Source organism: Electrona antarctica, assembly GCF_951216825.1.
Source record: "Electrona antarctica genome assembly, chromosome: 12".
In the NCBI taxonomy this organism is placed as follows: Eukaryota; Metazoa; Chordata; class Actinopteri; order Myctophiformes; family Myctophidae; genus Electrona; species Electrona antarctica.
In genome coordinates, this window is record NC_136793.1 from 41078135 (window position 1) to 41355494 (window position 277360).

Here is a 277360-nt window from a genome sequence, read left to right on the forward strand (position 1 = left end):
GGAAATGTCTGTTGATCCCATAATCAGCAAGTGTGCCATACCCTCTCACACTGGTCCCAGTATGGCTTTCCCCTGTTTTCTTTTACACCAGAGACCCATAGGGTAGCCCTGCAATGAGGAGCCACAGAGGAAACCCAAACAGTGGTCCATGCAAAAACCAGGTGCTTTTCAGACTTTCAGCAAACATCTGACCGGAACTCCAGTCTGTCATGTGATACTCTGCTTGGATGGGAATGAGGTCCTTGGCACTGAGAAAAACCAGGATGGAATTCTTGGTGAGCAAACACCAAATAGTCAAAAGCACAAACTAGTTTCAATCTGAGACAACCCATATATTTTAAGTTTTCAACTTTCAAAAGCAATTGTTTTGCAGAGAAAAGTCACATGCATGTTGTCAAAACATATTGAAGAAAGCATATATGTCTATAGGAGAATTAAAGCATGTGCAATTTTATGGCATTTGAACAAACTGCTGACCAGAACTGGAACGTTGCCAGTGAAAACCTAAAGGACCCCTCTATAAAACTTGCCAAAATGAGAGGTGTGTTGTTGTGTCCCACGCTATGGCATGCCAGAAATATCTTAGACCATTTATTTATATCTCACGAGACGGCTTGTCAAAATGACAACTACTACTGCTGTTTCTGGAGGGCTTGTGTAACATTTTAGCTCTTGTTTTAGTTCGGTGCGTGACACTGTTTTCTCAAGGGTTGAAAAAAGCCCTTTCACGTATACGAGCAGCCATGTTTATTCACCATATGGGTACACTTAAGAATACAGTGCCAACTGCTGCTAAATGTAGTTGAGCCTACGGCAGGTCTATTGGCCTGTCCGCTCCCCCCACGGTGAGCTCTGACTGGGACAAGATATTCTAGCTGTTTGAATGACAGGTGGCCCGCTGGACGACGCAGGTACCAAAACCATGCTTGTTTATATTCTACTATTAGAGTTTTATGGTTGCTATTAACCTTCCCTCCAAACTTATGGAAATGCCTGCAGCATTCCAGCCCCGTCCGACCTCCGACCCCTGAAATGGTATCCTACAGCCCGCTTTTCTTTGTTCTCTGCCTGCCGCATGCGAGAAAATAAAATGATCTACTGTTCGTCTTATAGCTCCTGTTTCCTCAATTTATTGTCCAAACAGTTCTCTCTTATTAGTCTATCTACAGTATGTGTGACTTCTCTCTGTCGATTTGTAATGCTACACAGTTCTGGGAATTTAAGCTTATTCTGTTGCCAAGCTGAGAAAATATTATTTCACATGTATGTTTCATAATATGCTCAAATAGAATACTAATACTTTGGCACATTGTGGGGAATATACAGTACACACACACACACACACACACACACACACACACACACACACACACACACACACACACACACACACACACACACACACACACACACACACACACACACACACACACACACACACACACACACACACACACACACACACACACACACACACACACACACACACACACACACACACACACACACACACACACACACACACACACACACACACACACACACACACACACACACAACAGTACAGTAGCTATATGAGAAGATTTAATATTTTGTATTTACCTTTTCTAAAAACAGTGAAATAGTATAAATAAATATGCCATATACTGTATATATCTGTATATATACATACATACTGTTTATAGCTGTATGTTCAGCACCAGCAGAATTTTGTGAAGATGTCAATGTAAATAGTGAGACATTCAACAACAGTGTCTTGGTCTCAGCCCTGCATGGCTGCAGTGTGGGTCCCATCTGTCAGCTGCTTGACAGACAGCAACAAACTGTAAATCAGTCAGTTCTGAGGCCAGGCCAGCCCTCTCAGAGCAAACAAACCGTGGGGAGTGTGTGTATTCGCCGTGACTGTCCATTGTTCACTTCCTTTACCCATGTCATCCGCTCCTAACAGTAGGCTACCCATTAGGTAGATCAAGTCACTTCAAGTCGAAAGTTTGTATATGCCCATCACAAAGTTTACTGAGGACCAAAGACATTTACTCAAGTGTGTGTGTGTGTGTGTGTGTGTGTGTGTGTGTGTGTGTACATATGGACACTATTACAGACAATGAACCCTGGCACAAACCAATAAACAATCAAAATACTTCTAACCTAACGTTTAAGTACACACTCACTTACCCAACATAAAATAAGGACAATTGAGATCAAGTATAATCTTACTACTCTAATCTAGCCTCTATCAAAAGTGACTGTTACAGAAAGCTGGTGCCAGTAGTTCTACAAATAAAGTTGAACTGCTTAACAGTAATCGGACAGGAATCAGTCAACCAACGGCTGCCCTGAAACTCTTCATTTTAACAGTCTTCTAGAAAGTTCAACATTTACCAAACGTAACATCACAGAACATTAGAGTGCCGAAGGGTGTGTAGGCCACGCACCTGGTGACACCAAACTTTTGGGCACCAGCCTATAGACCACACACCCACCATCTCCATGGACAGTGTCTAACACACTGCCAACACACACAGCTGATAGCAGTTCTTAAATAGGGCCCAGGTGGACAGTCTTCTTCTGATGATTGGCCGAGCTTGATGAGGCCACACGAAGCAGGTAGGTCTCCTCCCACACACAGGACCTGAGACTGAGAGCTGCAGTCAGTAACAACCTACATACTTGCACACACACACACACACACACACACACACACACACACACACACACACACACACACACACACACACACACACACATGTGTGTGTGTGTGTGTGTAACAGACACATGCATGCACATATGGCATGCATGCACATATGGGTGCCTTGACCATCCATCCGTTTACAGGCTGTTCAGATTCTAACCAATAAACACTGGTCTAAACACTATCTGGTGCTATTCTGAGGCTGTCTGGACTATCACCTCAGTCTGCAGCCAGAGGCCAGAGGTCTCCTTTAAAAACTGACAACTGCTTTAAGCAGCCAAACAATAAAATCAATTACAGGCGCCTTTACACTTGGTTGACAACTTTGATGTGCAATCACAAGGCGAGGGGTGGGTAGGAGAGGAAGGGAAAAACACGTCCTCTAATTGTTTCTGCATCTGTTTTGGTGTTGCTATTGGCCAGAGAGTCTGAAAACAAAATTGAGTGGTTCTTGACATCCATGGTTGTCAACCAGTACAGGGGAGGGCATGAATAATTTAAAAAACAAGCACACACGTCTTGCATATACAGTTTCCACTCAGCCTATTTCCCTTTAATCAAGAACGCCCACACAGTGCCTGAGAGCCGGTGCAGAACTCAGCCTTCTCCTTGTCTGTCCGTCTCTGCCTCTCGGTGCATATTATAGTCTACACCACACCTCAGATACATAGAAGGGTTTCCTCTCAGCGACGCAGCTAACAATTGCATTAAACTCATTAGTCATTACCCTTTCGATTATTATCATGCAATCTGGCTGGACTACTTTCATCACCCTCACTCTGGAGGACATAGCAGAACAGGCACAGGGGGATAGGGTTGGGTCTGCAGGGATAGGGCAGTGTGTTGTGAGTAGTAGCAGCGCCTGGCTTGAGCGTGTCAGTGAGACGAGGCCAACTGGTAGTGGAACGTGGCCTTCCCATTATACTCGTACTTCAGGGTTCTAAAAGAGGAAGCGGGACACTGTTAAAACACAAAAGGCCCAGATGTGAGGCCCCATGAAAACACATCTCCCTGTCTCCCCAGCGTTGAATGCTGACAAATTGGCCTTTAACGATGCCAAAACAGACACAAAGTCGATGTCAAAGCCATGTGTCAGTCTTCTGAGCCCCGTGTGCGAAGGTTAACAACCTCCAATAAGAGCACGGACTCTGAAAAAATATTTGGACAAAGCCATGTACTATTTCAGCTTCCCAAATTAGGTCCTTCCTTCGCATGCCCTGCACTCAGCACATGGTGTAGCACTTCATTGAATTCAAAAGATTGAAAGATAGAAAATTAGGTCGTTAGTGAGGCAACTTTCATGAACATTTTCAATGAAGTGGAAAGCTCTGCATGGACCCCGTGAGAGCAATTCATTCTCAGATATTATGAGCATAGTATTACGAGATATTTGTTACCTTTGTCAAATTATAGTTAACACTGGAGATTACGAGGAGACATACAAAAGGATCAGGCTGTAACTTATGTCATATTCACATTCAAATTAGTACATTACTGACTTATGACTTGTGAGGATGCCCTAACATTTTAGAGATTTTTTCACAGCATCAGAGCTCTTCTTACAGTATCAGAGATCTTCTTACAGGCTTGGCTTTCAGGGTGGTCATGATCTTGCCATATGTCTTGGCTGGCTGAGGCCAATGCAGGTTTCCGTGGAGAGCTCAGTGTTTCCATGCCACCGCCATTCAGCTATGATCTAGCTGTCCTAACAGCTGCGCAACACACCCTGCACCCACTCACTGCCCATCCATTAGTTTGATCCACTGCTAACCTCTATTAAAAAAATCACACCCGTGTGAAGTGAGGAGCGCTCTAATAAATTATTGACCTTATACCAACCTTGAAACATACCGTAGTTACGTCACCAAGAATGGTGGTCCCTTATTGGCCAAGGGTTACCACCGACATACCGACAGCCGATTTGGTCAGACAAATATGACGTATTCTCCATTCATTGTCAATGGCATTTAATGTTTGTGTTAAGACAGAATCTACACTATACTGTAGCTGTTTATAGGAGGGGCTAGCGCCCCTCAAAAATAACCTCCTCATCATTTTAGACAGTTATCAATCAATAATCAATCAATCAATCAATCTATCAATCAATCAATCAATCAATGTATCCCCTCCTCTCAGCTGTCCTTTCAAATTTGGTTGTTCAATAGTCATCAGCCGTCAGTAGATTAATCTACCGGTAGTTGCGAATCTTGCGATGTCAACCATAAATACCGAAACTGTGAACCTATGGACGGTTATGCTAACCAGTACAGCTGGTTTGCACTATTAGGCTGTAAAATTTAACTGAGAGTGTACCATTGTAACCAATTTCTCTCAGAGTTACAAAACTAACGAATATGGCTTGGATGGATGTGGGAGGAATGGTGGGTAGATGAGAGCAGGTTGAGGTTATCTATACAGAATTTAATGTACAGTAGTGTACTGAATCTGTAGGCCTATTACAGATCTATGGGATGTCTATGGGAAAAATGAGTGGCCGATTTTTCAGTGTAACCAGAAAACCACGCCCACTGCTGCTATGCCCTTACGGTAGCCACGCCCCCTCCTCACTGAGTCCACACACAGCTGCTGCAAACAGACAGAGAAATAAACAACTTATAACTTGTAACTTTGCACCTCATGGAAGTTGAGTGGAGTAGTCTGGGTTGTTAAGAAGTGAAAACTGCTCAGTCACAAGTGTGTGACAGTTTGAAAGAGAAGTTAATTAATCTTCGTAGCAAAGTAAGCAAACTGATAGCTTGGTCGTTTTGTTTTTGTTCTGCAGGTGAGTTAGCTATAATAGCTAAGCATTAACGTGCGCGTGCGTCTGTGCGTGCGCGCGTACGTGCGCGCGTGTGTATGTATGTGTGTGAGTGAGAGTGAGAGCCGAGGGAGCATGAAATGAACAAAGGTGTTTGAAGTGCTCTGTGCATGGGTCCATTTATAGAATAAATATACAGACACAATGTTTTGTTTGGGGTGTCACAGCACCAAACCCGTGTATGAAACTTCATTCTTAACTGTTTACCAATGCTGGTTTTCAGTGGTTTAATTGGAAGTGATATTAATTGAACCACTGACCAGGTGTTACAACCTGAATTGCACATCTAGATTTCTATCTCTCAATTTATTTCAAGGCTAACTCTGGTCCATAGATCAGTCTAAGGCATCCTAGTCCAGGCATGTGACATGTCCAAAGTCCCCACAGCTTCCTTCCTAAAAATGTATTATTTATCCGATACAAAACTAACATTATAGGGCTGCACGATGTGGACTACATTTCATATCTCTGTATTTATGCTAAATATTGCGATATCGATACGATATACGATATTACTGTTAAAATGTCATATTCTATATTTTAAGTGTTGCAACATTGAAAACTAAACATTAAAAAAACTGCATAACAAGTCAATATCAATCACGATATATCAACGATATATCGATATATTGACGATATATCATATTGCGATATACCATTGCCTTTTTGCGATACTGATATTACGCATGTTCAAATTGTGCATATACCTCGATAACGATACGATAACGATATATTATACAGCCTTAATACATACACCTATCTACATATACTAGGCTGTGTATGTTGTGACAGGATATAATATATAGGCTATATCTAGACTACTGTATTAGGCTGTATATGTTGTAACCAGAAGGATGCAGTATACAGTAGGCTACGTATACAGGCTGTGTATGTTTGTCTGCTGTTGCTAGTGAGTTTGACAGGGTACAGTGTACAGTATGTGTCTCTTGGTCAGCTCACTTTTTCTTTCTACCTTACTTACTTACCGTATACTCAAAGCTTATGGTGTCTCTCTCAGGTACACGAGCCAGGGCGATGACCCCAGACTCCCTCCCAAGCTCAGCTTCTTCTCAGCCCTGAGTCCATTCTCCTGTGGAGTCCATTCTGTGAATGCTGAAGCATAGAGCCTGCCTGACCACTGCACTACACCAGAGTGCTATACATGTGCAGTGCCAGTACACAACATCCAAAGGCCTGAATGAGAGAAGATGTCAGCCAGGAGAATGAGGCTGGTCAGTGCCATTGATACTGGGAGGAAAGTACTGGCCAGCTAGCCAGATGTATGGAGGATGGAGATGATTTGAGATGCCGCTGGAGGGCTCATCATGAACTAGAGACATCTCTCTATCCATTGGTTCCAAAGTTAGACCCTGGCGTCACTTACACAACTTATGAAGTCAAGTAGAAGATGGCTCAAGGTAGGAACCTTTTTGAGGGCCTCCTATGCCCAACTTTGTGTGTTTGTGTGTACCCCATAGCGATGATTTGATTGGCTGAGCAATGTGTGTACCCCATAGCGATGATTTGATTGGCTGAGCACGGAATTGAGGATAAAAAGTGAGGACAGAACTAAGTGAGGATGCCAATTGTGATTGGCCAAAATGTGATGATGTATGATGACTTATTTTAAGAGCGCCCCTCACTTCACACGAGTGTGATTCCCCCCCCCCCCCCCCCCCCCCCTCCTTGCTGCTGCTGCTTGTGTTGTATGCTGTGCACGTATACTAGTGTGATTCAAGCTGATGTCATTTTTGGACCCAATGATTGGGTGGCAATGAAACATGTTCAGTGACTGTTTCTGGCTCTGAAATTGAATGCTGATGTGAATCTGCACTCTGTATGTTGTGTTGTATCTGCTGTTGAAGGTTATGTGAGTTGTAACAGGACAGTAACATGTGGCTCTTCAATCCTATGAGTGAATTTGCTATTTCCTTTTGGTTCGAGCTAGATGTTGTGTTGTGTTGTGTTGTGTTGTGTTGTGTTGTGTTGTGTTGTGTTGTGTTGTGTTGCTCAGGTTCATGACAGGGTAGCTGAATTGGTTCATGACTGGCATGCTGGCAAAGAATGTCTCTATGTAGGGCTTTTCTTTCTTTCTCTTTCTTTCTTTCTTTCTTTCTTTCTTTCTTTCTTTCGAGCCAGCCAAATCTATGGACTTTAATGTTTGTTTAGGGCGCTAACTCTAAGTGATGAAGTAAGATGTCATGTGACCGATATAAACACAGTGGGCTCCCCTATTTCACTTTTACTTTTATTTGCTACTCTTGTTTCTTGTGAATAATAATATTTTGGTCCATGGAAAAATACTTACTTAATACTTCGATTTTAAAAACGCCTTCTAAATCCTAACCTAAGTTTTCTGAAAAACATTTATTTTTCATTAAAATAATGAGAAAAGAATCCTGTTGCAATATACTGTACGGTGTACGCTATGTACACAGATGCTTTCTCGGTTTTAAAGGTATAACAATGTACTGTATAGGCTTTCCCGGTCTTAATGGGTTAAGTGGTAAATCAACCATTACACAGCCATTACAATCAATCAATCAATCAATCAATCAATCAATCAACTTTATTTATTCAGACTCAGGTCCAGTTAAAAACAGACAACATAAAATACTACACTTACATACATACTTACAATACCACATTACACATATTACAATATAATAGACAAGTGAACTCGAACAAAACAGAACCCAGATCTCAGAAAAAACATCACAGTTCTTGTTCTTCTTCTATCTAACAATGTCAGGGTTGTTGCCAAAAACCTTGGTGTCTTGCTTAATCCCAGCCTAAACTTTGAGAGCCACATTAACACCTAGTTCATGCATGTTTGTTTTTTATCATGTGAGAAATATCTATGAACATGTAATTTTTGGATTTTAAAGATTTCAAAATCACCATACATGATTTTGTTTCTTGACTAATGATGAATTGATGTTTTTACATGCCTTAAGCAAAAACACTCAATAGGCTCCAAATTATACAGAACGCTGTTGTCAGACTTTTATATAAAACCAGGAGAAGAGAACATACAGTAGCCTACTATTCCTATTTGAACGTCCCCACTCCCCCTACACTCTGGTTGCCTGTGTGCTTTGGGATTGGTTTTGAAATTTAACTGATTACTTTTAAGGCACTTAGATTAGCCTGGCCCATAATTACAGTTTTGAGTTAAACCCCTTATAAGCCTGAGGTCCTTGGGTGGGAAACTGCTAGTTGTTCCATCCTGAGTTAAAGACAAAGGGTGACAGGGCCTTGGCTGTCAGGGCTCGGGAACAAACTGGCAGAGGAGCTCAGGCTTGCTAAATCGGTGTCTTCTTTTAAGTCACTTCTTAAAATGTGGTTGTATAGAAAAAGGCCTTTCCAAAATTGAAATTGACTATAATTTTATCATTTGATTCTCTTTATGTCTTACTGTACTTTATTGTGTCTCTGCAGAAATCTAGCCATCTATTCACTATCAAGGACCCCACCACAACTCAGAATGCTTTTAGTCACACTTCTGAAGGCATTGTTGCCGCAACGCGTACAAGACTTTTTTTAAAAATTCTAGCCATGCATTACAATTAAATGCTTTAAAAAATGTCCACAAGCCAATCAATTTTGTCACCCATTTGTACCAAAGAACACCTTGTTGGGGATTTTTACTCTGCAAAAACAGATCCATTCCTTTCTCTCTTTTACAACTCAGAATGTGTTTGAAACAAAACAAATGGAAGGCGAGAGACTTTGTCTGAGTCCTCGATGAACTGACTTGGGGAAGTTTAAGAGGGAGGAAAGAGTAGATAGTAATGGGAGAGTAGCAGCATGGGATGCAGAATTCAGGGATTTTAGAGGGCTAGGACGGTGTGACCCTGTTCCTGAACTCCTGCTAGGACTCCAATAAGAAAAGTGTGTGTGTGTGTGTGTGTGTGTGTGTGTGTGTGTGTGTGTGTGTCTGTGTGTGTGTGTGTGCGTGTGCGTGTGTGCGTGGCTTCGTGCGTGGCTGCGTGCGTGGCTGCGTGCGTGCGTGCGTGCGTGCGTGCGTGCGCACTACATTTCCTGTGCATGCACGCGGTATGGGCCACAAAGGTACCTCTTCTAATCTTGTTCACATTATGTTTAATACTGTTTATTCATTTTTCGTTTTTTACAAGTGTAGAAGTAAATTGAGGAATACAAACAGAGTAACAAATACAAATACAAAAAACTAAAACAACACACAAGAACAAAACAACAACAAATCAAGACAACCAAAGAACAGTTCACATTATGTTTTATACTGTTCCCAAATTTGGAGTCACACATCATGTTCATCAGGGACGATGTCCCTGTTGAACAGGGCTGAAACCTTGCTTAATATGGACTCATACATCATATATGTCATACAAGACTGACGTCATAATAGACTTGATGTTTTATTGAAAGCACTGTTTAACGTTGTTTGCGATAAGTGCTCTATAAATAATCTTTATTATCATCACATTCCACCACCGATTCCTTGAGTTTCAAAGAATGCATATATTCATATAATAAATAGGTGTCCCGCTGTAGCTCTGAAGTGAGAGTGTTTACATTATGCCGTAGGCCCCCAGTCAGCCTTCCTGTGCTCTCAAAGAGGACTCCTCCAACAGACAATGCCCAAACAGGAAAAACACTCCATATTGCCCATCACCGGGCTCCGCCAGTATTCAGTGCATAGGATGGACGTGTGTACTGGGGCCAAGGTGGTGGTCTGAATGGCTCAGCCCTTCCTGCCTTTGTTGGTTTTTGTTTAGGGTGGTACCCCGTCATCAATGAGGGGTGCCCTTGAGCATGATTGCGATCCTTGCTCTACAGGTTCCTCCCGATAGATCTGACTATACATTAGAGGAGCCTCTTACAGTTCAAGGATTTCATTTGTAAATCGGCCACAAATAAATATCACAAGTATCGTGGAAAGTGGAAACCTTTTCTTTTGATCGAAAACAAAGTAGTGATAATAAACACGTCCTGAGATGCACATTCTTCTCATTTCTGCAGTTTTCACGCTGACAAATCCAACATAGTCCCAACGTAGTCCCCTGACAGGGAAACGAATATAATAATTTAATAATAATAATAATAATAATAATAATAATAATAATAATAATAATAATAATAATAATAATAATAATACAAAAATAAAAAATGTGAGTTTCTTGACTGAAAAATGAAACTTCTGGAAAACATCCTGGGGGTGCGGGGTGTAGGGGATTAGGACTCAAGGGCGAGTCCACACCTGCTCTCTGTCATTCTATGCTTTCCTGTCCTGATATATTTGCAAACTATGGAAACAGGATTAATTTCAAAGAACTGGATATACTTACGGTAATAATCTTACCTTATTGTGTGCTATATAGTGGACATATAATTGAAAACCATCTTGAACCTTTTGCCATAGTCATCCTGAAGTAGTACAAGCCCCCCTCCCTCACACCTGTGCGCAAGTATCACTGCATGGGAAGAGGGCAGAAGGTCAGGACAGCAAGATCAAGGTCAGAGACTTTGAGAAGAGGAGAAAGAAACAGGTTCCTTTTAGAGATGACTGCTTGAACCAGGAATGGCAAGGGACAGGCTTTTACGGGCCCAAAGCCAAACAACTCTCTGCATTCCAAAATGTTGAAAAAAAGCAGAGTGGAGCAGCGTGATTGTTCAATTTCAAAAGCAGCGCAAATAGTGGCTCATCACCTTGCCCATGCCAACATGCATGAGGGAATTAGGGGGATTTGTCTCTCAGGAGAATGTCTCACCTGTCAAAGGTAAAAAAGCCCTTCGGCCAGGATACAAGGCCCGTAACACAATGTGACGAGACAGATGCTTCCTATACAAACACAGAGGTAGAAAAAAAAACGAGGAAAAAAAAAACACACGCTTAGGATGCTTTCAGGGGATCATTCACCCATCGCCCATTCCAAACGAATTATTGTCATCCACCACCAATCTTTTGCCGGTCATGAAATATGCATGATGTCTGCTTGTACTTATTTTGTCTTTCATGGTCTGAGGATTGCAAAATCTGGGTACCATTTAATACATTATCTGTACCCCTAAAGGTTTGCATCTGAATGTATTATGTACAGTAGCAAATATAGCTATAGTCTAAAGAACCTTGAAAGTTATACCGGCTTCATTCACTATCTTCCCTGCATCCATATCCGTATTCAACTCTCTAGTCCAGTGTTTCTCAGATGGGGGCACTAGTACCCCTAGGGGTTCTTTGGGGTACTCCTAGGTATTGTCTGTCCTGATGAAGGTCAGAAGGTCTAATGACCGAAACGTCAAATAAAGAGCAACATCTAATGGCGAGTTTCTGACAGTGTGCGGGTCATTCAGACTCCAGAGATCCCCTTTTGAGTACTCTTTTTATATTGCTATTGTTGGTTATGAACAGATTTAGTCCTTGTTCATAAAATCAGTTCAATCATGGAAACTATCACATTGAAATTTCCTTTATAATGCCATAATCTTCAATTCAAGCAATCGCAGATGTGTTGCCAGAGCTGTAGCTTGTTGCATGAAGTTTTGACCTGACCACAAATACTCAAAAATAAAAATAAAAGCCAAAACCAACGAACATCTGGAAAATAGAACATTCAACTGAAAGAAAAAAAAAGGCTAAGACAGAAACATCCCAAATGGGTCAATATCAGGAGGAATATTTTGTGGTGGTGAAGGGGTACTCTGTCTAGTCTATCTGTTTGTTGGTTGGTAGGACATTACACAAGGACCTATTTAAAAATGAACAACGTAATTCATTTTACAAAGAAAGCAGTGGGAAAAGCAACAGACCACATTTCCCAACATGATTTTCTTTAAAAATAAGTAATGGAGTTTTGCTTCCATTCCAGTTGACAGGCCATGGGGCTACTGTATTGTTCCATAAAGTAATTTGGCAGCAGGCCCTGTTGTGTGTAAATCATGTCCTACAGTCCTAGTTGGCAAACTTCAGACATTCTGCTGATTTTCTTTGTTGAAATGAGGGAGAATCCAATTGTTTTTGCCTCTCCCTGCCCCCCGGCCTGTCCGCTCTCTCCACTGTGGCTATCAGTGGGTCTCTGGAGAAGGGCTGGCTTCCGCAGACGTGATGGGGAGATGTTTCCTGTGGCAGGTCTGTCTGCTGCTGATTAGAGTCCCTCCATCAGCTAGCTAGACCTCCACTGAGTACAGAGAGGAGGAGGGTGAGGTCGGAGCGGTCAGGGTTCCCTCTTACAGTGGTGGAAAAAGTACTCAATTGTTTTACTTGAGTAAAAGTATCGATACTGCAATGTAGAACTACTCCGTTGCAAGTCAAAGTCTGGAATTCAAATTGTTCTTGAGTAAAAGTACAAAAGTATTGGTATCAAAAGGTACTTAAAGTACTAAAAGTAGAAAGTACTTATTATGCCGAATGTCTCATTTAAAAATTTCAAATGTATAATCTTTTTTTGAAAATTGCAGATCTACCAGCTCACAATGCGTCGCATCGTGAGCTTGCAGATCGGCTATTTACAAAAGGCCGAAATGTATATAGGGCTGAAGTGATTACTGTATGTTTTGTCATAATAAGCGAAATCTACAAAGTAACTAGTAACTAAAGTTTTCAAATAATTGGAAAAGTACAATATTTGGATCTGAGATGTAGTGAAGTAGAAGTAAAAGTACTGGCAATTGGAAATACTCATGTAAAGTACAAATATCTCAAAATTGTACTTAAGTAAATGTTACTTTCCACACTGCAGAGGAGGAGGGTGAGGTCGGGGCGGTCAGTGCTCCAGTCCAGGCCAACCCTCTCCTAGAGGCCAGGTCATAGGAGGTTCGCAATACATCCTCCCTGTCTCTTCTGGTTAAAGAGCTCATTTATTTGAGGCAAAATGATTCAGCTATGATTCAAAATTAGAAGTCAGTATAAGTGGCGTGTGGACAACAGGCTGCACATTTTCAACAATGATATTGTCAAAATGGTCAAAACTGAAAGGGTACACATGCCATATCAATGTGCATTTGTTTATATGTATTTACGTACCGGTAAGTATATGCATACATACATACATACATACCTGGCTGTAAGCATGCATGCTCACAGACACATGTACACAACTACACATGATGAGGCAGCATTTAGTATATGTTTCCGTGGCCTTGATCTGATACGATCATAAGCAAAACTATCATAAAGCTCAGTAGCTATAATAAGATAACCAACATACCGGTATTACTTATTTTAAGTAGCCTATGTTTGCATATAGTTTTATACATGGACACTATTACTACTATATCAGCTATTTAAATTTACAGTGTAGATTACTACATGAAGGGTATAGCTTTCAATGCATCACAATAAATCAGTCAAATTACGATGCTATAGGACTTTTTCCAGTTGATTTGTTGTGATTTATGTTACATTGTTATATGTAATGTTACAGTAGAGATGTTTCCTCCAGGGTCACACAAATCTCAAGGGTCCCTTTTTCCCATAACCGCTCATCAACACTGCCATATAGAAACTGATGATTGCAGTACAGCAAGCTTTCTCTCTCTATGGGTCTATATGCCACCCTTGGGTATTGCACCCACAATGACAGGATGATGACCGCATGCTCTAAAAAAGGCCCCTATATGTGTCTGCACCCCTTTGCTAAAGGGTTAGTTAGGTCTTTTCTCCATAGTTGCCATCTCTGGGAGCCATGTAAACAGGAGGTAGAGATGTAACCTCCCTACCCAGGCAGAGGAAACCACACAGGGGCCTAGAGGCTGAATGGTCAGCCGGTCAATTGGTCTGGTCACACAGCAAAGCTATTGAGTCTGAGAAAATGTGTTGCTGCTACTGTCCATTGTGTGAAACTGTGTTTGTGGAAAGCTGTCTAAGATGCATGAGCATGACCGGCTCATGACTCGGCCGGCTAGGGGAATTGTCGATGTTAAAAGAAAAGAAGGGACCATATGTTGACCAGCCACAAAAGAGAAGAGCAAAACCTTGAGTTGGGGGCAATGACTTTAATTTGACTTGTTTAAAGTGTTTTAAAAGGAAGGCTCGGAGCTCACTTTTTCCACTCTGTACAAAGCTTTATTAACAACGTTTCATTCCTCTCAGATCTTCCTGAAACGTATTTAATAAAGGTTTGTATGGAGCTGAAAAAGTGAGTTGTTAAAATTGTCAACACTGTGTTTTACAGTTTGGCTCAGTGCCAACATATAGGGGATGTGCGTGGAAAGTGCTCACAGCACAAAAAATGAAGACGTCTCACAATATGGACCATCAACCATCAGGCTGTTATATCATCAGTTCCTTCAGCCACATGAAGTGGGAATTCAAGGCCTCCCTCCATAAACCCAATGGTGATAAATAACCAAATATTTCTGTACAAGTCGAGCAGGCTCCTTATGCTTAAAGGAATGTCTCACATATTGCATTATTCCCATTGCTCTCCTTTTCCGCTTATACTCTCAACACAAACCTCAATCCATTAAATCAAACTTAATCATTCTACATCCATGTTTATTTTTGAGGGGCGCTAGCCCCTCCTATATTCATCTATTAGTGTAGATTTTTGTTTTAAACAAACATTAAATTCCCATTGACAATGAATGGAGACTTTACGTCATATGTGGACGAGCAAATCGTCTATTTTCATCCTACACAAAGAATAGTGTCTGAGCAAATAAATATGTTACGTAACGTCATGATGATGTACGATGATAAGAGCGCCCCTCACTTCACACGGGTGTGATATTTATTCATTTATTTTTTGAGTGGTGTAAACCACTCCAACAACTGGCTTTGTTAGTTTACGTGTCCACGTGTCCACGTGTTTGTTCGTACCAAAAAAATTAGCATGGTTGCTATGGTCACTCAGTTCACGCGGGTGTGATTTCATTACGTCAGACATTACGTCAGACCACAGCTGATCAGGCTATATAATACCTTACACCACTCAGTTCACACGGGTGTGATTTTTTCATGAAGCCAGGGACCTCAATATTGACTGTACATAACTTTCCACCTTTTCCCAATTATTTTATATAGAGCAATTATGTTTCACTGTTAGAGCTTTTTATTAATGACATGTCAAGAGAAGGAACTGAGAGAGAGAGAGAGAGTTATGGTCAAAAGCCAACCTGTGACTTCTGTGTCAATTATGTCTCAGGGCCCCTTCTGGGTATGTGGTTGTATGGAAGTTACATTCCTGAGAGAGCAGAAAGTGTCCGAACACTTACACTACTGACCATACCCACCTCTACTAGTCAGGATATCTAACCTTAGGTTCACTGGGACAATGCCTGGGTCAATAGGTCTACACTGCAATCACTACAGGCAATGAGTTGACCCTTGACCCTTGCCCTTTGAGAGGGTTTCTAAATAAGATCAATGAAGGGAGTAGTGCTGCACAATTAATCGAAAAAAGATCGAGATCTAGATTCAGACACCTATGAGATCTCGGGCTATATATCTTGCAAATGGCAAATTAGTTTAGGGATAAGGGATAAGGGTGGCGCAAGATGGAGCCCCTCATTTCTAAAATTGAGCAAGAATCGTGCAGCACTATTTGGCTGTCCAGTTCATTTTAGTTACTCTAATGTTTTGGTTACAAGAGAATGACTTTAGGAAAAAGCACTGTTTAAAGCACTGTTTAGCACTTAGTAAAGCACTGTCTGTTTAAAGCCACAGTAGTTGGCTCTAGGTGCCACATTTTGAATGTAGTTGTACAGCAACTACAGACTAAAGACAATACATATTTTCATGGAAAAAAAGAGAATCGTGATCTCAATTTTTGTGGAGGAAAATCGAGATTCACATTTGAGAAGAATCGTGCAGCACTAGAAGGGAGGCAGAGACGATCCAATAGAAAACTGCCAAAACATCTGTTAGCTGCGAAGAGGGAGGATGAGATTATTTATATTACGTTTTAATATATATTTTTAAATGATTTGATTTGATCATTATTCATCTTGAACAAATAAAACATTGTACAGAACACTCCATACATCATCAGCTCAAGAAAGCAGGGTTTCAACCATATTGAACAAACCCATGAACCATATTTTGATGTTCAACTTCCTTCAATGTCATTCATGTTCATTCTGTGGTCTGCATCTCTAAATATACGTATTGTCATCTCTGCAGCAAGTCTGTCTCACCATGGCTGGAAACGTTATTGTACCGATCCATTCATTTCGATAGATGTTGGATACTCAAAATGAGTGACACCATACCATTCATTCTACGAATACTTATGTGTATATCATCTCTGCAGACCATGGAGTCTTGGTCAGTAAGGCTCTGTGAGCAGAACTTCCTTTTCTGTATCAATACAGTAGCCTGCACGGTCAGGACTTTACTGCTGCAACTGATTACGCCGACACATTGGTACATCCACAAAAAGTGCCAAAAGTTAATGTCTAGCAGCTTATCTACATCCAGTTTCTTTGGATTAATTGCTAACTCTGCATACCGTACAGACAAAGCCAGCCAGTCCTTCCTCAGCCTTGGGCCAGTTGATTACGGTTTCCCCTCTGGCAGGGATTCAACCAGATATGGGTCAGTTTCAGTGCATACGCTGCTGGGCAGGGCAGTGAGTGACCCCACACACCGAGGCAGCTCTGCAACTTTAGACTAGCTGTAAGTAAGCTGTGAGTAATTGAGAACAGCAATGACAGAAAGTGGGCATCAGAAAAGAGAGTTTTCAGGTCTGGCAGAGAGCAGAACGAAGAGCATGGGGTCTTCCCCGTCGCATTGTAAAGCCAACGGGCAAGGAAGTGAGGCGCAGGCCGCTCAGAAAGATTCATGGGTAATACATTTCAGAGGAAGGATTACACCATAACAATGTAAGTGGGGGATATTGTGGATGAACAGGCAGCACTTGGCCCCAGACAGGGACAGTGCTGTTAATAGCCTGGCTACTGCTGCTGCTGCTGTTATTGTTTGAGAGAGAGGCAGCGCCGGGCAGGCTCCTCTGTAGATCTGATACATTAAAGTCTCAGAGGCAGAGGCAAGAGATTTCCTTCTGCAGCACAGCTGCTGCCTATCTACTGTCATTAGTAAGGGCCTCTGAAGTCACAGCCAGCTGCCCCTACAGATCAAATCTGTATAGCTTTCCATGCTGCCCATACTAGCACACATTGGACTGCACAACAATGGAATAAATGCACCATTACATTGCAATCTCTTTTTGATATAACTTTTAATGTTTGTTTAGATCACTTTAAACAAACATTACCAGGTGCCACTCACTTCACAGAGGTGTGATTTTTATTTTACTTTACTGGTCTGGAGTAGTCCCAATTTTCAGTACTTTTACTTTTACTCCACTACAGCTATTTGAAAACTTTAGTTACTTTGTAGATTTTGATTATTATGACAACACATACATCACCCACTTGTCTTGAGCCCTAGGCTATATACATTTCCGCCATTTGAAAATTGCCTATATCTACAGGCTCACTATGACGCATTACGAGCTTGTAGATCTGCTCATTTGAAAAGATTCTTTTTAACATTTTATACATTTCATCGTTGACAATGTGTGACACTGTTGAATGTCCAATCCATATATGGGCATGTCTGCATGCGTAATGACAACTTAATATGAAAAACTTTAAAATTAGCAACAGGCTAGCATCAGGCATGCTTATTTTTTGTCCTTTGTAGTGTTGAATACTACCCTTATTTATTATACTTTTACGTGCATCATTGTCAAGAGGACAGCACCTTCAAGACGAGGACGTGTGAATGAACTCACCATCTGTCCCTGCTGCATGTTGTCCCTTTTACTATCACTACTGACAACAGCCTGCTCAGTTGTTCTACTGACAGATACACAGATATCTACATGATCAGATCTGATCAGATCAGACAAATACATTAAAAACATTGTTAAATTGCTTACAATCTCATCCGAGCTTAAACGAGATGGCTCCTGACAAAACGGCAAAGAAGGACATGTTGTTCCACCCAGCGGGGGACCTGAAGAAGAACGCCCACGTCCCGGACTTCGACACGTACAAGGAACTCTACGCCAAGTCCATCGACAGCCCCGACGACTTCTGGGGAGACATCGCCAAGGACTTCTTCTGGAAGACGAGGCACACGGGCCGCGTGCTGGACCACAACTTTGACGTGACCAAGGGAGAGGTCTTTGTCAAGTGCATGGAGGGAGCCCGCACCAACATCTGCTACAACGTCCTGGACCGCAACGTCCACCACAGGAACCTGGGGGACAAAGTGGCCTTCTACTGGGAAGGCAACGAGCCGGGAGACGAACTGACGGTCACCTACGGAGAGCTGCTCCACGGGGTCTGCCGCTTCGCCAACGTCCTGAAGTCGCAGGGCGTGAAGAAGGGAGACTGCGTGTCCATCTACATGCCCATGGTGGTGGAACTGGCGGTGGCCATGCTGGCGTGCGCCCGCATCGGCGCCGTGCACTCCATAGTGTTTGCCGGCTTCTCTGCCGAGTCTCTGTGCGAGAGGATCACGGACTCCCGGTGTTCACTGCTGATCACCGCCGACGGTTTCTATCGAGGAGAGAAGCTGATCACCTTGAAGCTGATAGCTGACGAAGCGCTGCGGAAGTGCAAAGACAAGGGATTCCCGGTGCAGAGGTGCATCATGTTAAAGCACCTCTCCAAAGATCCAGAGGAGATTCCACAGGGCTCCCAATCCCCCCCGCTCGCCAAGAGATCTCGCCCAGATCTGCAGGTTCCGTGGAACCCAGAAGTGGACCTGTGCTGGCACTCCCTGGTTGCCGAGGCATCAGATGAGTGTGAGCCAGAGTGGTGTGACTCTGAAGACCCTCTATTCATCCTCTACACCAGCGGATCCACCGGAAAACCCAAGGGCGTGCTCCACACGGTCAGCGGCTACATGCTCTACACGGCCACCACCTTCAAGCTGGTCTTTGACCACCAGCCCGACGACGTCTACTGGTGCACGGCCGACATCGGCTGGATCACCGGTCACTCCTACGTAGCCTACGGCCCGCTGGCCAACGGGGCCACCAGCGTCATGTTCGAGGGCCTGCCCACCTACCCCGACGTGAGTCGCATGTGGGCGATCGTGGACAAATACAGCGTGAGCAAGCTCTACACGACTCCCACCGCCATCAGAATGCTGATGAAGTACGGCGGCGATCCCGTGCGCAAGTACAAACGCGAGTCTCTGAAGGTGCTGGGCACGGTGGGAGAGCCCATCAACCCTGAGGCGTGGCAGTGGTACCGCACCGTGGTGGGAGACGGCCGGTGCCCCATAGTGGACACCTACTGGCAGACGGAAACCGGCGGGCACGTGCTGACCCCTCTGCCCGCCGCCACGCCCACCAAGCCGGGCTCGGCCACCTTCCCGTTCTTCGGTGTGGTGCCCGCCGTCCTGAGCGAGTCGGGGGAGGAGCTGGAGGGCGCCAGCGAGGGGCACCTGGCGTTCAAGCGGCCGTGGCCCGGCATAGCGAGGACCGTGTACGGGGACCACGACAGGTTTGAGGCCACCTACTTCAGGAGGTTCCCCGGCTACTATCTCACCGGGGACGGCTGCCGCCGGGACGAGGACGGCTACTACTGGATCACGGGGCGGACGGACGACATGCTGAACGTGTCGGGTCACCTGCTCAGCACGGCCGAGGTGGAGTCTGCGCTGGCGGAGCACGAGGGCGTGGTGGAGGCGGCGGTGGTGGGCAAGCCCCACCCGGTCAAAGGAGAGAGCCTGTACTGCTTTGTGACGCTCGCCGAGGGTGCGGCCTACGACGCCGTGCTGGAGGCTGAGCTGAAGAGGCGGGTGAGGGAGAGGATCGGCGCCATCGCCACGCCGGACCACATCCAGAGCGCAACGGGCCTGCCCAAGACGAGGTCGGGGAAGATCATGCGCCGGGTGCTGCGGAAGATCGTGTGCGGCGAGCGGGACCTGGGCGACATCTCCACGCTGGCCGACTCCTCCGTGGTGGAGCAGCTCTTCCAGAGCCGCTGTTGACCTGCACTTGACGACACGGTCACTGCGGGGCCACAGTGGCCACCAGGGGGGGCGCAGGAGCCGGGCTGAGCCGGAGGGCAAATGCCGCACCGCGTTCACGGAAGCTGTTGACATGTTCGATATCCGCTCTTGTTGATCCAGCTCCACTCCCCCCGCCCCCGTTGCTCGGTCTATTTGTACAACCTTCACTCCACTCAACAGCAAAAGAAAAATCACACTCGTGTGAAGTGAGGGGGCCTGGTAATGTTTGTTTGAAGTGCTCTAAACAGACATTAGATCTAGTCCATAGACTTGGCTGCCACGCTCCAGGCAAAAGGTGCTCTGAACTCGCCCAACATTAGAAGTCCATAGACTTGCCTGCCACATGACGTAATTCCGAAAGCCAGACGTTGGAAGGGCTAGCGCCCCTCAAAAAAAGATACATTGTATCTTGTTGCGAGTCCGAAACACTTCCTCTTTTGGCACCCCATCATGGACATCAACTATGTTTCAAAACAGGTACGTTTAGATTTTTACTTAAGCATTGGATTTTTAATTAACAATAATAATAATAATAATAATAATAATAATAATAATAATAATAATAATAATAATAATAATAATAATAATAATAATAATAATAATAATAAAACTCATTCCGAGTTCTGCATCAACCTTTTTTGAGGGGCGCTAGCCCCTCCAACGCCTGGCTTTGTGTGTGCCCCCTGTGACATCATGTTGCAGCCAAGTCTATGGACCTTTTACTAGTGGGTGCCACCCAAAGGCGCCCCTTACTTCACACGAGTATGATTTTTGAGGGGCGATAGCTTTTAGCGTGTTTACAAACACAAACTTTGTCCTAACACAAACATTAAATGCCATTGACAATGAATGGACAATTTATTGTGTAGCGCAAACATCGAAGATGAAGGTGAGGACGCAAATTCTGATTGGCTGGAATGAGATGATGTATGATGACGTACGATGATAAGAGCGCCCCTTACTTTGAGGGGTTATATACAGCTTTTGTCCCCACACGTTTCAATATTTGCCATTGACAATGAAAGGAGAAATTGGGTCAAATGTCCACCAAATATGACGTAAATCTTGTCTCCACATGTCTCATATTTGTCATTGACAATGAAAGGAGAAATTAGGTCAAATGTCTGGCAATTATGACGTAAATGGCTCGTCTGAATTTGTACGATGGCAAGAGCACCCCTCGTGATATTTCTAATGTATACCGTACATGACTTGCTTTGAAACAAAAGCAAAGGAAATTTGAATATTGTAAGCCAATGCAAAACATCTGAAGGTCTCGCAGCTGTTCCATCCCACCACAATGTCAGTGCTTGTATGACGCTCATTATTCATAAATATGACTTTCATGCACTCGTTCAGTTGTTTACTCGTCGTGCACACTGGCTGTGGTGCAACACTTCTCTACTTCTCACACCCTATTTCACCCTGAGGAAAATTTCACGTCTCATTCCATTTTGGATTTGTGTCTGGCGTGGAATGTCCATAGATCCGCCAAATTCCACAGCTAATGAGGATCATAGGGCTGAAAATAGGGAGGGAGATGCAGGGACTTGCTAAATAGTGAAAGTCTTATCAGATAAATAACACCAGAGGGCCAATCGTTAAACAACACAATGTGCCACCACTGAAATATGCGGCTGGAGAGAAGTTAATTTGTTATGATGAAAGACTCCATATGTTGTGTAGAACTTCCCAGAAGTACAATGTAAGGGTCTCTACGGTTCACTTCACTGGTTCAGTTAACGAGCAGCATGAATATATTAAAGCTCATGCCGATTTGTGCCGCTGCATTTCATCAACGACTGTTAATTTAGCATTGTATGCCCAAGGCTTGCTGTCTGCCACTTGTGGGGGAAACATCCCATCTTTCTAAAAAATCACACCCGTGTGAACTGAGTGGTGTAAGGTCTTATATAGCCTGTCTGACGTAATGAAATCATGTCTGACGTAATGAAATCACACCCGGGTGAACAGGGTGAACATAGCAACCATGCTCATTTTTTCTGCACAGACTAACAAAGCCAGTTGTAGGAGTGGTTTACACCACTCAAAAATAAGTAGAATACCTTCCGATTTTAATTTACCCTGAGGATTTACTGTGTGTCTACAAATTCTATTTAGACATCCCAAGTTTGAAAAGGCCTAGCAGATGTTTCAGGGAGAATGGTCAATTGATACTGAACATCAGCCTCTCAATTCCTCTATTCTTTTGTGGCGTGGGTTGTCAGATTGTATGTATGCTTCCATACAGTACACTGAGAGACAGTCAAGTCCAGTAAAGGCTCAGCTAAAGCTGGGGAAAGCCAGTGGTGTGACCCGACGCTGGCCTTCCTCACCCAAACCCAATGGGAATAAGCTTCAGCGGCAGGACACACAGGCTGACATGACAGCTCCTGCTGGGAGAGTGCGGCAGGGGAGTTGGGGGGTGCAGTCACTTCTAATCCCCCTCCTGACCCAGGCTGGCACACCCAGGACCCAGCCTGCTGGACTCAACATTCCTGCACATTACGGCACTGCAGGAGCCCCTGCTAGGCCAGAGGAAGGACACCCACTGATACCACAGAGAGGAGAGAGAGGAGTGGGAGACGGAGAAGGGGGGGGGGAGAGAGAGGGGTGGATAAAAATGGCCAGGACCCATTTGTGGGTTGCAGACACCTTTTATGGGTCCCTTTTTTGTTTCTGACATTTTGTTTTTAATTATTATTATATTTTCAAATAACATTCCCAAAAAAGCAAACATTATCATGAATTGAAACAAATTCAATGATTTTTTTCCCAGTAATTTCATGAATAGATAAAAGACAAACCAAATAAATTAGAAAACAAATGTTTAAGAAGTAGTGAAAATAGCAGATCTACAAGCTCACACTGCGGAGTGAAGCCCCAGGCAAATGTCTAATTTCTCTTTTGGGTCTTAAACTAAAAGGTTTGGGAACCACTGATAGAGAATGCGGAAAGGGTATGGTGAATAATACCATGACAAATTATCTATTTATGCACACATTGGCCCTATTTTATTCAATAATCGCAGATCTACAAACTTGTGAGCTTGTACAGTGTATCTGCAAGTTTGCCTTTTTTTAATGTCTGGAATCTTTTGAAAATGTACAAACACTTTCAACTATAATTTCATGTCCACAACAGGGACATCAGGGTTAAAGTGGTTAACGTACTAACTCCTCTAATCCAACTCTAGCCTATACTCACTTTTTATTTGTGAGCCGGCAGAAGTTGGACATGCAGTGGCGTGTTTGGCTTGACGTGTCAGTGTGTGGCCCCACGCATGTGCACGTACGTACATGCAGAGCTGAGGATGTTGCCTTTGGGGCACAATACCCACGGCGCATTCTGGAGGGCTCAGAGGAGATGGAGAGACCAGGGTAAAGAGCTCAGAGGCTCCCTGAAAGTAATTATCCTGGCATGCGGATAAAGACACACACACACACACACACACACACACACACACACACACACACACACACACACACACACACACACACACACACACACACACACATACACACACACACACACACACACACACACACACACACACACACACACACACACACACACACACACACACACACATCGTGGTCAGTTAGCGGTTGCAGGACCTGGCTGACTCCCCGAGCTCTGGCTCTCCAAACACACCCTCTTCCTGTTTTCATAAGGAGAACACAGGAGCAGCAACAGACAAGGGGCAGGCTGCACAGTGAAGCCTAGGACTCATCTTCACCCTTCACCTTAGGGGCGAGGATGAGGAGTGGATCACACAGAGCCCCAGGATGGACCCCCTGAGAGATGGTTGACTGTCGGTGTCCCGGCCCGGCGCTGCCTGTCGTGTTTCTTGATGCCTTTTCCTCGTCTGCTTGACGCCTGCCCAGCCCCTATAGGTGTCCCCTGTCCGGGGCACTTCTTGACGCCAGCCCCTATAGGTGTCCCCTGTCCGGGGCACTTCTTGACGCCAGCCCCTATAGGTGTCCCCTGTCCGGGGCACTTCTTGACGCCAGCCCCTATAGGTGTCCCCTGTCCGGGGCACTTCTTGACGCCAGCGCCTATAGGTGTCCCCTGTCCGGGGCACTTCTTGACGCCAGCCCCTATAGGTGTCCCCTGTCCGGGGCACTTCTTGACGCCAGCCCCTATAGGTGTCCCCTGTCCGGGGCACTTCTTGGTCTTGTCTGTCGACGGCCCTGTAACTGTTGTGGCCCGGTGCGCCCTGCATGTGCTCCACCATTGACTTGTCTGCAGCATCTGCTGTTCTGTCATGCAAGCCTTTTGTTTTCTTTCTGCATCTATTTTCCCCGTGCATGATTCAATTTGCAGCGTGACATCGTGATGTAGTAATCAGTGTGCTAGTGCCTAACATCATAATGATTTAATACATGTGACAATGACACGCAACATTATAGACGCCAGTCATCTCCATGTGTGGTTATGGTTGTCCCGTTGACTTCCATTAAAATTAAATATTTCAAAATATAGATCATATGTGAATCATGTGGATCATATGGTACAAAATTACTTTACTGGCTGAGTGGCCAAGAAGTTTGCAGTATTAGCTCTTGGCAAACACACAAGTATGCACACACACTCACACACACACACACACACACACACACACACACACACACACACACACACACACACACACACACACACACACACACACACACACACACACACACACACACACACGTATGCACGCAATCAAGACGACTAGCCTCTTTCAGAACCATGCCGTAAGAATACGGTACGTGGTTTGCATGTGAATCTATGAGCAGGACAATATTTTGTAGCATGTTATTCCATTTTAATTGTTTCCCCCTGCTTATTTCAATCATTATGGAGACAAGTGATGGGCATGCACAGAGTGTACAGCCTGAATTATGAGTCTCACACATTAATATAGGCAAAGGCTAAGCTGAGTCAATATATTCTTTAACCACATTAAAGTAACCAGAAGAAAACATGCCCAGGAGAGAAACCACAGGCTTCTATCCGCAGGCATGAGGCGTGCAGAAAGACAGCAGCAACGACAAACATCAAAGTTTTTCCAAAGCGAGGGAGTTAGGGGAAAGTACTGGGACATAATTAGCAGCAACATCAATAGCAGAAGGCTCCAAGAGTCTATGCACATGCACATATAAGGAGTGTCCTTGCAAAATGAGATTATGACACCCACTCTTTCAAAATGATTTCTAACTCGCACACTGTGGGCAACCGCTGCTACTGAAGGTATAAAAGTCCTGAATGTTTTTCCTTGTGAAAACATGTGAAAAATGTGAAAAATAAAAAGTACAACATAAAACAGAAAAATAAGATATTTACAGTGCAGCAAACAGAAAGGCTTTTAGCTTTGATTTAAAATAACTGATAGTTGTAGCAGACCTGCAGTTTTCCGGGAGTTTATTACAGATCACATGTATCTCTCCTATAAAATATGAGAAGTGAAGAGAGAGAGAGTGGCCATACTTCAAAAGTCCTTCCTGTGGGATGCAGCAGTGTTTCATCTCTGTGTGCCATCATCTCACAGAGATCACTCTTTGCTGAACGTTATTAGCTAACACTTCTGTACACATTGCATTAGTCATGGTGTGTAATGATGAGTATATAGTAATTTATGGTAATAGACCTTGAGAAAAGCGAGCACTATTGTCTTGGGTGTGCGTGTGTGTGTGCATGTGCATGCACGTGTGTGTGTGTGTGTGTGCGTGCGTGCGTGCGTGCGTGCGTGCGTGCGTGCGTGCGTGCGTGCGTGTGCATGTTGGAGTACAAGTATAAGCATGCGCACGTGTGTGTTCATTTTAGGGCCTTGTTTTACGGTAAACCAATACAATGAGAAGCTGTAAATTAAGGCTACAAACAGATGACGTATGACTGCAGTTCACTAGTGGACTGTGTGAGACAGGGCGCTCCTGTCGTCACACCATGTCGATTCCTGGTTCCTATGACTTCCTGCGGGCCCCTGGACCTTCAGAGCAGCTTCCACAAGCACTCATAATTGCACCCTCATCCCTCAGCTCGCGGCTCAGTATCTCAAAGCACGCAGACCGGACGCACTTTATGGACGCTTAGTGTGACGCAATTCACATGGAGGGAATATTTCATTGCAAATCACTAGAGAGATCCTGACGTGCTGTGAATAGACTGAAAAAAATATGTTAGCATCGTCAGATATAACTAGATCTATAACGTATAAGATCTTAACTGCATGAATAATTCTTATTCTCATAAAGATGTGCGTGTGGTTATGGGTGTGTGTGTGTGTGGGTGTCACTGAACGGGCATGTTCAAACCCTCTTTTACTTACAAAGCCAGGCTGTGACTTTTTCATCTAGAACAGAGGTGAGGATCGAGGGCCTCCTGGTTCAACCATGGCAACCTCTCCCATGACATCAGAGCGATAGCTGAGACAAGGTCCGGGGGAGGAGAGGGGCGGAGGCCTAGCTGGACCATTTCCACAACACCATCTGTATGCAGGCCTCCGTCACACACGGCACTGACACACGTGTGCAACAGTCGCCCCTTGGATCCATGCAGCAACCAACACTGGATTATTACTTGAATAAGCTACTGTATTTTACACGTCCCGGTCAATGTATGACCACGGAACGAGCGCTAATGCTAGCCGATGAGATGTTGCCAAAACGGTCAGAGTTCATGTTGATATAACTATAAGCGAGATTTATAACTGTTAAAGATAGTTAACTGTGGCCAATTTAGTAAATCCCCCCTAGGATCAGATATCACCACAGCTCAATATAATTATAGATGCTTTTTCCCTCCCTGAACTGAATCGTTTATGGAACTCACCCAGACTCAAACAAGTGGCTATAACAAACTGAAAAAAGTTCTTTAATTACAACCAATGCTTGTTCAGAAATAGGACAAATAATTGAGACGTCTCCTTATAAAGGCACTCTATTCAGCTTTAGCTTTATTTTCAATATTGTCTCTGTCCAGACTCTAGCCAAAGTCTGTTACAATAATGACTGAGTTGTACCTGATGCCAAAAAGACCACAGCCCTTGTCACGTTCCTCTCCTACATTACTGGCATTGGCAGCATAGCTACTCCTGGGTGGCAAATTCTCAGCACGATATAATCATTTACAGTAGTCCAGAATTAGACCCTTGGCCTGTAAGATGTCTGTCACCTGTTCTTCACACAGCCCAACATCTCTACTACAGTAGTTCTCATTCTCCACCCACTCTTCCTGTGTGTGCCTGCCTGTGTCTTTCCTCTTTGATCAATAATTCTGAGGCCACCACCAGTGGGGCCAATATGTGTGCCTGAGGGCCTCATTGTTGTATAATTACAGGCCTACTCTTCTTTAAGTGAACCAATGCCTGTGTGATTGTGATTAAGTGTCAGCTGGGCTCTGCTTTGGCTTCCCATAGACCCTTTCAACTGGAACCAACAGCTTGCAAACACAGTCCAGGCCAAACAAAGCTCTTTTTTCAGTGCGTTTTTGGTTGGAACACTTTGCAAATTTAGACTGGTTGTGATGTCTTTGTTGGATGGGGTTTCAAACAAACTGAAGGCAACCTGACTGAGCACCTAATTTGTGATAAAATTGAGTGCACCTGTGACATCTGGAGAGGCTGAAGCTGAATCCCATATGTGGCTCCATCCTGCAGGGCCAGAGCAGCGGAACATCAGTACAATAGGCCCAATACAATCATGAGAATCCGAGTCAGTGAGGACACGCAATGTGACCTAAGGCCATTGTTTCGTTTGAGCAAGGTGAAGGATGGTGTGGCATAACAGCATCTTCATAGCGTGTGTGTGTGTGTGTGTGTGTGTGTGTGTGTGTGTGTGTGTGTGTGTGTGTGTGTGTGTGTGTGTGTGTGTGTGTGTGTGTGTGTGTGTGTGTGCGCGTGCGTGCGTGCGTGCGTGCGTGCGTGTGTACTGGATACTGTGTTTAAGTACACATTGTGCAACATTTAGTGGATATGATATAGGCTCAAAGTACAGATCCCGACATCCCTCTCCCTTCCTGTGATAACCAAGGTTGCACATTTTGTGTTTGATTTACAGGGCCTAGGAGTAAATCAGTTCAAGATGGTAGCCCAGCCTTGAGCCATATAGCCTAGAAATACAGGCTATGATAATGTGGATGGAGCAGCCATTTTTCCTAAGGGAGCACTCACAGGAAACACCTTCTCCTTTATTATCTTTCCTGCTGTTATCGCTGGCAGCCCCTGCTCGCTCTCTCCTGTCCTTGCTAATCTCCTCGGCAGGCGCGGCAGGCGTGGCCCGCACGCCATCCCAGTGTAGCTCTGCTTTCTCAGGGCCCCTAACTAACCCCTCAGACTCCCACCTATGCCTTAAGTCAGCATGTTCCCTCATGTAACCTCACCAAACACCTTTCAACCAAATGTACAGGGTTAACGAAATGAAAAAGATAACGATTTGAAAACACACAAGTAGTTGTTGCGAACTCAGCTGATAAAATCAACGCATGTCCTCTGGTTGACACTCCTTTTAATCAGAAACGAATGAACAGCCTGTGTCCAATAACACATCACCACTGAGGGCCACAATAAAAGATCCTGGCAGCTTCATTCATTCATGGCCATGTTTCTCCACCATTGACAATTAGCACATTCCGCTCATGTACAGCAATCATGATCATATGTCTATCTGTGGTAAGGCTTGATGAGGCCTGGCTCAGACATTATAATTGTGGTTGAGTTTGGGTGACAACAGGGCACACATGCAATCATGGTTATACATGGACCGTAAGGAGATTAATGATACGGTGCAACGGACGGATATAAATGCATGCACGAACCCCAACATTAACTAATGCTCAAGATCCAGATGTGCCGTTGCAATGCTGTAATTTCAGCGACTCAAATTACAGTCCAGTACCTCTGTCTTTAGCAGAGCTGTTCGTTTTCATTACAGAACCGCTCCAACTCAAAGGGTAATTGTTTGCATCGTTATTCAACCCTAACCTTCTCTGAACCATCATCTCCACTGGCCATCTTTCAACATGTGACACAAAGGGATGCCTATGTTGTTCTTAGAATTAATTTATAAACGTTCTCATGTCAGGCTAGTGCATGTATCTAGGATTAGGAGTTTAAAGACTTTATGAATGACCTGCAGCTGAACTCTTCCGTTGAGGCCTTTATACCCACAATGCAACCTGAGTGAGAAGGGGCATAACAGAATTAATCAAGAATCACAGCCCGCTGCGAGTGGTGGTAATCCAACATAGACCAACAATATTTTGGGGGGCGAGATCCAGCCTTGTGGGCTAAAACTAAAAAGCTCCAAGCTGTTTCTCTCCCGGTTGGCAGTGCATGCTCTGCATCACGGCGGTGTGTTAACAAGTCTTCCTGCAAGGCCCCGATCCGCCTTCCATCACACGCCACGAGGCTCTGAAGACACAACACCGTTAGTGTTGATACACGAGCTGCTCTCACATCCCTTATGGCGCACTCTAAATAACACACTCAAGTCTCTTCTCTTTCCATGGGAAACAAATCCGCTTTGTGTTGTTCCTTCTCTGCATCCATACCCTGCTCCAGTGCTCGACCCGCTTCCCCACGTTACTGTACTCCAGGGCCATCTCTTTAAGAGGGGGCCCCATCAGCACTGCTGAACATCAAAACGGCTGCTTAGTTTTTTATGGGTCCTGCTCTGAGGAAAGAGCACCCTGCAATGCTCAGGTTTCTCCTCATCTGGTCTCCATAACGACAGGTTATGGAGGAGGAGGTGAGGGAGGTGTATCCAGTGCTCAAGAAGAAACAATATTGTCTGTTTTAAGGGGAAACTAGAGAGTGTCATTCCCCTTAAAAAAGAAAAAGACAAAAAAAGATTAGAACCATTATCTAGTTATGGGGTTTCTGCTGATGCTAGTAGATCAGTGGGACTGGGGACTGATCTGCATGCATCAGAGCGAACATCCAACGGTGCCTGTTGGTCAGAGAAATCACCAAAAGATCACAGACTCAATACACACAACAGCCAACATGCTCATCAATAGACAACAACAGCAACAACCACAGCCTGCTCACTTATTGCAGGTAAGTTTGGATTTGGACACTAAATTCTAAAAGAGTACAGTATCTCATCTGAATACTTGTTTGATGATACTTCTGCTGCATAGGTTACACACACACACACACACACACACACACACACACACACACACACACACACACACACACACACACACACACACACACACACACACACACACACATGGCCCCCATTCAAAGAATTATAACATTAGGCCTGTCAGCACTAGTGACATGGCACAGTTAACAGATTATCTGTCTGTCTAGAAAGCCAGGCAGGGGGGGATCTACAGGCACACCTAAGCCCATCCGTCATCAGTAGATTGATTCAGGGGCCCACCAAGATTGAGAACTTGCTCCACTGTATGAGATCCAACCATGAAAGCGTTACCAGGCACAGTCAGCCACATCTGATTGAGGACAATGTAATGTCTCCCCGGGACTCAAACTAGTGAATAGCAGATCTACGACGTGTCACAAAAATGTGACGCGGTGTAAGCTTGTAGATCGTCTATTTTCACTACTTCTGAATTAATTTTATATTTTGTTTTTACATTTATGGAATTTCTTTTGAAAATGTCTTTTCCATTTCTGAAAATGTTAGATTTTTTGCGTTGAAATTTTGGAAAAGTGTAAACAAAAACTAAAAGGGAAATTGACTGGTCGCGACCCATAACAATGGCTCCGCGACCCAACATTGGCCCACTGTTTTAGCCTGGAAACCAGACAAATCTACCACTGTTTGGGAACCAGTGCTCTAGAGACAACGCTTGTGATTCCACCAGACACGTTTCAGATGCATCCCAGAAGCAGCGAGTGCATGCATGTATGTGCTTCACTAAAAATATGGTCTATTTTTTCTGCATAACGTCCATGGAAAGCAATCAAATATAGGCTGCCACTGCTACAGTGACAAAAATTGTCATTTTGACATCATCCACCATGCATTATAATATCTAACCTTAAAGAAAAAACTCAGGCCCATCCATATATTTGTCCAGGCCAGTCATTAGACACGTTCTGTATCCAGGATGAGTTTCATTACACAGCGCTCAGGCTCAGCTAGTTGGTACAATAAATCATTGAAATTCCATGTTCGTCTTGGTGTTGTGAAATCTATTCAGATTTAAGATCATGTTAATGAATCACAATAAATTCATGTCGTTCATGCTTGATTCAGATAAGGAATCAAAGTAATCAAAGTGGTCAAAAAGACTTTTGAGAAGAGTTTTTGCATGAATCCCGAAGCCAAGAGAGAGAACCGTCTGTCTATGGAGAGTTGTTGACAGCTTGAGTCATCAAAGACTCTTTACTGCTACCGAATCTCACAAAAACCCCAAACAATGGCAGGAAGGGGCCATGAGTCTTCAGGAGATGAGCCTCACACAAACATCTCCAAGCAGGATTCATTAGACTGGCGCTGAGGTCGCGGGGGTCATCCACTTCCTGTTTTCACCTCCCAGCGTAGCAGCAAGGGCCTGCGTGTGCCAACACCACTAATGACTCAAAATAAGCACAACTGGGTTTCTTGCAATCATTCAGTGCTCTATTATGCTACAATGGAAGTGATGTAGTACAGTCATCAATGGGTCTAAATGCGTCCGTTGGCAAGAACATCAGCTTACCATTACTGGCAATCAGAAATAATGCCAGTGACTGTGTGGCCTCATCCATGAGCACAATGGTTTAAGTGCCTCCCAACACAGAGGACATCCTCCCCATATGGTTGGGGGAGCCTGGCTCCACTACTAATCTGCTCCCACTGTTTATAAAATAAACAGGCCCCCAAACGCTCACCCACTGGCTGCCCAGTTCCCCCTCCTCCTGCACCCATCTATAATGCATCTGGATGACCTTTGACCCGGGCTGTTTGAACTACACTTCCTGTCCAGTGCACCGTGGATATGATCGATGCCAATTTCTGCACTGTAAGCATTATTTTGTTGTGCAGAGGAAGAGGGGATTATACATTCGTAGCCCCATTGAGGTGGTATACGTGTGGCATTCAAGAGACAAATAGTAAATGGTTATTATTATTTGATTACGTTTAAGAACCACAGCATCAACTATTAAATACAGGCATTCTTTATAGGGCCTAAATGGAAACAAGACCGCAAGGACTTTTTTTGGTGCTCTCCCTTTTCGACTAAGTGTTTGACTGTACTCTGTTGCTGTTTTTACATTTACATTTATGTCTAATAAACTATTCAATCAATCAATTCTTGTGAAAAAGCACACAAAAACCAAAATGTATGTAGGTACAATTGCATTTTGATAGATGAAAAAAATGAAAATCCTATGCCAACAAGGTACAGTGATACTACCTCTTCAAAAGAAGCTTGGCTGTTTCAAACAGACAATCCCCCCCATACACACACACATGCACTACCCACCCCCATCCAATACCCACCCACCCACCCCCTCTCTCTGGGAGCCCCCCAAGCCCGCTAGTCCCAGCGATGGCCAAATGAGACGAGATAAGCCCATGGTCAGCCTCCATCAACACATGAGCTTTGGCAAAGCGAGTAGAGTTACAGACAGGCTCTCCTCTGGGGATGGGTGGGAGTGGGAGTAAGGCTGGGGTCTGGGGTGGGAGTGGGAGCAAGGCTGGGGTCTGGGGGTTGCTCAGACTCGGGAGGTTGCTAATCTGCCTCCAGTCGGCCCACTGATGCCCACCATCTGTGTGTGTAACTCATCACCCACTGACCAGGAACCTCCACAGGCACATACACAAGTAAACAAACACCCAGAGAGAGCCATTTAACAGCTAATTCTTTACCTGGCTTATTTAATTACTGACTGTCACCACCATCTAAAAAACTGAGGAGCGCGTGGGGTGTGGTAAGCTTTTTAGAAATAGGGGTAGTAGTGAGAAACCGGCCATGAATAACGTGGAAATTGGGGAACAATTACTTAATCTCTTCTCATCAGGGAAATATGTCAGCCAATCGGAATGGAAAATCAAAATCCAAGTTAAGTGGATAAACTGAGGAGCTGGAGGAGTCACCGAGTCGACTCTTTGACAGAGTTCACAGGTGACAGGAGAATGCAGGCTTTTATGCGTGCGGTTCATTTACTTGACAAGCCTTCACAGTCATAATGGCACACGCCTCTGGCACTTACTGAGCTCAGGGATGCGGTGGGTTAAGAGGTCAGAAGGATGGGTGTAGGGGACAACTGTTTGAGATTAAACGAAATGCCTCAGCACTCCTCCAGGAGTATGACAACCTATAGAAGGGGCACGCAGGTGTGTAGTGCTAACCCCCATTTTACCCCACCACACACCCATCTCTTTCAGCTGAATATCCTCTAGGCTTAACAGCAACCTTGACGATTAGTAGACCATTAGCTATGCTTCACTTGCATTTTTGCTTCTCACCCACATCCTTAAACTCTCACTTCACACAGCGAGGCCTCGTTTCTTAAAATGATATACACTGAGTGGCAAGCTGAGTTGAGCACACAACTAAATTGTATTACTCCTCTTAAATCTGCCGCTGCAGGGGCGATTGTCCACTGGGAGCAACCGGATTTACACCAGTGTATACATTTTGTACTTTGGTAATGCACCCATGGGATTTCTGCTTGTTATTCAGAGTTAAATTTACCAGCTGCTAAGTACACCTACTAACCTCAACCGTGGGCCATATATGGAAGCACAATTATGATACCATGGAAACATGCAACAGGTGCCAAAACTGTAGTTACAGTGTCCTGACAAACCTCTCTCTGTGTGTAGTTGACCCTTCAGGCACAGCTCAGCATTAGACTGAAAACATTAGCAGACATAATAATAACATTATTAAACAGTAGTCTCTGTGTGGCATGGGTAAAAATAGCTTACACGAACCAGAGCATAGAGAATATTTACACACACCATGTCTGGGGAGACAGAGCTGACCTGCTTCCACTCAAGTTGATGTGGTGATGGAGAATGCAGACTGCAATAAATGACACTGACAATTCACATTTTACATGAAATAACACTGTATACTCAATGGAGATTAAAAGAGACACAATTATCTTTTTCTGTCAAAGATCTGGCTCTGTGAGGTAAGAATAATGTCATGCATATGGTCACGAGAGGAAAACACAAACGTGTGGAGCTCCCCTTTCACAGTGAAAGATGAAAACTTCGCTCTGAGAGAAAACAGAGGGATGATTCAATTATCATCCCCAGATTGGACACAGGGATCCCCCCCACGCCTGACCTGTCTTCCACAAAGACTAATGTTTTCCCTAGGTGCAATAAATAACATTTTTTTTGCTTGCCGCCTGCCATGAAAAGCTCACCTGCACAGCCGATTACAAGGTCTGACCTCAGATTCATTACCACAAACCTTTTAATTTGACCTGAGCCAACCTGTCATGCTCCATCAAACGTGGGAATTGGATACCTCTGAAACATAGGCGCCCTTTGCTTTTTGCACTATGCCACCCCCCCCCCATCGCACACACATTGAGCCTGGGAGCAGAGGGAAAGTCACCCGCATCCCATGAATCAACCACTGTGACAGGGTTGGTCCGTTGGGTCGGGGATCACACGGGCGATCACAAGTCTCTCTCTTTTTCCAGCACCCCCGTCTCTATTAGTGGAGGAGATGAGAAAAGGAGGGGTGGTGCTCTTTTGGGCATATATTTCCGTTGATGGAGAGATAAATCAGATCATCTCTGGAGTAAGGAAGAGAGCACAGAGGGAGCCTTCTTGGTGGCTCCCCTTTGAGATGTAAATGACACGGTGGCACTGAAAGAGGGCCAGGTGTCCAGTGCAGAGAGAAGGAGAGCGTGACGGTGCATGCATTCCTAGCAGACCTAGACCATTAACTGTTGCTGTGCCTCGTGTAGGCAAACATCACACCCCATAATGGCCCTGGTGGAATGTGAGTGTGTTTATGATTAAAGGTGGCCTACTAAATATGACAAGGGATTATTTACTGTAGTTAATTTGTATGATATTCATCACACCTACATATGGTCTACCTGGTTGTAGGATGTAACATGATACATCAAATATTAAAATATACATTCTTCTTCTTCTTCTTTTTACATTTCATTGTTTTTATTCTATTCTATGTCAGTTATGTAGAATACTTTTATCCTTATTCATATTAGTTCTATCCCTCTATTGTTATACCTGCACCTATTTTTCTTGCTTTAATACTGACTGATTGATTGATTGATTGATTGATTGAAGAATATATTAACAGATTGGAGAATTACAGTACATTTCAAGCACAACTCAATACAAAACTGTTAACTGTGGACGACACCATAAGCATTACACTTGTTTACAATAGGGTCCACCATGTTCAATTCATCATAACATTTAGAGACGTACAAATAAACACTTCTATATAGTCAAAAACAGGAAATCATCATAGAGGAGGTAAAAAGGGGAGAAAAAGGGGATTCAGATTTTACGGGGGCCAGTTTCGAATTGCAGCCGACTGTGATGACCCATATGGGACCAAATACGTGTGTCGATTACAAAACTATCTCCATATAATATGCTACCTGGTCATAACAGCTAAACATTGGCTGCAAGTGCAAAGACTAAATGAATTACCTAGCATTTACCTATAGCTAGAAAGTAACCTGTGACCTGAGCCCAATTGCACCACTCAAAATACGTTACTTACGAGACCAGGTCACAAAGGTACCAATTTGAACTCTTTAAGCCCAAAGCAGGATCAGGATGTGGTGTCCACTCCAATTAAGTCACACCTCTAGGTGGGAAAAATAGGCATTTGTCAATTCAAGCACTAAATGAAGAAAAGAAAAGAAAGCAACCTGTAATTAGTTTAGACGGAAATTGGACCATTTATGACTAGGCTACAATGTTCACACACACCGTGGGTGTATTAAGAGAATTGATCACACCAAAGATTGGGGCTAAAAAGGAGTAAGGACAGAGGTCGAAATGTTTCCATCAAGAGTGGATTTGTTTTTTTACACCAAATTAAGTAAGGAACGACTCCATCTTGCCATCTACTGATGGAAATGGGTACTAACCATGGATAATACATGACAAAGCTAGAACGTGAAGGCAGCTGCATGTCATGTAACGTTCATCTAAATTTGATATAAATTATTCAGAAAGAAATTGTAATAAATGTATGGATTAAATGTACATTAGTTAAAATAAACAAAGAAGGAAGTACAAGTTTTGATCAAATCTTTTATTTATACAATGCAAACCAACATCTGTGGATTATTTCCTTTGACAGTTCTTCGTGGTCTCTCCAGCTACTGTGTTATGTTATCTGAAAAAAGTAATGACCAATCTTAATCTAAAATTTAAAAAAAAAATAGAACTGCAAAAAGTTATTACCAAAAGTCCCTGTATTCCCAAGGAATAAAGTTGCACTTTCCCCCCTAGTGTTACAATTATCTGAAATATATTGTCCAACAAGGATAATGCTTTAGAAATGCCCCCCCCCCCCCCCCCCCCCTGCAGTTCATGTAAGTGATCAATAAAATGAGTTTTTTGTTTGGAAAATAAATTTCATTACAAAAAAAGAAACAAACATTATTTTACATGACATATCTACTGTACACTGAGCATTAAATTAAAGCAGAATATTGGCCAGACTGGAGGTGTGTGAAACAAGCAACTAAAAAGGTATGCTAGTAAAAAAAGACTGTCAATTTGTCAATCACACATTATTGCATTATTTATGTTAAGTGCCCTGTACATGCACTATGCAGCAGTAGATTTTAGTGGAATGATATACACAAACACACACTAACATAGAGCTTGTGCGCATAGGTCAATATCCCTCCCGATCGTTTGCCATAATGAGATAAAATATGCAACCGACTTGTAAATGTTCAGTTCCCTGAAGTCCATAAAACACCCTTGAATGGACTGGGGTCAAAAGATTGTCCATCGTATTCTGAAAGCAAGGAAGCCTCAGAGTGCCATCGAGCCTTGATATAGATACAAAACCAATGAACTGAATAGGAAAAGCCCAAACATAATCCCCAAAAGCTTCAACAATGAAGTCCCCTCAGTTTGTACAAATGTAGCAGAAACATATGCATGGTTCATACAGTGGTAATGAATCATATTAAAATGACATTGACCCATGTTGGCTTTGGGAATCCTACCAAAAATATAAACACCACAAAAGACTTGGCTCCAACTTAATGTTTGAGCAATAACAGGACTAAGGCCAGCGCCATCAGCTTGTCTGCTAGCATTCACCTACTTCCAGAGATGTCAAAGTAATTCCATGCACAAATACATACATAGAACAGAGTTGCATTTGTCAACGAATCAGCTTCTCAGACAGATTCGCTTTTAAGAAGGCAGGAATGTGTCATATAGTGACAAGTGAGGAATGCCTAGTCTTTCTCCTTTACATTTGCCACACGGCAAGCAAGTTATTTCTGCTCTTAAAGTGGATGGAAGCACCTGGCACACAGAGGACTGGAGTTTTAAGGACTTTTGGCTGTCCCATTTATCCCATGGGGTGTTTATGACTGAATATGAATATATGCAAGGCATGGCAAAATCACAAGTCATCATGTTTTATACTGTCTGGTAAATAAATACTGGTGGGGGTACATAACTGAGGAACAAATGTAGTGCAAGACATCATGGTACTACACATCATTTAGGATCAATTACATTTTCAGGCCAATTAATTCAGGAAGCATAATGTTCCAACATATTGAATGACTGACTTGTATAAAAGGTTTATCGGCTTGGGAAAGTTTAGAATGAAGTTCACATTCAATTTATTGTACGATAATGAAATAAAATGTAATCCTAAAATAAACTGACATCAAACTAAATGAAATAATAGCCAACTGTTATTTCTTTCTGAGAAGGTTCCCTAGGTCGGGAAGCAGAGGGTAGGCAAGGCTGCCCTCTAGTGGATAAAACAGCTTTAATACAATAACATGTTAAGACATAGTGACTAGTAGAGTAGTCTTAAAATGGAAATTTGACAAAGCATTTGTAGCAGCGTTCAAAGCAGAAATTCAATGGTAGACATTACATAGCTGAAAGCATTGTGTTAGAATCAAGCAGACCTTTAGAAAAATAAGATTATCATGTGGCATTAGTGCTCCTTAAGCAAGATGTCCAAAAGAAGACTGACATCAACTCCCAATGACTCAGTAACATGTCTCCATTGCATATTGAATACTAAGACTTAAGGTGTGAATAAAGCATCAAGAACTAACATCACACACACACACACACACATGGTGTCAGCATCCAAAGTAGGTTAAACGCATAGCATTGATGCTTTAGTGTTTACCCAAAGTGTTTTAGGCAAAAATGGTGTCTGAAAACAACACACATAGTAATATCCAAATGTCACATACTGGGTTGTGAAAGCTGGCCATCAGAGACCTTGGCATGATTGGCTGGTTGCTGGTGCTTTGTTTCAAACATACAGTTCCACACTTTGCCCCCTAGAGGGACTTACAGGTACGTGTCCTGCTCTGTGCTGCTGAGGCTCTGTGTGGATTTCCGGAGGGGAGACTCTTTGACAACAGACAGGTCTTTAGGTGGTGGTTGCTCCTCAGGAGGCGAGTCTGTGACTGTCCCAGGCAAAGGCTGTGGCTGGAACTGGGGTTGAGGCTGGGACTCAGGGGGATGGGGTTGAGGCTGGGACTCGGGGGGCTGAGGTTGAGACTGGGGGGACTCAGGCTGTAGCTGGGTCTGAAGTTGAGGCTGGGTGGATTCAGGCTGTAGCTGGGTCTGGGGGGTCTGAAGTTGAGGCTGGGTGGACTCAGGCTGTAGCTGGGTCTGGGGGGTCTGAAGTTGAGGCTGGGTGGACTCAGGCTGTAGCTGGGTCTGGGGGGTCTGAAGTTGAGGCTGGGTATGCTCAGGCTGTAGCTGGGTCTGGGGGGTCTGAAGTTGAGGCTGGGTGGACTCAGGCTGTAGTTGGGTCTGGGGGGGCTGAAGTTGAGGCTGGGTGGACTCAGGCTGTAGCTGGGTCTGGGGGGTCTGAAGTTGAGGCTGGGTGGACTCGGGCTGTAGTTGGGTCTGGGGGGGCTGAGGTTGAGGCTGGGTGGACTCAGGCTGTAGCTGGGTCTGGGGGGTCTGAAGTTGAGGATGGGTTGACTCAGGCTGTAGCTGGGTCTGGGTGGCTTGAGGCTGAGATTGTGGGGGTTGAGGCTGAGCCTGAGGCTCAGACGGAGCAGGTTGAGGCTGTAGCTGGGTCTCGGGGGGTTCAGGCTGTGCCTGGGAGAGGGGGGGCTGAGGCTGTGGTTGGGACTGTGGTTGAGGCTGTGGCTGTGGTTGAGGCTGGGACATGAGGGGTTGAGGCTGTGACTGGGGGGGCTGAGGCTGGGGAATAGGCTGAGACTGGGGAGGTGGAAGGGACTGGAGCTGGGGAGAAGGATCGAGTTGGGGAAGAGAATGCATTTGGAGAAGAGGCTGAGGAACCTCATGGGTAACTGTGGGCTGTACTGACGGATCTCTACGTAGTTGCCGAGGGTCAGTAGAAAGTGGGTAAGGATTGGGGATCTCCTCAATGGGTTTAGCAGATTTCTTCATGCTCTTTTTCTTCTTGCTCTTCTCCTCCTTGGTCTTGTCCCCCTTCTTGAGCCGAGGGGAGGGAAGTGGAGGTAGTGAGGGGGCCTCCACCACCACGATGGTTGGGTTCTGCCTCAGGTCCTGGCGGCGAGGCGGTTCAGCCAACATGATAGCCCTGGCACCGTGCATTCGGGGAGGTGCTTTGAAATTCAGCTCGCCCCGGTTCTTCTTCCAGCGCTTCAGTTGGCTGTAATGCTCTCTCTCGACGTCTCGGGCCGACACTGGTACCTCCAGAACCTACACCAGGAGCAGAGCGCATAGATATAAACATATCTGGACATGACATAAACCCTGTATCCACTAAGCACTAACCAATTCTATTGTGGGTGGTCATCGCTGTTGTTGCCAAGTAACTACTTAAACATGTAGGACAAATGGTACGTTTTCTCCTAAAAGTGTAACTAAATTCAACTGGAGGATGAATTATAATATCTTCACAGCACTAACAACATGTCACAGAGACAGAGCACCATTCCCATTTAAATGAATGACAAATGGAAACAAACGCTTCCTGGTGGACTCAGTACCCTTTATAAAATTATCCTAATCTGAACATGGTCAGTAAATGCCAAAGGGCCTGGGCCTTGTGTAGATACTGTACATGTACATGGTCCCTCCCAGTAAGAATTGCCTTTCCAATAAGGGAGTCTATTGTCCGCCTGGACAGACACTCCATACAAAGCCTTGCTCAGGAACCGGCCACTGCCCAGCAACTATTCTGTTCAATTTGACTGTATCATTTTTTAACTTGTGCTCCAAGACCCTCCTCTATTCCCCCGCTCTCTGAATGTCTGTACGGCTATTGTTCTAGAGGGAAACACCATGTCATATCATTAGGTGGCAGGAGGCTCATTGATTACATCATAAGATAAGGCACCAATGGAGGCAGTCGGTCAGCTTCAAGAGGCCACGATTGGTTAACCCATTTAGACCTGAGGCCAAAGTTTTCAGAAAATTGTATAAAAATAAATTATACACTGGCTATTCAAAAATAGCAGATAGCAGCTCACAGCACATCACGTTGTGCCACACTGCGAGCTTGTACATCTGCTATTTTTGAACAAATTTGGATTACATTTTTTACACAATTCTTCTTTTCTGGGGGTTCAAGGATCAGATGGGGGTCCATGGACAAATATACTGTATATCAACTTGGGGGGCCTTGACCAATAGTTTTCAGACAAAATGGGTGACTTCCCCTTGTATTGATTATCACACAGCTGTTCTTACCTCCCGAACAAGGAAGCCCTCTTGCATGTATCGTGGCTCTATGGCCCTGAGTAGCTCCATAGTTTCATACTGGCCCGGACATGCCTTAAGCTTCTCACGAGTCCCCAGCATTGTCTTGAGCAGCACCAGACCCACACGCAAGATTATCTTCACTCCTAGGTGGTGGAGAGTACACAGCAAAAATCAGCGTTAGTCTGAGAGTACAATTTGCTATTACTAGACTCGAACACTGAGAATGTAGCCGAGCTAGCTGTGCAGAACTCGGGCCACTGAATTTGAATTTCAAAGTGAGATGTTTAAGTGAAGAAGCAGAAGGTAAACAAGGCATGTCTAATAACTACTTTAGTTCAAGCTTGCATGAGAATGAATAAATATTATTATAAATATATTATAATTGTAAATTAAGACGTAGTAAGTCTGTGTTACCGCAATAGAGAACTGTACAGAAACCGCTGTCACATTCAGGTTTCACTTGTTTAGCATTTCTTCTTACTTCAGTGGAGGCCCAGAAAGCAAAAATGTGTTGATTTTATAATTTAAAGTTACAATCATTAAGTCTGTTATGTCTCCTCCTCCCACTGGAAAAGTAATTGCAAAAATGTCTGAAGTACAATAAAGATGTTTCAAATTACTTGAATTATTTTGTCAACCAGTAGGCGTCCTATCTGACACCTGACACACTATCCGGTCAGCTACCAGTGCACCACATAATTCAAGTTCAAAGTTTCTTTCAAAGTTTCTTTCTCAGTGTTCACCAAGTCACCTTAACTTCGTAAAACTGCAAAGTTGTAGCAGATATTGTTTCCTCCTTCTTACCATCGCAGAGGATCATGTCCCAGACCCGCAGCACAGAGGCCCAAGGCAGGGTTCTAGAGAAGGCACACATGAACCACTCGGTCATGTAGAGAATGGGGTCAATCTTGTGCTTCTCCAGATGACGGTAGGCTAGTGGGGAGATGCGCCGTAGTAGGGCATACAGGATCTCTCCATCCAATTGTATAGCTTCCTAAAAAGGGGGACAAGTGGACAAATCTTAATACTAAAGACAGAAAGACATTTAATGCACTGTGTAATTCATACACTCAAAACTACACTAATTAATTAATTAATTCAAATCTAATTAATTAAGTTCTAGCTTGTACATGGCAAGTTTCACCTCCTGGCAGTTAAATACACCCAGTAGTTCTGCTGCTAGATGCTCAAGTGTTCTGGTGCAACCAGCCTTCTCAGTAAAGGACTTTTCCTCCCTAACCTCGAACACACTTAAGGTGGCCTTACACTAGCCGATAATCGGGCATTTTTGACGCTCGGGGGGTGCGGGATCGGCCCGATCAACATCAAGAATGTTTGATATTTTCTCTGCCCCGCTCCGATTATCCTGTAGTGTGTGGTGCTATCAGATTTCAGATTGAAAAAAAATCGGCTAGTGTAAGGCCACCTTTACTTACTTACAATACATGCTGTCTGCTGCCTCCAATAAGCTCTGCCCATCAAAAGGTTATGTTTGGTTTAGGGACATGTTTGAGGTTAAGGTTATGTTTACGTTAGGTTTAGGGACATGGTTGAGGTTAAGGTTTTGTTTACGTTAGGTTTAGGGTAAGGCTGTCAAAGTTAACGCGTTAATCGTGCGTTAACTCAAAGTCATTTTAACGGCGTTAATTTAATTAACGAGCGATTAACGCACGGTGAAGTTTGACAGAATAGTTGAGAGACGCATTCATGTGAATGCAGGCAGTCAGTGAGCCCCGCCTCTCTCCCCACTCTCTCTCCCAGTGACTCGTCCGTCAGCCTGTGCAGGACCGGTGCGCAGATCGAGTGTAGCCTACCAGTGTGGGCTGGGCAGTTGAGCTGTGAGCACTCGAGTCGTCGCGTTCGTTGGGCTCGTTATTAATTCATTTGCTCCACAACGTGTTAGATCAGAAGCTCTTTGAATTGGGCATTGGGCAAAAGCAAAACTCTGGCAGTTTTGGTTGACAAACATAGTCAGTTGTGATAGCGTGATGCTACACAGACCATGCTAATGCTAAAGCTAATGTTGACAGCCTGACTGTGCGTGCGTGCTTACAGGAGAGAGAGCTCTCGCCTGGGTGTGTGTGTGTGTGTGTGTGTGTGTGTGAGACTGTGTTGAGTTGAGTTTATGATTTTGTTTCCCTCTTCCATGGCATTTGCAATAAAGCAAGCATTCTCCCATGTTGATAAGAGTATTTAAAACTTGAAAAGCAGTGGTTCTGATTGAACCAGTGGTCCCTGAGGGGGTTCCAGGTGGTCCCCAGCTAAATGATGGAGAGTTGGTAACCAAATGGAAGGCTAAATGTCATCAAATGGTGGTCTGTGGCTCAAATGCAGAATACATAATGGACCTTGATATGAAAAATCTTGAAAACCACTGATTTAAGGTATATTTAGAATGGATAAAAAATATGCGATTAATTTGCGATTAATCGGCGATTAACTATGGGCAATCATGCGATTAATCGCGATTAAATATTTTAATCGACTGACAGGCCTAGTTTAGGGACATGGTTGAGGTTAGTTAGGGACAGGGTAATAGCTTTATGCCTCGCACATACAGCATCGTCATATAGTCTGTCATCAAATCAGATCACTGTGCAGTTCACACAAGTAAGACGCGCAAACGCGGGAAGCGAACGCAGCTCGTAAATTGCAATAACAACAATTAGAATAAATTACGTACTTTTTAAGGTTTTTTTTAAGTTAAGTTTTTTTAAATTAAATGTTTTTTCAAGTTATTTTTTTAGTGTGTGTATGTGTGCGTGCGTGCGTGTTTCTTTTTTAGGTTTTTAAAAAAAAAGTTTTCTCTTTAAGTTTTTTTTTAAGTTAAGTTTTTTGTGTGTGTGCGTTTTTCCTTTTTAAGTTTTTTTTTTAAGTTAAGTTTTTTTTTAAGTTAAGTTTTTTGTGTGTGCGTTTTTCCTTTTTAAGTTTTTTTTTTAAGTTAAGTTTTTTTTTAAGTTAAGTTTTTTGTATGTGCGTTTTTCCTTTTAAGTTTTTTTTTTAAGTTAAGTTTTTTTTTAAGTTAAGTTTTTTTTTAAGTTAAGTTTTTTGTGTGTGCGTTTTTCCTTTTTAAGTTTTTTTTTTAAGTTAAGTTTTTTTTTAAGTTAAGTTTTTTTTTAAGTTAAGTTTTTTGTGTGTGTGCGTGCGTGCGTGCGTGCGTGTGTGTGTGTGCGTGCATGTGTGTGTTTTAGTGTGTGATACAGCTGCGCCCTCTGGTGGTGGGCGGGTGGTGTTACAGCGTGACACACACACACACAGACACACAGACACACACACACACACACAGACGTGATCTGCTGGGTCTCATAGTAAATGCTCACTGCGTTCGCAATCACTGCGTTCGCAATCACTGCGTTCGCAATCACTGCGTTCGCAACTACACATGACAATACTCTGTCTTGAAATCTGGTGTCTTAAGTCATTGTGGTTTCCTGAATGCATGACTGATTGTCGGACGGTATCACACTACCAAGAGATTTCACCAGGATGCGATATTCCGGTAGTACATGAACAATATGCAGACCTGAAATATTAGTACATTTTAATGTCTTTTCAACATATATTTATTGCTTATTGTCTTTCAAGTTTACATATCAAATGCAAGAATCAAAATCACCAAAAAGGTAGCACATCGCAAATTTCAATTAAATGGAGAACAAAGTACCGGTAGCTTATTGGCACACACCAATAAAGTTAACGCTTACGTGCCAAGACCCTTCATCAGAGGCTCTGATCTGTCTGCTCAACCACTGGACTTGCAGTCCAATTTTTGGACAATTAGGAGCTTAAAAAAATTATTATATTATATGCATCTCACCTGACTAGCAAAGTCAGGTGAGATAATTGGCGCAAACCCAGATAAAGACTATCTTGTCGAAATGTTGGTTTCCTAAATCTTTTTAAACGTGTTTTTGCATCGTGGCTAAAGAGTTGTGAGCCTTCCTCATTCAACATTAGAATCTGCTGTGGTCAGCACCTCATCAACGCTGGTGTAAGCTCCCACCCCTGTTTGCGAGATAATTGGCGCTAAAATCTTGTACTGTGAACTCGGCATCGGGGAAGTGCTGCCTGGGTTTCTCAGGGCAAGAAACTCCCTTCTGCAGCCTTCTCACCAATTGCATGGGAGCTTATTGCGAACGCAGTGAGCATTTACTATGAGACCCAGCAGATCACGTCTGTGTGTGTGTCTGTCTGTGTGTGTGTGTGTCACGCTGTAACACCACCCGCCCACCACCAGAGGGCGCAGCTGTATCACACACAAAAACACACACACACATGCACGCACGCACACACACACACACACACGCACGCACGCACGCACACACAAAAAACTTAACTTAAAAAAAAACTTAACTTAAAAAAAAACTTAACTTAAAAAAAAACTTAAAAAGGAAAAACGCACACACAAAAAACTTAACTTAAAAAAAAACTTAACTTAAAAAAAAACTTAACTTAAAAAAAAAACTTAAAAAGGAAAAACGCACACAAAAAAAACTTAACTTAAAAAAAAACTTAACTTAAAAAAAAACTTAAAGGAAAAACGCACACACAAAAAACTTAACTTAAAAAAAACTTAACTTAAAAAAAAACTTAAAGAAAAAACTTTAAAAAAAAAAACCTACAAAAGAAACACGCACGCACGCACACATACACACACTAAAAAAATAACTTGAAAAAACATTTAATTAAAAAAAACCTTAAAAAGTACGTAATTTATTCTAATTGTTGTTATTGCAATTTACGAGCTGCGTTCGCTTCCCGCGTTTGCGCGTCTTACTTGTAGTTTACAGTAAAGATTTTGTGTTCCCTCAATGCAGTTGTATGTTATGCAGTAACACTGCATAATAGTCCCTTTAATTAATATATTGTGCAGCAGGCGTCCTGCAGTAGGTGTCCTACTCATCCCTGGCAACGATCCAGAAACAGAAAGCTAATCTTTCTTTGCAAGCTTTAGGTGCAATCGAGACTATTTTTATTCCTCACCTGTCCTAGACCAACAACGCACGTGTTTCAGCTCAAACAGCCTTTATCGGCGTTGTTCCAAGATAATTATAAGATTAATTGAGAGCACATCATCACTACAGGTTGTAAAGCAGTAAAGCACTCAAGCTCGTCATACTGGGTTCAATGCAGCTTTCTACTAAACTTTGGAACCCCCCACCCCCAGTGATGATCTTGTGGTATTGACAATAACACCTGCCAAAGCTGTCCCATATGTGTGTAATAAAAGTGATTCAATCTTACCAGGCCAGGACTATAGTATCCAGGAAGATATTTCTCACAAATCTGGACCAGACCCCAGAAGGCATCCTGTGGAAGAAGAAAAAACCCCACAGATGTCAGTAAAACATACTGTAGCAGAATAATTCCGTCTATGGGATATTTCTTTAGTGTGTTCACATACTGTAGAAGTCAATGACATGCAACAATGGGAATTTAAACTTGGTTTAAACAGCAGATGGCCTAATGCCCTTGACCATGGAAAAAGCTTGAGAATCACTGTGGTAATCCAAGTCCTACCTCAGCAGGCATGTGCATGAGCAGCACAGCAGCAATGGGAGCCTGAGCCTGGCAGTAGCCCTCCTCTGGTCTGTACAGAGTGTAGGCCTTAAGAACACGGAACAGGTCCTGCTGCCTGTGTGGGGGGGGAAACACACACAAACAAAACGAATGATGTCATGCAGGACCTTGCGATAAACTCTGTGTGGGATAAAGACAGATCACAACTGACCCGTGGCCTCCTCGTGACACAAACATCTCATGGAAAGGAAACTGTCGATGCAGGTCCTTCTCTATCACATCCACCCACTTGGGGTCTCCCGCCTGGTTATCTAGCTCCTGAGAAAAACACATGGAGACGACTGTGTGTAAGTTACTTGTTGAAGTAAAGTGACTTTGATATACAAACCAAGGGGTTAAGTGAGTTTCTTTAGAAATTATTTTCATTCTAAATTACTGCATAAGAAACAGTGTAACACTGACGTGATATGGCATGTGAATTTCCACCACTGTACAATGGTTTCAACACAGCCATCTTTTTAGAGTACATTGAGCAAATCAGAGTAGTGAGAGTACACAAACAGTGCTGTAAGGGGGAAGTGAGAATGGCAGTTGTTTGCTTTACTGACCAGAAACTTCCCTTGGTTCTGCTCCCTCTTAACCTTGCCCCCTGACAGGTAGAGCCAGGCACGGCCTCGCAGCGCAGGAGGGATCCCTTTCTGGCAACGCAGTCTCACCTGAGACACCAAATGACACATAACACAACACACAAGCTCAATGAGTTCAAAACTGTAGTAAAACATATTTTCTGCATCCTCTCCAGGGAGATTTTGTTCTTTACGCAAAATATAATGTTTTGTTTTGTATCAAGTTTATTATTATTATTATTTAGTCAGTGGAAAAATGTGTTTGGACTGTATTAGCCTGGATTTCAAGTAAATCAGTCATCTTAACTCTACTAAACTTAAACACTATTTAACCACAAGCAAATGTAATATTATTTTATTTATTGTAATTTATGTTTACATGTGCAGCAAGAGAAACTCCTTGTACATCTTCTGCCTGGCGAATAAAGCCTCTGGTTCTGATCACGTACATCTGTGAAGTGTGTGAACGCATCAACACCAGCCTTATCATATTGCCCTGGTGTAGAGACCTCAGTGCAACTATACATCACAACCATCTCCATGGAATTATTTCTGTAGAATAAACTTTTCCCTGCAGCACTTTGTTACGGTCTGGAATAAAAGAGGAACTCTGACCTCATCAATGTCCACGCCCTGAACTAATGGGAAGAGCACCACCCTGCTACCATGGTGACCCAGGTTTCACAAGTTTACTTCACGAGCAGCCTGGAGGAACCGCTGGAGGATTCCGCCTTTTGGACTCTTTTAGTTTGTTTCCTCTGACATAATACTGGCACTATTCCATAAGGAGATCACGTCATCCCGGCTGTACAGTGTCATGCGAGAACAGAGCCCTACTAGCACAGCAGGCACAGGGGTGAAAAAAGCCATTTCACATTACAAACGGAATGTTTATTGAAGCGGCTAGATCAGTATACCACAGTGTTACCACTTTACCAGCATATGCATCTGAAAACCTCAATTAATGCTTAATAGTGGCTTGAAAATGGAAAAAGGAGCACATGTTTAAGTTCAACTGAAAAGTTTGTATTTTCTTTCCTGTACTCCTATGCCTTTAAGGAGAGTGTGTGCTCCTTGGAAACTAGAGACCATCTTGTGATGGGATCACACCAACCAATTCGGTGCAATGGAACACATGACACAAGAGAAGTGAATTTGGTCAAAAGGTGAGCGGTACCAAATGTATTCAACATGCCTAACAATCCTCGCTTGGTGGTCAATCTATGATAGTATAATTGACATAATGTGTTTTGCTGCTCGACCACACCGATCTTTGAACTCAGCCCTCATCAGAAGTAGACAATAGCAAAGTTTCATGACTGCATCTTCAACGGTTGTGAATGTGATGCTATCGCCTTGCCAACATCTGTCCACCACACAGACATGTATAGGGCAGAGTACAGCTACTTGCAATGTAGGGGGGGGGGCTCCACTGATCTCATTCCCCCCAGATTTGGCACAAACATGGGGATGAATTAATTCTACTATTATACCACCAAAATGTGGAATGCCCTAGCAACAGCCATCACAAAGTGTGACTTCCTACCCTCCTTCAAACCCGCCATAAAATAGCCCCTTTCTGCAATTTGCAACTTGACCTGACAAGTCTTCTAGCTTGCCAGAAGAAATTACTGACCACTGTTTTTCTCTCAATTGTATTGTTCCTGGTATTGATGATTAGTATTGTATGTCTTTATATGTCTATGAATTGAATACATAGGACCACTATGGAAACAAGCCCTCAGGGCTTTTTGTGTTATTTTAGCATTATTGTATAATGTACTTTTTGCAAACTATTAATAAAGTATTCAATCAATCAAACAATGAAACCGACAAACTAACAAGGTGCTCATAAAATGCAATGGAAAATTGGTCACTGCACTCACATGTAAAAATGCACCAAAAAATGCATCAAAAATGCATCAAACTTTCAAATGCTGTTTTCTCCCATTGTATAGGAAGAATGCTTAGGATTTGTATCGTGTCCTCTCGCCCTTGAAATATATAATCCTTGGTTTCTGTTGTGTGTAAACAATAATAGCAATTCAAAACAGTTCAACAGTTCCTCAAAACCACACCTACAGTCGCTAATAATACTGTCATAATACTGGAGGGAGCGCTCCATCAGTGAGTCAGTGACGCGATGTGAGCTTGTGTATGAGCTGTTCTCAGCGCACAATACTGTTGCGCGATGAAGTATATGTCTCACTAGGCGGGTGTGCGGCTCCTCACTAGCCAACACTGAAGAGTAGGTTTAATGGACTGTCTGAACCCAGCGGTCGCCAAAACAACAGGTTTGGGGTTCCGTTGGGAATTGATTACATGAAACAGTCACCATGCATCCATTCTCAATGTTTGTAAACAAATAATTGGTCTATAAAACAGGCATTGAAATATGACTGCTGTGAGGACAGACTACACGCTAACAACATCCCGTATTAAGCCCCAGAGCTCTAATGTAGTGTCGGTGCAGCCACACCCAGACACTCAGACTGTCAATTTGTATGTGTGGGGTGACTTCAGATAAAGGAATGGGTCATGTCATGCCCTGGCTGGTGCTGACTCATAGAAATGAGTTGAAGTCAGCATTCAATGCTTAGCTGAGATCCATTTGCACAAGAACCAGCTAGACAAGCATGGATTCAAACACTCCACATGCGCATGCATGCATGCACACACATCAAGCCTTGTGCAAACAAACACTGTGGGCTTGCTATTTGCATTGTCTATTATTAGTTAGGATTGGTGCCTGGTACTATGATACATACACAATTGTATCAAGACACCAGTAAACAGATATGTAACGTGGGGTTGATTACTGTAATCAGAAGGCTTTTCCAAATGCTCCACTATTATCCACATGGCAGGTACCACCCAAGGTACAAAAATAAATCCCTGGGCCTTTGTGCGACTGATATTTTGCTCTGACCTTGCTGTGTCTTTTGATCATCCACTTGTCCCAGTGGCTGAGCATGTCCAGCCATTTCACCTCCCTCTGCCTCAGTACTGCTGGAGGAACGTCCTGGGCCCTGGAGAGATAATACAGACGCCATTTCAATTTGAAAATGCTGTGTACACCAAACAAAAGAACACTTATGTTGTTTATTCAGTGGGAGGGGGGGGGGGGGGGGGGGGTCACTGCACAAACTATTCATACATTTATTTGACCATCACTCTGCTGAACTGTCATCTCTGCTCAGAAATTAAGCCACACTAAGGCTGTCGCGCCCCACCTACTTGGATGTGTGTGCAAGACAGGACAAGAAGAGTTATTGAGAAATGCCAGCATTTTCATGCGTATGGCTGACACAATACTCTGGTTTAAAATTAACTTGTGCAAAAAACAGCAGGGCTCATTCATAGGTTTGCTTTGATGATATTGAAAAATCACAAACTAGGCTTCGGCCAATGCAAACGTTGATGCCTATTGCCTATTTAAATTCAAAAAACTATAGTAAGGATGGGCCCATGACATGAAGTAATTTAAGTTTGTTACGATTAATGTTAAGCAGATTCACAAAGTCCCTGAATACTAAACAGGAAAAGAAAATGTATGGGTAGCCTAACCTATATTACAACTGAAGCCCATTTCTCAACTAAGATATATAATTATATGATCAGCAAAAGCCTGTAATTGTAGTGTATGAGAAGTCTTCAAAGTGAGTTTTTTTTCTTTTACTTGGGAGTCGGGACAACCCTCTTTCTTTTAATGAGGCAGTAACATTATGGATCTGTCTTGTGCACTAAGAATCTAGCTCCAGCTTTGCATAAGCTTAAAGAATGATGGCTTTTGGTAATTGCCATACAAGCTGAAACGAAACCCTGAGTGTGTGACTACCTATAATGCCATAAGAGGCTCTCTAGTTGTGGGGCACCAAAGCAGTGAGTGGCCTGAGGCCTGCCAAAACTCCAGAAAACAGGAAGCTCCTAGCGAGGCCAGTGCTTAAAGTTGGCACAACTTTCAGTCATTTCTTCCACTCTTTCAGCATTGCACTGCAGGCCCTGAGCAAAGAAGAAAGGGAAGCTTTCTTCTTCAGTCTTACTGTAAGTGGCCTTTGAAGCAATGAATGAATACATTCGTATGAATGAATGAATGAATGCATAATGATTGTGACAATGCAACTTGTATTTGGTTTTCTTTGCATTGACACATCTTGCCCAGATTAAAGAGGAATTAATCATGTTTACATAACCTAACAACCATTTCAAAAGAGACCATGGCCATTTAAAAAAAAGGATGAATATCTAAGTGTCTCAGAATTACATTTGACAGTAGACCTGATACAGGACCATTGGTCGCACAGGTTGTCATCAATAGACTGAGTAGGGCTAATTTGACAGCAATCCACTGGATTCAGAAACCTGTGTCACAGAAGGAATCCGGCTTTTAATGGAAGGTGTTTACGTTCCCAGCCTTGTATATGCTTATCATGAATGAAAGGTCAAACACGGGCATATATATAAACAATAAGCAATGTGCCACGCAGCGTTTAGGAGACATTGGAAATGAAGGACAAAACGTCAGTGCCTCAGTATGGAGATACAGTGAGGTGACACAAGTGAGAGTTGGCTTTAAAAACGCTGAGGTAGTAATGTATGCACTACCATGCATAATACAGTTGAGTAACATAGTACACACAGGCAATCACTGCTTTGCAGAGTTGTAGCGAACTTACGATTCTTCCGAGTACTTCTGAGCCCCACCGATGAATCCATATTTATCAGTGTGTCTGTCACTAGTGAATCCGTTGATCTCCGAGTCGGATCCCAGGGAACTTTCATCATCCATATGACTGCTGCTTATAGTCCTAATGCTCCTGGTATCGACCGAATCACGACGGCCGTTCTCGATTTTGGCCATGGTAAAGTTAGGCGAGTATCTATCTGGTTAGCCTGGCTAATGTCAGCTAGCTTTTGCTGGTTGCTGACAGCTGAAAGTCAACAACTATTTTTCCGTCTGTAAAGTCCACTCGAATGCCATGTTTTTTTTATTATGTTTTTTCTTCGACGCTAATCAATCTGCAACTTGACCTGCCAACTACATTTAGCTTATAACGAACAACCCATTAAACATAACGCTCAAGATGACAGGTAACAGTTTACCCAAATATGAGGTACGTACGACACGCAGGGCTCGTCTGCTAGCTAGCTGGCTAACTTTGCTGCTAAAGTCATGAGTTTACATTAGCTAGCTAGCTAGCTAACGTGTCGTTAGCTAATCTTGTCAAACCGATCCAGTATTATGTCGTCTTGTACTGTCAGCAAGCTAACGACACATGATCAACTAGTTAACACACCAACCAGTCCAGACATTCCCTGCCAACTACTTTACCAAGCTAACGCTAGCTTGATTCGCTGTCATGTCATTCCGAGACGGGCTGGACCTTTTTAATACATCCATAGGGCTGTACAGATTTACGTGTTATACAGAACTTGGCAACCCATCGAATACCGTGACTCCAGATGTCGCTTATTCACCCGGGGAAAGACAGTTTGGTTGTCACTTGTCAGGCTCAACTCCCATGAAAATGTGATGCGATGCCATTATGCCAATGCACATAAACACCTTTTATATATAGTGATTTTCTATTTAAATATAACTACAGTCGCAGGAGGCTTGTATAGAATTTAACCTATCTTTTTTTAAATACCTGATGCAATTACACTTGTGACAGTTGAGATGTTTATCTCGACAGGATTTTAGCATGTCTTTCTACTCTCATCTTCAACTCACTGTATGTCATAAAACACTGGCGAACATTAAGGTCACAGAGATAAACAGGTCACCAATTCCGTCGTAACTTCACTGTCGACGCGTTAAACCATAGAGTTGGTACAGTACACCCATCCTCCTTGGGATTGGTTACATTCTAACAGACCACAAGGAGGCAACGTATCTACACCATAGCCCAATGATCTACTGTACACACGTTCATCTTTCTAACAGTTAGCATTTGCCTTGAATATCACTGTAGATAAGTTGCCGCCTTGTGGTCGAGTCGAGGGAATGCAGCCCTGCATTCATTAGTCGACAGAAACAGTTTCCAAGTGAAGTCAATATGCCCCTACACGTGATTAAGAAACAAAACTTGTTAATGCAAAGTCTAGCATTCCTTTATTAGATTTTACAATCATTCTAGATTTCTACATACTCTTGCAGCAGCTAATCAGTACTGGACATCAAGAATACGGTAGTACAACCAAGGCTCTCGGCTTTACTTACAATTGACAGTTTCTCAATTTTAACATTACAATAGTAATGTTTAGAATATTGTGTGTTGTATCCAAAATTGCGGTCTCAAAATGGTGTATACTGTACATACAATTTAAACAATACATTTTTTAACATTACTGACAAATATACTTAAAACAAAGGTGAGGGTAATAAATGAAACACCCACATGTAAAAATGTATTGCAGATAGAGGAACATTTCAGGAGAGAAACGTTTTTCTTGACGAATGGCTCACTTCTTTCTTCCACCTCTCTCTTTCAGTGCCAGGTGAATGACCGAACCGTTGCTCATATTATAATAAGCCAGGGAGTTGGAATCTTTGATAAACATGCCCTAAAATGAGGAAAAGTATTCATATTATTAATGCCTACATCCATCCACAATCATAACATGTGAAACATACCACATATTCCCAAAAAATGAATACCTCATACTGCAACTTCTGTTTTCCTGCTGCCATACCAGTGGCCTCGTGGATTTTGACTTTGATAACAGACACCTATTGAGAAGTGGAGAAGAATTTGCACACAATAAGTAACTGCAGGTGCACTCAGTTAGATTTGACAGATGCAGGAGAATTAGAACAACAAACAGGTGCATACCTGATCTGTAAGCGGGACAGTGAAATTGAGTACTTGTCCACTCAGCTTCCATTCCGTCTTATCCTGCATGTTGGGGACCTGCACTTTAACCGCCACAGGACCCTGGAGATAAAATAACAGTAAACAAAAAAACATTGGCATTTTGAGCATCCACAGAATATGGAGATAAAATAACAGTAAACAAAAAAACATTGGCATTTTGAGCATCCACAGAATACCCTAAAACAGTAGTTCATCATGAAGCGCCAGAGGTCGTTGATTGGGTTAAACACACAGTTAAAATTGAACCAACAAGTCTGCGTAACTCAGAGTCGGAGTGCACAAATGTAACCATTGGTTCCTTTTGTACAGTAACACTGTCAGAGTTAAATTAACAGATGATTTTACAGTGTAGCTTGGGTTCCAGAGATACATAATCATATCAAATACTAATGCATTTCAAACTGGAAGTCCTCAAAAATAAAAAAAAATAAAAAAAGGTTCAGAATCACCGCCCTAAAAAGCAAGGATTGGCGGAACCCTGGCATCAGCCATTTGACACAGACTTTTGGAAATGCTATGACAAACCTTGTTTCTGCGTAGGAACTCTTCTTCTGGCATTAGATTATCCTCCGTCTTCATCTTCTTGTTGGCTGGCTCATCATCACGAGGTGGGGGTGGATGGGACGGAGGTGCAGGAGCAGCTGGTGGTTGTGGGACCGGAGGAGCTGGGACAAATGCTGGGGGAGGGCAATTTAAATGAAAATTACAGTAACTAATTACCATAAGCTTTGAGTAGAATATACAATTACTGTATAATAATGAATTGTTTTCTCACCAGTTGGGACCACCATAGGTGGTGGTCTGGGGGCCATGAGGTGAGAAGCATTTGGCATGGGTACCACATTGATGCGGGGAGCATGCATCATGGGAGGCATGGCTGCTAGAACCTGCCCAGGGGACAATCGCACTACAGGTGCCATTTGTGGCCTTTGAAGCACGGGCACAGCAGACAGGAGAGTGGTCCGCACTGGAGGTGGCATCTGTTGACAGAGCACATTAAGGAGTTAGAGATGACATGCAGTTGCTGTTGGCTAAATATAAGTTATGGACATTTGGTCCTTTAAGATTAGAAACTTACAGAGTGAGGTGGGCGCGGCATTGTATTCATAGGAGGATTAGGTTTAGGCATATTGGGTGCCGACATTGGGCCACCCAATATGGGCTTGCTTGGGCCAATCTTCTCCCTTGTGTCGTCCTCACCCACCAGGCCCTTGGCTTTGTGGATGGCTTCAATCTGCTCCTGCAATGTGATGTTTGCCTGTGCTGCCTGCTGGGTACGGGCCATGCTACCAGAGTGGCCGTCCCAGGTCACCTGAAGAGACAAGTTCATACAAACTTTATATTAACAACTTTATTATAACAGTATTTTGTATCATTATAAACTAGTGCTGAATTAACGAACGATTGAAAATAGCAGCTCTACAAGCTCACACCGTTCCCCTTTTTTGTATAGTGCAAGTATATTACAGCTTATTCGGTTAATTAAATTTCAGTTTTGATATATTTCTGGCTAATTGCCCAGCCCTAATATAAATTCCAAAAATCATTACCTCACCTAATGGCATTTCCTAACAAAAATAATGAACTCTCCATTGCCACACTCACCTTCTCCTCAGGCTTCTGTATCTCCTCTTCTCCAATCTTCTTACCAATGGCCGTCTCCTCTACACCAAAGATATCAGTACGCCTCTCAGCCAGCTGTTTCAGGCTGCTTTCGATATCCAGGCCAGGGGCATAAACTTCATCCTCGATCTGCCTCTCTCTGATGCTGCGGTCCCTTTGTTCCAGCCAGCGGGGATCCAGCAGACCAATACGCATGTGCTCCTGCATCTTACTGGCAGGGATCTTCTCACCAGTAATGGGTGAGACCAGGTACTCTTCTGGAGTACCAACTGTAGGCTGAGGCTTGGAGGCTGTGGAAAAAGCAATAGACTACACATTTCAGGAAAGTGTGGCAATATAACTCTGGAGAAGCTATTAGTGTTTCTTCCTGGTGGTTACCTTTGGGGTCATAGTCTTTACGAATGATAACCTGGTCTGGAGTTGGGGGCAACGGGGGTGGCATGGGGTTGTCTGGTGGCAATGGCGCCTTTATGCCCTCATCCTCGTCATCAGATCCCTGGGAAAAGCAATCATGATTGAGTCTCGTTATATTGCAAAAGCAACCAAACCAATAACTCTGTTGCTAGATCTGGATGTTAGGTGCATTTGAATATTGTTCCGTCTACTCACCTCATCCATGTCTTGCACCTGCGTGTCCTGGTCTGAGGGCTGGGGGGGTTGGACTTCAGTCCTAGGCTCTTCCCGCTCATCATCCTCATCCTCACTTTCAACCTCCATTTCCACCTCCTCGCTCTCTCCAAACTTCTCATAGCGCTCTTGGATTAGGATGCGGGCACCAAGCTCCTCTGGTGTGGTAGGCGGTGGGAAGTGGCCTGTGGAAACACCAACAACGATTAACATTTATGCATTTTGTTACATACTGCTCGGCTGTGGAAAGAGATAGTAAACATAGGTATCTTTGTCCATTTCACATAATGCACCTACCTTGCTCATTGGGTTGGAAGTCCACCGTCTCCACCACGACAAAGTCATGCCAATCAATTTGGGCGTATGCCACACGTTCTTTCTCTCGCTCCTCTTCCTCCTTCTTCCTTTCACGCTCCTGAAACTTGGCCCACTCGACACGGTACCTCACCTGGTAGCACCGTTAACATGTACAATTAACATGGGCAATTAACATTAACCTACATAAACTCACAGTGAACAAATTCTTTATGAAAAGACGGCAATTACCTGGTCCATCACCTCTCTTGGATTTTCAGATTCTCTCTTCAGCTTCATCAGCAGGCCTTTGGGAGGGATCAAGATCTACAATATAGAAGGTAAAATCCAAATGAGTGAGACTATTAATTACATTATTACAACACATCTACTTAGATAATTAAATAGATATTGGGATGGCTACCTTGGTGTACTGCTCCACCAGCTTGGTGAAGTAGTTGAAGAGGCTGTGCTGTGGCCGCAGGAAGTCAAACTGGTAGTTCCTCTGTTCCTTCTGCATGAGCTGAGTTAGAAACTGCCGGCCATTACGAGAAACAAATTGGGCAGTGAGCTTGACAACGTCAAGGTCAAATGCTGAGATTGACGGAGGATCAGCGATGAACTCAAACTCCGGTGGTGGCTCTTTGGGAATCACAGTCTCGTGAATCACCTGAGACTGCACCTATAGACAGTGAGAGAAACAGCTTGTGTGAACTGATGACATCATGCAACAACCAACTACCAGAATGAAAGAATGAACAGTATTTTCTAGAGTTGTTCCATTCAAAGCAAACAAAAAGGTAGGAGCGCACACCAAAAGTAGGGAGGTGCTGAACACGGGAGACAAACTTTAAAATAGAAAGCACAGCTCGTAGTCACAATGCCAAAAATACTTTTTATTGGGTTACCAACGTTTCAACAAACAAGTCGCCTTCTTCAGGGTAGAGTTGTTCCGTTATTACCACTATCGGAAAAGCTGCCGATAATGCCTAAAATGCTGGCATCGGTCTATTACTCTATGCCATTCCGATACCACATAATTAATCACATGATATTTAATTTAAAGTCATCAATTATTTTGTAGTTGCTTTGAATGCCTCAGTTGATGTTGCGCTACTTTTATACTCTTATGGTACCATTTACATTATTATTTTACTAACTTTAATGTAGCTGCACTACATTTTTTATTCATTCATCAGTGGTTCTCAAACTGTTTAATTTCAAGAACACCCATAACTCGAGTGTACAAATGGAAACAAATGAGTCCCTGGACCCCACTTTGAAATCCATTGTCATCATAGTATAAAATACTACTCAATTTGGACTAGTTGTCTGAGTTAGGACAACCAGTGGTGTCCGGTGAGAACTTAACCGGGATGTCTAAATCTCTGACAACACGATATCTGGATTGTAAAACCAGATATTCTGTCTCGTATGGAAGGCGTTGGGAGTCTCTCACGAGGAGTGTAGTAAATAAATAGTGATCCATATGTTGATCTGACCTCATCAAACCCTGTACACTCAAGAGAGGCCCTTGGCGTCCACCATGTCCAGCAGAACTCAGAGACACCGATGAGGCTGCATTCGAAAACATCTTCCAAAAAGTAACCTTGACCAGTCATGTCTATATAAACAGTCAAACTGGAGACATACAACGGTGACAATCAAGTGGACACCACAGTAATGGAAATGCTATGGATCTCCATATATGAAGATCACTGACCTCAAACCCTGGATAGCCATACACGGAGAAGACTGGATCATCACCTAGATCTGCATATTATATGGAGCTGGCCAGCAACTCCACATCTGACCTCACGGACACCAGATTAATAGTTTAACTCCTGCTTCTTAACCGTGCCGTAAAGGGCGAGATCGCTTCTCACCCTCAGGGCGTCTTTCTGGTTTTTAAATTATACACACTCGACCGGTACGCAAGTTATGGGTATCGGGATCATCTCTACACACTCTACCTTTTGATTGAGCTGCTGGGACTGCTGCAGGGCCTGTTGCTGCATAACCTTGGGCACAGCTGCAGACGGTTCCTGTCCCTTTCCCTCTTTAAACTCATTGACCTTATGGCGGTAGTAGGCATGGTACGGGTCGTTGGGGTTGAGGAAGTTGAATTTCGGATTGTTGATTTCATTCTGACGAATCCTTGCCTCAAACTCAGGGCCGTTCCTAGAAAAAGGAAAAGGCGTTAACATCCTTTATACTTTGGCAGATATTGTTCTTTATTGAAGTGTCGCTACCTTGAAAGTATTTTTTTTATTATTATTATTATTATTAACAAGTTTGACAACTTTATGTGACTAGGTATAAGTTTGGCAAGAAATTAATTAGGCTCCAGTTGCAACATTTTACACATACATACATATTCAGAAACCAACCTGGCAACAAAGCTGGCAGTCTTGTCAACAATATTTCTGACCTCAGGGGGTGGATAGATTATACCAACAATGGGTTTGGTGGCTGGTGTTTCCTCTGCTGGTGGTTCATCGCCCTGTTGACATGAATAATACATTCACTAAAAGATGCATCTAAGGAGGAGGATTCATCCTAGACTATTGAGCGGCACCACAAATTGAAGCAAAAACAAATCTTTAGCTTAAAAGAGACATCTTGTATTTGACCCCTAAGCCAAATGGACATAGCCTTGTCACAAAGTTTTAACTTCTTAACTACCCATTAATTGCACAATAGCTGGCATGGTATTTTGAAAAACATTTCCACTCACATTAGTGGAAGGAATGAGCTAATCGCTAATGGCGGCTAGTAACTTTTAACGTTGTTTTCCCCCTTTCTTTCTGCAGGTTATGTACATACACGGCCCCTGTCAATGTCACATTACGGATCCTAATGCTGGGATCTGATCATTAGTGTACTACTATCTCCTTACAGTAGGATAGGTTGGTAATGGTTAGTAAACGTTACCTTGATGTTCGGCTCCGGCTGAACAATTTGAACAGGCCCCGGCGGCATGGCTGAGTGTTTCGGATATCTTGGGACTGTCTATGAAAATGTAGTAAGTAGTAAATGAATACGAACTATACGTTGATTCGTATTGTTGATATATCAACGATATCGTGATTAGCCAAAGGTCTAAAGTTGCTCATTTATAGTACTTACTTAATCGTCGGGGTTTCGTCAACCTCACAGTCACAATGGAGGTATATTACTTCCGGGTCCCACTCAAGGTCTTCTAACCGCTAAGCATTATGGTACTTGCTGTTCTTAGTGGCGGTTGCTTTGGAGATGCAGTATCAACAAGTCATACAGAAAGCTTCCCTGTCGTGTATGTGTTCATCATCATCATAACACTTTACTTTATATTACTATCAGATTACTAGGACACGGTGCCGTTTAGTGCCTATGAAGGCCAGACTGTCAGACAACAAGCAGATAACTAAACTATCTTAAAATGAGTCCGTTTTTAGGCCGCCAGGATTGTGTTGAAAGTCTGAGAAGAGATCTCATTGACCTCCAAGGCGCTATTCTCGACGTGTTCTCCAGGACCGGACCTGTCCGCTGTCCCTCCTGGAAGTTCCCCGACAAGCTCTCCTGTAATCTCGATTTGGTATCACTGCTAGAACAGTATGACTTTGCTGACGGGGAGGATGAATTCAATCAGCATTCCCATAGTGTCTTGTTGGAGCTGGTTATTGACAGGTAATGTGTGGAACCACATTCTGATATTTTTAGGGTATATATTTAATGAATTAATTTTATGACTAAAACTTTCCTTTTCATTTGCTTTGAACAAGGCTATTGCTTCTTCTGCAAAGTTTCAATGTTTATGCTGAGCAGCTGAGGGGACAGAGGAGAGAACTCACGCAGCAAAAAGGATGTGTATCAATCGGTCTTGTGGTCAGACAATATTGGAGCAATTTAGTTCAGCTTGTTAACCTAAAGGTAGTTTTACTAATTCCTTCAAGTACAGATTATAAATAGTAGTATTTGAAATGTCAGCCCATAGTCTTATATGGACATTCTCAATTGTGTCATTTTCTTGTATCTATCAGGGGACTTGCACAGATATTCGAAAGAACATCAAAACAAGGAGAATTGTTTGTGAAGAAAAAACAACAGCACCTTCTGCTATGAGCTCAAGGATTGATCTTGACACACCTTGCCCATCCTTATCGTCCTCAACAAGTTCCCTTTCATTTGTGCCACAACCTCGTGTTGCTTTTCCATCTCCCTGTCCCAGTTCCACTGTCCCACGCAGCCCCTCTTTTATCTCCAGTGATACCCGTAGTGTGAGCTGCCAAACAGTGGAGTCTTCCCTTGTCCCCTGTGACGCCTGTGATCGGGTGCAATCTGTTCTGAGGCAGACTGGGGATGCTTTGGTAGATCTGTGTCGGAGTGAAGGTCTGCCCTCGTCCCTGCAGCCTCTCTTAATGGCTGTAGAGGATACACTGGAACTGGGCCACCTGACGGCAGGCGACGTGGCACAGTGGGCCAAAGAGCAGCGCAGAGACATGGGTCGGCTGGGAAAGCATCTACACGAAGTGAGGGGGACAGTGAAGCCTTTAAGAGACGGACTAGCAGCAGCCGAGAGACAGCGAGAAGGGTTCAAGTCTCAGCTGGAGAGAGTGCAGAAGGAATTGAAGCAGGAAACAGAAAAGCACTGCGCAAGCATGCACCAGCTGGAGAACACACTGCAGGAGGCACACAGGGCCTTGAAAGAAACAGAGAGGAGGTTTCAAGAGGAACGGGAGCAGTTGAAAAAAGGTGATGTTCCATCACATGAACAGTACAATCTTTAGTGTTAATAATCAAGGATTATCAAGGATCCCAGCCCCCTCCATCAAGGACAGCCTCAAGGCGAGGACCAGCAGGCAACTAGATTTAGAACAATAGACACCAAAGAAGGAATGTTGCCTGTGCCTCCTACACAGTACACACACGCATGCATGCACGCACGCATGCATGCATGCATACACGCACGCATGCACGCGCGCGCATCACACACACACACACACACACACACACACACACACACACACACACACACACACAATTTACAATTTACAATTTAGGCATTTAGCAGACGCTCTTAATCCAGAGCGATTTACATTAAGCAATAACAAAAGCATGGCATACATCACATATATAAAAAGTAGTTATCATGAATCATAAACTAAGAACGTAACAGTGGAGTATCTATGTTAACTATACATACTATACTATATAATATATTATACATGTGTACTATAAAGTGCTATGACTACATAAAGTGCAATTCTAGAGCTGTCTACGTAACAAGCTATAGGTCTGTTTAAAATACTATCTAAGTCTACATAATGTGCTATCTAAGGGGATAGGCTAGGGCAAGTGCTACGGGCCATGGTGGAGCCTGAAGAGGTGGGTTTTCAGACTACGGCGGAAGATTACACACACACACACACACACACACACACACACGTGCACACACGCACACACGCACGCACACACACACACACACACACACACACACACACACACACACACACACACACACACACACACACACACACAAATAGAGGAAGCATGAATGTTCATACAACCTCACATAAACATTCCATTTGATTAAGGCAGAACTTATATCACACACACCAACTACTATATTACCACCTGACATTATATTTTGTACACATGAACATACATACAAACAGAAAGTCTTACATACACAACACAATGATGAGGAGCTGAAACCAATGAACACAGAAATCTGGAATCTCTTCGATCTTAACACTGAAGGTGTACAAATTGACCCGTGAATGCTTATTTGTACACTTTCTGGGATTTTACTGTGGTGGAATGCCTATGTTTTACTAATTATACTAGTATATATTTTGGATGTCACAGGAACATTGTCTTTGGAGGAAAGCACCTCCAGACTGAAAAAGGAGCTAGCTTTACAACATGAAACATTACATGCACTTGGTAAGGACTGAACAATTCTATGCCCATGTTGAGGAGTTGTAATACTTATATCCCAGTAATAAGTATTTATAATATTTAATACTCTATTTAAATTGTGTCTTTTAACCTGATCCTTCATAAACATATAGACACTGCATTAACTTGGTACCGTTTATTTCATTGTAGAGAATGAGAATATAGATCTGCAGAAGAAAGTGGAGACCTTACGTGTAGAAGAAGAGGCCCGTCGCAAACTAGAGGAAAGGACAGAGATGTTGAAGACTCAAATCTCTCAAATTCAACTCCTTCTTGACAAAGAAAGTGCCAAGTACAAAAGTGTTTGTCGTCAACTAGAGGTCAGTTAACCCATTCAGACCTGACGTCGAAATTTAAAAAAAATGTTTTCTAAATCATGACAATTTTCGGAAAGATTTGAGGCACATTTTAACGATTTTTCAAAAATAGCAGACTTACAAGTTCATAGCGCGCCACTCGGTGGCGCGCTATGAGCTTGTAGATCTGCTATTTTTCAATAGCTAAATTATAACAATGTTTAAAACACCAAAACGGGTTCCCGCCCCAAAATGGGTTAATGGTTAATGTGGTTAAACGCTAACGTGACATGGATGCGTTCCAGGTCTCAATGGATTAAGTGTGATGATGTATTAGGCAAAATAACCTGTCTACAAGCTCACATTGTCACATTGTGGAACTTAGGACCCTATACCTAGGTTAAAAGTGGTTAAAGTGAAAAAAAAAAAAAAACAGCAATTACATTCAGTCTGTGTGCAGTCCATGCAGGTCAAACAGAAGGCTATGCTAGAGAGAGTGGATGCTCTTGACCAAGAGTGTGAAGATTTGCAGAGGCAGTTGTCAAAGAGCGAGGAGATGCAGGCGAACCTACAGGTTGATCTGAAGAATGTCTCAGAGCAGAAGGAGCATCTTCAGGCACAGTTCAACCGACATCAGGTACAGTATGACTACCGTACTACTTCAATTAAAACAAATGTTATTATGTAACACATACATTAATACACATTAATACAATACAATCTGCTTAAGTTAAAGTGCACAGAAGAAAACATAATTAAACAATCAAATAGAATATTTAAAGAGAAAATTGGAAACCAATGCATAGAGGGGATACAATTGGCAGTATAAAATCATTGTATAATCGTACCACTGTACTATTTGCAAATTGTTAATAAAGTATTCAATCAATCAATCAATCAATCAAAATGGTGCCATGGGCTGATATCTTAATCCTGCCATTGGAACCCAGTTGCATCTCATCATTACATCACAACATCAGCCTCATGCCCACAATCTAAATATAAAATGTTTCTTGGGTACTATTAGTCCCCATGGCCCCCACGTGCCATTTTTGCACATACAGTATGTGAAATCTGTCCTCTGTATTTGCCTAACTATTAGGAGAAGTGGGTGCTATTGATACAGCACCTGGTGAAGTGTTTTATTCAGGGAAACCTCAACCAGTAGGTAAACCAGGGTACTTCCGATTCCCAGACAGCCTCTCTCCCCATTCAGCTATGGCTGCCGCCATACAGCTATGGCTTGTAATGTTTCTATAAAATAAAAAAACATATTATTTCTCAATGACAGCCATTTACTACTTTTGCCCCTAGGACTTGTGCTCTGAGTTCCAGAAGGAGAAGCTAAAACTGGAGAGTCGTGGAAGTGAACTACAGAACACTGTGTCCCAGCTGAAGCTAGAAATGCAGGATTTAACCCAGAGGCAGAGACTACTGGTGGCCTTCCCAGAGCTCCAGCCACTGCCTCAGGCACAACCACAGAGTATGGATCTGTTAGCTTTATTGAATTATGTTAAATCCGCTGGTATTTCCTGTATCTGTGTGTACATAATGTAAATCGCTCTGGATTAAGAGCGTCTGCTAAATGCCTAAATTGTAAATTGTAAATTGTAAATTGTACATAGTACATAAAGATTTGCTTTGTATTGACAGTTTTGCCACCTTTGGTAAATATGAAGAAAGAGGATGTGTTTATGAGCAGGATGTTCACCTTTCTCAGCATTTGATATGTGTGTTGTTTAACTCACTGGTACTAAGGTCGTAAGGAAACACTTGAGCCCTATTTTACTCTTTGTCTATTGATCGAAAATAGCCGATCTACAAACACAATGCTTTGTTAGCTTGTAGAGCTGCTATTTTCGGAGAATATTGACAAATGTTGACAAATCGTCTCATATGGCTATCTGTGGGCAAATGCATATTAATTTGGTGGTCCTTGACGTGAACATGTTTGACAACCACTGGTTTAACTGTTATAAGCCCAAAAGATTTGAGGGTGTAGCGTGTTTTGGAAATGTGTGTGCATTAAGGGCTTCTATAACATTTTCTATTAAATCATAGGCTTCCTTTTTTCCTTTCCTAATGTTATAACATTTCCTTTACTTTTGGTTTTAATCCCCACTGTATTTTCTAATGCAAATTCTTTTCAGTAAATTCTTTTCATAAATGGTGTAGAACTCCGACCTATACTCTATGGTCCAAATACACCTTTAATATTTTATAATAACAGCATAGCTCCCATGTGGATCTAAGACTTCATGTGGCCTTTCTGTGACTGTCAGACATCTTTCTATATATGACTCTGGGCAAGGATTCAGCCTGGTCTGACAAGCATTGATTTCCATAACAAAATCATATAGAGATGCTAACTCTGCCCACTGGCAGTGTGCACAAGTCATTTGGTGCTGATCAGCCCAGCAGTTTGTGAGTCCTGGACAGACAAACTAAAACACTACAGTCTCACAGACCCATTCGAAGACTTCTTGCCTATTCAGATCCATATTGTAAAATATCCATGTCACATGGAGAAGACCCAGATTCAAAGTGTCATATTGAGAAAATATACAGTATATGAAAGGTGTATTCAGAGCACAGTGCATGGGTTCTATCACTTCTATGCCTCCTTTTTATACACATTTTTCTCTAAACAGTACAGCACTTCAATTGAATGTGCATACTGTGACTACAGTTCAAGTAATCTCTAATTTTATGTTACCATAAATTAAATTGCTATATACTGTAAAATAAGCTTTACTAGTATTATAACATCATGATATGCATCTTCACCAGGTACAGGTAATTTGCTCTTAGATATGGAGCAGCAACTGCAGGCGAATAACATTCGAATCAGGGTTCTGCAGCGAGAAAACTCCACCCTGCACAACAGCCTTGTGAAACTAAGAGAACAAGGCCAACAAGACAACAATGATATCACCAAGGTATGATAGATGATAATTAACTTAAAATGTCTGCTGTTGTGGGAAGGGTCTACTGGAACCACATACAAAACAGCGTTGTGTTTTGAACATGGTAGACATAGTCACAATGTGCAGGCGAAACATAAGCGAGAACAATAACATGCTTTATTTAATATACACATTTCATACACAGGACATTTCACCTGAGCGGAAATGGAACCATTCCCTGACAGAGGAACAGCAGGATCACACCTCGCAAACACAATGCAGTCCATTGTATGTCAACAGCCATTCATTTGGTGCAATAAACGTAACTTATCAACCTGATTATATATATACACTGTATTCCTTCTATATTATACCTTGTTTTCTCTGTTGTACCACAGGCAGAGCAGTACTACGGTACAGCTGAAGCATGGTGTAACGAGAATGGGAGCACGCAGAGGAGAAAGTGACCCTGAATGTATTGGGCCATGGGATCGAGTGTCAACCGCTAACTCCTCCCTATGCAGTACGGTCTCTCCCCCGTCCGTGATGGTCCACCATCAAACCCTCCACCTCAATCTGGGGACTAGTGCTGTCAAAGCCTACGCCAAAGCACGACAGGCCTCCCTGGCCCGCTCCAGAGGCATCAGCCAGAGGAGGAAATGAACCTAAAAATCTTAAATTATTATTCTCTATTGCACAACAGACGTACCATTCATTGTCGAGTATAAATTAGAATAGAATCCAGAGTGGTTTGAACTCTGAGTGCAAAGAATTACACTGCTTTTGTAATATGGTTTATATAGCAATAAATTAACATTTGTTTTTTGAGTATATTGTTTATTCATCCAATTTATTTAATGTATCCAGCCAAATACATATCATTTGGGGGGTCCTTGGCATGAAAATGTATGAGAACCACTGGCAAGTCTTTCCAAAAACTGTTTTTTAGAAGACATTTTTAGAATCGGCCTCAGGTCTTAATGGGTTAAGATGCTGTGAACATGATATGCATGTTGACTGTTATTATGAAGAGTCATCCTGCGTGGCAGGTGAGTCACATGACTCTTTGTGAGTGGGTGGTTTGTACAACCTTGAATATCTCAGACAATGCCACGGCGGCAGATGTGTATCCTAGGCCTCCAGGAACACTCACTGTGACGAGCACGGGGAGTTCCCATGGCAACAAGTGATCAGGGCATTCAAGCTGTGTCTTTTCTAGTCCCAGCAGACAGGGAAATCTGTCCCAATTACTTTTTAAAGATCCACCTACAGTAGATCAAGATCACACTGTGGCTCACCGGGAATCGTGCTTGAAGATGCCTTCTATTTTTCTCAAAGTCCTTTGCCCGCCCCCAATCGTTATTAATAATGTTCTTCAACAGTAATTTGAGATGCCATGAGCTTGGTTCTGTAATTTGAACCAAGTCAAGAGCCAGGGGCTCACCATCTGTAGAAGCAGACCAATACAAATACACATCCTTTTAATGCACTTCTAATTTTGAGGTGATTGAATTTGATCCATGTCCTTGGTGCAAATTGTATATATAATAATTGACAAAACATATTTAGCTAAGACATTACTAATCCAATAATTAATATACTTATCAATTACAATACACTAATCCCCAGTGTTAATAAATATTTGAATAGCCTACCTGATCTGTCATTTCATTGACTTTATGACCTCTAGGTCAAATTAGTCTTAAATCTTCTCATTCAGTCCTATAAATGCAAGTTACTGTGTCCATGTTTGTATATGCATGTAAATAGGTGTATGTGCCTGTTGAGTCAAAACTCAGAAATGGACCACAAATATGGTCGGCATGACATCCCAGACCTAAAAAAACAACATCTCCCAGAATGCAGCAAGATGGCTGCTTTACCTGATTAGGAGCACCTTAAAAGGAATGGAGCTTCAGCTTAGAGTATATAGCTTCAATCATTCAAGCAAACACCAGATGCAAACAGCAAAGACAACTCTTGGGTTCTACCTCCAAAGACGCCAATGGTCGGTGATATTGTATTGTTTTATTTACACTTATATATGCACTGCAGTACTGTTCGATGTGGTTAAAATCTGGCTAATTGTGTTTAGTAGCTTCAGTCTGAAGTGGGGAAGGAACACATTAACTTACTTGAGAGTTGGATTTAATTTATGTTTAAAAGTATCTCTTTACAAAAGAAGACCAAGTTAGAAATGTTAATGATTTAAGAATTTAAAAGATTACTAAAAATGTGGACAATTCATGTTCAAGGTTTAAAATGCTAGATGTTTACTTAACTTTAATCTTTTATCCAAGCTTAAAGGGTAAAGTCATTTGAAATATTTAATTTGTTTAAAATGTTGACTTTAATAAGTTAATTTAAAAGACCTTAATTTAGGCATTCATTGTTTAAGAACACTAATTGTTTAAAAGACATTTGATTATTTAAGAATGTTTAAAATCAAGTGGTTAAAAAGAGAACCTGTTTTGAAAGGATTATCATTTGTTGTTAATCTTTGTTTCTTTGTGTTCGAAGGTTTTCAACCTAACTGAAATGACCAGCCAATCACCAATGAAGCCAACACTGAGCGTAAAAGTTGGAAAATAAAAAATCATTGGATTGAGTTGGAAATTGGAGTTGCGTCCTTGTATGTCCTTTGGAGTGGAACAGAGTTGAACTTTACAGTGCCATTGTGCCACCTTTTCAGCTTTGGCAACCAGTTGGTTCCTTGGCCTTCGGTGGGGTAGTCACTGAGTCATCACACCGTGTACCGAGACACTGATACAAGGCCAAGCTGAGGGCAATTCCTTTTTTCACTTGGACCTCTCAGGCATGGTCTGGTAAAGACCTGTGTCTGGACAGACCCTATAGTTAGCAAGGATGACTGACTCTGCTTTAATTAGGGAAATTCTGAGCAAGATGGATGATTTGTATGTGTTTTTCCTGCCTTCCTCTCTAGGTGAAAGTTCCTAATGTATGATGATGTCCACCCATATGCAGTTATGCACACCCTGCCATCTATTCCAAATTCAGCATTATCTGATTCGGTTTCTTTGAGGTAATACTCTTCACACGTGTGGATGCTGCTTCAAAACATTTATTATCAACACAGTTTTTGCATTTATACAACATAAAAGACAAATATTTTTGAATGTGCAAGTACAGAGTTTGATATTATTCAGAAGTAAGAAAAGAATCAGAACATAATATAACTGTGCTTACTAGAATACAAACAACAGACAGTAATTCCAAGAGGTGAGAGAATGTTCAGCTTGCTAAATGCACCACAGTGTGAACACCCATCACATGCCCTTCACATCGAAAATAGAACTGACGCAAAAATTACATACACAAAAAGTAGAATTCTCAGAGTGCAAAGTTGTACAAAACTCCAGTGTCACGTACATTCTATTCCATAGTTTCTATACAGTTTTATTTGTGTAGTACAGTCCTATGAGTTTGTTATTAAATACTGAAGTGAACAAATGCACATCTCTGAACACCACAAAAAGTAACAACTTAAAACCTTGAGTATATTCACATGGCAGCCATTTTCATGACATAAGAGCAAAATAGCCACTGTGTGAATATGGTCCGTTCTGGAAAGCTTTGGAAATCATTATGCATTGGTTAAAATATCTTTAAGGCCATTGGTTTCTGATGCATCATATACAAACATACATTGATAGTGAAATACTTATAAAAAAAAACGTTTAAGTCTTTTTTTTTTTTTCCTTTCATGTAAAACGTGAAGGTGAGCAGTGCTAAAATAGTGGTATAAGGTTGATAAATACAGCTAATGACAGAGTAGAGCTCATTTTACCTGCTGATGTTCACCATTTTGGACCAGGAGTACAATCTCTACGACTGATATAATAATCTTGCACAGTGACACATGTGCATCTCTGTAATCTAGGTCATGCTTTACTGACCAATGACATGGTCCTCCTGCAAATCTGACAGATTACAGCATTAACAACAACCCATTCCTATCTGCCCAACATTTTACCCTGTTCAGATGCAATAGGTTTGTGCTTGCCTTATATTTCCAGGAATGTAAATATTTATTGGGTTATTATAACATAGAATCTAGAAAATATTTCCTCAATAATCCATGTGCTTTTATATTTAAATTCATGCCAAAAAGGAGAGACGGAGAGTGGTTGGTATCCTACGTGTGAGAGACGCAGAGTGGTTGGTATCCTAAGTGTGGGAAACCTCTTGCAGAAGTGCAAGATCTGTGACCCACAAATGAAGGGGGTCATGGGATGAGAATTAGGGGGATTATGTGAAGGGTTGAAAGACCTGCTCACTCATCTAATAGCTGAACGCAAATTAGTGTTGTATGTAGATTATAGAGCTAACAAACGTGCAGGACCGGCCAGTACTCGAGGCAACATGACAAAGGCATGCAATGAGACAACTAAGAACCGATAATACAATTATCTGTGAGGTAAAAACTATAAACAAATAATAGAAAAATAAATACACAACTTTCCATATTTTATCAAATTTGTCAGCAGCTACTATCGGCAAGACCGTGTGGACACCGAGAGAGAGAGAGAGAGAGAGAGAGAGTTGGACTGAGAGTCTAAGAGGATCCACATGACCAGAGCCTGTAGTTTCTCCTGAGGATTTGGGACCGTGAGAGTTTGAGATGAAGTGCACGATGCATGATGTCATGTGCACATCTTGCACATGAGTGAGCAAGTCTGAGGTCTCATTGGTGGTTGACATAGGAAGGAATCATGCAACAAATTGAATGATACAGCAGTGTACTGAGCAAGTGATTTGAGGGGAGATGAAGTAGGATGCCACACCCTTTATTAAAAAATAAAGTTTGGTGGAAAAGCTATAGAACAGTAGGACTTTGTCCCACCCACCATTTCCTGGTTACATTTTAATAATTGTGATATACTTGAGTGAAAGTACAGTTTAAAGCACCATGTGCCTTGCAAACACACTTGGTTTTATAGAAACCTGTAGGAGATGAACTAAAATTGGTTACATCACTGGCAGGAGTGTAAGAATAGTGCTGGCTTGACCGGATATACCACATATTTGCCTCCAGGAGATAAAGGGATGGTAATAAAGCTCTCTATGTTCCAATATCACAAGATACACACAAGTATGCTTCACTAGACAGTCAGGGAGCATCCTGGCCTGTGGTGTGCTTACATTTGCAGAGCAAGAGATAGAGCCTTGTTGTGGCAGTACACGTGTCAGGCCAAAGGAATGAGATGAAGACAGCAGTAGCAGACAAGGCAGGAGCAGACAATATAACATTGGCCCACTGTAACAATGACATCATCTCTTTCCCATCTGCTCCTCAGTGGAGGGGCTGATGTGGTGGGCAGAGTTGTCCACCTGTCCATCTGGCTGGACGGATTGCACTGTTTCTACCAGACTGCCACTTGGTAGCACCACATACCTGGCAGCCAGGTCCTTGGGCGCAAGCTCCCGTAAGCCTTCCTTACTGTGCCAGATCCCATAACCAAAATACACGCACAAGCCTAGAAAAAAGACATAAACAGTCAGGACAACAAGTCTTATGTCTGTTGCAATAGACAATCTAAACTTCCACATTTCCGAATTGTAATCTTGTTGACAGCTGTGGGACGTAAGTTCAAATAACCCAAGGTATGTGGTTATACATTTCTCAAGGGAAAAGGTTTCAAAGCCCTGTCAGGTTTAATAAGAGAGTGCAGCTTGTTAACTGGCAGCAGGCAGACAGGTGTGTTTAAATGGTTTACTGGTACAGACAATGCTAAGCTCATACAACAAATCACATTTTCCCATGGACCCTCTTTACTGACCGCAGTCAGGACATTAACATAATCATTTATCCATTGTCCACATCATCAAATGGGTATATTTTCTACAATTAGTCCACAGCTTGTTTAACATGATGATGTAAACACATAATTTATAGAATATTACCAGAATTAGAACAGCGATATCATCATCTTATCTTTCCAGACTCAATTTTGTGACAAATTAAAATCTTTTGAGAAGCTAAGCTAAGTATTTCACATACCTCTGTAGGGAATACTTGTGTCACTTGTGTAATTTTCCCTTAATCCATTGTAAGCAATTAGATGTGTATATTTTGAGCTTCAATTGTTTTGTTAACTTAACATGATTTGTACCCATCCCAGGTGACTTTGAAGTATGTTGTCTTTTGTGCTACATAATCTGTATCAGAGTAAGCTGGTGCTCTTACCTATGACGATCCATACAGAGAAACGAATCCAGGTGAGGACGCTCAGTTTTAGCATGAGGAACACATTAATGAGAATACTCAAAGCAGGAATCAATGGGACCAACGGCACCTAGAAGATGCAGAAACAGAAAACATTCATCATATTTTCATCATCTTATTTTGTGTTAACAATTGCCCTCAACTGAATGCATATGGCATATGGCTAAGCAGAAGGAACTTCCTTTTCACTGGATGTTGTCTTTATAGAAGATAATATTGGTCCAGTCTGAGCAAACACAGATGTCTGGCTCTCTGATGTGACTCAGACACAGATTTTATTTGTGTGTGAGTGAATGAGAGAAAGAAACAGAGAGGGAAGGAAGAGAATCAAAGTTTAGTGACCAATGTGTCTTGTAAGAGCACATATAACTCCTTCCCACAGCTGGCACAAGTTCGAATCCGACCTAAGGCTCTTTGCTGCATGTCACCCCCTCTATCTCCCACCTGTACTATATCTCTCATAGTCTCTATAAAGTAGATATGCCAAAAGAATAATAAAAAAGGTGTCTTGTGTCTCAGCCTTATTGCTGAGTAATAACATAGTTCTATTTTTTGTGGCCACTCAGAGCCACACTTTATCATATGCTACATGAGTGTATATAGCATTGATGGTCCCAATGACTGCTAACTGATGGTGGCAGCATGCTAACAGGCCATACTACAAAACATGCTTCTCACATCTAGAAGAGAGGCAACCTTCAGTATAGATACTGAAAAAGCTAGAAAACATGCAGTCTTATATTGAACACTTGGGTTGCCAAGCATAACCGCATTCTTTTTTTTAGCAATGTCATGGAGTTTACTGTTGGTCCCTAAGCAGCTCTACTGGATAATTTGGGGGTTATGTGGCTTTTTCAAGTGCAATAATATGAGAGCATTGCTCATTCATTTTCCAATCAGTCAAACCAGTTTAATCTTTAGGTACTCTCCATATGCAGTCCATATTCTTCCTCATGGTAAATATGAACTACAAACATTTTTCAATTTGGAACTCTTAAAGTTACAAATTGATACATTAGGATGTAGGAGGATTTTACTGTGTAGGTATGGAAGCAATCGACCTCTCCACGTGTAATTATCACTCTGCACAGCTGTATTTGTAAAATGTGTGATGAACTCACCTGGAACGTTTTATTATTGGTTTGAGGTTCGTGGACCCATATGAGCATGAGGCTGAGGATGTAAGCTGAGCTAAACACCACCAGTAAGAGCACGAAGCTCCATACTGGCAGGTGTAGCTGGTTGGTTCCAAATATCAGAACAGAACAGAGGGATACAGAGCTCACCATCAGAGCTAGAACACAGAAGGCCACCACCTCCCCTGGCTCAAAGTCCCCAAAAACCCTGCCCAGGTACGGTTCCCAGCGGGCCCCCAACTGCCCCACCCCACGCCGCTCTATCGTTTTCTTCTGCCTTTCCACCAACTGGAGTTTATCAGAGAAAGACTCATATTCCTTCAGCTCCCCACTGTCCTCAGTTATGTTCTGAGATTCCGATGCAGCGAAAGATGGCTCCAAGTTGGGGTTGGGAGACGTGGAGGAGGTCCCCATAGAGGTGACTTTCTCCGGCTGGAAGCGAAGCACGATAACACTGGCCGCCACAAAGGTGTAGGCCAGGAGAGTGCCAATGGACAGGAACTGGACAAGTGCTTCCAGATCAAAGACAAGAGCCATGGTCGCCATGAGCACTCCAAACACAAGAATAGCATTGACGGGTACTTTGGAGACAGGGTTGACTCTAGCAAACACAGAGAAGAACAGTCCATCCTCTGCCATAGCATAAACGATCCGAGGGAGGGAGAAGAGATTACAGAGCAGTACTGTGTTCATGGCTGGAGATGGGAAACAAAGAGTTATCATTAGAACATGCAAATGATGAACATACATTTTATAGTCAAACGTGTTCACTATAATATAGTGTCATAGCATGACACAAGCTATTGTCGTAGCATGATTACACCATAATATACAAAAAAAAAAGGCCCTCAGGAAAAATATGAAGCAATACAAAGTCAAATGATGTTTGATTATTACTATTATTATTATTATTATTATTATTATTATTATAGTATAACCTTGCTGTGTATGATCTATGTGTAATGTACTGCTCTACACTGCTGCATTGTGTTGCATACTGTTTACTGTGTGTCAATATGCACACATTTCCATACACTGTATTTGGCAAATTGAATTTTGAATTGATATGTTCTGTCGTTTACAGATAGGGACACGTCACACTCACCACAAATGGAACCAATTGCCACAATAATTCCAGCCCAACTGTATCCCCGGCGAAAGAAAGCATCTGAGAGAGCCGAGTTGGGGTCCAGTGTGTGCCAGGGCACAATGAGGGTGAGCACTGTGGAAACCAGGATGTAGGCTGTCGTTGCTAGGCCAAGGGAGATTGCAGTGGCTATGGGGATGGATTTCTGGGGGTTCTTGGCCTCCTCGCTTGAGGACGCGATCACATCAAAGCCCACAAATGCATAGAAACAGGTCGCTGAGCCTGCCATTATACCGGAAAACCCGAAAGGGGCAAAGCCTCCTTCTTTTGCACTCCAGTTGGCAGGTTCAGCCAGTATAAAGCCAAATATTAAGATGAAGCATATGACCACCATACTAATGGCGGAGAAGATGTGGTTAAGGTAAGATGAAACTTGAACTCCAAACGATATGAAAAAGCTGGCTAATATTAGAATCCCTGCTGCCAGCAGGTCTGGATAATGGGCCAGGAAGGGCACATTCCATCGCATAACATGTGTCTCAGTGTAGTTCTGGATGGCATGATTAAAAATGGAATCCAAATAACCACTCCACGCACGTGCCACAGCGGCCCCACCAATCATGTTCTCTAGAATCACATTCCAGCCAATGAGGAAGGCCCAGATCTCCCCTACAGACACATAGGTAAACATGTAGGCAGAACCTGTTTTGGGAATGCGTGCTCCAAACTCTGCGTAACAGAAGGCAGCCAATAGGGAAGCAATGCCTGCAAACATGAAGGATATGACGATAGCAGGCCCCGTTATGTCTTTTGCCACAGTGCCTGTCAGGACATAAAGCCCAGAGCCCACCATGCCGCCAACACCCAGCATCGTCAGGTCTAAAGTTCCGAGGCAACGCTTCAGAGACGTGGCCATCATGTCCTCGTCTAGAGTCTTGAGTCTGTTCAACCTCTGGCAGAAGCGCACCGCTGGGACACAGCCAGTTGCACAGGTTGCCATGGCTACAGAGTGACACACAACAGCTGGGCAGGATGGTGTCACAATGTTCAAATTGGGTCCATCGTTCCTTTTCTGTTAAAGCCGACCTGCAAAACAGAGCACACATAAATTAGCCAAATAACTGCCATATATCACCAGTGGAAAACAACTGCAGGTGTATGTAGGCTACTTTGGTAATTAGTTCAAAAAAATCAAAAGCTAATTCAAATCCAATCTACACAGTTAAATATTAGCAGGTAGGGGTCCTGCGCAGCCTATCATTAAACGAAACACTTGAACATGGCTGTGGACAGTGACAGTGACACGTGGGCTTTTGGTTTACCGGTAGGCCTACATGTTGGTCTCTTCTATCAAACCTATGCTGTGGCCAATCTGGCACTGGGCATCAGCCTGACATTATCCCTACCTAAAAAAACAACAACAAAAAACGTCTCCTTCCATTAACTCAGCAGCTATGAGCCTTAACTATTTTCCTAATTCAATAATGCCACTTATCAGAGAATAAATACACTATTTCCATAATTTACCTAAACCCCCCTAAGCTTGGTTGTATTTTTTATGACAGCACTTTCTACAATAGTCTACTGTCTGCATCCATTCTGTTCATAATAGACTCTATTAGGCCGAATTTGTGGGACTTCAGAACGTTCTCTTTTTGTATTGATTGATTGAAGAATTTATTAACAGTTTGCAGAATTACAGTACATTTCAAGCACAAACTCAATACAAAGGCTGTTAACTGTGAGTGGACGACCCAATTAAGCATTACACTTGTTTCCAATAGGGTCCACCATGTTCAAATCATCAAAACATTTAGAGACGTACAAATAGACACTTCTATAGACAGAACAGGATTTCATCATAAAGGAGGTAAAAAGGGAAAAGAAATATATACAGTGAGGGGAAAAAAGGGGGGGGGCGGGGGGGATTCAGATTTTACGGGGGCCAGTTTCGAATTGCAGCCATCCGTAGGTGCCCTTTGAGAGTGGTTTTGAAGGAGTCAAGGGATTCGCATGTCTTAATGACAGTTGGTAGGGCGTTCCACATTTTGGTGGCATAGGAGCGAAAAGAATTTAGTCCCTTGTTTGTGCCGAATCTGGGTTGTACATGGTTCGTTGCACTCCCTCTGGTGTTGTGGGTGTGGACTTCGTTAACATTAAGGAAGTATCTAGACAGGTACATGGGTATCTTGGTGGTGTATCGAATCTTGTGGACCAGACCCATTGCAAGATGCTGTACTCTGTCGTCGACCCTAAGCCATTCCAGCCTGTCGAAGTGGGCAGGGGTGAGGTGGGTTCGGGGGGCTAGATCAAGTAGGAGCCTGACCAGTTTGTTTTGGGAAGTCTGGAGCCTGGTTTTAAGGGCCTTTGAGGTGCTGTGGTACCAGGAGGTGCATGCATAGTCAAAGAAACCCTGTACAAGGGCTCCTGTTAAGGTCTTCAAGGTGTTTTTGTTGACCAGTGAGGAGATCCTGTAGAGGAATCTTGTTCTATGGTTGACTTTTTTGATTACGTTGGTGGCCATTTTATCACCGGAAAGATTAGCCTCCAGGATGGAACCTAGGTAGGTAATTTCATCTTTACGTGTGATAACATTGTCACCCACTCTAACCAAGAAGCCATTTGCCTTGCTGAGATTACTAATAGAGCCAAAGAGAATGGATTCAGTTTTTCCCAGGTGTAAAGATAGTTTGTTATCAGCGAGCCAGGTGCAGATTCTACCGAGTTCAGAGCTGAGGGCATTTTCAACCTGCAGTTTGTCCCTGTCCGAGACCAGCAGTGCTGAGTCATCTGCGAACAGGAACAAGTTGCAGTCACAAGCTGAAGTCATGTCGTTTACATATATTAGGAACAGTAGAGGCCCTAGTATGCTTCCTTGTGGAACGCCACAGCTCACTGGGAGGGGGGGGGGGACAGTGTTCCGTTCACTTCCACCATCTGTTCTCTCCCCTCCAGGTAGGATTGCATCCAGCTCACTGATGTGCTATCGAAACCAATTGCTTTTAGCTTGTTAACCAGTATGGAGTGGTTCACGGTATCAAAAGCCTTTTGGAGGTCCAGCATGACCATGCCGCAGTATTTGCCAGCGTCCACCTCTTGTTTGATGTGGTCGCTCAAATAGAGAAGGCATGTGTCAGTGGAGTGGGATGTTCTGAAGCCAGATTGGAACTCGTACAATAATTTATTAGTGGCAAGATACTTTTCAACCTGTTCATAGACTATTTTTTCCATCACTTTCGAGATGGAACTAAGAATAGAAATAGGGCGGTAGTTGCCGGGGTCTAATTTACTCCCTTTCTTGTGCAAGGGGGTTACTTTGGCCAGTTTGAAATCTTGGAGGAGACAGAATGACCAGTATCGGGGTAGCCATGCTGAAGCTCGTCTACCAACCATAGGCCCTACTGTAGGCTCTAATCGCACAAACTCAGGACATAAACGCCATCGTAATTGACGGAAAAGATGAGCAAATATACAAAAAGAGAGCCTACAGTGAAAGGTAGCATTTGCGTTATTTAAGAACTCAGTAGTCAGTAAGTATGGAGTAGCCTCCTCCCAGGCCTGTTTATCAGGTAGCAGGACAATACTGCTGAACGGCAGATCATCCTGGTCTTTGGGACGCAACATCCGATAACAGCGCTTGCATGGTGGGCATATGGCGTAGACCTACATGATGCCTTGTGAAAATTACGTAATGCTTTATTCCCATTTGGAAATAAAATCATCGCCGCAAAATAAACTGACAGATAGGCTACATTTATAGGCTATATATAAATGTTCTCTTTGAAGTAGGTCCTATAATAAAACAGAGGACGGCCATATGATGCGCCGGTTGTTATTATTAATTTAAAACAATAGAAACGGGCGTACATATAGGATACTTTTCCTTCGTCGCGTTTACGTCCCAGACTCTTCAAATTAAGCTTTACAACTATGTAATTTAATTTTAATTGTGAATGGATTTTACTTTAGTGTTGGGATTCTTTGATGTAAAAAAACAAGAGCCAACAAGCAGCCTAACAAATAATAACGTCAATGCAATTACAATAAATGAAATAAAGTACCGTTATTGTTGAAAGTCATTCATTCGTATTGCAGGTCCAGTATCATTAGATTGACCGGGGGGACATCCACATCGTCTGATACAGCAGAAGGTGCAACTACACCACGTCCACGACCCAACGAACATGGGAGTCAGTCGAGCAGGTTCTTAAAGGTACAGTAGGCTACTTCTTTTTTTTTTTTTAAATCATTCAAAAGAAATAAAGAATCATGCAGGGCAGGCGCTTATAGGCAACGCCCCTTCTTTGGGAATTGGAAATAACGGCCTACTTTTAATTCGGTACCCTTCACAGAACTGGCAACGATCAGAATTTGAAAGTGTATGCATTGCATTTTTATCCATTTCAGCTATAGTTTATTGGCAGAACACAAGCAAAAGATGGATTTTTTTGTTGTTGCTATTTTCTACTCTGACCTGCATTTGACAATTTCAGCCATTAAAAAGTATAAAAATTGATTTGATGACTGAAGCCATCCTTTAATAGCTATTCATTAGTACTACTTAAATTATTGCATGGAATAACAATGTATAACATGAGTGTATGTGTACACTATATCTGTCATTAGATATACATAAAGGAAATGTACGTGTTAACATTCCCACTCTCACTAATGAGAGATTTATAGTTGGAGATCCTGGAGATGTATGGGAGACAGAGACAGATAGAGGTTGGGGTGGCATGAAACAATACAGCCAATGATTTGCATGTTAATTGTCAAACCCAATGAATGGTGCAAATTAACTGGCTGGGGCAGCCCACATGGGGCCCTTAGGCCAGCTCTAAAGATCAGTGTAGATCAAATTAACATTAACGGCTGGGGCAGCCCACATGGGGCCCTTAGGCCAGCCCTAAAGATCAGTGTAGGCAGCTTGCTTGCAGGCCAGGGATGTTTACCTCTGACCCGAGAAGCCATGCAAAATGGCAGAAATCCCCCAATCAAGGATAAATTACATCAAGGAGTCCTCAAGATGTTGACAACCTCAAGGAAACTCCTGCAGAATCGAGGAGGGCTGGCAGCCCTTCGTATTTATTATGAAAATCATGTTTCCTCTTATTGCAATATAATACCAATACCTGCTGATCAGAAATGGAGCAATTTGCTTAACAATTCCTAAACAACTCTGCTGAAGAATTCCCTTGTTGGGAAGTTACAGAATCTTTCTACAGAACAGCTCACCCACTGTGTTGACTTATATAGCAAAGAACGTCTGTAGGGAACTAACAAAAATCAACCCTCTGCTGAAGGACTTGAATTAATACAAGGAATCAATTAAACATTAAAAAATAAATACAAAAATAAATAAAATAAAAACAAAAATCAGCAAGTTTCGTGCTCCAAGTGGTTGTTTTCTTAGGCTTCGTACGCACATAAAGAACAACTGTGCTGTGCCTGTGTTTCATGGCCGCCCCAATGCTTTTCCAATGGAAGTCACATGGTTTGACCAAACACTTGTGTTTGATTGACTTCCATTGGAAAAGCATTGAGTCGGCCATGAAACACGGACAGCACAGAGCATGTTCGTCTGATATGTCTGTACGAAGCCTTAGGAGTGCAGCACAACTCCACCAGTCAGGTCAGGAGATGGGCAGGAGAAGCCCAAGCCACGTTAGCCAGTTAGTGGAATGCTTTTATGTCGGTGTCCATTCTGTTTCCTTTTACTTCCGTGCCGCTTGACATGTCCCTCAAGATACTGACTGTGTCTCCTTCTGTTGAAGTTTGAGGATCAGCTCAAGTAGATTCATTTGCATTGTCAACTCCTAAAATCAAACAGAAACATGACACATCAGAACCATTACAGTTTAAGACATCTATCGCCATCTACTGGACATTTGTCTGTATCACAAAGCGAAAGCACATTTTTATGACACCTACAGTAGGAGTAATTAAGTTTAACAAACAAAAAAACAAAATTGTAGATGTGCTTGTGGTGTGGTTTGTTTTCTTAAACTTTTGTTTTAAACGACTGACCTGAGGATTGGTGGTAATGAAGAAACCAGGAACCCCAGCTTTCTCCAAGGTGTTCTGCTGGTCTAACACCTTTTGGTCCATTTCTGCCACGATCTTCTTATCCATCATTTTTTGCTCTTCTCTCACACGGTTTTCTAGAGGCTGGTAGGAGGACAACACACAACCTTTTCAACCATTTACACTTTACTATCATACATAAATGAACAGGTGGCTAAAAGAACATGAAAAAGGGTTACAAAATGTGTTAGAAAAGACCTGTAAGAATAACTTTGTTTGCTAATACAGATGTCTTCAGCAGGTTTTGTTTGACTGCTGAAGGACATCTTTGCCCAAACACATCCCCTAAAAGTCTGAAGGTTCATCGTTCCAAAATGACTAACCCTATCTCTAAACCTAACCTAAACATAACCGCAAGCACGGGAGCAGCGCATGTTCGCCAACCTTAATGCATGTTCGGACTAACAGGACTTCGGATCTATGGGCAGTCCCCACTGCAGCAAGGGATATGAGCACACCTTGTGGTTTGGACTCTAAAAAATGCGATGTTGGTCCTGTGACTGTGAGTAGCATAGAGTCAAAGCATAATGGTCACGGTGCAATCCTCCAAATCTTTGAATGACAGGACAGATCTATCTTGGGACATTTTGGCAGCTGGGAAAAGTGATTATGAGAGAAAGCACTGCAAAGTGCTTGACAACGCTGAGGAAGACACATTTGGTGATACGTTGCTCTGTCTGGGTGAGGTAAATGTGAAAAGGACATTTATTGAGTGCTGGCTGTTTTATCTTTTTCATAAAAGTGATTATGCCAGTGTTTTGCATTCAGGTTGGATGCTAGTGAATCTGTACACAGCTAAGCACAGAGCTCACTTCATGTAGTAATTATTTATTACCTTAGCTCTGTTTGGAACCTCATATCTACGCAGGATATCCCTGCATCGGTAGAACGGGGATGGAGCCATCCAAAAACAGTGGCAAAAACCCTTCTCGCAGTATAGTTTCCAAAAAGTGAAGGTATTGCTGGCTAGCTACAGATGATACATTTAGGATTATTTTAGATAGGGGTGAAACAACCGCTTAAAAAGCATGAAGTCAGCCTGTACCATGTTTTCCCAATGCAATCTCACGGAAGCAGTACGGCTAGTCAACCTAATATGCAATTTAAGGCTAATTGTTGTTTCTGGCAGTTGTTTCACCCCTATGTTTCACCCCTATCTAAAAATGTTACATGCCTATCCTAAGTGTATCATCTGTAGCTAGCCAGAAATACTTTAACTTTTTGGAAACACTGCGAAAAGGGTTTTCGGCTCAACCCCCATTCTACCGATACAGGGATATCCTGACACCTCTTCTAGGAGCTAAAGCGTAGATATGAGGTTCCAAACGGCACCAGTCTTACCTCAACCTCTGCTTGTTGATTTGATTTGAGAATTGCAAGGTTGTGAGACTTGCAAACGAGCAGGGCCTCTTTGTGCTTCCGTGACAAATCTTGCTTGAGTGCTGAACATAAAACAAAACACAGGATACGATTATGATGAATTGAACATGTAATGCTTTTAGTGTCATCCACAGTTAACAGTCTTTGTATTGAACTTGTACTTGAAATGTACTGTAATTCTCCAAACTGTTAATAAACTCTTCAATCACCACCTCACAATAACAGCCACAGCCCAAGTTTCTAAACGTTGTATGTAAAAGTGCACAAACCTTGATGTTCACCATGTAGTTTTTGTCTCTGATTGTACAAATTTCTTTCTGTAAGATGTTGAATGTCCAGAAGTCCCTGGACTATTTCATACACAGTGCCATCTATGAGTGCCAAGGCCAGGTCACTGAGCGTGTTGTAGGAGAGGCGTTGCTGGAAGGAGCTACCACCACACACAAATGCATTAAAATAAAATATTATGTTGAGTTCACACTTTCCAAGCCATATTTTTAATAAATTATTGCTATATAGAAACTGGGCAGTAATGCATTATCAAAAAAAGGCTTGTGACCTGGGAAGATCTTTGACAAGGGTTTGCAGTTCGGACAATAAGTAGTAGTGTCTCTCCTGCTGTTTGGTAGAATCTCCGTGGCCGTCGTTTACTCCTGGATGATACACCTCCATCATCTTTACGAAGGCCAAACCAAAGGTAACCGAGTAATGACTATATGTTTACATCTACGGTATCATTTGAATGTATGTAAACAACAGCCTAAAAGAGAATTCCAGACGCCCTTCTCGGCCCACCTTTGATCAGTAAATGACTAACATTGTGGTGATGATCAAAACCAAACCAATAAGCCTTTTAAACAAGTTAGTTAGAAATGAAACAATCGATATTATTCATGGTCTAATAATCTGCATACAACTTTACTTCGCTGCAAGCAAAGCAAGTCCATTGTATTTGTATTTTGTAAACCATAACGCGCGTCAAGTCGAAAAAGACTGCGCATTTGACTTCCGGTTAGTGGAATTCAAAATAAAAGCTCTAACGCACTTTCTCGCTACATTTCTATTATTACGATACCGTGACCGGAAGTCAAACCGTCTATTATTTGAGTTTAGTTTTATTTACTTGCCACAGTCTTAATGGACCCCACATTGGTGTCCCTTTAGATGCCTGCCTGGCCCTGCATATTTATTACTAAAGGGTTTTTAATTTGGCAAACAGACGTGTAGGAGCCAAAAGGTGCTTAGTCACAGTTATTTTCACATGATTGGTGATGGGTGTGGGCACCGCATTGACGCTCCATTATTGGTGGGAGCGCCTCTGTGGGTGGCCACCAGACAGGTCACAAATACAGGTGTCTACCAGCTCACTCTAGGGACTGTTGAACTTGGAGGCAGGGTGAGCTGGGAGCGATACTTTTTGTTGACCGCACTCACACTTTATTGGTATTTTGGTTCATTCACAATTGGTTTTGCTCACTGTTTGATTATTGATTCTTTGCACATATTTATTACATATATTTATTTATTGAAATTGTATTGTAATATTTGGTGCACAGAACTATATAAACATTTTAAACTTGTGAGCTCGTTTGGACATGAATCATTTTATCATTGTTTGTGGCGCGTCATTACAGATTGTTTTTAGCTCCCAGGGTTAGCCTGCCGGCATGAGTAATTCATTGGGAATTATTATCAGCCACAACAAGACGTCTTATTGCATGATCGACATGGAGAAATACGTGATGTTTTCTTTCATTTTATACGTTTTATACACTGACATTTCCTTCCGCGCAAACTAAAGACGCAGTACCATAATATATTCGCCAGATGGCGTAAACCTTCAATCAGTCAAGAGACGTCCGTCAGTCAATGTGGCAGATGCAAATATTAGTGATAAATATAACACAGACACAAGTAGGCTTACCCTTACCGTACGTTACAATTGGATGCAAATTAAGAGGCTCGCGTTGAGCAGACGAGAAGAGTTCACATGAGAGTTGAAGAAAATATATAAATGTAACTATTATTATTATTATTTTTTAATAATGTCAATGCATAATCATTTATTTCATCAGTTATGCATTTTGGCCACTTTGGAAGAGAGAACTACATTGATAAAGCCCTAGAGAATTAACCCTCGCTCGGCTGTAACCCACCACTGGACTGGCGACTCTTGCGCACGACTGGTGGGCTGCCTGTGCGCCGTCACGCGTTGGAGGTGCCATGAGATGAAGAAAACTCAATTGCGGAGGAGGAGAGGAGCACTATTTTAAGGACCGCGGATGGACAGACAAGAGGAATTATTGGATTAATAGCGTCCTCGATTAAAATGGCCAAAAATACATCTCTTTATTTTCGTATTGTCGAGGGCAGGAGCCTCCCAGCCAAAGACGTGTAAGTCAATTGAACTGCCACTCCACTGAATTCTTACACCGCCGCCTATAATAATATACAGTGTATCAGTATATATAGCTATCAAGTAATTAGATGTAAATGTTTAGACTACATTTGAACTAAGGTTGGTTTTCTAATTGTCGCTTGCTCTATTATTAAGTCCAAGTCAAGCTTAATAATAAGTTCTGTCTCAAATTAAAATACATTATTTGAATAAATATGCCACATTTTAGAAACCTAATGTGCAGGCTAATGCTGTCATTTTTTTATCTTCCCCTCAAGCTCTGGAACCAGCGATCCGTACTGCATCGTAAAAGTTGATAATGAAGTTGTGGCCAGGTGAATTGCGCTGCATCTTTTAAGTGATTGTGGTGTATTTCCATACTTATAGACTAGTTATAATAGACATTTATACATGTGATATGCTGCTTGTGTGATATATGGGTCATGGTTGCTTATTCTAGCTGGGAACACAGCGCAGTATGCTATATAGAAGAGGAGCATATTGCAGCGGAGGAGTTGGTCATTTATGCTAGAAGGGGGTTCTCTTTAGCTCTCCTTCTGTCTCCTTCTGTCACTTTCTGGCAGGTCATTTTGACCTTTTGACCTCCTAAAAGATTGGATCCAAAAAGATTGGATATTGACTGCAGCTGTGTTCTGACTGCATGTGCTCACTCTGTTCTTTTGTTTGTTTTATTGATTTTATACTTTACACCAGTAAAAAAAAACAGTACAGAAGTCCAGTTCCATACAAAAGGATGCTAAAAGGATTAAACCCAAGAAAGCACAATGACATGTTTCACTGAGGTCCATTAGATTATAAATGCAGCCACAGGCCTTGCATACAGGCTACTGAAAACACTGTATGTAAATATCCCCCTGCTGTAGAATGTCAAGTCTCATCCTTTTCTCAAATATGCTCACAGTATTCCGGCAGTCGAGGTGGACGGGTGGGAAATTTGGTATAGCCTATAGTCTTTTTTTATTGGCCTAAAATGTTGTCTATATATTCATGAATCCACTTGCTGACGGCTGTCGGTATTGGGCAATTTGTTTTATAGGGGTTTCTTGTGACCCTCCCATTAACATCCTATGGCAGGCAAAAATGTCAAACTTTCCTTTTAAGTAGCATGTGACATGTCAAACTAGGGGTTTTTCATGATTCTGAATCCATTCCAAGCATTAGTTTAGCACAAAATACACTCCTTGGGCTAATAACAGCCATAGCCACTTGCCCAAAATGTGCTGACCTCATCACATTTGTGCTGACCTCATCACATTTGTCATGTTTGGAGTGTTTTTGTATGCAAAACTAATGCTTGGAATGGATTCAGAATCATGAAAACCCCCTAGTTTGACATGTCACATGCTATAGCATAAGGAAAGTTTGATTCATGAATGTATGTATATAGACAATATGTTAGGCCAATAAAAAAGACTATATACCAAATTGTACAGGCGGGGGTAGCTGTGTTATCAGGGGTAATCCAGGTTTCGGTTAGAGCAAGGAAATGCAGAGACAGAGATGCAGGCATTTCCTCTTTGGTAGCTGCGTGGCAGTTCCAAAGGCCTCCCTCCACCACAATGTGGTGACTGGGTGAACGAGCTGGGTATATGAGATTTGAGGGATATCTGTGGCGGGGGAAGTAGTGTCTAGGGCGACATGAAAAGGGCAGGATAGGGATGGTGGGAAAACACATAGTACACAGATAAATAAAAATAAGAAATAAGAGCGTAATAATAGTACAAAATTATAATAATAATAGTAAGAAGAAGAAGAAGAAGAAGATTGATACAAAACCCTGGGAGGCTGCCTCCTTCGTTAGATGTGTCTGGATGTACAGTACAGTGTTGAGTCAGTGAGCTGTGCCCCATTGAACTGAAAGGGTATAGGTTGGGGTTTGGGTAGGCTAGTATATGGTATTTCATGGAAGAGTGGGCACCTGAGAACTCAGCCATTTAAAAAAATATATTTTATTTTATATTTACTTTTTTGGTATAAATGGGGGGCCAAATACAAATATAGAATCATTTGTAATGACATTTAAGGCCTAACTTAACCTAATATTTATGCATATTTATTTGCGCAATGACTTTGGGCAAGTTCACGGGTAAATCTGATATTGAAGTATCATACATCTTAAAATCATATACTTTACATTATTTCTGACCGTTTTCCAAACCATATATAATATATATTTTTACATTTAGGAAAAATAGCCAATATAATGTTGACGTGTCCAAAATGTTTAGGTGCCCACTCGTCCTGTTTCCGAGTAGAGTAGGCTACGTGTGATCAGGCTTGTGTTCACAGAGTGAGCCCCTCGAACCAAGAGAACCTGATATGGGACTGGCCTTTAAGATACCTACAGGTAACCATGGAGAGGGTGCATAAATTATTGCGGGGAGCTCCCATTGTACAAGCAGAGAATATTGGAGGGCAGGGCCTCTATGGGAGGAGTAGGTGTAATTTCAGAGTTGTTCGGTTTGAATACAGTTTTGTCACCTGAAGAAGTGAACACTCTGCCTGCTTAAATCATTCCGCCGTAATTGGGTTCCATGAATGCCACCTTAAAGCAATATAGCCTATAGAGCGTTGCAGTTCATGACGACGCCAGGCCCAGGAAATGATTCCCAATGCATTTTTCCCATAGACATTTCTATTAGTATTTATTTAAAGACTGTTACGGTTACAAAGCCAACTCGAGTCGTGACAACTCATGACAACAAACTATTTTGGACCAAACAAATAATTACAAAGAAGAAATTCTAATTATTTGTTCGGCCCAAAAAATGGTGTTTGTTGTCATGAGTTGTCACGACTCGAGTTGGCTTTGTCCACAGGGTAAACGACTTTAAATAAATACTTTTTGAAATGTCTATGAGGAAAATGAGCGGAGAATCATTTCCTGGGCCCTGGTAGGGGGCGGGACTGCGACGCTCTATTGGCTTCTGATTTAGCCATATATCAAAGCAAAGCTTGATATATTTTTTAACCAAAGAGCTTAGTTTTTTTTTTTTGCTTTTCTGCCTTTATTGACAGTATCAAGTGAAGATGGACACGAAAGAAGGGGAGAGACATGCAGTAAAGGTTGTCATGAACGGGGCTCGAACACGCAATGAGCTGTCAGGCCAATGCCTATATGTGGCATGCGCCTAGACCACTTGGCCAGAGCTTAGTCATTTAGATATTTAGCTTCTTAGTTAGTTCGTTAGTTCATTGGTTGGTTAGTATGGTTTATTTGAATGTGGATGGATGCAAATGCGCATTGATGAATTGGAATAGACATTCACCAGATGTGTTTTACACAAATTGTTAATTCCCATCCCTATGAATGGCTTGGGGCGGCAGTGGTTCAGAGGTAGAGTGGCTGGTAGATCGGACCGTGAGGTTCCCAGTTCGATCCCGGGCTCCCCCAGAGTTAGTGTCGAATAAGCCTATCTCACAGAATTTCCCCGCCCCCCCTAAATACGCCCCCTTTCGGGGTTAGTGGTGATAGCGTGACGTCACTCCATAGACACTACATGTTAACCGAGGTAATTTAAGAAGTCTACAACTTTTGTTTTCTCAAGGTAAGGTTTGTTCTATCTGTTCGACCTGATTTACCATCTTGTTTGCTTCATAATAATATTGGTCTGTCACATTTTTACATTAGAAAATGTACTTAGATTCTCCAGAGAAAAAAACGTGTAAATGCTCATGTTAAAGACACCACTATTTACCGGAAGTGGGCGTGGAAAGCGGGCTGTGAGATAGGCCTATTGTCCTTGAGCAAGACTCTGAACTCCTAATTGCTCCCGATGTGCAGGTTGGTGCCTTGCATGGTTTCCTCCATCATTGGTGATTGCGTATGAATGTGTGCGAATGGGTTAATCATGTAATGCACAATATATTTAAAGCGCTTTGGATAAAAGGTGACATTTCTTTCAAATATTGGGCATTCAATTATTACATTATAGTATAATGTAATAATTGAATGCCCAATATTTGAAAGAAATGTCACCTTTTATAAAATAGAGATGACATCCTTGATTGGTAAAAATTGACATCTACTGTATAATGATTATACAGTAGATGTCTTTTTTTTTACCAATCAAGGATGTCATCTCTATTTTTTAAATTAATCTCCAACGGTCAACCGTATCCGTATCAATAGATTATTATTTTGGAGTTTAACAAGGTCAGTTCAATGACTTCTGTTACAGGCCTGGTTGAGGGAAAAGGGAGCACTGATGACCCATGTTGTTTAGATGTAGTGCTAGTCCTAAATCCTTAACAGCGTTGTGTGTTTATGTGGTCATTTAACCACATTAACACTGTTTTCAAACCATTTTCCAAATTTTGTCCTACTGTATGCGGTACATGTTTGTTGTTTCTAGCATTAGCATTTGTGATATTGTGCCAGATTAAGACTATCACCATATCAACCATGATTGTTAGGAATTGTCTTGGAATGTTGAGAGACCACATGCGCGCGCACGCACACACACATCTACAATGTACAACCCACTTGTACCTGAACCCACACTCACATATACTGTAGTAGAGTACACTATTTCACAATCAATCAGTCAAACACAAAACAACATGATAAATAAAGTTGGACCATTCTTTTACAGGACTGCTACAGTGTGGAAGAACCTGGATCCATTCTGGGGAGAAGAGTACACACTACACCTCCCAATGGGATTCCATTCCCTCTCTTTTTATGTCATGGATGAGGACACCATTGGGTAACATTTCTCCCTACGCTGTCTCAAAACCATGTCATATTAAACCATTTATGTTTTCTTATGAAGGATTGATGGCAGCGTCATTAGTCATCAGTGTTTCGCGGCCATGAATTGTGAACTGAAATATTGTGCTAAAATCTGTACAGTCTGAATGTTTTGGAAATCCTCCCATGCTTTGGATAAACAAACCTCATCACGTAGATGGTTGTCCAATCTTGGTAATTAATGGCTATTTCTTTGGCCTCTTCTCCTGAGCAACAGCAGTCATACCAGTCTCTATAAATTCACCCTGCTAAACTGCAGTATGAATGATTAATAATAGGTTGACACTCTTATTATGTATGTATGTATGTATGAAGTATAGAGTAAGCTTCTATTAGTCCTATACAATAATTGCAATTACCAATGCACACAATATTTCCGTGATTTAAAAACATCTGATGAAATCATAATCTTCTCTTTATCTTTGCTGCAGACATGATGATGTTATGGGGAAGATATGTCTGAGCAAAGAAGCCATTGGGTCTCAAGCTAAAGGTAAGAAAACACCAAACTGCCTACATGGGTACCAGTGTAAAGGGGGTATGATGAGGGGTAAGAGGTTAAATAAAGATAGATTGGTTATGGCCATGTGAAAGGTCTTACTGGTCACGGACATGCCTTTTTAGGCTTCCATCTTGCTGGGAATGTTAGTGTGTTCTCAGATGTTTAAGGCCATGGCTTGATTGATCTGATTGTGATTGATTTCATCAACCAACTAGAGACACTGATGGAATGATGAGTCTTTCAAATTCCAATAACAGACTCTTCTCTTCTCTTCTCTTCTCTTCTCTTGCAAATTCAAACAGCAATGGAATGAAAATGGCACACACATTGTTTCATTTGCTACCTTTTGGTAGTCCGTATCGTTCGGCCGTAATCGTGGTCCGAAGTTAGTGGGAGGGGCCTATTTTGCAAAAAATACCACAAATCACAAACAGAATGTCCAATCCATCCCAAATTTGAATCACATGTCACGGGTGGTTTACTCAACCCAGAGCCAAAAGCAATTCCATTTTCATCCATAGGGGGCGCCACAAATGCAAAAAAAATAACAACGTGACATTGTAATTGGCTAGCAGAATTAGTGGGAGGGGCCTATATAAGCGATTGCGTCAACCACTTTGCAATTTCATTTGCTACCCTGATCGTTTCTCTGTTTCTTATCTGAATAAACTGGGGTTATTCACAGCACACAGTACAGATGTCCTTTTGTGCAGAAGTCCCTGTAGAATAAGCAGGGAACAGCTTTTAAATGGCCTCAAACTGCTTCACATTTGGTTATTTTTCTTGAGATTTTAAATTGAATAAGTTAGTCACAATAGGCCACTACAGCAGCATATTTCCAGGGAAATTGTCAAACTACAGCAATTATTTAACACTTTTGTCATACACGTGTAATTGAAAAACAGTATGTTTTCACGTGCCACTGCAATGCCATTTCATGGAAACCTTATTCCAAAGTACCATACACGATCATTAGTGGCTATATTTTTAGCACTGGCTGCACAAGTGGGAATCAAATTCATAATGCTGTGTTGTGTGTGTGTTAGTGTGACCAAGGCCGAATCAGCCACACGGAATTTGGGCAGTGGAATATTCTTATCACTATTACTTTATAAGACATACAATAAGGTGCTAGAGATATCAAAGCTGTATAACCCTATTAAGTCAATAGTCCTGGGACTACGCCAGCACGTTATTTGATTAAAGAGAACGGCAACTCTTTTGTCATCATTACTCTTAGCTTCAGTTTGTTGGATACACACAGATTCAGGTCACATTAGTGCCATACCTAACTGTTGAACTATGCAGAACCATTTCCATGTTATAATAGTGTGTTCGCCTACATATTTGACTACCGAGTATTACAGTTGCAGACATGGCCGCAGGAAGATGTTTACAGTAGGAGGTGCTGAACGTTTAGTAGGGGGTGCGCATGCGTGAGCGCAAAATCTTTGCATTTTCACACAGAAAAGTGGCTTTTACTTTCCCTCTCCACACGCATGAGCAAACTGACACAAGCAATTAACCAGGATAAGGCGCCAATACTGTGATACAGCATATTGTTTAGGCCTAGTAACAGGAATCTGTTTTGATTAAAATTATTATTATTATTTTTCCCCTCCTGTCCGAGGGGGGGCTGTGCCTGGGTGGAGGGGGTGCTCCAGCACCCCTACTTCCCTCAGCCGTGGTTGCAGATTGTGTTTGTTGCATACTGATTTGTCTCGCTTGGCACCAACTCACATGGCCCTGATTTCTGTGATTTACTGCAACATGTTGCTACGGAGTCACTCCCTCTCAGGCATCTTTTTAGTTTGGCTTTCAAATAGTACCCTTGCTTCTCTAAAAATAAATAAATAAATAAATAAATAAATATATAACAAAAAAACAAACATTGCATGGATGCACCTGGGACGTATCCTCAGTGATGAATCCCAAGGTCATCGGGGTTTCGGGTCTCTCAAACATCATACCCCTCACTCAGGTGACCCAGCCGGGGTGATCAAGTCCCGACTTATGTCCCAGTAGCTACCCTGAATCAGTCCCATTAGGAAAAAACCAGGGCCACACAATCCGTTGCTCCGGAACTACTCTGCCAGGACTGGTAGAACCAGATTCTGGCGCGTGGAAGGACTAGGCTCTGTGGGTTGACTCCTGTCCGGGCCCCTCCTACATCTCACCAGGTCCACTCCTGCTCTCACCAGGCCCAGGACCTGTGCGTTGCACCAGACTCCCAGCACTAGGCACTTCATTCAGAAGTGGTGGATTATAATGGCCCTCCTAAAGGCCTCACCAAGGGTTTTTGGGCTTCCTCCTCACGGAGGACACAGGCTGGGGCGCTAACCCATACTGCTCACCCGGGTGCCGTCTATGTGTATATATACAATAGACACAAAAGTCATCATATGTCATACACCATCTTTTAAACTACCAAATCAAATGCAATATGTTCTGTAGATAATAATGTTATGTGTGCCACTTGGCTTGGAATACTGTTGTAATAACTGTCTAGGAGTGGATAGAAGCGCAGATAAATTATTAGTTTTATTCACCTTCACTTACAGCAGTGATACAGGTCAGGCATGGTATTCAGGAGTACACCTGAAATACGTCTGAAGACATTGTATTAATGAGTGATACAGCTGAAGGCATTGTACAGCCTGGTGGAGGCATTCAGGAGTGATACAGGTATACAGGAAGCAATTCCCCATCTGAGGAAAAAGCAAAGAACCTTAGAGGCCTACTCCAGAATTGTTTTTGAACTAGAAACGGGTGCTCCTTGGAGCACAGGTCTCTGCAAGACCGGGTTGCTTTACCCAAGGCCCACAGAATTTGGTCATTCATAGCCACTTAGAATTGTATTTGAAAATCTTGATCACATGACCCCAGAGATAATGTGCACCAATTTGTGTGAGTTTGGGACAAAATCTGAGAAAATCTGTGAAGAAAACACACTATGGCAGAAAATATGATCTGGAATCCTGGATCAAACATGGCCTATACGTGTCATGATCCAAGGAATCCGGGGAAACAATATGTTGATTGTACTGTATGGCATACGTTTCAAGAGTATTACATACGGCATTGTCCATTACTGTTCATTGGAGTGATGTGTCAAACAGTCACCTTCTAATGCATGTATGCCCCGAATGATACGCACTATCAAAATTCCGCCTGTGGTGTTTTCAACGGAAAGGTCCAGAGATCATGTGTACCGATTTTTGTGAGATTTGGACAAAGTTTGTAGGAGGAGGAGCAAAAAGTGTGTTTTGGAGAAAATTCTAAATGGCGGAAAATCTTTCATGATGCAAATGGGCGTGGCCTATATGGGGAGATGCGTCATGACCCAAGGAATCCAGGGACAAAATAATTTTGAGGCCGACCGATGTAATTATATGATAATTAATTTTCGTAATTATTATGAACCTCCCTGCCAAGTCTTGTAACTATAGCTATTATGGTGTCAGAGAAAAAAATACTTGAGTTGGACTTTTAGATCTTCCCATGTTAAGTGAATGGGGAAAATGAATTCACTAATTAATTAATATCAATTCAACTATACAACATTTATCTATAGCAAGCACACCATTCCCGATGAAGTCGGTCGATTTGAAAAGTCCCCCCATTTTGTGTTTCCTAGAACTGTAATTATGAAAAAAAATTAATGATTTTTTTCAGACCTCCAATTCTAGGAAACACAGAATGGGGGGACTTTTTATTATTTCCACACAACAGCTCTAAGGTATATTAATGACATAGTAAAATGTTGAAAATGGGTGGTTTTCCCCTTTAAGTCAGAGGCATTCACCCTGGAAATCTTAATTATAGCGGCTCTCATATAATGTTATGTATTGTTACATATACAAATAATAAAGTGGTGAAAGAACATAACCAGCTGATCAGTCAGTCTATCATATGATTCTAAAGTAAAGGGCCCCAGCACGAAAAGCTACTATAGTGTACCCGCATACGGCCTGTTTTGAAACCGAATATAGCTAAAGTATAACATAATTCTTAAAACACCAAAAGGGTTTCCCGCCCGTCACTACACCATTGGTTCTCAAAGTTGGGGTCTCAGCTGGTCCTTAGAAGGGTAGAAACTAAAATCAGCCAGATAATGTATCATTCATATACTGTACAGTACTATGCTGCGTGAATAAACATACAATTTGATAGCATACAGTAGATCACCCAGGTTTTATGGTTTTTCAATCCCCACACGTGTATGTATAAGTGTTGCAACACTTAAAATGTAGAATATGAAATTTTAACGGTAATATCGTATCGATATCGCAATATTTGGCATAAATACAGAGATATGAAATTTTGTCCATATCGTGCAGCCCTACTTGTAATCCAGAGCCCATAGAGTATAGACAGAGTTAGGACAACTCCGTTCACTTCATGGGGCCAGTCCTCTTCTACATAGACTTCTATTGGCGAATAGGGACACCGGAAGTTTACAGAATCTATTGTAGTCGATAGGGCTCGCTGCGAGTACATGAACCACGTGACCGGGCTGTTTTCTGCCCCCTCAATGTCGCAACTGTCTATACTCTATGGCTCTGTTGTAATCCAAACGTACACGCGTGTGGGTATAGGGATAGGGTGGCCTGGCTGGGTGTATGACTTGACTACCGCGGCCTGAATGATTCAGCCCTGCAGCCCTGGTGTGAGATATGATCTGGACAACAGATGTCAATATGAAGTTGAGGATAACATCGAGTTGTGTTGCACCACTTAATTTTAAGCATTGCTTAACAGATCTCTGATTAAATCCTTAACCTGTGATTAAAATCCATTAAACTGTGATTAATTAATGGATTAAACTTTGTTGTGTGTCTGCCATCTTGGTTTTGTGCTGTAAATAAACAGCAGCAGTCGTGAGCATCATTAGCGTTACTATTTCATTCATATTTGAGAATGTTTAAATTATAGTGCCTGCAGCAAACAAATATATAATAATAAAAACCATCTCGCTCGCTAAAAACAACAGACGTATAAGCTCAGAGCTCAATTATTGTCATTACAGAGTCTTTGCTGAATCTGTACCGCCTTTTAAATTCATCATAATCATAATATTCGACTGGGTTTAGACGGTCCCTTATTTTTCTTTGAGGTGCTCTTTCGTTTTCTCTTTCGTTTTCATGAAGCCATCTGATATATGCTGCCATGTTGTTTTCATTTAAACCTCCTCTCCTGCTGGTTTAGAATGAATCCCTTATTGATACTTAAATCAAAGTTTAAAGTAGTGGTGCAACAGGATTGACATTAATCCAGGTTTACTGTGAAAATTAAAACCAAGATTAAAAAAACAAAACCAAGATTAAAAGGATGGTTTAAAACTAAACCGGATTAGTGAAAACTAGGTTTAAAGTTTGGTGCAACTGGATCTCCTTTCTTTCGTAATCTTTTTTGTCATCAGACGGACAGCTTGGTCATATACTTCTCTCCTTGTTGACGTTTTGTTAACTCATCCTCCTGCCGTTAACCCATTGGTGGAAAGTAACTAAGTACATTTACTCAAATAATGTACTTAAGTACAATTTTGAGGTATTTGTACTTACTTAACTGTTGAACTATGCAGAACGATTTCCATGTTATAATAGTGTGTTAGCCTACATATTTGACTACCGAGTATTACAGTTGCAGATTGTGTTTGTTGCATACTGATTTGTCTCGCTTGGCACCAACTCACATGGCCCTGATTTCTGTGATTTACTGCAACATGTTGCTACGGAGTCACTCCCTCTCAGGCATCTTTTTAGTTTGGCTTTCAAATAGTACCCTTGCTTCTCTAAAAATAAATAAATAAATAAATATATAACAAAAAAACAAACATTGCATGGATGCACCTGGGACGTATCCTCAGTGATGAATCCCAAGGTCATCAGGGTTTCGGGTCTCTCAAACATCATACCCCTCACTCAGGTGACCCAGCCGGGGTGATCAAGTCCCGATTTATGTCCCAGTAGCTACCCTGAATCAGTCCCATTAGGAAAAAACCAGGGCCACACAATCCGTTGCTCCGGAACTACTCTGCCAGGACTGGTAGAACCAGATTCTGGCGCGTGGAAGGACTAGGCTCTGTGGGTTGACTCCTGTCCGGGCCCCTCCTACATCTCACCAGGTCCACTCCTGCTCTCACCAGGCCCAGGACCTGTGCGTTGCACCAGACTCCCAGCACTATAGGCACTTCATTCAGAAGTGGTGGATTATAATGGCCCTCCTAAAGGCCTCACCAAGGGTTTTTGGGCTTCCTCCTCACGGAGGACACAGGCTGGGGCGCTAACCCATACTGCTCACCCGGGTGCCGTCTATGTGTGTATATATACAATACACACAAAAATCATCATATCATCATGTCATACACCATCTTTTAAACTACCAAATCAAATGTAATATGTTCTGTAGATAACAATGTTAATAATGTTATGTGTGCCATTTGGCTTGGAATACTGTTGTAATAACTGTCTAGGAGTGGATAGAAGCGCAGATCAATTATTAGTTTTATTCACCTTCACTTACAGCAGTGATACAGGTTAGGCATGGTATTCAGGAGTACACCTGAAATACGTCTGAAGACATTGTATTAATGAGTGATACAGCTGAAGGCATTGTACAGCCTGGTGGAGGCATTCAGGAGTGATACAGGTATACAGGAAGTAATTCCCCTGAGGAAAAAGCAAAGAACCTTAGAGGCCTACTCCAGAATTGTTTTTGAACAAGAAACGGGTGCTCCTTGGAGCACAGGTCTCTGCAAGACCGGGTTGCTTTACCCAAGGCCCACAGAATTTGGTCATTCATAGCCACTTAGAATTGTATTTGAAAATCTTGATCACATGACCCCAGAGATAATGTGCACCAATTTGTGTGAGTTTGGGACAGAATCTGAGAAAATCTGTGAAGAAAACGCACTATGGCAGAAAATGTGATCTGGAATCCTGGATCAAACATGGCCTATACGTGTCATGATCCAAGGAATCCGGGGAAACAATATGTTGATTGTACTGTATGGCATACGTTTCAAGAGTATTACATACGGCATTGTCCATTACTGTTCATTGGAGTGATGTGTCAACAGTCACCTTCTAATGCATGTATGCCCCGAATGATACGCACTATCAAAATTCCGCCTGTGGTGTTTTCAACGGAAAGGTCCAGAGATCATGTGTACCGATTTTTGTGAGATTTGGACAAAGTTTGTAGGAGGAGGAGCAAAAAGTGTGTTTTGGAGAAAATTCAAAATGGCGGAAAATCTTTCATGACGCAAATGGGCGTGGCCTATATGGGGAGATGCGTCATGACCCAAGGAATCCAGGGACAAAATAATTTTGAGGCCGACCGATGTAATTATATGATAATTAATTTTCGTAATTATTATGAACCTCCCTGCCAAGTCTTGTAACTATAGCTATTATGGTGTCAGAGAAAAAAATACTTGAGTTGGACTTTTAGATCTTCCCATGTTAAGTGAATGGGGAAAATGAATTCACTAATTAATTAATATCAATTCAACTATACAACATTTATCTATAGCAAGCACACCATTCCCGATGAAGTCGGTCGATTTGAAAAGTCCCCCCATTTTGTGTTTCCTAGAACTGTAATTATAAAAAACATTTAATGATTTTTTTCAGACCTCCAATTCTAGGAAACACAGAATGGGGGGACTTTTTATTATTTCCACACAACAGCTCTAAGGTATATTAATGACATAGTAAAATGTTGAAAATGGGTGGTTTTCCCCTTTAAGTCAGAGGCATTCACCCTGGAAATCTTAATTATAGCGGCTCTCATATAATGTTATGTATTGTTACATATACAAATAATAAAGTGGTGAAAGAACATAACCAGCTGATCAGTCAGTCTATCATATGATTCTAAAGTAAAGGGCCCCAGCACGAAAAGCTACTATAGTGTACCCGCATACGGCCTGTTTTGAAACCGAATATAGCTAAAGTATAACATAATTCTTAAAACACCAAAAGGGTTTCCCGCCCGTCACTACACCATTGGTTCTCAAAGTTGGGGTCTCAGCTGGTCCTTAGAAGGGTAGAAACTAAAATCAGCCAGATAATGTATCATTCATATACTGTACAGTACTATGCTGCGTGAATAAACATACAATTTGATAGCATACAGTAGATCACCCAGGTTTTATGGTTTTTCAATCCCCACACGTGTATGTATAAGTGTTGCAACACTTAAAATGTAGAATATGAAATTTTAACGGTAATATCGTATATCGTATCGATATCGCAATATTTGGCATAAATACAGAGATATGAAATTTTGTCCATATCGTGCAGCCCTACTTGTAATCCAGAGCCCATAGAGTATAGACAGAGTTACGACAACTCCGTTCACTTCATGGGGCCAGTCCTCTTCTACATAGACTTCTATTGGCGAATAGGGACACCGGAAGTTTACAGAATCTATTGTAGTCGATAGGGCTCGCTGCGAGTACATGAACCACGTGACCGGGCTGTTTTCTGCCCCCTCAATGTCGCAACTCTGTCTATACTCTATGGCTCTGTTGTAATCCAAACGTACACGCGTGTGGGTATAGGGATAGGGTGGCCTGGCTGGGTGTATGACTTGACTACCGCGGCCTGAATGATTCAGCCCTGCAGCCCTGGTGTGAGATATGATCTGGACAACAGATGTCAATATGAAGTTGAGGATAACATTGACCACTTCTGTGTCTTAGGGTCGTTTGCACCAAGAAAGATTAAATAAAGCTTAGTTTAGTGTTAATCAAGGATTTGTTGATCAAGGATTAATTTTAATTTGAGTTGTGTTGCACCACTTAATTTGAAGCATTGCTTAACAGATCTGATTAAATCCTTAACCTGTGATTAAAATCCATTAAACTGTGATTAAAACTTTAAACTGTGATTAATTAATGGATTAAACTTTGTTGTGTGTCCGCCATCTTGGTTTTGTGCTGTAAATAAACAGCAGCAGTCGTGAGCATCATTAGCGTTACTATTTCATTCATATTTGAGAATGTTTAAATTATAGTGCCTGCAGCAAACAAATATATAATAATAAAAACCATCTCGCTCGCTAAAAACAACAGACGTATAAGCTCAGAGCTCAATTATTGTCATTACAGAGTCTTTGCTGAATCTGTACCGCCTTTTAAATTCATCATAATCATAATATTCGACTGTGTTTAGACGGTCCCTTATTTTTCTTTGAGGTGCTCTTTCGTTTTCTCTTTCGTTTTCATGAAGCCATCTGATATATGCTGCCATGTTGTTTTCATTTAAACCTCCTCTCCTGCTGGTTTAGAATTAATCCCTTATTGATACTTAAATCAAAGTTTAAAGTAGTGGTACTGTGAAAATTAAAACCAAGATTAAAAAAACAAAACCAAGATTAAAAGGATGGTTTAAAACTAAACCGGATTAGTGAAAACTAGGTTTAAAGTTTGGTGCAACTGGATCTCCTTTCTTTCGTAATCTTTTTTGTCATCAGACGGACAGCTTGGTCATATACTTCTCTCCTTGTTGACGTTTTGTTAACTCATCATCCTGCCGTTAACCCATTGGTGGAAAGTAACTAAGTACATTTACTCAAATAATGTACTTAAGTACAATTTTGAGGTATTTGTACTTTACTAAGTACGGTATTTATATACAACCCAGGCATATTTCTTGCAGTGAGTTATTCTAGGTTTGTGCTGGCTAGCATGACGCCATGACCAGACAGCTGTGACAAAATAAGAGCAACATGCAAAAGAGATGGGTTTATTTTTAGAGACAGGAAATTCTATTATCTCAACATTATAAAAAACAAACAAATAAAAGCACCAGATTGAGTTGTTCCTTAGAGTGACTAAGAACAGTAACAGACTGAAACAAGATTAAAAGTTTCATAGTTTGATAAAAATCTGTTGCTAAAACAGATGGAGGGACAGCAAACATGGGCACATTATAGAGCGTCGCAGTCCCGCCTCCTACCCTGGACCAAGGACTGTCTAAAGAGGACGAGACGCGAAGACCGTACGGGCGACGCCATGTTGCTTATAGTGCTCCATGGAAGGAAAGAAACATGCGCAGTTGAGACCAAGGAAGCTGAACGCGGAAGTGTTGGCTACATATAGCCCATTGCACATGTTTCTTTCCTTCCATGGAGCACCATAAGCAACATGGCGTCGCCCGTACGGTCTTCGCGCCTCGTCCTCTTTAGACAGTCCTTGCCCTGGACCAGGAAATGAAACCCAATGCATTTTTCCCATAGACATTTCTTAAAGTATTTATTTAAAGACGGTTACACCGCGGACAAAGCCAACTCGAGTCGTGACAACTCATGACAACACAAACAATATTTTGGACCAAACAAAGAAGAAAAACAACAAGTGTTGTAACCTGCCGTTGTTTTCTTCTTTCTAATTATTTGTTTGGTCCAAAATATTGTTTGTGTTGTCATGAGTTGTCACGACTCGAGTTGGCTTTGTCCGCGGCATAACCGTCTTTAAATAAATACTTTAAGAAATGTCTATGAGGAAAATGCATTGGGTTTCATTTCCTGGTCCAGGGTAGGAGGCAGGACTGCGACGCTCTATACTGTTGAGTTTTCAAATGACGTTGCTCAATACACTTGAATATATCACCTATGTTCTATGATCTTTGTATTCACATACTCGACAGGTTTCTTTGTTTGCTCTCCTGAAAGTCCCACTTTAAAGACAAATATCATTAATGCTAATTCTGTCATATTTATTTTTCCAGGAATAGACAACTGGTTAAACCTGACCAGGGTGGACCCTGATGACGAGGTTCAAGGAGAGATCCACCTGTGCTTGGAGGTGGTGAAAGATGCCCAGCGGATCTGTCTGCGTTGTCAAGTCATTGAGGCCAGGTACTACGTGTTCTATTATGTCCAGTGCTATATGTATTCATCCATGTAGCCCAGGCATTACATTACATCACAATTTGCACTCTACTGGCCCTGGTGTTATGACAGCAAAGACTGAGTGTAAAGTTTCTCATATGGTCAATAAAGCTTTAAGCTAAGTGAAAAAAAGAGAAAAAAATATATCTACTAGATTGTTTTCTTCAGAGACCACCTGTTGAATTGACTGGCCAATAAACAACACTGAGTCATGTCATGTTACACAATAGAATCTGTGAATCAGGGGTGGCTTGTTTAAAGAGAAACAGGCATGAAAGTGACCATAAGAACACTGCTGAATTGCTGCAATGACTGTAAAAGTCTTGGTGAGAGAATTGGGTCCGCACTTGTACCAAGTGTTGAGAATGCCTTCATTCTAAATTACCCATGTGTTTTATTTACCAAAAGGGGGGATGTTACTGTACATGCACGCACGCACAAATAAATAACAAATTATTCACCTTCACAATGTTTTTCGGCTCAGGGCTCACTGCCAAGAAACAATAAAAATACAGACTATGAATTGCATTACTCTGTTACACAGACAGACCTAGGTTACTTCCCTGTTCCCTGTTCTCTGCCTCAAACACCAGAAGACATTCATTCACTTGAAAGACGATATGGTGCATGCATAACGTGTTTTGACTATTCTCGCATTATGGGCTGTCCAAACTAAGCACTATAATTATAACTATGAGCATATCATTCACCACTGCCGTCGTTATAGTTGTGGTGTGGACCCACGCCATCCTCTTGAGCTATAATGGTTTTCAAATACATTTCTTTATAGTGACAGTATAGTGCTTAGAGTGGGCGGCCATTTAGTCCTATTTATTTTTTATTATATACGGTATACTATTTTTCATTCAAATGGAATACTGCGCTAAATTATGGTTTCGTTTCATTTTGTTCACCAACGTTTGACCTTAAAAGTGAATAGCCGCTTCCAATAGAGACAGCAATGTCATCACTATCTCTGTCCTCACATTATGTGTCACAGGCTCCTCCTGCTGTCTCTGCTTTTTAGTGCTCTCAGTGCCCCATCTGTCTGTCCCAGGCCAGTCTCTGTAGCTCTCTGACGAGGTGCTAATTAGTGTGTCAAACAGGGCTTACCGTATGTCTGTTATTCAAACGTTAATTCATTGTGCGATGAGTGTGACTTAAGGTTGAAATAATGAGGTCAAAACACATGGGAGGATTTGTCACCTTGCAGAACCTAATTAAATGTCGTGAACCGGTAATTTGAGACGTTTTTTTTAAGCGTCACAGCGATAGCAAGTGATATAGTAAGTGCTGTTGACGTTTTCTTTTTATCACATCACAGAGATTTAGCGCCAAGAGACATCTCTGGAACCTCAGACCCATTTGCCAAAGTCATCTTCAACAACCACAGCGCTGAGACTTCGGTGAGCTCTATACCATGTGCCTGCTTGTATGAGGTTCTTTAAAAATATATATATATATATATATATTATGCCTTTATTGATAGTACAGTAGTCAGACAGGAAATGGGGAGAGAGAGTTGGGGAGTGACACGCAGCAATGGCCGTCGGGATTGGGACTCGAACTCGCGGCTCGCTGTTGTATGCTGAATAGAACCAGAAGTGCAAGGTTTCACTCTATAATAGCTGACCATTTTGTCAATATGATACCTTGAAAAAACCCAGAAGTGATACAATTATTATTTAACTATATTATTATTATTATTATTATTATTATTATTATTATTATTATTATTATTATTATTATTATTATTATATAAATAACCTTGGTCTTCCAAATACAGTATATTATATTTGTGAGACCAAAGTAAGCTGAAGTTTTTGACTTGCAATCCCTTTTTCATCAAGATCATTAAGAAAACCCGGTTCCCTCACTGGGGAGAGACTCTGGAACTAGACCTGGAGCCAAGGGAGCTCAGTGAAGATGGGACAGTTACTTTAGAAGTCTGGGACTGGGACTTGGTGGGCAAGAATGATTTCCTGGGAAAGGTAAAGATTTATGAATCTCTGCAATCCACCTCTGCAGCGGATAAAATCATCTGCATTGTCCTTAAGGTCATTTGTGAATATTAGTGAACATTTTCAACAGAGACATTCAGCGCTCCCATTGTGGTTATTGGTTTGGGGTGCTTTTTGTTTCCTCCCATAGGTGGAAATTCCTTTTGCTTGCTTGCACAAGACACCTCTGTTGCAAGGCTGGTTTCGTTTGCTACCCTTGGGAAACAATGATGATGATGCTGGGTAAGGATTATGGTGTGTGTGCGTGCGTGCGTGCGTGCGTGCGTGCGTGCGTGCGTGCGTGCGTGCGTGCGTGCGTGTTTGAAATAGATGGATAGATAATCAATAGATGCTGTAGATGTGAGAGAAAGAGAGAGAGAGACATAGAGAGAAATGTGTTTTTTATGTAATGAAGGTATAGTAAGTTGTTTTTAGGGTCATAACAAGGTCTCTGTTGACATGTGTTCTTGGAGATAATTTTAGAAGTATGGGGGCTGAGATTACAGCAGCGACCCACAGCGTCAATGTGAAGCTAACCTCACATGTTTGTTACAGAATGACTCACAGCTTTATGGGGGAGTTTATTTAAGGGATGACAATGCTGGGGTAAGGCCTGTAATAGAATAGGACCACCATCCTACACTCTACACATTTACTAAGCCACCCACTGACTTGACATTTATGGTACTTTCATTGCTGCTAATTATCAGACGATTATGAGTGTCTCACCTTACAATGATATGATAATATCATGATAATGATTTGAGGTATAGTTTCGAATCAGAAATCTCCCTCATCTTAAATCTTGGACGTATTTTAATAAAAAAACTAATCTGTATGGTAGAATATGATAATCAAAGGTAGGGTAAGTGATATTTATTTTGTTAAAATAAGTGTTAAAGGTCTGGTGACAAAAAACATGAACTTAACTAAGCGAAAGTAACTAGCGGCAGCACTGGAAATGAAAGATAACTAAACTAAAAAAACATTGCATGGATGTTTGACATCGCATGGATGTCAAATCAGCTAGTGGCTCCTCAAAATAAGACCTTGTGGCGTGACAGACCTAACCTCAAACTTAACCTCGGCAGGGAAGATTAAATGTTGTTAAAATGTAGTAAACAGTAAAATGTAATAAACACTAAACAGAAACGGCCCTCATTTTCAGGTCGGGATAACAATGTTATCCAATCAGGAGAGAGAACTCTCACAGGATACAGATAAACAAGTGAAACCCACCTCGAAAATGATTTTTTTGTTTATTTAAAGAGCCGGAGAGACTGGGAGTCGTGGAGACCCCAGTTACTGAACAAACACTCTATATAGCAATGATTACTCTACCTGCATTCCAGAGACACAGAAGACTGTTCAGTGTTATGGCTCTAATATCTAGAGAATGTTGAAAATCATTAAGAATGCACAAAGGTTTTCCTGGAGCTCATTTGATTGGACAAACATCTATTGTCTTTCAACTTCAACTTCAAAGTACTTTATTTTTCATTTCGGAAACGTCTTTTGTGAGGTGGTTAAAAGACAACAAGAAATCACAATACAAGTGCACATGCTATAAAACTTTTAAAAAAACTACATTTTTTTTTTGCTGTACATACTGCATGTGTAGCCTAGAAGTTGTTGGACATACTGTGTAGATAGTTCTACAGTTCAAGTGAGCAGATAAGTTTAATGTTTTCTTCTTCGGTCATAGTCATCGCAGAAATGTGATAATAATTATAGAGTGAAAAATCTTGTGAGCTTCCATACCATAAAAAGGAGCTGGACATCAGTGTGTGAAAAAACAGATGAAGGGGCCGGCCTCATTACGTCCCTGTCTCTTCACAGGGGGAAACTGGGCGCGTTGCGTCTGAAGGTGCGCCTGGTGGAGGACTGTATCCTGCCCTCCATGTACTACCAGCCTCTCATTGACCTGCTGGTTGAGTCAGTCATCTCCCCTGCGGAGGTCAGTATCCCTACTCTCCTGACATTAATTACCGTTAACATACCGGCGACCCCCGGGGACCCCCACACGGTAACTCTGTCATTTCTCGACCGTTTCGGACGCAGGGCGGCTCGCCGGAACCGGGCCGGCACCCTGGGCGCATTCCTGTGGGTCTGGAAGTTTCGGGGACCCTCCGGGGACGCCCACACAGAGTTGCACCACTTACTTCACACGGGTGTGATTTTTATTTTCTAGACAGTCAGTCTGCCATGTCAACATTCATTTTAATGGACATACCAGTACCTCATAAAAAAATCCAACATATTTTGATTGTCCATTTGTAATATTTTCTTACATTGTTATAATGATCATTAGACTATAACCCAGCAATACGCAATAACCACCAGACTCACACCCCAGTCAGAGTTCAGAGTTTTAATTGAATGTAGAATTTTGTGCAGGATGTCATACATACAAATGTTGAGGGGCTTCATTTATTTGACTACATTATTTTTAAATAGTTTATTTTAAATCAAAAATCCTGTCTCTCACACTTATGCAAGTGTGCCAGTGATCACCCTCCAAAGGTTGCCTACCTACATATCAGAATGCAGTCAGTGCACAGACTGCATTCTATTTCTAGCAGAGATTCTTCACTTTCCATAATCACAGTGAGATTTGAGCTCACATCTATCTCCTCTCAGCATGCTGCTGATGCATTTACCATAAAGCACTCATATAAAAATAGCTAGTTTGTCAGGGTTGTAATGTACCCCCACACACATACAGTACGCACATGACAATATTAGTATAAGGACAGTATCACATTTAGAAACCCGAAAAGCTAAACAGTCTAGACTCAGTCAAACAAACATTTGTATAATTAAATATGGAATTATGGATGATAATGATTAATAACTAAGATCTAAGTAGTGCCTTTGATCCTGATTGTTGTTACAAGTACAGTTGCTCTGAGGTACTTGTATTTCTCGATTCTCACTGGAGGTCCCCCTTGTCAGCGTGCTATTGTGTTAAGTGAATGTTGCTACGTTATAGTTTTCCCACCCTCTCTGCAGGTAGACGACAGTAGCCCACTGACTATGTTGGAAGAGGTGACGACTGTTGAGAGCCGCCAGGATGTGGCCATGACCCTGGTGAAGATCTACCTGGGCCAGGGCCTAGCAGTGCCATTTCTGGATTACCTCAACACCCGGGAGGTCAACCACACTAGTAAGACTCACTCACTAATGGCTCGTTTAAACGGTAGCCTAATAGCTTTTTGATAAAACTGGAAGCTTTTCAAGTGGGATATTAGGACATTTGCATTGGAAAGTTCAGAATTGAAAATTGTGGAGAAATTAATTAAAAATAAATTTTCAAGCATTTCTTGGAAAAATGCTTTGTGAAACCATAAAACCTTCCAGTAAAATACTAGTTTTTCTTTGTTTTATGAATTATGACTCAGTGACAAACTGTTTTAAAACGGCTATGATTACACAATATACATTATACATTATGCGTAACATCTATGTTCATATGAGTCAGTGTTAATGAGTGGGAGGACCCCATACAAATCTTCTATTGTTCCTACACTCCACAATCATGAGACCATCTCTACCCACTGCTGGTATTTCAGAGTTCAGCATCACAGCCACGTAGACAGTCCACGCCTATTGGTACTATATTTACCAGACCAATGGCAATTATTCAGTGTGGTATTAAGTTTCCTCCACACCACTGTTCCGTGGTTTTAGTAGTTTTTGGTGTACTTTGAGATAAGAAGTATCGTGCCTAAGTTTCCATAGCAACTCCACATGATCCAAACAGGTGCTGGATCATGAGATCAGAATAGATGCTGGTAACAAGCCATGAATTAACAAGACTTTAATCTGGGGCATGGTGTAACAAAAAACGACTAAAAGAATATATCTAAACTTGCAGCCCTGTATCCATAAAACGGATACTGCTCTGACATGGAACTAAAGCACAACTTTTCCCACATGCTCTGACCTTTAAAGCCATATCCAGACCATATCACCATGGTTACATCAGTCATGTTCTTACAATATACAACATAGAATATACAAAATTCAACACCATACGCCGTCACGAGTGCTTGCATAGTGCCAGGTAAAGGGAAATACAAGAGAACCCACAGAAGCATGTCTAAACTAGAAAAAGTGCCCTTCTGGGCACAGGTCTCCACCAGGAGGATAGGGGGTGTGTGTGTGTGTGTGTGTGTGTGTGTGTGTGTGTGTGTGTGTGTGTGTGTGTGTGTGTGTGTGTGTGTGTGTGTGTGTGTGTGTGTGTGTGTGTGTGTGTGTGTGTGTGTGTGTGTGTGTGTGTGTGTGTGTGTGTGTGTGTGTGTGTGTGTGTGTGTGTGTGTGTGTGTGTGTGTGTGTCGCGGCTTGGCCTGTTGTAGCGCCACCATGAGGCTGATTTGAAAACGGTCAAGTGGCATTTCTTCCAAAGCCTAGTGGGAATATGCATGTACAGTTTCACCACAATCGGACGCTGCGTTGAGTAGTTGTGGCGATGTGTACAAAACGGGTACAAAGCGGGCTACTCCTGAAAAGTTTAGGAGCCAATCGTAGCCAATGAGGGTGGATTATGAGAAATCAAACAAACCCGTCTTGATCACATGACTATGGAGAGCATGTGTACCGTTTTGCGTGAAATTTGGATACAATCTGAAGGAGTAATATTAGAAAATGTGTGTGTGTGTGTGTGTGTGTGTGTGTGTGTGTGTGTGTCGCGGCTTGGCCTGTTGTAGCGCCACCATGAGGCTGATTTGAAAACGGTCAAGTGGCATTTCTTCCAAAGCCTAGTGGGAATATGCATGTACAGTTTCACCACAATCGGACGCTGCGTTGAGTAGTTGTGGCGATGTGTACAAAACGGGTACAAAGCGGGCTACTCCTGAAAAGTTTAGGAGCCAATCGTAGCCAATGAGGGTGGATTATGAGAAATCAAACAAACCCGTCTTGATCACATGACTATGGAGAGCATGTGTACCGTTTTGCGTGAAATTTGGATACAATCTGAAGGAGTAATATTAGAAAATGTGTTTTACATATGTCGGCCTCCTGGTGGCGCTATAAAGAGAAGATGTGAAACATTCCAGGCAAAGGTTTTTCCTTGGCCTCTAGGGAGTTGGCATACAAAGTTATTCACAGATCCGTGCAGTTAGAGGTAAAAACACTTTTCGGCCAGTTATAGCGCCACCATGAGGCTGAGTTGAAAATGTTCATGGGGCATTTCTTCCTCTGCCTAGTGGGAATGTGCGTGCACAATTTCACGGAAATCACATGATGTGTTCATGATTTGCAGCATTTTGTTTGAAACCGAGCACTCCTGCAAACTTTGGAAGCCAATCTTAGCCAATCAGGATGGAGTCTGAGAAATCTGAAAGACCCGTTTCGTTGAATGGCTCTAGAGAGACTGTGTACCAATTTGCGTGATGTTTGGACAAAATATGTAGGTGTACTGTCCAAAAACTTGTTTTGCACAAAGCGGCCTCCTGGTGGCGCTATAACAGGCCATTCTGGAAATTTTGGGGCAGAGGTTCATCGTTGGCATCCAGGGAGTGTGTGTGTGCAAAATTTGGCATCGACCGGGTTAACGGTGCCGGAGATTAGCTGTTCACAGACGGACGGACACACGGACGGACGGACACACGGACGGACGGACGGACGGACGGAGTGCAAAACATACTCTCTCCCCATGCCTTCGGCCTGGTGGAGACAATTATTGTTCCTGTACTGTACTGAACTGTTGTGTTTTCCGACAAATCAGTGTATTGAACAAGCCAAGGGACCATTGTGTGCCTTAATATAGATCTTCATGCTTAGCGGCACAAAGGACAGTCTGTAAGTCTATTGGTTCAGTTGTCCCCACAGGGAAGATTAATTTACCATTACCCCTGCTGCTAAACCTTCCCACAATCTCCAAGTGAATGGGGTTTGAGTGGTTTGTCCTTGATAGCGTCCAGCTTCCTTGCATCTCCTCCTCCACCCCGTCCAGGGAAACCCCAGCGAGGTAGCCACTAGCCATCTTTCCTGACCAGCCTGTTCAAGTTACTCGTGTCCCCAACATTAATGTAACGCCCCAACCAGCATTCAATCGCAATTATGGATTGGTAGAACGAACATCTGCAGCATCGTGTTACACACATCGAAAGGACCTCAGCCGGTGTCTGTCCAGTCCAGTTGTTCGTTCAGGTACACTCCCACGTTCTCCACAACCTCCCTAGAGACCAGAGGGACAACCATGGTTCTATCATCTTATCCTGATTATCCCCTTCCCATTTACTTCCTTCCCAACCTGTACATGCCATATATCTCATGTTTAGAGAAATTTCATATGTTGTTATTGTTTTGTGATTGTTATTATTTTATATCAATTGTTGTTGCTGTTCTGGATTGTTGTTCATGTCATGATTGTGTGTGAGTGTATGGGACCCTCTTCGGTGAGGTCCTTTTGGACAAGATTCTTGGCTGTACATTGTGCTGTTTGCATTTGCGTGTTGTCTAATAAAATATTCAATCAATCAATCAATCAATCAGTTTCATCTATCAGTATGTAAGCGTTTAGTTAAGTTAGCAGCAGCTTAGGTCAGTGACTGTTTTGCTTGTTTCAGACTCTCTAAAGCAGCTACATAAATACATTGCCAACCAAACAAAATAAATGTATACATGAGACAATTGGCTAACAAAATGAACGCATTGATACATACAAGTTTTAAACAGACCTTATTTGTCTATATAATATAATGCTCTTTAACTCTCCTCTTAACAGCTGATCCAAACACCTTGTTTCGCTCCAACTCCCTTGCCTCCAAAGCCATGGAACAGTTCATGAAGGTGGGTGGCCGTGTCAACTTTGTCAAGCATTTAATTTCATCATGTTACTGCACATGGTTGGTTGATTTGTGACTTGTGTCTTATCATTTAATATCTTCTATGGTTCAACATTCCTTTTATAGACTGCAAATCATAATATTCAACAAATTATGGAAGAGTTTTTACATGACCTCTGCCAGGTGGAGATTTGCATTCACCCCTGTCTGTGTGTCTGTCTTTCCACAGTTAATCTTGCAAATTACTAGATATTTATTGTGCAGTTCAAATCAGTGAATTTATAATCGCAGAGCAACCGTCCCTTCAGGCTATGGATCTAATGGGAATTAGCCAATCGGGCGCCTGTCCGTCCAGCTTATGGGATCTAATACTAACTAGTGCTCCCATCCCACTGGCTTATGGGATATGCCAGTACCAGCCACTGCATTTCACTACTGTTTTGTATTTTAACGTGAAGCACATTGAGTTTGCACCTGCATAAAAGAAAAATATATGACATGTAATCCTAGGGCCTGTACTCACAGTCACTTTGCATGTTGAATTTCAGTGTGACAGTGAATAGATGGAACGGTCGATCTAGTCATAAACATGTTGTGTCACTGTTTCCCTGCCAGGCTGTCGGCATGCTGTACCTGCATGAGGTTCTGAAGCCCATCATCAACCGCGTCTTTGAGGAGAGGAAGTACATTGAGCTGGATCCATGTAAGATTGAAATGAACCGCTCCAGGTAAAAAGAAAACACCTAAAGACTGCTCCGTTGGACCAGAGGCAGTCCCAGTTATTTTCTGAGCTGCAACCCTTTTCACCAATGACTTATCTTGTACCAACGGAAAGGAAAGCCTCTGCCTTTAGAGGAAGACTTAGACATCAGTGTAAAGAAATGAAAATGAAAAAAAGAAGAAGAGAATGTAAAAATGGGGGGATGGCGGTTGCCAGGCAACTAGAGTGAGCCCCCTGAGATGCCTATCTCTGACACACAGGGATATCCAGGATCTAACATGTACTATTTCTCCAGTATCTGACTGGCAATATGTGATCTGTTGTCTCCTCCTCACATAACTCTTTTCCCCAACAACTTCACTTGCCGCTCACCTTTGTTTTCCCCTCCTCTTACTTTTAAATGAATCTTTTTGCAGCTATTGTTTGAAATACCATTTTGTTGTGTGTATAGGCATTATCAGTCACATGCTGACAATGACACGCCATGAACATAATAATCATGGCAGGTCTTGCACTTTTCAGCTGTTGTTTCATAACTGAGACATTTTCTATCATGATTAAGGCATGCAATTATATAATTAATATTTAATTAATATTTAATTTAGCATAATATACTACACAGTACAATTAATATGAAAAGTAATTACTCTTTGCATGTAGTTACTATGCTTTACTACTATTTAGAGTTTGGATACAGGCGCAGATTTTATGTGGACTCCATTGACGTCAGAATTCTCAGAATTCACAGTAGATTCACAGTGAAACTGCAGTGCATTGCTGTCTCTGTGTCTGTTTCTGTGAAGGCGGATATCATTTAAGGGCGCCGTGTCTGAGTCCGTGGTGCGGGAGAGCAGCATGGAAATGCTGCAGGGCTATCTGTCCAGCATCATCGAGTCCATCGTGGCCTCAGTGGTCCAGTGTCCTCCTGTCATGAGGGTGGCCTTCAAACAGCTGCACAAGCGGGTGGAGGAGCAATTCACCGACCCTGACAATGAGGTCAGTACTGGGTCCGGATTTCTGGATTTCTGTTCCAATCATGGTTTTGGGCAGAAAGTAACATTACATTTACTTAAGTACTGTACTTAAGTACAATTTTGAGGTATTTGTACTTTATTTGAGTATTTCCAATTTCCAATACTTTTACTTCTACTCCACTACATCTCAGATCCAAATATTACTTACTTAAATAAATACGTACTATTACTACATTACTACATTTACTTGACAGCTTTAGTTACTAGTTATTTTGTACATTTTGATTATTATTATAAAACATACATTAACAACTTCAGTCCTAAATACATTTCGGACAATTCAAAATAGCCAATCTGCAAGCTCACAATGCGTTGCAATGCAAAGCATTGTGAGGTGATTTTTGAGGGAATACAGCTTTTGTCCACACACGTCTCATATTTGCCATTGACAATGAAAGGAGAAATTAGGTCATATATGTAGACGAGCAAATCGGCAAACCAATCACATAAATTCAGTTGTTAGTTCATGAGATGTATAATGATAAGAGCGCCCCTCACTTCACACAGGTGTGATTTTTACCTATAATAGAGAAGTACTAGATATATTCGTTTTTCCTATTCATTCACTTCCTTCCTTGTGTATCACATTCTGTTTTAACAGGACGTGAAGTATCTGGCAATCAGTGGGTTCCTTTTCCTGCGTTTCTTTGCTCCTGCCATTCTCACACCAAAACTGTTCCACCTGAGGGACCAGCATGCAGACCCACGCACCAGCAGGACATTACTGCTACTGGCCAAGGTACGATGCATACTATTAACACACATGTATTCATGCATGCATGCACGCACACTCGCATGTATGCATGCACACAGGAAACAGTCCACTTCTTCAGTACAGTACTGATTCAATATATTTATCTCAAAATCACTCCTAGGAATCTCTCTGATAGTTTGACTGGGACTAAACATACCCTTGCCTCAGAGTAGGCCATAAGAGGCATTCAAATACCATAAGAGGTATTCAAATACAAAACATATATTTGAAAGTGCAGTTTTAATACTATATGTAAATACTATTATATTAAAATAACAGTTCAATTAAAATCATTTCAACATTTACCTCTAAAATATAACATCTACTTCTTAGCCTAATCGGTAAATATAGAATTAGCGATGTCTTAAACATGTAATTTCACACAAGGAAGGGAAGACCCTTTCCTTCCATAATTATGTACGTATACAGTATTGTTCCCTGCTGCTGTGTTGTGGTAACTGTCCATGGTACCGAAGTCCTGTTGCCATGGGTCCCCTACACACAGACAGGGAACAGTCTATTTTTATCTGTGCTGTGACCACACTGTGGTTCAAAGGAGAGCATCAGAGGAGCGTATATGGAAGGACTTCCTTCTTGCCCATGGTGTGGGCTGGACAAAGGGGCTCACAGCATGCCTGGCCCCGGGGGGGAGGCCTTTTGATCTGAAACTTTGAGAGAGAGAGACAAAATTGAAGCAAACAGTCCACTGGCACTCAAATATCGAGTTCACACCCAATGCAAAGTTATCATTATCATTGTCAGTTTGTAACAGCAGATCTATATGGTCTACTTGTTAGCCAATGAACTTAAAGAAGATACTTGGATCACTTTGATTCACTTGAATGCAAGTGACCAGTGACAGACGGATATTGGGATGGAGGAGGGTCTATGCAGTAACCTTTCGCATGCACGCCATAACGGTTTGACTCTGAAGATGAAGCGGTGTTAGTCCTTTCCTTTGTTTGTTTGCACCTTATTAAAGCATTGAACTCCCCGTCTTCCGTAATCTGAACCTTTTCAGACTCCACCTTAACCCGTAGCACTTGCCGTAGCACTTGCCCTAGCCTTGACGACCTTGCAGGCTTTAATATGCAAATGTGTTATGTAGACAGATGCCAGGTCATTATTGAGCTGGTATCCTATAGAGTTTATAGTTTCAATGTACTACAGATTATTGGATATTCTACTGATAAAAGGTTCTTGGTTTACTTATGGTCCTAGGTCACTATTTCTATGCATTTGATGTTTTACCTCGTGTTGTCCTTGCTTACTGTAGTCGCTCTGAATTAAGAGCGTCTGCTAAATGCCTAAATTGTAAATTGTATTCCCACTGCAAATGCAGAGTTTGTGTGTCAAAGACTTTGTGAAAGCAGTTGTTGGTTCCTTTGTGGTTGGCAGGCGTTACAGAGTGTGGGGAACCTGGGTCTGCAGCTGGGTCATGGAAAGGAACAGTGGATGGCACCCCTCCATCCCATCATCCTTTGCAGCGTAGCCAAAGTCAAAGACTTTCTGGACAAGCTCATCGACGTAGATCACAACAGTGGTAAGCTACATGGATGGAAAGGAGAGGGAGTATTTAGGGGTTAAGCGTCTTGCTCAGGGACACTTCAACATGAATACTGGTCAAACTGGGGGTCGAACCGGCTACCTTCCGATTCCTAGACAGCCTCTCTCTGCCCACTCATACTGTGCATCACCAAACTGAACACTAACCGGAAAGTTCAGAGGTTGCTGCCATAGAGCTTAGCTGTGGCCTCACTCACCACCTGTCAGTGTATAATAGCTGCCAGGTGTTAGCATGATTACACTGTCACTCCTGTCATTAGTGGAATAACATGGAACAATAGCCCAGTGGTGAAATATTAATAACCCAAGTGGAGGCATGGTAAAAGGGTATAGGTATCAGGGCTGGCAGGGCGTCGGAGTGAGTAGTCGTTTCTGCATGTACACGCCAGAGCGGTTGTCCTGTGCCTTTCTTACTGCCATGTGTCAGTGAGTCTATTGTCATGAATCATCTCAGCTCTCTGAAATATCGTGTTCCAGTCTCCTTGTGCCATCACACACACCCACGGTTCTCTCTGTTCCAGTCTCCTTGTGCCATCACACACACCCACAGTTCTGTCCCCTTGTGCCATCACACACACCCACAGTTCAGTCTCCTTGTGCCATCACACACACCCACGGTTCTCTCTGTTCCAGTCTCCTTGTGCCATCACACACACCCACAGTTCTCTCTGTTCCAGTCTCCTTGTGCCATCACACACACCCACAGTTCTCTCTGTTCCAGTCTCTTTGTGCCATCACACACACCCACAGTTCTCTCTGTTCCAGTCTCCTTGTGCCATCACACACACCCACAGTTCAGTCTCCTTGTGCCATCACACACACCCACAGTTCTCTCTGTTCCAGTCTCTTTGTGCCATCACACACACCCACAGTTCTCTCTGTTCCAGTCTCCTTGTGCCATCACACACACCCACAGTTCTGTCCCCTTGTGCCATCACACACACCCACAGTTCTGTCTCCTTGTGCCATCACACACACCCACGGTTCTCTCTGAAAGGCCAGTTTGACATTTAATGCTCTTCTGCTGGATTTGTTATGCAGGACTGGTTGTTTGTTATTCTGGGTCTTTCAAAGGTATCCTTGATCTGATGAGGCAAGGTCCAGGCAGCATCAATTGTGAATGATAAAAGTAACGGTGTAAGAAAAAGTCCATGCGTTGCAATTTAACAGTTTAACAGTTTTGTTTATTCTCACGTTAGCACTGTTACAGCTCCATCTTGTGTTTACATCGATAAACGTCATTGTATAAGACGATTGTGGCGCTAAGATGACATAAGTATTGTACACCATTTAAAAAAGGTCACACTTACTATTAGATAATGATTGATAACGCAGCATTAAATCAAATTATAACAGCTTATAATTTACAGTTTATAATAAGAAATTGTCTCAATGCGTTGCGATGTGATGCATCGTGATTTTCACTATTTTTGAAAGAGCTATCTATTATGGCTGAAAATAGGGAGTCAATAGAGTCTATGTGATTAAAACCCTCTGTATGAATGTCTGCTGCAGTGACTGAGGTCCCTCAGAGAGCTGTGTTCCTGCCTTCGGTCACGTTGAAGGAAGGCTACCTCCATAAACACAAGGCAGAGGGCTCCCAGCTCCTATCCCGCTTTGCCTTTAAGAAGCGTTACTTCTGGCTAACCAGTGAGACTCTGTCCTACGCAAAGACCCCTGACTGGCAGGTAAGGCCACTGATAAGACAAGCTGTTGAGAAGTGTCTCGTGTTGTGACAGGGAATGCTAAATTAATCCTAGCCTCTGTGACAGTGAGTCATTTCACTCACACGGCTGGGATGTTTCTCTATCCAACCAGATATTCAGAACCTAATTACTTTTGGCCTAGTTGTAGTTATTTCCATTTGTACAAAAACAATAACAACAAAGTTATAACAAAGTTATTTCTTCGACTTAATAATAAAATGCTAATTACTTGACTGCCTGTTATGTAAACCCACGGTGGACGAGGAAACTAAAAATGACTCATCTATTATTACTGAGTAATAATATCTATGTCCTTCGATTTTGTGTGTGTGTGTGTGTGTGTGTGTGTGTGTGTGTGTGTGTGTGTGTGTGTGTGTGTGTGTGTGTGTGTGTGTGTGTGTGTGTGTGTGTGTGTGTGTGTGTGTGTGTGTGTGTGTGTGTGTGTGTGTGTGTGTGTGTGTGTGTGTGTGTGTGTGTGTGTGTGTGTGTGTGTGGGGTGAGGGACTCTTCAAATAGCTTTTGATCATCATCTTGCCATTAACACAGTTCATTTGTTTAAATGTATTTGTTCTCGTCCTTGTAAGAACATCATTAGGGGAGTAGATATTACCATGTGGTGTTTAGTATTGTGATAATGAGAGTGAGAGAGATGCAGTGTAAATGAGACAGAGACAGACAGACAGACAGATACAGGGGTTAGGCTAGCCAAAGCTAGTCTGTCCAGTAAAAGCTTTCTCTCTTTGAGCCCATCCTTCCTTTGTGTGACTGGCATAAAGGCTAGCTTCATTGAAGGCTGTGGATATTCCTACTAACATTGCAAATCAGACTGCAGACAATATCCTGGTCTGATCCTCCAGTCTCAGTGAGGCGGGGCTCCCTGTGCAAGTGGCTGATTTACACTTTAAAGTAGCCTTATTCTGCCATGCGGGCTCTGCGGGCTCCCAGCACTAGAATCCTCAGTGTTCATTTAATTCAGAGTGTACAAAATGTTGGATTTTGTACACTCTTGAAGTTACAAACTAATTAACAAATGAACAGTTTGTGTTCCTCAAACCTATGCTTTTGCAAAATCGTTGCACATTGTTATAGCTGTTCAATTACTTTGCTCTGGACACATACTGTAGTAGTAATAATGATACAGCATTATTTGTTTTATACATATGAGCATGGTTGAGCATGGTTTTGGCTCAAACCTTCGTCTTAAAACCACCTAATGCACTTGAAATTTGCAGTGTTATTTTGTCAGTGTTGTTTATACTACTCTTCTTGACCCTTGATCTTCTTGACTTGTGTGCGTGTGCTTGTGCGTGTGCGTGCGTGCGTGCGTGCGTGCGTGCGTGCAACGTGTGTGCGTGTCTTCATTTGAATGGTTGCAGGTGCGCTCCTCCATCCCTATTCAGTGCGTGTGTGCAGTGGAGAGGGTGGATGAGAACGCTTTTCAGCAACAGAATGTGATGCAGGTCGTCACCCAGGACAACGACGGACAGCTGCACACAATGTACATCCAATGCAAGGTATCCTTCTATATACTGACACTGTGCCTGGCCCTTTGCGGTCTGCAAGGTATCCTTCTGTATACTGACACTGTGCCTGGCCCTCTGCGGTCTGCAAGGTATCCTTCTATATACTGACACTGCCTGGCCCTCTGCGGTCTGCAAGGTATCCTTCTGTATACTGACACTGTGCCTGGCCCTCACTGTGCCTGGCCCTCTGCGGTCTGCAAGGTATCCTTCTGTATACTGACACTGTGCCTGGCCCTCTGCGGTCTGCAAGGTATCCTTCTATATACTGACACTGTGTCTGGCCCTCTGCGGTCTGCAAGGTATCCTTCTGTATACTGACACTGTGCCTGGCCCTCACTGTGCCTGGCCCTCTGCGGTCTGCAAGGTATCCTTCTGTATACTGACACTGTGCCTGGCCCTCTGCGGTCTGCAAGGTATCCTTCTATATACTGACACTGTGTCTGGCCCTCTGCGGTCTGCAAGGTATCCTTCTATATACTGACACTGTGCCTGGCCCTCTGCGGTCTGCAAGGTATCCTTCTGTATACTGACACTGTGCCTGGCCCTCTGCGGTCTGCAAGGTATCCTTCTGTATACTGACACTGTGCCTGGCCCTCTGCGGTCTGCAAGGTATCCTTCTGTATACTGACACTGTGCCTGGCCCTCTGCGGTCTGCAAGGTGTCCTTCTGTATACTGACACTGTGCCTGGCCCTCTGCGGTCTGCAAGGTATCCTTCTATATACTGACACTGTGCCTGGCCCTCTGCGGTCTGCAAGGTATCCTTCTGTATACTGACACTGTGCCTGGCCCTCTGCGGTCTGGAAGGTATCCTTCTGTATACTGACACTGTGCCTGGCCCTCTGCGGTCTGCAAGGTATCCTTCTGTATACTGACACTGTGCCTGGACCTCTGCGGTCTGCAAGGTATCCTTCTGTATACTGACACTGTGCCTGGCCCTCTGCGGTCTGCAAGGTATCCTTCTGTATACTGACACTGTGCCTGGCCCTCTGCGGTCTGCACAGATATTTATTTGGGGCGGCCGTATCCAAATGGGTAAGGAGGCTGTCCGGGAATTGGAAGGTCGCCGGTTTGACCCTTGGCTCACCCAGCTTGCGTGTTGAAGTGTTCCTAAGCAAGGCACTTAGCCCCTAACAGCTCCCCTCCGTGCACTCATCTGAGCGGCCATCTGCTGGGTGAATGCAGAAAAGCTAGTTCCCCTCCCCACCACCAGTAACCATTAAAATCGTCCTTTGGCATCATGTATTAGTTTATTTCAATATATACGGTATACTATTTTACTAATAGTATATGCTGTACTAGCTGGGTCCCAAATCAACAAGATCGTGCAATTGGTGACAAGTTTTAGATTTTTGGTATGGTGTTAAGGTTTTCAAAAACCATCGCAAAAATATGGTTAAAAACCAAAATAATTGATAAAAATAGATTTTCCAATGGATTCTATTAGTATTGGGTATGCTAAATAACATAAAGAATTAGGGTGATAATAACTTCTGGAAAGGCATCATTTTCAAGATGGCGTCCACGGTGGCCTCAGTAAGCTTAAAATGCCTATAAACTGGGATTTAATACATACAAAATCATAACAATTATGCACTTGGTGACAAGTTTTTGATTTTTGGCATGGTGTTAAGTATGGGCATGAGGTTTTCAAAAACCATCGCAAACCAGTTGGGCTCGCCCCCTAGTGGTCCGTTTGCAATGAATCCAATGTTAAATAGGCCAGCATTGGATTCATTGCAAACAGACCACTAGGGGGCTTTACATATTAAATCCCAGCTTTATATGCATTTTGCAGCTATTGTGGACGCAATCTTGAAAATGATGCCTTTCAAGAAGTTATTTTTTCCTACATTTTTAGTATGTTATTTAGCATACCCAATACTAATAGAATCCATTGCATTTTTTCTTTTATCCATTATTATGGTTTTTAACCATATACTGGCCCATTTAATATTAGATTCATTGCAAACGGACCACTAGGGGGCGAGCCTAACTCGTTTGCGATGGTTTTTGAAAAACTTATGCCCATCCCTAACACCATGCCAAAAATCAAGAACTTGTCACCAAGTGCATAATTGTTATGGTTTTTATGTATTAAATCCCAGTTTATAGCCATCGTGGAAGCCATCTTGAAAATGATGCCTTTCCAGAAGTTATTTTTTCCTAATGTGATTTTTTCATAATGTGACCCCATAGTGTGACCCCATAATGTGACCCCATAGTGTGACCCCATAATGTGACCCCATAGTGTGACCCCATAATGTGACCCCATAGTGTGACCCCATAGTGTGACCCCATAGTGTGACCCCATAATGTGACCCCATAGTGTGACCCCATAGTGTGACCCCATAGTGTGACCCCATAGTGTGACCCCATAGTGTGACCCCATAGTGTGACCCCATAATGTGACCCCATAGTGAATTGTTAGTATGTTATTTAGCATACACAATACTAATAGAATCCATTGAAATTTTTCTTTTATCCATTATTATGGTTTTTAACCATATACTGGCCCATTTAATATTAGATTCATTGCAAACGGACCACTAGGGGGCGAGCCTAACTCGTTTGCGATGGTTTTTGAAAACCTTATGCCCATCCCTAACACCATGCCAAAAATCAAGAACTTGTCACCAAGTGCATAATTGTTATGATTTTGTATGTATTAAATCCCAGTTTATAGCCATCGTGGACGCCATCTTGAAAATTATGCCTTTCCAGAAGTTACTTTTTCCTACATTTTTAGTATGTTATTTAGCATACCCAATACTAATAGAATCCATTGACAATTTTCTTTTATCCCTTATTATGGTTTTTAACCATATACTGGCCCATTTAATATTAGATTAATTGCAAACGGACCACTAGGGGGCGAGCCCAACTCGTTTGCGATGCTTTTTGAAAACCTTATAACCATACCTAACACCATGCCAAAAATCAGAAACTTGTCACCAAGTGCACGATTATAACGAATTGGGACCCAGCTATACATACTGTTTTGTCACGGAAGTCTAACTTTTTCTTCATCGAGTGGCTTGTTTTCAGTCATATCAAAACTTGACTGTTGACTACCGGCATGCGCACTTAAGCCTCTGCAATTGATCCAGAATGGCGCAGCTTGCTTGGTCTTCAACCAGCCGGATGGGAACCGCAAGGTTCCCAGTTCGAACCCGGGCTCCCCCAGAGTTAGTGTCGAAGTGTCTTTGAGCAAGACTCTGAACCCCTAATTGCTCCTGATGTGCAGGTTGGTGCCTTGCATGGTTTCCTCCGGCAGCGGTGTGTGAATGTGTGTGTGTGAATGGGTGAATGTAATGCACCATCTCTGTAAAGTGCTTTGGAGAAAGACGCTATATAAATGCACCATTATACCAATCTAACTTCAATAACGGCTATAGATCTGGTCTTCTAGAGAGTGTATCATTTTGTGACATGCTTGTATTTGTAGAACGTGAATGAGCTGAACCAGTGGCTGTCAGCAGTCAGGAAGGCCAGCATCGATAATGAACGGATGCTGCCCTCCTTCCACCCTGGGGCTCATCGCAGTGGCAAATGGACCTGCTGCCTGCAGGCAGAGCGCACTGGTGAGGCTGGGGAATTATTATTACACACCAGTAACTCAACTGGACATTTGACTTGACACTGACAGTGGTCGAACAAGTACTCACATTCTTTACTTAAGTAAAAGTATCAATACTTCAATGTACTCTGTTACAAATACTCTGTTACAAGTAAAAGTCCAGAATTCAAAATGTACTTGAGTAAAAGTAAGTGTTGGCATCAAAATGTACATAAAGTACCAAAAGTATAAGTACTCATTGTGCATAATGTCCCATTTTAAGTTTTCACATGTATAAAAATTATTTGAAAATAGCAGATCTACAAGCTCACAGCGCATTGTGAGCTTGTAGATCGGCTATCATCAAATGGACGAAATCTATGTAGGGCTGAAGTGCGGTTAATGTAGTGGAGTTAAAGAACAATAGTACACACAGTGTACTAGTATTGGAAATTGTAAATACTCAAGTAAAGTACAAATACTCAAAACTGTACTTAAGGTACAGTACTTAAGTAAATGTACTTAGTTACTTTCCACCACTGGGAATTATTACACACCAGTAACTCAACTGGACATTTGGGTTGACACCGATAGGTCAAACGAACATTTGACAGTAGCAATGATATTGTCCAGCTCTCAACAGTAAAAGCACACATACTGTACTGTGGGCTTGGTAGCAGATGTTGTCAGATGCTCGCTGGAGGCAAAAACCTTTTTATGGGATCCTGATATTTGTGCACTGTAACCTAGCCATGAATGACATCATCATTCGACCATTTATCCTTCATGTGGCTTGTGTTCAGCTGTGATTGGATAATATTCCTCCTTAGTACTCCTCCTTTATTTCTTTTTTTTCCTCCCTATTTTTACCCTGTATCGTAGCACGTTGAGATTTATTTTAAATGTAAAGTGCAATATAAATAAAATGTATTATTTAATCATTATTTACGGTAAAACTTTACAAATTGTCTACAGTAGATGCATAACATTTACCATTACTGGGCCATTACTTGGTAATCTTGACTCTAATCTTCTTCTTGCTTCATGACAAAGTAAAAAAATCATCTGCACATAATCACAACTTGGCGATGAAAGTGATTGTGATTGTGATTCTTTACTCAGTTTCAGGGTGCAGTGGAACCCACTCCGCCGTGACCTTGGGAGACTGGAGTGACCCACTGGATCCAGATGTAGAGACTCAGACCATCTACAAGCAGCTCATCCAGGGCAGAGACAAACTCAGGTTGTAGTGAGAGATAAGAGATAGACTCCCCTACAAAGAATGACCCTAGTTGTTTGTTAAGAGTTGACAATGGTTACAGACACTGTACACACAGGTTAGAACGAAGTGAACTAACCTAACGATATGTCCTCTCACGCCAAATTATAGTCAATAACAGAAGTAGACCTATATAGTTTATAGCTGAGTAATATATAAACATATACTGTAAGTATTGCTAGGAATCATCTTCATTACCGTTGACATTTTCTTTAATCGGTTAGAAGTTACAACTCTTGTTTTGCCTTTTTATAGCAGTGTAGCAAGCTATGATTCAGGATGTAGTTGGCTTACTTGACACTAGAGGTCTCTGTTGCAACACAGAGATGTGCAATTCTGCTGCATGATGTTTCCTGACACTACAGACAGAGCTTCAAGTCGATATCAATCTAATCTTTTAACAGCAAGAAATATGCATAACAATCCTGCCCTTACACATTTGAACCATTATTCAGCCTCCAGATAGTGTTCTGACTGTAATCTTAAGATTGATGTTCTTTCTTTACCGATAACTGTAGGAATAAATATCTGGAGCTGCCAGATCCTGACATGGCTATAGAGGAAGAGAAGAGAATCAATTCTGCCATACATCTAGGTGAGCCACCAGCTGCTGTAAGAGGATTAAAGGCAGACATAGAAGAGAAAACCTTTTGGGAACTATAATAGGCAATAGCCTCTGTCTGTCTGTCTGTCTGTCTGTCTGTCTGTCTGTCTGTCTTGTCTGTCTTGTCTGTCTTGTCTGTCTGTCTGTCTGTCTGTCTGTCGTTCTGTCTGTCTCTGTCGTTCTGTCTCTGTCTGTGTCTGTGTCTGTGTCTGTCTGTCTGTTTGTCGTTCTATCTGTCTGACTGGCATCCATACAGTATTATAAATCATACATTAGCATCATGAACTGAAATGTATACTATCTTACAGTAGGCTATACATTGTGTGTGTGTGTGTGTGTGTGTGTGTGTGTGTGTGTGTGTGTGTGTGTGTGTGTGTGTGTGTGTGTGTGTGTGTGTGTGTGTGTGTGTGTGTGTGTGTGTGTGTGTGTGTGTGTGTGTGTGTGTGTGTGTGTGTGTGTGTGTGTGTGTGTGTGTGTGTGTGTGTGTGTGTGTGTGTGTGTGTGTGAACCTGCATTTTAAGTGACCATCGATTGTTGTTATTCATAGTTCTAAACCTTTCATGTGGACACATCTGTATCTGACTCTGACCACTGGATGCTTCTCCCTGTCCCAGACGGAGCCGAGTCCAGCGTCCAGCTGCTCAAACCCAGTCAGACTGTTGCCGCGCGCCTGCTAGGTGTGATCAAAGATCTGGAGAAGGCCCATGCCAGCTTCCAGTGCAGGGAGAGAGAGGAAGCTACCAGTCTTATTCTGACACCGTAGAATCTAGTGGTTCCCAAACTTTTCAGGTCGAGAGCCAAATTTAGACGTTTGCCCGCGTTGCGAACTTCGGCTATTTTCACTACTTCGTAATTATTTGATTTTTTTTTGTAATTGAATTGTTTTAAAATGTATACAATTATTTACATTTCTTTAAAAATATAGATTTTTTTTTAAAAGGTACTCGAGTCGTGACCCATAACAATTGGTCCGTGACCCACAAATGGTTCCCGACCCAGTACTAGATTTTAGGGCCTAGAAGATCATACCGGTCCTGGGAACAAGCATTTATGATCCACACTTGGACCATAAAGCCAAATTTATACCTAAGAATTAACAACTGATTTTCGGTGAGCAACACCGTGCTGCAACAATGTATATATCATCCTTAAGGAAGGCACAGTGTTCTCTTTTAATGTAATTAAATAGAAGGGATTCACATCATGAGAGTGGAGACGGTAACCCCATCCAGTCCTTAGTGAAGGATGTGTCTGAAAAATTGTGTATTCTTTGAGTGCACCGCCATCTATCAGTGGAGACACTGTATGGTACTTCGGAGGTGAAAAGTATTGCTGAATGTTTTTTTTTCTGGTCGGATTTGATTTATTTTTGATGTACCTGTAGATAACAAGCAAACATCCTGCAAGTCCTGCATCCGCTTGTTGTGAAACAAAGAAAGAATGAAGCTTTTTATATATTTTTGAGATATTATACAGGAATTTGGTCAAAAAGATTTTATGCAACCAGTTTGTTGTAGTGCAATCTACAGTACCTGAATGTATGCCATTTTGATATTGCTTTTATTGACGTTTATTGGTGTTTTGTATTGAAATAGTGGTCTATTAATTTATGTTGCCACTACAGCCACAATGTAGCAATGACGATACGTGCATAGGTCATGTTACTGTGTATATATACTGGGTGATACCTTCGTAAATGTTTTTTTCTTTTTTGAATAATTGACCACATGCCATGATATTATTTAGCCTGTAATGGAGGCTATATTTAATAGTTAAACATTGTTTTAGTTGTTGCCATGGGCTTTTTATATAAAGAGTTAATGCTTTTGTTTGGTGCTATTGCCCGTGGGTTTCAACATGTAATTTTGGTTCTAAAGAAATATTTTACAGTAGGCCAACTGACAATTGTGTTGCAACTGAGGAAATACTGTTTACTGTAGGCATTCTGACATTGCTATGGGTAATATTTACCTGATAGGAATAACACCCCTATGTGTACAAGATTGACCAAGTTTATAATAATACAGAGCATGTACCAATTACCAAACAGATGCTTTTTTAATACTTTACATTCATGTTTATACTGAGATACTAGTGCCATTAAAATTGGCTTAGACAGTGTATTGTAAGTTGGAGATGCCAAACTGTTATTCTCAAAGATAGATCGCCTCTACATAGTAAAATCCTCAGCATTAATGTATCTGTGTACAATGGACCCAATGGACCCTTTTGGTTACATGTGTACACTCTGAGAGTTTAATTCAGAGGATTTCCCTGCGTAGCTGACTGGGATATAGGGGTTGTTATCTCCCATGAACACCATCATAATCTACAGTATTGATCTAACCAACACCATTTTACTTTATGTAGGGGCATACTGTTGTTTTTACTGTAGAGGATGTCCAATGAGGTATTAGTAACACACATCCTTACTGCCTTATGTGTACGATTATATTGGAGAAGCCAGACATAATGACAATCAATATATCATAGCCATTAGCAGATGGAATATTGTATTAAGTGTGTTCCAAATATCACTTAATTGCTTGGCCATCCACTTATTTTAGAACACATACCGTAGGGTTGTATTTCTCCACTTAAAACTGAAGCAAACATTGATCGGTTTGTGAACTTTTGATTGTCTGAATGAAGGCTGATATTGTGAAAGAAAGAAATGCCTGTGCTTTACTTTGCCAATACAAACGGATGGCTTGTTCAAAGTGGATTGTTACTGTGAACACTGTTATTCAGTAAATTCTTGTATCCACTCAAATCTGTCTTGTGTTGACGTCTTCCTATATATACCGGTATATATATGGCTAGTAGGAACCTTTATAACAGCTAGTGCGTCACTGTGCGTGACACAGAAACCTGTTTAATGATTGCACCTCTGTTCACTTTTGAACTGGAGAGCGTGTTTGCAAAACTGTTGCCAGGTTGGATAAACTCATGGGGAAAGGGAAGGCACTTTCTCCCAAATATGGTTAAAGGACAACTTTAGTTTTTTTCAACCAATGTTCATGTTTTAGGTTGTTATTAGAGAAAGTAAAAGATGAGTGTTAATTTTTCTTCATTTGCTGCTTTCTTTCGTTTTAGGTATTTTAGCGGTTTTTGACATGGGGGCGGGGCATTCGAACATGGGGCTAAATATGTATTGTTTTACAAAATATCATGGTGATTTATTATTGTATTATTTATTATAGTCCTAATATACCCCAGGAAATTACATCTGGCCACAGAAGATCACAGGATCTACTGAATGTGAAGGTTGACTACTGGGGGGAAGCCATAGGCTATTGTGTCATAGGCTCAATATGTCAGTTTGACAAATTCAGTAGATCTCGTGATCTTTTGTGGCCAGATGTAATTTCTTGGGGTCTAGTAGGACTATAGTAAATAATACAAAAATAAATTGCTATAAAATTTATAAAAAAAAGACTTACATTATTTTTGTATTGCTGCTTCTGCCGCTGTGCAGAAATGGGATGTTAACATGTGTGCGTGTTAAAATGTGTGCGTGTCATGTGTCATATTGACCGTCAATCCTCTAGGATTTGCATAATACACAGGCTCTTTAATTTCCAATACAGGTAACTGTAAAATCCATCACACTGCATGTTGGTGATGGGGTGGTCTTTGTAGTATGATCTGTACATGCTGCGTTAACTTGCATGCTAAATAACTCATTTTGCACACCCTGGCGCCCCCCCTCCCCCAGCTCAGCCCCTTGCTATAAATGCCTTCCCTGCTTCTTCCCATAACAACACAAATTACATTAGTAATGATGTGTCATTGTTAAACCTGCAATCCATTACTTTTATGTCTTTGTCTTACCTGGGATTCGAACCCCTGTCTCCACATGTGACCAGTGACCACATATCTACCGGTTAATTCAAAATGTATTTGTGTGTAAATTTAGGGGGATGTTAAATGGATGGAGTCAGATGGACATGCTAATGTACATCCTCCTGGTGGGGCCTAGCAGGTGAGCAGATAGGGTATATAGGGTACCACAGCACTGACAAGCAATGGGAGAAATTAATTTGCATAACGACTAAACTGTGAGAAATAATTGGCCAAAAAAATGTACTTGAGGGTAGAATAGAACCAGGTGGGACCCTGAGCAACTAAGTACATATAGGGTTTAAGTGGTTAAAAAATCACTGTCTCTCAGTGGCCAATATCTTTCACGTGGATACCCTGGGAATGTCATTAGCCCTGTACCACCATGACTACCATGGAGCTCCTTTTCCTTTCAAAAGAAGGTTTTAATGTAATCTCTGTGACCAGAGGACTTTGTGGTCCCACAGGACAATAAATCGTGTTAAATCGTGCCAAATGAGAGGCACAAGAAACGGCTTCGTGACGTCATGCATCGTCTCTCATATTAGATGCATATTTAAGTGCATGAGAATGTGTTGGCAGCATCGCGCTCCTTCAAACCTTATTAAAATGCTAATGAGACCCGCCTGCTGTGGGGCAGCAGAGCCTCCCTCGTTAAGACTGTCATTTTTGTGGTGGACGATACAGAGAGGTGGGACGCTGCTAGGGACGTTTTTGGAGGGGGTGTCAAGAGCTGGGAGGTGCCTGGTGGTCCTCATGTGCTACTTGAGCACAGAAGGCTCCATCCTGTGACAGGCACTCTATGACAGGCCCATGTGCTCTTCCCTGTTCCACTTGCAGGGCCCTTGGATTGGAACAGAGTGGGGGAAGGGCCCGCTTTTAGTATGCACTGGAGGGGCTTGCATTGGAATCTTAAACCACATCTCCTTAACACAGCACCAACATTCAGCAGCCAGTGACAGAAAATGACCATAAAGCAAAATGTACTACCAGGCAGAACTGTTTTGCGCTGCACTCCGCCACAGCCTGGGCAAAGCTCATTTATATCCATATAACGAGGTGCAGAGCACAGGGCTGCCTGCCTGGGGAGAAGGAAATGGTGGCATTAAGGGAAGGGAGACTGCTGGAAAGGCGAGAAGGAACACCAAGGAGACAAAAAAGGTCAAACAAACTAACCCCTTATTGAGGGCACATTTATTTTTCCACGAGAAACACACAAACATGCAACAAGGTCATCATCACAATTCAATAAAGACCGATAGATTAAGAAGCCCTTTATAGTTTAATCGATGTCTCTCTATATCTTTCTTGTAGTTTGATCTCAATCCTCTTTGTGGACCATTTGTAAATAGCAATATGTAAACATTGCTAAAGAGAAATGGAAAGGTAAACTACAAAATTGTGACCTCACAACGTCAATGCAAATGGGCACTTAAAAATGCAAAACATTCAAGATGATTTAACATGAAACCAAAAGAGCAAGGAGGGCAGCAAAACGCTGTCGCATCCCCTTCTCTTGAAATGAAACCCTATAAAGTGAGAAATCTTCTATAATTAAAAAGTATGAGGCGAACCAAAGTGTTAATCAAAAGAGGAGACTGCATTTGTTGTCTTTCAAACACAAAGGCTATGCAATAGACTTCCTCATATCTTGGTTAACATGCGCCTCTAGGAGAACCTTACTGTATCTTTAAAGGACATGGGAACATTACATTTTGTTACTGGAGGCAAGATCAGCACTTGCACATATATATGCTCATATATGCACACACGTGCATGTACACACATGAACAGACAGACATGTCTGCAAAATATAATGTGTATTGTTGTAGAAAGATAGGTGGTATGTATTGGAGACTATATAAGAATACAACAGTAAAGTAAATCCTTTATATGGTAGTACACCTTGTTATGAGTTGATTTTGTTCCACATTCCACTTCTAATGAAATTATGCTATGGAAAATAGTACGGAACATATCACAAGCACAATATAACAATGTGGTATGTGAGAGTTCATTTGAAGACAGTCTTTTTTTTCTCCCCAAAAAGACATCAAAAATATATATATGTGTGTCTTACTGTCTTCTAATATAAAGCCTTTGAACAGCCTTGGATCACTTCCCCTTTGTTTAGAAACTGAGAGGTAGGCGCCCCATGAAGAAAACACCCCAATTGTCACCCCCCTCCCCAAAAGCACCCTTTCTTGCTACACATAAATTATTAGTTCTCTCACTCAACATTAAATTGCATAAACACCATTCCTCTTCTTTGAACCACCAAGCGAAGAGCACTCTGCTGTATACTTAGTCCCTGTACACACCTGAAAAGTCTAACGGGCCGGCACCATGGAGTACTCCATTCATCCCACTAGATGAGAAGTGAAGAAAAGAAAAACATTTGCATTTGTACAAATATATTCTTTGAAAATGGAAAATTCCCTGATAGACTGGAAGCATTCTTTCGAGCTCTCCCATATAAAGGGTGTCAAAAAGCTGTGAAGGAGAAAACTTTAAATGGAACAGGCAAAATGACCACTGTTGTCAAGACCTGGGCCAAATAGCAGTTGCAAAATACTTTTTTTTTTTAATGATTTGTTTTATGGTCCTTGGGTGCCAGATGGGTGGGGGTTGTTGCAGAGGACAGTACAATGACTGCCAGCAAGTTTAGACAACTGTAAAGTAGACAGTATTTAATAAATAATAAATGTGTATTGTGTCCCCTTTACTTGTTGGCCAAGTACATTTGCACGTACCTGGAAATGTGTCCTCTACAACCCATTCTAACTATTAGGAACAGTTTGCTAGAAATATTAAACAGCATCTGGGAAGGAGTGGTGGTTCCGTGTCTTGCTCAAGGACCCTTTCTCTCATTGACTACTCCCTACTCCCTATGGTGTAGGGAGTTCTGTAGACTATACAGTGAACTCATCTGCAAAAAATCGAAACAAAAAATATTTCAGATATTACTTGGGTCTACATTACTGATGTCATTGCTGTTGTGTGGCAAATATACGTCAGCATTTTTTTCCGGCACAATGCTAAAAGCACCTACTAGCAACTATATGGTATAGTGTAGTTTTAGTGACCATCGTTTGTACCCAATGTTTCAGACATTATATTGTGCTTTCTTATCCTTGGAATTTCAGTGAATGCATTGTATATTACTTGAATTTCTCTTTTTTTAAACAAAGTTCAATCAATCAATCAATCATAAAGATGAGTCCACTATATAGGGTATAATATTTCTTGCTACACATTCGAACACCACTTAAAAATGGCATAATCACCTACTAGCCTTTGGCACTAATAAGTGCAGAACAGGCTGGGGATCAAACAGTAAACCTTCTAGTTCCCAAATGGCTCCCAAATGACTCCTGAGACACTGCCTCCCCCTGCTTGAATGTCAATTCGGTAGATTTGCCTATGATTGCCAACTGAGCTGATAATATTTGAATTTGTCCTCATTGTGACACCCACTTGGTCCCCTCCTTTTTTTTCGCTCTACACAAAATCTCTTAATCAAAATAGCCGAACTACAAGCTCACAAGATGTTGCAACGCGTCGTGAGTTTAAGTAGGTCTGCCATTTTTGCAGAATATTTGCCTATTTTCACCAAATGTTCATCTATTATGACATGCTCAGAATAGGGGACACTAGGGTTCAAGTGGATACAGATTAGAAACACTTCACAAATACTATTGACCCTTGTCTTCCATTTTCAACTTCAGAGAACAGAGATCGTTGACTGCATCCACTCTGTGGTTCTTCTGAACAAATAAAAAAAAGAATAATGGCCTAGACGGAGGGCCATCTATTCATGCTGCTAAAGCTCCCCCAAACAATAATAAAGACACACTTACTGTACTTATTGGAACCCCTCGGGGGATCAACTACACAGATTCTACATTAAGGTAACGACAGCAGCATACGCTAAGACTACTGGTAATATAAGACGTCCATAACATGTCATACATATTTCAACAGTCCCTGACAATACTGACAAATTAGTATTTGCCAGATTTGTATGTATTCATGTTAATATGTGCCTGTGTTTAGATATGTGGGAAAGTTGATGTCATTATATTTTCTAATATATAAGAGTATAAAAATAAATTAAACTAACACCATAGACTCAAATTGAGCTTGAATTTAAAGGTATATCACATCTGCAAATGTACATTGTATATATTTGTCAAAGCATTACAAGCCATTTTATAAACATCAACTTAATAAAGCAAAACATCAGATGTTGCCAATACGACAGAAGACATTTTTCCTAAAAATGAAAGGACTGATTAAAGAAAACTGCTTGCCTCAAAGTGCTACGGAAGACTATGATTCAGTCCCAAATATTCAACATCCACAACCCACAAGTGGGCGCCTAGCCGCCTACGCTATAAACTTGCAATGTCCTTTGGAATGCCAACATCTCTGCTCATTAACATAGAACATACACATTGATGAAGAATAGAGGCAAATAATTATCACAAGCCTCCCAGTGAGGAAAACTTGAGAAGAAAAACATAATTCAGTTAAAAGGCATATAATCTGGAGGGGTGTGAGGGCTAAGGATGTTGAAACATCCATCTACATTCTGGAACACCATTCCCATGATTTATTTTTACTGCAGAGCCCATCTGCTGCTGCTGGAAGGGTGGGAAGGGGATGGACAGACAGACAGACAGACAGACAGACAGACAGACAGACAGACAGACAGACAGACAGACAGACAGACAGACAGACAGACAGACAGACAGACAGACAGACAGACAGACAGATAAATGGACAGATATAAATCAAGCTCGGATCTGATAACCTTCAGTGAGATCACAGAGAGAAGGATGCATGGGTATCTGTCCAAAGCTGCACCAACAATCCGCACTGAAGGCCCAATGCAGCATGTTATGCAGAACAAGCCCACCAGTGGCTTGTAGATCACATGAGGACAGCTGTGGCTAAGATGGCTCTCTGAGGGGGACATGGTTGGTCTTTGAGAAGGGAGGATGTTGCTCTCTCTGACAAGCATGTTCAGCTTTTCTGTTCAAGGACTTAAACTGGTGGCATATAAATGCCACAGAGCATGCGTATGCACACAGCTCAACCCCCGATGTATGGTGAGCGTGATAGATCATACCCAACGCCTCAGCTTCTTTCAATGGGAGAATAATAAGGCAGACTTTAACAGAGGTCAGAGTCGTCAATGTGTCAACAAAACAAATGAGTTTAACCTTGGAGGGCAGCAAATCCCCTTTCACTGCCTCAGCTCTTTCCAGTTTCACCAGTTTTTCAACAAGCATCAAACTGATTGGTAAGATGCTTGTTTAACCTTTTTCATGTTTCCTTTCAAAGGCAAGCCGACAAGGTTAGCCATAAAACATACGCTTGCCTCCAAACACTAATATTTAATCTCCTTCAGCTCTCTGCAAACCTAGCACATGCAGTACAATAATACATCTTTGACTTTACACAGTCATTGAACATTGAACAATGGCATCAGGTATACTGAACATGGCACAATGGCCAGCCAGTGATACAGACCTAAAGTCAAATGACTATATCCACTCAACTCACACTGATTACTAATTCAAAATCCAAGGATCTGTCCATCAAATGGCACACTAATCAAGTCATTTAGAGAAAGATACAGGTAAACCAACAAGTATTCCAGTCAATTCTTGATTACTAAACTCCAAACATTTTCTACACACAAGCCAGGGACATTGTTGACTGACAATGCACTGCCCTTCTGTTTAATAGATAGACACTTCATTAAATATTACACATCTTGAAGTATTTCAACAATCCTCCTACAACTCTCAGGTTACGCTTTCAATTTCAATTCATTTTGTAGCACTGGTGTGGACCAAGTCAGTTGCACTTGTCCCTTCCCTGTGACACGGGCACACCATTAACACCCCTAAAGCAGAGGAAAGGGTTCTGACTGCATGCACTCTGAACGGGGTTTATGCAGACTATACAGTATGTACCCACAGGTAATGCCACAAACATCATTTCTCACCATGCTTTCACATTCCTCTACCCTATAAGAACATTTAGCAAGAACATCAATGTGCAAGGCATTGATGGAGAGAGACAGTGGTGGGGGGCGGTCTTACAGTAGGTTTCTATGTAAATGCAAAGAAACGGCACTACTAAAACCAAATAATGAATTGAAAACCCATGACTTTTGCTTTCCATCCATCGCTGTTACTGTCCACATGACATAGTGTATCTGCAGAGTCTGTTGTTTTGGGTTTAAGCAGAATGTCAGAGCGCTCTCGCCTGTCATGCAGAGCGACCTCCGCATTAGAGGCAGATGTTAGGGACAGTGGGTGTGTGGAGCTCCACAGCTCCATACCATCTCCAGTCAACAGGCCAGTCAGTTAGTCTGTCAGCCAGGCAGTCAGTCAGTCCTTCAGGTTATCCTCACCCACTCCCTGGGCAGATAGCTCGGTCAGCACATTGTCCAGATATTTGGGGTCCGGGTAGCCGTGACCGGTCAGGTTGGAGCCGAACTCCGTCTTGTGGTGGACTTCGTTCCACACCACTGTGTCCGACTCGCCCGTGGTGCTGGATGTGCCAATGGTGAAGATGAGGCGGCGATCCCAGGCCATGATCAGAAGCTTCAGAACCTGAAGGCACACATGATCCGCAATGATTGCGACACAATTTGTAACACAAATCAGATTTTCTTCAGAGCAAACAATAAAACAATGTGGTGGTATGTGGTGGTCATATACTGTACATGAATCAGTACGATTGGAGAATCAGTCGGATTGAAGTTTCGTTTTTCGGCGCAAGGCCGAGCAAGCAGGAGGCTTTGATGTCTGACAACAACAAACTAAATTAGCAGCTACACACTAGAAGGAACGCTGTCTCCCTTCGAAGTGATCCGAAAATGGATTCAACCGTGATTCAGAATAACATAAATAACCCTAACCCTAAATCACAGATTTAATAAGCATTTAATTTGAAAAATAAATGTGCAAAACAGTTAGATCCATCTTGCTAAACAACACAGCAACATATGTTTTAGTTTTCAGAATGCACTGAGCAGCTGAACTCAGCTCAAATCATTTTTACCTCAGGGGAGCCATTGGATTACAAGCTCATAAAGCTGAATGTTAATAAAGTGCAGGTAATCATTTCAGTCGACATTGACTTCTGTAGCACTTCAGCAAAATCTCAAGGTGTGCCTGGAGTCACCCCAGGCATAGCTAGTACACCTCACTTCACAACATAAACTAAGAACCACTGGTATAAATCATGCATAGAATATTGAATTCAAACTTGTATTGATAGTAGAGTAGTTTGACAGGAAACGGGGAGAGAGCGATGGGGAGTGGCATGCAGAAAAGGCCCCCGGGATCAGGCTACATTGAGACTAGGTACCTGGACAGCTGTCCAGGCCAATCTGGGATTTATTTGAATGAATAAAACTTTACTGTATGATAGTGACATTTGAATGGTCGTGGAGCCATGTTTTTCGGTCAGCCTTACACCTTAATCGGGAAGTTAAAGCTTTCAGGGCTGTTGGTAGAGCATTCCAACTTTGGAAAATCCTATAGGATTCTAATAGGATTTTCGCAATCCTATAGGATCCTAATAGGATTGTCGTAATCTTATAGGATTCTGTTGTAGGATTCAGAAAATTAGAAAATCCTATACGATTCTTATAGGAATTTCATAATCCTATAGAAATTATATTGGAACATTTTAAAATGTTCATAATCCTAAATTCCAAGTTCCAAAGTTCGTTTCCAAAGAACGTTGGAAAATCCTATAGGATTCTAATAGTATTTTTGCAATCCTATGATATCCTATTAGAACATTTGAGGATTTCTTGACTAGGGCTAGGCTACCCTAGGTGGCGTCGCCCTGTTACACTTACCTTTCTGCCTTTGTCATGGTCAGGGAGGTAGCAGTGTCGAGGGAAGCCTCTAGCACTGAACCTCTTGCCTGGGTTGGGGTGTTCAGTGGTCTATAGGAAATAGGAACAAAAAAATCACATCGAAGTGAGGGGCACTCTTATCATGATGCATCATCTCATACTGGTCGTATTTGGCGGATATTTGGCCTAATTTCTCCTTTCATTGTCGATGGCAAATATGAGACGTGTGGGGACAAGATGACGTAAATTTGGGGTCAAATTTGGGACCCTCTGTGTGTCTGGCGTGTCAGCTCAGCTGGTCCATGACACTAGAGTCAGTCAATATGTCTATGCACCGACCAATTTCATCAAGACAAATCCTTCTACATCCATTAACTAATTAGCCTACACTGAATACTTTGAATCCGATTGTAATTTATCAATATGTTTCTGCACCAATGTCACAAAGGCAAAGTTCTGCACATTTGTTTTACGCCGAAGCTCCACTGCACTGTGTCGGCGTCACGTCAACGCAGGGAATGTTCCCTTTTATGAAGGGTGCTCCACTGCCGACGTTGCATTGCGCTGCATTCGCTCCCATTCTCCCCGGTTACATTTTTTAAGCCGTCCAAACGCAACTCAACACAGTAGGTGGAGCTTTGGCGTTATTTGGCTTGGTTAACTACTTGACAATCCTGACTTCTCATACCCTGTTGTACTGTCACAGTGCTCTCTGGAGGGGTGTCAGTTCTTCCTGGATCACACAGAATAAAACCTCCTGGAGGTTTATATTTATAGTGATAATATCTATATTTGTAGTAGGGATGTGAAAATGTGTGCATCGACTATGATGCACACATTTTATGGAATGATTAATTTATGGAATGAATGCATTACAAAATATGATTGTAGGTAGTGTGTGGGTGTGGGGGGATGAGACAGACAGAGAATAATAATAGACAGCAGAGTAGAAAGACAAAGAGAAAAAAAGGAAAAACTAAACGGGACTAGAAAAATGTGCTCCTTGCAGCATATATAGGTCTCTGCTATAGGCCAGGTAGTTGAAGTCAATCTTGGCCATACAGCATGAAATAATGAAAATCAAACAGGTGTCTTGATGACATGACTATAAAAAAAATCTGTAGCAGTAATAGCAAAATAGAGGGTGTGCGCATGCTTAAAGTGAATGGCACATCAAGTGGCAAATCGAGTGGAAAAGCAACAGGCAAAGTGAGTTTAACATTGTTTAATGTTTGTTTAATGCAATCAGATAGGACTTCTGTTTGGATTCATGGGCTGTCAAGGCCAGAAAGTAGTTTTTTGCCACTCACTAGGCATTCCTGCATAACGTCCGGGTTTGATGATGATGTCACGCACATACCCTCTATTGTTTTTGGCAAAAAAACGGCCTCCTGGCCTGGGCTGTGGCTCAGCGGTCCAGGCACCTTGGCCGGTAGCCTGAGTCTGGCAGTGTGCCGCGGGTTCGACTCCCGATCCCGACGGCCTTTACTGCATGTCACCCCCCCCATCTCTCTCCCCCATTTCCTGTCGGCCTACTGTCTGTCCCTCTATAAAAAATATTAAAAAATAAAGGCGAAAGCAAAAAAAAACATAACACACATAACACAAACGGCCTCCTGGTGGTGCAATAACATGCCAATGTGAAGTTTCACGGCAATCGGATTCCGAATCGTTCATAATTTGAGGCATTTTGTTCAAAATGAACCAAAGTTTAGATGCTAATCTTAGCCAATCAGGATGTACAGTATATGAAAAATCTGACAGATCCGTCATGATCACATGACTATAGAGATAATGTGTAACGATGTGCGTGATAGTGGCGCTAGTGGCGCTATAAAAGGTTTTTCCTTGGCCTCTAGGGAGTGTGCGTGCAAAGTTTCACACTGATCAGTCCAATGGTACGGATGGACGGAAGGACATACAGAGGAGAGGGGGCGAACATAGTCTCGGCCATGCCTTCGGCCTGGCGGAGACAACTAAATATAATACAATAAAGGGAGAGAGGGGAGACCAGTTAAAATGTCCTAGGGTCCTGCTGTGCTGCACTGTTGAGTAGTCAGACTGCCACAGCCGTCTGTCCCCTCCCCTGGGAGTCTAAACCAGCTCCTCTGGTATAAAAGGTCACTTTATTGACTTTATTAAATCTTGGCTCTGCATGTCAAGATGAAATATGCAGCTCTTTCTCTCTCATCTGCCCACTTCCTGCCTCTTTCAGTGCACAGAGAGGAAGCTGTGATCTCTATTCTCTTCAAGGAGGTTATGTGGTCATTGCTTTTTTACAGTCTATGGGTCATTGCCATTTGTATTTTGCTGTATGAATGCATTAAAGCATTAATACTGATGAATTCATCAATGGATACTGTCCCATTCATGCTGTAGCGGCCTACATTGATATAGTGTCACCAGAACACCTCCTTGTTGTCCCTACAATTCACAGATAAAGAAAATAATCTATTTAGCAACTGTGGCAGTGAGGTTATGGATTTACCAGAGGAGGTTTAGAGAAAACAGTATTGTTTATTTTTGGCCAGACCAGCCAGCTCTAGAGATAATGTATCTCCTAGACAGACATACTGACTGACTGAATAATGAAGTTAAATCATTGGTTGGCCAATCTATCATTCTTCAAGACTTTTCCTTTGTAGAGATTTTTCATTTAGCCTTTATTGATACGGTGACAAATGGAGAGAGACATGGAATGCATGCAGTAGGTGTATGACATAATATTGCAAATGAATATTTGATATCCAGGCATTCACTGTACTACCACTGACTAACCCTCTAACAAATTGACCACAATTTCACACATTGGCCTACATGGCCCAGCAATATGATAGGTTTCACCAAGCCTCGTTTATGGAGGCAAGGCAGTACTGACCTGGAGACCCGCAGGAATGTCATAGACAATACGGATGGTCTTGGACTCTGGGTAGCCAGGCAGGCAGTGGGGGATGACATGGTACTCCATCTTCCCAGGGGGCTGGGTGCCTGTTTTCTCCCCATAGATTGCTTTGCAAGTTGGGCACTGAAGACTACCATCCTTTAAGAAAGAAATACAAATACAATGATTTGTCTACAATACCGTATACATTATGCTGTGTTTATAATGTGTTCGCTGAAAATGCCTCACTAACTTTTGTCTAAAGCGTAAATAAATTAGGATTAAGATTGTATTGGATCCATAAATCCCATTTCCCTGTTTCATTTCAGATTTGCTTCAGCTGCATGGTTTCCATGTTCTCAGAAGTTTCATCTGTTACCCAAACTCTTGATGAGAATACTGTTAATAAAATTATATTTTTTGTGAATGGGTTTTCACATCAGCCACCAGTGCCACCACAGTGGAGTGGACACTATAGCTACTAGCATCAGCATCACACCCACTGGCCAGCCATTGTAACTACAACATCATCCAAGGTGGCTGACAAAATGTAAACATGCAGCTCAGGAATCCATTCCTAGTAGGAAACCCTACTGATTATTTTTCTTGTCTAAAGACAAATAAAAACATTCCTGACTTAGGTTATCATAATTCATGCATCAAAAGGATATGTGAGTAACATATTTGGCTATGGAAGCAATGTCTGTATCCAAATGGAGTGTGCAGCAATCTGGACCTTTTTAATCACATTTTGTTACTGTGTTGTTTTTTGTTGTTGTTGTTAAGTCAAAATTGGACTCTCCCTTAATGTGTTCCCATCAAGTTTTAAATATAGGTGGATGTTAACGTTTATAGTTGCCCATGGCTGGTATCCTGTTTCATACGGTTACACTTTTACAGGAAATGCTGAGATTTGGACCTGATCAATATTACAACATCACTCAGAGCGAGGAGAGGCCAGTGCCAACTACTCCAATCAAACGGCAAGTCTTGTAATGTAATGACACGATAACAATGTCTGGCTCAAAAGCTTATTGCCAAAAGCTTACCTTATTGCCATTGTTGTACATGGCGACCAGGCACAGCAGATGGTACATGTGACCACACTTGCCAAGCTTGCCCACCAGCTCTGGCTTGATGCCTTTGTGCTGCAGGACACCTTCATAGCCTGATGACATAACCAGCCTTTCCATGCAGATGGTACAGTCCTGGCAGAGACAAAGATATGATAACAAAGCATCTTTACGTATTTGTTTTCCATGCGATTAATTAACCATGAAAATATAATTGGTACTGTACATTAACACAGAACGCAAATCTTACATGGTAATAAAGCGGCACCATTTGTATTCAGAACAAGGTCCATTAAAGGGATAGTTCAGATTTTTTAACTTAAGCTGTATGAAATACTTGCCATTAATATAGTGGTTGCAACTGTATTAATTCTGCTCTGGTTTTGGTGAAATATTAAGTAGTTCCAGTAATCTTTTGGGGGGCACAGGGGGCCACGCAGTAAAAGTAAATTAATCCACAAAACTAACGTCATTTGTATTGTTGACCTATTTCTAAAATATTAGTGCAACTTTCATTAATTCTTTACCCCTCTATCACACCGAACTATGTTTTTTGTGTCCATATCACTACGCCCAAAAAATAGTTCCATGTGATAGGGGTCAAAGTTGAACGAAAGTTGCGCTAATATTTTAGAAATAGGTCAACAATACAAATGACGTTAGTTTTGTGGATTAATTTACTTTTACTGCGTGGCCCCCTGTGCCCCCCAAAAAATGACCGGAACTACTTAATATTGATCAAAACCAGAGCAGAACTCCCACCACGGGACTCGGGCAATCAATTAATACAGTTAAAAATCTGAACTATAAGGACAATAACCTGTATGCATACGGCATCAACTATATGAAGTGAGATATACTCGCTGGTGATTTTCATATCATATTCGTCACGCACACGCACGCAGTGTATAAAGATGCTTGTGATATCAGAACAGACTGTACAGACTGAGACTTGGGATGGACAACCGGAAATAACCGTTCCACCCATCTGTGTCCCTTTTATGCCCCTATGGAGATTTGTGTATGTGTCTCTCTGTGTATTGTCCCTTTATTCCTATATATGGAGTTCTGTGTCAGGAATTCCCAAATATGGAGTGTTGTGATGTCAGAACAAGCCAGCTCCATATATGGACCCTCGGCTGGGTTTTGGACAACCGTGGTCCGACCGACTCGACACCGGGCACTGCACTCCCTGTGGGGGTGTGGAACGCATGTGTCGAATCTGCTGGCTGCTGTACTTTATACCTCATACTTTAATGCTTAGTATGAGGTATAAAGTACAGCAGCCTTGTGTTCCTAAAAAAGAAAGATTGGGTATTGGGTAAGACTGACGTTATGTATCTTTCAGGACCTTTCACTGCTTTGTCTCAACCATACTCAATGGCTCTGGTCTCAGCCACCGTGGTAGATATTTTGACATTCCGTTTTTTTTTTTTTTTTAATGTTGCCACTACTGTTGGAGCAGCCATAAGCTACACAGGTTCATCCTGATGTTCTGGGCATTTTTGTAATGTTAGTGTTAGTAAAAAGCAGGTAAAAGAGTAACGTTTGAGGCAGACTAACATCAGTCACTGTAGTAGCTTGGTGCGGGGAAACCGCAGATGTGTCGTCTCCGCCTACAGGAAATACGTGAGACCCGTTACGGAATCGGTCAATAGGCACTGCACATATTGGGTGTAACCATTGTTATGGTTGAGTTGAGATCGGCCAGTGTGGTATGGGCGTGGGGTCGATAATAAAGAGTACTATAGTGCATCATTATTTCTTGCCACTAAACATGTAAAAGCTTTGGCCGTTCCTTGAATCAATTCAGGTTGCACTAACTAATTAAAGTAATAATAACTTAGGCAAACAATTACAATTTAGGTTCCAATTACTTTAATCCTGTGTGAGTTCTCTCTCCTGAAGACTTTCTGTTTAACAGAGAGCTGCTAGGGAGACCCAATAAAGTAAGAAGTACTAAAGGTAGGCTCTGTTCTTCTGTGTGCTGCTACCTGTCACTGTCTGAACAGTGTTTGGCTTCAGGTGTTTGCTTTCTTCTGCTGTTGTATTGAGGCCCAATGGTGGAGTAAATGGCAAATCATTTTGGCTTTCAAATCCGACCCGGGCAAAAGCCCACACAATGTAGAAGGCTAAACTTGGCTAAAGGTATCACCCCTGTTTCTTTGTGTGTAGCTGCTGTCTGTTATTGACTGTGCTATGTTTACACTAATTTGATTCAAGCTTTTGCTCTATTGATTGGGGCCCAAAGGCTGGGTGGCAATGAATCATGTTCATTGACATTGTTTATTGCTATGGAACTGAAGGCTGCTGTTAATATATAGGTCTGTAGACTGTTGTGTTTTCCGATGTTGTGGCCGATGTTGAAGATTGTTTTAAGTTGTGACGAGATGGCTCTTCTCATCACATGATTGGTTGAGTGACAAGACAACACCTCTTGGTACAGTATGTGTGTACTGCATATTCCTCTTGGTCAATATTCCAATGCCTTTCACAACACCTAAGGCTAATTGCTTCATGGTCATTTTCTATTTTGTTTTATGTAAAATGGTTGACTTGTGGTTGCTGTTCAAGCAAGAGGGTTTTTTTTTTAGCTCTGACATATATGCACTGGCATGGCAAGGAAGCCTTCAGATCTAAAATTTCTGACATTAATTTTCTTTTATTTTTATTTTTTATTTTAGGTTTTATGACCTCAATTACACCCACACAACCTGAACTTTGAACTTTCAGTGGATTTTCTGTGGTCTGGGGGGTTCTTCGTGTGTTCTGAAGCCTTTTGAGCTGCAATGAAAACAGGCAATGTGTGTGTGTGACTGTGTGTGTGTGTGTGTGTGTGTGTGTGTGTGTGTGTGTGTGTGTGTGTGTGTCTTTTCTTACCTCATCTGGGGCTACTTTAATTTTCTCTGTGTATCTCCTCACCACATCCTCTGGGTTTTTCCCTATAGTAATGAAACGCAACATTAGATAGCTGACATCATGACCACAAAAGGGCTCAACACATGCACACGAGCACACACACACACACACACACACACACACACACACACACACACACACACACACACACACACACACACACACACACACACACACACACACACACACACACACACACACACACACACACACACACACACACACACACACACACACACGGACGCAGACAGACAAAGACAGACGCACACGTACACTGAGGGTAAATTGAATGTGGTTAAGCTGCACTGTCTGAACATTGACTATAAAGAAGAAACACCATTAATTCCACTGTATCATTGAACCCCGTCTATAGCCATTTAAATACCCATGAGGCCACGACATAACTACAGCCCTAAGTGTGTTGCGTTTTGTGTGTAGCCTATGTGGTGGTAACACATTTGTTTGTTAATGAGTATGCATGTTAGCATTAGTGTCTCTCTCTCTCTCTCTCTCTCTCTCTCTCTCTCTCTCTCTCTCTCTCTCTCACTTTCTCTCTGTCTATCAGTACAGCATGTGAGAGTGTAATGTTGGAAAGGTCACCTTCAAACTGACTGACACATAATAAGCTGTCCCCCTGCGGTCCTGTAATCCCTGTGTGCAGCCAGGCTAGCATGAGTGAGAGCACGCACGCACACACACACACACACACACACACACACACACACACACACACACACACACACACACACACACACACACACACACACACACACACACACACACACACACACACACACACACACACACACACACACACACACACACACACCTAATACCGCTGGATGGGCGTACGGCCTCTCCCCCAACACACGAGTGCTTTTGTTTGTTTGTTTCAACTACAGTGACAGAATAAACGTGGCATGCATAGTAGAGAGGACAGGGAGAGCGCGAAACCAGAGAAAATAAATGTGTGTGTAATGAAAATGTCAGTGTAATGAAGCAAAGGGGGAAGAGTGGGCATAGGTGCATGAAAAGGTAGATTGAAGTAATGGACAGAAAGGTACTTGATTAAATGATGGAGAGAGAGACGCGCGCGCGCACGCACGCACGCGCGCACGCGCGCACGCACGCACGCACGCACGCACGCACGCACGCACGCACACAAACAAACACGTATTTCGCATTTTCCACTGTTGCTCTTGATGACATCATTAGCTGGATCAAAGGCCTGGTGCCTTGCCAGCACGCACAACACAATAACCCTAATTCTGTCCTCTCGATTACAGTAAGCAGAACACAAGATTTGTCATACTGTGTGTGCGCTCTCTTTTTCTTCGTTCTCCTCCTTTTCTTCCTTTCTCTGCCCCCCCCACCCCCCAATTGGTCATTCTCTATATTTACAACCTATATCTCTCTCTCTCTCTCTCTCTCTCTCTCTCTTCACTGTAATTCCTCTCTCTGTGCTGCTGCAGAGTGCACACACATTTGGCTGCTGCCTCCTCCATTGATCAGTCCACACACACACACACACACACACACACACACACACACACACACACACACACACACACACACACACACACACACACACACACACACACACACACACACACACACACACACACACACACACACACACACAGTGTCATCGCTGCCACAGTGCTTGCCTCATAAGTCTGCGTGTCTACAGTACAATATAGCGTCAAGCTCGCGGGGAGAAAGAGAGCCCATGCAGGGTTGACTGAATCGGAGGACAAGCTGTGGGAAGGCACAGTGGACTACAGCCTCGTTGAGGCACAGTGGACTACAGCCTCGTTGATCAATCAGGACAACGAGTCCCCTGGGAGACACATACAGTAGTGGTTTCCACAGCATCCATCAACCTGGACTTATTTAAGCCCGGAGAGAGACACATCTTCAGCCACACAATCCGTCCATCACACCACCAGCTTCACCATTTAATTACGCTTCCTTGTGAGACACCTCTGTCAATGTCCGCTGAAGAATGTGAAATCCATGTGAATGTGTTGAAGGAACATGTACCCAATAATTCAATGTTAGTGGTTGTTATATATTTTACGGTATGTTCGTGTTGGGTATACAGTCAGGGTGGTGCTTTTTGGGTCAGGGTTAGCCGGTTCAGCTTGAACACTTTTATGGACCTTTATATATACTTCAACAAACACTGCCATTAGGGAGAGCAATAGATATAAAAGTATAAACACTGTAGGTTCTAAACAGGCACACCATGGAGGCCTCCATATATTGATTTGTTCCTCTGGCCACTGAGTAGACTTCTCTCTACTCTTTTTCTTTTTTATTCTACCCCCTACTGACTGACTGACTGACCTGACTGACTAATCTTTCTTTCTTTCTTTCTTTCTTTCTTTCTTTCTTTCTATCTATTTTCAAAATTGTGAAGTACAGCTGAGGAGCCTGGGGCATTTAAGACAACAGTCAAGCAGTTTCCAACACCTGACACCACCTCTTCCCTCTTCTTCAAACTGTTTGGCCTGGATTTGGCTCCGACATACTTCTCTCTCCTTCATTCCCACATCCCAACCCAGAAACCCTCCGAGCTATACTGTACCTCTCCGGAGGTGCTTCTTCTTGGTTTTGCGGCGGTTGCCATTCACACCTGGTACTGGCTTCATGTCACTCTTGTTGATGGGAGGCGGGTGCAAGATGGGCTTAGGGGCACGGGTCAGACACACAGGCAAACCCGCTGCACACATCAAGATGCCTGTCATACCTTACACACACGCACACACGCACACACACACACACACACACACACACACACACACACACACACACACACACACACACACACACACACACACACACACACACACACACACACACACACACACAGCAATTGTTATGGGACAGTAACAATATTCCACTGGGTTCATACTTCACTGGAGCTCTACTAGTGCACTACTTTTCAAGGATTCAAATATGCCTTCATATATTTTAATTGTTCTCTATAACAAAAAATAAAAACACCTTAAATTTGATGATGAAGTTGATGATGTTACATGCCCATGTGTGGTCCAGCCCTATGGAATGTACATATCCTAATGAAAAACAACTTAATAGGCTACTTACTAAGGTTAATACGTGCACCGAAGCAATATTGTAATACTTTTCATTAGCACGGGCAATCCGTAGGGCTGGACCACACATGGACAAATGACATCATCAACTTGCGACGCCGACGGTAGAGGTCCCAATTGAGTGAAAAATGAACTATTTCTAAATTAAATAAAACCATTTAAGGTATTTTAATTTTTAGATTTTAATTATAGAGGGCAATTATAATGTATTAATTTGCTTTATTAGCCAGGGATCCTTTTAACAAAAACAACAACAACAACAATACTACTACTAATATGCTTAGCTGCACATGAACATGGCATGGGATGCAGAATGCTGATGTTTGCTGACCTGCTAGTGCTGGGTGAACTGGTCCAGACCCTGTAAGGTTCTTCACAGGGAGGGCTGGAACCCTGTCAGGAGAAAGAGGAAAATGCAATGTCCATTATAAAATAAACATATAGAATATACTGCAAGTTGAATCAACAAAATCATCAGCCAGCACTCTCAAAAATAAATCTAGGTCTCATCTCTTTTGGCAAAAAAGCCAGTACATTGTTAATGCTGGAAAAAGAACCACAGCCCATTGATTTTTCTACATTATCTGACCACTACATTTTTCTCTCTTTATGACCAGAGTTTGAAAGTAATTAAAAAGTAATTACCAATTACTCATTACCAATTAATTAATTACCAATTACTGTAGATAATTACTACAATTACCAATTACTGTAGTTAACCTTAACCTGTTTGATGTTGGTGCGCAAGTCTTTTGAGTAGACAATAATGGCAGAAACTATCTACTGCACACATCGTATAAATCAGTAGGCCTTTTTTGCATGATTCGATTTAAGAGACTGGCCTAATTATTACATTAATTAACAAATGGTTTGAAAAAAATTAAAATACAAAAAATAGGATATCATGATTTATTGAGAGAAACCAAACAAGTATATGTTAAATAAGACATTAAGCACCCCCCACAGCCGAATGATATTCTCTTTGGCATAACATCTTTTGTGTCATACTGTATGTCATTTTGACATGTGGAACCCCACACATATGCACTGTAATACCAAAGTGACAATGATTTCTATACTCCCCTGCATCTAGTTTTAATATCGGAGAATGCTAGTTATTCCTTTCATAATTGATCCCAAAGATGATAAAAACACTAACATGTTGCTTTATTATTCTTGTAAAAGAGAAGCACTATGTAGTAGTAAGTTGTCTATTGTGTCACTGCAGTGCTGTATCACTAATGGTTGCACAACAGGAACTGAAAACTGCTTTGTTAGTTCCGTTCTGCAAGCATAAGAAAAAGAACAAAAAAAGAGTAAAAATGTGTCTTGTAGTATAGTCCACCTCAGAGGACACGGACAATAACCATTGTTGCCAGATTTTGTGAGAGAAATAATCAACCAGGTCTATGAAAACAAGCCCACAAGGCCACATAGTAGTGGAAAAAGTACTCATATTTGGTACTTAGTATCAATTCTACAATATTACTCTGTTACAAGTAAAAGTACTGAATTAAAAATGTACTTGAGTAAAAGTACAAAAGTAGAATATACTCTTTATGTAGAATGTCTCATTTCAAGTTGAAAATAGCAGATCTACAAGCTGTGAGCTTGTAGATCGGCTATTTTCAAATCTATAAAATGTATATAGGACTGAAGTGGTTAATGATGATAATCAAAGTAAGTAAATGTACTTAGTTACTTTCCACCACTGCACATGAGCACATTGGCTAGCCGATCTGCAAGCTCACAACGCGTCCCGTTGTGAGCTTGTGGATCAGCTATTTTGAAATAAAGTATTTTCAGATGGGGGTTATGCGGACAAATAGGCCTACATATTCATTTGGGGGTTCTTGACATGAAAATATTTGAGAACCAGTGCCCGAATAAGCAAGTAGGCCTACACTTTAAAAACAAGCCCAAAAAGCCACAATCCGCAACTACCAATATCTACAACCGACTTTACAGAAAAACAAGCCCAAAGTCGTTTATAATAAGCAGACATGGCCACGCAGACAACGATGAGAAGAGACAGCTTGACTTGGCGTACAGAGCACTGCAGTGGAGCTTGATTCACAGTGACATTTGGAATGGCTCGCACGCAAACACCACACAGACGACAGACAGTTTTTTCCCCCTCTTTTTTCATTTACTAAGACCTTTAAAACAGGAAGCCAAAACTCTTGGTCATTAAAATGAGCATCACAGAGTCCGTTTTGAGAAACCAAAGCCTCACCCAATTGAAGGAGACAACAGGTAGGACAGTCTCTTCAATTGCAACTAATTAAACTTTTACATTCAAGGGATTTCCTGATCAAATCACCCATAATGTTATTTTCAAATACGAGCATGGTCATTTGGCAATTAGCCCTTCACTAAATCCCACCCCAAAAAGCGATTGTCCAATGCCAATCCAAATAGTTTACTAAAACGGTTGCTATGCAGGTCAAGCTTTCTTCGCTGCTAACGTGCCTATTGGACAAGGATGGGTTGGGGAGGGACTTAGTGAAGGGCTAATTCTACATTTCTGTGATTTGCTGCATGTGTTGGGGAACTTCTGGGACCTTCTGCCTTAATCAAATCAAACCCTGGAACATTTAGTCGAATAGTGTGATTACTATAGTATATGGACTAGTTAGAATTTAAGCTAATTTGAACTCTGGTGCGGACCTATATTAACCAAATGCTGATTTGCCTGAAAACATGGATGTGGGTTTGCTTCCATGTGCACCAGGTTTTAGTTCATTCTAGCTGAGAACATAACCCAACCAAAAAACAACCCATGTTTAAATGATTCTAGTGGACATATTTCAATTAAAATTTACATTCTATAGTTAGGTGTAACTAAAAGGTCAAATTAACTCATTTATATTTGCAATTTAAATTGGTAGCACTTCAAACGAACATCCTATTAATTAATTAACGGTTAATAAGATGCTTATTAACCTTATGTGTTAATAAAGACTATAATTATTTATAATAGCATTATTTAATACTATTAACAAGCATTAATTAATAAGTTACTTATAAGTCCTTATATGATTCTTTTTAACCTTACTATTTCCAGCCCCTTCTCACACCCTAAGCAAGGCGCCTATGGCACGCACGCACGCACGCACGCACACACGCACACACACGGAAATATGATATCCTCTGGTGGGGATTATACGAATCATATTAGGTCAAATTTGCATGCCAAACACACAAATGTGTTTCAAGTCAAACTCAGCCTTGAATCGATTGCTAACAAAACAATTATCTCTTCTGTCTCTCCAGCACATACATACATATCACAAATGTGCTACAATCCTTGTGTTCACTGACTGTGTAGAGAGAGACCCATGCATGGCCATGTAGCTTCTCAGCAACACCTTACAAATCCCCTATCATAGGCTCTCTGTTCCTTCACCGGGGAGTCTTTAAATAAGCTGACAATAAATAACATCGAGCCATGTGACCCGACTGTGACTCACCCGTTTTATCACCTTTCATGAGACCACACTAAAATACACTAAAATATTGTGTTAATTTTACTCAGAGTGTAAAGATGAAATCGATTACCCCTTTCTATTACTGTAGGTCTTCCCCTCCCATCAAATCCCATTGTAAAACACCCATTTTGTGCTGTCTCAATGTTTGCCATCAACTGTGCATGTTTTTCTTGAGATGTACCATCTTGTTTTCGAGGGGGTGCCAAATACAAAAAACTAAACGTATCAGACAAACAGAAAACAACAACAAACTACACGAATGGAAACCGTGAAAACATCTTAACCATAAGGTGGCTGTAAGTGCTGCTATTTAAAATGCTTACTTTAAAAAGACTAAAATAGCTAAAATACAACAATTCATGGTCATAAGTTCATAAAGCATAATTCATAATAATGTCATGATACAATAATAAATATGTGGTTCATAATTGATTTCATATGAGGTGATGATAACTTTCTGAGGCAGAACCAAGTTCCCTGTCTGTCAGTAGCAACACTGGACCATGATTGATTGACTGATTGATGCATGATTGCCTGGCATTGCACACAGGTGGTACAAACATTTCTCTCACTCATTCAGACTCTGGTCTGCACAAGGAAGCACACTCGCAGCAGAGTAGTGTGTTTGAACTGTTTAAAGTTATTAGAAACACGTCTAAAGTCAAAGACAGACGGTCAAAAGGACATTCAAAGGACTGTATGAAACTCAAGAAGCATCAAGAACCTCTTTACACAACAAGCGGCCAACGAGGTATTATTATTTGAGAGTTATCTTTGTTGTGTTGTGGTGTTTTGACGGACACGTTCACCTGCGCATCGTGCATTTCTACATGTTTTGTATTTCTTTGTTTGATCAATATTATGTATTGCGACGTAATTTGTTTTTATGTGTTTATTATTTTTGTGTGAACATAGTTCTCACGGCATGGAACAGCAGAGGGATGAGAAGAATGCCCAATAAATGCCCGTTTATAAAGAACCGACCTGTGTCGTCAATGTTGTGAGAAGAGCTACAGTGGCCTATATTTTATTGTATTTGCATGGCATGCCTCTATAGAGCGTCGCAGTCCCGCCTCCTACCCTGGACCAGGAAATGAAACCCAATGCATTTTTCCCATAGACATTTCTTAAAGTATTTATTTAAGACGGTTACGCCGCGGACAAAGCCAACTCGAGTCGTGACAACTCATGACAACACAAACAATATTTTGGACCAAACAAATAATTACAAAGAAGAAAAACAACAAAAAGTGTTGTAACCTGCCGTTTTTGTTTTCTTTCTAATTATTTGTTTGGTCCAAAATATTGTTTGTGTTGTCATGAGTTGTCACGACTCGAGTTGGCCGCGGCGTAACCGCCTTTAAATAAATACTTTAAGAAATGTCTATGAGGAAAATGCATTGGGTTTCATTTCCTGGTCCATGGTAGGGGGCGGGACTGCGACGCTCTATAGGAGGCAGCACTATCTAGAAGAGTGTCTGTGCGTGTGTGTGTGTGTGTGTGTGTGTGTGTGTGTGCACACTGCCAGTAGACCACGGAGGCATTGATATCATGTATAAAAAAAAAATATATATATATATATATATATATATATATATATATATATATATATATATATAGGCCTATACACTGTATATTTATATATATACTGTATATAATTTATATTATTATGAATTTATATTTTACTATTTTTGAGGGCCTATATGCAGCTATAGTGTAGATTTCCGTCTTACACAACTCACATTGACAATGAATGGAGAATTTACGTCATATGTACTGTAGACGAGCAAATCGGCTATTTACCTACACAAAGATTATATTCCCATTGACAATGACTGGATGGATGATGTACGATAAGAGTGCCCCTCACTCAGCGCCCCGTATATTTTGTAAAATCAGCACCAGTGGAAAACATTCATATTAATGTTGATTGGTTGCCAGGGTATCTCAGACATGTTTGAGTGAGTGAGTTAGTTGATGATGGCCAAAGATTGGTGAACCACAGTTATGTGATGATTTGGAAACCTTATCTCCCCTGGGTATTATTTGTTCTCAGCCAAGAGATCTGATTAGTTAAAGGCCAATTAGATGCAATCAAGTTAATTCACATCTGCTATGCAGATTCTTGTGGCATCCACAGAGATAGTTAGACAAAATCACACCAAAAACGCATACAGGGCTGTTTGTCTTTTAATTGAACACAGCTTTAAAAACAAACTACTCTGTATATAATGTGATCGTGGGCAGTATGTATTTGTGTGTGTTGTGCCAATTTGTTCATGTTTTAGCCCAAATCTAGTCATTATGCTAATTCCCCACACGTAGAGTGTACAATGAACATTAAAGCAGCAGATGGGGGCGCAGGGGAGAACGCTCTGGTGAGATTTGATCCCAGATCTGTCAAGACGGGTAATTATGCACAGAGACGGCCGTCTCACCCACTGTGCATATCAGTGCCAAAGAGAGTGCACTGACAGTCACACAACTGATCAGCTTAAGCAGACAATCAAGTGTGTTTGATGAAAACTAATTAGGTCCTTCCTACTGGGAGAATGAATCCCCATATTTAAATATTCTCTCATATCGAGTGCACCACGTACGGACATCATGGTTCACTGCTTTCCTCTCATGTAGGTGCATATGTCTATGACGTCATGGTACACTGCTTTCCTCTGGTGTAGGTGCATATGTCTATGACGTCATGGTTCACTGCTTTCCTCTGGTGTAGGTGCATATGTCTATGACGTCATGGTTCACTGCTTTCCTCTCGTGTAGGTGCATATGTCTATGACGTCATGGTTCACTGCTTTCCTCTGGTGTAGGTGCATATGTCTATGACGTCATGGTTCACTGCTTTCCTCTCGTGTAGGTGCATATGTCTATGACGTCATGGTTCACTGCTTTCCTCTGGTGTAGGTGCATATGTCTATGACATCATGGTTCACTGCTTTCCTCTCGTGTAGGTGCATATCTTTCCTCTCGTGTAGGTGCATATGTCTATGCAGGCAGGGTGAATATACTAGTGTAGAACAACACATCTCGTTTTCATCTCGTCACAAGAGAAAATGGAGTAACGTAGCAAAAGAGCTGTTTGTTTCCCTCTTATACACACTGTAAGTGTCACACTATGCACATGCACAGAGGAGCGTGGCATGGATTTGGAACATAACAATAACACATTAGAATTGACTTTGATCTTCATTGTTGCTTCATGTGTGGGTTTAGTTCTTACAACTCACTGCATAATATACTATGACAGCCTTTGTTATACAACATGTATACCATTTTGATGAAACAGCTGTTCAGGTTGACTCTACAACTTCCCCAAATTAAGAAGTAGCAAGTAGTAGTTGTGCTTATTTCTACAGGGACATACTGTACAACCACAAACGCATACAGTACGGTATTGCCCTGTAATGCCACTTTAATCGTTACCCGGCATCCCTATTTTGTCATATCAGTGTTCGGATATGTGGTTCTCCACAACCACTGATCCGACCGATATGTCCATATATGGATATCCAGTTGTTCATAACCACCGATCCAACCAATAGGACCATATGGGCATGCCAATATACAGGTAGGCAGACAGATATCTCCATAATATGGCACTACGGGGGCAGCCCCCAATAATATCACTATGAGTACGAATATGTTCGTACTTAGCAATAAAAGCGTTAACTAGAAATGCACTCTCTCGAGATGCCAACTTGCGCCTTGCACACAAGTAGGCCATACACCTACTTGTGTGCCTAGAGCTCTCTGCTGTCTGTCTGGGTACGACTGCTGCGCTGAGTCCTAGAGCTCTTTGCTGTCTGGGTACGACTGTTGGTCCCAGAGCTCTCTGCTATATTCTAAATCCGTTAGACTCGTTATTGACCTTATACCAACCTTGAAATGCACCTTAGTTAGGTCACCAAAAATGGTGGTCCCTTATTGGCTGTTGGAGGACACCGACTCACATACCCCGACATACATACATATCCCCTATTGACCATAAATTATACCAACCGTGAAACGTACTTTAGTTACGTCATCAAGAACAGTTGTCCCTTATTGGCCAGTGGAGTACAGTAGTACACGACATACTGTACATACCCAGCCGATCACCTTATTGGCCAGTGGAGTACACCGACATACATACCCAGCCGATCGCAGTACTTGCGCGCTCTGCTTGCGCAAGTAATAAGGTCCAAAACAAACAAACCTGTCAGTCTGCCACTCAGATGATGGAATCTATCCCCCCTTCCCTTCTGAGCTCGGCAAAGCTCTTCTCTGTTGACATGCTTAGGAGGAAAATGGAACGAGAGCTGTGACCATGTAGTGTGTCTGTTTCTAATGTGTAGAAACAGACACACTAGGGGCTCACAGCCCTTCTCTCCAGTGAACACAGTTCTGTACAAACCCACCCTACAGTCAAACATTACCCTCTGTCCTTCCCTATGTCTCTGTCTCCATTTCCCCCATCTCCCTCTGTCAATCCTTATCTGTTGCTTTCTCTTGCTTTTCTGGCCTTTAGCAAAGTAACACCTCTCCATTTTCCTCACTATGCAGTGATAAACATCATCCCTATTACAAATGCAGAACCAAATGTCAATGCGAGGCCATTACTGACCTGTCATTGCAAGGCTAAGTAATCGATGCGGAGAGTGTTTGATGACACTGAACAATGGCCGTTATCAGTCGGTGCTCAGATCTTATCAATGTTTATATCGTATTAGCTGCATAAACAACCCCAGCTCTTTAGCCTGTCTATTACGAAGAAGTGTCACTCGAGCAATTCAGTTTCATCAAGGCAAAGTCATTGAGGTGGACTGGACCTAAGATCCAGGATTCTCAGCGTTCCTTTCACACTGCCAAATCTCATCAATTATCTTCCTCATAAACTGTATTTTCACTTCCTCACTCTGTTCTGTCCATCCTTCTTTTTCTCTCCGTCCCACCACTCTAGAGTCGGCTAAAGACCAAATACTGTATTTCCTTGTACGGGCCAAGGCCACAGATTATGTGTGTTGCATCTAGATAATGAGCTGCATCTCAGACAGAGGTGTGTTTCTCTCATCTACATGTAGATAGATACATGGACTATACAGCTTACAAGTGTTCAATTTAATTGTCACAAAACATGAAAAGGTCAAAGAATCAAAACTCTAGTTACAAAAATAAAAGACATGCATGATTCTGCGACAGCAGCTAGAGCGGAAGTATATGCAACACGGGTCACGAGGCAGGAATCAACGAGATCAATAAGGTCTATGAACCTGAGTTTGACCCAAACCCAAATGTAATTAGGTGAGGCATTTTACCCAACACAATCAAGGTCCCACTGCATCCAATTCCAATGTGGTCCTGTTGGCTTTGGATATAATTATTAACCTTTTCCCTGCTGACTGTCTTTCCTCCAGCTCGCCCTGCTCTGTCCTTCAGTCCCTGAGCAGGTCTCAGGTCTGTCTTATGAGGACTTAATCAAAATGTAATGTTACTCCCCCCCCCCCCCCCCCCTCCCCACACACACACACACACACACACACACACACACACACACACCTTCATAATTAGCAATAACAACATAGAGCATTTTGAAATTGCATCAGTTTTGGGTCTGGAATATGCCCTCATGCTTAATTCAGATTTTTCTCCATTAATTCAATCTAATAGAGGGCTCCCTAGCAGAAGAGTGCAGCAGCCCATGGAGGAATAATAATCTCTGGACTCATCACATAGCACTCTGGTCGAAATTCAGGCTAGCTCTCTTAACATACGGAGACAACATGTAAACACAGAGATGATAGTCTCGCTATCTGTATCAGAAAGAAAAAAAAGGTTCTCTCTTACCGGCACTGATCTCCCTCCTCTGTCTCCATCTCTTTCTGTTTATACACAAAGTGAAAACACTCATTCCTTTGTCTGAAGAAAAACGTACAGCACAGTTCTTCGATTTTGTTGAATAAGGAAGTTTATGGAGGAAGCTCACAAGAGGAAGTGGTCTAGTGGACAATGAACAAGAAACAAAAAGACAGAAAACACACTTGTCAAAACTACTTCCTACTCACTCATTCTAAAACACTATGTTTTAATGGCTTAACTCTTTCACATGCCTTTTACTTTGTGATTGGCATTCGTACTGACAAAGTAGAACCTTGAACCTTGGCCATTTGTATTGGATAATAGTACAACAACAAGACAAAGGGAGGAAGGGGAGCCTTGATGTTATCTGACTTAATCGGGGCTCCAATAAATTAAACCTGATGCAGGCATCAATTCCAAACAGAGAATCTCTAATGGCATGCATCTGATTCACAGATACTACTGTACTGTATATGACCCGGTGTTCCAGTTCTAGTGGTGGCCATGTTATCTGGTGTCTGCGCGTTCACCAAGCCGTCTTTTCAGCAGATGTTGTTTCAGGAAGGAGCTACCTTCGCTTATTCTTTTCAATAAAGATCATTAAATATCCATCCGATTTTTTTTGTGGAATCTAATTTGTATGAAACAGTGACAACATGCACTTATAAAACACAGAATGATGAAAATCAAAAATAAATGAAAATATCAGTGTGTGGGATTCGAACCGTCTTCGCAATTAACCAAAAGAACATGTGGAGCTGTGCTCTTCCCATCACGCTATGATGGGCTGACAACTGCTGTAGGATATGTTTGATCTTATGTCTCTCTCCTGGTGTGATAGTAATAGTGTATACCGATGTGGGTGATGTATGGATAAAACATGTACGAGTAATGTAAAGAAATGTGTTTTGCAAAAATCGGCCTCATGGTGGTGCTATAATGGGCCATTGTGGAATATTTGGGGCAGAGGTTCGTCGTTGACATCCAGGGAGTGTATGTGCACATGTTTGGCATCGACCGGGCCAATGGTGCTTGAGATTAAAACATACTCTCCCCATGCCTTTGGCTGGTGGAGACAATAAGACACAGTAAATTGACATGTAAACATGAACCAGCAGGTTGTGCCGCTGCCTATATTCACTTAACGCTGAACCTGAACAGACGCATCATGAAACCCTCGCCACTACAGGAACAACCAATATCACCATTTTCATCCACCCTTGCCACTTTTATCCACCCTTGCCAGTCAGTATAGGCAACACATACACATGTTCCTTCTTACTTTCATTCAATAAAGGAGTATTTATGTGCACACTATTAAGTACAAGTGTATACAATAAGTTCTACCGTCACAACATATATGAGAGTATATGACATTCATTATATCATTGCAGAAAAAAATGGTTTGGGATTTTCGATTCTCAAACTGTTTTATGCATACCTGCGCGCCAAACCCAAACAGTGTTGCCAGATTTTGTGAGAAACAAGCAACCAGGTATATCACAACAAGCCCAAAAAAAGCAATTATAGTCCACATGAGCAAACCTATATAAATCATTGGCTATTTGAAAATAGCCGATATACAAGCTCACAAGTTGTGACTGGAGATCTCCTCCTAACCTGCAATTGTCAATATTTACAAGTGACTTCACAGAAAAACAAGCCTCAAAGTCACTTGTAATAAGCGGACATCACGCCAAATGCCTTACAGCATGTGAATTTAAAGCCTGATTTATACTTCATTGGGCGCCAGTGCCGTGCTGTGAAAATATTTTCGGCTATGGAAATACTTTTCACTGTGTGACACCATCACATGATGAAATTACGCATAACTCCAGCATTAACGAGCCAGGGTGTTGTGGGGGTGTGTGAAAAACCGTCAACATCTGATGTTTCACATGCTGTATCTGTGTGTGGGTTCCTCCATCATCTGTCTGCAGTAAGTGCTTGTGGGAATGTGTGAAGGAGTACACGTTTCATCGTGCGTTTGCTATAGTGATGCTGTGCACGGGTTAACCACACTCGTCCTGTACGCCGAGCCACTCGCCTGGGAACCCATCATGTAATCTGCCTCACCCCCTCTGTCAGATTTCACAGGTCTCTCCTCTCCTGCGCGCAACACGCAGTGATGAAAAAAGTCACATCACACCCAACTCCACCAAAACTATACACATCAGAATTCTTAACATTCTTAAAACGGTACATGCTTTGAACTTTCAATTCCTAATGGGGTATACTCTCTCTCTCTCTCTCTCTCTCTTTCACACACCCATACTACACACAAGCTCGTCACTGCATGTGCACATTGTGCACGCAGTCAAGTTTCGCTGTGCAACAATGTCTCCCTCACCCACTGGAGATGGAACAGGTTCATGCCCCTGCTGCTATGAGGAGCAAAACGCGACATACATTTCCTTACTATGCCACAGAATTAGGCCAGGCAGCCAAAGTGAAAGTGTGTACATGAGGATGAAGGACAGTATTATCCAAACATACAGTAACTGTGTCTCTCCCCATGAGCAGCCGCGGAGAGAAGAAACCGAATCAAATCGGACCAGGGGAGAGGGTTTATTTTGGTAAAGAAAGCAGGATATATAGGAACAGGTTACGTTCTTCTCCCTTCACTGAATCGTTCTGAGGTCAGAGGCAGAGTACTGCGCTGAAGGTCCCATTTTTCTTTGATCCATTATTCATTCTTCCCCAGCGGTGCTCTGCCTCCGTGGCCAATAGACCTACCAGAACCAACACACAGACTTCCAAAAATCACACCTGTATGAAGTGAGGGCCGCTCTTATCATCATACATCATATTCCGTGCTCAGCCAATCAAATCATCACAAAATCATTCCGGCCAATCACAATTTGCGTCTTCACTTTTCTGTCCTCACTTTTGTCTTCAATGTTTGTGTTTACACAAACTTGGAAAGATGGGCATAGGAGGGGCTAGCGCCCTCAGAAATAGCATAGGAGGGGCTAGCGCCCTCAGAAATATTTATATACATTATTTTAAGCCTAGAACCAAACCATCCAGGATCCTAGTGAATCATGGCCAAAAAGATCTGATTCTGTGGGGGGAAAAGAAGAAAACAAAGGATATTTATTAAATATAGTTATCATAAAATTAAATATTCCCTAAAAATAATTCACAGAATCAAAAGTTTTACGGTCATGATTCACCAGGATCCTGGAGGGCTTGATTCTAGGCTTAAAGGTTCAAATATATATTTTTTAGAAATCTCTATGGAAAACATTAATGAGGTCTGGAACGATGGAACCAGAAAATGGCTGCCACTACTATGCCCTATACCAGGGGTTCTCAACGTTTTTGGCCGGGGACCCCCCTTTTGGTGTTTTAAGCATTGTTATAATTTAGCTATTGAAAAATAGCAGATCTACAAGCTCATAGCGCGCCACCGAGTGGCGCGCTACGAGCTTGTAGGTCTGCTATTTTTGAAAAAAAGTGAAAATAAAATTTAAAAATAAATCTTTTTTTTTTTTTTTTTTTATTAATTTGGGGACCCCCTAAAATAATTTGGCGACCCCCCCGAGGGGTCGCGACCCACGGGTTGAGAACCCCTGCCCTATACAGTATACACATGCACATCCTGTATAGAAGTACATCCATCCAAACATACACACACAGACAGACAAAAACAAACCCATACCTACCAGTACTGTAGATGGGTATACAGGCATAAGAACACCAATAACAACATGCGGTAAAGACACACATGCATTCGCACAGTGAAATCCACTGCGTGTATTTTACTTTGTAATTTTTACGGTCTCGGCCTGGGCCGTGGCTCAGCTGTCCAGGCACCTTGGCTGGTAATCCAGTCTGGCAGTGTGCCGACTCCCGATCCCGACGGCCTTTACTGCATGTCTTACCCCCATCTCTCTCCCCATTTCCTGTCAGCCTACTGTCTGTCTCCATACAAAATATAAAATAAAGGCGAAAGCCACAAAAAAAACATTATTTTTTTTTATTTTTGACGCTCAGAGTTAAATCAATACTGTTGCTTTTACTGTGCAATAGTATAGAAACATTATTGACATACAGACATACTGTATGTCAATACCTTGGAAAGGTTTGCTTTCATGGCCCATACCTATACCTCCTGGCCGGGGTCCACCAGGGGTCTGTACTTGGCCCCCTCCTTTTCTCCCCTATACACACCAAATATCTTGGCTCTGTCAAGTGTCTGTGCTCACAAGCTCTCCTATCACTTTCATGCTGATAATACTCGACTGTTTTTCTCCTCCCCCTCTGCCACTCAGGTTGAAGAGGCCCCCCGCTTGGGGAGTACCTCCCACCCCCCCCAAAAGATCTCCTTGATTCTCACAGTCCAATGTTGGCCCTGATCACTGCATGCCTGGCAGACCCCTCAAGGTCAACACAGATACAACTTTGTTTCACTTCTTCCCAAGTAAATCCTGCCAGGATCTCACTATTCCTATCGACAACTCCCTGGTGGCTCTGTGCCAAGAGCCTGGGTCAGTGTTGTCTTGAACAGTCAGCTGTCCTTCAAGGCACACATTGCAGCGGTCAATCGGTCCAGTAGGTTTACACTTTATATTAACATCTGAAGGATCAGACCCTTCCTCTTCCAGGAATCTGCCCAGCTCCTTATCCAGGCCTCAGTCATCTCAAAGCTTTACAACTCCCTCCTTATTGGCCTCTCGGCATACGCATACTGACGTCGCTGTCATTTTCCGCTTCATTCATTATCTTCCTGTTGCTACTTTGCTACATCTAGTACAAAACACTGATGTTGGCCTAAATGGAAACAAAAGGCATGGCATACCTTAAAGACATGATCCAAACACACAACCCTTCCTGCTCATTTACAGTAGATCGATAACACAGTCTGTTTGAGCCTTCCCTAAAACACCCTGGACAACGCTCAACATGTCCTACCTAGACTCTTTTCCCTCCTCCTATAGCTCCCAAACTGTGGAATAAACTCCCCATTGCAGTCAGAACTGCAGACTCTGAATTTTCTGCCGTATAGTCTAAAGACTCATCTCTTCAGACTCCACCACCTCACCCGTTAGCACTTCACTCTCCTTGCATCCCTTCTTGATGCTACAGTAGTTTATTACTATGCAGAAGTATCTTGGTCACTTGTTCTCGTGGTTTTGTTTCTTAGATTTGTGATGGGCGCTAGCCCCTCCAACGTCTGGCTTTCGTAAATTACGTCATGGCAGCCAAGTCTTTTAATGTTTGTTTACAGCACTTTAAACAAACAGAGTAAACATAGAGGCACGCCTTACTTCACACGACATACGTACATGTGTGTACATGTTAAGACTGTAATTTAGATAGCATGTTAGTTAGACAGATGCTATAGGTTCATTGTTTACCTGGCATCCAAGTTTCTTTGAAGTATTACTTTGTTCTGCACTCTGTTTATGCTTGTTTATCGACTAGAGCTCATGCTTACTCAGCTTATTTAGATTTCGCACTACAGTCACTCTGTATAGTAGCTTTCACAGTGTGGGCCACAGCCACCAAGGGGCGCCAGGGGATTCAAATGGAGAGTAGAGGACATTTTTCAACATTTTGGGTTAGGGTTAGATCGTCGGTTTTCCTGTGTTTTGCGTGTGTGTGCGTGTGTGTGTAGGTGTGTCTGTCACTGCATGTGTCTACTGTATATGGGGTTCCCAAACGTTTCTCCCCAAATAGCCATAGCCACTGGCTGTGCCCCCTTTTGCAAAATCTCTTAAAACACGCACGCAGGCACGCAGGCACGCACGAACACACACTGCGATATTCTTTGCATAAACGTGCATGACACAACTTCCATGGCTACCAATTTCAGCAGTAGACCTATATATGAATTAGTTTAAAAAGCAGAAGCAGAAGAGTTGCAGTATTTCACGCGTATTGAGGTCAACATAAGCTCATTACCATAGAGCACACCATGGCGCACGCACACATCATAGGAGGAGAGAAAAAGGGACAGTTTGCCACAACAATCAGGCATGAGAGGAGAAGCAACTGGAACGGGTGAGCAGTCAACCTACACAGCGCTCCCTCTGCACATCCATTGATCAACCAGTTAACTGGAGTAGGCATAAATCAGCAGAGAGCAGATTGAGAGAGATAATGAGAGAGAGAGAGGGGGAGAGGGGGCAGAGGGAGAAAGGGGGTAGAGAGAGAAAGACATGGGGGGGAGAGAGAGAGAGAGAGAGAGATGACAGTACAGTATACCAGATACATGCAGGCTGAGGCGAGTAGACAAGCAGAGGGAAAGATTGTCTGTCTTTCTTGCTATATCCTCCCGTTGCCAGGGCTGATCTGCACATTCGCCTGATCGCAGCATTACACCAGTGCTACGAGAGCAAGCACGACTATTGCAGACTCCACAAAACTAACCCTTAAATTGGGAGAGTATAGGAAAAGGTATGCATTTAGTGCTTCGTAAGGCATAATTACCCTGGAGGGATGGAGCCCCTGGCAGCGCCCATGGCGATGCGCTGGGTGCCGGGACGGTTCAGGTTATTCTGCCCGTTGATGGTGAGGGCGTGATGATGGCCGTGGTGGGCAGACGGAAGCGACGGCATCACAGGGGAACAGGGGAAGTTGGCAGTGGACAGCAGCGACTGCACCTGTTCAGCCTTGGCCTGCCCTCCTCCCACGCTTATGTTGTTGTTTTTGCCGCCGGCCACAGAGGAGGAGGTGGAGGACGGGGACCACAGCGAGGTCCCGGGGAAAGTGTTGCTCTGCCGTACCGCCGCCATGGTGCCCGCGCCCCCCGCGGCGCCCCCCGCCCCTCCGCCGTGCAGCTTGCGCCTCTGGGAGGCCAGGATGGCGTTGGAGGCCGCCCTGGTGCTGTTGACCAGGATGCACTGCTGGCAGGAGCAGGGCTGTCCAGAACTGGCCCCCATGGGCCAGGACTGGGACTTGGGGATGGAGCCCATGATGAGCGGGTAGGCCAGGTCCATGCGCCTCCTCAGGCGCCTCTTGCGCTGGCTCTGCCGGTTGGTCTGCGCCATGCTGTTGAAGTCGATGAGGTAGCCGAAGCCCAGGGAGGTCAGGTCCAGCCAGGGGTGCTGCTTCTCGTAGGCATTCTGGATGGTCACGCAGATCTCCATGTCGTAGGGCGTCCACGAGCCGTTGTCGTTCTCCCACTCCCAAACCACGCCTTTCCCCGGGGCGGACGACGGCTCGTAGAAGTTCCGGTGCACCGGCCGCATGGTGCCTGGAGACCAAGGACAGGACAAGAGAGGGGATATGAGCTCAGAGATATAGTTACAGCAAAATAGCATGTTAGATTACTGTATGCCATTCTCAAAACATTTAACCAAATCGTTGCTGTCCGGAGGAAACCTCATAACCCAATTTTTGAGGTTTTTGATTATTATTTTTTCATAAATCAGTGCTATTGAACACCCTTTACGTCCGTGTGTTGTTTCGAAAATATTGAACCAATGGAAAGTAGTAAAAAATGCATTGGACAAAACCTCTTAACTCCATTGGACCCTCAAACTGTCTGCTAAAACAGCTTACTCCACCACCTCTCTCCTTCTCATACAAGTAATTGACAATATCTAATGTCACAACACCAACTTTGATGGGGCAGTATTGCATCGTTTAAAAAATATTCCTTAAAAATGTAGTTCCATTTGGAACACCGTCAAGGAACCCTGTGCTATTTCTACATTTCAGTATTGCACCACTGCCTGACTGTGACTGTTTACCTCTGCCCCCCCCCCACCCTGCGTATGGCCCCTCGGCTCCCACCTCCATTATAACACAATTACGCTGGTCACACGGGAAATCAGGACACCTCGTCCCATCCATCTCCCACCGCCTTACATCAGCAAGGGTATCCAAACACCCTCCACCTCCACCACACCCAACCCATCTCCCACCCTGCCCTCCGCCTCCGCTTAATTTAACGGGTAAATGCACTGGCTCCCTTGCCACGAGCAGCGCCTGGGTTGATAATGGAGGAGGAGGGATGTGAGTGTGTGTAGAGAGATGTGAGGATGAATGGGTGTGAGAAGCAGGGGGTTGGTTGGAGGAGGGGTGGGAGGGTGATGGTGGTACACCTCTGGTCAAATAGCCCAGTGTTGGCTCCAGATAATAAAATGCATCAGCAGAATCTGCCTGACCTTGACTCTCTTACTGCAGACTTGTGGTATTAAGGACTTGGCACCACCACCATGGCTAATTTCATTTGGGCGATGCAGCTGAGAACCTCAGCTCCCATGTGTATATACTGTACACGCACGCACGCACGCACGCACGCACGCACGCACGCACGCACGCACGCACGCACGCACGCACGCACGCACGCACGCACACACACACACTCTCTCCCTCTCACACACACACACACACACACCTACGCAAGTGACAAGTGTGCAGACACATACATATAAACACACATGCTCAAAGTGCCAGCAGGATAGCTCCCTCAATTTATCACCCATACAACTTTCCCAGGATGTCTGTCAGTGTCAACCAAGCTAGTTTTACTCACAAACAGCATGATCTTTTCACTGTTCGTCAAAAACAACAGATCTACAGGCTCAAAATTGATCGTCTTTTTTCAGTAAACAGATTTGTTTCAGACTGAAGGAAAACTTTGTTTCAGACTGACCAGAGCGCACACAGCTCAGAGCAGGTGGGTCTTACGGTGGGTTGACCTTTTTACAGGCACCTGATTTGGGACAAAACACCGTGGAGTGTATCTGGTCATTATGAAAGACAGATTTGACATCTGTGACATCATGTGGCATCCAAGTCCAAGTCTTACCTAAGGTATAAGAAAAGTAGGTTAGTCCGGAATTCTTCTTTAAGTATATTGGATTAGGCCTGGGCTGTGGCTCAGCGGTGCAGGCACCTTGGCAGGTAGTCCAAGTCTGGCAGTGTGCCGCGGGTTCGACTCCAGATCCCGACGGCCTTTACTGCATGTCACCCCCCCATCTCTGTCCCCCATTTCCTGTCAGCCTACTGTCTGTCGCTCTATACAGAAAATATATAAAATAAAGGCGAAAGCCACACAAAAAACAAGTATTAAAGTGACCTCCATTCTTATCACATGCTGCTGTATAGTGTAGTTCAGTGGTTCCAAAACTGTGGTGCGTGCACCCCTTGTGGTGCGCGAGCGCCTTCTAGGGGGTGCACGACATGAAAAAGCTAATGGTGGTGCTATAGTTTTATTATAAATATATTAACATATTATGGCAATATATGGCAATTATATGCAGAACATAGCCTATGTTGCATATATATGCCATATTCAGGTTCATATATGTGCATGTATATGTGGATAAATAGGAAATGTATGTCTCTATATAGCTTATGCAATTTATATTTCCATGTGTAGGGTGTGCGTCAGCTAGGTCAGGAGGTAACAGGGGGTGCATGGCCAAAAAGGTTTGGGAACCGCTCGACTGTAGTTGGTTGTGGTGAGGCAAGCTGGTCACACGAAGCATTGTGAATCGTACGCAATCAAATTTATAGTCTTCCTCTCTAGTATGTATGCAAAATGGGTCAAACCCGATGGCTATAGGTCGGGCTCCATCACTCATCTATTGATTAACTAAATACTGAGTGTGGTGATTGAAAGGCTGTTGTGTTGAGCACCACACAGAGCGGACTTTTATTGCTGTTGTCTCCTCTGGGGATGCATCAGGTTGCCCCACATTAACATTCACTCTCGCTGCAAAGCTGCATGCAATCCAGCTCAATCAATGGCAGTTCAGCGCCCCATGCAGTCCTGCTCAACGGTACGTTTAACACAGGGCCGTATAAATATTTGAGGACGTGTCGATGTTTTATTCCTGCACATCAATTTGAGCTGCTCGACTTTGGCGAGCCAAGATAAACAGTATACCTCTTTCCTGGAAAGGCCTATTAGACTTGTTAATTGTTCTTGAGCGTTCAAATGGAGCCAAATGTGTGTAATAACAAACACTTTGCTAAAAGATATCCTATAAACAGTTCAGAAGGCTTAAAGAGCCTGTTGATTGGCAATCAAGTTTTCTTTTTGTAATTGCTCAGGCTGAACTCCTCTACAGCGGCTGTAATTCAAACATTCGGACAACTTTTATGTATGGTACTAGAATTTCGCGGGCCTTCGGCCCGCTCATCCTAGCACCACGCGTCGCAAATGGGAAGAAGGCAATAGCAGAAGGGCGATACTCAATACTGTTTTTTTGTTTGGTTTTTTTACTTGGAAAAGCAAACATGGCCACCATGATGTTTTCATATATCCAGTTGCTTCGAAAGCGCAAACTTGTCAACCTGGCTGAGTGGCCCTATTGTTTGTTTTGCTTGTTTTTATTTCCATCTAAAAGCAAGAATGGCAAGTGGCAATGTTTCTATATACCAAGTTGCTTGGATGGCAACCTAGCGGGAATAGTATACTGTACTCCACTGTACTGTACTCCACTGTGCTGTACTCCACTGTGCTGTACTCCACTGTGCTGTACTGTACTGTACTCCACTGTACTGTACTGTGCTGTACTGTGCTCCACTGTACTGTACTGTACTGTACTGTACTGTACTGTACTGTACTGTACTGTACTGTACTGTACTGTACTGTACTGTACTGTACTGTACTGTACTGTATTCCACTGTACTGTGCTGTGCTGTGCTGTGCTGTGCTGTACTCCACTGTACTGTACTGTATTCCACTGTACTGTATTCCACTGTACTGTATTCCACTGTACTGTACTGTACTGTACTCCACTGTACTGTACCGTACTCCACTGTACTGTACTCCACTGTACTGTACTGTACTGTACTCCACTGTACTGTACTTCACTGTACTGTACTGTACTCCACTGTGCTGTACTCCTCGGTTCTGCTCTCTTCTGTACTGTACTGTACTGTACTGTACTGTACTGTACTGTACTGTACTGTACTGTACTGTACTGTACGGTACAATACTGTACTGTACTGTACAATACTGCCCCATACTGTACTGTTCTATACTGTACTGTGCTGTGCTGTGCCTTACCATACTGTACTGTACTGTACTGTACTGTACTGTACTGTACCCCACTGTACTGTACTCCACTGTACTGTACTGTACTCCACTGTACTCTACTGTACTGTACCCCACTGTACTGTACTGTACTGTACTCCACTGTACTGTACTCCACTGTACTGTACTGTACTCCACTGTACTGTACTCCACTGTACTGTACTGTACTGTACTGTACTGTACTGTACTGTACTGTATTCCACTGTACTGTATTCCACTGTAATGTACTGTACTGTACTGTACTGTACTCCACTGTACTGTACCGTACTCCACTATACTGTACTCCACTGTACTGTACTGTACTCCACTATACTGTACTTCACTGTACTGTACTGTACTCCATTGTGCTGTACTCCTCTGTTCTGCTCTCTTCTCTTCTGTACTGTACTGTACTGTGTGACACTGCCACATAAAATGTGCGAAACAATGTATTTCCTGGCCTGGTATGAGTATGAAAGAAAATTAAACATACTGGGGAATAACAGGGGAATATGTTTGTTAAACTAAGGTTGAATATTTAACACTGAAATGTATTGTACGGACATACAATATAATGTGTTTTGTGTAGTTGAACCATGGTCATCAATTTTCTGTTGACAAATGACAAGGTTTAATCACAAGGGGAGCTGTGGGGAAATGTGTGTGAGCAATATTTCCAGGAAGCTATAAAAGACCAGGAAGTGAGGCGCCGAGCCTGGGTTCCATTTTGGGCAGTAAGAAGAGAGTTTGGTGTGGCTAGTTTTCTTTGCCAAACACACTCTTTTAAAGGCCAATACTATGCCAATTCAGAGGTAAACGCAAAAAATGCCGGTCTGACTGAAGAACTTTACCAAGGGAAGGAAATAAAGTTTGGTAGGGCAGCTTCTGAGGCTTGGAGCTCTGTCAAACAAACAGAGCTGGTGAACAAAGGACCCAGCGGACCACGCCCGACTTAAAGGTTGGGTGAGCAGCATATACTTTTTCATTTTTCCGGTAAGCAATGCATTGCCTTTTTGTTTCGTAAGTTTTTTGGACTGTCTAAATTGAACAGAAGAGGATCTACAGTGGTTGGATTACTCTGGATACTCTGATTACTTTTTCGGGATTACTTTTGGAACGCTGATTTTGGGGCACCTTTAAAGGGACATTGCAGGGGATAATTTGAAGGGACTGGAACATTTAATTTACATTTTGAAGGGATTGATTGCCCAGTTTGTATGATTTTGGTTTGATCTATCTGTAAACATCTATAAAGACCAGCCATTTCACTTAAAAGGAAATAGTTTTGCGTTTTCCTTGTGCCCATACTACTACCAGTATCAAGATATACTGTCGCAGGTACAGGACCTTTATTTATTTATTTTATTTATTATAACTCAGACTTATACGCCAATAGGCCTGATTGTTTTAACTGTACCGTACTGAACTGTGCCATACTGTACTATACGGTACTGTACAATACTGTACTGTACAATACTGCCCCATACTGTACTGTTCCATACTGTACTGTGCTGTGCCTTACCGTACTGTACTGTACTGTACTGTACTGTACTGTACTGTACTGTACTGTACTGTACTGTACTGTACTGTACTGTACTGTACTGTACTGTACTGTACTGTACTGTAGCATACTGTGCTGTACCGTGCTGCTGTGCCCTGTGTAGTGTGTGCGCACGTGCGTGTGTGTATTACAAGTCCATGGGCTATACTGTATATAGTCCATGGTCTCGGGGTGATTTTCGTCTTTTTTTCAAATCCTCAAAAATGATGAAAAAACGGCATGCTATAGTATGCCGTGTCTCTCTCTGCGTCACTGTCTCTGCGTCACTCTCTCTGCGTCACTGTCTCTGCGTCACTCTCTCTGCGTCACTGTCTCTGCGTCACTCTCTCTGCGTCACTGTCTCTGCGTCACTCTCTCTGCGTCACTGTCTCTGCGTCACTCTCTCTGCGTCACTGTCATCATACATCATACGGAATTATATGGAATAAAACGTTTATTTTGCCATCGACTTTGACTTGGATGCGCGATGACGTCACGTTATATGAAGATAGTTAAAAAATGGGTGAATGGGAAAAGCAGAATTCCGGACTAACCATTTTCTTACCGTAATCTGATGTTGTTATATCAAAGAACGAGTGGTGAAAAGTACATAACTCCATCCAGAGCGCACACAGCTCAGAGCAGGTGGGTCTTACGGTGGGTTGACCTTTTTACGGCACCTGATTTGGGACAAAACACTGTGGAGTGTATCTGGTCATTATGAAAGACAGATGTCTAGATTGTTTCATTTTCAAACTATCTTCAAGTAACGTGACATGTGGCATCCAAGTCCAAGTCTTACCTAATGTATAAGAAAAGTAGGTTAGTCCGGAATTCTTCTTTAAGTATATTGGATTAGGCCTGGGCTGTGGCTCAGCGGTGCAGGCACCTTGGCAGGTAGTCCAAGTCTGGCAGTGTGCCGCGGGTTCGACTCCAGATCACGACGGCTTTTACTGCATGTCACCCCCCCATCTCTGTCCCCCATTTCCTGTCAGCCTACTGTCTGTCGCTCTATACAGAAAATATATAAAATAAAGGCGAAAGCCACACAAAAAACAAGTATTAAAGTGACCTCCATTCTTATCACATGCTGCTGTATAGTGTAGTTCAGTGGTTCCAAAACTGTGGTGCGTGCACCCCTTGTGGTGCGCGAGCGCCTTCTAGGGGGTGCACGACATGAAAAAGCTAATGGTGGTGCTATGGTTTTATTATAAATATATTAACATATTATGGCAATATATGGCAATTATATGCAGAACATAGCCTATGTTGCATATATATATGCCATATTCAGGTTCATATATGTGCATGTATATGTGGATAAATAGGAAATGTATGTCTCTATATAGCTTATGCAATTTATATTTCCATGGGTGTGCGTCAGCTAGGTCAGGAGGTAACAGGGGGTACTGTACTGTACTGTACTGTGTACTTCACTGTGCTGTGCTCCACTGTACTGTACTGTACAGTACTGTACTGTACTGTACTGTACTGTACTGTACTGTACTGTACTGTACTGTACTGTACTGTACTGTACTGTACTGTACTGTACTGTACTGTAATCCACTGTACTGTACTTCACTGTACTGTACTGTACTGTACTCCATTGTGCTGTACTCCTGTTCTGCTCTCTTCTCTTCTGTACTGTACTGAACTGTGTCATACTGTACTATACGGTACTGTACAATACAGTGTACAATACTGCCCCATACTGTACTGTTCCATACTGTACTGTGCTGTGCTGTGCCTTACCATACTGTACAGTACAGTACAGTACTGTACTGTAATGTACTGTACTGTACTGTAGCATACTTTGCTGTACCGTGCTACTGTGCCCTGTGTATGTGTGTGTGCACGTGCGTGTGTGTATTACAAGTCCATGGGCTATATATAGTCCATGGTCTCGGAGTGATTTTCGTCTTTTTTTCAAATCCTCAAAAATGATGAAAAAACGTCATGCTATAGTATGCCGTCTCTCTCTCTCTCTCTGCGTCACTGTCTCTGCGTCACTGTCTCTGCGTCACTGTCTCTGCGTCAATCTCTGCGTCACTGTCTCTGCGTCACTCTCTCTGCGTCACTGTCTCTGCGTCACTGTCTCTGACTGTCTCTGCGTCACTCTCTCTGCGTCACTCTCTCTGCGTCACTGTCTCTGACTGTCTCTGACTTTGAACTTTCAAAGTCGACTTTGAAATGTTGCCCCTAATGGCTCGTACACACTGCCCGATATTTGCTCCGATTATGCTGTCGGGGAGCATTTTTGGCGCTCGCCGACAACCCCCGATCTGACGTAAAATCGGGCTTTGATCGGCGTGGTTTTGCTCGCTGTGTGTGAAAGGAGCTGCGAGAAGATCCAGCACCGATAAAAGCGCTCGCCGACGCCTCCCCGACCATTTCTGAACATCTAGCACGTTTGATATTTGACTCTGTCGTCGACTGGATATCATACAGTATGAACTAGGTTGCGACAGCGCCCCGATAAGGCCTGTATTACAACCAATGAGAGCACACTGCTCACAGCATTGCTGTCTATCTGTCTGTCTGTCTGTCTGTCGACTGTATGATCAGATATGCTCAATATGGGATGAAGGAAATTGCGGGATTTGACAGACTCCACTTCATGTTTCAGCGGTGTGACATGTAACGGATGGCAATGGGAAGACGGGGTACAATGTTGCCAGGTTCGCGAATTGTAAGCGAGTTGTAGTGTGTGTAAGTAGGGTGGTGAAAGGCTTTGTTTCTGGGCCTGTTTTGGACCTGTTTTCATAGACCTGGCAACAGTGGTCCGTGGCCCGTGTGTGTGTGTGTGTGTGTGTGTAGTGTTGGTGTTGTTGTTGTTCTTCTAATGTGTGTGTGTGTAGTGTGTAACTTCCTGTTGGCCATCCGGAACTGTGCAATGTAACATAAAAACTTGTGGGTCACGTGGTGGGCTTTGAGCAAATGGGAGAGGGCATGTAGTGTCGCCAGGTCCGCGTATTGTAAGCGAGTGGTAGTGTGTGTAAGTAGCGTGTTGAATGGCATTTTTTCAACAGTGTTCCGTGGCCCGTGAGTGTGCGTGCGGGGGTGTGGGTGCTTGTGGCGTTTTTTTTGTTGATATTGTTTGTGAGTGTGGAAAGGAGGCGGCTTTGGTGGCAGTGCAATTTCCTTTGTTCCGCGGGTGGTGTTGAGGCTCGGTGTTCGGCGCGACATGAGGAGATAGCCGTGGAACGACGCGGAGGGTAAGTCTGTGACGTCACTGCCGTGTGAGTGTAGTGTGTAAGACGGCGTTGCAGTGTGTTGCAGTAGTGACGTAGCTGTTGACTTTGGGTCCCTTTTCCTGGGTTGGGTACAACTTCTCAAATGTATAATAGATACCGCTCATATTAGAATGCCACCCTCTCCTGGTGCTCACCCAGTTTTGACACACAACCATGAAGAGCTTGGCATAAATACGGTCACCTATTTGCATTTCTGTGGTAGGAGTGTTGACGGTTGACTAGTTGGGACCTCAAGGAAAGCAGAGGTCCCACATGGTATCACATGGGCCCCCATACAGGAAGTCATGTTCACATAAGACCACCTCATCGTTTCTCGCTCCGCTGTCTCTTTCAGTAATTCACTGGTGTGTGTGTGTGTGTGTGTATTATATATAACCATGTCCGTTCACTTCCTGACAGGAAGCTGAGAGAGAGTGGCCACTTCCTGTCTGACCCTATGCGCCTCTGGCAGCCATCCCTCCTGTACACCCCTCAAATACTCTGTTCTCCCACAACCATGACATCCTCCAGCTGTCCTTGCCCAGTTTAAACTCAGTCCCCTCTGGGTTTGTGGTGGCGTTGTGATGTATTGCCATGTCAGGCTTCACAGTGGGACTCCTAACCCTAATGTTACACAGGACCAGGTGGGCTGAGGGTGAGGCTGACTGCCCTCTCATATCTTGGCCTGCAGGAGGGTAGAGGGGGAAAAGAACGTCCTGCAATCTGCTCTCTGTGTGAGGCCACGATGGTCCCTGTCCTTAATGGCTTTGTTTTCCTCTGGAACCGAGGGCAGGCCTGTCAGAGTTGTTAATTTATCACTTTAGAATAGGAGGATGGGGGGACATTACATGTTGCAACATCCTTGATTGGCCCCAGACAAGCCTTCTGGAGAAAGGTAGAAATGGTTTGGAGTCTGGTATGGAGCTGTTGTGTTCTGTACTGTATGTGTATATCAATATCACATTCATTATCACAGCCATTTGGTAGACTTTTATATAATGTCGGCCTGCCTACAGTACAGCACAATTAATTAATACATTTTCAGTATAGTCTCAGTATCACAGTACCACTTATGCCCTATTTCAAAAGTATGGAAAATACATTTAAAAAATCTAATCTTCAAGCTCACAATGTGTCGCACTGCGATGCATACTGTATTAAGCTTGAGATTGGCTATTTTCTGTATTCATGAATGGTTTCATGAAATATTTGGAAAATATTTTTTCAAAATAGGGACACCAAGGTTAATGTGGTTAACCCAGGCAATGGCACCACATTCCATCTCGTCAGCATCACAAGTATCATTTAAGCAATGTTACATGAGAGGGGGTGGTTTAACGTCAATACTGGTGGTTTAACGTTCATTAATGCACGCATGCGATGCTGCAGGCTTGTGATTGGCTGATCACCCCATTGCAATGATTTGATTGGCTGAGCAAAGTAGGCTACATATTGAAGATAAAAGTGAGGGCTTAAAAGTGAAGACGCCAAAAGTGATTGGCCGACATGATGACGTTTGTGATGATTTGATTGGCTGAGCACGGAATGTGATGTATGGTGATGTATGATGATATGAGCCCCCATCACTTCACACAAGTGTGATTTTTACATGAGTTGCTGGTTTTAATCGCCGTAATTCAAGAGGAAATCTACACGCCATTGGCCGTTGGCGGGTGTTAATCTTGTTCTATGATGGTGTGTATTTACTTGAGCAATGCCAACAGGTCATGAACATAAATACAGCATGTTTCCATTTCCAAAACACCTCTGAGTGTCAGGGCGAGACACTCACCAGTTAAATAAAATAAACAAACACATTCATGTGGAATGGTTACTATGACAAATATACCAGTGACAATTATATTTAAAAAGAAGTTACACCGTTTGTAATCCTTGGCTACTCCCTGTCTGGAGTGAAATGGCAAATCCCACTTGTACCTTTATACTCTGACACCTCTGTATTCACCCAGAGTAAGGACAGCAGCCTACACAAACACTCTAAATGGAACATTCTGGCCCCGTCTGTGACGTACACACTCTACCACAAGTACGAGCTGGCTGTACCCAGAACAGCTGCTGAAAAATGGATGAGATTCAAGCTTTGTTGTTGTCACAGAAACGCAAAGGAAGCGGGTTTTGTTGTTGTCATGGAAGCTCCCCACAGGGGGTTTGTTATCCATATGTGACTGTTCACATTATTCCTCTTCTCTCATCAATACGAACACTAATTAACTTTGCATAGCACTTTTGAAAAAACACAACCTAAATTGATAAACTTTTCAGAAATGTAAGATTTTCTGCACTTCTAGACTGATTATACCACAATTATACCCATTAGTTAGCCTATACAAAAATGAAAACACAGAGCACAGAGGGACCTGTTGGCAAATATGTTTAGCGTGCGTGCGTGCGTGCGTGCGTGCGTGCGTGCATGCGTGCATTGATGACGTGGCCAGTTGTATTGTTAATTCAAAGTACAGTACCATCTGCATTGGACTGTACAGTATGAACAATAAATAATAAGAGCATCACCATTCTCATGCGATGAAGATGTATTGGTCAGATTTTGCGGTCCCTGTGTAGGCAACCTAGCCTGGCAGGGATGTATGCCTGGCGGCCGGGTTTGTCAACCTTTTTTTCTTTTAACATAAAGTTTTGTTTATCCAATAATTATGTTATCTTCCAACTATTTCTCTCCTGTCTTTCTGAGGACTAATTCATACTTTATCGCAGGGCGATGATAGTTTCAACAGTTTTAAAATTACTTTTGTCCAGCGACACAGTGGAACGTGGAACAAAGTATAAATTAGGCTTACGGGAGCCCAGGGTCCACTGCTCATCCCCTGTTTCACTCCTGTTTCATCTCATCTGCAGCAGCTGCCCCCAACCCCTGTACCCCCCCACCCCCACCCCAACACACTCCACCCTCCATGGGTGGATGTCTCCCCTGGACGTCTACCAACACTGTCTAACTGAACCATTCTTCACATTTTCCACTCTGCCACTCACTGGCCCACATCCTGGTCTCACACGGCTACGCTAAACTCAAGGACAGAGAGAGAGAGAGAGAGAGAGAGAGAGAGAGGAGCGGTTAAAAGGAGGGGGTGGTTGTGAATAGAGAGAGTGATTGAGTGAGAGTGTGAGAGAAAGGGAGAGGGGTGGGGCGAGATAAAAAGTGGAGTAGAAATCTGTGTCATTGAATTAGTTGTCCGTGTTGTGGACAACTAATGTTCTTCCCCTATGCTGAAACCATGGGAGGCAGGCAAGCATGCAGGCAGGCCAAGACAAGAAGCACCTGGTTCAAGCTCTATTATGTATTGCGATAATTGACAAGCCCCTCTCCCATGTCCCCTGGGATGTGTAAAGCCTATTAAAACACTGTGCACTGTGCATTTCCTTTTAACCACAGAAGAGAGGCCAGTAACAGGTTGAGCGTCAGGCTGCTCAAATTCTGTCAGACAGGTATTTAAAGATATAATCCTGTGGTCTCGAATGGCAAATGGTCAGACCTGTGTCCGAGTCAAGAAAACAAAATGGACAATCCACAATGTTATGATTTGTAGTCAATGCACTGTAATGGTAGAGTGAAGAGGATCAGGAAAGACAGGTCATCAGCCAGATTCTGACCCCATGATGTCATGATTGAATCTTTGCTTGGATGTGGTCAGCGTACCTACTGGCATAGTCACAGGGATAACCTTTTGATGTGGAATAGATTATATTGTGCAAGTTTAAGTCGTCTGCATCGCAATTCCCCCAGGGGATGGTTTATACAAAATTTAAGAGCTACAGTGAGTGAATGAATGCATAATTAAACTGCAAGATGTCATTACGTCAGAGTCTGAAATTATCACAGCATGCTGGCTGTAATTTTTATCCTGATGTATACATTACAGTACACTTGGACAATGTCCTCCAATATTAGCCCCACCATACAAAATAACATCATCTGGCACCCTAGTTTTGGATTGTGACAGGGGTGTCGGGCGTGACAGTGGAAGCAGTTTTCATTTGACGCGGTTCATCAAGTTCTGTTCCTACAAATGAGCTGCTGAACACTACAGAACCCCAGTGCAGACATAAAAGATTATATTCAGTGCATGAATTATCATCATATAGCTTTCATAATCTCTCGCCTAAGAATAGTGAGCGCCCAATGAATATTCTAATACATACTATACTGTATGGAGCAATAGTGTTTGTAATTGGAGTGCGTTTGATGTTTCTCCATAAAGCCCAGAGCATAGCTTGAAAGAAATGTTCACTTTCATCTCTCAAAAAGGGTCTTCACAAACAATAAACCCGAACCGGGTATTAGGGAGGAGGAAGAGACACTGTAGAGGGGAAACAAAGATGAGTCACGATCATGAGATGAAACATACTGGGTTGGGTGGGGGGGGGGACATCCATCAAATACGCTAAGTAATGAATATTTCTTTTCTACGCATGTAACTGAGGCCTGGCTTAAACCAATCCTGTTCAAAAAGCTACCTGCACATCAAAGTTCTTGAGAGATCTCTTCAGATATGTGAGAGCCTAATCTGCTTGTTAACGACTAACTGGAGATCAGAGGGTAGTTTTAAGCCGGTTTAAAAGCATTATGTCACAAATGTCCCTTGCTCTGTATAGCTCTTCAACCACCAGATCACATATTATAGCTAATTGCTGTGCTGAGATGATATTTTAGTTTCCCCCAGAATGCAGCTTAAATGCGACAGTGCTGAGTATAGGGTCTTAAGATTCCCTCAAGCGACCTCATCTCTTTGTAGCTGAAGTGATGGATGAGCGGGAGCTGAGGCAGCACAGGTGGTTGGGGAGAAAAGGAGGGAGAGAGCGAAGCAAGGATGAATGTATGCATGGATGAGGGATAGAAGGGCGAGAGACATGGGGGAGGGGGAGAGAGCGAAGCGAGGATGAATGTATGCAGGGATGAGGGATAGAAGGGCGAGAGACATGGGGGGAGGGGGGCAGAACGACAGGAGAGAAATAGGGGTGTAAGGAGACAAAGAGCAATGGAAGTATGGTACAGATGAAAGGATATAGGGAGAAGGAGATGGTTAAGCAGCAAACAAGGGAAGGAGGGGAGGGGATGAGATTGTGATGGAAGCAAGAAGGGAAATGGGTGAGGAAAAGATGCTGATCAAGATGGTAAAGTAAGAGCTGAGATTGAGGGAGGGAGGATGGGAGGGAGGAAGGGGGGCGAGGATCGTGGGGAGAGGGCTGGGTATTGCAGGAGGCGTGTGAGGAGTGTCTGCCAACGGAGGATAAAAGGAGGATGTCTCACTCTCGCCCAAGCTTCCAATGTGAACACTGCAGTACATCAACTCCCCCCCAGCTCACTTCTGCCGCCAGCGAGACACAAATGCACACATGCACACACACACACACACACACACACACACACACACACACACACACACACACACACACACACACACACACACACAACCCCGTCTTCTTCGCGGGTGCTCTCCCACACCCTGCCCCGGGGATCTGGCCAGTTACCATGAACTTGTGCAGAGCTTGCAGTTACGGTGGTAATGCGAGAAAAAAAGAAAAGAGAGGAAGAAAGACAGAGCAGTACAAAAAAAAAAGAAGAAAATGAAGTTAGTCGTCTCCACCTGCCAGCTGCCGTGCTGCAGTGATGCAACAGGACCTGCAACAACCTTCTTCTGACTCTTGCATGTCATGAAGGAGACTCACTGAGTCAGTGCGTGTGAAAATAGAAATGTTTGAACATGTGTTTGTGTGCATGTGCCAAAGTGTGTGTCTCACACCAGGAGCAGTCAGTGCACTTACAGTAGTGTATTCTTTGTGCCAGTACGTGCATGTGTACAAGTCTCACTTTGAATAGTGGGCTCTGATTGGTCACCCACAACTCTGGGGTGAGCGAAATGTAAGTGCCAGACAAATCTCCCCAGGGATTGTTTTTCTTCCTGTGACAGATTTGTCTGGTTTCCAGGCTATGTCAGTACCATGTGCGTACACTAGTATTGTGTTGGTGTGCATACATGAACGAGTGTTTCTTTCAGTACCAGTATGTATAGGTGTGAAGGCGTGTACTGTATGTATACATGGTGTGTGCATGTGTGTTCGCACGCACGCATGCACACACATGCATGCACACACATGCATGCACACATGCACACAGCTGCAATCTTCGTCTCAACATGACACAGGACAGGACTGCCTCTGGACAGTCCAAGAGTTGCGGTAAGCAAGATACGTTTACTTTTAGCAGTCAGTTTTCACACATGGAATATGCAACGGTACTGCAATAACATTTTCTGCAGATGTCACAGTCTGGCTTATGCACACACTCAACGAGGGTTCCCCTAGATAGACTGGCAGAATAGTTATTTATTTTAAAACATTTTGCTGTGAGGTATGATTCAGGTGTTCAGTTTGCCAATTAGTTTGGAATTTTGCCTGGTTGCGGCTGTGTGCTAAGGAGGCCATGTCATATCTTTACCCATCCCTGACAGTTGCCAACAAGTTTCTTGTACCCAAAATGCAGAGGAAATGTCTTACTCTATTTGGGCACTGGTCCAATTTTCAGGTAGTTTTGCCAACTACGTACAAAAATATTTTAAATATTTAATATATGCAGGCTTAATCCCCTACCAATACAGTCTGATGTCTACCTTGTCCCATATGGTGACACAGCATAGTTACTGAAATGTTACAGTATGTTTTACCTATTGCCAGTGTACATTTTCTACGTTTTATTCTAGCAACATGCACGTTGTGTAGACAGAACCGCTGTGGAGCACATTTAACGTAGATTCTGCAGGTAGAGAAGGACTAACTTTTGTCTTGATGCAGTGCCGGGCACTTTGGTGGACTGTTGTTATCTTTGTCTCATGGCCATCTGGAGCTACACAAGGCTCGGCGAGAGGTTTGTCTGACAGCTGACCTTGCATCCTTGCAGACCTCATCTCTCTGTCATCTATTTAATAAGGGTTGGGAGTGACAACTATAAGCACAGCCGCCCTCCAATGCCCCTCTCCCCTCACCAACGCCTGCAGTATATTTATCTGTGACAGGACAATATTTCTTGTCAGACGTCACCCAGTGAGAGATCCCAGAGAAGAAGCAAAAGCATTCCGTTTGCTCAGCAGAAAGCCAATTGAGAGGTGCACTGTATCAAGTCAAGGGACGTATACAGTACGTACAGGACGCTACTCTACATGAAACATAAACAGCTACATGACTGTGTCAATCAAATGCACTGCAATCATGAGCCATAGAGGAACCATAGAGGTCACTGAATATAAATGGATTAAAAGGCTCTGCTCTCATCACATAACAATAGCACAAGGAACAACCCGATCTTCTACAAGAAGATAAGGTTCTCACCCACACGCACACACGCACACAGACACGCACACACACACCGAGACAGACACACAGACACGCACACACACACCAGTGGCGAAGCCAGAACGGAAGTCTAGGATGGGCCTGGCCACGAGCGGATGGGCATGTGCGTGTGCTTGTGGGTCGCACGAATAATCTGGTTTTGTCCGTATTCCTATGCGGTTATTTTGGCCTATCCACGACGAATATAGAGAAGGTCGCCCCAGAGTGACAGCCAGGCAGTAACAACACGCACGCACGCACGGACGCACGCGCGCGCGCGCGCGCGCACACACACACACACACACACACACACACACACACACACACACACACACACACACACACACACACACACACACACACACACACACACTAACTAGCCTACTGTACATTCAAAAGCTTCAGCAATAAATATAGCCTTTGAAAGCATCAATGTGATCACAAAAAAGCTCCCATTCCACTACCTGTTGCTGATAGTGAAGAGGTGCCTGAAGATTAGGCACGTCATCAGCAGAGCATTCGATAACAAAAGCATAATCCTTTATCTTTATCGTCACCGACCCCCCCGAGAATCTTTAGTTTATCTGATTGTTCGACAAAAGGCTGGAGAGGTGGCTAGGTGAGCTACGGGAAGTGTAGGGAACACTAGTTTGTTCGAGACAGATGAACAATGGACTGGACTGTGTGAGGAACAAGGGAGAGGCAGTGGAGCTAGTGGAAAGTGAACACTTGTTTGTTAGGCTGGGAGCTTATGAGTAGAGGCAGACTCGGAGCAAAAATGCCTGTTTATTCGTATTATGTAAGACGATCACGCAAAAAACACAACAAAAAATATTGTATTGAAAAAAAGAAAGACATTATGAAAATGATTCATGTATTTATTTACCAGTATTTAAAAAAAATATATATGTTAAAAAAAATGCTAAATCAATAGGGTGGGCCAGCAAAATGGATCAGCATCTCCAAAAATTACGTGAAGAACATGTCACCATGGCCGAGTTTCAAGCCACCATCTGTCGTATCTGATTTTACCATTGTACACTGTACAGAGACTAACCAAAACTGGAGAGCAGAAGAGAATTTGAGACGGTAGACAGCTTGACGAGATGTTCCTTGGTGGTTGTTTATTTCGGAGTACAGCACAGCACAGCATAGGCACACACAGGAGCCTGGCTGGCCACAGGTAGTGACCAGCTCAACTGACCAAGTAATCGTATTCTGCTTAGTTTTTTAAGCAGTTACATGAGTAGAGGGTGTCGACAGAAAATGCATACACTTTAGAGATAAATCCCTTTCACCCTGTTCTTGCATGTCAACAAACTCCTTTAGTCCTATAGATAAGGTGATAGAAAAAATATTGTAGAATTATCGGTTCCCAGATTCCACAAACTATTTTAAGAAGACCCCGTATGCTGTAGGTTACCTTTGATCTCAGATCAGCAACACCCTCTGCAATTTCCCACCTGCAAGTTCCGACATTCTGCCAGTTCCTCCCTGATTCCTTTGCCAACCCTCTGCCATTTCCCAAATGCTCCCATTTCCCACCTGATTCCAGTTCCCAATCCCACCTGATGCCAGTTCCCACCTGATGTCATCGTGGCCAGTTCCCACTTGATGCTGTGTGGGAGTTCAGACTTCTCCAGACTGTGCTGAATAACTGCTAGCTTGCAGAATGTCTTGAGACTAGGACTCAAGTCCAAGATGTACATGTACTGGTCTTCACAAAAGATGACGACACAATCTCCTACCATGCAACAGCCCATACCAGACTTCTTATACGGACCTTTCCCTTTGGGCTCGACCTTCTTCCAGGAGAAGGTCTTTGTATTGAACTTCCACAGATCATTGAAGGTCTTGTGGCAACGAAACATGTACAGCTCTCCATTGTAGGCAAAGGCTGCATGTTCAAAAGAGCTATAAGGAAGAAGCTGTGTAGAAGGAGTGATGCTCAGCCAGTTGTTGATCTCTGTGTCAAACACTCTGATGTTGTTGTGGTCCCAGTTGTTGAGGTCTCCATAAAAGAACAACCACAAGCCAGATGCGGTGCTCTTCCTGCCCCCAAATACAAATATCTTTGTCCCGATAACGGTGGCAGAGTGATGTGAGGATTTAGGTGGTAGAGTTCCTCTCGTGTTAATTAAAGACCAGACCATTGTGATCGTGTCCAACTTGTACATGTCGTTGTGTTCCTGCGTCCGGGTGCATCCTCCATGGATGTACATGACCTTCCCCAAGACACAGGCTGCGTGGTCGGACCTCGCCTCTGGAACGGTCCCGGAAACCTCTGTCTTAAGCCATTTGTGGGTGTCGACGTCAAATGCATACAGTTGGTTATCGCGAGCAAACCCGTCCCCCCAGATGTAGACGATATCCTCCACCAGCACGGCTGAGTATCCTGAGCTAGTGTGGGGAACCTCAGAGGAGTTCTCCCCTTGTCTTCCAGTTGTCACCGGGGGCAACTTCACCCAGAACAAAGCCACCGTTTAAGATGTACACGCAGATCGGACTGCATGTGTCCGAATGACGGGACCTTCCATCGGACCCTCTGAAGGAATACAGCTTGTGTCCTACGGTGACTGCAGCCTGACAGGAACCAAGTGGACGTACCGTCCAGCACAATATCTCTCACAGCGGATTGGATCAGTCTTCTGTTGAACTGTAAATATAATGGACCACTATACTGTGATGTTCCGTTGAATGCTGACTAATTGGAATGCACAAAACCCCATGCAAAGTTTGGCCAATCAAGTGAGCTACTGTTTCTCCATGTCGGGTCCAAGGACTGCCTGGGGGTCCAAATGGACCATAACGCTCAGGGCCCTATTTTGTGTGCAGTTTTTGTGTGGTTACACCGACCATTTCAAGCTTTTATTCTTGCATAAGTACAGTATGATGATGATGATGTATTGAACCACATCACAGGGAGCGCAAGTAAGTTGATTAGCAGTATACTGTGGTTACTTGGGTCGTTTGATTCGTATGTCCCGTAGCAGCATATGACGTGATGAATACCAATGCCAGGGTATAACTGGCTCTAGATGGTGACGTAATAATGATATGTTTCAGTGTATGGTGGATTAAAGGTAATGCCCCTATGTATACAATGCGTATGTAATCTGACACCAATGCCATATCAAGCACAAATGAATCATTACGTCATACGCTGCCACGGGACATACGCATCGGAGCACCGGACAAAAAACATTACGTTTACCTCTGGTAGACACGTCCGATGGGTCTCTGAGGCTTTCTTCAGTGCTGTTCTTGCCTTAGCAACTTTAGGGCTGTCAGAGGTGGACTGGTACTCTTTTGCTTCTTCGGGAGAGATTTCAAAGTTGTGTCTTTAGTCACTGCAGCTAGAGTGGGTAGGGTGGTTGCACGCACTGCGTTTTGTGGATCTGAAAGTAGTAAGCTATCACTAGCTGTCAGTGATACGGACGAAATATTCGGCGGCAGTGTGCAAACTTGATTGGCATAAAGTAAGGTCCATTTTTGAGTGGTGCAACCACTCCAAGGAACAGCAATGTCCATGTTAACCTACCTATGTGTTCATGTGTCCGTTCACCTACCTATGTGACTATGAGCACCAGTACCAATGAGTACCAAAAGTGGCGCTGTTGTGCCAGAAACAGAGAGAGAGAGATAGTGCTGCACTGTTGCCTGCTAATGAGAGACAGAGAGAGAGAGAGGGGGGGGGGGGGGGAGTTGCACCACTCAGTTCACACGGGTGTGATTTTTTCTTTTACGTCCTCCGAAATTCGGTCTGATATTCAGCCAAAAAAACGCACCAGTGTGCAAACACCTTTAACAACTTAAACAGTAAACCTTATTTAAACCGGAGTCCCCCAGGGGTCTATAGTTGGTCCCTTTTGTTTTTCCCTCAACACCAACAAATCCCTTTGCTGAAAAGTTGTAGATCTGCTGTTTGTTTTAGCTGAATGTTCGAATATCTATCTATCTACAATTGAGAAGTTGTACACGTTGTGCGCGCACAACTTTGTGCACAGTTCGGGTGGCCAAGTCATAGACCGTCACATATGCGGAGTATGCGGAAGTTACATTTTTGCCTGTGCGTTGTGGCCGCGATGTGTCACTGACTTGCTAGAGTTCAAATGGTTAAGCCTGCTTTATACTCTGACCTCATACAATGATGGCGTGCACCAACAATAGCCGATCTACTGTGTGCTTGTGGATCTAGCCTAATATATCTATAGAACTCCATATTTGGAGCTGGCTGATACATCGAAGTCAGACACCAGGGATTCCATATATGGCTGACTCATTGTGACATCACTGGGACGACTCAAGCATTCTAAGATACCAGGTACAACCACGATTTCCAATGCTACTTATCTCCCCTCAGCACAGGACGGGACACACAGGAGGACACGGAAGAGGACAGCGGACAGGACATAATAGAGACCTCTTTGACTATATATCTATATAACACTTGAACTTTAAGTCCCTCGACCTCTGTGCCGATTATCACCACTTGACAATACTCAGGATACAGACTCATACTCCTTTGGCTTGAGCTACTAGTTGCCTAGTCTTAGACAACCAGTCCCCTTTCCTTTTTCATTAGAGGTTGCACGAGTTGGACCACCAAGTTGGACCAAAAATAATGACAGATGGTGGACACACCATTAATTAACAGAGTTGTCATATTTATCGTTAATATACCTTTACACAGACAATACATCTGAAGCAATGGATCTTGGCATTCGGAAGTTACAGACTTCAATTGCACAATATTCATTTGTGTTGAACCAAGCTTCAACCTGTTTACACAGGACATCAGCATCTCTAAAGCATCCACGTCATGGGGACTTATTTCTAGCAACTATAAGACAGTACAGAACTCAGCCAACGCATAAGATCGGCAGATGGAAGCATCTTCTACCAAATGAGGCACCCAAGAAAAAGAGACAGCTAATGAAAGCGATCAGCACAGCCACGGATACAGAGTACCCCACACTGAACGTTATGGTGTTGGGGTACGACATGACCGTGGTGGAGCACTTCTCTCAGTACATCCACAACCTCTGCAACAGGCTGGGCGTCAAAGTGCAGGAGAGCTATGCATTGCCCACCAAAAGCACAGACGTCCTGGTCATGCAAGAGCAAGGCACCAAGATGTATGTCGACTCTGTCCTCAAGACTCACAGGAGAGTTGTACCGCTCTGTCATCTCAGCGCCACATTGTGCCCAACCTTTATCGATGTCCTTTTGAAGAATCAACCTGAGGGTGTTCAGGTATCTGTAAAGGAGCATACGGAGGCTGACTACCATGCCCGTTTCAAGACACGTCCAGAACTAGACGGACTCATGGCACAGCTCAGTCACAAAGACTAATTTGCTGGACGGCAGGAATCGATCAGGCAAAACTGCTCCGAGAGCTATCTCATCTGTTGAGCTACAGTAGCTCCCAGATGATGCTGTCATGCGGCTCACCAGCCTCATCGACACACCCTCTCAAAGGACTGGTCATGACATGAGTCATTCCTCCTTATGGACGTTTTACTACGTCAAACAGGCTGCACAATCCTCCTCCTGTTGGCTGTTCCCCCATGCCTCGGACTTCCCTTTCAGGAGTGGTTAGAAATCTTTATACCTTAAAGGCCCTATAAATCCAGACCATGAAAAATATAAAAAAGCAAAGGGTCGTATCGTAGTGTTAGACAATCTGCCCCTGTTCCTTATTCATAATAATAATAATAATAATATTAAACCCTTATTTGTATAGCACCATTTATGACATGAAATGCAGCTCAAAGTGCTTTACAGAGCAATGGAGAAAAAAACTAGAAAAAGTGCCCTTCCGGGCACAGGTCTCCACCAGGAGGATAGGAGTGTGTGTGATGTTTGGCAAAATGTTTAGGAGGATGTTTTTTTTTATTTGTTTTTGCAACAATTTTCTTCATTTTGTTGAGAGCCAGATCACTCATAGCATCTCTGAGGATAGAATTCTGGATGAGCAGGACATGTGCAGCATTTTGTACAAAACGGGAAGGCAATGTTAGCCAATCAGTGTACAATCTGAGAAATCCAACAGACTCGTCTTGATCACATGACTACAGAGAGATCATGTATTTCTGTAGCCATTTCTTCATACGCCTTTGATGGCAATTGGATGATTTGAGGCATTTTGTTCCAAAAATGTGTTTTGCAAAAATCAACCTGTTGGTGGCGCTATAACAGGCCAATGTGAAAAGGGTGGGATATATTCCTCAGCCTAGTAAGAAAATGTGTGAAAGATTTCACGTAAATTGCATGGTGCGTTCATGATTTGAGGCTATTGTTCAAAACGGGGCAATCTTGCAAACTGTGAAAGCCAATTATAGGCAATTAGGATGGAATATGAAATATCAGACAGATCCGACTTGAGCACATGACCATAGAGATACTGTGTAACGATTTGTGAGATTTTTGGACAGAATCTGGAGGAGTAATATAAAAAAATGTGTTTTACAAAAGTCGGCCTCCTGGTGGCGCTATAAAAGGCAGATGCGGAAAATGCAGGTCAAAGGTTTGTCCTTGGCCTCTAGGGAGTGTGCATGCAACGTTTCACGCAGATTGATGCAGTTTTAGGTAATAAATGTGAAAAGCTGCCTCATGGTGGCGCTATAACAGGCCGTTCTGGAAAATGTGGGGCAGAGGTTCATCGTTGGCATCCAGGGAGTGTGTGTGCAAAGTTTGGCATCGGCCGGGTTAACGGTGCCGGAGATTAGCTGTACACAGACGGACGGAAGGAAGGACGGACGGACGGACACACACACACACACGGACGGACGGACACACACACGGACGGAGTGCAAAACATACTCTCTCCCCATGCCTTCGGCCTGGTGGAGACAATGAAAAGAAAAGAAAGGCATAAAAGAACATTAAAATAATAGCAGTAATGCAAATGAATAACACCAAAGAATTTAAAAGATCAACTAAAGGCAAGAGTGTAGAAGTAGGTCTTGAGGCTGCTTAATTGTCGAAGGTACAGTGGAAGTTTGTTCCACGCAGTCGGCCTGTAGAAGCAGAAAGCTGCTTCACTGTGCTTTTTAGTTGCCGCATTTTTTAGGCACAGCGAACAGGCCAGCAGTGGAGGACCTGAGGGGCGGTTTGGGACATGTAGGTAGGAATGTGCGAGACCATTGAAAGCTTTATAAACAAGTAAAATCATTTTAAAATCAATCCTACAAACAACCGGAAGCCAATGCAGTGAAGCTAAAACCGGAGTAATTATGTTCTCATCTTAGTTTTAGTTAAAACTCTGGCTGACGCATTTTGGACAAGTTGTAATCTGTCAGTTGTTTTCTTTGGCAGTCCAGAATTAGTATTTTTTAAGTATTTTCTACAGTACTTTAGTTTACCAAGGTTTCCCCCCAGCTGAATCACAAACTTAATCACCATCCCAGAAGTGATGTGATTTTGTTTATTTTCCTTTTTAGGCCATTTTTTTTATTAGACCAAATACAGTCTCTGCCAGATAGAGTACACATGATAAATTGTACTCTGCCTCTGTACTCTGCCTCTACCTTGCACACTGTTTAGAGAAACGGGGTAATCTTTGTCGGGTCTCCTGAGAACCACCTTGTGCTTGTCGAGGCTAAATGTCAGAGGCTTGGTGTGAAATCGGGGTCATGTCCTCATTGGAGAGTTTGCTGTTGGAGTGCTCTAATGTCTTCATCAGCTTTAGCCTGAACACATAAGACCCATCTCCACCTAACAGTGTTAGGTGGAGATGGGTGGAGGTGTTGGGGGCGTTAAATCCTAGAGATTTTATTATTTTACAATTCCAAAATGGAGCAACAAGCTCAGCACTTTCCAAAAGTCAATTTTTCTCTCCTTTCTCTCACTGTAGAGGTATATCAACACACATGAAATATGATTGGTTGGGTTACAGGAAACTCATACCTCTTAGCTCTCATATATATCTATGTTTTGTACACAAATATACACGTATACAGTACAGGCAGAACACGTCATGCTCTGGAGACTCTGGATAAGATATACTGTAATAGCCGCAAGGAATTTACATAATTTATTCAGAACAAGAAGAAAATGTAATTATTTATGATTCTGCGCAGGCTTAATTATTCTATAACAGATCAGGGTCAACTTTGAAAATGTATTTTGCATTACCTCTGTATTACTATTGCATTACTCAAGTGCATTCATCATCAAAACAGAAAAACAATAACTCGGTAGTGGGAATGATTACAGGACGTGTTCCAGATTCATTGCTTTGATTCATCTGTTAAGGCTTCCTTGTGAGCTAATTAACCATCTTGCTTCACAGAACACTTTTCGTCATTGAGAAATGTACCATTCCAGGTGACTTTTATTCCCTTTCATGTTGACAAATGTCTCCATGAACAGTGGTGGACAGTAACAAAGTCCAATTTGTTGAGTACTCTATTTGAATAATTTTCTGTAGCATTCATGTAGTTAGTGTCGAAGTGTCCTTGAGCAAGACTCTGAACCCTTAATTGCTCCCGATGTGCAGGTTGGTGCCTTGCCTTGCACCTTCGGTGTATGAATGGGTGAATGTAATGCAGAATCTATGTAAAGCGCTTTGGATAAAAGTGCTATATAAATGCACCATTTACCACTTTACTTGAGTATTTATATACTTGACTTCAGTTCAAAGACATTGTACTTTTGACTCTTTTACAGTAGGCCTACTTCACCCAAAAAAGGGCTTATTTTATAGCAATTACAGATTTTTTTTGTCGCATTCCTAAGCCAATAATTTGATGACCGGGTCATCGGTCAATAGGAAATTCTCTGAAAGACTCATCAAATTATTGGGTTCATGCGACAAAAACACGAAAATCTCCCTGAATTCAAGTCTTTATGGGGTGCGTAATTGATAGAAAATTGTACTCTTTTGGGTGAACTACTCCTTTAAGCCCTATTTAAAATATTGTGAACATAGTAGTTCAAGCTGTCACAACGTGACATTGCAACTTTCACTTGTAATGGAGTCATATTTGACCAGTGGTGTACTTTCACTTTCAAGTACTGGGTTGAGCACTTGAGTCCACCACTGCAAATGTCTCCATGAATCAAAGGCATCCATGCGAGGCATGGAACAGAGCAGAGGCGAAGCGCCACTTCTTGAACCTGATGAAAATTCACCTTGAGACACGAGTCAAATAAAACCACAGAGTACGCTTGCAGTCATTATTAATGAAACGTCTGGGAGCTGAAGGCGCGGCGTGCCGCTTCGTTGAGGAGCGACAAGGGGTCTCTGCCAAGAGCACCTGGCAAATATTATTCACCCCACAGGCTGTTGCAGGATGTTCCCACCGCTGACCAATCACAGGACTTGGAGTCGCACCAACAGCCACAATTTAGAAGCATTTACAGGTGACAAAGGGAGAAAAAGAGAGTGGAGGGAACAGGGGGGGGGGGGGGGGGGGGGAGAAGCACATTGATATTCTGCTGAGAGCCCGGGCTGCAAACAATCAAAATAAGTGATTGTTGTCCTGTGGGCTGGGTAAGAGACGTGTGTTGGGGAGAGTGAACCCCAGGTATTCTGCCAAGCTATTTGTGTGTGCGTGCGTGTGTGTGTGTGCGCGCGCGCGCCTGCGTGCTTGGATGTGTACTCAACTCTAGCCTTGTCGCAGTAATTCCTTCACTCATTTTCATTAGTCTGGGGGATAGCCTGTGAGCGCTGGGCTGCTGGCCTTGGAGTCTCCAGAAGTATATTTGGATATACACGAGTCAAACAAAGCGATCGCTCTGCAATCACTCAGGACGTCAGGAGCATTGTTATGTACCCCTATTATTGCTACCACACAATGGGCATCAGAGCTGCAACTGGGTTGTATATAGGACAATTAACAGTAGTTTGGTCTGAAAATGGTTTAAAGGGACATTTCACCGCTGGAATTTGAATTTGGAATTTGAAATGTGCACCCTATGGCCAGAAAAAATGTGAAATCTGTGTGTTTGACTAGGGTTTGACTGGATTGCTGAATTCCTACAATGAGCATAATACTTTGGTCCACTGCCTCTCCTTGTGGAGAGGGGGAGGCTGCGTGGAGGTGTGACTTGTAGTCCAGGAAGGAGGTGAGACCACATTTTCATGACAAGGTTTGGTCATGAACATGGCGTCATGATGAAAATATCTAAAAACACATATTACCACATACAAATCCCAGGATAGTGTTTCTTGTGTCCTAAACATCATTAAAATAGATCTGGTTGCAAAAGAGGCCCTTTAATCATGCATGTACCAAACATCAAGGTATTTTAATATACTGTAATAATAAAATAAAGTATAGAGTGAAAACTACCCTTTATGTTGCTTTATGTTGCGTGAAAATAACCAATTATAGACACAATTGTAAAGATTCAAGTATATCTTCTTGAAACTGTCGTGTATTGTAGTGTCATGTGAGTGTTGATCACCTACTCCATATGTTACACAGTGTTAAGTACAATAGAATGAGTACTTTATGTAATGAGCATAATTAAGCCACAGTCAGTTTTGCTCTTAACGCAAGTAAACAAGTACTCAAAACGAGTATTTTGAGTAGGAACCCTCTTGCTTTTGATTCAGAGTATTTACAGATTACAGTATGTTTAAACAGGAACAATGATGATCATCATAACCTTTAGATGCTTTTGAAACCCTCCTCCTCAACTGATGGCTGCTAGGTTGTTTTTTTTTTAGAGCTTTGTCACGCCGGGTTTGTATTGTTATATTTCCCTTTATAATGCAGGCTTTGGAGTGCACAGAGAAAGAGAAAATGCTGAGACCCGAACAAAAGATGTGCACGTCTGTGATCTACATGGAGGGTGATCAAGGGAGCTTTAAGCTATAGGCTCTCAGCAACCACTTGCAGCCAAAGCTGTGTTGTATAGTTCAGCCCAGCTCTCAGGACAAACAACACCTTCTGAACATGGTTGACCCCGTACTGTACCCGGGTGGATCAAAGACACCCCAACGCCAACATGACAAGTACCAGTACACTAGGCCTGTCACCATTTTTACATAATCACTTGATCGCAATTATTTGAGATAACCACAATTATTTTTCGCATAATATTCACCAGAATTGTTTCCATGTACAGTAAAAACAATGTTGAAAGATTTTCATACTTTTTCAAACATAAAAGAAAAATCACACCCGTGTGAACTGAGTGGTGTAAGCCTGTCTGACGTAATGAAATCATGTCTGACGTAATGAAATCACACCCGGGTGAACAGGGTGAACATAGCAACCATGCTCATTTTTTGAGCACAGACTAACAAAGCCAGTTGTAGGAGGAGTGAAATCACACCCGGGTGAACAGGGTGAACATAGCAACCATGCTCATTTTTTCTGCACAACAAAGCCAGTTGTAGGAGTGGTTTACACCACTCAAAAATCAGGGAAATAGCACATCTACAAGATCACAGCGCATCATCACAGCGCATCACATCATAATTTTTTATCAAAATTATTTATTAGTATTAAAATGATGTGTTTTGGCTATAGTACTGTACATTATTTATTTTGATTATTGGCAACAGTCTTTGTCGTTATACATGTCCACTAGGGGGTGGTAATTGTCATCCACTGGGATCCCTATATATAACTCCCCTGGCAGGGAATCAGCGAACCCTCAGGTCATGTAATGTCAGCAGTTTCTGTCAAACAGCTGCATATATACAGTATAGATTCTCATCGTCAATCAAATTTTGCGATCGTTTCATTGACTCAAACAACGATGACATTTTTATGGACAAACTGACTTTGTCCAATAAATCAAACTGATGGGATGGCATGGCCATCATACTTATCCATGGCTGTCATGGATGTCATTCTTACTATTCCAGCAAATACACTGATGGAAAATGCTCCAGCACAGTGTTTGCCAAACATAATATCGTTGTGACCCATTTTGGTTCCCAGATCAGTTTCAAAAGTCAGTATGGGTCAAAACAAGTAAATATCTCACAACTCACGTACCCTGTTTTTAAATTGACATTCCTACTTTTTTTAATTATTTTTTATTAAAATCTAAAACAGTTTTGTGAAAATAGCTAATTAAATCTACAAGCTTGTACTGTAGATTGTAGAGTTCCACACAGGGTTTAATTGATCGATTCGTAATGTATTCTTGTAAATTTGGGTACCGTGAAGACGGCCTCAAGAAAACTGTAACGCATTGTGTAACAGATTGTGAGGACTCTAGATGGCTTTTTTGAATTGATGGCCTGGTATCCATGGACTGTCCAGCATGGCAATAAACATACAGCTCAACATCCCCTAGGTCTGATAGGATGGTGTTATTAGCCCACAGCTGACTTACACCAACATACTAACATACAGCTCAACATCCCCTAGGTCTGATAGGATGGTGTTATTAGCCCACAGCTGACTTACACCAACATACTAAACCTGACATGATACTCTGCAGTCTGCACACCTATGCATGCATGCATGCATGCATGCATGCATGCATCTACTGGTGGATGTGGTGGCAGGTGCATGCATGCCACCACAGATGCATGTGGTGGCATGCATCTACTATTTTTGAAAAATCGTGAAAAAACAAACAAAAAAAAACACTTATTTATTTATTTTTGAAAATAATTTGGGGACCCCCCAAACTAATTTGGCGACCCCCCGAGGGGTCGCGACCCACGGGTTGAGAACCCCTGTCCTAATGGGCTGAGCTGCAGTAGATTGTTTCTGATCTGTCTGACCCTCCCAGATCCACTCAGATAAGGAGTGCATGGATCGGCTTTAAAGTTGCTTCTCGATGAAGGAGTAAGATATCCACTTCAGATGTTGTAAGAGGTGACTTCACTGGAATAGAAGTTGAGAGGGGACGGTGTGGGGGATGCTCCCTGTCTGCTCTGCAGAGCATGTCGACCACTTCCCTGTTCTTAAATTGAGGATGGATAATACAAAACACTGATTTTATATTTTGAAATATATATTATATTTTATATAAATGTGTATGTATAATATGAAAAGCACAGAAAAGAGCTACAGGCATTTGTCTGGCAACTTCATTAGTTCATTATCGCTAGATGGGAAGGAGCACAAAATACAAAAGAGAAAATGAGTGGGTTTAAGAGAGAGGGGAGGAACAGCAAAACTCAATCCCTCTCATGCGTGTGTGTGCGTGCGCACGTGTGTGTGTGTGTGTGTGTGTGTGTGTGCCTGTGTGTGAGAGAGAGGGAGGGAGGCTGTTTGTGTGTGTCTCCCCCTCCTCCTTCACAGTCAGTCACCTTCCATCAGGAAAACATTCTCTCTCCCACACGTCCTGCTGCATGCCTGTCTTCACCTCCCTCTGCCTGTCCCTCCTCTCGCCACACTGCTGTCCACTTCCTTTTCCCCCTCGGTGGTATTACAGCCAGCTATGATGACAATGTGGCCTTCTGGAAATCATCGCATCTCAGGGTGACTTTGGAAGGTTCTGAAGCTCACGTCGCTTTTAGATTTTATACACCGACGCACAACAAAGTATAACTAAATCAGGCTTATTTAACTACTGAACTGTTGGAGGGTAACAAGAACAAAACTGTGTGTGTGTGTGTGCGTGTGCGTGTGCGTGTGCGCGGTAGTAGTAGTCACTGTGGTGCATAGCACTGTGTCTACCACAGTAGAGGGCCAAATGAGTACAGCACCTGACCCATAGCACGTACACGGCAGGAACCCTTTCTAGAGCTTCCTCCCACATACCACCAAAACACCCCTCACACACACTTTCAGTACACACACACACAACATTACACACACTCAGCAAGTTACAGGCAACAGCCAAATCCCAACCAACTAAACATGAAACAGACACAGAGCTGTCGTCGCTTTCCCTTCAGGTTTTCATGCTGTAATTAGTCAGAAAAGGGCCTTTAGGGTCGGGGAAAAGCAGGTCAGAGAGGAGAGGCCGTTCTCACGCCTCGTACAGCGAAAACAAACAGCAGGAACAAAGCCCTGCTTGGGCCTTGGCAACACAGCAGCCAGACGCTACTGATAGGGGTTTATCTCTGCAGTCGCACATAGCTCTCTCTCACAACACCACAGCCACTAGACTGGCCATAGAACTAGGCCAAGGACCCCTTAGCGAAGAGAGAGATGAAGCGGTGAAGGAAAAGGATTATAGTCTAGTCTAGTAAACTTAGTCATGTCAAGGAGTCGGACCCACAAACATTATTTGTATTTGGCAGTAGACCCCCATCTGAAAAGGGTTTGTGCCAGGAACCCCCCATACAATAGCCTATTTGTGTTAAAATCTTTCACAAATATTTAACACCACACTTTACTTACTAAAATTATTATAGCATCCAATTTTATATGTAGGCCAAATCTTGTGTGTCTGTTAATGCCTGTTAAACCCTTTGCTTGTTTAGTTTAGATTGCTTTTCAGCTCTATATGAAACATAAATGACATATAGTGTTTGTTGCAAGTTTGATGGAAAGGTTACTGATTGGAGTGCATACTGTAGTCATTTGGTTAGCCTTTGTTAGGGTCAAGTTGCTTTATCAAGAGTTGCTTAATTTGCTGTTGACCAAAGTTGATTTGGTTTTCTTTGAGTTATCAGTTCTTCTGATGAGTGCTGAATGATATGGATGGCCAAGGAGCAAGGACAGGAGAATCAACTTCTTCAGGTCAGCTTATGAGGAGCTGATGGGTTAATTGTACTGCACCATGTCCCCTTTGATTCTGGGGAGGGCAGGGTTAGTTTTAATTTACTATTAGAATTTTTGAACAAAATGTGTTTTTCATGTTTCAATTGTATTGTAGTGTATTCCCTTTTGTGTTGGTAGTGGTCTGATCACCCACTATTATATGTTCCCCTCATGTCTCATTTTGGTTAGGTCAGTCATGCTGTGAAGGGAGTTCTTTTCAGTCCCTTGATGTTGACCTCATTTGTTTTGGGGCCCAGATTTTTGTTGGAAAAATATGTGCTGCTTTCGGAACTCGGCTAAGCCTTGTTCCTGCAGCAACGCTGTCGTGCCAATAATCATGGTAAAGCACACCGTCTTGTGTAATATTGCTTAAGTACACCCCCTGGACATGACGCTAGTATGTCGCAGGGATTTACCCCAATCTAGCTCTGGTCCATAGCTCTAATGCCGTTGCATTTAGAGCTATGGACCAGAGCTACCCCAATCCAACCCTTGATGCTGGGTCTCATTTTTCAGATTGTTTTTATGACTGGGCAGGGGATCGAACCCCAACCTTCTAGTCTCAGGGCGGACACTATTTTTGAGTGGTGCAACCACTCCCTTACGGAGCTATGTGTGTGGCTGGGTTGGTACCTGGCTGGGTAGCTGGGTGCCTGCATTTAGAGCTATGGATCAGAGCTATACCCCAATCCAACCCTTGATGCTGGGTCCCATTTTTCAGATTGTTTTTATGACTGGGCAGGGGATCGAACCCCAACCTTCTAGTATCAGGGTGGACACTATTTTTGAGTGGTGCAACCACTCCCTTACGGAGCTATGTGTGTGGCTGGGTGGGTGCCTGGCTGGGTAGCTGGGTGCCTGGTTATGAGCACGAAAATAGCATGGTTGTTTTTCACCACCTGTGCGCAACCTAACACACACACAAACACACGCACATATTAACTGTATATATGATGATTTCGGGTGTGCCAGTACAGTACAGTACAGTACAGTACAGTACAGTACAGTACAGTACAGTACAGTACAGTACAGTACAGTACAGTACAGTACAGTAGATGGAGCCCCACACGGTAACTCTGTCATTTCTCTACCGTTTCGGACGTGGGGCGGCTCGGCACCCTGGCTGTGATCCTGTGGGTCTGGAACTTCCAGGGACCCCCCGGGGACCCCCACACAGAGTTGCACCACTCACTTCACACAGGTGTGATTATTTTAATTATCATTATTTATTTTTTCTGGGGCTTTTTTCCTGTATTGATAGATATGTAGGTTGACAGGAAACTGGGAGAGAGATGGGGGGAAAGACATCGGGAAAGGTCATCGGGATCAGGACTCGAACCCGTGTCACGCTGTCAGGATTACCAGCCTAGGTGCCTGGACCGCTCGGCAGACCCGGGCCAGGGCGGACACTCTAACCACAAGGCCACTGAGCTGGTGGACCATTACAGGTCTGTAACTCTGAGAGTGCATGTACAAATGGACCGGTGAGACGCATTTGGTTCCATTTGTACACTGTCCGAGTTAAATGGCCTAACGCACATCAAACTCGAGTTTGAAATGAAAAAGGTTGAGAATCAATTATCTAGGGATGTGTAGGCTAAATGGCTTAACGCACATCAAACTACATGGGGGCTTGAAATTAAAAAGGTTGAGAATCAATTATCTAGCCTTCTTACCAGCCTTTCTGAAACATGGAAGCTCTCCATCATCAGGACATAGAGGAGGTAAACAGCGAAGAAACAGGACAGCAGGAGCCATGGCTGCAGTGTGAAACCTATCAGTGGTGATGCATGATGGAGATGGTTGATAAGCCCGTGTGTTTTGCTCTGGCAGTGGGCAGAGTGAAAGGGGATCAGCCCACAGCAGTGTTTAGAGGTTCAAACACCCCCCTGGGGGAGGGGAATGGATCGATCCTCCCTGGCCAGTCGCCACTCCTCTCCCTCCCTCGCCTGTAGCTAGATATACATATAATGTGCGTGCGTGCGTGCGTGCGTGCGTGCGTGCGTGCGTGCGTGCGTGCGTGCGTGCGTGCGTGCGTGCGTGCGTGCGTGCGTGCGTGCGTACACACACACACACACACTGAGATGAGCTTATGGGTTAGCTGTGTTTTGAGCGGTGCAGAATACAGATGTTTTCTAGATGGACTGCTTTCCACAGAGAGGGCCCCTGCTGCGGTGTGTTCTGTCGTCATGATGCACTAATTAGAGGGCACGGTGGAGCTGCACTAGAGCTGCTGTCTCATTAGTGAGAATGGTCTCTGCTCCGTTGGGGCCCACATCCCACCCATAGGAGCTCCTCCCAAAGCCACTGGAGAACAGAACATTCCTACAACGCCTGCAGGGAGAGGACCTAAACAACCACATAGCAACCACAACTGGCGTAGTGCTCTACTCCATCTCTTAAACATTAAGAGACAACATTATACGCAGAGATGCAGAAATGCATCTCTGTGTATTGTGTACATAATTATGCAAAACCACCACCACCACCACCATGCACGCGCGCGCGCGCGCGCACACACACACACACACACACACACACACACACACACACACACACACACACACACACACACACACACACACACACACACACACACTCAGTACAATCCTCAGGGCCATTTGGTACATTTATATACACTATCAGAGTTAAATGAACACTGAGGATTTTACAGCATATTCCCTTTCCAGCTCCTGCCAACACCACACAGCTTCAGAGAACAGGACTGCTGGCTCACAGGCAAAAGAGGGTTTCCCAAAAGGGGCAAATGCATACGCCCGCAGAAGGACAAGTGGCTGTGGTCTTGACCGGCAGTCCTACAAATGGCAAACATCCTCTGTGAAACACAATCCACTGCCGTTGCCCGTCGCCTGGAAAGTGGGTGTTCCCGGGAGCTCGGATCAATGTGTTGTGGAATGGCTGTGACCTGCTTGCGTTTGGAGATGAGGAGGACGATGAGGAGCAGGAGTAGAGACAGTGGGTGTCTGGGCCACCGTTCGTCAGGCCCCGTTGTGACAGTTTTATCCCAGCTGAGGGGGGAAGGTAACACGGCGAACAGCACAATGAGGAGCGATAAACGTCAGGCCTGGCCCCAGCGTCGTGGTAATGGCTGACAAACGGCTCACTGGCTCTTCTCATAGCCAGTGGGTTGCACACATGCATGCATCTCTGTGATCAACTCCGTCGAGGTGGGGTTGGGGTGGGGTGGGGGGGGGGGGATCGGAGTGCAACAGCAATGAGTTAATTCCCGCAGGGTAGGCGTGCACGCTTTGGCCTACAGTGACAGCCGTGCTGTGACACTGCCTCGCAAATTATATTCACATGGAATAAAACGGTTCCATAGTGAGCAGCGAGTGGGAGCGACAGTAACAATGTAAAAGCATAAAGGATTAGGTTTCCATGTCTTGTAAGGGGACAGGGTTCTTGTGGGAATGGTGTTCATGGCTTTCTATTATTTCTATACCAAGCACTTGTGTTATATATAGTATAATACAGTACAGTATGATTGTGGGTGTTGTTGACTCCATGCACTACCACCTACCTATTAGTACCGACCTTTTAAGGATACAAATTACAAGCTTACACTTGCACAGTTGCACTTACACAAGTCAATAGGGATAAGTCAATCAGCTAAATATGTAAAATATAAATGCAGTGTGCTTGATAGATTTCTGACAATTCGCTTCATAGACAGCGTTACCACTCTAGATAAGGTAACAACATGTTGTTTTTCCGCACCAGACATGCCCTGCTCCCTGACTACCAATAGGTTAAAATAGAAAAAAGAAGGTTTTGTCCAGATCGATCCACCCATCCCTCATTCAAACACTGCAAAAGGGTGTCTTAATGAACCAAGACGTACTAGTATGCTATTGGGTGTTTTCTTTTTTGAGGGGCGCTAGCCCCTCAAAAAGGACTAAAGTTTTAGTCCTCAAAACAAACATTGAATTTCTCTTTATTGTCTATGGCGTTTTCTTAAACAAGCATCATTGAAAGACAAACATTAAAGCTGTATATAGGAGGGGCTAGCGTCCCTCAAAAATATAAACCAGACCTGCTTCATTTTGATTAGTAACATGTGGGACAGTTGACTGGTAAACTGGTAAAAGGAATCATGTGACACAGAACATAAAAGTGAAATCAGTGATGTCATTGGGATACACCTAAATGTGAACCATTGAGTTACAGTATCTGTCCTCATGGTTTAACAATCCAAAAGGATTTATGATAATATCCAATAACTACCAAACACTGAGGAATAAAAGACTATGCCAGAGCACACATTTGTGTGATAAACGCACAGTTGCCTTGGCTGTCATGACCTTTGGCAAGGTCATTGCATTCCGGCAGCAGCAGCACAAAGAGTCACTATACAGTCAGTGTCTTTGTTGCATTTGTGGGCAGAGCAGAGACCTCTGAGTGTTCTCTGCTGTTGTAGCAACGTGTCTCAGCTCAACCTGTAGCTTCATCTACGTAAGTCCCGGAGGAAGATTTGACCTGCTCTCCCTTATTCCTTGGTTACATAAGTTTTCGTGTCGGAAACATGAAGCGAGTTACTCAGTTGTAATTGGTTGTACTGGGATATGATGTGTATAATTGGCAATGCAAGGAAAAAGTCTCCCATGTAAAATTATATCACAATCCAACAATGACGTGCATATTCCTTCACATTCCCAGTGCGAAGCAATGCAACCTACCATCCCATAATATTTCTTGAATGTGTAGACAGATAGAATGCTACAGGCAGGTGAACCACTTGGTAATCTGTGACCCATGACAACATATACAATTGGAGCTGCAGTGTTTTTGAACAATAAACTCTACACACTGTTGCATCTTTGAGTGGCCATGTCAGCACAAATTTAGAATCAAAATGGGAAAATTCTCATTCTACTACGCCACCGAAATGTGGAATGCCCTGCCACCATCCAATAAAGGATGTGGATCACTGGTTTCTTTCAAAACTGGCCTGATAAATCAGGAGACTACAAGGGGAGGTAAATGTAAATTACCATTGAAAGGAGGTGCCATCGTTTTTCCTCTTTCTCCTTAATTTGTACATAATGTATGTCGATGAATTGAATACATAGGACCACAATGGAAACAAGTCCCCGGGACTTTTTTGTGTTATCCTTTTAGCATTAATGTCTTACTGTACCACGTGCAGTTTATATTTCTGACTAATAAAGTAATCAATCAATCAATCAATCAACCAATCAACCAATGTCCTTGGAATCATTTTCATCCCCATTCAAGACCATGGGGACAATGGCTAACGGTTTTGCCATGCATCTTACCTGTGTCCTGTCGGAACTGGTGCATGGACTGCAGGTCGATGATGTAAGGCGCAAGCTGGGCATCCACCTGGCCCAGAACCACGGTCCCCCTCACGTCTCCCTTCAGCACGTTCTCAATGTGGTGGCAAACGGCGGCGCTGTAGGGCCTCCACCGCCCGTGTTCGTTCAACCACTCCCAGACCACCACCCTGGCCAGGTTCTGTGGTGGGTATCCTAGCCCGTTGACCGATACCAGAACGCCAGAGCCTGGACGAGCCATCTCCCCTTTATACTAATCAGCCCTGTTCCAAGTGTTGGTTGGCTATCTGTGCTGCTGGCGCTAAAAGAGCACAGTGACCCAATCGGTCAACAACAGACACACCACAGCATTCTTACACCACGCTGACCATTAACAGCCTGTATCACTATGATGACGTTCTTCAATCATCTGGTGGTGCTTCAAGGAAGCAGCTCTTCCTTGAAGAGCCGCCTCTCTCCACAGGTACTTTCCAGCGTCTGGCTCGTTGATCAGCCAGAAGATCAGCCTCTCCTCCTGTGGCTGGTTGTAATATAATGGTATAACGTAGTCCTCAGACCTCCTCAGCAAGCCACAGCAATTTCTCTAAACAAATAAATAATATTAAAATGAATAAAAGCAAAATGGAAGACAGGTAAAATGAACAATGGGATTCCCCCCCCCCCCCCCCCCCATGAGAACTGTATTTGAATAGAATTAAGTCAACTATATAGTACCTCTGTTTCAGAAGGGGGGGGGGGGGGGGGGGGTGCCAAAGATGAAACTCATAAGCTCAAGTGCCTCAAGGTAAATTAATTGTTTACTGTACAAGTAGTGAGACATAAAGTAATAGTAAAAAGAGGTGGTTATGTGCTGTTTCAACAACATAGCCGATTCATTGTTTTGAAATGTTAATAGAGACACCACTGCAATTCCAGTAATATCAACCGATTTCTTTAAACAATGCAAATTAATACGAAGGCAATGGCATTTTTGCTGCTTTTCATCTGATTATATTAAACAGTCGTTAGACATGCTATATCCCCATGCTATGCAAATTCATCACGCACATTGTTTGTGTTCAATGTATTTATGTTTGTCGACGTACGGACCTGTAGGTTACGGTTGTGATGACAGGATGATCTGTCAGGCAGCCTAAAGGTAGTCTGTCTGTCTCAGTCGAATATTTTGCACAAAAAAGAGGCGCAAATCTCGATAATATAGTCAGGCATTTAGCATTATGCATCTCGCAAATCCTTAAAACCATTTGTTTAATTTAAGACCTACCTCTCAGTGTAGATAACCTCATTGATAAAGCGCTATTGCAGGAAATCGACAACGCCGTTGTTATACATTTCCACTGTGTATTTTCCATAGACTGCATGCATGCACGCTCGCTTCGGTTTGTTACTCCGCTACGTTTCCAGAGAAGATGCGTGCCCCAATTACAATCTCCAGGACGTGCGAGTGGTAGGCTGCTGCCACTGCTGCGTCCCGTCTATCTATCACGATGTTTCAGTTATTAGGCTATCCGGAACTAAACCTGCACAGGCAGCATATAGCCCTCCTTTAGCCGCCTATATCTGATCCAAAATTACGCACAAAGCCAAAGGTCCAGTCGCACCTGTATGGTTGTCGGTGGTTGACATAGAATTCCTCACTCTCCCGAGTCCTTTGGCTAGACGCGCAGAGCGCATCGCGATGCTGGGGGGGGGGGGTGCAGGAGCACCGCGTTTGCAGGAAACAACAAGCCAGGTCAGGTTGTGGCCTCCTGGTGGCGCTATAATAGGGCAATATGAAAAGGGTGCCATTTCTTCATATGCCTTTGATGGCAATTGGATGATTTGAGGCATTTTGTTCCAAAAATGTGTGTTGCAAAGATCCACCTGTTGGTGGCGCTATAACAGGCCAATGTGAAAATGGTGGGATATATTCCTCGTAACGGGCCTAGTAAGAAAGTACGTGAAAGATTTCACGTAAATTGCACGCCGTGTTCATGATTTGAGTTTTTTGCAGTTGTTGGCAAACTTTGAAAGCCAATTATAGCCAATTAGGATGGAATATGAAATATTGGACAGATCCATCTTGAGCACATGACTGTAGAGATACTGTGTAACGATTTGCGAGATTCTTTGGATAGAATCTGGAGGAGTAATATCATAAAAATGTGTTTTACAAAAGTCTGCCTCCTGGTGGCGCTATAAAAGGCAGATGTGAAAAATGCAAGTCAAAGGTTTGTCCTTGGCCTCTAGTGAGTTTGCATGCAACGTTTCATGCAGATCGGTGCAGTTATAGGTAAAAATGTGAAAAGCTGCCTCATGGTGGCGCTATAACAGGCCGTTCTGGAAAATGTGGGGCAGAGGTTCATCATTGGCACCCAGGGATAGTGTGTGTGGACGGACGGCCACACACGGACGGACGGACGGAGACACACACACACACACACACACACACACCATGGTCTGTCTGCAAATGTGATCACATCACATCAGGTGCCACTGCCACATGTAGTGCAGGAGCATAGGCTATCATTCTGGGCCAGTATAGGCCTTTTGTTGTTGCAACAATGCAAATTAATACGAAGGCAATGGCATTTTTGTTGCTTTTCATCTGATTATATTAAACAGTCGTTAGACATGCTATATCCCCATGCTATGCAAATTCATCACGCACATTGTTTGTGTTCAATGTATTTATGTTTGTCGACGTACGGACCTGTAGGTTACGGTTGTGATGACAGGATGATCTGTCAGGCAGCCTAAAGGTAGTCTGTCTGTCTCAGATTCTTTGGATAGAATCTGGAGGAGTAATATCATAAAAATGTGTTTTACAAAAGTCTGCCTCCTGGTGGCGCTATAAAAGGCAGATGTGAAAAATGCAAGTCAAAGGTTTGTCCTTGGCCTCTAGTGAGTTTGCATGCAACGTTTCATGCAGATCGGTGCAGTTATAGGTAAAAATGTGAAAAGCTGCCTCATGGTGGCGCTATAACAGGCCGTTCTGGAAAATGTGGGGCAGAGGTTCATCATTGGCACCCAGGGATAGTGTGTGTGGACGGACGGCCACACACGGACGGACGGACGGAGACACACACACACACACACACACACACACACACACACACACACACACACACACACACACACACACACACACACACACACCATGGTCTGTCTGCAAATGTGATCACATCACATCAGGTGCCACTGCCACATGTAGTGCAGGAGCATAGGCTATCATTCTGGGCCAGTATAGGCCTTTTGTTGTTGACTACTGTCACACATTAGTTATATTATATTATAACAGTTGATATAAAACTAAACAATCTAATGTATTACAAAATGAATCGATTATAGTCTAATAGATTGAAAAACATACCGTACTGAAACAGTACATCTACAAGCTCCCAATGCATCACAATGCAATGCATTGTGAGATTGTACAGTAGCTCATTTAGTTTTGCTATTTTTATGTAACACTGTTGTACAACAAAATATGACAGGCCTATGGCTTAGCTATTTGATAAATCAGACTAATTGATTTAGGACGGTGATATACTTATCAAGTGAGGGGCGCTCTTATCATCATACATCATTATACATCCGTGCTCATGCCAATAAAATCATCACAAATGTCATTTCGGCCAATCGCTTTTGGTATCTTCACTTTTCTGCTCTCACTTTTATCTTCAACCTTTGCTCATCAAATCATCGCTATGGGGTGATCAGCGAATCATCAGCCAATGTTTGTGTTCACACAAACACACAAAGCTGGGCATATGTCAATTCGCAAGAATATCCTATTTGGCTTAAGTCCACCGGCTGGCAGAACACAGTGTCACGCTCATTTCATGATGACTCAGCCATAACCTTATAAGGATCGAGATCCCAATGCAGCTACGCCCAAATATGGAGTGTGTTGTCTTGTCTAACCTTGAAGTGTCATCATGGCATCATCAGACACAAACAAATCAGTCAGCTCCATATACAGTGTATTGCCCATACTGTATAGTGTATATTATACACTATACAGTATACACTGACACCACGCTAGACAGGAACGCCCAAAAACGTCACATCCGGGGTAAGAATTTACCCCGGAATTTTCTATGAATCACATACGGACAAACATCTATGCCGATGCTATCTAACTTGCGGAGGTAGCGTGCCTTGTCCACGGGCAACAGATCTTTCAACGTATGGCATTGCAAATACGTTTGATAATCGCTACTCTGCTCAATATTGTTTTGAAAATGCCGCAAATTGCATTGCAGTGAACGAGCGAAAATCACAACTTCCCCCGTTTGTGGGCGGAGTCACAGTTTGAGGCGCTGTTTACGCGCCGTGGTGATACAGAGATCTCCATATTATATATGGGCATATCGGCTGGATCAGCCTTTTTCTCTTATATACGCAGTGCTCCAAACCTCTATACAAAAATACTCACCTTTCGACCGCAAGGCAGGGACAGATTGATACCCACGAGGGCCCCCTGGGCCTGTATTTCTTTGGGGGCCCCCATAGCGCGTGCGTGAACTTTGTGTTTTTATCATGACCTGCCGCAAGGTCATGGGTTCGATCCCGGGCACCGCCAACTCAGCATATGAGGAGCTGATGGTAGGGTGCTCCACCTCAGCAATCCATCTCCCAGAGGTCTAGCGCATTGAAACGGAGATAGACTCTTGCACCCTGACTGATACCGGCAATAAGCCTCTCTGACTTACTTAGAATAATGTCAAGATGCCTTGGTTTCAGCTAGGACTAACTCCACAGAGTACTTTTTTTTCCATTTTTAAAATACAAGACATTAAGGAACATGGTACACAAAAAAACTAAAACAAAAAACAACAACATCCATGACAAAACAAAACCGACAATAACACATACCCACCCACCACCTGAAAACAGAACAGCCATGCTGGAGACAGTGTGGCCACAAGGAGGCGGGCCACGCTCATATATTCTGGACTTGTCCTAAAATTCAGAAATACTGGCAGGATATCCACTCCACCATGGAGACCATTCTGTGTTTTAAGATACCTCAGACTTGTTCCTTTTTATTGCTGGGAAATATCCCTGAAGAGTTTCTAATACATGATAAATATTTAATCAAGATCCTCTTAGCAACAAGTCATGGAAAAACTAACATTCAGATAAGTTCTATAAAAAGTGTGAAAAGTCGGCTCTCTTCTTTCAGCCTAGCGATAATGTATGAGGATTTCAATGAATGTATCCTGTAATGTGAAAAATGCAGCCTTGTTTTTGTTTGTTTCTTGTCTTTTCATCAATAAAAATTAAATGAAAAAAAAAAGAATAATGTCAAGAATATAATTGATAGTTGCTTCTGAGTAGGCCTATTGCTGTGTGTCTTGCTTATTCTATTTAGTTATAATCTTGAGTCTAATTTGGTAACATTTGAAAATATTTTCTTGATGATTCTCACTTGCTTTAGTTTGCCAAGGATTGGCTTCACAGTGGCCACAGATGTAGGCCTACACAAGTCTTAGTGCCCTTTGTATTGACCTGTACCTTCCTTGGACTGTACCCATTCTGCAATCTGTTAATAACATTTTCAATCAATCAATCTTCCTTGGGTCATCATCAGTACTCCTCTCCCCATGCCCCAACCCTTTACTCCATAAGGCAGCAGCTTGTCCCCCAACCTCTCCCACCCAGATCCCAGCCCCAGTAACCATGGTCAGACTATGTGTGTGTGTGTGTGTGTGTGTGTGTGTGTCCTCTCTTTTTCACCTTTCCCCGTGTTGTGTGTGTGTTTGTTTTGCCACCCTCTGCCCTCTCTTTCACACCCCCTGTGTGTGTGTGTGTGTGTGTGTGTGTGTGTCCTCTCTTTTTCACCTTTCCCCGTGTTGTGTGTGTGTTTGTTTTGCCCCCCTCTGCTCTCTCTTTCACACCCCCTGTGTGTGTGTGTGTGTGTGTGTGTGTGTGTGTGTGTGTGTGTGTGTGTGTGTGTGTGTGTGTGTGTGTGTGTGTGTGTGTGTGTGTGTGTGTGTGTGTGTGTGTGTGTGTGTGTGTGTGTGTGTGTGTGTGTGTGTGTGTGTGTGTGTGTTGCGGCTGAGGCCCACCGTTGCATTGACTTAACATGTAATTTTGCCACACGGCAGTTCGGGAGAACCACTGATCCAACGGGCTTCACACTCTGCACTGGCACTATACTCCACTGTGGCGCAATATGAAGATGATTGCAGAGATTTGTACCATTTATAGAAATATGGCTGCCACTGTTCCCCATCTCACTCTATCCTCTGCCTCCTCTGGCTGGGCATCCTGCAAGAGGATGCCCAGCCATACGCAGTGCATGCAGCCAGGCGGATACCTCTGCCACTGGTTCCACTGGTTAAAAGAGAACTGCAACGCATGGAACACGAGGGCATAATTGAAAAGGTTACACAGCCGACAGAGTGGTGCGCTGCTATGGTGCCGGTGCTCAAACCCAACAAGAGGGAGGTCCGCTGCTGTGCAGACCTCAGGAAGCTGAACCGTGCGGTGAAGCGGGAAAAGTATGTACTACCGACTATGGAAGAAATAATGCCAAGACTCGCCGGGTCCAAAGTGTTCACGTCACTGGACGCTGCAAGCGGGTTCCACCAGATTCCACTACATGAGGACAGCATAAGGCTCACGACATTCATCACTCCATTTGGGAGGTACGCCTTCCGCGGCGTCCCATTTGGGATATCGAGCGCTCCAGAAATTTTCCAAAGGAAAATGGCAGAGATTTTGACAGGACTCGAAGGGGTGGAAATCTACATGGACGCATTAAAGGTCATCAAAGCGGCAGGCCTCAAACTGAACAAAGCGAAGTGCAAGTTCAAACAGCGACAGGTCCGCTTCCTGGGTCACATCATCGATGAGACAGGCATCAGACCTGACCCGAGCAAAGTCACCGGGATAGAGAATTTTCCCCAACCACAAAATGTGACCGAACTAAAAAGATATTTAGGAATGGTCAATTACCTTGCAAAGTTTGTGCCGGAGCTATCCACCGTGGGCCAGCCGCTGTATGAGCTACGAAAGACAAAGTCAGAGTGGCTGTGGGGGCCCGCACAGGTCACAGCATTCAACAAGTTGAAGACTGCACTGGCAACTGCTCCGGTACTCACCTTCTACGACGTCACCAAGCCTACCGTCGTGTCGGCAGACGCCAGCAGCTACGGGTTGGGAGCCGTCCTACTCCAGCAGCACAGGGAGGACTGGAAGCCTGTAGCCTACTGTTCCAGACGTCCGACGCAGAGAAAAGGTGCGCTCAAATTGAAAAGGAGTGTTTAGCCAGTGTGTGGGCCTGTGAACGGTTCGACAAATACCTGTTTGGGCTAGACAGCTTCAAGCTGATCACTGATCACAAACCCCTGGTACCTCTCATGAACAGTAAAGACTTGGATAATGTGCCCCTGAGGTGCCAGAGGTTACTGATGAGACTCATGCGTTTCAATGCCATAGCCGAGTATGCACCTGGCAAGACACTGGCCGTGGCCGACACCCTTTCCAGAGGCCCAGAGCGGTGCTACGGGGACGGAGTTTCGCATGAGGATGTGGCTGCACACATTGACACTGTGGTGAGTCAGATGCCAGCTACTCCCCAGAGAGTAAGGGAGATTAAACAGCACACAGAAAATGAACAGCAGCTCCAGATTGTATTAGGCTTCATCAGGAGCGGGTGGCCTGAGTACGTGGAGAGTGTGCCATTATCAGTCAGGGCCTTTTACCAGGTGAGGGGGGAATTATCAGAGCTAGACGGCCTAGTCGTTAGGGGGAGTCGCATTGTTATTCCCACAGTGATGAGGGAGCTCATCTTAGAGAGAATCCATGATGGGCATCAAGGTCTGGCTAAGTGCAGGGACAGAGCTAGCCAATCCGTTTGGTGGCCCAAGATGTCTGGTGACATAATGACAAAAGTACAGCAGTGTGAGTTCTGTAGGGAAAATAGAAACACACAGAGAAAGGAGCCCCTAATGCCAAGTGAACTTCCATCCAGGCCATGGGAGAAAATCGCCATAGACCTATGTGAGTTTAAAAAGCAGAACTACCTAGTGGTGTCTGATTACTACTCGAGATACTTAGAGATTCTAAATATGCCTACTACTACTAGCAGTCAGATTGTAGCTAAGCTGAAGGCTACATTTTCCCGGCATGGCGTGCCAGAATTTGTAGTGAGCGATAACGCAGCAAACCTAGTCTCTAGAAAAAAAAATCACACCCGTGTGAATTGAGTGGTGCAACTGTTCATGTAAGCCGGTGGAAATGTATAGATGTGTTTGGTTTATTGTAATTTTTGTGCTTTTGCTGTGTTAATACTTTGCATGTTTGTTTGAAATGTTTTTCTTTAAGTTGCTGTGAGTTGATTAGAGTGAGATTATTGTCCAGTGATTTTGCTTTAGTGTTTTGCTTATTTGTGTTTGAGTGTTGCATGATTTTGTAAACCTTATTTTTTCCACTGACTGGCACAACCTAAACTGAGCTAATGACCTGCACCTGGGTTGGGTGTGGCCCACCAATCAGTAGCCCTATATAGCAGAGACAGTGTGTTTGGAGGACAGAGTTTTTCAGAAGAGGAGAAGGAAGGAGAAGGTTCTGTGGAGAACAGGGGGCAGCTACCACGGCTGGGGGCCAGGATGCAGCCGGGGGCCAGTGGTAGCCATGTAGTCGACACTAGATGGGCTGTAAGCGCCACGACCACGACCCCCAGAGTGTGCGCCCTTGCCGTGGGGGGGCTGCCCAGAGATGAGACGAGAAGAGACGACACGGAAAGCAAGGAAGAGGTTTCGAGAGGAGAGCTGGATGTGCACATAGAGAACGAGAGGAACTGACGGAATGCAGGGGATGTGATTATAGGGAAGGCACTACGCACTTTAAGTAAGACGCTGGAGAGAGGATCTGTTGTGAGGAGCCAGGAGTGATTGTTCCAGTCCGACCAGAGGCGAGGCGGCGTTGCGACGGAGAGGGTTTAATACTGCAAGCCAGAGACAGATCGGCCCAGGTGAAATAAGCCTGGGGCGCCTTGACTACAAGGCGTAGAAGAGTACCCCCTTCCCTGACTGCCTGCACAACCTCCCCTTGCTACTTTGCACATCGTTCTTTTGCACATTGTTCTCCAGACCTTTTTAATTGTTTGTTTTGTTAGGGTTTTAGGTTTAGGGTGTTTTTAATCATTGTATTTTGTATTGGCCATTTTTAGCGTGCCCCCTGTATAAGGCAAATAAAACTATTGTTGTAATCCCCCACCTTATCCTGTTTCAGTCTTTTTATGGTTTTCCTTAATTTATTGCTCTTTTTAAACTGGTTTTAATATCGAACCTGAGTGTCCTTTTATTGTTTAGAGTTAGAGTTCCCTTGACTCTTTTAATCCAAGGGTGGCGTAGTTGGCTATATGGTTTTAAATGAGTCTCACAGTACAATGCACCCCGCACTTTAATTAGTGCACTTTAAATACACTGTGTTTCTCATAACGTTCTTGTGACATAAACGGCCACACGTCACAAATTGGCGTAGCGCGGCAGGACCAGATAGAGCAATTAGGAAAACGGGAAAGACTGAATTAGATATAGATATTATTATTTGTTTTGTTTTGGGTTTGTTTATTTTTCTTTAATCATGATGATGATGCCTGTATATCCGGGTGCCCCTTGGCTGCCTCAATTTAAAGGACCAGATGGTGATATAAAGTATTCAATGGAAGGAACAAATGCAAGGGTTGCTGGGTTCCCAAGACCTAACTGATGAAAAAAAGGTAGCCATTTTGTTTAGTACCCTTGTGTGGTGGGTGCTAGCAGGTGCGCTATAGTGGATTGGGAGGACTGGAGTCAGGGTTGCAGGGACTGCCAACCATTCAGTGTGGGGGGATGTAAGCCGGTGGAAATGTATAGATGTGTTTGGTTTATTGTAATTTTTGTGCTTTTGCTGTGTTAATACTTTGCATGTTTGTTTGAAATGTTTTTCTTTAAGTTGCTGTGAGTTGATTAGAGTGAGATTATTGTCCAGTGATTTTGCTTTAGTGTTTTGCTTATTTGTGTTTGAGTGTTGCATGATTTTGTAAACCTTATTTTTTCCACTGACTGGCACAACCTAAACTGAGCTAATGACCTGCACCTGGGTTGGGTGTGGCCCACCAATCAGTAGCCCTATATAGCAGAGACAGTGTGTTTGGAGGACAGAGTTTTTCAGAAGAGGAGAAGGAAGGAGAAGGTTCTGTGGAGAACAGGGGGCAGCTACCACGGCTGGGGGCCAGGATGCAGCCGGGGGCCAGTGGTAGCCATGTAGTCGACACTAGATGGGCTGTAAGCGCCACGACCACGACCCCCATGGGGGGCCAGTGGTAGCCATGTCCTCGACGCTTTAAGTGCCACGACCACGACCCCCAGAGTGTGCGCCCTTGCCGTGGGGGGGCTGCCCAGAGATGAGACGAGAAGAGACGACACGGAAAGCAAGGAAGAGGTTTCGAGAGGAGAGCTGGATGTGCACATAGAGAACGAGAGGAACTGACGGAATGCAGGGGATGTGATTATAGGGAAGGCACTACGCACTTTAAGTAAGACGCTGGAGAGAGGATCTGTTGTGAGGAGCCAGGAGTGATTGTTCCAGTCCGACCAGAGGCGAGGCGGCGTTGCGACGGAGAGGGTTTAATACTGCAAGCCAGAGACAGATCGGCCCAGGTGAAATAAGCCTGGGGCGCCTTGACTACAAGGCGTAGAAGAGTACCCCCTTCCCTGACTGCCTGCACAACCTCCCCTTGCTACTTTGCACATCGTTCTTTTGCACATTGTTCTCCAGACCTTTTTAATTGTTTGTTTTGTTAGGGTTTTAGGTTTAGGGTGTTTTTAATCATTGTATTTTGTATTGGCCATTTTTAGCGTGCCCCCTGTATAAGGCAAATAAAACTATTGTTGTAATCCCCCACCTTATCCTGTTTCAGTCTTTTTATGGTTTTCCTTAATTTATTGCTCTTTTTAAACTGGTTTTAATATCGAACCTGAGTGTCCTTTTATTGTTTAGAGTTAGAGTTCCCTTGACTCTTTTAATCCAAGGGTGGCGTAGTTGGCTATATGGTTTTAAATGAGTCTCACAGTACAATGCACCCCGCACTTTAATTAGTGCACTTTAAATACACTGTGTTTCTCATAACGTTCTTGTGACATAAACGGCCACACGTCACATTCACACACTACGTCACACACTAACCATAGCAACCATGCTCATCTGTACATGGCCCACGTACAGGTACACACATACATAGATACATAGATACAGACAAAGCTGGTTATTGGAGTGGTTTGCACCACTCAAAAATAAGAGGGGGAGATGTGTGTGAAATGTGCACTGAACCTGTTGTTTGTTGTCTTGTTTATTTTCCATTTCACATACTGAGAAGCCACTGACTTAAAGTAGTGAAACTAGGCTGTGAATTCATGTTGGTTACAGTAAAAGATACTGTGAAAAGATTTGGGAGTTAATCATCTTGGAGGGGGAGATGCAATGAGTAAAGTTACTGAGACAGGGGTCTTGTCACTTTAAGAGGTTGTGTGTGTCTTGAGTGTTGCCCGAGCTTTTGGAGGGAAGTCAAATAAATACTACTACAACCGACATAAGAACTCACGGAGTCTGCTTGCTATTATATGTTCTGTGAGAGACACATCAACAGACATTACAGTCAGCTGGTGCTGCAAGTGTCAAGAAGGACAGTCAACTGTACAAGCTGGATCCAGTATTGGAAGATGGAATCCTGAGAGTTGGTGGCCGCTTGTGTCGATCGTCCATGCCAGAGGAGACTAAACACCCTGTTATCTTGTCTAAAGATCTTCATGTCTCATCACTCATTCTTCGCCACATTAATCAACAGCTGGGACATGGAGGACGAAATTACATGCTCTGCCATCTTCGTAAAAAGTATTGGATCACCAATGCTAATTCTGCAATAAGGAAAATCATTTTAGAATGCGTCATATGCAAACGTCAAAGAGGAAAGCTCGGTGAGCAAAAAATGGCAGATTTGCCAAAGGAGAGAGTTTTGCCTTACAAAGCACCCTTTACCAATGTGGGGGTAGACTATTTTGGTCCCATTGACATTAAAAGAGGAAGAAGTCTGATCAAAAGATATGGAGCGATATTTACCTGCTTCACTAGCAGAGCTGTGCATCTGGAAGTGGCATACAGTCTGGATACAAGTTCATGTATTAATGCCATAAGAAGATTCATCTGCAGAAGGGGTCAAGTGTTAACCATAAGATCGGACAATGGTACAAACTTTGTTGGAGCCAATAGAGAACTAAAAGAGTCCCTGGCTGCCTTAAACTATGACAAAATCCAAGCTACTCTACTGCAAGATGGAGTGACATGGCATTTCAATACTCCAGCAGCTTCCCATCAGGGAGGCGTGTGGGAACGCCTTATTCACATTGTGAGAAATGTGCTCAATTCTGTTCTACAGCAACAGACACTTGATGATGAAGGTCTGCAAACTGTCCTCTGCGAGGTAGAGGCAATCTTGACCCATCACAACAGTTTCAGATGAGCCAAATGATCTGGAAGCTCTAACACCAAACCACATCCTTCTGTTAAAAGGAAAGCCAGCTTTGCCCCTTGGACTGTTTGACAGAGGAGATCTGTATACCAGGAAGAGATGGAAACAGGTCCAGTATATTGTTGACCTCTTCTGGAAGCGGTGGCTCTCTGAATATCTGCCTTTGATGCAAGAGAGACAAAAATGGTTAAAGGAAAGAAGATCCCTCACTCCTGGATTCATTGGCTAATTGGTTTATTGTTTTGGGCACAGACGGGCACGCCTCCCAGGCCTAGGGTTTAATTATGGACAGGTGTGGGGGGGGAAATCATGCACCTATACGTGGAGACACGGTTTTTACCAGTAACACAGGAGAATGTCATGTTGTACTTATGCACTTTACCTGAAGTAAAAGCAAAGCAAAACCAATGCAACTTTGTGGACATTCGACTTCTTCCTGCCTGCGTAAGCCTAAGCCATATACTGCGCATCATGGGTTTGTTTAATTGTTTTATTTGAAAGCCGAAAAACACCATTACACTCACTAATGCTCATTATCAGATGCCAATATACACGCTCAGTGTCTCTCTCAGACATACCTATGTCCCCCACCCACCCCTTTTTCCCCTCAAAAGTATATTTGTACGTCTCTAATTGTTATGATGAATTGAACATGGTGGGCCCTATTATAAACAAGTGTAATGCTTTATGGTGTCGTCCACATTTAACAGTTTTGTTTTGAGTTAATTGTGCTTGAAATGTAGGCTACTGTAATGTAGGATACTGTAATGCTATGGCTTCTATTTCAGCATTGAACATTTCTAGGATGACAAATACTGGATTTGTGATTTCCAGTGATGCCTGAAAGATATGTAGTCCAAGGTGGACATCTAGTGGCAATATTTGGGAACTGCAGACATATTGCTCCTATAAACAGTGACCCTACTACTAGGATGCCACAGTTCATTTTCCATTGAAAGCGAAAGCAGATCTATTCAGACCTATATACTCTATTCAGACTCGGAGAGATAAAGGATTGTCCTCCCTCAAATAGGCTACTATATTTTGCAGAACAACTGGCACCAGTCTACACTAATTTTCAACTGGAAACTGCTACAACTGATTGACGACTGACCTTTTTATCCATTTATATTAACATATAGGCCTACTTCTGTCGGAAAGATAAAACAAAAGAAGCTCGACAGCTAATTTCTGGCGTGGTTATATTTGTATGTAATGTTCTCTGTCTAATAGGCCTATCTGTCCTGTCCAAATAAACCAATAAAGTATAGTAAAGTAGATGTTTCAGACACGAAGAACTGTCGGGAATGTTGATCTCCTGATTCATGCTGTCTGACGTCTGATGTCAGCCAGTCCCCCATGTGCCATAAAACAAAACATACGCCGACATACTTTACAGTTCGCTTTGTAATCACCTCCACTGACCCCGTCAAGCCAAGGATTTGCTTCTTCCCACTTCCCACTCAAGCCAAGGATTAGCGGCACTGTTTTTTTTTGGCAAATCTAGCCTCTTCCCACTCCCACTTCCCACTCCAACGTACTAGTGTGGTACGAGGTGTACTGCCGTAGGATTGTTTTTGCTAAAATCGATTTTCTTTTTGTTGCTGTTTTGGCTTTTATAGGGACCATGACTGTCAGAAAATGGGCCCCACCCTTTTCTGAGGGGGCATCTATTTTGGGACCTCCCATAATAGTACAATTAATGTCCGATTTTCATAATATTAGGGTTGTTTTGTAGGTTTTCAAATATTCTAAGTTGATTTCTTACACTTTTAAAGTAGCCAGAATAAGCTTTTCTGACTTTTAGCTGGGGTCTTTCTTCACCCGGGACCCCCGGACTCATCTCATTACATTCCTCGCTCTGCTCCTGTTGCAGAACACTGTCAAATTAGATCATAATTGAAGCATAAATTTTTTTTGTTGCTGGGCTCTGATAACAAAAATGAGTATAGCTAATACGAGGGGTCTTCCACAAGGGGTCCGGGACCAGTTTTGGCCCTTCTCTTGCACCCATTTCTGTGATTTTCTAACTATTTTTGAATAATATTAATGTTGTGTATGTTTTTATGTATCTTGGGTTTATGTATTGTACTTTGATGGTTTATTAGTAGTATTATTTATAACATTTTGTGTTACACAGTTATAGTATTGTAGTCAGAGGCGTATCTACAATAAGGCGAGGGCAGCACAGCATCTTGCCTGCCCAAAACGTAATTCCTGGATACGCCACTGATTGTAGTCGAGTCCACCTAAAGCGAGTCCAAGTAAAGACCATAGGAGAGACGTTGGCAAACGTTGATCGAAATAGCAATTCTTCTAATCTACATGCTCTAATTGTGTTCCTTTAATCATGTAATTCAGATGTTTAACAATAATTTAACTCTTGAGAGCGTAACAGTAAACCAAATTTGGTTTCATTTTAGACTCGAATTAAAGATCTTGTGCAGTGCCCGGTGTTGAGTCAATCGGACCCACGGTTGTCCCGAACCGCCACAAAAGGCATCTGCCGGTTCTGGACAATGCCCCTGCTCCATATGGAGCTGGCCTGTTCTGACATCACAACACCATATATTTGGGCATGCCTGACACAGAACTCCATATGGGGACACAGAGAGACAGATACAGATATCATATGGGCATAAAGGGGCACAGACAGATGGTTGGAACGGGTCTGACACGAGTACAACGGGTATTGCATAGCCGGGTGGGGCATGGATCTCCAACTTCCATCATCCATCAACTCGGTTCTCTACAGCCGGGCACCAGTCTAGTGACACTAATGGCACAACATATTTTTCAGATGGGGGTACACAGTTAAATACATATTAATTTAGGGGTCCTTGAGTGAGTTGAGTTGAGCTATTCAAAACAGTCTGCCTTTCATTATTTTCAAGGAAAAAAAGCTAACTTTTGTCAACTCTCTGTGTAAAATAGCTCAAGGCTGTATTGCTGATTAGGTTAGGACCCCCGCAGTGGTGTCCGATTAGAACTTAAACCAAGATGCTTCGACTACAGCCTTCTCCCTGAAGCCGACCCTTTATATATTCTCCGCCCAGGCTTGTCACGATGACTAAGCCAGTTAGATCTATCCATATATAGTTCTACCACATCTATCTGATATCAGCACTAGGTCGGCTCAGGCCCAAATATAGTGATTGTCATATTGGACATATTATATATCATATAGCCCCAGCGTCCTAGTCGGATATCCCCATATATGGAGACTGTATATCCAACGAACACTCTCCCAGTTTGGCTAGTATGAATGGAAGTGAGAGTCTTCGTTACACTCTGCCTTTCCAGTACCCTACTTCAGGCAGGGTAAAAACAAATACATCATGTCATTGATTAGTGAAGTGGTTAACACTAAACTCCAGTTTATTTATTTATTTTACTGTGATGGACATGGTGAGCTTCAACTCTGGCAATGACTGATCCATATACCGATCAAAGACAATGTGTCCCACATGACATCATAGCCAACCATCATAATTTTGCTGCGTTTGTTGAATGCATCCTGAAGATCTGCCAGCTTCAGCATGGTTGGTATCACCCATAGCGTCAACTATCAGAACTTTGACAGTCTGTGGGATACCTGGAAGATCTTCCTGCATCAGATCAGGCTGTGGGACAACTTCAAGAGGCTCTGCCATGGCATTTTCTACTGCATGCAGTAGAAGACTGACTGGCTTTGTCTGTGGGAATGTACAGGGTTAGGATCCAGCAAGAAGCACGCACATCTACAGAAATTCTACAGGTGCTGGTCAAAAATATACGTACAATGAAAAGGAAGGGATGTCCCACACTGTTTCACTGCTCCCAGGGAAAATTCTTTATTGGTTTCGACCCGTGTGGGTCTTCGTCAGGTATCATACCCGACACTTGACATGATTGCAGGCAGTGCAACGAGCAGCCCAAACTATAAATAAAATGCACTTTTAATTATCTAATCATCTGTCTAGTACTTCTATTTTTGTGTGACTATGTGTGCGTGCGTGCGTGCGTGGCACTGCATGTGTGCGTGCATGGCACTGCGTGTGTGCGTGCGTGTGTGTGTGTGTGATGACATGTGTGATGTCATGTGTGTGATGTCACACCACAGCCCTGGTCACTATATACGCTTCTTACATTGATCACTAGTGGTGAGACACACGGAGACAGCTAGACAGACATACTGGCAGAGAGGGAGACGTAGACAGACAGAGACATGTTTCACTACACAGTGGACAAAATCAAAGGACCAAAGGGATATGGTGCTGCCGTAGCGATGGGACATAAAGTTTATACTTTTTTGAATTCCCCCAAGGACACCATCCATATGACCATTGGTCACATGGATGTGCATGTCTTCAACACAATGTCTCTACTCTGGATGAAGGTGTCCCCAGTGACACCTGCAAGAGAAGAAGGTCCCCTGCGTCTTCCCTCCAGACGCCACAGCCACACAGCTGTGCTGATAGGAGATATTGCCTACATCTGGGGAGGGTCAACTCGCTCAGGTTACTGCAACGTGCTTTATGCATTTGATGTTGACACTCACACATGGTTCAGACCCAGGGTTTCTGGGACTGTTCCAGAGGCGAGGTACAACCACTCAGCCTGTGTCAGGGGGAAGGTCATGTTTATCCATGGAGGATATATAAAAGGGGAACCTATGTTCCCCAAAAAAATGGGGGACATTTGCAAGTTGGACACCACCACAATGGTCTGGACTTTAATTAACATCGGAGGTGCTGCACCACCTGCTTCAGCAAATCACTCTGCCACAATTGTCGGGAAACAGATGTTTGTATTTGGGGGCTGGTTGGTCAACAACAACATCTTGAGAGTGTTTGACACAGAGACCAACTACAGCATGAACATACCTTCTACACTTCCAAAAGGACGCTGTAATCATTCAGCCTTTACCTACAATGGAGAGCTGTACATATTTGGTGGCAGTGAGTTCCTGAAGAAATGCAATGATCTGTGGAAATACAATCCAGAGACCTTCTCCTGGAAGGAGGTTAAGCCCAAGTGTAAACTCCCATATATGGGTGGGTGACGTGACATGCTGTCCTTTGCTGTCCTCAGTGTCAAACGCGTATAAATAAAAGATATATTTGTCAAAAACCTTCTGAATATTGTGCAGGACATTATGCTTCATGTGAACATACTCAAGATTAAAACATTTCATTCCTCATTTCTTCAGATTTTTCAACCAAACATAGCAAAACTCATATGGTGCGACTGTCCTGGCCCTGTTTCTCAAAGTAGGAACTTGAATAAAACTAAGGGGAAAAAATGCTAAAATTCTTTTAAAAATTCCATAAATATAATATAGATGTTTATTTGTGAGCCTAATCTTTTCAAAGTCCAAGCATAATGTTTTCAGTAATTTCTGATCAAAAAGATTTTGTCCCCCAAACCAAAATCATATTGTGTGACACCATTTTGGGAAATTTCAACAGGCAATTGTTTGGACACCCATTGGGATAGAGAGGTCCTTCTTCAGTAAGGCTGCTCAGCACTTGCATTACAATAGCATGACAGGTGTCTGTGGTGAATTATCATTTTAACATTTCCATGAAATACGATCTTGTTGGAACGCTGACCAATGCGACTCATCCGAGTGTCTGTGGGTGTGACACCTTTTTCATTAAAAAAGCTAAAGTTATTAGATTTTTTGGTCATAATTACATGTAAATCTATGTTGCTTTGTTATAGCTAGCATGTTGTTAGCATGCTAATGTGTAGCTAGTAGACTCAAGGTTATGTTAAGTGCAGAAAACATAATATGGTGTGACACTATATCATAATGGTGTGACTGTCTGCCTGTCACGCCATATGACTTTTTTGTCACACCATATGATGCAAACTATATTTTCCTACAGATATAACAATAAATAACAAAGACCCATGTTTCTTTTGTCCATTTAAACATTTGTTTTAAACAGCTTCACCTAAAATCTGCAACTATCCACAATAAAATGTGTTTAATTTTGTTTTATTAAGTCATTTGCATGTTATTCAATGTTAAAGCAATTTTCCTGTTGCTGTTTTTCCTGAGTAATTGTTTAATCAATCTGTAAAGTTCAGTACTCACTAATAGGTAGGTTAAAACACAGTTTGCTTTGAGAAATGAAGATATGATCATACGGTGTGACACTAAATCATTTGGTGTGACGTTCCAAATAGTGAAAAAATCATACCTTTATTAATGATGAAACCATTAATGTTCATGGATTACATAGCAAATAGTATCAGGAAGAGTCACAAATATTTGTGTAATTTTAGAGAAAGTTGTGTCACAATAAATACAAAATATGTTGAAAGACCGACAACATGGGCCTCACATTGAGTGTTGATTACGAAAATAATATACAGATTTAAGAAATTTTCACAAAACTATAGTGGATTACAGGTTAGTTATGATAAAGGACTTTGATAAAGTGAGTAACTTAAGAAAGGTGTACTCCATTTTCATTTTATAAACAATTATTGTCATGTCACACCATATGATGATTTTAGGCACAAGTACAACAAAATGCTGAATAAATTCTGATTCCAATAAAATATCTAAAAACAAAATATGTTTCCATAAAGATGAGAGTGAGTAGAACAAAAGTAAATGATTTTTATTCCTGTTATTTAAAGGTTTTTAAAAAACACTTTTTTAGGGGTGTCACGTCACTGACCCATATGCGTGATGGCTGCTGTTGCATTGTGGGAAATGGTATCATCCTCTTTGGAGGATCCAGTGATGGCGTGTTTATCTTAGACTTGAGTCCTAGTCTGAAGACGTTATGCAAGCTAGAAGTTATTCAGTACGGTCTGGATCAGTCTGAACTCCCACACAACATCAGGTGGGAACTGGCAACCATGATGAATAAATAACCCCAATACTGCCCACATCAGCAGCCAATATGTAGGCTATTGGGCAAGTATTAGAAATACTGACATGACATCTTGTAAAAACACAGATAAATAAGGTCATAATATAAGGTCCCATACCGAATCGATCGGAGGAGATGTTTCAGTTTGGGCAACTTCACAGAATTATAAACTTACATATTTCTTACAACTGCTTTTTTTTTTCACAACCTCAGCTGTTTCACATTTTCATAGAATATATAATATTATACACTCATACACACAAACAACTTCACATACATTTACAATTATTCACAATAAAACAAGGAAATAAAATACTACAATTATTCACCATAAAACAAGGAAATAAAATAGAGAGACAAAAACAACAGAGCGTCAACAACAATGAGAAGTGAACAATCCTGAATACAGACATGACTGGAGACAGGCAAGCATATGAACGCACCAGAAGGTTTACACCTGGGAAAAACTGAATCCATTCTCTTTGCATATAGTAATCTCAGCAAGGCAAATGGCTTCTTGGTTAGAGTGGGTGACAATGTTATCACACGTAAAGATGAAATTACCTACCTAGGTTCCATCCTGGAGGCTAATCTTTCCGGTGATAAAATGGCCACCAACGTAATCAAAAATGTCAACCAAAGAACAAGATTCCTTTACAGGATCTCCTCACTGGTCAACAAAAACACCTTGAAGACCTTAACAGGAGCCCTCGTACAAGGCTTCTTTGACTATACATGCACCTCCTGGTACCACAGCACCTCAAAGGCCCTTAAAACTAGGCTCCAGACTTCCCAAAACAAACTGGTCAGGCTCCTACTTGGCCTCACCCCCCGAACCCACCTCACCCCTGCCCACTTTGACAGACTGGAATGGCTTAGAGTCGACGACAGAGTACAGCATCTTGCAATGGGTCTGGTCCACAAGATTCGATACTCCACCAAGATACCCATGTACCTGTCTAGATACTTCCTTAATGTTAACGAAGTCCACACCCACAACACCAGAGGGAGTGCAACGAACCATGTACAACCCAGATTCGGCACAAACAAGGGACTAAATTCTTTTCGCTCCTATGCCACCAAAATGTGGAACGCCCTACCAACAGTCATTAAGACATGCAAATCCCTTGACTCCTTCAAAACCGCTCTCAAAGGGCACCTACGGACGGCTGCAATTCGAAACTGGCCCCCGTAAAAATCTGAATCCCCCACCCCATTGTATATGTCTCTTTTCCCTTTTTACCTCTATGATGAATTCCTGTTCTGTTCTTTGACTATATAGAAGTGTCTATTTGTACGTCTCTAAATGTTTTGATGAATTGAACATGGTGGACCCTCTTGTAAACAAGTGTAATGCTTAATTGGGTCGTCCACTCACAGTTAACAGTCTTTGTATTGAGTTTGTGCTTGAAATGTACTGTAATTCTGCAAACTGTTAATAAATATTTCAATCAATCAAAAAAGTCTGGGGAGAAGTGTATTTGGTGAATTGTTACTCAAGATTCTGATGCATACTACCTACCTCATTAGTAAAGGAAGTACAGGACTCCATCTTTTACTAAATGTGTTTGGTTGAAGCCTCAGGGCATATGTAATTTGTAAGTAACAATCTGGTAAATGTCCCATATTTTTTCCACCCACATACTGGGCTGGTTTTAGCCATTTAATTGTAATGCATTTGATGGCCGCCGTAAGCAGCACATGTAATAAATGTAATGTTATTTACTGCGTGCACAGGCTTAGGTTACCTATATTTTGTATTTGGGGTGCTAGAGTGGACTCTAGTGGTTGAGAGAGGCACTCACACCTGTTGCGCATGTGCGAACGGAGTGGAATAAGCGCCAGTGGTCAGTCTCCGAGTGTGTTTGTCTGATCTGGATGTCTTTTGTTTAATTACCTGCTGCTACTGCTGCTGCAACTGCTGCTAACTGCTGTTTTTTATACTGCTGTTGACGGGTTTGGCTTATTTACAAATACTATACAAAGTTTAGTTTAGTTTTAGTTCATGTGTGTTATGTTGTGAATGTGTGTGTGCTAATAAATTAACAAAACGAGTATTTGAGTTGCCTCATGGGAGCAAGTGGAGGCGGACTAGCTATGGGGACAACGCAGAGTGATCCAGACTCGCCATCTCAAGCACTGAAGCGAGAGCCGTCTCCGCCGCCAGGGCTAGACACTAGCACCCTGCTGCATCGGCCGCTTCCAGACCTGCCACCCCAAGCGCTGAAGCGAGAGCCGTTTCCGGGGCCAGACACTAGTACCCCGCAGCATCGGACGCTTCCTCCGTCGCTTGGCTACGGCGACCAACGTTCTCAGCAGCAGCGAGGAGCGTCTACTTCATCTCCAGGCTACGCTGACTCACATCCACCGCAGCAGAGAGGAGCGTTTGCCACATTGCAAGGTTATAGTGACCTTCGTGTTCAGCAGCAGCATGGAGTGCTTGCTTCAAGACAAGACTACGGTGACCGTCGTTCTCAGCAGCAGCATGGAGTGCTTGCTTCATCACAAGACTATGGTGACCGTCGTTCTCAGCAGCAGCATGGAGCGCCCACTTCATCACAAGGCTACGGTGGGGCGCGTTCGAAGCTGCCATCAAGAGCGTATGTTGAGCAACTGGACAGTAACCCTCATGGGTCGAATGCTGCGTTTGTTGCGCCACCAAGGGATGGCGGAGCGAGGCAGTCAACGGCTGCGCCCATGAACGTTTCAAGTGCTTCTGCCCATCCGATGGGGGCAGTAGCGCCAAGGTTAGCGCTTGCGCCGCTGAGCTTGCCCAAGTTCAGTGGGGACAGAAGGAGCTACTACCGCTGGAAGGATAACTGGAATAACCTGCAGTCCTTGGCTGAGCCATCGGGCTCTCGTGAGTTACGGTTGTTTCACCTGCTGGACAGTATTACCGATGCAGTGAAAAACGAGCTCAGACTGTTTTATTGTCGTGATGCAGAAGATGTTTTCCGTGCTCTGGAGGATCGGTATGGAGACGTTTCGCATATCGCTGATGACATCATTATGGAGTTACAAGAATTGCCAGTGGTGCGCAGCAACCAGCCAAGGGAGTTATTACAACTGATCCAGACCGTGGAGAGGGCGTTGTGTGACCTCACAGACTTGCGTTGTGAAGATGCGATTAACAACCAGTTGGTGGTCAGAGCACTCGAGGGGAAGTTACCGCCCAGCATGCAGGAGCGGTGGCTCTTATTTCGGTGTGACGCAATGAACAATGTCACCACACGAAATCGGTTTGATAAACTGTTGCATTTTCTGCGTGATCAGAAGACCGTTCTGACACAACAGGAGCAGTTGCAGGCCATGAGACCGGCCTCCACCAGGGCGGGTGAGCCGCAGGGCCGCAGCAAGCCGGTTGATAAAGCAGGGGACAGAGGGCAAGAGAGGCGTGCGTTCACTAAAGCAACGGTGAACGAGACCAGGAGCAACTCTTCTCAGGTTCTTTGCGACATGTGTGGAAAGGCCGGCCATACTGGTCTATATCGCTGCAAGTCGTTTCGAGATGCCAGTGCGGCGGATAAGAGGGCCCAGGCAAAAAAGGCAAAAGCTTGCTTTAAATGTCTGGATATCCATGACGGGCTGTGCAGGAGAGACCTTTTGTGTCGTAAGGACGATTGCAAGAGGGGAGATACTCCCGTGGACCACCACTACATGTTGTGCCTTAAGCCACGAGCAAATAGGAGCTCTGCACCTGAAGACACTGCAGAAGTCGGGGCCAAGGGGGATCGAGGGAGAGAACATCGGGGACCGACAACGCAGCAGGAGGCCATCTTTGCGAGGTTGGGCCTTACACCAGAGCAAATGGCCGGAGTTTGTGAGGCGGTGACGAACAAGGTGTCTACTACAGTATGTGCGGAAACAGGACTCGTGGACAGTAGTGGACTAAAAGAGCACCCAGTACTCATGATGATGGTTGATGTCACGACCAAGAGAGGGGACTGGCTGGGTGCTTTAATAGATCTAGCATCCGACACCAATTATATCACTCACCAGGCAGCAGAGAAGCTGGGGCTATTGGGTGAGCCTGTCAAGCTGATCGTGCGTGGTGTGGGTGGAATGGAGTCAAAGGTTGACACAATGAGATACGTTGTGAGCCTGAAAGTGGAGATGGAGAAGGGATCATTGCAGGCTCACGAGATGATCTGCTATGGGCTTGACGAAATCGCCAGAATAGATTACACAGTGGACTCTGAGCGCCTGGAGAAGTTCTTTCCAGCTGTGGTCAAGCCGGGGGAACTGAGACGCCCGCAGGAAGTGCAGCTGCTAATCAGTGCCCGGGAAGGCCGTCTCGCGCCTCAACGGATGAAGAGGTGCGGTGATCTGGTCTTGTGGGACGGTCCTTTGGGGAAGGTCGTCAGCGGCGTTCACCCTGAACTGTCCGAAGGTGTGGAGGTGACAGCACGCCAGGCATCGACTCATTTCGCCTGGTCTATGCGGGCGGAGGCTGTGAGAGTCGAGGCCCGGAGCAGAGTCGACCACCCGGAGCAGAGCTGTGTGGAAGTTAAGACTTCTGCTGCAAGCAACGTGGGGGTCATCAAGTGGCTGCAATGGGACAGTATCGGCGCAGCCTGTGATCCTGTGTGCGGTGGCTGTCGTTGCGGGGGGTACGCTCTTGGAGGGAAAGAGGTGTCCCTGGCGTTCGAGAAGGAGCTCGAGATCACCAGAGGAGGACTGACCGTCAGAACAAGCAACGCTCACAGCGACAAGTCCCACTGGGGACTGGGATGCGAAGTATCCGTCGATCTGGTCACGAGAGGAGCTTCTCCTGAACAGCTGGATGGAGATTCTCTGTGGCAGAGAGGCCCCAGGTTCCTGTCCCTGCCAGTGGAGAGTTGGCCCATAAAGTCAGCGACGGAGGTGGCCTCCGAGTCCAGGGAGAGCGCCAGTGCACTGCAGAGGAAGGCGTTCACCGCTGTCGTGACTAGAGCCCAGGCATTGAAGTTGGTTGCACCGTCTTCGCCGGTTGGTGCCGTGGAGCTGTTACCAGGGGCAACTACGGGGTCTTCTTCGGCAACTTCCAGTGTTGGTGAGGGAAGACTTTGGGGGGCGCTTCTCGTGGATCGGATGAACCTGACGAGATGCAACACCAAGCTCCATGGCGTGATGGGGTACGTCCGCAGAGCAGTACAGATCTGGTTGCTTCAAAGGACCGGCAATCGCGAGCAGTGGGAGGCGAGGCTCACAGTCCAGGAGCGTAAGATGGCGTATGAAGACTTATGCCTTGCTGCTCGAACTGGCATGTCCTTCCCCACAACTACTCTGAACCGGCTCGTTGTGTGTAAGGACGAGGAGACAGGACTCTGGCTATGCCATGGCCGTGTTAAATCAGTAGGCGAGGAGAGCCAGGGTGTCCCGTTGATACCTTATGGCGCACAGATCAGCACACTTTTGGGTGAAGAGGCACATTGTGTCAACCATGAGGGTGTTGCTGGCACGCTCTTGCTGATGAGGAGAAAAGCCTGGGTGGAGCACGGGCCAAGAGTCGCTCGCAGGGTGATCGACTCATGTCTGCACTGCCGGAAGAGGGCAGCCAAGCTGTCTACACAGGTGATGGGCGCTCTACCTACGGTGCGTACGGATCCGGCGGCTCCTTTCCAGTACACCGCACTGGATTTGTTTGGGCCTTATATGGTCAGGTACGTGGTGAAGCGACGCACCAAGAAGATGGTCCCGGCCGTCATAGACCAGGGAGTCGTCCAAAGGAAGGCAGCAATGGCTGGGACTGACTGGGCCTGGGAGTTCAGCCCAGCAGACTCACCCCATCGGTTGGTCTCAGGTGAAGAAGGACATGGGGTCATGTTCATCTACCATCCTCCATAGGGACGTGAGGAGGCTGGTAGTACTGATACCGGTGGAGGATCAACCATAGTTTGAGTCCCCACCAAGGGTGCCCAAAAGACTTTAGCTGCTAAAAACTTTCAGCTGCTCTCTTTTTTACCTTTTTTACCCAAACGGACTTACGTTCAGCTGCTTACCTTTTTACCTTTTACCCAAACAGACTTTTGAGTTGTCTTTGTTTTGAGTGCTTACTAAGAGTGAGTTTTATATGTTGTGACTAAAAGTGATGCTATTGTGTGTATGACCTAAGTGGGAGGTTGTGTCTAAGTGGGAGGTTGTGTAGCCTACTTGGATCGCGTGATCCGTAGCCTAAGTGGTAGCTGTAATGTTATTTACTGCGTGCACAGGCTTAGGTTACCTATATTTTGTATTTGGGGTGCTAGAGTGGACTCTAGTGGTTGAGAGAGGCACTCACACCTGTTGCGCATGTGCGAACGGAGTGGAATAAGCGCCAGTGGTCAGTCTCCGAGTGTGTTTGTCTGATCTGGATGTCTTTTGTTTAATTACCTGCTGCTACTGCTGCTGCAACTGCTGCTAACTGCTGTTTTTTATACTGCTGTTGACGGGTTTGGCTTATTTACAAATACTATACAAAGTTTAGTTTAGTTTTAGTTCATGTGTGTTATGTTGTGAATGTGTGTGTGCTAATAAATTAACAAAACGAGTATTTGAGTTGCCTCGGTGTTATTGCTGAACTAGCATGCTGTGTGTAGCTAGTTAAATCGAGTAGTTCACATTGTCCCAGTCAGATGATAGCCTCGACGGAGGGCTAAATTATTAGATTATTGATTGAGTCTAGTGATTTCCGTACAATAAATATATTTTGGCTCTACCCTCCAGACCTTCCGGTATCATTCCCAACAACATTACCATGGGATCCTCTGGAATGTTTTGACCGAAAACTTCTTTTAATGCTTCAGATATCTCCCTCCAGAATGGTCTCAATTTGTCCAGAATATATGAGTATGATTCCCAATATGTGCTCCAGTCCACAGCCCCTCCAGCATCTATTCGAGTGATTTGGACCTATTTTGGCCACTATTTGAGGCGTCCTGAAAAATCTAGATATTACTTTCCATTTAAATTCTCTCCATGTATTCAAGTTGGTTACCAGGTGCGCTTCACTACATACCTCCTCCCACGTATCCGTTGTTACTTCTATACCTAATTCAGCCTCCCATTTCTCTTTTATATATAGTGTATTATTCGGGCAAAGGTCCAAGAAGACTCTCTCCCAGTCCTTATGTTTTGTTAAAAAGTCTCTCAGTACCTCCACATTTTTAAAATGGGCAGTGCCGATGACAGGCAGACACCGGCGAAGTCGCCCTAAAATCTCCGGCGAAGTCACCCCAAAAAGTCTGGAGAAGTCGCCCGGTAAAACCGTTGTATTTTCGAGGTAACAGAGAGAGATAGAGAGAGAGAGAGATTGGGCGGCCAATCGCAGTCCTGGATTCTCTGTGCCTTGCACACTGCTGCGTCTGCCAAAAGCCAATCAACAAACATGCCTGACGGAGTGGACCAATAGCACCCAGCTGCAGCCTCGCCAAAAGCGAATCACAACGAAGCCGGTTAGAAAAAAACGAGGGGGCAGGGGACGCCCACCTCCCGCAGCTAGTACAGAGTAGACAGACAGATAAAGAAATAAAAATAAGTTTGATTCTTACACTGTCAGCTTGTTCTTTTGTCATTCTCTGTGTTGGCAGAGCTGCCATTACAGCGATAATAAGAAATTAGGTAGCCTGGAGCTAGTCGGACGGTATCAGTACTACGGTCGCCCCTAAACCATCTCGCTCCTCCATTTTTTCCGCCGACCTCATGCCGACCGCTCGGTCCGGCGGTTCTTGTATTCTTTATTTGGTTTTACTGAGAATTAGGTTAGAAATAAGTTTAGGGTTAGGCATAGTTTAACTGGGGTTAAGTTTAGATATAGGGTTAGGTTTAGGCATAGTTTTACTGAGGTTAAGGTTAGGAATAAGGTAAGGTTTAACTGTTAAAGCATAATAATTTGTTTCACATAATTCATCCCAAAACGACACATTTCCAGAAATAACTATTTTATTTCACCATTTACTCACCATTTTGTCTGGTCGATGCTGAAACCCACGCCACCTCGTGCTGTTCACTCACCACCGACCGGCTGTATGATTTCCTCCAAAGTCTAGACGTGATTTATACTTGGTTGTGGCGGTGTCGTGGCGCACAGAAAATAACTGACAACGCGTCGTGTCGCGAAGCGTTGTGAGCTTGTAGATCGGTGTGATACCAAACGTCTGCACTGATTGGTTCTGGTTTAGACAAGTCAGAGTAATCTAGTAAAAGAGTGGCAACATGGTGCTATGGGCTATAGTTCCAAACATTGGAACATCTGGCATCCCACCTCCAGAGCTCCGTCAAAACATCTTGACCTTGAAACTGGCCTGTCCTGCAAGAGTGCAGAGGAGCCAACAAGCCTGATTCCCCCGCCTTCTGAATATGCCAACCAGAGACTCAAACGCAAACACTTCTCCACCGAGGCTAGGAGACTCCTTTCCACGAGCCCTCCACACCCTGGATGGATCCTTGACTGCTGGAACAACCAATGGTCCAAATCCACATCCACGTTGAGGAAGTTCATCAACTCTCCTTCAACCAACCATCCTGGGTGCGACTTGCCACGGAATGCCTGGGTCAACCTCAACAGACTCGCTCTGGAGTAGCTAAGACTGAACTCTATCTGCACATGATTGATGTCTGCCACTGATCTGTGAATGCGTAAAACCACAGACTGTTGAACACATCATCGATGAATGCCCAATCTTCAAGTTACCACATGGAGTCAGCGGCCTAATTGAACTGGACAATGATACCACTTACTTAGCCCTACACGAACGAACAAACTAAGTATCCACGAGACGAGATTGGAGGACTCTATTATGCATTATACTAAAAAGAATTTAGTATATGCATTTATCATACTTTTCTGAGTTATGACAAACACAATATCGATAATGTGACTAGGAAATGGGAAAGGCACTTTCAAACTGAGTATGATGAAGATTGTTGGTCTGAATGCATTAAATCTTCTCAGTCTACTTTTCTAAGTAACAGGTTCAAAGAGATGCAGTATAGGATACTTCATAGGCAACACAGAACACCTGAAAATGTTGAATAAAATCGATCCCAGTAGGTCCCCATTGTGCATTAAATGCAAAAAAGTGGTTGGTACGTATATACACGGTTTCTGAGAATGTCCCAAGATAGCCAGGTTCTGGTCTGAGTTCAATTATGAAGCCTACGATCTGTAGATCCTGGGCCATTTTTATTAGGGCTGAAATCAAACTTTGGGGTGCTAGATCCTAGAAGAGCTAAGCTACTTAATAAGCTTTTCTGTGTAGCTAGAAAAATGCATTTTGTTTAATTGGATTCACGAGAAACCTCCATCAGTGACTCAGTGGTATGAATACCGGCCAGTTTACCAAGTCGCCACGGCGAAATCAATGTCTTCATCGTTATATGCTAACATGCTGTCTTTATGTCAAACTCACAGATGTTATAGTTATCAAATTATTATTAAAAGTGATCAAATTATTTAAATGCACTTACCATTTCAGGAATTGTTTACTAATGAATTACATTGTTTCGGTACTTTGGTGTTTAAACTTTTAGCATTCCTACTTTCTCTAGTGTTAACTCTAAACAACTATCCCCTCTCTCTCTCAATTCAATGCAATTTAAATTAAGGTGAAGTAAAACTAAAATGCCCTAAATCGCGGCGAGTTGGTAAACTGGCGAGTTCTCCGGATACCAGTGGGAATAGAGAAATCTACAGAGTACTTCCAATGGAAAGGCTCAGTGCCAAATTAAAAGAGAGAAAATAACTTTATGAATATATGGCAGCCACTGATAGATTACTTTCCCAGGGATCTATCTACTCTGATTTATAAAGGAAGTGATTCATTGGATTGGAGAGCCCCAGCTGTACTCTTGCAATTTGCCTTCTGATGTGCCCATTATGTATATATTTTTCTAATGAATAACTGACTGTATTGTGTATGTGCTGCTCGCCCTTTCCTTTTTTTGTGTTTTTGTTTTTCTTGTCTGTTTTATTGTATTGTGCTTTTAATTTATACCTTTCTAGTTTGTCTTACTTTATCTGTATACATGTACGATTCATCTTTATGTGAAAACGTAAAAATTAAATTAAATAATGTGTTGTCAATTATATAATGCAGACCAGCAATTAATAATGCAGTTAGATTGATGCAGTTCTGAAATGCAGCTATAGTGGGGAGGCATACTATGGTCCGACGGAGCATTGGTTTCGAAGGAGCATTGGTCCGAGGTGCGTTGGGGGTCAGGAGAGGGTTGGGGTTAGGTTTAGGTGTGCTGCCCCGGGGGAGGTTAGGGTTAGGGTGAGGGTTTGAGGTAGGTTTGTTATGTCTCACTGACAGCTGTTTGTGAACTGACAGCTGTTTGATTGTGCTGCGCTCGTTGCATACTCCTGTGTTGCCTGTGTGATGATTGGGGGGATTATCTGGGATCTAGTACTTCAGTCTTGATACACAACATGTTGTGATGTTGCTGCTTGCTGCCGTTGTTATTATTCTAAGTTTGAAAGTAAAGAAGAGTTGTGTTAAAACTGTGTCATGGTCCACTGATTGACAAACACAATATTGGCGACGAGGATGGCTGCTTTTTCTTCCCCACCACCTACCCCCTTCCTGGAATTGCCGGGCGAGTCTCCAGTGCCCTGGACTCGCTGGAAACAGTCCTTTGAAACATGGCTAGTAGCTATGGGGCTAACCGGTGTCGGCGCGGCGCGCAAAAAGGCGCTGTTGCAACACTGTCTGGGAACGGAGGGTCAACGGGTGCTCGGGACGCTGGAAACTGAGCCCGATACGGACTATGACGCAGCCGTGGTGCTTCTACAAGGCCATTTCGCGGCCCCGCAAAGAGCTCTTCTCCGCCGCTTTTTGTTTAGACAACGACGCCAGCTGCCCGGTGAGTCTGTCCACCAGTATGTGGCTAACCTGCAGGGGCTGGCTAGCTCATGCAAGTTCGGCGCGCTGCAGGATGAAATGATCCGTGATCAACTAATTGAACACACAAGCAACGTGAAAGTGCGTGAGTCTGTTAATGGAAAAGGATGAACTGTCGCTGTCCGATGCCGTTGCTATTGCCTTTAACGCTGAGAGTGCAACTGCGTGTGCAGCTATGTTAACTACACAACAAGTGGCCACATCTAGCCGGACGTCCGATCACTCTCTGCTCCCGCCGCCGCCACACAGCGATGCAACGGACCCTGACTCCACAGCTGTGATGCAACTGGGACGACGTCAGCAACCTCGGCCCCGCCCACAACCACAACAACAGCCCTGTGGTAACTGTGGGTCTCGGACACATGCTTCGAGAGCCCAGGACTGCCCTGCCCGTGGCCAGTCATGCCGTAACTGCGGTAAGCTAAATCATTTCGCTGCTGTCTGTCGCTCTGCCCCGGACTCCCAGTCTGGTCCCACTGTTATCCACAATGTGACCGGGTGCAGTGCCATTCAAGACATGTTCAGTTTACCTCAATGATGTGTGCTGCCGTCTGCTGGTGGATACTGGTGCGGGCTGGTCTCTCCTGAACTTGGATACCTACAATAACCTTTTCAGTTCACTGCCCCTGTCCGCGCCCTCTACTGCCCTGTATGGTTATGGGGGGTCAGGCATCGACCTTTTGGGGTCTCTCCAGGTGACTGTCCGCTACGGGACTAAGACTGTGCCCGGTTGTGTCTTCCAGGTGGCCCACCGGGGGGCTAACCTGATGGGTTTAGACCTGTTCACCGCTCTGGGGTTCTCTGTCCTGGACACAGGGGGGTCGGCCATTATGACTGTCACCACGTCATGGCAGCAGAAGTGGCCGTCTCTGTTTCATGGTCTGGGCTGCCTCTCTGCTTTCGCCCACCAACCCCTCATCGACCCCTCAGTTAAGTCTGTCATCCAGCCACTGCGCCGCATCCCGCTGGCCCTACGTGACGGGGTCTCAGCTGAGCTACAGCAGCTACTGGAAGCTGGTGTCATTGAACCAGTGGATGCTTCGCCCTGGGTTTCGAACCTGGTGGTGGCCAAAAAGAAGTCGGGGGGGCCTGCGTGTCTGCGTGGACCTGCGTGCAGTTAATAAGGCAGTGGTCCCAGACCAGTACCCCCTCCCCACGTCAGAGGAGCTCACGGCTCAGTTCTACGGCTCTACAGTGTTCACTAAGCTCGACCTCAGACAGGGGTACCTGCAGGTGCCTCTTCACCCCAGCAGCAGAAACCTCACAGCCTTTGTCACACATGCCGGGGTGTTCCGCTACACTCGGATGCCGTTCGGACTCTGCTCCGCCCCTAGCTGCTTCCAGAAAGTCATGGTCTCTGTGCTGGCTGGTATACCGGGCGTGGCCATTTATCTCGATGATGTGGTGGTGCACGGGGCCACGGCTGACGTTCATGACGAGCGACTCAACATGGTGTTTGCTGCCCTGGCCAAGCACACCCTGACTCTCAATACTGACAAGTGTGTCCTCTCTGTTCCTGAAATTGAATTTGTAGGGTTCCGGCTGTCTGCAGGTGGCATAACTCCACTTCATTCCAACCTGGACGCAATTCAGGCCATCCCAGACCCCAGCTCAGCTTCCCAGGTTGCCTCATTCTTGGGCATGACCGGCTACTATTTGAGGTTTCTCCCACAGTACTCTGACACCACAGCCCCTTTGCGTCGGCTGCTGCGCAAGGACGAGCCTTGGGTGTGGTCTCGGGAGTGCAGTGATGCTGTGCGTGCCCTCAAGACGCAGCTTACCTCTTTCCCAGTGTTGGCCCACTTTGACATAGCCAGCTCCACCCTCGTGACCTGTGACGCATCGTCTATAGCTATAGGAGCTGTGCTGTCGCAGATCCAGAAGGGGGTCGAGAAACCCATCGCCTTCGCCTCCCGGGCCCTCAACCCGACTGAGCAGCGGTACTCCGTGGGCGAGCGAGAGGCCTTGGCCTGCATCTGGGCCTGTGAGAGGTGGCATCTCTATCTCTATGGCCGCTCTTTCACTCTCAGAACTGACCACCAGGCTCTTACGGCGCTGCTGTCCACGTCTGGGACAGGCCACAGACCACTCAGACTACACCGCTGGTATGACCGCCTCCGTCAGTACAATTTCGATCTGAAATTCACCCCGGGCAGAGACAATGTTGTGGCTGACCTACTGTCCCGATCTGTCCCCGCCCCGGCCCCAACCCTGCACGTCGACACTGACTGTATTGAACGGGACATTATTAACATGTTGCATGCGCCCCTTCAGGCCACTGTCTCTCTGCAGGAGCTCAAGGACGCTTCTGAACAGGACCCCATCCTTTCTGCCCTCCGCACCTACATTCACGATGGCTGGCCTCATGTGGTCCCGGGGGAGCTTGCTGCGTTCTCCCGTGTGCGTCAGGAGCTCTCCTGTTGGAATGACACCTGTGTGGCACGTGGGCTGTGCACAGTGATTCCTGGTGCCCTGCGTGCACGCGTCTTGTCCATGGCGCACGAGGGCCACCTGGGCATCGTGAAGCTGAAACAGCGCTGCAGGGAACTGGTGTGGTGGCCAGGGATAGACCGGGACATCGAGGCCTTGGTCAAGGACTGCGCTGCCTGCCTCGTTAGTGGCAAGACAGGCCACCAGCCGCCCCCTCCCCTGCAGCCTCTCGCCTGGCCTTCTCAGCCCTGGGATCACCTGCAGCTGGACGTCTGTGGTGAGATCCACAGGGTCCCACACCATCAGCGCTTCCTGATGGTTGTCTACGACCTGCACTCAAAATGGCCGGAAGTTGCCCCTACCGGTTCTGTGACCTCTCGGGTCCTCACCGACTTCCTGGACTCTCTCTTCTCCCGCTGGGGCCTTCCCCGGACCGTCACAACGGATAACAGCCCCCAGATGGTGTCCGCAGAGTTCACTAACTACCTCCAGAGCAAGGGTATCCGACACGTGCGCACTGCGTACTACCACCCCCAGGCCAACGTTTCAACCAGTCTCTGAAAAACGGCATCAGGGCACACACACATCAAGGGTGCTCGTTTTCCCAGGCCCTCCGTCATACTCTGCTGCACTATAGAGCCACCAAGCACTCGACCACAGGCGTCTCCCCGGCCTCCCTCATGCTGGGCCGGGAGCTCGCTTTGCCCCTTGACAGGCTCCGTTCCACTACGCCCATTTCCCCGCCCCCTTCCCCTGTGGTTAGAGCCTCGGTCTCCCGTCAGCAGGCTCAGATGAAGCGCCGCTACGATCAGTCAAAACGGGCCAAGGAGCCGCTCATCGCCGCCTCCGACTGGGTCAGGGTCCATCGGCCTCATCGGGACAATAAAATGGCTTCATTCTGGTCCTCCCCCCTTCAAGTTGCTCGCCGGCTGGGCCCCGCCACCTACCTCCTCAACGATGGCTCTCGTTGGCACTCCAGCCGTCTTCGAAAGGTCCCTGCTCCTCCACACACAGCTGTTGACACGCCTCGCTCTTTGGATTACGCCGTGACTGCGCCTCGCTCTATGGATTACCCCGTGGCTTTGCCTATTCCTGCACAGGTCGTGGACATTCCTGGGCCTGCTCGGCCTCAGGCCTATGCCGCTCCGCGTCCTACTCGCGTGCGTTCTCGCCCTGCCCGCTTACAGGACTTTGTGTCGGGACTGTATGCTTGAACTTTTGCCAGGGGGGGGGGGAATGTTATGTCTCACTGACAGCTGTTTGTGAACTGACAGCTGTTTGATTGTGCTGCGCTCGTTGCATACTCCTGTGTTGCCTGTGTGATGATTGGGGGTATTATCTGGGATCTAGTACTTCAGTCTTGATACACAACATATTGTGATGTTGCTGCTTGCTGCCGTTGTTATTATTCTAAGTTTGAAAGTAAAGAAGAGTTGTGTTAAAACTGTGTCATGGTCCACTGATTGACAAACACAATAAGGTTGTCGTTCGGACCAATGCGCCGTCGGACCAAACACATGAACCTGCTATAGTGTAGTGTAGTTTCTCCTTTTCTCCTACAGTACAGTACAGAACCAACCTCATGCATTGCTGCCTTGAAATACTCACTCTCTCAGTCACATACACACACACACACACACACACACACACACACACACACACACACACACACACACACACACACACACACAGTGGTGTAATACCGTACACTACTTGTTACTGGGAAAAGTAATAATATTACAGTAATATATTACTAGTAACTAGTTACTGCCCAACACTGTCGCACACTAACATGAATAATGCATCCTGTGTCACCCCCTAAGACCCTAACAGGAGCCCTCGTACAAGGTTTCTTTGACTATGCATGCACCTCTTCGTACCACAGCACCTCAAAGGCCCTTAAAACAAGGCTCCAGACTTCCCAAAACAAACCAAGGAAGATTAGAGAAGGAAGTGTCATGGTCACGTGACACGAGCCAAATCTCGCACCGGAAGTGACATGTATACAAAGCAGTGAATGGAGCAGCTCATAACTAACATTATTTATGAACCATTGAGACCTTTGTCATATAATCCTTTCAGCCATATAAAAGAAGAATCAGTTGCTTTTCGATGTGCACACATTTATTTGAGGATTTAAACAGCAGCAGGTATCGTTTCTGTTCCGGGGGTCTCACAAGATTTGGCTGCCAGACAGGAAACGGTGGGCAGTCTCGCGATACTTGGCACGTTCAGAAACGTACTTTTTGCTCTTTAGATACCTCTATAAAATTACACAGTGTACACATCGAAAAGCAACACAGCAGACAATAATGTGTTACATGTCTTCTGTTATTTGCCAGAAGTGATTACTTTACAAAAGATCTCAGTCATTCAGAAATAGTGTTTGTTCATGAGCTGGTCACAGAGCTCTCATTGACTCCAGTGCATTCTGCCGAACTTCCGGGTGCAGTTTGGCTCCAATGGTGCGACGAATCTGCCGTCTGAATTGCGTGATAGTGAAAATGACGTCGGTGACCTTACCTCCATTTAATATACCTTGAAACAAACTGGTCAGGCTACTACTTGGCCTCATGCACTCCCCAAACCCACCTCACCCCTTCCCACTTTGACAGGCTTGAATAGCTTAGGGTTGACGACAGCATCTTGCTGTACTCTGAATCTTGTGGTCTGGTCCGCAAGATTCGCTACACCACCATGATACCCACGTACCTGTCTAAATACTTCCTTAATGTCAACAAAGTTCACACCCACAACATCAGAGGGAGTTCAACAAACAATGTACAACCCAGATTCGGCACAAGGGACTAAATAAATTTCGCTCCTATGCCACCAAAATGTGGAACGCCCTACCAACAATCATTAAGACATGCGAATCCCTTGACAACTTCAGAACCGCACTCAAAGGGCACCTACGGACGGCTGAAAACGGGCCCCCGTAAAACCTGAATCCCCCCTACCCCCTTACTGTATATGTTTCTTTTCCCTTTTTACCTCCTTACATGATTTTTATATAGAAGTGTATATTTGTACGTCTCAAAATGTTCTGATTAATTGAAAATGGTGGACCGCCCTGTTGTAAACAAGTGTAATGCTCACAGTAACTGCCTTTGTATTAAGTTGTACCCATTCTGCAAACTTTGTATTGAGTTGTGGTATCATGTGAAATGTACCCATTCTGCAAACTGTTAATAAATACTTAATTCAATCAATCAATCTAAATACAATAATGACAAAACCAACAAATAGTTTCCTGTAGTACGTATTTGGCAGTAGCCAGCTTGCAATGCTGTGTCTTCCTTTTCGTAAAACACACAAGGCAGCATTTCCCCATTGTGACGGCCCCCTGGGCCTTTAAGTCTACTATGGGGTTCTGTGTGTGTGGCTGTGCCTTTAACAAGTCCATTGCAGTTTTGGAGGGCGGAGCCAGAGATGAGTGGAAGGGGAGACACCTGGCCATTGTCTCTCCAAACACTATTTAAGAGACCTGCTCTCACCACCCGCTTCGAATGGGATCAGTGTATTGAAACGGGGAAAATCAGGTGCAATCAGGCCTTTCAATAGACTGAGTAGACGTCTACCCGTCTACTCAGGTGCTCAGTAGGTTGCTTCCTTCCTATTGTGTAGGTTGATCTGTGCAGTTTAATGCATCGCATGCAGCTACTGGAGCGGTGCCGTGTCGTTAGTCAGAAGGTTCCTTGTTCCGAAATTACTATCCCTATCTCTAATCCTAACCTAAACATAACCGCAAGCACGGGAGCAGTGCATGTTCGATGTTCGACGCGGTAGACACCACGGCTGCATTGAAAGGAATGATCACCTACTGAGCTCCAGTAGCTGCATGCGATGCATTAAACTGCACAGATCAACCTAATAGGAAGGAATCAACCTACTGAGCACCTGAGTAGACGGGTAGACGTCTACTCAGTCTATTGAAAGGCCTGATTGCACCTGATTTTCCCCGTTTCAATACACTGATCCCATTCGAAGCGGGCGCTCTCACAGCACTTCAGATCTGCTTTTCTCCACAGGCTGCAGGGGCGGCCATAGGAGAGCACCCTTGTTCTTTTGTTTTGGTTCTAAGTTTTGGGCAGCATGTTTCCCTGCCAATTTAAGTTGGAAACTTTAATTGAATTGCTTGAGTTACCTATCTCTTCACAAGTATGAAATAAAATACTTATTTTTGGATTGTCCTCCGGTGTGGTTTCCCCTTCTTCGTTATGGCCTCAGAGCCAGCCATAACACCATAGTGTTTAAATAATCAATGAACTGCAGCAATGTAACAGACTAGTAGCACAGCATCTACAATTCATAGTTGATGTTCCTCCTACAAGTAGGCAGGGGACATTCACATTTAAAAAAAAAAAATTATTATATATTTTCTAACAAAACAAACAATGTAAATCACCAATGCACATAGGTGGCCTTACACAGGTACAGCTAAAACAATGAAACAAAGACAATAAAAAAGGGGGGGGGGGAGGGAAAAAAAGAACCGTTAAAGACAAAAACATATTCATATAATATATAATATTCATAAATATACTGTAACTTGAATAACTCATGAGTCAGCAAAATATAATGGAAGAAAAAAAAGGGGGGAAAACAACAAACAGAAAACAACATAACAAATACAAAACATACAGACACTACAGACCAGAGTACAAGACAAACAAACAGACAAGGACGAGACAGGACAAATAAGACATGTACAGTACAAGGGCTACAGATACAGACAAGGGAGCCAAAAGCAAACCGTTGGTCACAACTTCATATCAATTAAATAATGAATTGAACTGCGTCAAGAGCTTTGGACCAGTTGTCCAGTGTCCGCTCTGGCGCCATTCATCTTGGCAGTAGAACGCTCCAGTAAACAAACCAATTTCTCTTCAAGTTAACAGTCGGTTCAAACCAGTTTTTGATAATTGTTTTCTTAGCAGCAGTTGAGGCAGCTAATAATATGCATTTGTCCTGGAAAGTTAATGCGATGTTCGGGTTATAACCAATGAGAAAGAGGGCTGGGCAGCTGGGAAGAGCTTTACCAACAATGGTTGCTACAATCTCCTTAATCTCCTTTAACAGAAGAACAGATGGTACATAAGTCTGAATTGACAAATTTACATTTAAATCTACGCTCAGGCGTAAAGTAAAATGTATGTATAAATTTATAATGAATAATCTGGTGAGCTGTATTTTTAGATGAGGAGAAAATAATATTCCAAACGGAAGGCCAATCCCAAACCAAATGCAATGCCTGGAAAATCCTTTCCCAACTGTTTGTGACTAAAAGTGGTTTGGTTACAGAAATAAGTTCATCATATATTGAGGCTACTAATTTGCTTTTGGTTGTGACTAATTCTACCAAAGGGTGTTGGGGTAAAGCTGCATCCCAGGGTACACCATGTTCTCAATGCTGTGCGGAGCTTGAGATAGAAAAACCACGAGGAGCCTGGAAGAGAATAATCATCTTTCAGGTCTTGAAAAGACCGGAGACATTGATTGTTAAAGATATCGCCAAGAACATGAACACCTTTTTTTGACCACTGTGGGAAGGAGAACGGTAAAGATCCTGAAAGGAGAGCGTTATTGTGCCAGATAGGAGACAGCGAATGAAACTTCAATAGACAACCGTTTCAGTATGCAGCGCCAGATGGACAGTGTGTTGGCAATAATTGGTCCCATACGCGATTCTACAACATTTTGTTTGATTGAGGTGAAAGGTAAGTCCTGAATCCTGACTGGAGAGGATAAAGCATTTTCTAATACTCGCCAAGAAGCATCCGATGTGGAGTCCAGCCAGGTATTGATGGCTCTTATTTGGAAGGCCCAATAATAGATTTTAAAATTACAGCGGTTTTAGGGCGAGAGGGTGGAGAAGCTGATCCTAGGAGTTTTCCCATTCCAAATGAAATTCCTACATACAGAGTCAAGATCCTTGAAAAAGTTTTGTGGAGGAGAAAAAGGTAACATAGAGAATAAGAAATTGATCCGAGGGAGTATATTCATTTTTATAATGGACACTCGACCATGAAGACCTGCTTTTAAACCAAGCCAACCATTAAGGTCCCTCTTAACTTTAGTTAAGACCAAGGTAAAATTGTCTTTAATTAAGGTTGGGATTGTGGATCTGATTTGAATGCCTAAATAGGTGAAACCATGGTTTTGTGGATGGACTGGAAGGTGGCTTAAATCAACAGATGTCGTATATAGTGGCATAAGTATCGATTTGGACCAATTAATTTTATAACCAGAAAAGACACTAAACTTATCAAAAAGATTCAAAACTTGAGTAACAGAATTAGCTACATCTGACAGAAATAATAGTATGTCGTCAGCATATAGGGAAATACGGTGAGAGGTTCCTTTAATTCCTTTAACGAGATCAATTGGTTTTCCCTAATTGCTTGTGCTAACGGTTCAAGTGAGAGAGCAAACAGAACCGGAGAGAGTGGACAACCTTGTCTTGTGCCTCTATGTAACACAAACTCTGAAGCACCTGCTTTTGTTTACTTAATGCAATCTCCCAAACTCAAACTAGTTGATTTAATAAGTTGATTTAATAATAATAACAAACAAACAAATCCCAATTATCAAAAGTAACATTAAACACAACCGACAACCATAACATAACATCAACCATAACAACATGTTAACATCAAAAACAATAAAGTTATGACGGTGACTATAAATATGTCATAGTTTGGATTGTTTGGACATCTGGGATGCAATCAGGTGGAAGAATTAAGTCAATTAACCCATTTGCCAATACAGCTGGTCCACTCCATCCGCTCTTCTGCCGTGAACCACAGGTCTATCTCCTGCGTGGCAATGTCCACTGAGTCACTGCCATGGACGACGTTCTTCTTTCCAGGTTGCATGCTGAGATCCCCCCTGATGGACGGAGGGGTCAGTGTTGGGTATTTTCAGGAGGGGTTGAACTACTGCATGCTTGAAGCAGTCCGGGACTGTGCCAGTGGCCAGGGAGCTATTTATTATTGCCAGGATGCTGGGACCAGCGGTGTGGCTTGGGATCAGGATTTGGTTCTTCAGCTTGACACCCTGTGATCATCAACCTGCCTTTCTTCACTGCAGCAGTTCCTTCCCACACCATTGCAACAACTGGGCCAGATGTGATGTATTGGACAAGGGTGTTGAAGTACGTCTTTCCTTAGAGGCCTCATACTGTTGTTTTACTAGATCTTCGCTAGGGCTGCACATTTTCAAGGCCATAAGTTTCAGTCCTGTCTTTTCAAACCTACAGTGAAATGAGTAAAAAAAAAAGAAAAAAAAAGTGCGTTATAATCGAACTGCTGTGGACATTTTAAATAAAATGTTTATAGTTCCACTAAAAATGGAAAACTAAATAAAAAATGAGCTACGATGAAATAATAATCGTAGACCAAATATACTGACAATTTCGTCAACAAATGAAAACTATACTAAAATGCCAGGGAGGGACTAAGATAGGGACTAAAATTATAGACAAATACATTTACGGGTTAAGACTAAAATTAAGACTAAAAGAGATGAAGACTAAAATTCTCGACTTTTAGTCGTCAAAAAAGTGACTCAATAAAAATAGGATGAGTTTGACTAAATATTATAAAAACTAACTGATTAAGACTAAATTTAAAAATAGACAAAAACAACACACCACCTAATACCCACACAACCCATGATCACTGTTGCTGCGTTATGGGAATGCATGTAAAATTTAATGTAGTTTCTTTATCTTTACTTACCTCGTGATGATCTCTCCAATAAGGCCCCTTTGAACCCCATCGGGCTTGACGAGAATGAAGGTGCGTTCGTTCGCAGCCATGATGATAGTGCACCGTACCTTACTTAGATAGATAGATAGATAGAAACAAACAAGGCAAAAGAAAAGGCAAGATGCATACAAAAATAATAATAACAATGATAAGAGTACTACTACAGAGCAACGGAGAACGAGGTTAAAATAACTGCGTCATCGATCCTCATCTCTCGTCATAATAAAGCCAAGAAAAATAAAGTTAATAATAGTGCAATAAGCCAATATAATAACAACAATGTATTGTACCAGCAACGGCAAATCGTACAGTGCTTTATTTTCCTTAAAGTTGAAGAAGACTCCAATGACAGAACTGAATGACACCCTCAGAAGTACAACCAAATTAAGTGCGTAGCCTAAAGAAGACGTTAAAAGTAAACAAAAGTTGATGAGCGTGAGCGAAACAGTGCGGGTGGGGCTGAGCTGGGATGCAATCAGGTGGAAGAATTAAGTCAATTAACCCATTTGACCATACAGCTGGTCCACTCCATCCGCTCCTCTGCCGTGAACCACAGGTCTATCTCCTGCGTGGCAATGTCTACTGAGTCACTGCCATGGACGACGTTCTTCTTTCCAGGTTGCATGCTGAGATCCCCCCTGATGGACCCTGGCTTGGGATCAGGATTTTGTTCTTCAGCTTGACACCCTGTGATCATCAACTCGTTCCGGCGGCTACAGTAGTTCCGCGGTGGGCAACCCCCGGGCCCCGCGCCTCACCTGGGCGCCTACCTGGTTGATCCTGCCAGTAGCATATGCTTTCTTCACTGGAGCGGTTCCTTCCCACACCATTGCAATAACTGGGCCAGATGTGATGTATTGGACAAGGGTGTTAAAGGGTGTCTTTCCTTAGAGGCCTCATAGTGTTGTTTTACTAGATCTTCGCTAGGGCTGCACATTTTCAAGGCCATAAGTTTCAGTCCTGTCTTTTCAAACCTACAGTGAAATGAGTAAAAAAAAATAAAAAAATAAAAGATGCGTTAGAATCGAACTGCTGTGGACATTTTAAATAAAATAAAATGTTTATAGTTCCACTAAAAATGGAAAACTAAATACAAAATAAAAAATGAGCTACGATGACTAGCTAAATCGTAGACTAAATATACTGACAATTTCGTCAACAAATGAAAACTATACTAAAATGCCAGGGAGGGACTAAGATATTAATTTCGTATACGCATGTACAGTATATGCACATGTGCGTCCGTGCAGGTGTGTGTGTGTGTGTGTGTGCGTGCGTGCGTGTCTGCAGGTGTTTATTACTGTACTGGGTTCAGTGTGGACATTGTTCTATAACCATACCTGTGTTGTCTTGTTAGGCTGTAGTCTACTAGCCTGGTAAACCACCCTGGAAGTAAGCTCCTGTATGTGTAGCGGGTGTGCTCTGCCAGTTTGTCTAGTTGGCTGCACATCCGCTAACCCTCTGCGTTGTGTTGTATTGATGGACAGAAAGGAAGAAGGGACCACACGTTGCTGCTGCTGATTCTTTACTGGTTGTATGTCTGTACGTAACACAATAAATGCACAACACATCTGTTGAATATGCAGTTCTCCACATACAGGGATCAGCAACAGACCCTGGAACCCTGTAATATTTGGAAACACATGTGTCCTAAAACGTCCCAAAAATGTATTTTTACAGATTCCCTGTTCATACATAAGACACCCCTGCATAATTATGTTTACTAGTAACATTTATAGTTGCATACTGTTGTGTAATATTGCTTACAAAACGAAATACAAACATCCACTTCTGACTGAGAAAAACAACACATACCTCCTCTCAGTGATTCCAGCATAAACTGAGAAAGAGGCGCAGCTGTATGACGTCATTTACTCTCCACTGCACTGAAGTCTTAAAGTGACAGTACAGGTATTGGAATGGAACAACATTGAATGAATATAATAAAGATTTGGTGGGATTTCAATCATGAAAACAAACTATAATTGTAACCTTGTTACACATGTAGGCCTATTCCTTGTGTTTTTCATCAAAAGGATGACAGAAAATGCTAGGCATATATGTGAAATATTTTTTAAATTAGATGAAAACATATCTGCTGACAAAAAAGTAAAGGGCTAAAATAATAAAAAAAAATATTAATAAGTCAGACTAAAACTATAGACTAATTAAAATGTCAACCATTTTTGTTGACTAAAATTATAGACAAATACATTTACGGGTTAAGACTAAAATTAAGACAAAGAGATGAAGACTAAAATTCTCGACTTTTAGTCGTCAAAAAAGTGACTCAATAAAAATAGGATGAGTTTGACTAAATATTATAAAAACTAACGGTGATTAAGACTAAATTTAAAAATAGCCGACAAAAACAACACACCACCCACACAACCCATGATCACTGTTGCTGCGTTATGGGAATGCATGTAAAATGTAATGAAGTTTCTTTATCTTTACTTACCTCGTGATGATCTCTCCAATAAGGCCCCTTTGAACCCCATCAGGCTTGACGAGAATGAAGGTGCGTTCGTTCGCAGCCATGATGATAGTGCACCGTACCTTAGATAGATAGATAGATAGATACCTTAATTTATTATCCCGCGGAGGGTCAGGCATGTATAAGAAAAAGGAAAAGTAGCCTACTGTAGTAGGCTATACAGTAGAAACAAACAAGGCAAAAGAAAAGGCAAGATGCATACAAAAATAATAATAACAATGATAAGAGTACTACTACAGAGCAACGGAGAACGAGGTTAAAATAACTGCGTCATCGATCCTCATCTCTCGTCATAATAAAGCCAAGAAAAATAAAGTTAATAATAGTGCAATATGCCAATATAATAACAACAATGTATTGTACCAGCAACGGCAAATCGTACAGTGCTTTATTTTCCTTAAAGTTGAGGAAGACTCCAATGACAGAACTGAATGACACCCTCAGAAGTACACCCAAATTAAGTGCGTAGCCTAAAGAAGACGTTAAAAGTAAACAGAAGTTGATGAGCGTGAGCGAAACAGTGCGGGTGGGGCTGAGCCATAGGGCTGAGCAAGGGGATTGGTGATCGACACCTCAGCTCGAGCGCTGCATGTTCATTCTGGAGATAGGCCTACGAGGCGGAATTTTACAAACATTAATTCTCATGTTTTGGGAAGTCTAGAGCCTTGTTTTAATGCCCTTTGTACCATAAACATTACAGAGTTGTCACTGTACAATACTTTTCCCCTAGCCTAAGATTTAGACTCTCGTATATGTATTCATCGATTCTGTCATGATAACGTCAGAATCGATAAAACTTACAATCAATAGACAACCGTTTCAGTATGCAGCGCCAGATGGACAGTGTGTTGGCAATAATTGGTCCCATACGCGATTCTACAAAATTTTGTTTGATTGAGGTGAAAGGTAAGTCCTGAATCCTGACTGGAGAGGATAAAGCATTTTCTAATACTCGCCAAGAAGCATCCGATGTGGAGTCCAGCCAGGTATTGATGGCTCTTATTTGGAAGGCCCAATAATAGATTTTAAAATTAGGTAGGGAAAGACCACCAGCGGTTTTAGGGTATATTTAGGGACTCTGTATATTCCTACATACAGAGTCAAGATCCTTGAAAAAGATTTGTGGAGGAGAAAAAGGTAACATACACTGACACCACAGCGCGTAATCGGCGCCTCAAACTGTGACTCCGCCCACAACCGGGGGAAGTTGTGATTTGCGCTCGTTCACTGCAATGCAATTTGCGGCATTTTCAAAACAATATTGAGCAGAGTAGCGATTATCAAACGTATTTGCAATGCCATACGTTGAAAGATCTGTTGCCCGTGGACAAGGCACGCTACCTCCGCAAGTTAGATAGCATCGGCATAGATGTTTGTCCGTATGTGATTAAGGATTGGACCAAGTTGCATTGGCAGCCATAGAAAATTCTTACCCCAGGCTAAAACCGGATGTGGCGTTTTTGGGCGTTCCTGTCTAGCGTGGTGTCAGTGTATAGAGAATAAGAAATTGATCCGAGGGAGTATATTAATTTTTATAATGGACACTCGACCATGAAGACCCGCTTTTAAACCAAGCCAACCATTAAGGTCCCTCTTAACTTTAGTTAAGACCAAGGTAAATTGTCTTTAATTAAGGTTGGGATTGTGGGTCTGATTTGAATGCCTAAATAGGTGAAACCATGGTTTTGTGGATGGACTGGAAGGTGGCTTAAATCAACAGATTTCGTATATAGTGGCATAAGTATCGATTTGGACCAATTCATTTTATAACCAGAAAAGACGCTAAACTTATCAAAAAGATTCAAAACTTGAGTAACAGAATTAGCTACATCTGACAGAAATAATAGTATGTCGTCAGCATATAGGGAAATACGGTGAGAGGTTCCTTTAATTGTTATAGCCGAGATCAATTGGTTTTCCCTAATTGCTTGTGCTAACGGTTCAAGTGAGAGAGCAAACAGAACCGGAGAGAGTGGACAACCTTGTCTTGTGCCTCTATGTAACACAAACTCTGAAGCACGTGGGTGCCCGGTAGGCTATGGACTCGTGCCGTTGGAGAAACATAAAGCGTGCAAACCATTTTTATGAATTGAGATCCAAAACCACATTTTTGCATAACTGCCCATAAATAACTCCATTCAACACGGTCAAACGCCTTTTCCGCGTCTAATGATAGAATTGCCCATGGACTCTCATCTGATGCAGCATTTATTACATGTAATAAACAACGAATATTGTCAGAGGTGAAGTATATTTAATAACGGTTCTGTGTAGTTTGCAGTGGTGTGGTGTGTCAAGGAAGTCCAAACGGAGAGTTTCTCTTTGTCTTAAAAGTCGTATCCAAGTTTTATTGAAAGAGGTACGAATGCAGTTTTACAAGGCAGTTTTCGGGAACAAAGGCCCTTGGAGTCACACGCACACGCCTATTCAAATCAGCTTAGTACGAGTGAGCACACCATAAGAACGAAAACATGTAGTCTATATACTTGTTACGCACCTTCGTCTAGGGTGAAGGAACATAACATAATTCAAGAGGAGACAGGGTTGAAAAAAGAACTTAGTTTATTGTTGTAGCTCTTTTTCCGTTTAGCAGAGACAAAGTTTACATTTCTTGTTCTTTGGTTCACATTTTCACAACTGTATAGTATTGGCTTCAAGGTGCAGGTTCTATTCTAAGGAAAACGGCTCTAACTGGAAATCAAAAGTTTACCCCTAACTTAGGCCCTAACCGAGAGTTAAACAAAAATACAATTCTAAATCCCTAACTAACCTAACTAACCAAAATTACAATAAATCAGGGAAAAGAAAACTACCTGGCACCCCTACATGGTGGAGTAGGAACCGGGCTTTACATACAGATAAATAGCAATTTACAGACTGAATAGTAACAATTATTATATATATATATATATGAGTGAAGATATATATATATTAAATAACGAAATAACTGGGCAACAAAACCAAACAAAAATAGATCTAAGGCAACTTACGGCAAAACTGAACGAATGAATAAAGAACAAACTAAACAAAACAAAAGGCAGGCGAACGAGCGAAGGACAGAGGGATCGAGTCTCTGCTGCTAGATATGCTGTCGTCCTCCGATGCAGTCCAAGTTCAACTGAGCTTTTATAGAGCGACAGGAAGAGTGCTCAGCCAACAGGAAACTGGTGTTGTCGGGGAGAGCGAATAAGGAAGGGAGGGGCAGGTCCAGTCAGGGACCTGTCACTCACAGCCATGTCTGTATTCATCCATATGAGATCTGTAGCCAACAGTCTCATCGTCTCATTCATTATTAGGGAACAAAAGAAACACAGCTTATAATATGCCTTATATAATACAATATATAATAGATTTCCAACTTATAATTATTATCCCAGTTTAATAGTCACCATAAATAATAATTATACTTAAACAAATATAATCAAATCACAACAGGACCGTGGTCCGTAACACCCCCCCCACAAAACAGAACTTCCTCCCCCAAAAGAAGAAGTTGAGTTACTCTGGGGAGTAAACACGAGAAAGAGCATCTGCCAAGACATTATCAGCACCTTTCTTGTGACAAATTTGTAAATTGAAGTCCTGTACCAGTAATGACCATCGCATAAGCCGTTGATTCGAATTTCTCATTTGTTTCAAAAAGACCAAAGGATTATGGTCAGTGTAGACCGTTACAGGTAAAGAGCTGGATCCCACATAAACTTCAAAAAATTGTACAGCAAGGAGCAACGCAAGGGTCTCCTTTTCTATGGTGCTGTAGTTGTTTTGAGCCGGATTAAATTTCTTGGTGGAGCAATAGAATTGCTCCACCCCCACTGCCGCTTGCGTCCACCTCCAGCTTGAAGGGTTGATGGAAGTCCGGGGCAGCCAGGACAGGAGTGCTACACAGGAGGGCTTTGCAAGAATCAAAAGCATGCTGACATGCAGATGACCAGACATAAGGCTTTTTCACAGAAGTCAAACTGGTTAGAGGAGCAACTACATCCGCAAAATTTTTGCAGAACGCACGATAGTAGCTGGACATACCGAGAAAACGACGGAGACTACGACGAGACGTAGGCACAGGGTAATCAATAATAGCCTTGACCTTGGCGTCAAGGGCACGAACTTTACCTTGACCCACTTCCCTCCCCAGGTACGTCACAGTGGCCCTACCGAAATCACATTTTGACAGATTAATGGTTAAATTGGCCGCCGCCAACCGTTCGAAGATCAACCCGAGTGTGTGCATGTGATCAGACCACGTATCATTGTACGCTACCAAGTCATCAAGATAAGACTCAACATTAGCCACGCCCGCTAGCACAACGCGCATCATACGTTGAAACGTAGCGGGTGCATTCCGAAGTCCGAATGGCATAACAGTATACTGATAGAGGCCATCGGGTGTCACAAACGCAGAGATATCCGACGCACGAGCAGTTAAAGGGACCTGCCAGTAACCTTTAAGCAAATCGAGTTTTGTAACGAATTTAGCAGCACCAACGCGATCGACACAGTCCAACATTAACGGCAATGGAAACGAGTCCGGAGTAGTGACGTTATTCACCTTTCTAAAATCAGTACAAAAGCGTTGACTGCCATCAGCCTTTGGCACGAGTATACATGGTGAACTCCACGCGCTACAACTAGGAACAGCAAGACCATGTTCCAACAGATAGTCCACCTCCTTTTTAATCAACGCACGCTTAGTGGGATTAACCCTGTAAGCGTGCTGCTTAATAGGAGGACTATCACCTACCTCCACATCGTGGGACAGAATAGTAGTGCACGTAGGCGTGTCTGAAAACAAAGCCAAATTATTTTCAATCAAGTTCACCATGTCCGCTCGAGCCACAGGATCCAAGTGCTGCAAATTATAAGACAGATTTTTCAGAAACTCAGAATTTTGCAGGGTGGAGCCACCAGAGCCCCTAGACTGCAGGCCATCACTCTCTGGGGAATAAAGAGAAGGCACCACGGGAACACACGAAGCTACAGGGACTAGCGCGGCTGGAGGCGCATCCCTGTCAGAACGAGTCACATAAGGTTTAAGCATGTTAACATGACACACACGGGTTTTTCTCCGACGGTCTGGCGTACTGACCACATAATCAGTGTCACTCAGTTTTTTCTCAATGACGTAGGGCCCACTGAACTTAGCCTGGAGGGAGGAAGTAAGCAAAGGGAGTAAAATTAACACCCTGTCACCCACTTGAAAGTCACGTTTAACCGCCTTACGGTCGAAGCGTTTTTTCATCCTCCCCTGTGTCTCCGACAGTGCGCTACGCGCAAAATCACAGGCCTTGTGCAGGCGTTCCCTGAAATTAGACACATAGTCCAATACATTTGAGGCTGGGGCAGTAGATTTGGACAGTAGGCGATCACGGAAAACACGGAGAGGCCCGCGCACGCTGTGCCCGAACACAAGCTCAGAGGGGCTAAAACCAAGTGATTCTTGAACACTTTCCCTCACTGCTAAAAGCAGAAAAGGCAAGCCTTCATCCCACGTTTTGCCCGTCTCAGTACAGTACTTTTTCATCATTGACTTGAGCGTCTGATGGAAACGCTCTAGGGCGCCCTGACTCTCAGGATGATATGCACTGGACTGTCTGTGTTTGATGGACAAAGTCTTCATAACCTGAGCAAAAAGCTTCGAAACAAAATTAGTACCCTGGTCCGACTGTAGGGAAACCGGTAAACCGAAAATGGAGAAAAAGTTAATTAATGCCTTAATTACTTCTTTGGCCTTTAATGTACGCAGCGGAATCGCCTCAGGGAAGCGAGTGGCAGCGCACATTAAAGTGAGCAAGTATTGATAACCCGACTTCGTTTTGGGAAGTGGGCCAACGCAATCAATGATAATGTGTTCAAATGGTTCTCCCATAACCGGAATAGGCACTAACGGAGCGGGAGGAATAGTTTGGTTCGGTTTGCCCATGATTTGGCAAACATGACACGAACGGCAGAATTTAGCCACATCAGATTTCAATCCTGGCCAATAAAAATAGCGCAGGATGCGAGAGTACATTTTGCGTATGCCTAAATGACCAGCCAAATTGTCATGAGCGAGACTCAAAACTTGAGAACGAAAAGGTTGCGGAACAACAACCTGCTGCACCGAATTCCACCCGAGATTGCCGACGGTAGGTGGAAACCAAGTGCGCGTCAAAATGCCATCCACAACACTGTACACACCCGGCGCGTCCTGCACTCGAGCGCCCTCCCAGAAAACAGTGAGAGATGGATCATTTTGCTGCGCCGAAACGAAAGCCTCTTTATCAACATCAAACACAAAATCAGTCGAAACATGCAGTACACCATCATCCTTCTGTCTAGGCTTTGCGGCAGAACGAATCACTGGTTGATCAAAGCACATGAATGTGTCACTCAAGACAGACTCATCACGGCCCCTCCTCGCTTGCGCCCGGGTCACAGCGCACGCAGGGAACAAAACCGTGTCACCAATACTCACCGACTGATCCAAACAGACCACAGGATTGTCGACAATCTCCGGCGTGGGAAACACCTTTCCACCCGCCAGATCATTGCCGAGAATCAGCGCCACACCACCAACTGGTAAACACTCGCGGGTACCCACCTGCACAAGACCAGAAACCAGAGGTGAACACAAAAACACATTATGCAACGGAGCGCGCGACGAATTCATTTCTACTCCTAACACGAGAGCATCAGAACCACAGAAAGACTTCTCTGAAAAAGGCAATACATCACGCAAGATGAGAGATTGTGAGGCTCCAGTGTCGCGCAGGATCATGATTGGCACTTTATCGTCATCCTGGCCCGACAGAGAGACAAACCCTTTTAGCAAGAATGGACCAAACTGCTCCACCGTTTCCCTCGAAACAGCCTCAGCTGTGACAGGGGAGAGCGGCGGATAAAAAGTTTGAACAAACCCCACTGGTTTTGGTCTTTTTGGATTCTGATTCTCCTTGCGCTGCAGAGCAGGGCACAAAGAAATGAGGTGACCCTTCTCATGGCAATAGAAACACTCACGAGTCTCCGAGGAGACCGCATTAGCATCCGAACTAGGTGGGTTTTTGGAAAACGATTTTTTTCCCGATCTGCCCCCCGCAGGGTCACGGCGGGCAGAGGGAGACGAAAACACAGATCGATGTGTCAAAACAAACTCGTCGGCGCATACCGCCGCTTTATCCAAACTGTCCACTTTCTGCTCGTTTAAGTAGACAACAATGCGCTCATTTAAGCAGGATTTAAATTCCTCCAACAAAATCAATTCACGGATCTGGTGAGCAGTCACAGCTTTAGTAGCCGTGCACCATTTGTCAAACAACACAGATTTCTCTCTGGCAAATTCTACATAGGTTTGATCGGCAGTTTTCTCACATGAAGAACGAAAGCGCTGTCTATACGCCTCGGGTACGAGGGCATAGCTGCGTAATATGGTCTTTTTAACCACTTCATAATCCAAACTCTGATCGATAGATAAAGCCGCACACACATCCCGCGCTTTTCCCACAAGTTTGCATTGCAATAACAGACTCCACATGTTTTTAGGCCAATTCACAGTGGTAGCAATGCGCTCAAATGCATCAAAATACGAATCTACCTCCGCTTCTCTGAAGGGAGGGACAAGGGAAATATGCTTACTGATATCGAAGGTCGGTGTCGCACCATGGGTGGTCGTAGACGTTCCAACAGCTCCTGCCGACTGCAGTGAGCTGTGCTGGGGGAGCGGTTCCCTCTCGAGCTCCGCCGCCCTGATCCGTAATTGAAGCGCCTCTACCTCCATAGCCTTCACATCAAGATCCAGCCTTCTCAACCGGATAGTGAGCTCGAGACCCCGTGTGTCGAGGACTCCCCCAGCAGCGGCGTTAGTATCCGTTGGACTCTGGGAAGCGGAGGCATCCCCTCCATCTTCCAGGTCAGATAATGCCGGGGCGTGCGAGGCCGCACCCCCGCTAGACTGCACAGATGTACTAACATGCTGCTGTTGGCTCTCCATGAGCCCTTTCTCGGTGAGTTTTCCCTCAACACACCGTTTCAACCCGGCTTTATTAAGACCGGTTGGAACCTGGATATTAAAGGCTTTGGCAACCAGGTTCAATTCCACTTTCGTAAAGTTATCTAAATTTCGGAGAGTGGGAGAAGCAGGAGGTGTGTGTGTGTCCTCCTCTATTTCATCAGACAAAATACTACTTGTTCCTATTTGACCAGAAGACATTTAAATCTAACCCCTACACTAGCAAACTGCCAAACCACAGAGAGACAAAAAAAAAAAAAACTAATGTTTGACTACTCACCAGACCGGGAATGAACAAGAGAAAACGAACGAACAACACTTCCACTCGCGCCGCCTTTTAACAAAAAACAACGAAACGAACGAAGGCCAAACTAGGCCGCAAAAATAATTTAAATACTCAAAAGTATCCAAAAAATGATCAGAATCCAAAGAAGCCAAATTACAATAATACTTACAAACAAACCTAATTACGAGGGGTAACCTTGAGAGCGAAAAAAAAAAGAACCTCCAAATTATTTTTGGGCAAAATTTGGAGTTCACTTTTTTTTTAATTTTTTTTATTAACTTTCCGAATTAATATCAAACAATGGTCCTATCTACTTTTACGAGCCCCCAATCATGTTACGCACCTTCGTCTAGGGTGAAGGAACATAACATAATTCAAGAGGAGACAGGGTTGAAAAAAGAACTTAGTTTATTGTTGTAGCTCTTTTTCCGTTTAGCAGAGACAAAGTTTACATTTCTTGTTCTTTGGTTCACATTTTCACAACTGTATAGTATTGGCTTCAAGGTGCAGGTTCTATTCTAAGGAAAACGGCTCTAACTGGAAATCAAAAGTTTACCCCTAACTTAGGCCCTAACCGAGAGTTAAACAAAAATACAATTCTAAATCCCTAACTAACCTAACTAACCAAAATTACAATAAATCAGGGAAAAGAAAACTACCTGGCACCCCTACATGGTGGAGTAGGAACCGGGCTTTACATACAGATAAATAGCAATTTACAGACTGAATAGTAACAATTATTATATATATATATATATGAGTGAAGATATATATATATTAAATAACGAAATAACTGGGCAACAAAACCAAACAAAAATAGATCTAAGGCAACTTACGGCAAAACTGAACGAATGAATAAAGAACAAACTAAACAAAACAAAAGGCAGGCGAACGAGCGAAGGACAGAGGGATCGAGTCTCTGCTGCTAGATATGCTGTCGTCCTCCGATGCAGTCCAAGTTCAACTGAGCTTTTATAGAGCGACAGGAAGAGTGCTCAGCCAACAGGAAACTGGTGTTGTCGGGGAGAGCGAATAAGGAAGGGAGGGGCAGGTCCAGTCAGGGACCTGTCACTCACAGCCATGTCTGTATTCATCCATATGAGATCTGTAGCCAACAGTCTCATCGTCTCATTCATTATTAGGGAACAAAAGAAACACAGCTTATAATATGCCTTATATAATACAATATATAATAGATTTCCAACTTATAATTATTATCCCAGTTTAATAGTCACCATAAATAATAATTATACTTAAACAAATATAATCAAATCACAACAGGACCGTGGTCCGTAACAATACTAATGCAAGTTTAAAACTCCCCCCCCTCTCATGAGGGTGGGACTCAGAATTGTCCTTACTTACTGGCCAATCAGTGAGCCAGGACTGTCAGGCAAGGGTTCCTATGAGAACTTAGCAACAGATGAAACTATACCAATAAGAATGAATGTACCATATAAAATATACAGAACATTATTTAACACCTGCAATGAAATAGTTAGACTGTATTCTTGACTCTAGATGCATATTTGACAAAGATACGTTGCATTCATGACAGACAGGACAGACAGATAGAGCAGAGCAGAGCTTGACCTAAGATGTGCCATGCAGCTGTTATCTTATGGATGCATCTAGGGTAAGGAGTTCACGCAGACCCCTGTGGGGTTTAATTACCCCCTCTGTTTCTTCAAGCCTAGTTGTAAATAACTAAGCATAATCTCAAAGGATCTTACCGTGAGCCAGTTGCCACAGATTGCATTGTATAGAAAAACAGCTGTCTCAACTTACGCTCTCCTCTTGTGTGCAGTCTATGCACCTGGCTGTTTTATAATATATCAACTGATTGATATATATGTGTCCATGTCTATAATATATCCATCATATTCCTCCCTCAACAGGCTTTTACGCCTGTTGCAATACAATTACAGGATCAGAATTCATAACCTGCCAAATTAATTTTTCCAAAAATAAATCTTTTTTTTTTTTCCTTTCTTTTTTCCAAAATGCAAAATTAATCATTAAACCATAGTTTGACGTGACACGTCCCAATGTAGGCCCCCCTAGATACAGGAGCATTTTGTTAACTACCTAAATTGTATCAAATTAGAACAGAACAAACCCCATCTTGTATGACAGGCCTGAAACTGAAAACAGAAATTAAACTCCTTCTTTAACTGAAATCCTATTTAGACTAAATCAAATTCCTATACTGATTAAATTCAAATACCTGTCCTTTAACTGAAATCCTATTTTAGACTAAATCAAATTCCTATATTGATTAAATTCAAATAAATGAAAAGTTAACACTTAAAACATGAAAAAAGACAACGAAAATAAACATCTCTAACAACATTACTAGACCAGTACCTTGTTAAATCTACTTGAGCTGTATCAGCACAGAAAACAACAAACACAAACATGAAAACATAACATCTTTCAACAAACTGTTCAATCGGACGTCCAGCGCGCGGTAGGAAATATCCCACAATTATTTTTTCGCCTATAGAATAACAACGCTTGGAAAATCCTCCTTGATTCTCAGATCTCGGCATAGTTTGCATTGACTGATGATGGGACGTAGATCTCTTAGGTTTGGGGCGGGGGCAAAAGTGGACTGTAGTAGGCAGAAGACAACAGAATCTCCTTTGAGCATCACAAGGCTCTGATTCTGAATGACAGCTTATTGCTTTAGCCATATCAATCATGACAGCAGAAGCATCAAAACGCTCCCTTCTCCCTAGCAGCAGGAGAACAACACTCCTTTCTCCAGTGTGAACATAGGAGATCCTTGTAATCTCGGCTGCAGAATAGTGGTCGGGTTGACACCTCTCCGGCTATCTCAGTGGCCGTGAAGGTCACCTGCTGTGTTGATCTGACGATAGAGGCTAGGCGAGAAGCATTCTGTTGTGATGGCAGCTGCCGGTTGACACACCCCCCTGGATGCTGTCGGGTTGCCACTCCCCCTTTTTGGTGCTGTCAGATGTCAGTTGTTGACACGCCCCTGGAGCGGGAAATCACTCCGGTGTAGATGACCAGAATGGAACCCTCTCCCATGTCCACCTATTAAAGGGTGACATGCAGCCTTCCTCCAAAGAAAGTTAGAAGTCCCTCTCAAATCATGCGGTTAGAATATTAGTCATCCATGCAAAAATCAAGAAAGTGTGTTATAACATATTAGTCCTCGTTTTGACTTTCATTTATATACCTCCAATGTAATTTAATTCCCCTCAAAGCACCAACAACTCAATTGCAAATCATGGCATGTTCCCTTTGTTATTTTGACAACCCTAAAACAATTTAGTGTGACTTTCTCTGACATTAATCCCACTGTTTTGTATTAATCTCTCTTGTTCTGGCATGGCAAAGTGTGTATTAACCATGGTTTTTGAGAGAGAGATTACATTTAGACTATGTTAAATGCAAGAGACTTGACCTCTATAATATAAAGTGTATATAGTATAAAATAATACAACTCCCCCCTTTTTCCTGGGAATTCAACATCCCCAGGAAAACACAGAGAAAATAACCAACACGCACATGCTACCCCTCATGACCGAACAAACCACCTATATTGAAACACAGACCGTCACCATCGCCCACTAAAAATCACAACTATTTAGTACCTATAACAAAGTAAAATTTAAGAACACAAAAGGATGCAATCTCCAACCACAAAGATAAAAGAAAGTGAGCATTTTTCTTTTTTTTTTTCAGTCACCAGTTTGTCACCTCACCATGAAAGGGAAGGGGACGGGTTTTCTTTTCTTGTACAAGCGGTAAAAATAACACTTGCCCCAATGTTAATGTCCAAAAGAAAAAATCAGCAGCTTTCCCAGAAATGTCAAACAAAAATAGACGATCAATGACTGACACACGTTACCTCAGCCGTCATAGTTGTAGTCCACAGATCTCCGCCCGGTAAACTTGAGCCGCAGGAACTCTTACTGAGGGTCAGGTGGTGGCACAGGCCAACCACGACAGGTGCGCAACGGCTGGACGGGCGCCATCATCCCACGCCATCCAAATGATGCTCCCCACGACGGCTGTCCCTGCCAGGAGCCGGGCGGCAACTGTACACAATACCGCTCCACATGTGACAAACTACCACATCTGAAGCAACCTTGGTATCGCGGCTTGGGACCACGGCGAAAACGCTGACGAGGCTGGACGTCTCTAGGAAAAACAGAATGGTTGTCGAGCAATGGAACGTCATGTGGCCCCGCCACCCTGAGAGGTGCCTGAACGACTGGTGGACCGTTCTGAGGCAGCGGGGCTGAGTCCACTGCACGGACCGCTAATTCCTGTTGAAAACATTGTAACTGTCTCTTATGCAACTGCCTTATCGTCTCCTCATCCTCACGCTGCTGGGAGACTATCTTATCACGAAACAAGCGGACATAATGAACGATGTAATCCTCATACATGGCAGATGACATAACAGCCAGTCCTATCACAGTCTTCAAGTCGGTCTGCACACCCTCAGGCAGGCCTTGTTCAATTTTCTCTCTCAGAAGAAACTCGGCCCAGACGCTGGGTGGGTGACACCCAGCGACATCCGCCATTGCCTGGTACGCACGTCTAACAAATGTCAGCGGAGGTTCTGTAGCATCCAAAGGAGAGAAAACAACATCAGAAGGAGAGAAATCATCAGAAGGGCGAACATCCTTACGATTCCGTTGCTTTACCATCCACACGTCCGTGGCCTCAGGACCCCCTCCCAGAATCAGTCCACCACTTCCGCCGTCCGGTCGTTGTGGCACCGCGATCGTTGATGCGTCATCCGGATCGGGGCTAGAAAAATCTAAGTCACGTGCATCAAAAACGCAGGCTCCTCCATCAGGAGAGCGAACGGATGTGGACAGGGTGTCCTGTACTGGGGACCCATCAACGTATGTGGACAGGGTGTTCTGTACTGGTGACCCATCAACATGACATTGGGCATAAGCCTCACACATTTCCTGTCCTCTTTGGAGAAAGAGATCCATCAACCTTCGTTCTGCCCTAACCCTATGCTCCAGGACCAGTCTATAGTCCTGTATTCGTACGTTCAAGGCATTGATGACAACTGGAGAAAATACGCTATCCTGTGGCCATGGGCCAGAAGGGCCCCATAAGTCCCATTTAGAGTCCCATTCAACCAAAATTGAAGTTAATTCGGCCATCAGTCCATTTGGTTGGGAGGAGCATGCGTGTGTATGTGACCCACTCATACTGGAGCGGTATATGGGCACACCTTAAGGTCAGAGAATATTGAATTACAATTATAGTCACTTCTATCGCTACTATAAGCACCCACAATTGTCCAAAAATAACCCCCCTGTGATGCAAAATTACCCCATATATTAGTTGTCAAAACCCTAAAGGAAACACACTGATTCACAATGGTCAACCTGAAAACCAGTTATTAACGCGGTTATCACAGGAAGCATGTACACCGTGAACTGTATAGCTATATACAATTCACACGAATAGATACAAAAATATGTATCTACAGGCGGAAACAAAAGCAACGAAATTTAGGTGTTCAGAGACAGAAACCAAATTAACCTATTATAAAACTCAAATATCCTCCTATAACATAGTGTAGTGAAAAGGGTGTCATTAACCGGAAAATCACAAATGCAGTGACTTCCCAAAAATCCTACTGTGTATTAGTACCCACAATAGCCCCCCTTTAAACTTAAACTAAGTCAACAATAAACAATACAAACCAAACAAATTGTTAGAACATGTCACACACTGAATGTTTCAAGACAAGGTTACCCTGTGAGTTGAAACTGGCAGAACAACGTCTAGTCATGTAACAGTCATGCACCATCACCCATGCAGGTTAATAGAACTCGAAAACAAAAGATGGGGCAAACTCCCTACACTAAAACTCACGTATATCCAAATGGACTACCAAATGGTTTTACTTTTAAAAAGAAAATCGTGAGAAGGGGTTTAAAAGACTAACTATAATTACGGGCCAAAAATGTGTTACAAAAAACGTGGTAGGCTATATCATGAATAGAGTATTGACCGGCCTCCTAAAAAATGTACACTATAAATTCAAGTATACACACCAAACACCTGGGAATATTCCTACCAGTTGTTCAAAATTAAGACAAAAACTTTGTCAAAGAGAAGGCCGTTCCAATACTCACCCATGTATTGTCCACCACGCATGCAACTGAAAGAAATAAAAACTGAAAATGTTACTACTTAATCACCTGAAAAAGGAAACAATTAACCTACGATCAATCCATCCTAGCAACAGATTAACTTTATAAAAATGTAAACTGTCGAGTACAGCCACAGAAATGGTATTTATAATTAATAACAGATTTAATAGACATGTGTATCTGTATCCTGCAAACATTTGAGCTAAAGGGAGTTGTAGTCATATCCCCTGATTCCGAAATCATCAGTAACAGAAGAGAACAACTACAAGGCCCAAAGATAATATAACCTGGTCGCCAAATGACGACTCACTCTGTTGTTACTATTGTATATTTGCACAAGACGTGCCCACGAACGGATTACAGATTGACGTTTGTCAGCATAAGGACAAAGAACCCACTATGTTGTGGAAATGACTGGTACATCCTACACATGAAATACATTGCCCCTCAACCCCCCTCACAGTAACCCTCAAATGAAATTTCAACCACATGTCACAGTAAGGTGACATGAAAGATCTCTCAGAAAGAGATGAAGGAAACATTGTAACAATATGCCATTTAGTGGTCAAAACATATAAAAAATATTTGTCAGCTGGTATGCTGAATGTCATCTTACTACAGAAAGGATGTAATAAACCTAACTATAGTAAAGATCTTTGAACAGGGGTAGCCATCTGTTTACTGTAAATAGCCCCCCAATACATTTTGCTCACAGCTCACAGTGGGTCTTTTTAAAACAAAGGAGAGGAGATAGCCCTAAAGCTCTCTTCACCTGAAACATAGTGTTGATTCAGGGCGATAGCGATCCCCCCTCCTTCTGAAACTAAACAAGTTATTTATTGAGGGTGTAAGGAAGGTCACCCCCTACCCTACAGCACCTTATGTTGAAGCATGTAAAAATTGTCCCCAGTACTCCTATTTAGCTGTATTTTTATTTACTTATTACTCATAGAACGGCCTCTACCAGCAATATCCTACTGGACACAATTTGATCTGTCCCCAATTAAATTTTGTATGAGTACAGTCATCCATTCATTCACTCACACAGGACTCTCACAGAGTTGATTTAAATCACTACCACGGTTCAGTAGTACTATTTTCCAACTCTTCAAACATAACCACTTCACACACACACGTATAACTTCACCCATGGGACAAGGTAGAAGGACAAGGAATCAGTCCACTGTACTCTGTCCCATCTTGTGTGTGTGTGTGTGTTGACCCTCCGTTGCCTCAGTCAACACGTCACCACAGGTGGTCTATTCCGAGAGCATTCCTAAGTAATAAAAGGTCCCTGTCTGTTATATGACAGGATGAACTCACAGCTATTGTAAGCTTTAACAGATTGTTATCTTAGGCCATCTTTAGTGACTCCACAGCTAGCCTCTTGTCAATTAATGCAACCAGCCGTTTGAGTCTTAAAGATAATTGATTGATTGAAATATTTATCAACAGTTTGCAGAATTACAGTACCCTTCAAGCACAAACTCAACCCAAAGGCCGCTAACTGTGAGTGGACAGCTTACAAGAGGGTCCACCATTGTTCAATTCATCAAAAAATAGACTATACTGCATGGCCTAACTGAACCAAACCTTTGTTTGTCGGTGAAGCCATCCTTACTGTGCAGAGCTATGCATGTCTCCTGGCTGGCAAAAATTGTTGCACAGCCCAACACCCATTCAGTACACATTCAAGACCGCACCACTCAACTCAAAAATGGTCTGATCATAATAGTCATTCTAGCAATTATTTTCACCCGGGTTGAATAAAAATAATATGTAGAAAAGAATGACACAAAAATGTAGCCTACTCATCTTTTCGTATTCAAAATACAATTTTCAAACAAACAGATCCAGACCACGTCTAAATATGTGCCCATACACATGCCGTCCAAGTGAATAAATAACATTATCAAAACCCAACAGAATTCATTCTCTGGTCCAGCCAGAAAATGAACATCCTAGATGCCTCTAGACTGTTTTGTTCCTTCAATGAATACTCAACACAGACAGACAACATCCACAAAAGCACACATAAAGAGTAATCTAAAACCATTTTTAACCCTCGTATTTCGTATACAGACATATTGCAATGCCTTAAATCAATAAAAATTCCAACGACACCTCCCCCCATTTGAGACATGAAACTTCTCCATGTATCAATAACATGCAGCCCCAGCCACATATAGGAAAGATAGACAGGATTCTGTCCACCATAAGAACAGTGCCCAAGCACCGGGCATCACCACAGGTATAAGCCACCCATAAAACATTCAATCACCCATACGGACAGACATACACAGACACCCACAGCCCCAGGCACGCACATACACGCATCAAAAGGCTAGTTTGTCAAGCCAAAGACAGAGGAAACGAGTCAAACGACCCATGGCAGCACCAGAACACATGCGGTCACGTAACCCCAATAACGTCGATTAAATCAGAAATAAAACTGATCCACCTCAAAGGAAACGTCATAATTTCCCAAGGAAAACGGGAGCGAAAGAGAGGAGTGCACGCACACGCACGCGCACGGAACGGCACAAGGGAGCAGTAGTTGCTGACAGAAAGAACAAAAACCACGCCCCTAGCCAACCCAAAACAAACCCGCTCACACACCGGAAGTATGAGGAGACTGTAAAAAATAAAGAAACGCTCCCGAACGGGAACAAAGACAGTACGGCCGCCGGATAGCCAGTACTCAAAGAGCCGCAATGCCACTGGGAAAACCAAAATGGCCACGAAGAGATATTAACAACAAGATGAGCACATCCAAATGAGCGTCACCCAAATGATACAAACAGCAAAAATAAATCGGCACGCTGCACGTCCCACCCAGGCCTCACAGGAAGAGCAACCATAAACACAATGAAAAGCAAAGCGTAACCTAATCGAATGTAAGACGCACGTTTAGTAATGCAGAAACATTTAAAAAAGCGAAAAAAGATCCGATTCCTGGAAACACTTGCTCCTCATATAGGTTACCCACTCCCCCAAAACAATACGCCCAAACGTGGAAAGCAGTACGCTGACGACAAATCATTGGCAAAAGTGTAGCAACAACATAACATCGCCATACTTTACCTGTCCAGACCCTTGTCCACAGAACAAAGGAAATACGACTCTGCCATCACACCCCACGCGATGTTTCAGCAAAAGCCCCTGTACTTCTCTTAAACAAAGGACCCCATACCCCGTCGAGCAGAGACCCCCCACCCCCACTTATACGAAGGTGTAAAACATTTAAACGTACACCCGTGTTCTTCCACATGTCACCGCCAGGAGGAAATAGTGCCAGCACAAAGTGATCATAACAATCACCATAAATGCAGGCACATCTCCCCAGCAGCAGTGTAAGCAAAAAAAACACACGTACACAGCAGTGCGCGCACTTATAGCATCGTATATATATATACGTCACAAAATCTCGGTTTTGCAATACGCTCGCCGGCTCGTCTTACTGGGCCGTGCGTAATCCAGACAATCTCAGAAGAATAATATCAATAAATATTAATATTAATATCCAAAATTTCAGATTCCTATTCCATACACCCAATAACGTGGGGCCTCAGTTTTCCCACTAAACACTTTCGGCTAGCCCTCAGGAATGCACAAAACCGTCCAAATATTGTGCACCCCATGTAATACGAGGACCGCCACGCAAATAGAACGTGGTCATGAAAAACGCTCGCAAACCGCGCGCGCCTTCCGGAACTCCCAGCGGGGTCAGAACAGCACTGCGCAACTGTGTAGTCTGCTCGCATGCTACTATCCACAACCCCACCGGTTCCCCGAAAAACGTGTGCCGTTTGAAATCGCTTTAACCTATAAGGCATATCAGAATCCACGCTCCCCCACAGGAAGCAAAGGTATTGTTCTATATGGCTACGCCATATCTTCTGCACGTTTGGCCAGGTATATGTATTTATAATGAACCGCCACTTTGACGGCGGAACATTACAAAAACTAGTTTCAACTTAATTGTCGTAAAAAATGAAATTTAAACCAGGGTTTAGGACGAGGTTTTTGCTCGCCCGGCGTTTACAGTTAAAATAAAACAATGGTAAATGGAATGCGTTGCCACTGCCCAGCAAGAAAAAGATAAATTCCCGCGCTCTGAGACACCTCACCACTGGCCTATATGCACAGATCCGACCCTGGATCGAATTTACCAGGCTCCCCTCGTGAAACAGCTGTAATAATAATTTTTAAACTCACCCAGCTCAAGACGAGGGATCCTTCAGCAACCGGGCATCGGCACCATCTGAAGTATATTTAATAACGGTTCTGTGTAGTTTGCAGTGGTGTGGTGTGTCAAGGAAGTCCAAACGGAGAGTTTCTCTTTGTCTTAAAAGTCGTATCCAAGTTTTATTGAAAGAGGTATGAATGCAGTTTTACAAGGCAGTTTTCGGGAACAAAGGCCCTTGGAGTCACACGCACACGCCTATTCAAATCAGCTTAGTACGAGTGAGCACACCATAAGAACGAAAACATGTATATACTAATGCAAGTTTAAAACTCCCCCCCCTCTCATGAGGGTGGGACTCAGAATTGTCCTTACTTACTGGCCAATCAGTGAGCCAGGACTGTCAGGCAAGGGTTCCTATGAGAACTTAGCAACAGATGAAACTATACCAATAAGAATGAATGTACCATATAAAATATACAGAACATTATTTAACACCTGCAATGAAATAGTTAGACTGTATTCTTGACTCTAGATGCATATTTGACAAAGATACGTTGCATTCATGACAGACAGGACAGACAGATAGAGCAGAGCAGAGCTTGACCTAAGATGTGCCATGCAGCTGTTATCTTATGGATGCATCTAGGGTAAGGAGTTCACGCAGACCCCTGTGGGGTTTAATTACCCCCTCTGTTTCTTCAAGCCTAGTTGTAAATAACTAAGCATAATCTCAAAGGATCTTACCGTGAGCCAGTTGCCACAGATTGCATTGTATAGAAAAACAGCTGTCTCAACTTACGCTCTCCTCTTGTGTGCAGTCTATGCACCTGGCTGTTTTATAATATATCAACTGATTGATATATATGTGTCCATGTCTATAATATATCCATCAGAGGCTAAACGCGTCTTCACAAAACCCGTTTGATCTGAGTGAATCAGAGAAGTGATGCAGGTATCTAACCTCCTAGCGAGTACTTTAGCAAATAGTTTAAAGTCAGAGTTTAAAATTGATAGGGGGCGGTAACTAGCAACTTCTGTTGGATCCTTGTCCTTTTTTAAAAGGAGAGAGATAAGAGCTGTTTTTTTATCTCTATGGAAGGACCCGAAAGTGAATAGAGTCAAGCAGAATAGGGCCTAGTAAATGCATTTTCATGATACGCAAAGTTTTTTTTGGTCAAATTCAGGCTACATATAATGCTGCTTGAGAACATTGAGCATTTTATTCATTAATATATTTCAATTAATGACACCAGCTTTTGTTTACTTAAAGGGACACTTCACCCTTTTAGCAAAAAAATATATGTCAATGACCTTTATAAGATTTAGAACCCTTTCCTGGCGTTATTTTTTGTGTAATCTCTGGTTTTAGATATTTGATATTATCGAAGTGGCTTTGACGTCAGAGACACTCTTCCGTGTTCATTCCGGACTACAGGTTGTCTCGTCAGAGACCAGCCCCAAAACACAGTCGTCACGGACACTGGGGTGTCCCTTCCGTGACGACTGTGTTTTGGGGCTGGTCTCTACCTCCTACAACCTTTGATGACTCCACCCCCACCGCACCGCTGCATTCCTCGCATTGTTTACATCATGGCGTCTGCAGGAACACCAGAGAGTGAGCGCTCCATGGACGAAGAGGACTATTTCCAAGTCATTGTGGAATCAGAAGTGCAGCAGGGTTATTTGTTTGAACCAGTATACACAGAGGAACAACTCCAGCGCAGAGATGAGGAGGAGGCAGCTGCTGCTGCTGCAGCCAGGCAGGCAGCAGTAGTTGTTGCTGGGACGGACGTGGAGGAGCAGCGCGTCGGGAATGATTCCTGGTGCCTGTGCACCAACTGCGTGCCCATGGACACTGAAAGAGACTCGCTGTGTTGTCATGAATTCCCCCGTGCACAATTCCTGTTAGATGAACTGTTGGATGAGCGAGATGCCAGGGGGGGGGCACCAGGGCAGCCGATATGTGTCACTATCCACAACAGTTTTGGACCGCACATAGACAGACATGTCCTGGAAACCTATTTCAGGATTCCCAAAAAGAACTGGGCGGAACAACCCGAACCAGCGGGTTTGGATGGACTGTTGACTCACGAGTAAGTTTATTGCTAGAAAATAGAAATGTAGCATTGTAGCCGCTCTTCAACTTCTTATGTTGTCTTTTTGCTTTGGGTATGCTAAACCAGCTGAAGGTACATGATGGAGCCAACTAGCCCTGGTCGAGTGTCTAACGCACTGGACCAGGGCTAGGAGTCAACACGAGTCCTGATCTGAGTGCATTAGCCTGTTTTCTAAATACAATAATAAGCCTGGCCTATCCTACTTGAGCAACACACCAATATGGCATCAATCTATCTTTATTCTTGGATTTCTGGAGCTACACGCAGCTGGAAATTGTGTTATTGTTTGTTTCACTAGTGGTGGCTTGCATTCCTTCTTCTAGACCAGTGGTTCCCAAACCTTTTCATGTCAAGGACCCCCAGTTTGACATGCATTAGTCTACAGACCCCTATTTTAATGGCATTTCTATCTCTGGAAACCCCAATTTATATTGTAAAATCAACACCCCACCTTGGGAACCACTGTTCTCGTTTTACATGTCAATAAGACTTTAGGACAGTGTGTAAATTTACTGTAAGCATTGAAAGAGTAATTTCTATTCAACTGCTATGTATTATTTTCGAGCCGTCATATTAGTGGAATATTCCAGTCTGTGTCTGACATTAGTTGTATCTAATCACTTCTGTTTTATTGTCAATTATATCTTTCAGTCAATATCGCTTGGTAGCCTACAGGCACTTTTTGGAGTGGACTTTACAAGGCGAGAAACTTGGTGCTGAAAACCGTATCGTCTTACCGGCATGTGTCATAAAGGCCATCCGGTCCAAATTTCCCTCTCCAACGGGACAGTACCGTGGTTTCCAGGAAGTCCGTGCAGCTTTTGGAGAACTATAACAGTTGCAATATAATTTTCTATACTTTTGTCAATAAAATTGAGCTTCACATTTTGGTTGCAATATTCATTGAATTTGCCTATAATAACACTGAACTTCACATTTTGGGTGCAATATTGTAATAAGTAGGATACTGTATTTATTACTTGACCAGTAATTAAACTGTTTCATAACCATTTGATAGCATTTCAGCTGTGGCACTGACACTGTAGTGTAAAGTGAAGGGTCCTTTTGAACATCATTAGAAATGGTCTGATAGTCTCATTTGGCCCAGGATTTATTTGACAATGTCTGATAAAGAAATATTACTGTCCATTAGTCAGATAACAGTGAAAACTACCCAAGAACATGTGAAGAGTAAAAAACATAAGCAGAGAGCTTATAATGCTTTCTAAGCATTCAAGTCTACTAGTCTGAGGTCAATATGTATGATGTATCACCATTATCAACTTCACGGGCTGACAAATAACAATTGCATCGTACATGACATAGCTTGGTATATGCTAACAATGGGAAAAGGACACAGTGATGCAGTAGTTTTTTTTCTTTTTACTTCAACATCGGCACATACAAGAATGTTCTCTAAAACCAGGGCATTACAATTACAGTATGCAAAATTCTCCATGGCAACCATTCACTAAAAATAAACAAGCAATGAAGGCCAGCCTCAAGAGCTGCGGTCTGGATCCTGAGACCTGGGAGGCCGATGCCCAACAGTGCTCCAACTGGCGCTCTGCTGCGCCACCCCCCAGACATCACATGCCCTCACAGCAATGGGACATTCCGTGCACGGACCGGCCTCATCAGCCATCTTCGCACCCACAAGACGTGAAGTCAATTGGCCATCTTCGCTTGCGAAGGACGAACATGATGCATTGTTGCTGATTCAATAGGCACACCTTGATTGACAAATACATAAGTAATGAGATACAGGTAAAAAGTTTGCATTGCTGCTTGATTCAATAGGCACACCTAGAAATAATAGTAACATTGTATGCGTTGTGGTTTCTCAAATTGCATTGAGTAAGCTGTAGAATAAGCATGAATGCACACAGACATGTTCTGCCAAAACAGTATATGGGTATCCAACACACTTTCCTTGTACTCCAAATATATAAATATGATATCTGGTCCAGTTATTGTCACATCACAAGTTTAGAGGAGTGAAAATGTGTGAAATGATTTGCATTTACAAAATACAGGAAGATAGAATTGATAATTCCTGTTTGATGTGCCACATAGCCATGCAGCAGCAAGACTCAACACCCAGCTTGATGGATCATGGAAAGTGTTCTGCCTTTTTCAGCACATGCAGTTTGTGGACATTACATTTACATTACAGTCATTTAGCAGACGCTTTTATCCAAAGCGACTTACAATAAGTGTATTCAACATAGGTAGGGAACAAAAACTACTAATCACCAGAAGTCTTTAGTGCATTTTCTGCAAAAACAAGCAACCAAGAGTATACCTAGCGCTAAGGTAAAAGTGCAATATATCAGCTACCTATTTCCTTAACCGGATGAGACAAAATAGCTAAATCAAATGAGCATGAGCTAAAACAATTAAGTGTATCGACTAAACAAGATCCAATAAACAATACAACAATAGAAAACAAACGTTCGTACAACTAGTTAACAACAAGTAGGTCAGGCAGAGAGGAAGGGTAGTGATTCCTGAAGAGGTGGGTTTTCAACCTGCGGCGAAATGGACCATTTGGAGGTCCTCGTGATGTGTACTTGAACTTTGAGTGTTGAACAAAACTGCCATTTTCCATTTCCTGCAAATGAGAGACATAGAAGACAAGAAAATGGTCAGATGTGTCAAAAGTTATGTTCTCAATATAAGCAGATCAAATGTATATACACACACACACAACACTGCAGGGTTCAAGTAATGACAATGGAATGAAGCAGCGCGACAAGGAACTTGAAATTGCTGACCGTCTCCACTGCTGCAACACAGTAGATTCCCAGCCTCCTGTGGTCCATAATCAGCTCCTTGAGTGTCCTTCGTTGAGTGTGAGGTTGTCATGACACCACTGTACAGTCTTGCCGTCACTGAAGAAGCCCATCAACGTTGAGTCATCTGCATGGTCCCCGGCAGCAACTGCATCAGGAGAGGAGAGGTGTCACTGTCACAATCAAGGAGAAGACTTTTGGTTTCTCATCATGTAGGACTTACCTGTTAGAGCCGACTCATATGCCTGGCCAGTAATTCCTGCAGTGGACGTGCAGGTGTCGGAGCAATGTTGGGTGGAAGATCTGGTTGAGGCTGATCAAGTGAGGATGTCGGGGCTTTGTACTGCACATCTGGGTCCTGACGGCGCTCATACACCATGTCCATGAGCCGGTGTCTGAAGTTGGTGGTGCGAGGCTTGTAAATCTTTTTTATGACCCATTTGCCTGAGCGCCTGCAAGCGACCCTCTTGTGACGCAGTGCACCTAAAATGAAAGAGAAAAAAGTTTTGAGAAGGACTCACCATTGAAATTATGCAGCAAGTGTAACAAATAAAATTTGATATCTGCTCCCAAAACACACCTGTAGTAGTAGTGGCTTGCCTCCTCTTTACAATATTTTCATTGTGATCCATTATGGCAAGATGAGATCTCTCCTGCATCCCCATATAGGAGAAGTGTTGGCGCTTAGGCATGTACTTCAGAAGAGCACTGTGGAACACCTCCAGCTCACCTGTGTGTTGCAGCATGAAAGCACATAAACATCTAGGGCTCCATCTTGCGCCACCCTTATCCCTAAACTAATTTGCCATTTTTACTATTTTAAAATAGTTCAATTAGCCATCTACATCGAGACATTGTGAGCTTGTAGATCGGCTATTTGAACTATTTTAAAAAGGTATTTTTAAATAGTAAAATATGGCAAAATAGTTTAGAGATAAGGTGTTGCGCAAGATATAGCCCCTACTGTAAAACAGTATGTATCATTTGGAAATTGGAACTTACCAGTATGCATGAAGAGCCCCATTTGACCAAGGTCCTTCAGAAGCCTACCATCCTGTACCAGTGAGGCCAGCGTCCTGAAGGATGCAGAGTCACTCTTCAGCCACTTCGTCTTCCGCCGCTGATCTGCACTGAATGGAAGATGACAGCACCGGTACGTGTTGCCATCCTCTATCCACGTGTGCTCATCACACACATGGTGAAGGACGGACAGCCAGCGCTGCTGCAGTAGCTACAGTAGTGTGAATATCAGTTACACTGCTTGGTAATGACTGGCACAATGGAAAGAAATTGCAACTGTCTGAGAACAATCCAGAATATTATAGATGCACACCTCTGTGTCACCCTCACAGGTTCCACAGGAAAACCACATGTGGTTATAAATGGACCTTTGAAGAACATACATCAAGAAAAAGTGATTAGACATCCCGAACAAATGGCATGTTTGAAATGTGTCTACTTTGACGAAACACTCACATTGTCCAACCGCGCAATAGCTCCATGCATTTTTTCTGGCTTCTGGATTTCAACTTTTTTAGGAAACCTGCAAAAACAACACACACACAGTGCACTGTATTGCATCACAGTATATAAGCATAATATGAGCTTAGTATATAAACAGCTTTGAACCCGAGACATTATTTTCTCACCGTTCTACACAACCAATACCCGCCATAAATAAAGCTAACCTTTAGCAGTATGCCATATATCAAACTCGTGTTTGATCTCGGGGTGTTCAATCCTCATCATCTTCCTGATTGAGGGAGAGCGGTCTGTGGCTATCACCTCCACATCTAGCCCCATACCAAGCAGCACTGCAAGTATGGAAATTTTATTTATGAAGTGCCTTTCAAAACATAGTTACAAGGTGCTGTACAATTATCAAAATGAAACAAACAAGGCAACATAACAGCAATAAAGCATAATGAGGACCTGTCAGTCCACGCTTGAAGCCCTTTGGTTCCATCATAACGGAGCTGGATGCTTCTGTGACCTGGAAGGAGGAGCAAGAAACAAAACGCAGCAGAACCGAAAGTTATTTCAATAACAGCATGCTACTACACTCGACGATCCTGCTGTGAACACAACATTTAAAAACCTCAAAATTACCTGTACTAGTTCAGTGTGAATGATCTCCTTCGTGTCGTCCAACATGAAGGAGTAATGGCAGTATTTGCCACTGAATCCAGGTGAGTCACATCTGGCATCACCCAAGAGTTGGGGCAGTTGTTGGGGCCACATATCATCATCCTCTGGTGCCTGCTTCTGGAAGACTCGTGCCAGGAGTTCATTCCGCTGTTGCTGGTACAGTGCCTCAATGGCAGGGTGTAGATATGCCTTTTGGATTGCATGGAATGTTGTGGTACCAATCATATGCAACTTCATTGCCTTAGACCACTCTGAAAGCTCAGTGAAGGTGCCCCCCGTAAACAGAATAGAGGCAGCAGCTTGCAGGTTGACCTCTGGCATTCCCCTGACATCCGGCGATGACCTCCATGTGTCCTTGTGGCCGCCATTGCACTGCCACTTGACTTTCAGCTGTGCACCAGTATAGAACTTGTGCACATTTGTGTCAAGGATAGCTTCTCCACAGACCTGGCAGAACTTGAAGAGGGACATTATTCTCTCCTCATCCACAAGGACCTTCCCAGTAAATCTCACGTCGTCGTCGTCGTCCTCCTCCTCCTCCTCCTCCTCCCCAGATGAGGTTGTCTCGGGCTGGAAGCTGTCATCCCCTGGGTCATCAGCCTCCACACTGGTCTGAGAAGAACTCTCAAATTCACTGGAACGATATCCTGTGGTCTGAATGAAAAACAGAATTTGATAGCAATCTCTTTCATATGAAACTTTTAATTACATATGCAGCTAGAAATGGATGACAACCTATATTCTCAAGTTTTTTTTTTCAAACAGCAAGGCTAACTTACAGATTGACTTGGCCCTGCCACTGCCACTGGAACGCTGTACGACGGTTCCTCTGGCACTGCCACTGCCATTGGAACGATGTACGACGGTTCCTCTGCCACTACCACTGGAAGTTCTGGAACGCTGTGCACCGGTTCCTCTGGCACTGCCACTGCCACTGGAACACTGTGCGACGGTTCCTCTGTCTGGTTGAGAGTAGAAACAGTTACTACAAAAAAATTCTACATCTGGACAGCTGTATGAGGCCTGGTGAGGAATGGTTTAGTCCAGGGTTAGACAAGGTTATATTTGTGTACAATCAAAATATGTTGGAATTATCTATGTGGTGTCATGAAAATTAACGTTGACAATTGACATGGCACACTGCCTATTTAGAAAATACAAACATGGCACTTTCTAAAAGGTTGTAGACCCCTGGTTTATTTAAAATAGTTTCTCAGACTTGTTGTCCAAGCAATATACACATTTGTTTTATTTTGGCATTATATTAATTTGACTCGTTTCTTTTCCTGACTAACAATAAATGGCATTACAGCAGTGCTGTGAAACATCTGGCCCAGTCTGTGACCAGTTTGGAGGGAGGGAGGCATTATTGAACTATATTTTCCAACGTTGAAAAGTGAATTTGAAAGGAACTGACATGTTCCTCCAAATGTTTACAGTTGTGGGTTTTGATAGCGTGCGTTGAAAAAGACGTTTATTAAAACGCCAAACAAACAACAAAAAAGATGGGGCCACCATGGCATGGCAGCCAAATGTATAGACCCACATTTATGCTATGTTATAGCCATGTTTTCTCAATGTACTCGGATGAAGTCATGTTTCATACTGTATACTAAATACTACCACGATTCGATCAAAACAGTACTATGACAATTATTATGGCCACGCTACACCAGGCTTTTCTCGCACGTTTACCCTAAACGCGCGGCGTGCGTTTTGTGCGCAAAAAGCCTGGTGTAGCTTGGCCGTTACTGTAAATAACTTTATATGAGTACCTCTGTGCGACTCCTTTTCGCTGGCGGAGGTTCAACGGCCTCTGCTTGTTCCTCCAGGTTGATAGAAGGAACCGCGGTGGTCGACAGCACGGCTCCAGGCTTTCTACCACCCATAAGACGGTACCTCGTCATGTCGCCCCGTTCAAACTCCTCCGGTTGGAAGTGCAGACTACACACACGCTCATTCTGTAGCTCCATGAGTTGCGTGTTCTCGTTGTACTTCGGGTTCCTGATTGCTCTGACCCATTCCCTGCAACGCTCTGGGTCGTTGACTGGGAATTGGAAAGAGCTAACTTCACCAGGATGATCCCTCCGCTTCCGAGCTGTACAGTGTGGTACCGCGCAACGTCGACACACTGACATGATTACACTTCCAAAAAGTCGCAAATACAAATACTACTCAAGAAACAAATCTGATAACTCAAGACTGCTCTGAACTCCTACTCTACAAAGTGAATATGGCGCTCCCGAGATTTTATACCCAGCACCTGGGCGCTAAGCATGCCCAGCTGTGTTGACAGGTGTTGTGTGTATAGCCCGGTGATGTTATTGTCTATTCAACCTGGGTGGAACCAGCGTGGATCACAGGGTGGATGTGTTTGGGAACCGCGCCCCCTCGGGGAGGTTGGCTGCGCAAAGCATTCTGGTAGTTGACGTTATTAAGGAACACGGAAGAGTGTCTCTGACGTCAAAGCCACTTTGATAATATCAAATATCTAAAACCAGAGATTACACAAAAAATAACGCCAGGAAAGGGTTCTAAATCTTATAAAGGTCATTGACATATATTTTTTTGCTAAAAGGGTGAAGTGTCCCTTTAATGCAATCTCCCAAACTCAAACTAGTTGATTTAATATTTAATAAGTTGATTTAATAATAATAACAAACAAACAAATCCCAATTATCAAAAGTAAATAAACAAAGATGACATTAAACACAACCGACAACCATAACATAACATCAACCATAACAACATGTTAACATCAAGAACAATAAAGTTATGACGGCGACTATAAATATGTCATAGTTTGGATTGTTTGGACATCTGGGATGCAATCAGGTGGAATAATTAAGTCAATTAACCCATTTGCCCATACAGCTGGTCCACTCCATCCGCTCCTCTGCCGTGAACCACTATCTCCTGCGTGGCAATGTCCACTGAGTCACTGCCATGGACGACGTTCTTCTTTCCAGGTTGCATGCTGAGATCCCCCCTGATGGACGGAGGGGTCAGTGTTGGGTATTTTCAGGAGGGGTTGAACTACTGCATGCTTGAAGCAGTCCGGGACTGTGCCAGTGGCCAGGGAGCTATTTATTATTGCCAGGATGCTGGGACCAGCGGTGTGGCTTGGGATCAGGATTTGGTTCTTCAGCTTGACACCCTGTGATCATCAACCTGCCTTTCTTCACTGCAGCGGTTCCTTCCCACACCATTGCAACAACTGGGCCAGATGTGATGTATTGGACAAGGGTGTTGAAGTACGGTCTTTCCTTAGAGGCCTCATAGTGTTGTTTTACTAGATCTTCGCTAGGGCTGCACATTTTCAAGGCCATAAGTTTCAGTCCTGTCTTTTCAAACCTACAGTGAAATGAGTAAAAAAAAGAAAAAAAAAGGTGCGTTATAATCGAACTGCTGTGGACATTTTAAATAAAATGTTTATAGTTCCACTAAAAATGGAAAACTAAATAAAAACAATAAAAAATGAGCTACGATGACTAGCTAAATCGTAGACCAAATATACTGACAATTTCGTCAACAAATGAAAACTATACTAAAATGCCAGGGAGGCATTGATGATCACAGGGTGTCAAGCTGAAGAACCAAATCAACAACACACCACCTAATACCCACACAACCCATGACCCACTGTTGCTGCGTTATGGGAATGCATGTAAAATTTAATGAAGTTTCTTTATCTTTACTTACCTCGTGATGATCTCTCCAATAAGGTCCCTTTGAACCCCATCGGGCTTGACGAGAATGAAGGTGCGTTCGTTCGCAGCCATGATGATAGTGCACCGTACCTTACTTAGATAGATAGATAGATAGATAGATAGATAGATAGAAACAAACAAGGCAAAAGAAAAGGCAAGATGCATACAAAAATAATAATAACAATGATAAGAGTACTACTACAGAGCAACGGAGAACGAGGTTAAAATAACTGCGTCATCGATCCTCATCTCTCGTCATAATAAAGCCAAGAAAAATAAAGTTAATAATAGTGCAATAAGCCAATATAATAACAACAATGTATTGTACCAGCAACGGCAAATCGTACAGTGCTTTATTTTCCTTAAAGTTGAAGAAGACTCCAATGACAGAACTGAATGACACCCTCAGAAGTACACCCAAATTAAGTGCGTAGCCTAAAGAAGACGTTAAAAGTAAACAGAAGTTGATGAGCGTGAGCGAAACAGTGCGGGTGGGGCTGAGCTGGGATGCAATCAGGTGGAAGAATTAAGTCAATTAACCCATTTGCCCATACAGCTGGTCCACTCCATCCGCTCCTCTGCCGTGAACCACAGGTCTATCTCCTGCGTGGCAATGTCCACTGAGTCACTGCCATGGACGACGTTCTTCTTTCCAGGTTGCATGCTGAGATCCACCCTGATGGACCCTGGCTTGGGATCAGGATTTTGTTCTTCAGCTTGACACCCTGTGATCATCAACTCGTTCCGGTGGCTACAGTAGTTCCGCGGTGGGCAACCCCCGGGCCCCGCGCCTCACCTGGGCGCCTACCTGGTTGATCCTGCCAGTAGCATATGCTTTCTTCACTGCAGCGGTTCCTTCCCACACCATTGCAATAACTGGGCCAGATGTGATGTATTGGACAAGGGTGTTAAAGGGTGTCTTTCCTTAGAGGCCTCATAGTGTTGTTTTACTAGATCTTCGCTAGGGCTGCACATTTTCAAGGCCATAAGTTTCAGTCCTGTCTTTTCAAACCTACAGTGAAATGAGTAAAAAAAAATAAAAAAATAAAAGATGCGTTAGAATCGAACTGCTGTGGACATTTTAAATAAAATAAAATGTTTATAGTTCCACTAAAAATGGAAAACTAAATACAAAATAAAAAATGAGCTACGATGACTAGCTAAATCGTAGACTAAATATACTGACAATTTCGTCAACAAATGAAAACTATACTAAAATGTCAGGGAGGGACTAAGATATTAATTTCGTATACGCATGTACAGTATATGCACATGTGCGTCCGTGCAGGTGTGTGTGTGTGTGTGTGTGTGCGTGCGTGCGTGTCTGCAGGTGTTTATTACTGTACTGGGTTCAGTGTGGACATTGTTCTATAACCATACCTGTGTTGTCTTGTTAGGCTGTAGTCTACTAGCCTGGTAAACCACCCTGGAAGTAAGCTCCTGTATGTGTAGCGGGTGTGCTCTGCCAGTTTGTCTAGTTGGCTGCACATCCGCTAACCCTCTGCGTTGTGTTGTATTGATGGACAGAAAGGAAGAAGGGACCACACGTTGCTGCTGCTGATTCTTTACTGGTTGTATGTCTGTACGTAACACAATAAATGCACAACACATCTGTTGAATATGCAGTTCTCCACATACAGGGATCAGCAACAGACCCTGGAACCCTGTAATATTTGGAAACACATGTGTCCTAAAACGTCCCAAAAATGTATTTTTACAGATTCCCTGTTCATACATAAGACACCCCTGCATAATTATGTTTACTAGTAACATTTATAGTTGCATACTGTTGTGTAATATTGCTTACAAATGAAATACAAACATCCACTTCTGACTGAGAAAAACAACACATACCTCCTCTCAGTGATTCCAGCATAAACTGAGAAAGAGGCGCAGCTGTATGACGTCATTTACTCTCCACTGCACTGAAGTCTTAAAGTGACAGTACAGGTATTGGAACGGAACAACATTGAATGAATATAATAAAGATTTGGTGGGATTTCAATCATGAAAACAAACTATAATTGTAACCTTGTTACACATGTAGGCCTATTCCTTGTGTTTTTCATCAAAAGGATGACAGAAAATGCTAGGCATATATGTGAAATATTTTTTAAATTAGATGAAAACATATCTGCTGACAAAAAAGTAAAGGGCTAAAATAATAAAAAAAATATTAATAAGTCAGACTAAAACTATAGACTAATTAAAATGTCAACCATTTTTGTTGACTAAAATTATAGACAAATACATTTACGGGTTAAGACTAAAATTAAGACAAAGAGATGAAGACTAAAATTCTCGACTTTTAGTCGTCAAAAAAGTGACTCAATAAAAATAGGATGAGTTTGACTAAATATTATAAAAACTAACGGTGATTAAGACTAAATTTAAAAATAGCCGACAAAAACAACACACCACCCACACAACCCATGATCACTGTTGCTGCGTTATGGGAATGCATGTAAAATTTAATGAAGTTTCTTTATCTTTACTTACCTCGTGATGATCTCTCCAATAAGGCCCCTTTGAACCCCATCAGGCTTCACAAAACCCGTTTGATCTGAGTGAATCAGAGAAGTGATGCAGGTATCTAACCTCCTAGCGAGTACTTTAGCAAATAGTTTAAAGTCAGAGTTTAAAATTGATAGGGGGCGGTAACTAGCAACTTCTGTTGGATCCTTGTCCTTTTTTAAAAGGAGAGAGATAAGAGCTGTTTTTTTATCTCTATGGAAGGACCCGAAAGTGAATAGAGTCAAGCAGAATAGGGCCTAGTAAATGCATTTTCATGATACGCAAAGTTTTTTTTGGTCAAATTCAGGCTACATATAATGCTGCTTGAGAACATTGAGCATTTTATTCATTAATATATTTCAATTAATGACACCAGCTTTTGTTTACTTAATGCAATCTCCCAAACTCAAACTAGTTGATTTAATATTTAATAAGTTGATTTAATAATAATAACAAACAAACAAATCCCAATTATCAAAAGTAAATAAACAAAGATGACATTAAACACAACCGACAACCATAACATAACATCAACCATAACAACATGTTAACATCAAGAACAATAAAGTTATGACGGCGACTATAAATATGTCATAGTTTGGATTGTTTGGACATCTGGGATGCAATCAGGTGGAATAATTAAGTCAATTAACCCATTTGCCCATACAGCTGGTCCACTCCATCCGCTCCTCTGCCGTGAACCACTATCTCCTGCGTGGCAATGTCCACTGAGTCACTGCCATGGACGACGTTCTTCTTTCCAGGTTGCATGCTGAGATCCCCCCTGATGGACGGAGGGGTCAGTGTTGGGTATTTTCAGGAGGGGTTGAACTACTGCATGCTTGAAGCAGTCCGGGACTGTGCCAGTGGCCAGGGAGCTATTTATTATTGCCAGGATGCTGGGACCAGCGGTGTGGCTTGGGATCAGGATTTGGTTCTTCAGCTTGACACCCTGTGATCATCAACCTGCCTTTCTTCACTGCAGCGGTTCCTTCCCACACCATTGCAACAACTGGGCCAGATGTGATGTATTGGACAAGGGTGTTGAAGTACGGTCTTTCCTTAGAGGCCTCATAGTGTTGTTTTACTAGATCTTCGCTAGGGCTGCACATTTTCAAGGCCATAAGTTTCAGTCCTGTCTTTTCAAACCTACAGTGAAATGAGTAAAAAAAAGAAGAAAAAAAAGGTGCGTTATAATCGAACTGCTGTGGACATTTTAAATAAAATGTTTATAGTTCCACTAAAAATGGAAAACTAAATAAAAACAATAAAAAATGAGCTACGATGACTAGCTAAATCGTAGACCAAATATACTGACAATTTCGTCAACAAATGAAAACTATACTAAAATGCCAGGGAGGCATTGATGATCACAGGGTGTCAAGCTGAAGAACCAAATCAACAACACACCACCTAATACCCACACAACCCATGACCCACTGTTGCTGCGTTATGGGAATGCATGTAAAATTTAATGAAGTTTCTTTATCTTTACTTACCTCGTGATGATCTCTCCAATAAGGTCCCTTTGAACCCCATCGGGCTTGACGAGAATGAAGGTGCGTTCGTTCGCAGCCATGATGATAGTGCACCGTACCTTACTTAGATAGATAGATAGATAGATAGATAGATAGATAGAAACAAACAAGGCAAAAGAAAAGGCAAGATGCATACAAAAATAATAATAACAATGATAAGAGTACTACTACAGAGCAACGGAGAACGAGGTTAAAATAACTGCGTCATCGATCCTCATCTCTCGTCATAATAAAGCCAAGAAAAATAAAGTTAATAATAGTGCAATAAGCCAATATAATAACAACAATGTATTGTACCAGCAACGGCAAATCGTACAGTGCTTTATTTTCCTTAAAGTTGAAGAAGACTCCAATGACAGAACTGAATGACACCCTCAGAAGTACACCCAAATTAAGTGCGTAGCCTAAAGAATACGTTAAAAGTAAACAGAAGTTGATGAGCGTGAGCGAAACAGTGCGGGTGGGGCTGAGCTGGGATGCAATCAGGTGGAAGAATTAAGTCAATTAACCCATTTGCCCATACAGCTGGTCCACTCCATCCGCTCCTCTGCCGTGAACCACAGGTCTATCTCCTGCGTGGCAATGTCCACTGAGTCACTGCCATGGACGACGTTCTTCTTTCCAGGTTGCATGCTGAGATCCACCCTGATGGACCCTGGCTTGGGATCAGGATTTTGTTCTTCAGCTTGACACCCTGTGATCATCAACTCGTTCCGGTGGCTACAGTAGTTCCGCGGTGGGCAACCCCCGGGCCCCGCGCCTCACCTGGGCGCCTACCTGGTTGATCCTGCCAGTAGCATATGCTTTCTTCACTGCAGCGGTTCCTTCCCACACCATTGCAATAACTGGGCCAGATGTGATGTATTGGACAAGGGTGTTGAAGGGTGTCTTTCCTTAGAGGCCTCATAGTGTTGTTTTACTAGATCTTCGCTAGGGCTGCACATTTTCAAGGCCATAAGTTTCAGTCCTGTCTTTTCAAACCTACAGTGAAATGAGTAAAAAAAATAAAAAAAATAAAAGATGCGTTAGAATCGAACTGCTGTGGACATTTTAAATAAAATAAAGTTCCACTAAAAATGGAAAACTAAATAAAAACAAAATAAGAAATGAGCTACGATGACTAGCTAAATCGTAGACTAAATATACTGACAATTTCGTCAACAAATTAAAACTATACTAAAAAAGATATTAATTTCGTATACGCATGTACAGTATATGCACATGTGCGTCCGTGCAGGTGTGTGTGTGTGTGTGTGTGCTTGCGTGTGTGTGTGTGTGTGTGTCTGCAGGTGTTTATTACTGTACTGGGTTCAGTGTGGACATTGTTCTATAACCAGACCTGTGTTGTCTTGTTAGGCTGTAGTCTACTAGCCTGGTAAACCACCCTGGAAGTAAGCTCCTGCATGTGTAACGGGTGTGCTCTGCCAGTTTGTCTAGTTGGCTGCACATCCGCTAACCCTCTGCGTTGTGTTGTATTGATGGACAGAAAGGAAGAAGGGACCACACGTTGCTGCTGCTGATTCTTTACTGGTTGTATGTCTGTATGTAACACAATAAATGCACAACACATCTGTTTTATATGCAGTTCTCCACATACAGGGATCAGCAACAGACCCTGGAACCCTGTAATATTTGGAAACACATGTGTCCTAAAACGTCCCAAAAATGTATTTTTACAGACTCCCTGTTCATACATAAGACACCCCTGCATAATTATATGTTTACTAGTAACATTTATAGTTGCATACTGTTGTGTAATATTGCTTACAAAACGAAATACAAACATCCACTTCTGACTGAGAAAAACAACACATACCACATACCAACATTGAATGAATAAATTATAATAAAGATTTGGTGGGATTTCAATCATGAAAACAAACTATAATTGTAACCTTGTTACACATGTAGGCCTATTCCTTGTGTTTTTCATCAAAAGGATGACAGAAAATGCTAGGCATATATGTGAAATACTTTTTTAATTAGATGAAAACATATCTGCTGACGAAAAAGTAAAGGGCTAAAATAATTTTAATTCAGACTAAAACTATAGACTAATTAAAATGTCAACCATTTTTGTTGACTAAAATTATAGACAAATTCATTTACGAGTTAAGACTAAAATTAAGACTAAAAGAGATGAAGACTAAAATTCTCGACTTTTAGTCGTCAAAAAAGTGACTCAATAAAAATAGGATGAGTTTGACTAAATATTATAAAAACTAACGGTGATTAAGACTAGATTTAAAAATAGCCGACACACCACCTAATACCCACACATAGTCCTGTACCTGCCTGTAGACCTTCTCGCAATTTGGTGTTGGGGGAATTTCTCACTTGAACTGAGTCAATGGGTCCCTAGACATGAAAAATCAACGAGGTGCTCGTCCGCCATAGTTCCACGAATGGCGCAATGGCCACATCAAAAATGGCCGCCATCGGCTATGATGAAAATACAACTTTTTTATTTCTGTGTATTTGCACATGTAATACCTCCATCCTGACTAATTCAGGTGTGTGGAATTCGTTTCTGATACTATTTTAATCATTTTGGGTGTTATTGACCTTGAAAGGTCATGGTCATGGTCATTTTGCCATTCCGAAGACATTGGCCATTGTTATAGGAGTAAAAATAAGTGCAATAAGTCAACTAATTCTGACATTTATAATTCATTTCTGATATTGTTTTGACCATTAAGGATCATCTTATCATTGAGATATCAATATAAATCTTTTTATTCAATAACTCATTACGATTTTTGTCTTTACTTTCACTTTTATTGTATTTCTCGTAATCATTTGTTTTTTTTATTATCAAAAGACATGAACATACAAATATAACAATTCTAAATGTCCCCCTTTAACTTTTATTTGAATTGGGTGCTTTAATTAGAATATAAGTCTATGCAGAAAAGAAATGTGGTATACAAACAAAATAATAACACAAAATGAAATAACACTTTTACTCAAAGTGCACAATTGTGTGCATGCCAGTTAGTGTGATGGGTTTTACATGCATGAGACTCCAGCAGCACGGCAGCCACATCGGCATGCCAATTCTTTGGAGTTTGGCTGGATCATCAAGATCAACAAAGGGCCTTTCTGTGTGGAGTTTGCATGTTCTCCCCGTGTCCCCTATAGGGTAGGTACCCTCACAAAAACATGCAGTAATCCTGGTCTCTAAACTGCCTCCCCCTGGTCAGCCGGGGCGTCTGATGGAGGGGAAAGGAACTGGTCGGAATAACGTGTTCCTTCCACGCGCTACGTCTGGCCGGGGAAACTCTCCCCTGTCATGTGAAAAGAAGCAGCTTGGAGTCCTTGGACTCCTCATGCATAGAAGGAAGCATGAGGTCAGTCCGATGCCCCCCAGGTTGGCAGAGGAAGTGTAGCGCCCAGGATTACATTAGCTAATTGACACTGGGTGTTAAAATGGGTTGCAAAATCATGGGATAAAAATGATAGAGAAATTACAGAGTTACCGGGTAGAGGTCCCCAGGGGGTCCCTCTACTGTACTGTACTGTAACACCCCAAATCATACAGTTACTGTATTTCAACCAGAAATACAGTAAGCTCTTTTTGGCATTATCAGGTACAGTAGATGTGATTCAAATTCGTTAGTTTACATTAGTAAGGATAATGGTTATTGTTCAATATGGCAAAGCATCAGTCTGTCTAGCATAGTCTGTTCTTGCAATGGTCTGATATCCATGTCTGAATGTTGATATATGTCCCATATATGATGGTCAAAACTGCAATTTGCTTATTGTTCTCTCTCGTCCTCTTTCTCCACCCCTCTCTCTCTGTCCTTACTTATCTGTACTTTAAAGACAAGGCGGGTGGTAGTGGAAGACTTCCCTACAAGATTGTATGCTACAGATCTTCCCCGAAAATCAGTCATTTCGAAAGGGTAACTTTTAGATTTCTCTTCAAACAAGTAGACAGTTTTCATACGTCTTGTGATGTAAGCACATGACATAATGTATTAGAGTACAGTTTTGTCAGTAGCTGTTGCACAGCCAACTACAAAATGTGTAATTTCTCTTTAAACCAGGAAAAGAGTTGGATCCAGAAGAAGGCAAGTCATCCCAATCCCTTCCACAGGTGCGAGTAGATCCAGAGGAGCAGTCACCTCAATCCCTTCCACAAGGTATGGCACACATGACAATATTGGTGACAACCACTGACAATTGTTCTACATTTTGGTGTAACTATATTAAAAAAATGATTCTGCTCCCTGATCCATTATACTTGTTGGTATGCGGTCAGGCTTAGGCTTGGCTCAGGGAAGAGGACGCCCCTGCCATGCATAGTCCACCATGGCACCGTTGGGGGTGCGACAAAGAAAGCAGGAAGACCATCCTTCTGTATGAAATAAAGTTATTGTGTTCTTACAGTAGAGAAAAACAAAATGGTGCAGAAAAAATAGTAAGTAAAAAAGTTTAAAAAAAAGAAAGTAAAAAAATGTAAGAAACCACACCAAAGGTTACTCCAATGAACACAGCCGTATATATACCACAAGGTAAGATACAGCGTATATTGCGAACGCAGTGAGCATTTACTATGAGACCCAGCAGATCATGTCTGTCTGTGTGTGTGTCTGTCACGCTGTAACACAACCCGCCCACCACCAGAGGGCGCAGCTGTATCACACACAAAAACACACACATGCACGCACACACACACGCACGCACGCACGCACGCACGCACGCACGCACACACACACACACACACAAAACTTAACTTAAAAAAAACTTAACTTAAAAAAAAACTTCACT

The 277360-nt window shown here is 43.1% G+C and overlaps 8 protein-coding genes and 3 long non-coding RNA genes across 14 annotated transcripts; 4 read left to right on the forward strand and 7 right to left on the reverse strand.

Annotated features, from left to right (window-relative positions):
* Positions 1-18399: 18399 nt before the first annotated feature.
* Positions 18400-20445, forward strand: LOC306933899 (acetyl-coenzyme A synthetase, cytoplasmic-like; the record flags this gene model as incomplete). The annotated part of the gene is made up of 1 exon (XM_079516267.1): positions 18400-20445. The coding sequence occupies one exon, from the start codon at positions 18400-18402 to the stop codon at positions 20443-20445; it is 2046 nt and encodes a 681-aa protein (XP_079372393.1).
* A 16215-nt stretch (positions 20446-36660) lies between these two features.
* On the reverse strand, positions 36661-52928 carry LOC306933587 (uncharacterized protein). The gene is made up of 9 exons (XM_079515867.1): positions 52123-52928; positions 50376-50475; positions 47429-47536; positions 47032-47138; positions 46821-46935; positions 46545-46610; positions 42105-42294; positions 41289-41443; positions 36661-40295 (listed from the first exon to the last, which is right to left on the reverse strand). The coding sequence occupies exons 1-9, from the start codon at positions 52305-52307 to the stop codon at positions 38940-38942; spliced, it is 2382 nt and encodes a 793-aa protein (XP_079371993.1). The 5' UTR covers positions 52308-52928; the 3' UTR covers positions 36661-38939.
* Positions 52929-53535: 607 nt separating this feature from the next.
* sf3a1 (splicing factor 3a, subunit 1) lies at positions 53536-60131 on the reverse strand. The gene is made up of 16 exons (XM_079515868.1): positions 59998-60131; positions 59803-59880; positions 59259-59371; positions 58842-59049; positions 57293-57550; positions 57121-57195; positions 56872-57022; positions 56557-56759; positions 56326-56443; positions 55930-56237; positions 55403-55636; positions 55100-55304; positions 54850-55001; positions 54283-54384; positions 54108-54179; positions 53536-54013 (listed from the first exon to the last, which is right to left on the reverse strand). Exons 2-16 carry the CDS (start codon positions 59848-59850, stop codon positions 53912-53914), a joined length of 2349 nt encoding a protein of 782 aa, XP_079371994.1. The 5' UTR covers positions 59851-59880; positions 59998-60131; the 3' UTR covers positions 53536-53911.
* Positions 60132-60275: 144 nt separating this feature from the next.
* ccdc157 (coiled-coil domain containing 157) lies at positions 60276-66844 on the forward strand. The gene is made up of 10 exons (XM_079515869.1): positions 60276-60537; positions 60633-60780; positions 60891-61602; positions 62719-62796; positions 62962-63131; positions 63568-63744; positions 64422-64590; positions 65898-66046; positions 66219-66301; positions 66412-66844. Exons 1-10 carry the CDS (start codon positions 60290-60292, stop codon positions 66674-66676), a joined length of 2199 nt encoding a protein of 732 aa, XP_079371995.1. The 5' UTR covers positions 60276-60289; the 3' UTR covers positions 66677-66844.
* Positions 66845-67954: 1110 nt separating this feature from the next.
* Positions 67955-69484, forward strand: LOC306933492. Its single transcript, XR_013791234.1, has 2 exons — positions 67955-68021; positions 68534-69484. It is a non-coding gene; the product is annotated as an uncharacterized lncRNA (long non-coding RNA).
* Positions 69485-70893: 1409 nt separating this feature from the next.
* slc7a4 (solute carrier family 7 member 4) lies at positions 70894-78646 on the reverse strand. Its single transcript, XM_079515387.1, has 5 exons — positions 78545-78646; positions 74502-75569; positions 73382-74091; positions 72222-72330; positions 70894-71511 (listed from the first exon to the last, which is right to left on the reverse strand). The coding sequence occupies exons 2-5, from the start codon at positions 75481-75483 to the stop codon at positions 71306-71308; spliced, it is 2007 nt and encodes a 668-aa protein (XP_079371513.1). The 5' UTR covers positions 75484-75569; positions 78545-78646; the 3' UTR covers positions 70894-71305.
* Positions 78647-79092: 446 nt separating this feature from the next.
* On the reverse strand, positions 79093-82971 carry dgcr6 (DiGeorge syndrome critical region gene 6). Of its 2 annotated transcripts, XM_079516572.1 has the most exons (6): positions 82746-82971; positions 82510-82625; positions 82220-82380; positions 81912-82012; positions 80514-80654; positions 79093-80302 (listed from the first exon to the last, which is right to left on the reverse strand). In XM_079516572.1, the coding sequence occupies exons 2-6, from the start codon at positions 82623-82625 to the stop codon at positions 80228-80230; spliced, it is 594 nt and encodes a 197-aa protein (XP_079372698.1). In that variant the 5' UTR covers positions 82746-82971; the 3' UTR covers positions 79093-80227. The 2 variants fall into 2 exon arrangements, with proteins under 2 accessions (XP_079372698.1, XP_079372697.1); XM_079516571.1 differs by having other exon boundaries at positions 82510-82968.
* Positions 82972-83330: 359 nt separating this feature from the next.
* On the forward strand, positions 83331-124783 carry rasal1 (RAS protein activator like 1). Of its 2 annotated transcripts, XM_079516244.1 has the most exons (22): positions 83331-83346; positions 84051-84344; positions 84627-84683; positions 88965-89078; positions 89554-89615; positions 100364-100493; positions 101851-101932; positions 102377-102517; positions 102678-102769; positions 104366-104483; positions 105539-105692; positions 109260-109324; positions 109936-110048; positions 110845-111037; positions 111677-111814; positions 113228-113372; positions 114911-115083; positions 116478-116615; positions 120071-120206; positions 121304-121424; positions 121979-122055; positions 122679-124783. In XM_079516244.1, the coding sequence occupies exons 2-22, from the start codon at positions 84280-84282 to the stop codon at positions 122825-122827; spliced, it is 2463 nt and encodes an 820-aa protein (XP_079372370.1). In that variant the 5' UTR covers positions 83331-83346; positions 84051-84279; the 3' UTR covers positions 122828-124783. The 2 variants fall into 2 exon arrangements, with proteins under 2 accessions (XP_079372370.1, XP_079372369.1); XM_079516243.1 differs by lacking the exon at positions 83331-83346 and having other exon boundaries at positions 83638-84344.
* LOC306933879 lies at positions 94345-98960 on the reverse strand. The gene is made up of 3 exons (XR_013791261.1): positions 98763-98960; positions 98477-98693; positions 94345-94406 (listed from the first exon to the last, which is right to left on the reverse strand). It is a non-coding gene; the product is annotated as an uncharacterized lncRNA (long non-coding RNA).
* Positions 124784-127069: 2286 nt separating the features above from the next.
* Positions 127070-197553, reverse strand: dtx1 (deltex 1, E3 ubiquitin ligase). Of its 2 annotated transcripts, XM_079515238.1 has the most exons (11): positions 197463-197553; positions 196181-196781; positions 159567-160332; positions 144122-144183; positions 143262-143423; positions 140633-140694; positions 137729-137887; positions 136677-136838; positions 133799-133888; positions 132338-132539; positions 127070-128275 (listed from the first exon to the last, which is right to left on the reverse strand). In XM_079515238.1, the coding sequence occupies exons 2-11, from the start codon at positions 196437-196439 to the stop codon at positions 128268-128270; spliced, it is 1932 nt and encodes a 643-aa protein (XP_079371364.1). In that variant the 5' UTR covers positions 196440-196781; positions 197463-197553; the 3' UTR covers positions 127070-128267. The 2 variants fall into 2 exon arrangements, with proteins under 2 accessions (XP_079371364.1, XP_079371363.1); XM_079515237.1 differs by having other exon boundaries at positions 127070-132539.
* Positions 197554-262991: 65438 nt separating this feature from the next.
* On the reverse strand, positions 262992-263795 carry LOC306933814. Its single transcript, XR_013791252.1, has 3 exons — positions 263677-263795; positions 263255-263404; positions 262992-263157 (listed from the first exon to the last, which is right to left on the reverse strand). It is a non-coding gene; the product is annotated as an uncharacterized lncRNA (long non-coding RNA).
* Between the last annotated feature and the right edge of the window lie 13565 nt (positions 263796-277360).

Coding starts and splice junctions, on each gene's coding strand:
- slc7a4 (XM_079515387.1), bottom strand. CDS start 75,483: ATGGCAACCTGTGCAACTGGCTGTGTCCCAGCGGTGCGCTTCTGCCAG. Junction 72,331..73,381: donor CCAATAATAAAACGTTCCAG/GTGAGTTCATCA, acceptor TGCATCTTCTAG/GTGCCGTTGGTCCCATTGAT. Junction 71,512..72,221: donor CTCTGTATGGATCGTCATAG/GTAAGAGCACCA, acceptor TCTTTTTTCTAG/GCTTGTGCGTGTATTTTGGT.
- LOC306933587 (XM_079515867.1), bottom strand. CDS start 52,307: ATGGCCAAAATCGAGAACGGCCGTCGTGATTCGGTCGATACCAGGAGC. Junction 46,611..46,820: donor TCATGCACATGCCTGCTGAG/GTAGGACTTGGA, acceptor CTTCTTCCACAG/GATGCCTTCTGGGGTCTGGT. Junction 42,295..46,544: donor GATACTATAGTCCTGGCCTG/GTAAGATTGAAT, acceptor CCCCCTTTTTAG/GAAGCTATACAATTGGATGG.
- dtx1 (XM_079515237.1), bottom strand. CDS start 196,439: ATGGCTCGTCCAGGCTCTGGCGTTCTGGTATCGGTCAACGGGCTAGGA. Junction 137,888..140,632: donor TTAAAGTAGCCCCAGATGAG/GTAAGAAAAGAC, acceptor TGTCTCTGCCAG/GACTGTACCATCTGCATGGA. Junction 133,889..136,676: donor ACATTCCTGCGGGTCTCCAG/GTCAGTACTGCC, acceptor TATTTCCTATAG/ACCACTGAACACCCCAACCC.
- ccdc157 (XM_079515869.1), top strand. CDS start 60,290: ATGAGTCCGTTTTTAGGCCGCCAGGATTGTGTTGAAAGTCTGAGAAGA. Junction 61,603..62,718: donor ACGGGAGCAGTTGAAAAAAG/GTGATGTTCCAT, acceptor TGGATGTCACAG/GAACATTGTCTTTGGAGGAA. Junction 63,745..64,421: donor CACAGTTCAACCGACATCAG/GTACAGTATGAC, acceptor TTTTGCCCCTAG/GACTTGTGCTCTGAGTTCCA.
- sf3a1 (XM_079515868.1), bottom strand. CDS start 59,850: ATGCCGCCGGGGCCTGTTCAAATTGTTCAGCCGGAGCCGAACATCAAG. Junction 56,238..56,325: donor TAAAGACTATGACCCCAAAG/GTAACCACCAGG, acceptor CTTTTTCCACAG/CCTCCAAGCCTCAGCCTACA. Junction 54,180..54,282: donor CTGTCCCGCTTACAGATCAG/GTATGCACCTGT, acceptor ACTTCTCAATAG/GTGTCTGTTATCAAAGTCAA.
- dgcr6 (XM_079516572.1), bottom strand. CDS start 82,625: ATGATGGAGGTGTATCATCCAGGAGTAAACGACGGCCACGGAGATTCT. Junction 80,655..81,911: donor ATCAACAAGCAGAGGTTGAG/GTAAGACTGGTG, acceptor TCCTCCTACCAG/CCTCTAGAAAACCGTGTGAG. Junction 80,303..80,513: donor TCATTACCACCAATCCTCAG/GTCAGTCGTTTA, acceptor GTTTGATTTTAG/GAGTTGACAATGCAAATGAA.
- rasal1 (XM_079516244.1), top strand. CDS start 84,280: ATGGCCAAAAATACATCTCTTTATTTTCGTATTGTCGAGGGCAGGAGC. Junction 84,684..88,964: donor GATAATGAAGTTGTGGCCAG/GTGAATTGCGCT, acceptor ATTCTTTTACAG/GACTGCTACAGTGTGGAAGA. Junction 111,038..111,676: donor TCACCGACCCTGACAATGAG/GTCAGTACTGGG, acceptor CTGTTTTAACAG/GACGTGAAGTATCTGGCAAT.